Source organism: Medicago sativa, chromosome 4, assembly GCF_051527215.1.
Source record: "Medicago sativa cultivar Bolivia chromosome 4, Bolivia_mono, whole genome shotgun sequence".
Lineage (NCBI taxonomy): Eukaryota > Viridiplantae > Streptophyta > Magnoliopsida > Fabales > Fabaceae > Medicago > Medicago sativa.
In genome coordinates, this window is record NC_140752.1 from 15,375,824 (window position 1) to 15,632,483 (window position 256,660).

Here is a 256,660-nt window from a genome sequence, read left to right on the forward strand (position 1 = left end):
TTCAATATACAAAGAGTCCCTTTCCAACTATGAGAGACATTTTTAAGAGTGGACCCCAACACTATATGAATAATATATAAAATTTAATTTGAACTTACCCCTGTTCTCATTTGATTCAATCCACCATTTGCATGAACTAGAAGATAGCCGTTGGTTTTTGACGGTTCTGAAAGAAACAAATAAACACAAGTGAGACAAAAATTGATCACAAGCATAACATGAGTGAAACCAAGTACAATTGTACTTACTCATTCGATTCCTAGGTCGTGACACACATTGATAATACTTGTCACTGTTTGGCTTCATCCATATTTCTGGAGTCTATTCAAAATCAAAAACTAAAATTAATTATTATACAATTCAATACTTATCCATGTAATAGGGTTGCTATATTAGTATATTACAGCATGGAAAACATGAAGCAAGTTGAAAAAAACAACAAAGAAATAGAAAACGCGTGAGAAAATCACAAAAAGGAAATGCAAAGTTGTGTTAGGGTCAGAGCCACCTAGCAAGAACCTAAAAATATTCAAAACTATGTGCTACCGACTTGTTACATGTAAGGAATCAAAATCAAAGTTTTGAAAAAGAGTTGAAAATTCCACTTATTCGATGGAGACATCACTGCCTTACAACAAAGTTCTATAGTCATGGCAACAACCGATATCACTATCGATTTAGGGTCCTCCAGGTCATTACAACTGAGACAATGATATCATTGATGCTGATTCGACGTATTTAGTCTTGTTATCCTTGTTTTGTGTCGAACCAACACCAATTGAGTCATGTTTCAGTTGTCAAGATGAGTACAAAACTTAGTTTTGATAAATTGGTCCAACCTTAAACCATGTCAAATACTTCTACATCACGCACTTTGGCTTAATTTTCATACTTTGGTACTCAATTTCAATCAAAGTTGACTTGACTGCTTCTTTCCTCTATATCCATATTTTTTAACGAATCAATATGGAAAATAAAAGTAAAAAGAAATTTATTTATTGGTCAAAAGAAAAGTTAATTGTACACCTCTTAACCAATAATAAATCTTCCATTTTAAAAAAATGACGTAATCCAAATTCTGTGCACCAAACACCTCAGTTTCAAAAACGTGACCTCCTTATCCCAGAAAACAAAGTAAGTATATTAATAATAAATAATAAAAAATAAATATTTATTAAAAACTATTAAATCCAGCAATCTTCCATGAAAAAAGAGTTGAAAAATCATTTAACCAAAATTTAATATAATTCAAAATCCAATCACACGTAAAAGCTAATTTAATTCCTCAAAGACAAAAACAACAGAGTTAAAATTTAATTTCTCAAAGACAATTTTCATCATATACACTATTCACAAAAGCAATTTTTAACTTTTAACCTTTTCTACTTTATAACGGTAAAAGCTAAAAAGCAATAAAAACAAAAAAACAGATTCCCTAAAGAGAATTTTTAGGAGACAAGTAAAAAAAAGAAAAAGCACTTTTGGCAAAACGTGAATAATGAATGAAAAATTAATGACTTACAGCCAATCTCTCAAGGACCCTTTTAGGCATAGAAGTTTCATGAGTTTCAGAAGATTCTTCAGTAACAACCCTTTGAGCAGAAGCCCAATCTTCTTTAAACCGTTGCAAAATCAATTGTCCATTTTCAATACTTTTTTTCCCATTCATTTCAACACCACCACCAATAAACAACGAAACCTTAAAAAAAACCGACATAACAACCAACATAATTAAAACCGCAAAGATCTTTCGGCCCACGTTTTTTCCAGACCGGAACCACTGAACCGAACCGGACAACGTAAGAAGAAAATGTTCTATGAAAATGCGGGCGCGTAAGAGAAAGTAGCGCGTGATTGGATGTAAGTGATGATGAACATGCGCGTGGTGGTTTAAATTTAATAATGATGAAACAGGATCATTGTCTTGATGTTCTAGTTCGGAGAAATCTGGGAAAGCTTGTTGCTGTTGTTTTTCTGTATCATTGTTAACGTTGTTGTCTGCTACACGTCTACGTGTTGTTGTGGGACCCGCGACCCTTGGGCTTGTGTTTGTTGAAGCTGTTGCTGGGCCGCCCGACGACATCGCGAACGACGGTATTATGCTAAATTTACGAACTATGAATAATCGCATAAAATTTTGTAATGTTCTATTGTAAAGTTTGTATATGGTTGTAGTTTCTGGGAAAAAATAATAGAGAGAATTTTGTTGTGAAAAGAATAATAGAGAGAATTTTGTTGTTTTTGTGTTTTTGTTTTTGGTTGAAGGTTTGGGAGAGAGAAAGAGAGGAGAGAGAGGGGGAGAGAAATCTAAGGAGAAATTGTAAGAGAGTGGCAATGTGAAATTGTATTTGTTATGTGAATGTGCCAATGTGTGATCTATGATTCTGTTTTTTGTCGCTTTTTATATCATTGGGTTATACTCGTTTCATGTGACATTTGGACTTTGATTTCTACTTGAAATGACTACATTATCCTTTATTTGAATAAAATATTTTAGATACAAATCATCACTTTGATTTTATTTCTAGTTTGAGTGATTTCCTTTTATTTTAATTTTACTAATAGTCGTTTCTTTTTTGACTAGATTCTTGGATTCATATATTAGGAATTATTTTGAATCAAATTATTATAATAAATATATTAATTATTACAATTATAATATATTATAATATTTTTACATAAGTCCAACTTTATGTGATATTTTAAATATATTTACAGACATATTTTTTTTTGAGAGATCAGACATATTTATTATTTAAAAAAGGAAATATTTTAAAATAAAAATAATAAATTGTTAAGATATCATTCATTTATTGAAAGATTGTTGATATTGTCATTTATTGAAAGATTGTTGATACTGTCATGTGAGCATAATTGAGTTGACAAAATTTGCAATGTGTAGGGTTTAAACTTTGAATTTCCTTAAGAGTTGAATTTCTAATCATTTAACATATTCACATTTACACATATAATAAACTTTGTGTATAGGATATATTTTACAAGTTCTACTGTTGATTCTCTAAAAACAAAATTCCATCATTGATTTTTAAAAGTTTATTAGTGTAAACCTTTCGGTTTTTAGAGAAAAAGAGTCTTCTAATGCATAATTCGATTATGAGATAACTGAATTATATTCAAAATTCATTCGACAGAAGAATCTATTCTTTTTAAGAAGAATTTATTAATCACTTAAGATCAATTATAAGTTGCAAAAATACTCGTATCCGCGATATATGTGGATAATATCAGTCACAAACACGAGATGGGTAGTTTAACGGATATTCACACATGTAATACTAGATTACTAATCCATGACTTGTTTTTTCTTTTGTCAAGAGTTGTTACACATTTAAAGAAAAATCAAATCTCAGATTCTTCTCAACGATCATAATTTTTATTTTGCAAAACTCATTAACCATTGAACCCAAATATTTTGTTCTACGACTCTTGTTTTGTTTTATTCTCCTGAAGAATGTATTATCTTCTCCTCGAAATGTATATAAAATACTAGTATGAGTAAGTACTTAAATTGTTTTTACAGTAATTAACTACTACTGCATGTTTTTAAATTAAAGTCAACGACTTTGAAAACTAAAATGTCACGTTTTAAAGAAAGATCAATTTGTGTGTGTGGTAAATTAAAATGGTTTAAAATCGAAATTAAATTATGCATTTTCCGATTTTCCATTCACAGTCAGTCGTAGTGAAAAATGAAGCAAGTATTTGACTCAAGAAATTCAAAGTTTAATGGTATTGAGATAACAGTCAACAGAGTCATTTTATTTTTTGTATGGGAACAGAACGAATCAACTAGTGTGGAATATATGTCTTCTTAAAAAAAGAAATAGTGTAGTAATTATGTTATGTTAGGCCGTGATTGAATTCAATTATTTTTTAAAGAAGGCAAAATGCAATATATTAAAACCGACAAATAAATCATAACCAACATATAAGCTATGTAAGGAAGCTCAAAAAAAACATAAGCTGTGTAAGGAGATGATTCAAAAGTAACTACAAACATAGTACATGAATGGAGATAAGGGCAAAAAAGACAACACAAACCATGTGACAAAACTCAAACAAAAAATAAGGTTAAGCCAACAATAATGTAAATTAAAACCTAAATGCATATGTTTTGCTTGCAACCAACTAAAAACTAAAATTTCACTTTGTCTAATAGTTGTTGAATCAAAGACTCGTTACGTTAAGAGTCTCACATTAGATGAGAGATAACCTAAATAGGTGTTTATAAATGGAGGTAATCATCACCTTACAAGTTAGTTTTGTGCGCTTGTGATAGACTCAACCACATATTCTAATATCGTATCGAAGTCTCGTCCAAGATTTGATTTGTTGGACCCAACTGCTATCACGTTCTTGTTTCGGACCAACCACAATTATATCCACTCACCAAGTCCAAAAATGTTGAGCGTGAGAAAGTGTGTTAAAAGTTCCACATTGGATAAGAAACGACATGAACAAGTGATTATAAGTCGAGGGAATCCTCATCTCACAAGTTGTTTTGTGATGTTGTGTTACATCAAACCACAAACTCTAATATTTCCTTCCAAATAACCCAAATGCAAGCCATCTAGTTCAATTGAATGTAAAAATGGATCCTTTTTAGGGAACACTCTTAAGTTGCCAAACATATTAAGTTGATCAAAAAGATTCATCGGATGCTCTGAGTGAATGCCTAGCCATTGCAAAATAAGAGACCAAATACTCCCAAAAAAATACACAATAAAAAAAAAGACGGTTGAAGCTTTCCTTGAAGTCAGAACCACTCAAACAAAGAATATTATTTGATGGGATCTAAGTAAATTGTCATTTGTAGGGATCTATTACATAACAAACGTCAAACAAACAAAGAGACCTTCAAAGGAGATACTGTATCCCCAATAATGTATGAGGTATCTAGTCGATCAACATGCTCTAAATTAGACAAAATATGGCAAACACCACTTAATGTGTAGCTTTTACCAAGATCAAACTTCCAATACCATTTATCCTGCACATCAACCAACAAAAAATGTTATAGACCAAAGCTAATCTCTGCCCCCACTTTCAAATATATATAGTTACTAATTTTTTTTATTTTGTTTCGTTTGATATTTAATAAGGTCTAAATGTCCGGACTATATGGGTGAAAAAAGATGTTTATATCTATTTTCTCTTATCTCATAAATGGTATCGGAATCCTAAAAAAAAGAGTTTGTTACAATCCATTTTTTTGCTTCTAGCAAACATAACTAATTAATAGTTAGTTACACTTCCCTCTAGTCTTTGTTGTGTGTTCTTAAAGATTGTTCATCTTGGTCATCGTGATTTATCATTTGTTCATTAGTTTTAACTAATTTTCACTATGGGGGGATATTTGCCAACGTCCAACTTGTGTGGGGATATTGCATCAACGAGAAAACGACTCTATTAGTTAGTTCTCAACAGTTACTTGTGCAACAAGTAATCCGGCTTTTTAATACATAGTCTATGCTTGTACACGGTTAGTTAGCATATAGACCAGTTTGTGTATACATATCACTTGTAGTATCCTCTCACATTCATGAATTCATTGCTTTTCATTCAGTTTCTCCTCTCTCATAATAGAGTAGCACTTTAGTGACATTAATGTCACCGTGACATTAAATCTGGGCCACACAACACACATTGTCATTGTATCTGGGCCACACAACACATCTATCTTAGCCTTTGTGTGGCCCAGATTTAATGTCACGGTGACATTAATGTCACCCAAGTATTTCCCCTCATAATATGTAGCGTGAACATATATATTAGCGTGAACATGTCTAATATATCCATCCAAATGCAATGTTTCATATACTAACAATTGATCACACGATCTAAGGTGCAGAAGAAACATAAATTAGCTAGAGAAAAACGACTCGCAGTTTAGGAAGAGACGTAGCGTGAACATAAATTTTAGCTTAAGAAAAGAGATTAACGGAATGCATGAGCAACACTCTCGAAGGTTTTGGATATAATTTATTTAATTTTTTTTTGCATAAATTAGATATAATCTGCACGTACAACTGTATTCGATCCTTGTGAGACCTAAATAAACGGTAAATTATAACTTTTAACGCAGTTGTATGTCCAAAGTTAGATTCGAACACATGACATTACTTAAACAAGAAAAGACATGTGTCATCTGTGGATGTGTATTTAAGGGCTCTCGGGTTAATTTGTTCATATTTACTTAAGTGACATCTCTCACTATGTGCAATTTATGTAACCAATGAGTATTTATAAAAAAAAAAAAATTAATCAATGAGTAATTAGGAAATTATTGACATTGTCCTCACGGTTTAAACTTTTTTAATGCCTCATTTAGGATCCGTTATGGCTGTCTTTTTCTTTAATTTCAGTACGTTATAACTTATCATTTCTTTTACACAATTTTTATTTTTGAAGGGCATTTCTTTTACACAATATTAACATCACTTTTTTAGCAAAAGATCAGTTTAGTCAATTTGACATTGAATACGTGTGGTTAGCTGTTAACTAAATCTTTGTTTATGATTATCTGAGTGAATACCTTCCTATGTTTTTAACTAAAATCAGCATACCAACAAACAATAAATTATAAGGTTATCACTTTTTATACTACATGGATTCATGGTTTCTTTTACTCCCAAAGTTCCAAATGTAATTGGAAGGCTGATGAAGAAAGAATGTAAATGGAAGAAATCATGTAACCAATTATATTACATGCAACCATTTTTTTTAAAAATTGATTAAGGTCTTCTTGATGTGGTTTTTGGTTTTGAAAATTTTAAAAACAAAATTTATTTAAATTTTGAGTTTCAGTTCTAAGTTGAGTTTCAATTTTTCTTTGAGTCAAATCACTCTATTTATCTCATCTTACTACAAATTCACTCGATATGAAATAATTAAAATTGACAAAAAAGATAATTAAGTCTGAAAAAAGAATTAAAAATATCAATTTTGACGGCGGAGACGTGTAACTGTCGTGAATCATTGTTGTCGAATAAAGTTGTCAATGTACCAAACCAACTCCAATAGTTCGAGACTTAGTTTGCTAATTAATTCATTGAACTTTGTTCATGAACCAAATAAGTTGGATTTAAGTTAAAATTTAAGCTGGTTAAATAAAGGAGTTGAACTTGAATTTTGAATAGTTCGATTTGTTTGATTAATGAGCTAGATCGATATATTTTAAGTTTTAAATATCTTTTTGAGAAATAAATCGTGTCATAATTCTTATGAATATTGTGCGAAAAGGTAAATAAAGTCGTTTTCAGTGTCATATTATTGTTAATAAAATTGACTATTTAGTTATACTTTTTTTGTTGACTAAACTATTTAGTTATACTTACACTTAGAAGTTAGAAGTCTCGCAATTCTCTCTCCAATTTTACTATTGAGTCGCAGAATGATAAATATACTACCCTCCACCTATCCTACATAAAGAGAACATCACCAAACATAAAATGCACTCAAAGGCAGTGAAAAAAATTCTCATCTAAGAAAATGCAGTCCTTATTATTCTAATTTGCTTCGTTTAATTTGAACCAAACTTATCAAGTTGAAATGAATTGTTGGTTAGCTTGAATTAGATCGAGTTCGAGTTGAGGAAAAGCTTGTGACAAATATTAGTCAAGTTTCGAACTGATCTAACTGAACTGTACCAATATCGTCTCAACTAGACTCATTTATAGGTCTACTATCAATCAAGCAAATATATCAAGAAAGATATATCGACAATAACATAATGATATTTATACACCTTTAATTTTCAAAACATTCATCCTAATATTTTGATCTTCACATATATAAAAATATATCTCTCTTCTTATCCCTCGCTGGACTATTATATCTACAACATAATTTTCTCTCAAGATGGAGAAGAGGTGCATGTCTATGACATACTTCTGTTTTTCCAATAAAATTTGTCTAACATCGATATGAGAATTGTGTAGGTGTCCTTTTGACGTGTGTTTTGGAACGTTCTTCGATGGTTGTGGTCGAGCTCTCTCTTTAATTAAGACAGTATAAGTCTTGTAAGATTGAGAGATTGCATCTACCTTGTCACTACATCATTGACCATAAAATTGGTACTTTCGAAATGTGGATGTTCTCACGTACCTTTCTCTCTGACATTCTTTCATTCAACCAACCAATATGAATGAAATCTAATGTGACGCGTGGCATCCTCCGTTGAACTCTTTGCCAACTCACATAGATACGCTTTTCCCCCACACGTCATAGAAAACACCTTTTTGAGATGCTCCATCCCTACCACCCTTTTATTGTTTTTTATTGATTAAGTTTAGATGTTGTATTTCCCTTTTATTTTCATATAGATAATTAGCCAAGTTATACATATTTCTATCAAGTGATTTAATCAAAGATTTAATCAAAAATAGTTGCACTCAATTGATCATTGATTTAAGAAGATTAAACTTCAGTCATTTAGTTTTAAAGGCAAATGTTAGTAATTGTTAAAAACTAAATACACATTGACTTTATGGTTAGACTCTTTCGAAGTCTCTCTAGTTTGATCAATGTTTGATTACATGGTTTTTTAATATTTTTAAAGCGGGTTTTAATCCTTAATTTGAAAAGTTAAGCACTTCCTGAGATCATCTATATTGTAGGTTCTTCTTCTACTTAATTAGCATTCTGCTAATCAGTCACCTTCATCGTGGCGTTAGAGAAATTGATGCCCATAGAGATATGTAGTTTTGTAGACACTCTGCCCTATTGGTTTTACAATCATTAATTTTGTTAAAATATAATTTTCTATCTTTAATTGTTATATTATTTTAATATTAAAGATAAAAAAGTGAGTGCAAGTGTTTGATATTGACAAGTATTTTTTATTTTTTTTATCAATGTTGCTATTTCATTTCTTTTTATCAAGTATGGTTATTTATAATTTTAAATAGAAATATGGTTTTTTAACTGCAGTATAAAGTCCATCATGTATAATTATAACTTATAGCCATCCGTAATTTACAAAAAATTGAATTAATTTTTTCTGACAAAAAAATATTGAATTAATAAAAGGTTAGAAATATACATTTTTATAATTTATAAATTAAATAATTTAATATTTTAAAAATAGATATTTATTATTTAAGGAATAAATATTGTTGAAATTCAATAATATAGAGTTACTTTTTTTTTTGAAACAATATATAGAGTTACTTTTAAAACTCATTTAATAATTTTTTTTAGTTGTTGAGTTTAAGTGATTAAATGTTTATTGAATATTAATTAAAAAAAACATGAGACCTTTATAAATAATCAAATGAAATATTTCGTTGCAGATGTTCTTAGGATCTTACAAAGTGAACAATTAAACTCCATATACCAAAGAATTCTTTCTTTATTTTACTTCTATGATAATACTAAAGTGCATATCTATTATGATCTATGTAATTATTGAAACATAGGGTATAATGTAGATTAATTAGGTGTGCTGCGCCGGCGTTGTAATGAGAAATAGTTAGGAGTATGCGGTGGCGTGACGGTGCGGACACGAATTTGGAGGGAGGTACCAAACAAAAATCAAAATCCAACGCGGAGAATCATCAAAGGAAAATTATTAGTATAATAATAATAACTTAGCATATGCCATGCCACTGCCACCACGCACGATCTCCTCATTCCTAGCTGTTATGTCCCATTCATGCACTCCAGCATACCAATTTTAATGTCATAAATTATTGTGACTTTTATGGTATTCATAAACATTATTTTTGAAATTGAATATGACATCAAATTATCAAGATCATAGTTCAATCAACAGAGATAAAATTGTAACACAAATAATGCAGAGATACGCATCTTGTCTTGAGGACATGGTCGCGGTTGCGGCAACAATGTCAAAATATTGTTGTGAGTTGTGACGGTGATAGTTCTTTGGTATGAAAGAAAATGGAAGAAAAACTCTTTTGTATAGACATTTTTGATTGAAGGTGTGTCTCGGTGTTTGACATGTATCATGTTCGACATTGACACAACATCAATACTTGTAATTGCATTAAATTATGTCATTTTTTTTTTAATTTTATTTGTGACAACATGTCCTTGTTAGTGTGTATGATGTTCGCATCTGTGTCTATGCTTCATAGAAAAAAAGAGAGAAACATAAGTTAAATATCTTTAATTAAGAATAAGATATGATAAAGATAATAAAAGTAAATATAAAATAAAGTATGGACTGTCTTGTAATTTTGTATCAATTAATGATTTCTAGGAATTTTGATTATAAAAAAAAATGATTTCTAAGGTATTTTCATTCCAATCCGAGGAGAAAGGAATTTGAGTTGGCCCCACCAAATATCTTTCTTTCCTTCCACTTTCTTTGTCATGTGTAATTTCTATTTAGGGTTAAATATGTTTTTGGTCCCTATAAATATACCAACTTTTCGTTTTAGTCCCTCTAAAAAATTTCTTCAACTTTTAGTCCCTATAAAATTTTCAGTCACTACTTTTGGTCCCTATTTTTAAATTTATTTTAGTATTTTTTTAATGAAATTGTGCAGATATGTGTAGAATAACGTAAAAATATTTTCCAAAAAAAATTAGAATTTTTTAACAAAACATATATGTAATATGAATTTTTAACCATAAAATATATAAAAATTCATATTAAATTCATGTTTTGTTAAAAAATTCTAAATTTTTTTGGGAGAGATTCTTATAATATTATGAATTTTTCTGCAAAATTTTATTCAAAAATATGAATTCTACATATGAGTTTACTTTAAAGGAGGGACCAAAAATGAAGATGGAAAATTTTGGAGGGACTAAAAGTTGAAGGAAAATTTTAGAGGGACTAAAACGAAAAGTTGGTATATTTATAGGGACCAAAAACATATTTAACCCTTCTATTTATATTAACACATCTTTGATTAGTTTTTGAGTTTAACTGTGGTAGATGTACAGTCCAAAACAATTTTGCACACACGACCAATCAAAATATTTTGAATTGCCACGTCAATTAAAAACAAAGCAATAATTTAATTGACGTGACAATTTAAAATATTTTGATTGGTCGTGTGTGCAAAATTGTTTTGGACTGTCAACCCACCACCATTAAACTCTTAATTTTTTATTTTACAAGTAAAAGTTGATAATTCCATTAAATTTCTCAAAAATAGTATATTTCATTTGACTCGCAAATTCTACTACATACCAAATATGTTGGGGCGCAGATTTGAACATACAATTTTCAATTTTCAATTTTCAACACTCATTGTCCGTTTGGGAGGGTTTTGGAAGGGATGGGTTTAAAAGTCTATATTCTAAAATATATTTACCATTTAAAAATAAAATTAAAGAACAAAGTGATTAATAATCATATGTTAGTATGTTACTTCACTCATACTTAATTGATTTTAAAAGAAAAATTGTACCGGTGTTAAGCTATATGATGTACGACAAGCAGTAATGGATATAATGTAATTATAGAGGTAAAAATAGTTTATGACGTTAAAATAATGGATATAATACAATGTTTACTAAATGTGTAACAAGTAGCCACAATATTGACTCAATGTATCAAAATTCTAAAATAGTCCTTGATGATGCATTTTATTAGTCAAAATAGTTTATGACGTTATGTTTACACTGATTTTGGGTAAACAACCGTTGGTTTAAAATTAATTACATGCAAGATCAACCAGTAAATCTTAAGGACATATTGTGTTTTTGTTATTTTCCAGAATTTGTAATTGTTCTTCAAGAATGTTGAAAACTTTTGAAGATAACTTATTGAATCTAACCCAGTTAAATCCGTCGAAGTTACTTTCAAATGAAATGAAAAGAAATGTTTGAATGAAACAAGTAAATTGCAAAGATACTTAAGAAAATAAACTTAAATTGCATTGATTGAATGTAAATTGGTACACATATTCATACATTGCAACTTGTGACTCGTTTCTCTCTTCCATGCGGATAGTTTGAGTGTAAGTTTTGTGTATGATTGGATTGTGACCACTTTTTCTTACGAAAAACTACTATTTATACTAGATAAGAATAAAAACCTATATTTGAATTTAAAACTACAACTGCTACAACCGAACAGTATCCATCTATTCGATTTGAATTTCGAACACATATATCTGTTGCTTGACCTTATCCGAAACCTAACTGCCATTCGATTCTTTTCGCCTTGTCGAACTGAAACACGTGCCTTTAGCATTTCCAACAAATTCCATCTTCGATTGAAATACGATAGGAACAGAAAAAGCATTCTTTAATTCTTCGATCACAAGGTCAAACTTGCTTTGACTGCATTTAATATAGCCTTTTAAAAATATAGGCTAACACGTTAAAATAATTCTTCATTAACTCTTTTCATATAAGGATTGATATGATAATAAGTACTTATAAGGACTGATATGACAATAAGTATATTGAAAGATTAATATGACAATTTTAATGAAACATCACTTTAACATAAATGACTATTTCGACTAACATAGTGCACAATCAAGGACCGTTTTGAAATTTTGACACAACAAACGACTATTGTAGCTACTCGTTACACATTCGGAGAGACCAAAATGACTATTATCCCTATAATTATACGAAAGATATTAGGTGGTGCTAGTTTGGTCATCCGAGTCCTTTTCTTTACAAAATCAAATTAAGTGGGCCTGATAAGGTAGGCTAGGCCCTGTTTGAAACATTCTATCATGAAGATTCCACTTGGTGCCCCACAACTAGTCCTTACACCCCAACAAATCCAATAAAATTACAAAAAAATTACTTCAAATATTTTAATGAAGACTAAATTTCATTAACAAAATTTTTGCTAAAAATTCAGAAGATTACTTTTGAAGATTTTTTAAATATTTTTAAAACGTGTGATTATACAATTTAAATCGTGATATTGATAACGCCGACTATAAACATTACATATGCTCTCACTTCTAAAACACTTCCACATTTTTTGAAATACACTTTCAAACGGCATAAGTTGTTTAGAAGTGTATTTCTAGTTTCTAGACAATACAAAATTTGGATTTTTTCTTCTTCTTTCTAGATAGGTACATTCAAACTCATCAAATTTATAACCACTCCAGTCTGCAGCGACTCGCTGCCAGCGAGGGCAAGGGTAACGATACAAGTTGAATTGAATTGTAATTGATTTTTCCTATACTCAAGAAGCTTAAACAAACAATGGTAAATAAACTGAAAATGATATCTAAATAGTAATAGATAACATGAGTTGAGGAATGATAGCAATAACAGCCAACAAAAGTGCTACTCATATTCAGTATTATATAGTTGTACTTATGAAGTATTTAACCACTGAGTCCATAAAACTGAACAGACAAACTTCTATCTTATGCAGTATTATATAATGCAAAATCTTCTATCTATTGTCCAAAAGAAAGGTTGAAATGAAACTGCAACTGAATAATAATAACTCAGTGTACAAGTTTAGGCTTTTTTGCAACTTTATCTACCCTACTAGTTTGAACACACTTTGAGGTCAAATTTGAATCTTGTTTTTGCATATTAAAAAATTCTTCTAGTCCACTAGTGAGTGTAGATTTTGATGTCAAAGAAGCTGCTAGGAGGCTCAGAGCCTGCAAAGTGCAAACCATAAAGGAAGAGTATCAACAACAAAGAAAAAAAAACAAAAGAGTGCTTAATCATTTTGGTCCTTAAAAGTGCGAGTACTGTCATTATAATTCACGAATCTTTCAAAACTAGAAAAACATACAAGAATTTGTGTTTTGTTATTCAGTTTAATCCTTGTATATGTCTTTCGTTGATTCGTTTGGTCTTCTGATGGATCTTCCGTTAATCAGTTTGGTTGATAAAATTACTAACATAAGACACATTTATGGATGTTTTTATGATATTGATATATTCAGACTATAGTGACACCATCTCACATATTTAAGGACCAACATGATTGTTTACTAAAAAGAAAAAAAAAAAGATAAATTCAGTAAGAATAGCCACTTTACCTCAACTTCACCAATGCTTATCACCTTCACTTCAAGATCATCAAGGGGAAGGCTTAATTCTTTCAAATATGAAAGCCAAGAATTAGCAGAAAGTGATTTTACTTTTAGATCATCTCCAACAACATATAATGCTGGTCTCTTAACAAATCCCACCACATCTTTAATCGACTTGCTAGGAGATCTTGGATCCATTGCAGTCAAGGCTTTTGCATCATAAATTGATCCCATTGTCTTAGAAATCACTCCTCCTGGTATTTCTATTGTACTATAACGATTAGTATAGCTATAATCCTTCTCTTGCTTTCTTGTACCATAATAATACGTAGCGGTGGGTGTTTTCACCTGAGGAATGTTGAGGGGCTGCTTTGGACAACCAAACTGTGGTGCGACACCAGGATTGAGTAACACGGAGCGTGAGTTTGTACACAACGAAGAGTCCAAGTTCTCTACACTCTTGTACAAATTATCAACACATCCAACAAAAGAGTTACCATCCAAAACCTTTACAATGGACCCTAATGGTATTGTAAGGAAGCTAAACATGAAGTCAACAAAGTTTTCACCGGCTTCTGCAAAGATTATCTTTTTCTGAGATTTACTTCGGACTAGCTTAACATCAATTTTAACCTTGCGGGTGGAAGTTTTTACTCTGACTGCTGATGCAAACTGGTTTGGCGGGCTGTCTTTGTTCTTGGAGCAGCTTTTCAAAATTGTATTTGTCAGCGGCTCATGAGAGGTTAAGGTATACTTCAGAAGGTTCAACATCTGCACATCAAAATTGTGTTTGTCAGAATATTCTTAACAGATATCAGTTATTATTCCAAATACAAACTATCTTAAGTTTTAGGATAAAGATTCATAATTCAAGTATGGTCTAAAGATCCCAGAGTAAGTTCCCCGAAACCTTCCGGTTCACACTTACTTCTGCATCCCTTATTCACTCCTACTTATTACATTATTTTTTCTGCTAGGTTGCAGCTTATTGGTTACAACCGCATTATTTTCCGTCCTTACTTTCCTTACTATTCTTTCTCACATAGACCTTAATCTTAACGAATGCTCTCCTATCAGGTTCTTAATAGATACTATGTCAAATTATTAATACTACCCTAAAAACATCAAGCTATACGGTGAAGGTTCATAATACAAGAACAGTCTAAAGATCCAAAGCAAGCTCAAAAAATTAAAAGAGTGAATCACCACCAATTCAGTACCTGGAATTATGGATTTGACTGCTCTTAAAGTGAGTAGTTACTAAAGTGAGAAAATCAATGGTTGATATTTTAACCACTCATGATTTATCATACATTTGCATATAATGTCATCTATTGATTTGTTTATTAACAATTGATATTCCTCACATTAGAAGAGCCTGATCCTAATTCCTAAAATGACAGGACATTGTAAAAATACTCTCTGAAACAAGAAAAATTTAGAAAAGGTCTAGAAAGTAGAAACCATAATTCATAAGTTGGTTTGTCTTAGACATTACCGTTCAAGTAATAATTTGATACTACAGTGAACGCTTGTGTTCTAACTAACCCTAGACTAAAATGTTAACACCTGAATTTTAACCAACCCTAGACTAAAATGATCAACGATTGGCAATATAGCTCTACATTTCGGTCTACAACTACAATTGCGGTCACAATATAAAGGTTTCAGAGGTCTCTGCAAGGAGATTGCAACGACAGTTGTGGCTGCATCGAGCACATTTACCCTCATTTTACTACAATATTAAGGTTCACATCGTAATAACAACTACGACTACAATTTAAAACAACGATTCAGAGTTTCAAATATTTTTTTCGAATTTTGCTTACACTGCAATTTTTTTTTTAAACTCGGTATCGGGTCCAAGGACCAACTAACCCACAAAAACCAGCATTGGGAGAATTCGAACTTGAGAGGAGCACACTCCAAGGTCTTACTCTACAATCTAACATGCCATCTTAGGGTTTACTCAAAACTAAAATTAGACTCACACGCGCGCGCGCGCGCACACATTGTGAATTAAAAATTACATTGCAAAATAGAATCTCAAACATACCTCTTGCTTTCCAATGTTCTGTGTGACTTCCTCTAATTGACTCAAATCAGAATAGCCTGATTCCACCAATATCTGCATGGAAGTCACCAAAGAACTTGGCACAATCTTTAAATCATCAGACACCAGAAACAATGACCCATTATCCTTAACAAAGACCCCATTTTGAACCTCATTCCCCTGACCCTCAGAATCCAAATCCTTAGGCTGTTTATTAGTGGGTTTTCCACAAGTACAATCAAGATTCTGAAAAGTTGTAAACTTGTAACAAGAATCACACACAAAAAACTTACTTGATGATACTTCAGTGTCATCAATATTCAATAAAAGCTTCTTGCATAATGATTCACATGGATTCTTTGGATTCAATAGCATTTGTTTGCATACAGGAGTGTTCCAAACATCGTTTGGAGAGAGGGTTTTTACGCTTTCGTAGAGGTTTTTGATGCTTCCAGGGAATGGTGATGATTCTGAGGAATCTTGTTGTTGATCATTGTTGGATAAAAGGCGAATGATGGTGGCGAGTGGAAGAGAAAGGAAGCTGAAGAGAGTGTCAATGAAGTCCTTCGTTGATTCTACTGCAACAACTTTGTTGTTTTCTTTGTCTATGAAGATTCTGAGAGGAATGGTTTTGGGTTCTTCTTGTTGTGGTTGTTGTGAAGCCATGACAAGTTGTGTTTTGGCTCTTCTTTCAAATTGAAATATTTGTAAAAAGATGCAAGGCAAAGTAAGTGAATTAGGCTATTTATAAAGGAGAATTGCTTTCTCCAACCCCTCATAAAGGCTCTTTGAATTTATGGGATGTAGCTTGGGGTTGTACAAACTTGGAAGTACGATTATGGACATTTTGTTGATTGGATAATAACTCTTAATTGGCTTACTTATTGAGCAATCTAAGGGGAGCATAGAACAATTCTCTTTATAAAGTTTGTGAACATTTTCATCATAACACGTTTTTAAAGCTTAACAAGGTTCAAAACGATGTTTAAAAGTCCACTTAACTAATCTTTTGAGAATTCCTTTTCCCATCCTCTAAGCTTCTCACGCAACCTTAGAATTTACATTTTTACACCCAATCAGATTATATAGACCGAACAAAAAAAAACGGTTCAAATGATATGATCTAAAACCTCCAAACAGTTACGAATTTCTAACATAAAAACCGCCCAAAATTGTGTCATTCTTGAAATTTTTTTGGTGGAATTCATCACATTTCAGCCTTTTTCAGCCACCAAACAAAAGGTTAGGTTGCATTTTTTTTCAATCATTTGTTGTTTAATCTGTTTTTTATTTATGGGTACTGTATATGTTCGAATATATAATTTGAAACATAATCTAAAACAATACAGTGTGTGTTGATTTGTGTATTTTTGTTGAATTTTGTTGATTTGTATGTGATTTTGATTGTTTTCATATATTAACCAACACACTGATCGAATTAGTGGCAACCAACCTACACTGACAACATCGGCTATGCGGGAGAGGGGGAGAGCAGACAGTTGCAGTGGGCTAGGTGAGAAGGTTGAGTGAGAGGTGGTTCAGAGAGACCATCAGAAATAATGGTTTTTACTAGCTTACGCGTGTCAGTTATGACATAGTTGACAGCAACATGTTGTCAAAGTTTATTGAGAGATTGCACAAGAAGACATCGATGTTCCATCTTCCGATTAGGGAGATGAAATTGACTCTGAACGATGTCTCCTGTCAGCTACATCTGTCCATTGAAGTAATGATTTTCATTATGGTCAGGCACTACTATACTTGTCGGGAGCTTCTTTGACTTCTTCTGAATGCATTAACAGAAGCCTTGTTCCACCTTCTGAAGAAGCCAAAGGAAGAAGCTAATTAAAGCTTGAATGTTTTAATTTCTAGTTGTTTATAAGAGGCAGACTAATATACATGGTGTCCCAGATTTTTTTTAGTTTGATTTATGAAATGTGTGCTAACTAATTAACATGTCACATTTCATTATTTGAGTGTTAATGCATATGTGATTACAAATCTCTCTTGTTTTAAGCTTCGATGCCTATGTGATTATCATAGTGAACTGTTTTTAATCACTATGTAAGGTCATATCAGAAAAGCTTGCTATAGTTGCTCAAAAGAAAATTCACCGATCATCAAAGAGGATTTATCAAGTTACTGATTTCAAATGCTCTGGTGGTAATTTAGCAGCGCTCCAATTCGATATTGGAAGTTATTTGATACTATATTCTGAGCATTATCTTCTACATGATTTTACAACTTTTGGATTTTGTTCTACTTTTTGCAATTTGATTAAAGCCATTCTTCATTCAGCTAAGTTATCATTCTCAGTGCTGGTTTTGTTTCTTGACAAATAAGCGTTAGTAATAAAGCAGTTTTCTTTAAAAAAAACTCAACTTGGACGAAGGGGATTTGAATATGTTGTGTTTCATAATATACACTCGTTAGTTTAGAACGCAGACATCATATTATTTTGAATATTGACAAATATTGTGGTATAAGTCTGACACATAGCAAAATTTATCATACCCAAATTTTTCATATGGATCATAGAATGTGATTATACAGAGAACAACAAAGTAGCTAGTGCAAACGGAACAAACGAAATGGTAGTGTTAGTGCAAACGGAATGTGATATACCTAAATGCGATGTATGCATTATATAACATTGATCTCCCAATTTCTTTTCAATTCTAAGCAATGTGAGACTTATTAAATATATGCCAGACAATAGCACATTCTAACTGATTGAACAATTATGCTCCAAAGTGTTGCTTCAAGATCAATTTCTTCAATTCCAGGAGCCCTCTCATGTACTTCTCTAGCCACAGTGGCAAATGACCGTACAATAAGTAATATCTGCAAAAATGCATGTGATATGTAAGATTCATATACACATAAAATAAAAATTCATTATGTCATCATTTAATTTTGATCAATATCAACATTGAGCAAGTATAAACAATGAATGTAGACCTTCGTAATATACTTAAACAATGAATGTAGACCTTCGTAATATTTACCTTTAAATCGTTGGCTCAAGTTTAAATACTAATCACTAGTCTCTATGCTTATAATACAAGCCCCTGTAATGTATGACCAAAAGATAAAACAATAAGGGTTGAGAATGGAAATGGAACATACGAATAAAGTGATAAAACACAAACACAAGCAATCAAATTATAATCATATTCCTCCCTCAAAAGAAAAAAAATTATAATCATATTCCGAAGATAGGAAAATTCATTGTATATTTGTTTGAGTATGCTTACTTTCAATTTCATAATACTATGAATTATATCAATAATGCAAAGGTTATTTGCTAAATAATAAGATCTGAAGCATTTGATAGTGTTAAAATCTATACTAGTAACATACTAGTAAGAGTCCAGTTATATTATAAGGGGTTTCATGGTAATTTTTACTAACATAGATTATGAAATTCTATACAAGCTACCGTTAGAGCCATCAAACAGGTCACAAATTAAGCAGTGAAAGCAAGTTAAAATTAATTGGGAGTTATAAAGGAAGAACCCAGCTAACCATAAAACATTGATTGCATTGAAGGAAGAACCCAACTCTTCAAACTAATTGCACATAATAAGTTTTTTATTTAGCTAAAAGAGTACAAAACTGTACACACTACGACGTGCAGCAGCAAAAATAGTACTAAATAACTTAGATTCAAAATGTCAATCTCATCACTTTGCACAATGATGTTAAGATAAGATTGGCAAATAAATCCATATAAGTTAACTTAGATACTTAATCAAACAACTTCAGAAAATTACCATTGAAAATCTCAGCACTAGTAAAATGATTTCTCTCTGACTATCAATTGATATTGCAATAGAAAGCAAAGAACTCACTTCAACACAGAGAAGGAAAAATACACATAAGACGAAGTCTACAATGAACACGACACTGCTGTATAGTATTTATTATTCATGAAAAAAGGGTACATCATTAAAACAATTGAAGCTCGTCGCTACTTAAGTTGTCAACAGAACTGACCAGCCCCATGTTTTGGATAAACAATGTCCCCAAATCCTGTCAAGGCTTTTGGTTGACCAAGCAGAAAGCTGATAAATAATGATAAATGATAAACAATTGTGCGCTAATACATTTATTAAACTCTTAGGAATCCAGATGAAAATGAGTAGTGGAAGCAGCAGATTAGAAACTATTTAACGAGTACAGACATTACAGACATAACAGAGGGAAGATAAATAATATGCAAGTAAATGAAGACCAATTCATCCAATTCATTAGAGCCAAACATCCAACAGTGGTTAATATATACTTATTCAGCAAATATAAACAATCTAAGAATCTAAGCCAACTACCGCCATTCTCAGTCAATCGATGGAAATAATCATAAAGAATGTTGGTCGTCGATGAATTCTCGAGTAACCAAGAAATTGGGAAATCAAACACTAGTTCATCCTCGAATTTTGGTAACAAAGTTAGTATGAGGTGCGGGTTTCGTGTTGATTTATTGAGATGCATTTGAACAAAGTGAGGATTGGAAATGAGAGTTTTGAAAGAATTGTTAAGGCACCTGAATTTCATAAGTGTTTTAACGGAGAGCCATGAGAATATTTCTATGATGAATTCATCAGGGAAGACTGACGACAATGGTGGCCGCTTCTTCAAATCTTCCTCGCCCATTGAGCCGTGCATGTCTTCAAGTAAAACCCTAACCAGTGAAACCATAACATAGCAAAGAAATTCAATTTGTGAATTTATATAAAGTATGATTTTGTTAAATAACTTTGATGACCAAGAATCCATTCTGTAAATCTATGGCATCAGGATTTGAAGAACGATGATGGAGCTGTTTAATGGGGTTGTCAGAATTTTGTAGCATACTTATCCAACGCCTAGTGTTAAAAGGCTTATTACGACATCAAAGGGTATATTGGATTATGATTTTAAAGCACAATTTTTGCTTAAAAAAGTATTAAGAATTTTAAAAGACTTTGTAGGATTTTAAATGATTTCGTGGATTTACAAGATTTCAAAAGATTTTATTTTATGAATTCATTGAAATGAAATAATTACAACACACTCTATTACTATAATATTCTCAATACATACTCTTATTTTATTTTTTTTACGAGAGATAGAGAGGGAAAGAGAAGAGAGAGACGAAGAGAGGAGAAGAGAGAGAGCAAAATTTTAAAAGAAAAACGATCTTAAGAAATCTCATGTTTTCATAAAAGACTTTTTCATGCTAAAATTTCACTAGAAAATCCCACAAAAACCAATTTATTAAACAATCCTTCGAAATTTGAATGATTTTGAATACCACGAGACTTTTTTTTGAGTGATGAAAAGTCTTGATTGAATACCTCAAGACTTTTTTAAAATGACAAATAGTCTTGATTGAATACCACATGACTTTTTTTTAAGTTGCAAAGAGTTTGATTGAATACCACAACACTTTTTCATCATTAAAAAGTCTTTTGAAATCCCTTAAAATCCTAATCAAATACATCCATGTTTTAAAAAAAGGAAAAGGGGACAGTTGAAATACATTTTAACAATAATGTAGAACTTGGTAAGATTCATCTTTGAATTTTTGGCTCAAGTTTAAATACTAATCAAACAACTTCAGAAAATTACCATTGAAAATCTCAGCACTAGTATAATGATTTCTCTCTGACTATCAAATGATATTGCAAAAGAAAGCAAAGAACTCACTTCAACACAGAGGAGGAAAAATACACACAAGATGAAGTCAACAATGAACACGACACTGCTGTATAGTATTTATTATTCATGAAAAAAGGGTAGATCATTAAAACAATTGAATCTCGTAGCTACTTAAGTTGTTAACAGAACTGACCAGCCCCATGTTTTGGATAAACAATGTCCCCAAATCCTATCAAGGCTTTTGGTCCACCAAGCAGAAAGTTGATAAATGATAAACTATTGTCTGTAAATACATTTATTAAACTCTTCTAAATGAGATATATTAGGAATCTATATGAAAATGACTAGTGGAAGCAGCAAATTAGAAACTATTTAATGAGTACAGACATTATAGACATAACAGAGGGAAGACAAATAATATGCAAATAAATGAAGACAAATTCATCCAATTCATTGGAGCCAAACTGGTTAATAGATACTTATTCAGCAATATAAACAAGCTAAGAAGCTAAGCCATCACTGAAAATATTCACACAATCTATCATTAATAACAAGTACTACGTGGAAGAGAAACTCACATTCAAGAATCAACGAGTTGAAACCAAACTTTCAACATAACCCTTGGCCCAAGACCACATTATCCTATTAGTAATTCCAATTTTCTCTACTCTATTGTCTCTGCAATTATAGATTAATGCCGTTTCATCTCGATCATTTGTCAATATTAGTGTATCACCATTCTCAGAAAGATACAATGGCAACAAATTCACACATTCATACTTCATTGCTGAAAATAAATTCTTATAACTGATTTTATATAATTGAATCCAAGACTCTTGAACTCCAAAATCCTTCATTTGCCATATAACAAAATGGGTTGCCTCGTAATCATGACAAAAACAAAGACTGTCCATCAAAACCACAAGCTTTGGTCGATAAAGTGGCACCTTATCAAAACCCCGAGGCAGCAACAGTTGAGTGTATGTCTCAGTGGAGAGATCAAGTGAAAGAATCACATATTGCTCAATAGTAATAATACTCCTATGTTTCAAAGACAAACAATCTTCCTCAAAGTAATTGCGAACAGCCAACCAGTTAACGGTGCCACGACTCAAATACACACCACCATCCTTATTAACACAAGGAAACCAATAAAGTGGAATCACAGGCAAATATTGAATATTCCTCCAAGAACTATCCCCCAAAGTGAAAAATTTCACCATGCTTCTTGCTGCATCACCATGTTCCTTCGTTATACAGAGCGCTACCACCTTATAAGTTTTGGTCAAAGGATCATAACCAAAAGAGTAATGAAAAGAATCATCCGAAAAAGGTAAAAAAAAAATTAAATTTAGTCCTAGTGGATGGGTTCCAGAAACAGAGCCATGAAGTATACACATTAATCAAACAGATCAATCCATTGCATGAACCAGCAATCGACCAAAAACCGTCACCCCCGGGCAATCGATAGAAATGATCATCCTGAATCGATGAATTATCGAGTAAACGAGAAATTGGGAAGGTTGTGACATCAAAGTCTGGTAACAAAGTTAGTGCTAGATGTGGGTTTCGTGATGATTTGTTGAGATGCATTTGAACGAAGTGAGGATCGGAAACGATGGTTTTGAAAAAGTTGTTAACGCATCTGAATCGAATGAGAGGTTTGACTGGGAGCCATGAGATGATTTCGAGGATGAGTTCGTCTGGGAGAACCGCTGATGAAGAGGATTGAGGCCGCTTCTTCCTCCATTGAAACCTAGCTGCAAGTGAAACCAAAACAAAGCAAAGAAATTGAATCTGGGTATTTATGTAAAATATGAATTTATTCAAGGTTTTTGACAAGGAATCCATTTTTTCAAAATCACGATTTCAAGAACAGCTTGAGCTCGGTCGGTGATTGATGGATGGGGGTTTTGAGCTGAGAGGGTTTAGCGTTGGGGATTTTTATTTATTTATTTTTGGTAGGGGTGGCAAAACGGGTCTGACCCGCCGGGTCGGCCCGTTTGGCCCGCTATTTTTGGCGGGTTGAGTCGAAGTTTTGAACTCGCTTTCTATAGTTGGCTCGGCTCGTCTCGTCTCGTTAAAATACGGGGCGGGGCAGCCCGCTTAACTAGTTGGAAACGGGACGAGCACGGGGCGTGGCGGGGCGGCCCGCTTAACTCGTGTTTCAATTTGTTATTTTGAGTCTTATTTTATGCTTTTGGATTTATTTTGGTTGTTAGATATATTTTGAGACTTATTTTATGCTTTTGAGTTTATCTTGGTTGTTGAGTTTATTTATTTTGAGATTTATTTTATAATTTGGTTGTTGGATTTATTTTATGATTTGTTTTATGTTGCGCATTTGTCTTATTTTGCTATTAGTTTTTTTTTTTGAAGAAAGAAAGCTATTAGTTATGATGTTGAATTCGACAATGATAATTATCTGGTTTTTCACAAATTTACTTGCTACCTATTCTTTTATATTTTTTTACGATAAAAGCAACATAGTATTTTTGTAACAATTAAGTTGTAAAAAAATAAAAATCAAAAAGTTTTTGTTTGGCGGGTCGGCCCGCCAACTCGCAAGCCCGCCACAAAACGGGGCGGGGGTGAGATTTTGGACTCGGTCACAAAATTTGACTCGGCTCGTCTCGTCTCGTTTTTAGCGGGCTTAGACGGGGCGGGCCTAAATAGGGCGGGCCGGCCCGCTTTGCCATCCCTAATTTTTGGCTAACGGGTTTTTTATTGATACATTTTTTTTAAAAAAACAACGGAGAAAATTGAAGTATGATTAATAGTATATTATAATTTTTTTGTTTGTTTTAGTATTGATGATATTAAACAAAATGAAAATACATTTCAAAAATTAACATATACTAACATATAGTGAGATATATTTTTATTAATATATAGTTCATACACTCATATATATATTTATCAATATATATTTCCCATTAGATTTCAGAAATAAGAATATATTAATATATTCCCATAAAACAAACATATACTCATATATATTTTTATTAATATATAGTCCATACACCCACGTATATTTTATTTATATATTAATAAAACTTAGGCAATCGCGATGTTTAATTAGAGATATTAAAAAAATACTAATTAAAACTGATCACTCGTTTTTTTTTGGAGAAGCTAAAATTGAATATATTACTCAAAACAATGAATCTTTCCTAGCACAAGGTGTACTAGAAAGAAACAGCCAAGTCCAAAAGTATTTACAAGAAATTTGTACAAAGAATAAAACTATAACCGAAATAACAATTAGCCTATGCCCAACATTGTGAATGGACTAAGCCACCAGCCATGAGAGTTAAAGGGAAGATTAGTAAATTTCGCCTTCAACCACATAAATGTGAGGGACTTAATCTTATCCACCACATGTATCACCGAGCAAGTATTGTCTGTAAACAACCTGTTAGTTCGTTCTTTCCAGATTTCCCACATAGTAGCATACCAAATAACCTGTAAAATTGATTGGTGAACCTTTAATGAGCCACCAAAGTAACTAAATTGCTTAAAATGATCTGACAAAGACTGAGGGGCAGCCACATAAATACCCAGCCACCCATAAATTAAATACCAGACAGACCCGAACCAATTACAATGTAAAAACAAATGATCGAATGATTCAACTGAACCGCAACCTGTGACACACTCCAAGGAGTTCTGATCAATCACACCGCGGCGAAACAAATTATCCTTTGTAGGTAATCTATTCCTAAACAAACGCCAAGCAAACAACACCACTTTTAAAGGTACATCCTTATGCCATAGAGATGAGGTGGGCACCGAAGTAGCAATAGGAACCTGATCTATTAAGAATTTATAGGCACTACAGACGGAAAAGGTTTTGGATGAATCGAAAGTCCAAAGCCATCTATCCTCCATATTAACCTGCAAGGTAACATTATGAAGTAGTAAAATGAGTTCCCCCACCAACTCCTCCTCCCACGCAAACAACCTACGCCTCCATCTCCACGCCCCACCCTCCTCACCCCAACCTAACTGACTCATATCAAAGACAGACTCCCCCTTAAACACCATCAGATCATATAACCTGCTGAACCTGTCCCTAAAAGACACCCCACCAACCTAAACATCCGTCCAGAAGAGCCTGTGATTCCCTTTCCCTACCGAACGACTGACATGATCTCTAAACCACCCCTCGTTCCCCAAAGCATGAATATCACTCCACCATAATGATGACCTACGGCCACCACCCACCAACCGCCCCCCCATCAACCCCATACCGCGCCGTCAACACTCGATACCATAAAGTATCCTTCTCCTCCAACATCCGCCAACACCACTTTCCTAACAATGCAATATTAAACTAGGTGCTAGATGTGAGTACCAAAGTCTGGTACCAAAGTTAGTGCTAGATGTGGGTTTCGTGATGATTTGTTGAGATGCATTTGAACGAAGTGAGGATCGGAAATGATTTTTTTACAAGGACCAAAAAAATAAAAAATAAAATTAATTATACAGTCAGCGCGTCACGTCATCAGAAAAAAGGTGACTCAGCGTGCCACATCAACGAAAATGCAAAGTCAGCTGGCCTAGGGGGTATTTTGAAACAAAAATTTTTTACAAGGACCAAATCCAAAAAAAAAAAATTTACAGGGGGAAAACCAAAAGTGTCATTATGTCATATATTGTAGGGGGGTAAAGGCCTATTAACCCCGATTTTTATTGTTTTTGGCAATCCAACGGTTGAGGAACAAAATACTAATGTAATTAAGAAAAAGCAAAATAAACCCTTGCAACGTGATTTCTTTCTCAATTAATTTTCGTGTCATAAAAAACATTTTTTTTAAAGATTTAAAGCTCTTACACATTAATTTTTATTTTATTTTAGGAAAATATATTTTGAAAAAGCTATTAAGAATAGCTTACGATTGAGGTTAAAAACGTCTTTTCAACAAAACGATTTTTTAGAAAACTAAAACAAACTATTAAAATAATAAAAGTGGTTTTTTCATTAAAAAAAATTCAAAACAAATGGACCTTAAACTTCATTAACAACATTGTTTAAAAAAAATTCAAAACATAACCATTTTAGCATGAATATTTTTTTTTTTGAAGGATTTTTAGCATGAATATTAACAACATGAATTATGCTCTTTACCCAAACAGTATTGCTCAGTTCCAAAGTAAATTACCTTTATACCCTTACGCATGTTAACTCACGTCACGCAAGTTAACATGCGTTAGTTATAACGGTAACGCAACTTAAGTTGCGCAGCGTAACTTAAGTTGCGCAGCGTTACTTAAGTTGGTTTTCACCAACACAGCAACACAGAACCTCCATTTTCAACTTTTAAAAAAACGAAAATTTCACCCTGAATAGGCTTCTCCCACATGCGTAAATATCTTTGATCAGTATACCAGTGAATACAATAATAAACATTTTTTGCTTCCCTTCTAAAGAATTGTCTAGTCTTCATCATGAACACAAAAGGAAAGCTCACTATTATGTCATGCTAAATAATTGTCTAGTCTTCATTTGTTTGTAAATTCTCAATTGTGCTAAGGATATAAAAGTTCCATTACTAAAATGATGGAAAAAAGGTTGATGCAAAAATAAATTACTTGTGTGGCATAAGCAATTGTCTTCAAAGTCTGAGGTACAAAAAATGTCTCTGCAGAACCATGGACATTGGAAAGTAGTATCACCTCAACTTTCCCCATTTATTCCTCTTCCACAACAAAGTAGTGTAATGGGAATAACATTCCATCAAATTGCTATGAGTTGTAATGTGATTACTAAGATTATCAAAGATTGAGGAAACAATGAAATAAAATGAGTTGTTATATGAGTGGTAATTGCTATAAGTTGATAAAAACTATACTTAGTTCTTATCACCAACAACAATAAAAGAAAAGAAAAATAAAATGAATTGTACATTACCATGTGCAAAATGAACATGCAAGTTTTAGATTCTACATTCATGACCAAAGGCATAGAGATGTTTACCTCATATGTCCTCCCAAAACGAACCAAAACTGTTGTGCGCCTAGAGCTACTCCTCAAGACCAGCCTAATACCCCAAAGCTGATACCAAAAAACATTGTTAGAAATGTTATATACTCCCTCTGTCCCTATATGTAAGCACCCTTTTATTAGAGGCAAAAGGTGCTTACATATAGGGACGGAGGGAGTAAATGGAAAAAATATAAGCAGAGAGAATCCATGATGTCCTAGAGCACAAGTTTTTTGGTATCAATGAATGCATGTACTGTAAACAGGGAATGAAGGAACAAAACAGTAGCTAGTGCCATTGTCATTCTGTTCTGCTGCCAGTATTGCACCAGCAGCAGCGTGATTTAAGTCACGCTAGTGTTAATACTAGCGTGAGTTAAGTTGCGCTAGTGTTAATACTAGCGTGAGTTAAGTCACGCAACAGATCCTAGGCATGGGCTTGCACTAGCGTGACTAAAGTCACGTAACGTAACTTAAGTCACGTCAAACTTTGTACTAGCGTAACTTAAGTCACGCTACGTGACTTAAGTTACGTAAGGTTTGTACTTGCGCATGTTAAGCTGCATAGGGTCATATATGTAATTTACTTTGGGACTGAGCAATACTGTTTGGGTAAAGAGCAAAATTCTAACAACATTGTTTAAAAATTTTCAAAACATAACCTTTTTAGCATGAATATATTTGAAGGACATCCAATAAGCATTCATATGCTACACTATTAGGATGCATCTTTCCGGCCCTCCTCGCTTCTAAAAATGATCATCCTGAATCGATGAATTATCGAGTAAACGAGAAATTGGGAAGGTTGTGACATCAAATTCTGGTACCAAAGTTAGTGCTAGATGTGGGTTTCGTGATGATTTGTAGGTTTTTATGTAAAATATGAATTTATTGAAGGTTTTTGATAAGGAATCCATTTTTTCAAAAGTAGGGGCATCACGATTTCATGAACAGGTTGAGCTTGGTAGGTTATTGATGAATGGGGGTTTTGAGCTGAGAGGGTTTTGAGATGGAGGCGTTAGCGTTGTTGGGGGGATTTTTATTGTTAATAGGCCTTCACCCCCTGTAACATAGAGCACTTTTGATTTTCCCCTGTAAAATATTTTATTTGGGTTTGATCCTTGTAAAAAAAATTTGTTTTAGAATACTCCCTAAAGCTAGTTGACTGTGCATTTTCATTGATGTGGCACGCTGAGTCACCTTTTTCTGATGAAGTGGCGCGTTGACTGTATAATTAATTTTATTTTTTATTTTTTTATGAGGTACATGTGGCATTTGTGTTTTTTTGAATAAAAAAAATATTTTTTTTTTAAAAATCTAGAAAATCAAAATAAGATTCCAAATTTTTTATATTTTTTAAAAAAAATATATTTTTTTATTCAAAAAATCACAAATGTCACGTGTACCCTATAAAAAAATAAAAAATAAAATTAATTATACAGTCAGCGCGTCACGTCATCAGAAAAAAGGTGACTCAGCGTGCCACATCAACGAAAATGCAAAGTCAGCTGGCCTAGGGGGTATTTTTTTTTTGGTTTACAAGGCTAAGACAAAGGAAAAGCAACAGAAGCAGAAAAGAAACCAACAGAAACTAACGCCTCACATAGAGCGTTCCTAGCTCATCCGCCCGCAGCAAAGGAAGAAGCCCCTCAGGAGGGTGGGAGTGGATTAACAGATTAACATCATTCGAAGCTCCAAACTTGGCCATGAAATCTGCACACTGATTACCTTCTCTTAGAGCATGATGAAGAGAGTAATTTCTGGAGCTGATGAGGTCCTTAATGTTCTGAATGAGCACAGCCTAGGGGGTATTTTGAAACAAAAAAAATTTACAAGGACCAAATCCAAAAAAAAAAAAAAATTTACAGGGGGGAAAACCAAAAGTGTCATATATTGTAGGGGGGTAAAGGCCTATTAACCCCGATTTTTATTGTTTTTGGCAATCCGACGGTTGAGTAACAAAATACTAATGTAATTAAGAAAAAGCAAAATAAACCCTTGCAACGTGATTTCTTTCTCAATTAATTTTCGTGTCATAAAAATCATTTTTTTAAAGATTTAAAGCTCTTACACATTAATTTTTATTTTATTTTAGGAAAATATATTTTGAAAAAGCTATTAAGAATAGCTTACGATTGAGGTTAAAAACGTATTTTCAACAAAACGATTTTTTTAGAAAACTAAAACAAACTATTAAAATAATAAAAGTCGTTTTTTCATTAAAAAAAATTCAAAACAAATGGACCTTAAACTTCATTAACAACATTGTTTAAAAAAATTCAAAACATAACCTTTTTAGCATGAATATTTTTTTTTAAGGATTTTTAGCATGAATATTAACAACATTGTTTAAAATTTTTCAAAACATAACCTTTTTAGCATGAATATATTTGAAGGACATCCAATAAGCATTCATATGCTACACTATTAGGATGCATCTTTTCGGCCCTCCTCGCTTCTAAAAATTTCCACATTTCCATAAATAAACTTTTTTTTTTTTGGTTTATAGCCTAGTGACTATAAACTTTTTTGGGGTGTCGGGGTTCGAACCCCTACATAAATAATGCATTGTCCTACCAACCGAGTTATGCTCACGGGACTCCATAAATAAACTTTTAAACGGCATAAATTGTTTAGAAGTTTATTTCTGGACCATACAATATTAGAGATTTATTTTAGACAAGATACATTCAAACTCATAGGAGGCGGGGGAATATTCTCAACATATCTAGTGTTCTATATCAAATTTATAACCACTCCAACATGCATGAGGGCGACGGTAACCATACAAGTTGAATTGAATTGTAATTGATTTTTATAACCATACAAGAAGCTTAAACAAACAATGGTAAAGAAACTGAACGATATCTAAATCAATAGATAACATGATTTGAAGAATGATAACAATAACAACCAACAAAAGTGCTACTCATATTCACTATTATATAGTTGTACTGAAATATTTAACCACCGAGTACATAAAACTGAACAGACAAACCAAAAAACTAGTAAGTTGTAGTAACCATAAACTGCTGATATCATTACTAACCAAGGTGCAAATATATTGTTCAAAACAAAGGTTGAAATGAAACTGCAACTAAATAATAACTCAGTCTTCTAGTTTAGGCTCCTTAGCGAGTTCATCAAGCCTACTAGTTTGAACATACTTTGAGGTCAAATTTGAATCTTGTTTTGGCACATTAAAAAATTCTTCTAGTCCACTAGTCAGTGTAAATTTTGATGTCAAAGAGGCTGCTAGGAGGCTCAGAGCCTGCAAAGTGCAAACCATAAAGGAAGGGTATCAACAACAAAGAAAACAAAACAAGAGAGTAAATAACCATTTTGGTCCTTAAATGTGTGAGTCATTGTTAGTATATATCCTGAATGTATAAAAATTTAAAAAAGAAAACATACATGAATGTGTCTTTTGTTATTCAGTTTAACCCTTGTATGTGGTCTTTCATCGGTTAGTTTGGTCTTCTGATGTATCTTCCATTGGTCACTTTCGTGAATAAAATTACTACAAGAAAACACATTCAGGGATGTTTTTTATAATTTTGATACAATAAGACTATAGTGACATCGTCTCACATGTTTAAGGACTAAAGTGACTGTTTACTCAAGAAAAAAATTATAAATTCAGTAATAATAGCCAATTTACCTCAGCTTCACCAATGCTTATCACTTTCACTTCAAGATCGCCAAGGGGAAAGCTCAATTCTTTCAAATATGAAAGGCAATAATTAGCAGAAAGTGATTTTACTTTTAGATCATCTCCTATACCATATAATGCGGGTCTCTTCACAAATCCCACCACATCTTTAATCGATTTATTAGGAGATCTTGGATCCATTGCAGTCAAGGCTTTTGCATTATAAATTGATCCCATTGTCTTGGAAATCACTCCTCCCACTACCGGTACTTCTACTGTGTTATAACGGGCACTACTATAGCGTAAATCCCTTTCTTGCTTTGGTGTTCCTGTACCATAATAATATGTAGTGGTGAGTGTTTGTACATGAGGAATGTTGAGGGGCTGGTTTGGACAACCAAACTGTGGTGCGACACCAAGATTGAGTAACGCGGAGCGCGAGTCCGTACACCAGGAAGAGTCCAAGTTCTCTACACTCTTGTACAAATTATCAACACATCCAACAAAAGAGTTACCATCCAAAACCTTTATAATGGACCCTAATGGTATTGTAAGGAAGCTAAACATGAAGTCAACAAAGTTTTCACCGGTTTCTGCAAAGATTATCTTTTTCTGAGATTTACTTCGCACTAGCTTAACATCCATTTTAATGTCACGGGTGCATGTTTTTACTCTGACTGCTGATGCAAACTGGTTTGGTAGGTTATCTTTCTTCTTGGAGCTGCTTTTCAAAATTGTATTTGTCAATGGCTCATTAGAGGCTAAGCTGTACTTGAGGAGGTTCAACATCTGTACATCAAAATTGTATTTGTTAAAATATTTCACAAACAAGTTTACATTACTTGGCATATATACAAGATGTTAAAACGAAACGGTAAGAATAACAGCGCGTGTGTTTGTGTAGGTGTTCGTACACATCTCAATGCACGGTTGATACCAAAGTTACTCTAAGGAGTGTTTGAGGAAACATTCGTCTGAAGCCAATGACAAAAACACTAATTAAACAATGAGCCATTAAGGTAAGGACCCGTTTAATTTTGTGAAACCATTTTCTATTTTCATTTTATAGAATTTGTGTTAGTTTTACTTGCTCTTTATTTCAAGAGGTCTTAGGTTTACTTGTTAATAAGGAGAAAAAAAGACTTTTAAAGTGAGTCTTTGTGATGGAGATAAGATAAAATGCTAGCCAGGGATGATGCATTTCAGGAAATAATGAAAATAGTTTTTTCGATATTTTCATTTTTCTTGAAATGCAAGACAATTGTTTAATTCAAGATTCTTTTTTTTCCTTGTTAACAAATACAACGGACACATTTTCCTTGTTAATAAATACAACCAACACATTTCCTTGATTAATAAATACAACTGACACATTTTAGGAAATGAAAATAGTAAATGTTTTCACAAAGTACACGGACCCCAAGTTTATTTTAATGGCAAATGTTAGTATTGATCAAAAAGAGAGAGCCACTACTCATATACAAGGGGGGAGCCCTTGAAGGAGAAATCTTTCTCTTTGGTTTTGTTTAATTCAATCAGTAAAAACCTCTTTTACCCAATTAATTCCCTTTGAGGTTCGATAGGGTTCAACAACACTTGAGGGGAATTGCAATAGGAATTCAATGGAAAAAGATGAACTTTATCAGGATCAACCCTCTGGATCAATAGGATCAGAGGAAAAAAATTATAAACTGCAGGCTAATTTAAGAGTGGCCCAAAACTCTCCCACTTCTCACTTACTTCTGTAAGAGTCCCTTACTTATTACATTCTGTTACCCTCAGCTATATCAGTTACAACCACTCGATTTCCCTACTTATTTTCCTTTCCATTCTTTCTCGCATAGACCACCTTAATGCACTCTTATGAGGTTCTTAACAGATGTCCCTTACTATGTCAAATCCAAACTATCTTAAGTTTTAGGACAAAGATTCATAATTCAAGTACGATCTAAAGATTCAGAGTATGCACCAAAAACTCTCCCAGTTCACACCTAATTCTCCACCCCTATTCCCTCCTACTTATTACATCATTTTTTCTGTTAGTTTGCAGCTTATTGGTTATTACCAATTTATTTCCCTCCTTACTTTCCTTTATATTCTTTCTCACATAGGCTTTCTTAATAAATGCTCTTCTATCAGCTTCTTAACAGATACTACGCCAAATACATCCTACCCTAAAAGCATCAAGTTATATAGGTTGAAAGTTCATAATTCAAGAATGGTCTAAAGATCCAATGCAAGTTCAAAGTTCAAACAATAAATTATAGGACATTGTTAAAATTGTTTGTGAAACAAGAAAAAAAATTAGAAAAGATCTCGAACTCATTAATCGTCAGGTATTTTGATCCAGACATTACCGTTCGAGTAGCATTTTGAAACTCATAGTCAACACCAGAATTCTAACTAAGCCTAGACTAAAATGATAACGCTTAAGATCTGAGTCCCAAATAATCTTAGACTGAAACAACCAACGATTAACAACATAGTTCTAAGTTGCAGTCCCAAACAGCAATTGCGGTCGCAATATAAAGGTTTTAGAGGTCTCTGCAACGACATCGCAACTGCAATTGTGGTTGCATTTACTGTCATTTTACTACAATATCAAGGTTCGCATCGCAGCCACAATTGCGACCACAATTTGGAACAATGATTCATAGTTTCAAATATTTTTTTGAATTTTCTTAACCTACAGTTTTTTTTCAAAACTCAGTATGCAGTTCAAGGACCAACTAATTTGGGAGACAAATCCCACTGTCCACCTGTGGGGCTCCAATTAAAGCCAGAGCTGTACAGACTAGCTAGCCCACAAAAATTGGCACTGGGAGGATTCGAATGCGAGACTTTGAGAGTATACTCCAAGGTCCCAAGCCTGCACACTCCATGGTCTTACTCTACAAACTCACATATTATGAAGTCAATAGAATTATGAGAAAATGACATAATCCAGTGTAATCATAAGTGTCGGGGTCGGACACGACATGGGTTAGACACCTAAACACACCTTCAATCAGAAGTGTCGGTGCAACAGAGTAACGTGACATCCCAATTCTCGGGTTTACTCAAAACTTGAAATGAAAAAGAAAAAGAAAAAAAGTGAGATAAATACATATTGCAAAAGACAACACCATTACCTCCTGTTTTCCAATGTTGTGTGTGACTTCCTCTAATTGACTCAAATCAGAATACCCCAATTCCATCAACATCTGCATGGAAGTCACCAAAGAACTTGGCACAATCTTCAAATCATCATACACCAAAAACAAAAACCCATTGTCCTTAACAAAAACCCCATTTAAAGCATCAGCAATACCACCACTATTCCCCTGACCCTCAGAATCCAAATTCTTAGGCTGTTTATTAGTGGGTTTTCCACAAGTACAATCAAGATTCTGAAAAGTTGTAAACTTGTTACAAGCATCACACACAAAAAACTTACTTGACCATTCAGTGTCATCAATATTCAAGAAAAGTTTCTTGCATAATGATTCACATGGATTCTTCGGATTCAACAACATTTGTTTGCAGACAGGGTTCCAAACATCATTTGGAGTGAGGGTTTGTACGCTTTCATAGAGGTTTTTGATGCTTCCAAGGAATGATGATGATTCTGATGATTGTTGTTCTTGTAGTTGTTGATCATTGCTCTGGTTAGTTAAAAGGCGAATGATAGTAGCAAGTGGAAGAGAAAGGAAGCTGAAGAGAGTGTCAACGAAGTCTTTAGTTGATTCAACAGCGACAACTTTGTTGTTTTCTCTGTCTATTAAGATTTTCAATGGAATCGTTTTTGACTCTTCTTCAGAAGCCATTAGGGTTGTAGTGTAGTAGTAGAAGAACTTTGAAATTGAGAAATGTAGCAGATGAATTTGCTTTATTTTTTATTTTTAAATTTGTAAATAAGGAAGGTAAAACGGGTTGACCCGATGAATTAAGACAATTACTTTACTTCACCCTATTCGTTTCTTGTGTGTTTTACTTTTTTTTTCTTTTGAAAATACAATTTGTTTAGATTATATAATCTGAACGGCATATTGGTGTGATTTAGATTATATAATTCAAATCTTTTTTTGAAGGATAATTCAAACCTTTGTTATATATAATTTGAAATTAGAAATATCGAACATATTTGAATTATATAATTAGCACCAGATTAAACCTAGTTTAGATTATATAATCTTAATTGGTCAAGTGTATGTTGTTATTGGGTATTTTGTCGATTTTCGTTAACTATTTTTATAGGTGATTTTGCATGTTTTAGATATGGACCACATTAGGAATGACAAAGTCTCCATGACTGCTTTTGCTAGATGAGAGCGATACGAGAAGAATGTTACAGATTGGAGGGTACACAGGGGCTGGGGAAGCCTAGTAGATGGCTCTGAACCATCTCAGGTGTATGGGCCTGAGTCTGAGTCTTAGCATAAGCAGTACCATATAGAGGAGGAAGATGAGGTTCATTCAGATAGTTCATAGGGGCGGAGAATGTGAATGATGATGAACAACCACGACATGAGTGGAGGTGGAGCCACAACCAATGGATGACTATCTTGGTGACCCACATGAAGTGTTTGTGGTCACCAGTACCATCTTCGCGTGGCCATGAGTATGTCTGATGGAGTAGTAAGATCATACAACTTTAACTTTTGTGTCTTGTGTTAACATGTCAGTTATCCTATTCTTGACTACGACCTTTTGTTTGCGTTTGTTGAGAGATGGCACAAGGAGATGCCTGACTTCCATCTTCCGATTAGAGAGATGACAGTGACACTTGATGATGTGTCAAGTTGATTGAATCTCCCCATTGAGGGCCGCCTTATGGACCATGATCTTTTTCTTACCAAGTCTAAGGTGATTGATTTTGTGGTGGAGTTGTTAGGGTCTGATTATGGGGAGGCTGAGTACCAGGTGAGAAAAATGAAGGGTGCTCATGCATGTTTCGGCTAGATGAGGCATGATTTTAAGAAACGTCCCGAGGAATCATCTGAAGCTCAGGAGAATGGTGATGTTGAAGAAATGCAGCTAAAGCAGGACTAGGTTGTCCACATTTATATGCTTTTAAAGTGGGTGTCGCGGTCTTCACTAACAAGAGCGCCAACTACGTGGACATGACATACTTGAAGTACTTTCGTGACCTGGAGCTGGTCTTTGATTATGCATGTGGAGCCTATATAAAGAAGTGGGATGAAATACTCAACTCTATATCTTTAGTTGGTCCACCCCAATTTAGACAGGTTAATAATGGGATACGACAACGTGGACAAATTGACTTTTTCAAAAAACATGGATGAATTGATCTATTTTGAAATCCCTAATTCTAAATAAGGATTGACTTTTGTGTACTAAATAAGGAATTAACTTATATCCCATATTATCTTATTACATTTGTGGAGTTTTAGAAACCTAAATGAGATGTATTGTGATTTACCTAAATGAGATGTATGCATTATTTGCCAAAGAAAAATATGAAATTAATGTACTTAATGAGTTAAAATTTCACCAATGGATGGAGCAATATTTTGGCGTCAATTATTTTTGGAGCCTTCGTGGCAAACATCAATCATCAAAGATTTAAGAATCATTATTTCCTAAACAAAAAAGGACATGATTCCATTAGAAAACTAGTCCAAGAGAGAAACAACACTACTAGATAGTAAATACTACTCCCTCCGTCTCGGAATATCTGACCCATTTTTTTAAAAAAAGTGTCCCAAAATAACTGAGCTATTTCAATTTTCAATACAACTTTCATCATTCCCAATACAATATAACTCTAATTAATACTACTTTCATCATTCCCAATACAATATATTCCACTTTCCCCTTTATTTATACATTTTTCTTAATCTGTGTGAAAAACCAAACTGGCTCAGATAAAACGGGACGGAGGGAGTATACTCATAGCTTAGGAAGAAGAGATACACTTGTTATGAAAGCGGGTTTGATTCCTTAAATGTCATATCAAGGTCTGTGTGTTTTGTTCCCACTAGTACACTTTCTTTTAGAAGGTCATTCGTCTCGTAAGCGTTTCAAGTCAAACACACCTAACTATATATAGTTCTTAACTATATTATGGGTTATCGAAAAGATACATACACATATAGATAGTAGTAATAAACTCTAATAAACTGTCCTTCAACCTTAGTGTCATACTTGTACAACCGCAAGATTCATGTCATTCCAATGTGAGCTCATTTCACAAACGTATCGTTGAACATAGACACATGTCTTCCCTCATTTAAAATCCTATGATCAATGCCCTTCCTCATCAGTCTCACACCTCACACATAGATCCATTACATGTAAGAGTCAGCATATCAGTTTCTAGAAACAATGAGGATGGCTATTTTTGTGAATCGCGGTGAAATCTAAAAACTGATTTTATAACGCACATGGAACGTAACAAGAAGAGGCAATACTAAAATTACAAAAATGTGGGACTGCAAAGAAGATGCAAGAGAAGTAAAAAAAACTAACGTAGATAAAAAGTGGACCTTGCCCGTTTGGTTCAGCTTTGAATATAATTGATTCTGAGAGAATTGATTCTGATAGAATTGATTCTGACAGAATTGATTCTGAGAGAATTGATTTATGTTTGGATACAATTATGTAGAATTGATTAAACAAAATGATTTATGTTTGGATGCAATTATGTAGAATTGCTTTTGAATGTATAATTACTAAAATAGACATAGCTAAAGGAGAATTGATAAAGAATGAGAATTGATAAAAGACAATAAAGTAAAATAACATGTTGTAATAATAAAATATACAAACCTATACACGTTGTTCAAGGAGAATTGATTCTAGAAAAGCTAGAAGCTAGGATTTGTAGCTTCATGGAGAATTGCTTTTGGAGGATAAAAGCAATTCTGAAAAGCTGAACCAAACACGTTGTTTTTGGCTAGAATTGCTTTTGGCACTGTAGAGAATTGATTTTGGGCTAGAATTGCTTCTCAGAAGCCAAACCAAACAGGCATATATGATATACATTTGTCAAGCCAAAAATGGATACACTCCGAGTTTCCTTTACCTAAAATTTAGTAGCTTTTCGTCAATAACCATATAAAGATAGGGAATGTTAAATTGTACTACCTTGTCTTATATTTTTTTTTTTGGTAGATATACGAAATAGCAAAACCATCATAAACTCATACAACACAAAGTGGAGGTACCGGGGTTCGAACTTCAGTCATCACGTCCGACCTAACAATTTCAACATTTTTATCAGTTGAGCTAGGACTTATGGGACCTACCTTGTCTTATTTTAATTATCACTTTATCATTTTTTATGTCTCAAAATGACTGTCACTTTAAAATATCAATGCAACATTTATTATTTTTTCCACTAATATATCCTTATTTATTGAAGGGAAATGTTAACTTGTGCCCTTAAGGCACAAGTTTAAAAGCCAAATGTAGAAATAATGTATTGGAATGCGTACATTAAATTTAATCTTTAATGTCTTAATGAGTTGAATGCACAAAATTTAAAGAAATATTTCTTTTTTGAGATTTCTTAACATGTGCCCTAAGGGCACAAGTTAACACTACCCTTTATTGAATTACACTCCACTTTTTTTTTTGACAAACGAATTACATTCCACTAACTATAATTAACATGTGTGTTTTAATAAATGACATTGATTTTACCATTAAAATCAACCAAATTAATCATTTCATTAAGAACCGTACATAATCCTTAAAAGACAACTATAATCAGACAGAGGGAGTGTTATACACTTATGATGGGATCTACATTTAGACCCTCCAAAGATATAAAATAAAGGAATGAGGTGTCCACCAAACATTATCCATAAAAATAAAATACTAGATGGAAGACTTGATCTATTGACCGATTAGGGCATTATGCCTAAGGAAACTAGCTCGCATTAGGAAAATCCAATGATTATAGATAGAAAATATTTTTCCACTAAAAAAAGTAAATAGAAAATATTTTTCAGTACAATTTAAGCATAGTCGCTTCACTAATGGATCTTGAAGATATAATGCCAACACCTCCTTAGACTCCGTTTGGTTCAACGAAAAGGAGGGGAGGGGAGGGGTTTTAATGGAGGGGAGGGAAATGGAGGGAAGAGAAGGGGAGATATTTCAATTAAATATATGAAGAGGTTCAAAGAGGGATGCTAGGGTCGGTCACTCCAACACTCTCCCAAGGGCGCTCTCTCTCTTATTGGTCCACATTTCCACTTTTGTCTAACTATTACTCCCTCCGTTTCAAAATGAGTGTCACTTTAGCCAAAAAAAATTGTTTTAAAATGAATGTCGCTTTACATTTCCAATACAACTTTAATTTTTTTCTTCCAACTTAACCCTCTCAAACTTTTCTCTCACACAATTTTCAATGCAACTTTAAGTTTGTCTTTTTCTAATAAAGTAAGGACAGTTTAGTAAAAGCGTTATATCCAATGATTATTTCATTCAATTTCTTAATCTGTGTGCCAAAGCCTAAAGCAACACTCATTTTGAAACGGAGAGAGTGTTATACCCTAATTTTGGACCTAAAAATACTAACTCAATTCTTCTTATCTTGCATTTCAAGTCATTTGATTTGTCTCTGATCAATTACATCTTTCTCTGCATTTCATTTCAATATTACTTGCAAAATTCACATAAAAGGGTATTTTAGTCATTTCCTATGTTAAAGTTTCTTTTAGTCTTTGAAAATTTGTTTGAGTCCTTTCAAATAGTTTGAATAAGTCTTCATTTCAATTCTATGTCAAAGTCTATTTTAAAATTGCATTTGAAGTCATTTTGAGTGCCCGTTTGGTTCAGCTTTGAATATAATTGATTCTGAGAGAATTGATTCTGATAGAATTGATTCTGACAGAATTGATTCTGAGAGAATTGATTTATGTTTGGATACAATTATGTAGAATTGATTAAACAAAATGATTTATGTTTGGATGCAATTATGTAGAATTGCTTTTGAATGTATAATTACTAAAATAGACATAGCTAAAGGAGAATTGATAAAGAATGAGAATTGATAAAGGACAATAAAGTAAAATAACATGTTGTAATAATAAAATATACAAACCTATACACGTTGTTCAAGGAGAATTGATTCTAGAAAAGCTAGAAGCTAGGATTTGTAGCTTCATGGAGAATTGCTTTTGGAGGATAAAAGCAATTCTGAAAAGCTGAACCAAACACGTTGTGAGTCAGTTTAGCCCCTAGGGGCATTTTAGTCTTTTCATGTGTTAAAACCCTGTTTAGTTTCTAAAAATTGTCTCTGAGTCTTTTAACTTGCTTGTATAAGTTCTTGCTTTAGTTCTCTGTTAAAAAATCATTTTAAAATTGCATCTGAGTCATTTTTAGTCGTTTTAGTCCCTAGGGGCATTTTGGTCATTTCACATAAAATCTCTGATTCATTTTAATCTGCTTTGTTGCTTTTAATCGCCTCGCTTTACGTTAATTTTCAATTTACTTTTTCAATTCAATTTTAGTTTTAATTTTCATTTTGGTCCTTGTATTTTTGTTATTTGCATTTTAATCCCTTTTTAAGTTTGTTAAAGTCAAAGTCAAGGTTTGTTACAAGTCAAGTGCCACATGGCATCACATCATTGGTCCAAGCATTCCCACATCACCTATAAATAGGTCAAAGTTGGTCAAGGTTCATACACACTAATCATTTTTTACACCAATTATTTTTTCAATCATTTTTTCCACAAAAAAATACACAAAAAAAGTCACAATTTTTTTCTCTTTTTTCCTCTTTCTCTCTCCTCTAACCAACTTCATCTTCAACCTCTAACAAAGCACCATAACAACTTTCCTCCACCACCTTCAACCACCCTAACAACCTCTAACCGCCACCTCCACCACCCTAACTAACTCAATTCTTCACAATAACAGCCCAAAAATCAACGATCCTCCATCAATCCCTTCAAATAATTTCATTCCTTTATGCAATCTTCAAATAATTCAGCAATCGGACCGGTCTTGCACTGAATCAAACACAGCGGTAATGGAATTGGTTGAAACGGAATCGAAGCAAACGAATTACGAAGGAGAAGCTTGAACACGGGAACAACCACAACGAGAGCAGCAACGCTTCTGGATTTCAAAGGAAGGAAGCGAATCCGAACCGGAATCGAAGCTGAAGCAAAGAATCCAAAATCGAAATTGAAGCAAGGAATCCAGAACAAAAATAGAGGTAAGTGTTTTACGAACTGTAAATTGATATTCCTGTTTGTAAATTGCTATTGCTGTTTTTGTGGTTGTTATCATGCCAAAAACGCTCTTGCTGGTGTAGATCTAAAGGTTTGACAGTTTTTTCTCCTCCCTTAATCTCGTTCATGAAAAACCCTTTAGATCTACGTTCCTGGTGTTTGTTTCTTTTGACATCGAAACTCAAAGATGAACGTAAAAGAAGTAGGAAAGAAAAGAGGTGCTGAATCCAAAAATTTTCCAAGAGGAGACATTGATTCTTTCTATAATTCTTCTTTGCTAAATCTATATTGTTTCCTTTGTACTTGTGTGAATCTGAGTCCATACTTGAGAGAAGGATAGTCTTTGGCTTAATTATTTTAGAGGGAAGCACGTGAACAATTGAAGAAGAAAGAGCAGCGCTGCTGCTGAAGCTGGTATAATTCTTGTTGGACCGGTTCGGTTGAACCGACCCGTTCCTGAACCGGTCCAGCCTAGTTAACCCGCTCCAGGCCCATATATTTTTCTTTTCTGTTGTTTCTTTGCAGTTTTGCTGAATACACCCCTGCAGTGCTTGCTGCATCCCCTGCTTGATTGAATCTTGCACTAGTTTTTTTTTCTTAAAGATTGCGATGTTTGTATCTCGTTAATTCTAATTGTTTTTAGCATTGATACATGATTAATTTGGATCTAAAAATATATGAAGATATATTGATTTCTTTGTCAATCCATTGGTTTTCATTTTTGATTAAAGTGTTGAGAAAAAACTCCAAATTAATCATGTTTTTTTGCATAGTTTTTTTTCTTATGTGTGTTTCTTGAATTTGTGCATATTAAATTTTACCTCCAAAGCATGAAAAATGTATGTGAGTTTCATTCTTGTTTGCTTGTTAAATTTGCACTTGAGTCTTGATAAAAAATGTGGGAATAAATGTGATAACTACGCTTATAAGAATCATTGTGAACTTTGTGAAATACTGGTCCTTTTGATTTTTGTATCATGACTGAAAATTTGGCTATGATCATTGGATTCACATTTCACAAGGTCCATAAATGGTTTATTTTAGGCATGTTATTATGTCGATCCCTTGCACTTTAATCTTTTCAATTGTTCTTGGTAAATTCTTGACTTCAAAGTGTGTCAAAACATATGCTCATAACCTCTTGGTTATTTTTATGTCATTACCCTATCTTTTCTATGATCTTTACCCTCTCCAAAATGTCTAAAAAATGTCAAGTCTCTTTTATCACTTTTAGTTAATTTTGCTTGTTACTTCATTTTCAAGTTACATTTACTTTACTATGCCTTTAGTGTGTTGTTTCTATTTCATTTGTGCTACTAACTCCTTTTGTTTCATGTCTCCTATCCCATAGCATCTTGCATATTCACTTTGCATATTTCCCGTTTTTTTTCTTTCTATATTTCATGGGCAAGCAAATTAGAATGTAACACTTAGGATTTTTTTTTGTACTTTACTTTTATGCAATTTTAAATTTCTTGCAAGACCATAGAATGTATCTAGGCCAATGATGTAAAGGACTATGGACTCTAATGATGTACACCGACACAAGCACCTACACATGCACACACCTCACTTTAGATGTATGCTTAGGCTATGCATGTTTAGATGTATGTTTAGGATTGTATGTTTAGATGAATTCCTAGGATTTACACTTAGAAAAATCAATTTTCCAAAAAACTTGAACAACATCACTCAAACATTTTTCTAAATAAACCTTGAGATCAAAATCCCATTGTATTTTCCTTTTCTCTTCTTAAACAAAAACCCTTAAAGAATTTTAATAATACTTAGACCATATTTTGCAAAATAACTAATTCCACCTCACCTTTTCTAAATCTCATGCCCTTGAGGCCTCTCTCTTTCATTCTTCAAAATCCAATTTTCAAACTTAAAATCAACCAACAAAAACGAAAAACATTTTTTGGAAGAGAACTACGGTGGATTTGATCCCTTAAACGGGTACGTAGGCAAGGAACAAAATTCCTTCAATTCAAATAAAATAAAAATTCAAACACATTCTTCTCCCTCCAATTCTTCACTTAGCAAACTTTAGGTGTAAATATCATTTCAAAATAGCATTTAAAAATAAAGCGCGCGCGTAGAAAGTAAAGACGGTTCCTATAGGATACTATAGTCGTTATGGGTGCCTAACACCTTCCCGTAGCGAAAACAACTCTCGGACCTCGATTCTCAAAGGGTTTTGCTTACTTTTTCCCTTCCCAAGAAAAAATAAGATATCACCAGTTAAAAAGGTTCAAACGTAATCAATGTTTGACACCCGAAAAACCAAGATAAAACAGCTGGCGACTTCACTGGGGACATTCGAGAGTTACGCCTAGTCTTTATTTCCACGCTTGCGCTCTTTTTTACTTGCTTCTTTTACATGCTTTCCTATGTGAATAAATGTTTAAATTCTTGCAAACGTGTGGGGTGAGAATATCAAGAGTCCTGCACCCGGGCTGAGTGAACTTAGGATTTAGGGGGGATATAATCGACAATTCATTCCGGGGGTTGCCTCGTGTTTTGGATTATGCGATCAATCCCACATAGTTGAGGCATTTTGGGGGTGATGTTGTCGGCGCGTGTTGTCGCGTTTAGGCACTTTACTTCTAATTGTTCTATGACGCTATGAACCGTAGATAACCAAACCCATCCATGGCCATTTTTCTAGGACGTAGTGCGGAGGCTAAACCGAGTGTTGTCTCGAGTTTTAGTCGTCACGCGATACTACACTTAAGTTAGACCTTCCACGGATAATCATGGAGCGAGTGTTGTCTCGTGACACCATGATATACGTCGGAGAGGTTGCAACTTGGGAACCTTTTTAGAACCCGGTTACTATTTCCTAAAGCCCTAGTTTCACCGGACGCCGTGTCCACCCATGACTCCTCGACTTTGAACTTCAACCCACCGTATTTTCTCCGAACTTGAACATAATCATGCATTCATGCATACATGCATAAACTTTTTTCCATGCATTGTTATCGAAGGGCTTAGACAAATTGAATTTGTAAACATTGTAGGAATGAAGAAGACTAAGTCCTACAAGTTCAAGGAAGTGGATTTGGCTAGTTTGAGAGATTTGGCACTCAAGATTGAGGATCCGACTGGTTTCCGACATCGTTACGGGGCTTTGCTTTCTATTCTCCAGACTAATGTGGATGAGAAGCTTGTGCACACTCTAGTGCAATTCTATGATCGGGAGTATCGGTGCTTTACTTTTCCAGACTTTCAGTTGGTGCCTACTCTAGAGGCTTATTCTCACTTGATGGGTCTATCTATTGCTAAGGAGGTACCCTTCGCGGGACTTGAGCATCCTCCTACTTCTTTGGTTATTGCTAAGGATCTCCGTCTTACAACCTCCGATGTTTCCAAGAATCTTGTCACTAAGGCTCGCATCCGAGGGTTCACTTTGAAGTATCTACTTGAGAAAGCCAATCTCAAAACCACTTGTCAAGACACTCTCGAGGCTATTCTTGCACTCCTCATCTATGGGCTTATTCTCTTTCCGAATCTTGATGACTTCGTGGACATGAATGCCATTATGATCTTCCATTCCAAGAATCCGGTTCCTACTTTGCTAGCTGACACATACCATGCTATTCACGATCGTTCCGGCAAAGGTCGTGGGTACATTCTTTGTTGTGTTCCTCTCCTCTATAGGTGGTTTATTTCGCACCTTCCGAAGTCTTTCCACGACAATCCGGAGAATTGGTCTATTTCACAGAGGATTATGGCTCTCACTCCTAATGAAGTGGTTTGGCTCACTCCAGCTTCTAGAGTCAAGGAAATCATCTTTGGTGGTGGGAAGTTTCTTAATGTACCTCTTCTTGGTACCCGGGGTGGGATCAACTATAACCCAGAGCTCGCCTTGCGACAATTTGGTTTCCCGATGAAAGATAAGCCCATCAATCTTGCTACAGCTCCTTACTTCTTTCACTACTCCAATGCTCCCACCGGAATAAGAGAGGATTTCATGGAAGCTTGGTCTAAACTTCGAAAGAAAGAGGTGAAGCATATGGGTGTAAGGTCCGGTGTTGCTCATGAGGCCTATACACAGTGGGTAATAAACCAAGCTGAGGAGATTGGTATGCCTTACCCCTCTATGAGATATGTGTCTGCATCTATTCCTACCATGCCTTTGCCTCTACTCCCACCTACCCAGGAGATGTATCAGGAGCATCTAGCTATGGAGAGTCGGGAGAAGCATCAATGGAGGGCTAGATACTATGAGGCTGAGAACTTGATCATGACTTTGGATGGAAAGGATGAGCAGAAGACTCATGAGGTGATGACACTGAAGAAAGAGTTAGCTAAGGCTAAGAGAGAGATTGAAGAGAAAGATTGGTTGCTTATGAGAGACTCTAAGAGGGCTAGGGGTGCCCGTGACTTCTATGCACGATACTGCAGCTATGAGTCTGAGTCTGAGGATGATGCTTCTACTTCCTATGCTTGAGGGTTTCCATTTCCTGTTGTTATTTCCAGTTGTTATTTCTACTTTACATTTCAAAGTCTATCCCTTGGCTTAGCATTTCAAAGGGAATCGTCTTGTAAAACTATATGTTGGTTATTTGTTTCCCGTTTATGTTAATTGTTGTTTAGTAATGTTTACAAGTTCCTAATTTGTCTAAAACCCTTCGATAACATAAAAAGAATCTTTTTGCATATGCATTTACACATTTCATGCATCATATGCATTCATTAGTCACAAAAAGATTTCTCTCGTGCTCATTGCCTCCTGGTTTTGTCCGCCGCAGTCTGAAAAGTGGCTCGTGCTCGCAAAGTTTACCAACCAGATAGAATTCATCAAACAAGATTTCACAAGAGAAGAATTATGGCTAACTTTGAAGAAGAAAATGCTCAGCTCCGTGCCGAATTGGCTGCTATGAAAGAAGACTTGGCTAAGGCTCATGACGCTATGTCCACTATGATGGCTGCACAAGAACAACCAGCCACATCTGTTCCAGTCTCTACCGAAGGGATTCCCTCTATCCCACTGTCTACTGTAGCTACTGATGCTCGGTTTGTTATGCCCAATGGGCGTCCTTATGGGCTCTCAGCCTACTACTCTCCTAATACTGCTGCTGGTGTCTTTGGTTTTGCTGGTCAAGGACAGAACCCTGTGTCCACCTCTATGCCTCAAGTGACTACTGTTGTTACCGACCCTATTGTACACACTGTGCAACAGGTGATTGATGTCGATACTCCGCGTGGACAAGACCCTGTAATGGAAGCTATGAGGAGACAGTTAAGAGAGTTGGCTGGAGAACTCCGTGAGGTCAAGGCTAGCCGGGGAAACAATGGTGCTCCTGCTAAAGCTCGTGATCTATGCTTGGTATCCCGATTTGAGGTTCCTAAGAAATTCAAAGAGCCAGAATTTGATAAATACAATGGAACCTCTTGTCCACACAACCATGTCATCCGGTACGTCCGAAAGATGGCAAACTACGCAGATAATGATGCACTGATGATCCACTGCTTCCAGGATAGTTTGGCAGATAATGCAGCAGATTGGTATACTAGTCTGAGCAAAGACAACATCCATACTTTTGAGGAACTCGCTGCTGCCTTTGAAAGTCATTACGAGTTCAACACTCGCTTGAAGCCGAATAGGGACTCTCTTAAGTCTTTGTCTCAGAAGTCAGATGAAACCTTCCGTGAATATGCTCAGAGGTGGAGAGGGGCAGCTGCCCGTGTTTCTCCCCGGCTTGATGAGGAAGAATTAACACAGACGTTCCTGAAGACTTTGAAGAAGGAATATGTTGAAAGGATGATAGTCTCTGCTCCAAATAATTTCTCCGACATGGTTACTATGGGAACTCGTCTAGAGGAGGCTGTCAGAGAGGGTATCATTGTTCTTGAAAAGGGTGAGTCTTCATCCAGTGCACCAAAGAAGTATGGTAATGGCCACCATAAGAAGAAAGAATCTGAAGTAGGGGTGGTATCTGGTAATCAGTCTACACCTGCTAATGCTGCTCAGTTACCTTTGCCCTACCAATACATGCAATACTCTCAACATCCTTTCTTCCCACCATTCTACCAGCAATATCCTCTGCCACCGGGTCAACCATGAGTGCCCGTTAATGCCATTGCTCAACAAGTACATCAACAGCCTCCCGCTCAACAGCAGCAGCAGCAACAGGGTCCTCGGCCCAGAACTTATTTTCCACCAATACCTATGCGGTATGCTGATCTGCTCCCAACTCTACTTGCTAAGGGACATTGTGTCACCAGACCAGGCAGGCCTCCGCCTAATCCTTTGCCTCCTAGGTTCCGACAGGATCTTACATGTGAATTCCATCAGGGTGCTCAAGGCCATGATGTTGAAGGTTGTTATGCTTTGAAATATGTTGTGAAGGATCTGATAGACAAAGGAAGGCTGACCTTCGAGAACAGCGTTCCTCATGTTCTTGACAATCCACTTCCAAACCATGCTGCTGTTAACATGATCGAGGCCTTCGAAAGAATTCCTGTTCATCGAGAGGATCCCATGCTGGATGTCCGCAATGTTGCTACTCCCTTGGTACCGCTACATGTCAAACTTTGTCAGGCTTCTTTGTTCAATCACGATCACGCTTCTTGTTCAGAATGTCTTCAGAATCCTATGGGTTGTGGTGTGGTGCAAGATGATATCCAGAGTCTGATGGATGACGAACACTTGATTGCCAGTGATGTTTGTGTGATTGTGCCAGTGTTTCATGATTCTCCTGTTGAAACTGCGTCTCAGACAAGAAATGTTGAACCCTTGGTGATCAGGTTACCTGGGCCTGTATCCTATGCCTCTACAAAAGCAATCCCTTACAAGTACAATGCAACCATGATTGAGAATGGAGTGGAAGTGCCTCTGGTATCCCCAGCTACGGTTGATAATGTTGCGGGAGAAATTACAGCTTTGAGAAGCGGAAAAGTCCGTCCACCCTTGTTCCAAAAGAACGTAGTTACACCTATTGCCACAATAACTCCGCCAGTTGCTCCTCCTATTGACAAGAGCCCCGGCCCAACAGGCCAATCTATTGACGAGTCTAATCTGGATGAAATTCTGAGGCTTATTAAGAAGAGTGATTATAAGATTGTTGACCAGCTGCTGCAAACTCCGTCAAAGATATCCATCTTGTCTTTGCTTATGAGCTCAGAGGCTCACAGGAAAGTGTTGATGAAAGTACTGGAACAAGCCTATGTTGATCATGAAGTCTCTGTGGATCAGTTTGACGGAATAGTGGGTAACATTACCGCTTGCAATAACTTGGGGTTTGGTGATGGCGAACTCCCCGAAGCAGGGAAACACCATAACTTGGCTCTGCATATCTCAGTACACTGCAAGTCTGACATGATATCTAATGTGTTGGTGGACACTGGATCATCCTTAAACGTAATGTATGAGTCTACACTAAGGCAGTTGAGTCATCATGGAATTTCTCTGAGAGGAAGTAGCCATCTGGTTAAGGCTTTCGACAGATCTCACAAGGATGTTCTTGGGGAAGTAGACCTGCCAATTACCATTGGTCCTGAGACATTTCAAATTACTTTCCAGGTCATGGACATCAATGCTTCTTACAGTTGTCTCCTCGGAAGACCGTGGATTCACGACGCTAGGGCAGTAACTTCTACTCTGCATCAGAAACTTAAGTTCATGAAGAACGGTAAGATTGTCACTGTACATGGTGAAGAAGCATATCTGGTTAGCCAAGTGTCATCTTTCTCTTGTGTTGAAGCAGGGTCCGCTGAAGGGACGTCATTTCAAGGCTTGACTGTTGAGGGTGCAGAACCCCGGAGGGCTAGTGCTAGCATGGCTTCATTGAAAGACGCCCAGAAGGCTGTTCAAGAAGGGCAAGCTGCTGGCTGGGGAAAAGTGATTCAGATTTTGGAAAACAAGCGTAAAGAGGGCCTTGGATTCTCCCCAACCTCTGGTGTTTCAACAGGAACTTTCTACAGTGCTGGGTTCATCAATGCTATTACTGAAGATGCTGCTGAAAGTAGTTATGTGCCTACATTTGTTATACCAGGAGGCACTGTGAGAAATTGGGAGGCCATTGATGTTCCTTTAGTCATGCATGCTTCCATGTAATATGTCTTGTTGCTCATGTTTTCTTTGTTTTCAAAATAACAATCCTTTCGCTCTGCCCAAGGCGAAAGTGATATCATTGTAAGGGCGTGTTTGTTTCGGCATTGCCGTTATCAATAAAAGTTGTCGTCTTTCTCACGACTCTTTGTTTTTTACTTTTTAGTGCCTTTTTCTTGGAAATAATGGTAATGCCAGAAAAAACCAAAACATCTGTATTTTCTTATTAATTTTAAAAATCTGCATAAAAAACATTTTTTCTAAAAATCATCCCAATCATATTATGCAGATTGAACCACAATGAACCCGTTGAACACAGTGACCCTATGATTCCTCCAAATTTGGAATTCCCTGTATATGAAGCTGAAGATGAGGAGGATGATGAAGAGATACCGTATGAGATCACTCGACTACTTGAGCAGGAAAGAAGAGCCATTCAGCCTCACCAGGAAGAAATTGAGCCCATCAACCTGGGTACTGAAGAGAACAAGCGAGAGATCAAGATTGGTGCTGCACTTGAGCCAGAAGTGAAAAAGAAGATCACTCAGCTTCTCCATGATTATCCAGATGTCTTTGCATGGTCCTATGAAGATATGCCGGGTCTAGATCCCAAGATTGTGGAACACCGAATACCGACAAGACCTGAATGTCCTCCTGTCAAACAGAAATTGAGAAGGTCTCGTCCAGACATGGCTCTTAAGATCAAGGCTGAAGTGCAAAAGCAAATTGATGCGGGTTTCCTCATGACAGCTGAATATCCCGAGTGGATTTCCAACATTGTACCAGTACCAAAGAAAGATGGGAAAGTCCGAATGTGTGTTGATTACAGAGACTTGAATAAAGCCAGTCTGAAAGATAACTTCCCATTGCCTCATATTGATGTGCTGGTTGACAGTACTGCTCAATCCAAAGTGTTCTCCTTCATGGATGGTTTCTCTGGCTATAACCAAATACGAATGTCACCTGAAGATAGAGAAAAGACGTCTTTCATTATCCATGGGGAACATTCTGTTATAAAGTAATGCCGTTTAGCTTGATAAATGCTGGTGCTACCTATCAAAGAGGTATGACAACTCTATTTCATGATATGATTCACAAAGAGATTGAAGTATATGTTGATGATATGATTGTGAAGTCAAGTGATGAAGAGCAGCATGTGGTGTATTTGAAAAAGATGTTTGAAAGATTAAGAAAGTACAAGCTGCGGTTGAATCCTAACAAGTGTACATTTGGTGTGAGATCTGGAAAGTTGCTAGGCTTCATTGTCAGTCAGAGAGGCATTGAAGTTGACCCTGACAAAGTCCGAGCCATCAGAGAGATGCCGGCCCCTCAAACTGAAAAGCAAGTCAGAGGTTTCCTCGGACGTCTGAATTATATTTCAAGATTCATATCTCACATGACTACTACTTGTGGTCCAATTTTCAAATTGCTCAGAAAGAATCAGCCTGTTGTATGGAATGATGAATGTCAGGAAGCTTTTGATAGCATTAAAGAATACCTGTTAGAGCCACCTATCCTTGTCCCGCCAGTGGAAGGAAGGCCTTTGATTATGTATTTGTCAGTGTTAGATGATTCCGTGGGTTGTGTCCTCGGTCAACAAGACGAGACTGGTAAGAAAGAGCATGCTATCTACTATCTGAGCAAGAAGTTCACCGACTGTGAGACTCGGTATACGATGCTTGAAAAGACCTGTTGTGCTTTAGCTTGGGCTGCCAAACGCCTGCGTCATTATATGGTGAATCATACAACTTGGTTGATATCCCGAATGGATCCAATCAAGTACATCTTTGAAAAGCCTGCTGTTACTGGAAAGATTGCGCGTTGGCAAATATTGTTGTCTGAATATGATATTGTGTACAAGGCTCAGAAAGCAATCAAAGGAAGTGTCCTTGCTGAGCATCTTGTTTGTCAACCTCTTGATGATTACCAGCCAATTAAGTTTGATTTCCCTGATGAAGAGATTATGTATCTGAAAGCAAAAGACTGTGAAGAGCCACTAATCAATGAAGGGCCGGATCCCAATAGCAAGTGGGGATTGGTGTTTGATGGTGTTGTTAATGCTTATGGTAAAGGGATTGGAGCCATCATTGTAACTCCGCAGGGGCACCACATTCCTTTCACCGCTCGAATAACTTTCGAATGCACAAACAATATAGCTGAATATGAAGCATGCATCTTGGGCATTGAAGAAGCCCTTGATCTAAGAATTAAGCACCTTGACATCTATGGAGATTCTGCACTTGTTATTAATCAGATAAAGGGTGAATGGGAGACTCATCATGAGAAGTTGATCCCATACCGTGACTATGCAAGACGTCTATTGACATATTTTACCAAGGTTGAGCTGCACCATATCCCTCGGGATGAAAACCAGATGGCCGATGCTCTTGCTACTTTGTCCTCCATGTTTCGTGTGAACCAGTGGAATGACGTGCCTGTGATCAAAGTACAGCGTCTTGATAGACCCGCTCATGTGTTTACTATTGAAAATATGCCAGATCAAGCCGATAAAGACGTGAATAATGGAAAACCTTGGTATCACAACATCAAACAATTCTTGCAGAATCATGAATATCCACCTGGTGCTTCCAACAGGGATAAAAAGACCTTGAGACGATGGGCTAGCAGATTCCTTCTCGACGGAGAAATCCTATACAAGAGGAATTATGACATGGTCTTGTTAAGGTGTGTTGACAAACAAGAAGCTGAGAAATTGATGCATGATGTACATGACGGTACCTTTGGGACCCATGCTTCGGGTCACACCATGTCAAGAAAACTGTTAAGAGCCGGCTATTACTGGATAACTATGGAGCGTGACTGCCACAAACATGCTAAGAGATGCCACAAGTGTCAAATTTATGCTGACAAGATTCATGTGCCTCCACACGCTCTCAATGTTATATCTTCCCCATGGCCTTTCTCTATGTGGGGCATTGACATGATCGGAAGAATTGAACCGAAGGCTTCCAATGGACATCGTTTCATTCTAGTGGCAATTGATTATTTCACCAAGTGGGTTGAAGCTGCCTCCTATGCCAATGTGACCAAGCAAGTGGTTGTCAAGTTTATCAAGAATAACATCATCTGTCGATATGGTGTTCCCAACAAGATCATCACTGACAATGGTTCCAATCTGAACAATAGTATGATGCAAGCTTTATGTGAAGAATTCAAAATTGAACATCACAACTCTTCTCCTTATAGACCTCAGATGAATGGTGCAGTTGAGGCCGCTAACAGGAACATCAAGAAGATTGTTCAGAAGATGGTCACCACTTACAAAGACTGGCATGAGATGCTACCTTTTGCTTTGCATGGTTATCGTACTACAGTGCGCAGTTCAACCGGAGCAACTCCCTTCTCTCTGGTATATGGTATGGAAGCAGTTCTCCCTCTGGAAGTGGAGATTCCATCTCTTCGAGTAATCATGGAAGCAAAATTAACTGAGGCTGAATGGTGTCAAAGTCGGTATGATCAATTGAATCTGATTGAAGAGAAACGTGTGGATGCCATGACTCATGGACAATTGTATCAAGTGCGGATGAAGAATGCTTTTGACAAGAAAGTCCGACCTCGAGAATTCAAGGAAGGCGAACTTGTATTGAAAAGAAGGATAAACCAGCAACCCGACCCAAGGGGCAAGTGGACACCTAACTATGAAGGTCCTTATGTTGTCAAGAAGGCTTTCTCTGGTGGTGCTTTGATTCTTACACACATGGATGGTGTTGAACTCCCAAATCCTGTTAATGCCGATATAGTCAAGAAATACTTTGTCTAAAAAGAAAAGAACAGTGTGGTAGGTCGAAAACCCGAAAGGGCGGCCTAGGCAAAAATACGCTTCCCGGTGGATCGAAAACCCGAAAGGGCGATCCAGGCAAAAGTTAGGGACAAAAAAAAATGAATATGAAAGAGCTCGCTGAGATTGTACGCAACTCAGGCAAGAATGAGCACCTCGATGAGCCGAAAACCCGAAAGGGCGGTTCATGCAAAAATGAGGTTGACAATAAAAGACAAGTAACTATATCTGGCAAATCACCATCACCCTTGGGGCATCTGCAACTGTCAATGATTTTCTTCATCAGAGGCTTCTGTACTTGTGAATTCAAAATTTCTATGAAATGTAGCGGTCATCGTGTTCAATGTATCACCAACCAATAAAATTACCATTTTCCAAGCTTTGTAAATCCGTGAAGTCATGCCTTTGGCTGACTCTCACTCTTCTACATCAATTTGAGCCTGTGCTATTGTTTGAAACTCTATTTTCTTTTTCTTTCCATTTTCAATGCCATATACAAAACATTTTCTTTCTATTTGATAATGTCAATGTCTGAAACAAACATCTTTTGAAAACTAAAAAATCTTTTTCTGTCTATTCTGAAAGCAAACCTGAGCAATAGGGTACATTTCAATGAAACATGCATGAATAAATGAGTGTCAATGTCTATTTCAATACATGTTACAAGCAAGTTACTCCCCAGGATGATCTGTGGTCAATGGCAAGAATGAAAAAACAGAATGAAAATAAAAAAGTTGAAAAATGCAAATGAAAAGCTTGCTAAGTTGAAAACCCGAAAGGGCGGCTTAGGCAAAAATGAGCACCCCGCTGATTGACAACCTATGAAGGCAATTCAGGCAAAAATGGGGCAATGAAGAATTTATTCCCCGGTGAATCGAAAACCTGAAAGGGCGGTTCAGGCAAAAATGGGGTTTGAAAATGAAAAATAAAATATTGAAAAGCATTGACCACAGATGCGAACATCCAATGTCTACCCGGCACTGACGCGCCTAGCAACGGCGACCTGTATCCAAGAACTTTCCAAGGGTCCCTCCTTTACAAGTGTTGTTGCCCTCAGCCATGGTTTCGATGCGTCTCTCAACGACGGTCTCTCCAAAGAGGTTTTCCCCTGTGAATATATTGCAGCACGAGCCACTACGTGCCCAATCTTCCAATGTTTTGTCTATCTCTGCGAAGCTTCTCTGCCAAATTACAAACCAATCATGCATTTCAAGCATTCATACATGCATAATCATGCATTTTATGTGCTCATACATTCAAAAATCTTGTTATACCATACATACATGTTGCATTTCCAATTTCAACTTTCAATCTAAATCAGTTTCCACTTCCAATTTCAATCCAATCTCCCCTTTCAATTCAACCCAATTTCCATTTCCAACTTAATTCAATTTCAAATTCAATTCAATTTCAACCGTCAAATTCAATTCAATTTCAACTGTCAAATTCGATGCAATCTCAACTCTCCAATCTCAATTTCAAATCATTTAAAATCTCAAATTCGATGCAATCTCAACTCTCAAACCTCAATTTCAAATCAATCCAATCTCAATTCCAGTTTCAACTCAATCTCAATTTCAATTTCAAATCAATTTCCAATTTCAATCCAATCTCAATTTCAATTCAATTCCAATTTCCAATTCAACTCAAATCAATTTCAACTCTCAATTCAATGTCTATGTCTATGTCTCTGATTATTCTCATCTTTCAATGCCTCTTTCAATGTCAACTTTCAATTCAATTCAAATCAATGTCAATTCACTCTCAACTTGCTTTTGGGCCAACAAAAATGGTCATGTCTATTTTCAAATCAAATCAATGTCAACTTACTCTCAATTTGAATCCTTCTAAATCCAACTTCCAATTTGTATCTTGGTATCGGTCAAGTGGCAAGTTCGATCCAAAGAACAGCTTGTACCTGCTTATATGTCTATGTTTCCGGTCAAACGGCAAGTTCGATCCAAAGAATAGTTTGTACCCTTTGCTTATGTTTTGTTATCGGTCAAACGGCAAGTTCGATCCAAAGAACAGTTTGCACCTACTTACATGTTGTGGTATTGATCAAGTGGCAGGTTCGATCCAAAGAACAGCTTGTGTCTACCCTTTGTCTATATCTCCGATCAAGTGGCAAGTTCGATCCAAAGAACAGCTTGTATCCATGTCTTGTTTGTATTTCTTGGTCAAGTGGCAAGTTTGATCCAAAGAACAGCTTGTACCCATCTCTTGTTTGTATTTCCTGGTCAAGTGGCAGGTTCGATCCAAAGAACAGCTTGTACCCATCTCTCGTTTGTATCTCTCGGTCAAGTGGCAGGTTCGATCCAAAGAACAGCTTGTACCTATCTTTTGCCCCCTGGTTAGTCTACCCTGTCAATGTCTACCTAAATCCCCAGTGATATGACATGCTCTGTTAGACCCCAGTTGCTTGTCTTGCATTCATAATCAGAATGTTGCATGGCATTCATGTTTTGAAAATCTAAGAGCGTATTTTTATGCCCAAAAACAGTGCAAATGTTAATATTTAAGTATCTTCGTCCCGTCAGATCAAAGACTTCGTCTCTTGACTCTCCGGACAAAGAAACTTAAATAGGGGCAGCTGTTATACCCTAATTTTGGACCTAAAAATACTAACTCAATTCTTCTTATCTTGCATTTCAAGTCATTTGATTTGTCTCTGATCAATTACATCTTTCTCTGCATTTCATTTCAATATTACTTGCAAAATTCACATAAAAGGGTATTTTAGTCATTTCCTATGTTAAAGTTTCTTTTAGTCTTTGAAAATTTGTTTGAGTCCTTTCAAATAGTTTGAATAAGTCTTCATTTCAATTCTATGTCAAAGTCTATTTTAAAATTGCATTTGAAGTCATTTTGAGTCAGTTTAGCCCCTAGGGGCATTTTAGTCTTTTCATGTGTTAAAACCCTGTTTAGTTTCTAAAAATTGTCTCTGAGTCTTTTAACTTGCTTGTATAAGTTCTTGCTTTAGTTCTCTGTTAAAAAATCATTTTAAAATTGCATCTGAGTCATTTTTAGTCGTTTTAGTCCCTAGGGGCATTTTGGTCATTTCACATAAAATCTCTGATTCATTTTAATCTGCTTTGTTGCTTTTAATCGCCTCGCTTTACGTTAATTTTCAATTTACTTTTTCAATTCAATTTTAGTTTTAATTTTCATTTTGGTCCTTGTATTTTTGTTATTTGCATTTTAATCCCTTTTTAAGTTTGTTAAAGTCAAAGTCAAGGTTTGTTACAAGTCAAGTGCCACATGGCATCACATCATTGGTCCAAGCATTCCCACATCACCTATAAATAGGTCAAAGTTGGTCAAGGTTCATACACACTAATCATTTTTTACACCAATTATTTTTTCAATCATTTTTTCCACAAAAAAATACACAAAAAAAGTCACAATTTTTTTCTCTTTTTTCCTCTTTCTCTCTCCTCTAACCAACTTCATCTTCAACCTCTAACAAAGCACCATAACAACTTTCCTCCACCACCTTCAACCACCCTAACAACCTCTAACCGCCACCTCCACCACCCTAACTAACTCAATTCTTCACAATAACAGCCCAAAAATCAACGATCCTCCATCAATCCCTTCAAATAATTTCATTCCTTTATGCAATCTTCAAATAATTCAGCAATCGGACCGGTCTTGCACTGAATCAAACACAGCGGTAATGGAATTGGTTGAAACGGAATCGAAGCAAACGAATTACGAAGGAGAAGCTTGAACACGGGAACAACCACAACGAGAGCAGCAACGCTTCTGGATTTCAAAGGAAGGAAGCGAATCCGAACCGGAATCGAAGCTGAAGCAAAGAATCCAAAATCGAAATTGAAGCAAGGAATCCAGAACAAAAATAGAGGTAAGTGTTTTACGAACTGTAAATTGATATTCCTGTTTGTAAATTGCTATTGCTGTTTTTGTGGTTGTTATCATGCCAAAAACGCTCTTGCTGGTGTAGATCTAAAGGTTTGACAGTTTTTTCTCCTCCCTTAATCTCGTTCATGAAAAACCCTTTAGATCTACGTTCCTGGTGTTTGTTTCTTTTGACATCGAAACTCAAAGATGAACGTAAAAGAAGTAGGAAAGAAAAGAGGTGCTGAATCCGAAAATTTTCCAAGAGGAGACATTGATTCTTTCTATAATTCTTCTTTGCTAAATCTATATTGTTTCCTTTGTACTTGTGTGAATCTGAGTCCATACTTGAGAGAAGGATAGTCTTTGGCTTAATTATTTTAGAGGGAAGCACGTGAACAATTGAAGAAGAAAGAGCAGCGCTGCTGCTGAAGCTGGTATAATTCTTGTTGGACCGGTTCGGTTGAACCGACCCGTTCCTGAACCGGTCCAGCCTAGTTAACCCGCTCCAGGCCCATATATTTTTCTTTTCTGTTGTTTCTTTGCAGTTTTGCTGAATACACCCCTGCAGTGCTTGCTGCATCCCCTGCTTGATTGAATCTTGCACTAGTTTTTTTTTTCCTAAAGATTGCGATGTTTGTATCTCGTTAATTCTAATTGTTTTTAGCATTGATACATGATTAATTTGGATCTAAAAATATATGAAGATATATTGATTTCTTTGTCAATCCATTGGTTTTCATTTTTGATTAAAGTGTTGAGAAAAAACTCCAAATTAATCATGTTTTTTTGCATAGTTTTTTTTCTTGTGTGTGTTTCTTGAATTTGTGCATATTAAATTTTACCTCCAAAGCATGAAAAATGTATGTGAGTTTCATTCTTGTTTGCTTGTTAAATTTGCACTTGAGTCTTGATAAAAAATGTGGGAATAAATGTGATAACTACGCTTATAAGAATCATTGTGAACTTTGTGAAATATTGGTCCTTTTGATTTTTGTATCATGACTGAAAATTTGGCTATGATCATTGGATTCACATTTCACAAGGTCCATAAATGGTTTATTTTAGGCATGTTATTATGTCGATCCCTTGCACTTTAATCTTTTCAATTGTTCTTGGTAAATTCTTGACTTCAAAGTGTGTCAAAACATATGCTCATAATCTCTTGGTTATTTTTATGTCATTACCCTATCTTTTCTATGATCTTTACCCTCTCCAAAATGTCTAAAAAATGTCAAGTCTCTTTTATCACTTTTAGTTAATTTTGCTTGTTACTTCATTTTCAAGTTACATTTACTTTACTATGCCTTTAGTGTGTTGTTTCTATTTCATTTGTTCTACTAACTCCTTTTGTTTCATGTCTCCTATCCCATAGCATCTTGCATATTCACTTTGCATATTTCCCTTTTTTTTTCTTTCTATATTTCATGGGCAAGCAAATTAGAATGTAACACTTAGGATTTTTTTTGTACTTTACTTTTATGCAATTTTAAATTTCTTGCAAGACCATAGAATGTATCTAGGCCAATGATGTAAAGGACTATGGACTCTAATGATGTACACCGACACAAGCACCTACACATGCACACACCTCACTTTAGATGTATGCTTAGGCTATGCATGTTTAGATGTATGTTTAGGATTGTATGTTTAGATGAATTCCTAGGATTTACACTTAGAAAAATCAATTTTCCAAAAAACTTGAACAACATCACTCAAACATTTTTCTAAATAAACCTTGGGATCAAAATCCCATTGTATTTTCCTTTTCTCTTCTTAAACAAAAACCCTTAAAGAATTTTAATAATACTTAGACCATATTTTTCAAAATAACTAATTCCACCTCACCTTTTCTAAATCTCATGCCCTTGAGGCCTCTCTCTCTCATTCTTCAAAATCCAATTTTCAAACTTAAAATCAACCAACAAAAACAAAAAACATTTTTTGGAAGAGAACTACGGTGGATTTGATCCCTTAAACGGGTACGTAGGCAAGGAACAAAATTCCTTCAATTCAAATAAAATAAAAATTCAAACACATTCTTCTCCCTCCAATTCTTCACTTAGCAAACTTTAGGTGTAAATATCATTTCAAAATAGCATTTAAAAATAAAGCGCGCGAGTAGAAAGTAAAGACGGTTCCTATAGGATACTATAGTCGTTATGGGTGCCTAACACCTTCCCGTAGCGAAAACAACTCCCGGACCTCGATTCTCAAAGGGTTTTGCTTACTTTTTCCCTTCCCAAGAAAAAATAAGATATCACCGGTTAAAAAGGTTCAAACGTAATCAATGTTTGACACCCGAAAAACCAAGATAAAACAGGGAGTACTTGTTTACTGGCTTTTAAAGTTGCAATATTTTTTTAATGCTTTTTATTAATTTTATGATTGACAACTAAAAGGTTATCTTAGGGATGGCAAAGCGGGCCGGCCCGCCCCATTTAGGTCCGCCCCGTCTAAGCCCGCTAAAAACGAGACGAGACGAGTCGAGTCAAATTTTATGACCGAGTCCAAAATCCCACCCCGCCCCGTTTAGTGGCGGACTTGCGAGTTGGCGGGACGGCCCGCCAAACAAAAAACTTTTATTTTTATTTTTTTTACAACTTAATTATTAAAAAAAATTATGTTGCTTTTATCGTAAAAAAATATAAAAGAATAGGTAGCAAGTAAATTCGTGAAAAACAAGATAATTATCAAATTGTTGAATTCAACATCATAACTAATGAAAAAATAAGGCAAATGTGCAACATAAAACAAATCATAAAATAAATTGAACAACCAAAATATAAATTAAGTTTCAAAATAAATAAACTCAACAACCAAGATAAATCCAAAAACATAAAATAAGACTCAAAATAACAAATTGAAACACGAGTTAAGCGGGCCGCCCCGCCCCGCCTCGTGCCCGCCCCGTATTTCAACGAGACGAGACGAGCCGATCCAACTATAGAAAGAGAGTTCAAAACTTCAACTCAGCCCACCAAAAATAGAGGGCCAAACGGACCGGCCCGGCGGGTCAGACCTGTTTTGCCACCCCTAGGTTATCTCTCTAAATGGTTGGAGGCCACCGTAACTATGTAATCTCACCGTCACCGTACGAATTCTCTCAAGCCTCTAATTAATCTCTCTCACTTCACCAATTTTCTTCATCTCTCCAAACTCCATCGTCATATGAAGAATCACAACCCCTGTCATCAGACAACGTTGATTGCACCACCTCTGTCTCATATCACTTCTCTCCAGCCACCGTTCCCGCAAAAGAATTCTCAAAATCTCTCAGTCAGTGCCGCCGTAACAAAACCGGCTTCAGACTGTAAACGTTCACTCTTAAAAAAATTGGCGAAGAGAGAGAACAATTTTTCTTCGTTTTTGCTTCCCTTTGAATTGTATGTTGACAGCGGAGATGGGTTTTGGCCGCAGAGGTGGACTTCCTGTGTTTTATTTTCATTGCAGTGATGGCCAGTAGCAATAATAAAAATAAAAATTAAAATGCTAAGAATGATAAATAAAAAAAATCAAAAAACTTGTTGAAAGAAATGAAACTTGATTAACCGGTTAAAAGGTAAAAACTTGAAAAAGAGAGCCAAGTGGCACCATTAATTGAGAGAGTGTTTAAGAGAGAGTGGATGAGCAACTGTTGCTAGCATTCCTCTTGGTTCAAATGATGGGAGGGAATGGGAGGGGAGGAATTTTAATCAAGTATATGTTTGGTTCACAAGGGCTTTTCGTCCTTCCGAAGGAAATAGTGGAGGTATTCTTTCCCTTTGGAGTAAAACTAATAATGTTACTAACTCAATTTTTGTAGGAGAAGGGTATGTAGGGGTGTGTTTGGATTTGTTAATGTATATTCCAAGTGTGATTTAGCGGCAAAGAGAAGGTTATGGGATAGTCTTGTTGAGTTGAGAAGGTCGTTGGGGGAAGGTGCTTGGTGCATCTTAGGGGATTTCAATACGGTGAGTAGTAGCGATGAACGTCGAGGTGTGAATGAGGAAGGAACGGCTACTCAAAGGGAGGAGATTATTCTTTTTAACACTTTTTTGAGGGAAATAGATTTGGAGGATTTAAATGTGTTAGGGAGGCGCTTTACATGGTACCATCCAAATGGGAGAGCCATGAGTCGGATTGATAGGGTTCTTATTTTCGAAGAGTGGGGGAGATTGTGGGGGGATTCTTCTCTTTGGGTGCTCCCTAGAGATGTGTCCGATCATTGTCCGCTTATTCTTAAAGAAGTTGGTTGGGATTGGGGGCCAAGACCCTTTCGTTTTAATAACTATTGGTTGGAGAATATAGATTTCAAAAGGGTGGTGGAGGAGGCTTGGCGCGGTTCTCGAAGACAAGGATGGATGAGTATTGTCTTGAAAGACAAACTTAAAGAGTTGAAGATTATCATCAAGGAATGGCATTTAAGTGTTTATGGTGATTTGGAGACTAGAGTTAGTAAAGCGGTGGAAGATATTCTTATGTTAGATGTGAGAGGGGAGAATATAGGCCTTGGTGATGAAGAGGTGGAGTTGAGGAAAAAGTTGTTCCGGGAATTATGGAGACTTCTAAAAGCTAAAGATTCAACAATGGCACAAAGAGCTAGATCTAAATGGCTTAGGGAAGGTGACACTAATTCTAAGTACTTTCATAAGTGTGTGAATTTGAGAAAGTGTAGGAATTCCATAAAGGCGCTAAGGGAAGGAGATGAGTGGGTACAATCTCCAATGGAGGTTAGGAGGGTGGTGGTGGAGTATTTTGTGAATCAAGTAGCGACTATGGAATGGGAGAGACCTAAATTGGATGGGGTGCCCTTTGAGAGGGTTAGCGATAGGGAGAATGAGATGTTGGTGGCTCCTTTTTTGAGGGAGGAAATTGAAGAAGTGGTGAAGGAGAGTGATGGTGATAAAAGTCCGGGACCGGATGGCTTTAATTTTGCGTTTTTGAAGAAATTTTGGGGTTTGTTGAAAGGAGAGGTGGGTATAATGTTTGATCAATTTCATGGAAATGAAGTTATTCCTAAGGCGATGTTGGCTTATTTTGTGGCTTTGATTCCGAAAATCAACACTTCTTTGGAAGTCAAGGATTTTAGGCCGATATTTCTCTTAGGATGTCTTTATAAGCTCTTGGCAAAAGTCTTGGCTAGGCGATTGGCGAAGATCATGAATCCTATTATTTCTACAAATCAATCGGCATTTCTTAAAGGTAGGCATTTGGCGGATGGTGTGGTGGTCATCAATGAAATTGTGGATTATGCTAGGAAATTTAAAAAGGAGTGCTTGATTCTTAAAGTTGATTTTGAAAAGGCATGTGACTCGGTGGATTGGGGGTTTTTGGTTTATATGATGAAGAGAGTGGGATTGTGTCAAAAATGGATAGCTTGGATGAAGGCATGTGTGTGTGGCGGTAGTATGTCGATTCTAGTAAATGGAAGTCCAACGGAACAAATTAACATTCATAGAGGTCTAAAACAAGGGGATCCTTTAGCGGTGTTTCTTTTCCTTTTAGTGGCGGAAGGGTTTAATGGCGTGATGAGGAATGTCGTCCGTCTTAACTTGTACCAAGGGTTTAAGATGAAGGAAAATGGGAAAGAGTACTCGCATCTTCAATATGCCGATAACACAATTTGTATGGGGAAGGAAACGGTGGAAAACTTATGGACTCTAAAGGCGGTGCTAAGAGGGTTTGAAATGGTCTCCAGGTTGAAGGTAAATTTTTATAAAAGTTGTTTGATGGGAATCAATGTCAATGAGGATTTTATGGAGATGGCGTGCAATTTCTTGAATTGTAGTCGAGGGTATTTGCCTTTTCGTTATTTGGGGTTGTTGGTGGGTGGAAATCCGGGTAGAGTGTCGACTTGGGATCCTCTTTTGGAGTACCTTTCGAAGAAGTTGAACTCTTGGGGTAATAAATATATTAGCCTTGGTGGGAGAATTGTTCTTCTTAACTCCGTGTTGAATGCTATACCCATTTTTCATCTTTCATTCTATAAAATTCCGGTTAAAGTGTGGAAGAAGATAGTTAGGATTCAAAGGGAGTTTCTTTGGGGTGGTGTTGAGGGTGGGAGGAAAATTAATTGGGTTAAATGGAGTGTGGTGTGTCAACCGAAGGAAATTGGAGGCCTTGGCGTTAAGGATGTGCGATTGATGAATTTGAGCTTGTTAGCTAAGTGGAGGTGGAGATTGTTAAATGGGGAGAGTGCTCTTTGGAAGGAGGTTCTAGAGGAGAGATACGGGAGGATGGTTGTCGCCAAGTTGGAAGGTGGGGAGGAGATTTGTCCGAATAATGCTTCTAAGTGGTGGAAGGATTTGGTGAATTTAGACAAAAAAGGAGAAGAATAGTGGTTTAATGAAGAGATAGAAAGAAGAGTGGGGGATGGGGTAACTACGAAATTTTGGAAGGTTTCTTGGAGAGGGGATATCCCGTTTATGGTCAAATTCAATAGACTTTTCTCTATTTCAATTCAACAAGAGGCCAACGTGGCGGAGATGTGGGTGGAGAATGAAGAGGGAGGGAGTTGGGACTTTAGGTGGAGACGTCGTTTGTTTGTGTGGGAAAAAAATCTTCTTACAAATTTGTTGGAGGAGTTGGAAGGCTTTGTGAGGGTTGACGAGGAGGATAAGTGGAGGTGGAACTTGGGGGAGGAGGAGGTTTTCACGGTGAAATCGTTGTATGAGAAGTTGGAGGAGGGTGGGAGGGTGGAGGGAGGTAGATCGGAGGAGGAGAAGCGTGTTTTTACCAATATTTGGAAGACCGGTGTGCCTTCTAAGGTTCCCGCTTTGGTGTGGAAGGCACTTCTTGATAGAATACCAACTAGAGTGAATTTGGAGATTAGACGTTGTTTACCTCCGGATATTGTTTCTAATTGTGGTTGGTGTGGTGTGGTGGCCGAAAGCACATCCCATATTTTCCAACATTGTGATATGGCTAGGAGTATATGGTTGAAGCTAATGGATTGGCTAGATTTGAATTTCATTATGCCTCCAAATATGTTTATACATTGGGAGTGTTGGAGTGGAGGAATTTTCAATACGAAGATTCGGAAGGGATTGAGAATGATTTGGCAAGCGGCGATTTGGGCTATTTGGAAAGCTAGGAATGATAACATCTTTAATGCGGTTGTGACAAGGTGGGAAGAGGTGGTTGAAGAGATCAAAGTCTTGTCTTGGAGGTGGTTGTTGGGGAGAAATAATGTGCCGACGTGTTTATTTTATGAGTGGGATTGGAACCCACGTGCTTGCTTGTTGAGATAACTGGTGTCTTTTTTAGTGGGTGGCTTTTTGGTTGCGGATGGTGTTGGTTGTTGGAGGTTTTACTGGCAGCAGTGCGGCAGAGAGTTTAGGCTACGCAGGTCTAAGTTTTGTAGGTTTTTGTTGTTTTCCTGTGTTGGCTTTGTATTAGGGTGGAGGGCTCGGTGAGCTTTTGTGGTGTTGTCCTAGGGCGCAGTTTGCTGTTCCTATCAGGCTATGTTTTTATGATGTCTTTCTGCTGGTTTTGTTTCAATTGCCTTTGGGGAAACTGCACCTGTTGTGTTTTTGGGGTTTAGGCAGCAACTTCTGTTTTTGGGACCTGAATTTATGTTGTTTTAGGCCTAGGTGGTGAGGCTGAGGTATGCATGCCGTCTTGTAGCATGTATATCTACGCATCATTATTTGGTGTGTTGTTATTGTTCCTTTTAGGGTGGTTTTTAGGGGTTTTTGTTCGAGCCGGTAAATTGTAATGGCAACCGATTTCCCCTTGTATTTTTTTCTCCACCCGAGCTTGTTAGTGCATCTCGCACGGGCTTGAGGGTTAATAAATCTTTTGCTGTTTCAAAAAAAAACTAGACCATTGACCCGTGCTCCGCACGGGTCTTACCGACCAAAGAGACATCAATTTGTCTGTCCATAGTACTTGTCAAGTAAAACATATTATTCTAAAATAAAATATAGTTTTCATATAAGTCGTATTATAAACATAAATCCACATATAAGTCTTATCATAAACATAAATATAGTTCTCAGATTAGCACACTGTGGATTAGTGTGAATTCACTAACAAACTGAGAACACTAAATTTGCACACACACACTAATCCAATTTTTAAGCAATGCAAATCTGATTCACTAACAAATTGAAGTGTTCAATCCCACTTGTGGTAAGAATCATTCAACTTAAATTAAAGATATCAATGGATACAATCGGTGCATGCCACTCAATATATAAGTTGTTAATTGTTATGGAATGTGATATGTTCTACAAAAGACACCCCCTAGTAGTTTTGACTTACAAATTTCATTACATACATCTGTCACCATTGAGATATCAAAATACATTAACCATAGCACAATGAAAGCTTAAGTTGACCTTCATGAATATATGATATGCCCCTTGCAGTTACATGATCCTTCACACTCATAATTTGCATATACAAACAGTTTTCCATTTGATCCAAGCCATGCACCAAAAAAGAACAATCATGCTTGCACTTGATTCTTTCCTCTGCTCAAATACATTTCAAAAATAGTAACGAATAAAATCACCTTAAAAGTTGCTTAAAGTGAAAAGAAGAGGAACGATCATGGATAGAAGGATAAATATTGAAATTTGAGATTACAATGAGAAATGCATTTTGAAAATCAATAGCAGAAAAGATTCACAATTGAAGAAAAAATGAGATGTAAGATTGGAGGACATAGAAAGAAAGGCAAGCAACAAAGTAACCTTTACATCATGCACAAACAATGTACATTGAAAAGTCATATAAAAGTAAAAAGATCCACATATTTATCTTGTCTGCAACCATGTAAGCATGCCTTGAGTAAAATGGATGGAAAGGTAAAAATAATAAAGACAAACATACAACGAATAGAAAATGGAAAAATAAGCCGTAAGGTTTTAGTTTGATGAGACAATAATGTTTTCAATTGAGGCCTAACCTTCTTTTCTTTAGTTTTCTTTGTACTCTCTCTCAAGTCGACTAACTCTTTGTTCAAGATCAGCTATGCTTACTTCAGATAAATAGCTGTAGCTTTCTGTTTGAGTCTCAGACTGACCGATTATGTCTCTTGACAGCCTTCAATCATTGCTCTCATTCCCATCTTCCAAGACATGCTCACCATCCTCAACAGATAACAAAGGAGTCAGAGTATTATCTTTTGGAGGTAAACTTGGAGCATCAGAATCAACATCTTTATCACCTATCAAACCATCTTCAACAGAATTTTCATAGGACATAGATTTCAAATGTTCAGGAATTGAACCAAAAGGAATAGTTAAACTCAAAGCGTTTATATTGAAATAAGTCTCCTTATTACCTAAATTGTGGACAAATTACTAATTTGTAAGGGGAAAGTCACATGTGAATGAATTTCTAAACAGGGTGAATTACATGAAAGTAGTCTTCGAATTGACTCAACAATTTCAATAGAGAGAAAATTACCACCGAAATCAAGTGATTTAAAAACTTTGCAACCTCAAGCATCTTAGTAAAGTTAGCTGGTCTGAATCTTGACAAATTGCATATTTGAAAATTACTTCACATACAAAACATTAATTCTTTAAAAGATAATCTTCTGTTTTTGAAACCTATCTAACATTGAATCAAACATTGCATTTTTTTTTGTTTCTTTTAATAAAGCTCTAACCTGAGATTGGAATTATTTTAAAAAGAAATCATCAAACAGGTTTGACAACTTAGCTACTAACCTCAAACCTCATCCTGCTCAAACTAAACAAAAGTTCCTCTTGCATTCCATTTAATTGAAGCTTGAATGTCACACTATATGATTTTGCAGCAGAAAAAAATTTATGAACAACTTTTTATATGGACTAACCAGATTATATAATTACATTGATGTCCCTAGGGGGAACAAAATTAAAAGGGATACTATATGCATCTAAGTTTTGCATAAAAGACAAAGAAGTAACATAAGGAAGATTATACAACTAAAGTCTTGAAGAAATATGAAAAATTCACGTTGTACAGCTGAAAAATAATAACCTCAATTAGATCAAAGCACTTCATAGTCTATGTCAGAAACGTCGTTGAGTTTCTGCAAAACAATAACCTCAATTAGATCAAAATACTTCATCTGCAATAATATCAAAGTTGTATTGAAACCAATGACTGCATCTGCAATCCCTAATAAGAAATCAGATTTAAACTATACCTTTTTTTAGCCAAGACAAGACATTAGTTTCTTATTATATACCCAGATTTTGGGTGTGCTACATCAAGGCCATAGGATAAAAGCATCTGAAGGCAGAACAAAACAAAAAATGAGGTAGAACCTTGTTACCTTGGCCATACAGAAAATTGAAAGCACTAAAACAATTAGAAGTATAAAAATATTTATCACTCCTATCAGATAGCCTAAAGGATCGTTACAACTTACCTACCAACAAAAGACAATGCCTAAAGGATTCATATTTGAGTGAGGAAAAGTAAAATTCAAAATGTTTTCCAACATATATTTATAAAAATTGATTTTACAATGAAAAAATTCTTCTCATAAAAGGACCCTCATCAATAAATTCAACATCAATTTATGCTCTTCCAATTGCTTATTCAAACAATTAACAAAATATAAAACATCTTTTATTAAATAGTAATGGAAGGATTTTAAAAGAAATACCTTTCCTTTATCACCATCTATTCACAGATTCAATAGGAGAGAATGTTCGCCGATAAATAGTTGGCACCACAGATGGTCTCAAGTTCACCGTCAAGTTAATCCGTGTTAGGGGGAAGGTCATTTTGTGAAGCGGTGGAGATTTGAGAGATATAAAAATGAGAGCTGGCTGCATTTACCATTGGAAACGCACAATAGATGGATGAGTGGATATTAAAAGGTTAGGAAGGTTGAAATTCAAAAAGTATGAAAATTATCAGTTTTTGTTTTCATTTTCACTGCTCAGTGTGTTTCTTTATTTTTTTTTCCAAAAATAATGCACTGAATGTGGCTTAAGAATAGGAATCGACGCAACAAATCAGGAGGGGAGCAGAATTTAGAAAATAGGGGACGATTTTGTTTTGTTTTTAATAAAAAATAGGAAGAAGTTGTTAAATTATTGAGAGTGTTCAAAAAAAAAAATTAAATGCAAATAAAACCATTGATTTCTAATCAAGGAGAAATCATTTTGAGCAGAATTAACAACTTCTTTTGAGCAGTGATAAGCACAATAATCCCTTCAACGTATTCTCTTTCTCAAAAGATATTAACAACTAATTTTTTTTTAAATGCAAATAAAACCATTGATTTCGAATCTGCAAATAAAATTATTGAGAGTATTCTCTGTGATATGTTGATGAAGTTGTTTAAGATCAAGGAGAAAGAGTAGGAAGCAGATAAGGTTAAACCAGAAAATAAGCATTAGGGTTAAAACAGTAAATCTATGCAATATGTTTAGGTTAAAATTAGGGCTAAAATATTCACCCGGGTTAACTTTTATTTATAAGAAGATTACTTTTTTATACCTCTAATATTAAAATAGTATCACGATTTTTAAATTATTCACTTCATAAAAATTAAACATGAAAACTGAGTAACCGAAAACGCCATAAATAATCATACACAAAACTTCTCACAGGATATTGGATATTCATAAATATTAGAGCACTGATTTATAAAATATATTTATAAAATAATATAGGAAAATATAAAAATATTTGTACCAAAAAAAAAAGGAAAATATAAAAATATTTATAAAAAAATTATTGTTAGAACTGATTTATAAAATATATTTATAAAAAATCCCGCACAAAATTTGTTGATAATGTTTTAATATATAATACAATTAAAAAATATTAAATTAATAAAAAAATGAGAACAACGTTAGTACAAAAAAAAAAGAATTCTTGTAAAAAAATATTAGAAGAGAAGAATATGTGGTTCTATTTAAAAAAAAACAAGAAGAAGAAAAGGATGATATAGGCGCGTTACGAAAAAAGGGTAATAAGATATCATAAAAATTGAACCAAATAAAACAAATTTAAAATATTCCCTCCCCTTCCCTCCCCTCCCCATCAAAGCCTCCGAACCAAACAGACCCTTAATATAGAGGAGAACACAATTTGTGTCGATGTCGAGCCACATTAACAACATTTCAAGTATTAATCTATAGATTTGTACTACTGAACAAAAGCCGGCCCTAGTTTTCTATTGAGAGAAACTCCAACTTCTCTCTAAACTTTCTTTCCCCTTCGTTCATCGAGGAGGGGTGGTTTTACGTCATTTTTTGACCTAGAATCACCCCTCTACATCTTTTTTCTCTTTTCTTTCAATCTAAATAAGTGGTTTTCACATAGATCAAGTTTCTTCTTTTGTGTTTTTTTTTTGTGATTTCGCGTCTTGTCGCGGTGTTCGTTTAGTTCCTATTGAAAGATCGGCATCAGTCAATTACAATTTCAACAAATGATTTGGGCGTCAACGTTGCAGATCCGGAAGCATGTGAATTTCGGTGACTTAGGTTTTATCATATTTTTTGTAGGCATTTTGCCGTTTTATGCTATTAACTTGGGTGCTTTGAGTTTGTTCACATATTCACCCTTTACGTTTTTTAGCTATGTTTGTATCTGATGTACTCTATCAATTTGAATGAATGAATATCGTTTTGTTTTTGTCAAAAAAAAAAAGTATTAATCTCTTGACGAAATGAAGTTTTTTATTATCAAACTATATTTTTACGAAGATTAAATAATAGGTCAAACATAAATATGAAAACTGTACAATAAGATATCATAAACTATATATTTCACACGTTAGAACTTTATGTGATAGAGAGTTGATATTTGATAACCTTTCCAACATGTTCGTTTAATTTTACAAAAATGCTAAATGTCCCGAAAAGCATCATCCCGAAGCTATCCCGAAGCTGATTTCCACTAAATCCGGGATTAAGTAAATTAATGGCCATTGGATTTCTGTTTTAATTGACTGCTTAATAAAAAAAATAAAAAATAAGAACCCCACCGACCTATGAAGCCTGGATACTCCAAAATGGTGTCGTACCCGTGTCGGATACGTATCGGATACCGATACTCCTCGGATACTCCGGATACTGTATCCCAGAAGTTTCGGAATTAATTATTTTAATTTAAAATATATATTTTATCGGATACTTAAAAGATACTCGACGGATACACACAGATACTTATAAGATACTTCACACAGACGTATTCAAAAAAAAATGAAGTGTATAAAAATGAGATTGTGTTGTGAAAATTTAAGATACGAATCACTATAATTACTTTTCAATTAACAAATTAAATATTATGATTTTGGTGGATGAAAGTAACGAGAGAGGGGAGATTTAATCAATCAACATTAAACAAACTTTGTTTTGAGTTCTTTTATTGATACATTTGTTGATATACTAACATATGAATGAAAATAGAATATGATTTATACAAAAACTTTACATTTTTTATCTTGATCATATGTATTTTTTTTTTTTTTTTGTAAATTGTAACTTTTATGATTATATAGTATGAGTAATCAATGTTTTTTTAAGTATTTTACAAGCATATAAATTTTAATATAAATATTTTGTTAACGTATCTTAGCCGTATCGTATCCTAAATTTTAAAAATTTCGCGTATTCACGTACCCGTATCGTATCGTACCCGTATCGCACTACGTATCCGGGCTTCATAGCCACCGACCCATGTTTTGTGGCCAGCAGCGCTTTTAATTGGATGAAATTGTTTTATTTGACTGCTTAATAAAAAAATAAAAAATAAGAACCCCACCGACCCATGTTTTTTGGCCAGCAACACTTTTAATTGGATGAAATAAATTTCGGGAATCTCTCGCTATAATATCCTTCGGGATATATAGCAGTTCTCTTGACGAAATGAAGTTTTTTATTATCAAACTATATTTTTACGAAGATTAAATAATAGGTCAAACATAAATATGAAAACTGTACAATAAGATATCATAAACTATATATTTCACACGTTAGAACTTTATGTGATAGAGAGTTGATATTTGATAACCTTTCCAACATGTTCGTTTAATTTTAATCTTATCTTTTTTTCTCAAAAATTTGGATCTTATCTGCATTAGAAAGGTGAGCCACCTAATATACTTTTCTCCTCTTCCTTTGAAAATAGGAATTTCATGATAATTGAAAGCATAAAACCGACACTTTCATGATTCAATGACTAATTTGAGCTTATGTTCGAATCAGGGATTAAAGCAACATAAAAATGAAGGTTTATTCTAAACTAAAACTTTATCAACATCCATAATTTATTCAACGTTAACATAAAAATCTAGTGCTTAACGATAATGTTATCATGACATCTTATAAATCCGTCTACTTTTAAATCGTTATACAGTTTATACTTGAGTCGTATAAAATCAAGTATGAGAACCAGAAATTATACATAATTGAATGTGATCTATTGTGTTTAAGGCATCAACATTGTGAACCTTATTTAACTAGTATCACCTTCACATACACACATGGTTCCATATTTTTAGGAGGACTGATATTTGTACAACCATTTTCTCGGATAATTTTGGGACAAAAAGAGATAGAGAAAGATGAAAAGAGAGAGAGAGTAATAATACAATGTGAGATGAGAGAGAGTTATCCCAAAAGTTGTCACAAAATGATCGTAGAAATATCAATTTTTTTTCTTCGAAGAAGTCAAACTAGCCCACCAAAATTGGCACCAGAGAGAATTATATTGAACTTGAGACATTAAGATGAGCACACTCAAAGGTCCTAAATCAACACCACCAGTCCATGATTGGCACACATGATTGTCTTTCACAAGGCAAGTTCTTTAGTCCTTACTACTCCAACCTTAACTCGATTAAAATACAACGTAGAAAACAACAATATCAAGTACATATCTACTTGTCTATTGGTGAAAAACTATACCACTAGACAGTTAATTGAGTATTACATTATTATAAGTAGATAAAACAATATAGAAGGGAAAATACTAAGAAAGGAAAATAATTATAAATGTGTGTTTCTCTCTAACAACTTCATCCAGAAAAGAAACAAACATTTAGGAAAGATGAACATGATTGCAAATACCTAGAGAAAGAAAGCAAGTTTCATAGCACAAATGTACCTTAATTTGAGATAAGAAAAGATCTATTGTAGCATATAAGTTTCTTAGTATTATTGGCCTCTAAAAGGTGTACCAAAACTTAGAAATTATTGTTGTGTAATTGAATAGGTATATTTTATCTAAACCATTTTACAAAAGTACATCTAGTAATGTTACAAAATGTTGCTCCATCCTTCCATGTACCACGAATAACCTTGATGTCCTCGAAGAAGGAATTTGGATCTATAATTCAAAAAAGGATTGTAGTTAGGTAAGAGAGTGAAACAACAAAACAACAAAAAAGATCAAGTACTCCAAGGAAACTAATCAAACAAAGTATGATATCTAATACTCCCTCCGTTCCTTTTTAAGTGTCTCTTTTAGAGAAATTTTTTGTTCATATTTAACTGTCACTTTCAAATTTCAATGCATCATTAAATGTTGTTTTACCAATATTATCCTTTGTTATTTATTGCGGAGAGAGAAATATATGAAATGAGATGTTAAATTAATAAGGTCATTATAGTAAAAGTATAACTTATTGCATCAAAAGTAGAAACAATTATTGATTGTTTTGGTTTGTGTAAAATGTCAACAAGTGACAATTAAAAAGGAACGGAGGTAGTATACATTAATATACTCCAAAAAAAAAAAAAGCTACTTTGTATCAGAAAAAAATAGTACAAGTGTTCCCGTGAACATAACTCAGTTGATAGGGACATGCATTATTATATGCAGGGGTTGGGGTTCGAACCCCGGACACCCCACTTATTCATCTTGAAAAAGGTGAATTTTAGCCACTAGGCTACTTGACAAAAAAAAATAATATAAGTTTTAGTTGGCTTTATTTTTTTAGTGAGAGAAACGACTCTCTAAGTTCTCTTTCTCTTTCACTCATCGCGCGTGGATGGATGATTTTATGTCATTTTTAACCTAAAATCACACTCTCTGTTTTTGTTTTATTCATTTCTTTCAATCTTAATAAATGATTTTCACAGATATCAACTTTTTTTTTTCTGGTGATTTCGTCTAATGAGTGCGGCGTTGTGTTGTTCGTCGTCTTGTGCGACGTTGTTTGATTTCACGTATTGTTGCAGTGTTTGTTTGGTTTCTATCGCAAAGTCATCTTCAATTTGGACGTTGCAGATCAGGAAGCATGAGTATTCTGGTGATTTAAATTTTATCATACTCTCTCCGTCCCTATATCTAAGCCCCTTTTGCATTTTTCACATTTTTTAAGAAAAGTTGTTAGTGCAATTAATGTGTCTATTTTATGTGTTAATATTATCAAATTGTTCTTTGTTTGTATGTGTATTAACTTTGACTTTTCATATTTCAAGACAAGTTAGTAATATTAATTAGGGGTGTGTTTAGGAAAAAAAATGCATCTAGTAATTTGAAAAGAGGTTTACATTTAGAGACAAAAATAAAGTAAAATAAGTGCTTAAATATAGAGACGGATTGAGTATTATTCGTAAGCATTTTGTCGTTGTCTGCTAGGGTGTTGTGAGTTTGTTCGTAGATTCGCCTTTTACGTTTGTAGTGATGTTGATTATGTTATTATATTTGATGTATTTTATCAATTTAAATTAATAAATAAATATCTTTTTGTTTTTATCAAAAAAAAAAAGTTAAATGCACGACCTTTTGCATACTTAGAGCACCTCTAATGGTGATCCCATTTATTGGTTATTTTGTGGACCCTATCACACATCATCTTTAAACAACACACTTATTTTTTTCAAATATTTTTGTGATTGGCCAAATTAATTTGGGTCCCACTGTTTAGTACTCCCTCCGGTCTTAAATATAAGTAAATTTAACTTTTTAAGTTCATTCAATTAATGATGTATGTGGTTCATATTATGGACCACATACATCATTAATTGAATGAATCTAAAAAGTCAAATTTGCGGAGGGAGTATTATTTTATCCAAAGTAACGTTGCTTCATAAAGCAACTCTGATTACTCCAGCCTGGCCAACTCTAACACTGAACAGATGAGAATATTCAGCTTTTGGACTTACACGCTGGCGCACCAAGCATAAAAATGTGCCGTTGGAGTTGCTCTTAATTACATACCCGTCTGACAAGATGCACGAAACAAAGACCAACCAAGCACTAAATTAGAAAGATAAATAACAGTAATGCAAGACTCATTATTAGCATCGACATTGATAGCTCACCAAACCTAGCAAGAATCATTACATTAACCATCGAAAAGGAGACATACTAAAATCAAAGAGTAGCAGTGTTCTTCAAAAAAAAAAAAAAGAGTAGCAGTGTTTTTACTTCTCATATACCCTCATAATTTTGTTGTCATTTCTGAAGCTACTATTGTTATTCTTGTTGTTAATTTGTTATGGCAACTACTGATAGAGAAAAGCTCTCAGCTTCTCTGAAGGCGTTGTTAGAAACGATTGTATCTTGTGAGTTCATGGACAACTTCAGGACCATGAAGCTTGATGTTTCACTCTTAAAAAAGCTGAATACAAAATTGTCTAGTCTTCAAGCTATATTTAATGAATCCGAGGAGCAACAGTTCACCAACCAACATGTTAAGGAATGTCTGGATAACCTGAGCAATGCTATCTTTGAAGCTGGCAATTCATTCGACGAAATCAAAGTGCAAGCAAAAACTGTAACTCCTACTTCTCAGGTGCTGAAAAATCTTTCTTCTAAATTGCAAAAATTAATTGAAAGATTAGAATGGTTCAGTTCACTAGCACAGAGTAAATTAGATGTTTTCAATGATGAATCTTCTATTTATGGAAGAGACAATGATATAAAGAAACTTCAAAATCTTTTGCTGTTGGAAGATGCTAGTGATGTTGATTGTAAACTAAGAATGATTTCCATTGTGGGTATGGGAGGGATTGGTAAAACAACCCTTGCCAAACACCTTTACAACAATCCAGAAGTTAAGGAAAGGTTTGGGGTGAGAGTGTGGGTAGTTGTCTCAAAAGATTTTGATATTTTCAGGGTTTTGGAAACCATTCTTGAATCTATTACTTCAAAAGGAATCAGTAGTGGTAATCTGAATTCTCAACCTCTTGAATTTTCCAATACAAAAAGAAATGACACCAGTGACATGATTACCATTTACCACAATCTTCTATTTAAACTGCAACAAATTTTAAGCACTACAAATTTTTTGCTAGTACTGGATGATGTGTGGGATACAAATTCTGTTGATTGGATTTATCTGATGGACATCTTTAATGCTGGTAAAATGGAAAGTAGGATCATCATCACAACAAGGGATGAAAGAGTTGCAAGATCGATGCAGATCGTTCTTTCTGTCCATTATTTGAGACCTCTGGAATGCGAAGATTGTTGGTCTTTAGTTGCCAGACATGCATTTGGAGCATGTAATGACCTAAAACAATCTAATCTAGAAGAAATTGGCAGGAAAATTGCAAAAAAATGTGATGGATCACCATTAGCAGCAATAAAAGTTGGGGCTCTTCTCTGTACTAAATTTTCCGCAGATCAATGGAAATCTATGCTAAAAGGTAATTTTTTGGAGTTGATAGATTATGGGGTGCGTGCCAATCTACAATTGAGCTACTCTCATCTTTCGATTCCTTTAAGAGGCTGCTTTGGATATTGTTCAATTTTTCCGAAGGGGTCCATCTTAGAAAAAAAGAGGGTAGTTCAGTTGTGGATTGCCGAAGGTTTAGTAGAATCGTTCACAGGTCAAGCAAGTTTGGAAGAAGTTGGAGAAGAATACTTTGATATACTAGTGTCAAGGTCATTGATACAACGACGATCTATTGATGATGAAGAAGAAAGCTTTGAAATGAATAGCCTCATCCATGATTTCGCTACAACAGTTTCATATCCATATTGTATCTGGTTAGACGAAAAAATATCACATGAAAGGGTACATAATTTTTCATACAATAGAGGGCTATATGACTCATTTAATAAATTTGATAAATTGTTTGGATCAAAAGGTTTGCGTACCTTTCTAGCATTGCCATTACAAAAACAACTGCCTCTTTGTTTGCTATCGAACAAGGTAGTACATGAATTGCTTCCAAAAATGAAAGGGTTGTGTGTGTTATCTTTGTCAAACTACAAGAGTATCACTAAGGTTCCCAACTCTATTGGAAATTTGTTACACTTGCAGTACTTAAATCTTTCTCACACAAAGATTGAAAGGTTGCCTTCTGAAACATGCAAGCTTTACAATCTTCAATTCTTGTTGTTGTCGGGCTGCAAAAGTCTCACTGAATTGCCAGAAAACATGGGAAAATTGGTTAATTTGCGCCATCTTGACATTAGTGACACTGCATTGAGGGAGATGCCCGTACAAATTGCCAAACTAGAAAATCTCCACACTTTGTCAGACTTTGTTGTCAGCAAACGTAATGGTGGATTGAAGATTGTAGAACTAGGAAAATTTCCCCACCTACATGGAAAACTTTCCATCTCACAGCTACAAAATGTTAATGACCCCTTTGAAGCTTTTCAAGCAAATATGAATCTGAAAGAACAAATAGACGAGTTAGCTTTAGAATGGGATTGTTGTAGTACTTCTTCAAATTCACAAATTCAAAGTGTTGTACTTGAACATTTGCGACCCTCAACAAATTTGAAAAATCTCACCATCAAAGGATACGGAGGAATTAGCTTTTCAAATTGGTTAGGTGATTCTTTATTTAGAAATATGGCGTATTTAAGGATCTCAAGTTGTGATCATTGTTTATGGCTTCCACCCCTTGGACAATTGGGTAATCTGAAAAAACTCATTATTGAAGGGATGCAATCCGTAGAGACAATTGGTATTGAGTTCTATGCAAGTGATGGCTCTTCATTTCAACCGTTTCCCTCCTTGGAGACTCTACACTTTGAGGATATGCAAGAGTGGGAGGAATGGAACTTGATTGAAGGTACGACCACAGAGTTTCCTTGTTTAAAAACTTTGTCACTAAGTAAGTGCCCGAAACTGAGAGTAGGAAATATTGCTGACAAATTTCCTTCCTTAACTGAACTTGAGTTAAGAGAATGTCCTCTATTGGTGCAATCAGTTCGATCATCAGGTCGTGTACTCAGGCAATTGATGTTCCCTCTAAATTCTCTTCAACAATTGACCATAGACAGGTTTCCATTTCCGGTTTGTTTCCCAACAGACGGTCTACCAAAAACCTTGAAATTTCTCAAAATCAGTAACTGTGAGAATCTAGAGTTCCTTCCTCATGAATACCTGGACAGTTACACATCACTTGAGGAATCAAAAATATCTTATAGTTGTAACTCAATGATATCATTCACTTTGGGCACTCTCCCTGTCCTCAAGAGTCTCTTTATTGAAGGTTGTAAAAATCGGAAATCGATATTAATTGCAGAAGACATGTCAGAAAAGAGTATCTCATTTCTTAGAAGCATCAAAATATGGGACTGTAATGAACTGGAGTCATTTTCCCCAGGTAGATTAGCCGCTCCAAACCTTTTTTATATTGCAGTGTGGAAGTGTGAGAAGCTTCATTCACTACCAGAAGCAATGAACAGTCTAACTGGCCTTCAAGAACTTGAAATTGATAATCTACCAAATCTTCAATCTTTTGTCATAGATGATTTACCAAGCAGTTTACATGAACTGACTGTCGGCTCTGTTAGAGGGATTATGTGGAATACTGACACAACTTGGGAGCATCTCACTTGTCTTTCAGTATTGCGAATCAACGGTGATGATACGGTGAAAACCCTGATGGGCCCATTGCTACCTAAATCACTTGTAACACTATGCATCCGTGGTCTTAATGATGAAAGCATTGATGGCAAGTGGTTTCAACATCTCACCTCTCTCCAAAACCTTGAGATTGTTAACGCTCTAACAGAGCAAAACCTCAACATTCAGAGCAAAACCTTCCAAATCCCCTAATAAATCGTTAAGAAGGTTTTCTTCCCAAACAAACAAACGACGTCTCCAATTAAAGGACCACCATCCCCCATCATTATTATACTCCCACATCTCATTCACCATAGCCTCTTGTTGGGTAGAGATGGAGAAAAGTCTATTATATTTAATCTTAAACGAAACATCTCCTCTCCAAGCCATCTTCCAAAATCTAGTAGTAACACCATTCCCCACACACCTATCTATCTCCTCATTAAACCAAAACTCATCCCTGCCCTTATCAAGGTTCACCAGATCCTTCCACCATTTTGACGCACCCCTCATACATACTTCCTCCAACCCCTCCATCTTGACGCACACCTTATGCCCATACCTTTCCACAAGAACCTCCTTCCAAAGAGCCTTTTCCCCTGATAGCAGCCTCCACCTCCACTTGGCAAGCAAACTCAAGTTCATCTCCCGGATATCCTTCACACCAAGGCCTCCATACTCCTTCGGTTGACACATCGCCTCCCACTTCACCCAATTGATTTTCCTACCTTCCCCCACACCTCCCCAAAGGAACTCCCTCTGCAGTCTAACTATCTTCTTCCACACCAACACATGCAATTTAAAAAAGGATAACTGAAAGATAGGGATAGAATTCAGAACTGAATTAAGTAGGACAATACAACCGCCGAGGCTAATATACTTATTCCCCCAAGAAAACAATCTCTTGGTAAGATGGTCCAAAAGAGGATCCCAAGTTGCCACTCTACCCGGATTACCTCCCACCGGCAACCCCAAATATCGAAACGGGAAGCTCCCTTGACTACAATTCAAAAAATTACAGGCCATATCCATAAAATCCGGATTCACATTAATTCCCAGCAAACAACTTTTATAAAAATTCACCTTCAACCCGGAGACCATATCAAAGCCTCTAAGCACAGCCTTCAACGTCCAAAGATTCTCCACCGTAGCCTTCCCCAAACAAATTGTGTCATCGGCATATTGGAGGTGCGAATACACCTTCCCATCTTCCTTCATCTTAAAGCCTTCAAATAAATTAAGATTAACCGCGTTCCTCATCAAACCACTAAACCCTTCCGCAACCAGAAGAAAGAGAAAAGGTGCTAAAGGATCTCCTTGCTTAAGACCTCTGTGAATATTAATTTCTTCCGTCGGACTCCCATTAACAAGAATGGACATGCTCCCTCCCCACACACACGCCTTCATCCAAGCTATCCACTTCTCACATAAGCCCACTCTCTTCATCATATACACCAAGAAACTCCAATCAACCGAGTCATATGCCTTCTCGAAATCCACTTTCAGAATCAAACACTCCTTGTTAGATTTTCTAGCATAATCGACAATTTCATTAATAACCAGCACCCCATCCACCAAATTTCTACCCTTAAGGAAGGCCGATTGATTCAACGAAATGATACGGTTCATAACCTTCGCGAGCCTCCTTGCCAAAACCTTAGCTAAAAGCTTATAGAGGCACCCCAACAAAGAAATAGGTCTATAATCTTTTAAATCCAAAGGTGAATTTATTTTAGGGATCAACGCCACAAAATATGCCAGCATCGCCTTAGGCAGCACCTCGTTACCATGAAATTGGTCAAACATAATTCTCACCTCCCCTTTGATCATGTGCCAAAAAGTTTTCACAAAAGTGAATTTAAAACCATCCGGACCCGGACTTTTATCCACGTCACTATCCTTCACCACACTTTCAATCTCTTCCATAGAGAATGGGGCCACCAAACTCAAGTTATCGTCCACCTCAAACTATCAAAAGGTACCCCATCAAGTTTCGGCCTCTCCCACGTGTGATTCGCGACATGATTGGTAAAGTACTCAACCACCACTCTTCTGACCTCCATCGGAGATTGGACCCACTCCTCTCCTACCCTTAACGCTTTAATCGAATCTCTACTATTCCTCACTTTAACGCACTTATGAAAATACTTTGAATTTGTATCACCTTTTTTCATCCATTTGGACCTAGCTCGTTGAACCATACTGGAGTCTCTAGCTCTAAGCAGTCTCCATAATTCTCGAAACAACGTTTTACGCAACTCAACCTCATCCTCTCTTAAACCCACTTCCTCACCTCTAACGTCTAGAGCAAGAATGTCTTCCACCCCTTTACTCACCCTAGCCTCCAAATCATCGTAAACACCCTTATGCCACTCCTTTAATATAACCTTCAACCCTTTAAGTTTCTCTTTCAAAACAAAACTCATCCACCCTTGTATATCCATCCCTCTCCAAGCCTCCTCCACCACTCTTTTGAAATCATGATTTTCCAACCAGTAATTATTAAAGCAGAAAGGTCTAGGACCCCAATTCCACCCGACCTCCTTTAAAATTAACGGGCAATGATCCGAGACGTCACGCGGCAACACCCAAAGAGAAGCCTCCCCCCATAAATTCCCCCAATCTTCAGAGATAAGGACCCTATCAATCCTGCTCATAGCCCTCCCATTAGGATGATACCACGTAAACCTCCTACCCAAAACATGCAAATCCTTTAAATCCGCATCCCTCACAAAATTATTGTACAGAAAAATTTCCTCCCGTTGACTAGGCCCCGGCACTTCATTCACACCTCTTCTTTCATCATTACTACTTACCAAATTAAAGTCCCCCAAAAAACACCACGCCCCTTCACCCATCGTTCTTCTCAACTCTACAAGTCTCTCCCGCAACCTCTTCTTAGCCGGTAAATCACACTTGGAATAAATGTTCACAATATAGCATCTATGCTTCAACACACCCCAATCCAAACAAACCCCCACATACCCTTCTCCAACAAAAATAGAATTAGTAACATTATTAGTATTACTCAAAATAGAGAGAATACCTCCACTACTTCCCTCGGAAGGTAAAAAAGCCCAATCACAATCCACACCTCCCCATAAATAATGAACAAGGTTAGGAGTGATCGTCTCCATTTTGGTCTCTTGGATAGCCAAAAACTCCACCTTATTGTGACACACCAACTCTTTAATCTTATTCCTCTTCGTGACACCCCCCAAACCTCTAATGTTAAAGGTTGTAATTATCATTGATTAACCAAAGCAATCTCCCTAAGACTTTTCTTTGACACATCAACAACTTCCATAACCTCCAACCTATCCTTATTCGCTATATCCGGTGTAGTAAAAGATACTCCTATAACATTTTGAATACCATACAAAGACGAAGCCTCTAATTTCTTCAAGGGGTCACTTCTTTCGACCACCACAGTAGTAACTAAAGGTTGAGCACTTTCTACTTCTAACACCATTTTAAGGCCCGAAGGAGGCGTAAAAACCGCCCCCGAGACCCTACTGCTCTGAGGCGAACCACCAGCCTCCAAACTCTCTCTCGCTACTGCTCCCGCTTTTAGAGAGGTGGATCGCACATCTACACTATGATTCCTTCTATTCGTACTCTCCTCCAAATAAGGAAAATTTAAAACATTTAAAGAGAGACTATTACCTTTCGCGTGTTTCTTTTTCTGTTTCATGTTCACTTTATGCCATGCCTCACTATCGTGTTCCTCTCCAATTTCGTCAACTGATTCGCAGAATTCTGATAAATCAGAGTCTTCAAGATTGAACCGAATGTGACTGTTCACTCTTCCCACCTCCTGAACTGGTGCCACATCCTTAGTAAAATTACCCATAATATTTGCAGACTCAATTAATTGTATCGGCCCAGTTGGTTCAGGCCCAATACACTTCATCAAGCTGCCTTGGTCCCACATCATGAAAATGGCCCAACACACGCAAATTATTATCCTCACATAGCTTCACTTGGTCGGCCCATCCTCATCTACCAACCGTTCCACATCTGTCCCCTTCTTAGAAGGTTGCTGGTCCGCGTGACATTCACTAGAATGTGGGTTGTCTTTAAATGCCACATGTCGCTGCTGGATAGGCTCCCCTTGAGAATGATTAGTGACATGTACAGCTGATGCCTGACCCACTTCAGGAGTATGCTTTACGCCCTCCACTCTTTGCAAACATCCTCTGACACTTCATTGTCCCCTGACCGCACTGAAAGAGCATGCGTAGAGCTTGCTATGCTGTCCACTTCCTCGAACTCAGGCTTATCACCCATACCGCCACCTCTCTGACCACCGTAAGACGAAATTGATTCATCCTCCCACCGCGCCACCGCCTCTTTCTTCAACCCCAAAGTCGTAGCCATCTCTTCCATCACCCAAACATTAAACACTGCCCCCATCACCTCCACCGATATTTGTTCATTGACAAGAGCCATTGAAGTAGTTCCCACCAACAATCTAGCCATATCGAATATGCTGGAATTGATAGTATCCTCGTCGAAGTCCAAGAACTCACCAAACATAGTTCCCAATTTTTTGAAGCTCTGCTCATCCCAAACGTGCATAGGTAGGCCATGAAACCTGAGCCAAATTCTCCTTTGCCTCACCACCATGTTTGGTAACCATCTTTTAACCGATTTGAACAAACCTCTCCACCATTGGTCCTTCCGGCGTTCCGCTTCTATGATCAACAATGGTTCATTGGATTCCAACATAACCATGTTATCTCCCATTGATGTCACCGAAATATTCTTCAATCCTCCCAACATCAAACTATTATGGACATGTTTAGCTTCTCGATGGAAAGATAAGATGGCTACAAAGCAATTCGCCAGAACCTTCAGCCTAGATTCGGAAGGAGTAACAACAAGTCTTCTTTTCACCACTGGCATAGGACCAGTCTGACCTTGCTGGACCACCGTTGTGAACGTACGTCCTGCCATAACTTCGACCCCTCTAGCAGGAGCAGCATCCCTCTTAGCCACCACCGGTTGAACATACTTATCCTGCCTTCCAAACTTAGCCTTCTGAACCTTCAATTTTGTTTCCCTCAACCAGACTTCCTCCAACCTTGAACCCAACTCTGCCTCATCCTCCAAACTCCATCGTCATATGAAGAATCACAACCCCTGTCACCAGACAACGTTGATTGCACCACCTCTGTCTCATATCACTTCTCTCCCGCCACCGTTCCCGCAAAAGAATTCTCGAAATCTCTCAGTCAGCGCCGCCGTAACAAAATCGGCTTCAGACTGTAAACGTTCACTCTTAAAAAAATTGGCGAAGAGAGAAAACAATTTTTCTTCGTTTTTGCTTCCCTTTGAATTGTATGTTGACAGCGGAGATGGGTTTTGACCGCAGAGGTGGACTTCCTGTGTTTTATTTTCATTGCAGTGATGGCCAGTAGCAATAATAAAAATAAAAATTAAAATGCCAAGAATGATAAATGAAAAAAAATCAAAAAACTTGTTGAAAGAAATGAAACCTGATTAACCAGTTAAAAGGTAAAAACTTGGCTCATCCACTCTCTCTTAAACACTCTCTCAATTAATGGTGTCACTTGGCTCTCTTTTCAAGTTTTTACCTGCACAAAATTTGTTGATAATGTTTTAATATATAATACAATTAAAAAATATTAAATTAATAAAAAAAATGAGAACAACGTTAGTGCAAAAAAAAGAATTCTCGTAAAAAAAAAATTAGAACAGAAGAATATGTGGTTCTACTTTAAAAAAAAAAAAGAAGAAGAAGAAGAAAAGGATGATATAGGCACGTTACCAAAAAGGGTAATAAGATATCATAAAAATGGAATCAAATAAAACAAATTTAAAATATTCCCTTCTCTTCCCTTCCCTCCCCATCAAAACCTCCGAACCAAACGGACCCTTAATATAGAGGAGAACACAATTTGTGTCGAGCCACATTAACAACATTTCAAGTACTAATCTCTTGACGAAATGAAGTTTTTTATTATCAAACTATATTTTTACGAAGATTAAATAATAGGTCAAACATAAATATGAAAACTGTACAATAAGATATCATAAACTATACATTTCACACGTTAGAACTTTATGTGATAGAGAGTTGATATTTGATAACCTTTCCAACATGTTCGTTTAATTTTAATCTTATCTTTTTTTATCAAAAATTTGGATCTTATCTGCATTAGAAAGGTGAGCCACCTAATATACTTTTCTCCTCTTCCTTTGAAAAAAGAAATTTCATGATAATAATTGAAAGCATAAAACCAACACTTTCATGATTCAATGACTAATTTGAGCTTATGTTCGAATCAGGGATTAAAGCAACATAAAAATGAAGGTTTATTCTAAACTAAAACTTTATCAACATCCATAATTTATTCAACGTTAACATAAAAATCTAGTGCTTAACGATAATGTTATCATGACATCTTATAAATCCGTCTACTTTTAAATCGTTATACAGTTTATACTTGTGTCGTATCCAATCAAGTATGAGAACCAGAAATTATACATAATTGAATGTGATCTATTGTGTTTAAGGCATCAACATTGTGAACCTTATTTAACTAGTATCACCTTCACATACACACATGGTTACATATTTTTAGCCTATTATTATTGAGGACTGATATTTATACAACTCGGATAATTTTGGGACAAAAAGAGAGAGAAAGATGAAAAGAGAGAGAGTAATAATACAATGTGAGATGAGAGAGAGTTGTCCCAAAAGTTGTCACAAAATAATCGTAGAAATATCAATTTTTTTCTTCAAAGAAGTCAAACTAGACCATCAAAATTGGCACCAGAGAGAATTATATTGAACTTGAGACATTAAGATGAGCACATTCAAAGGTCCTAAATCAACACCACCAGACCATGATTGGCACACATGATTGGCTTTCACAAGGCAAGTTCTTTAGTCCTTACTACTCCAACCTTAACTCAATTAAAATACAACGTAGAAAACAACAATATCAAGTACATATCTACTTGTCTATTGGTGAAAAACTATACCACTAGACAGTTAATTGAGTATTACATTATTATATGTAGATAAAACAATATAGAAGGGAAAATACTAAGAAAGGAAAATAATTATAAATTTGTGTTTCTATCTAACAACTTCATCCAGAAAAGAAACAAACACTTGGGAAAGATGAACATGATTGCAAGTACCTAGACAAAGAAAGCAAGTTTCATAGCACTAATATACCTTAATTTGAGATAAGAAAAGATCTATTGTAGCATATAAGTTTCTTAGTATTATTGGCCTCTAAAAATTGTACCAAAACTTATAAAAAACAACATCCAAACATATCCAAAAATATTCGGTTTTTTGCGGTTTTCAGCTTTTTTGGATCGGTTTGCGGTTTTATTTTGGATCGGTTTGGATTTGAACACCCCTAATAACACCATATGTCAAATGCACCTGATCAATGATCATCTATATATATTAATAAAAGAAAATTAAAACAAATCAAAAACAAAAAAAGTTGAGTGACTAAACCAAAACCCAACAAAACTAACAAAAATAATAGGTTGACATACCAAACACCTCTAAAGAAAAAAGCCATGATAAAACTAGGACAAGTAGACTTAAAATCTATATTATAAAGCGAACCACCATTGATAATTGTGAATGGTTTGACCAAAACTAGCATGTTTGATTGCACAAACATTTCCCTCACCAATCTCCGAATTTGACACTATATTGCACTTCAGTTTACACTTATGGAACGACTTTGGTAATGGTAGGTGTAGAATTATGGAAACGATTGTTGGTTCTAACTTCTAAGAGACCAAATGGCCCAAATGATCATGTGCTGAGAAGGAGATAGAATTAAGTCACGAAGTTGATGCTAAAACAATAGGTTAGCATACTATGTATAATTTTATTTTGCTGCCAATTTAACTTTTTATTTTGTTCCATATTATCGCTGAAATGTCTAATTTTAGGCTTTCCCTAAAATATTTGAAAAGATTTTGTTCCAAAGCACTAGGAAGTAGGAACCTTGATAAGAAGGTGGTTATCCTCAGCTTATAATAGTATTAGTTCTGCAATCGTACGTTAGGAATTGCAAAGATAGGCTTATAATAGTTGATAGCTTGTTCTTCAAAAGTTTCAAAAGCTTCAGGAGAAGTAATGGTTTCATTATTATTTCTACGGATATGTATCATCTTACTACTACTAGCTTTATATCTTAGCCATTCTGTGAAAATAAGATGTATTCATATCACTATCTTAACATATATATGAGTTCTAGACTCTTATGTAATTTTAAAAATATCTTGTGGTATTCTGACAAGACTCTTTGTAACTTGAAAAAAGTCTTGGGGTATTCAAAAACATTTTAATTTTAATGGATTGTTCAATAAATTGGATTTTGTGGGATTTTTAGTATGAAAAAGTCTTTCATTAAAACATGATATTTCTATGAATAAATTTTACCCTTTTCCTCCCGCCTTCTCCCCGCTCTAAAAAATTATTTCCTTGGAGTGGTGGTTGGGTTGCTCCCGCTGAGCAACCTCGATTTGATTTGTGATTACCACAGGAATTTTACCTTGATTTTCTTCTACTCGAGTGAGACATATGTTCTGTTCCTGGAGTAGTTTGATGATGTTCGTGAGAACCTTCTTCGAATTTGGTATGTCGAACGGTACTACTGAATGTTGAAAGATCCATGTTTAGTGGTTCCGCCAAATAAAGGACAAGATTGACGTGATCTTGCAAAACCTGGATTGCATAACGAAGTCTCGCAATGGAGCAGGTTGCAACTGTGACGGCGCTGCTCAAATGAAAACGAGTTCCGACCAACGGAAAAACAACAGAAAAATGGTTACAATGGTTAATTTTATGGAGATTTGAATAAATCGATGAAGTGATTCCCTTTCTTCTAGCGCCAATGATCTAGTGTATACTGGATCGTGGTATATTCAATCAATGCATAGTATTCAAGAGGTTTTCTGATGCGATAGAGCTATTCTAGTTAACCGACATAGGTGGTTCTTCGGTTAAATTATAGTGACGTTAGATAGATATTATAGAGATCTTGATAGAAGAGTTGGTGAAAGTGGTGAAAATGTGTAACATGTCCTCCTTTGTGGCACATAGCCACCTTTATACAGGAGAACTTGTATGTAACTGTTTTCGTGAAACTCAGCAATGACTGTGGGAGTTTGTTGGAGATCACATCAACGATCTTAATTAATCGATGGAGACTTTCTTACGTGCGGCATGATATGTCTTATGTACATCCTCCAATCACTATTATAAGCAAAAGTCTGCCGGTAATATATAAAACGCTCAACTACAGAATGATATAACAAGTCGTCAACAATTTTAAAATGTGCCTTGAGTTAAGTGCGATCAAATGTAATAGTACGAACGAAATTTAGATTTCAAGTTGTGGCAATAAACCATTTTGAGTTACAATTACAATAACAAAACGATTAACAATTAAGCAAAAACAAAAGATGCATGAAATGTAAAAATAGCCACTTATTAAAACTGTTTTTTTTTTCTTCTCCTACTCACATTTCTCGATGGTTATAGTGTTTTTTTTTTCTTCTCCTACTCACATTTCTCGATGGTTATAGGATCTAGAATCAGTGTAACAATGCAGTCTTCAACAGTTCTCCATTTGTGTATTTATCCTCAAAGTTTTCGCATGTGAACTCAGATACTCGCGCCACATTAATAATAGAATTCTGCTCTTTACCCAAATGGTTTTGCTTGCTCCCAAAGTAAAAGTCCAAAATACCCCTACGCAACTTAACATGCGTTGCGTGAGTTAACATGCACTAGTTATAACAGAAACGCAACTTAAGTCACGCTGCGTGACTTAAGTCACGTTGCGAGCTGTTATCAACCAGGCAGAACTTCATTCTGCCTCATTTTCTCTCAAACAACAGGGTGCGCGAGAATTCCATAAGGTGGGAAAAGTAAAACCCTTAAAAAAGTATTCTAGTCCACTAATCAATGTAAACTGCAAGGAGGCTCAAAGCCTGCAAATTGAAAATCACAAGGGAGGGGTATCAATAACAAAGAAAACAAAATAGAAGACACACTCAAGAATGATTTTTTCAATTATGATATATCTTGTACACATTTACTAATAGTAGTCACTTCACCAATGCTTATCACCTTCACTTCAACATCATTAAGGGGAAAGTCCAACTCTTTCAAATATGAAAGGCAAGATTAGCAGAAAGTGATTTTACTCTCAGATCATCTCCTGCACCATATAATGCTGTTCTCTTCACACACCCCACCACATCTTTTTAATTTTTTTTGGGGGAGATTGGGTCCATTTCAGTCAAGGCTTTTGCATTATAAATTGATGCTTTTCTCTTCGAAATCACTCCTCCCTCAATCGTTACTTCTATTGTATTATAATGATTATGATATCGATAATCATTGGTTGGTGGTTGTCGAACATCAAGAATGTTGAGGAGGTGGTTTGGGCAACCAAACAGCGGTGTGACACCAAGATTGAGTAACCTGGAGCGCGAGTCCATTCACCATGAAGAATCCAAGTTCTCCATATTTTTTTACAAATTATCAACACATCCAACTGGTATTGTAAAGAAACTAAAAATGAAGTCAACAAAGTTTTCACCGGTTTCTGCAAAGATGATCTTTTTATGAGAATTACTTTGCACTAGTTTAGCTTCCATTTTAATGTCACTCTAAATTAGAAGTGTGTGATCTTATTTTCCATAACAAAGCACCCTAAATTAGAAGATTGAAGTTTCAACCAAAAGCAGAATTGTGTAGCACAACCTTTTGGAGGAGTTCAATCAACTAATGGGCTAATTGCGGAAATCAGCAATCATAAGAACTTCCACTGCTGAGCACTACACACATTTATATATCGGCTTCACTCACACAAATTATGTTCCGGTAACTGTAATAAGCAAGTGATTCCGGCAAATAGAAACTAAATAAAATGAGAAAATAACATGGTCATAAGGGCATGCACATGCAGGGATTTTTTTGGTTAATTTTTTTCTTCAAAAAATCCAAAACAAACGAGCCCTAAATCACATCAACAATATTGTTTTAGATAACAAGTAGTGCTAGCAACACTCTCTTTTCAACACTCTCTTTCTAATTGGCTTAAATCATGGTGGGTCTCACACATTGAAAATGGGTTCCACTTAAAGTGGTGGGTCATACATTGGTTTTATCCAACAAGAGAATGAGTGTTAAAAGAGTGTTGAAAAAGTGTCCCTAGCATTCCTCTTTAGATAACATACTCAAGAAGCTTAAACAAACAATGGTAAAGAAACTGAAAATGATATCTAAACAGTACTAATAGATAACATGACTTGAGGAATGATAGGAATAACACCCAACAAAAGTGCATATTGACTATTATATAGTTGTACTTATGAACTATTTAACCACTGAGTCCATAAAACTGAACAGACAAACCAAAAAACTAGTAAGGTACAAAATCTTCTATCTATTGTTCAAAAGAAAGGTTGAAATGAAACTGCAACTGAATAATAACTCAATCTTCTAGTTTAGGCTTCTTTGCAACTTTATCAAGCCTACTAGTTTGAACACACTTTGAGGTCAAATTTGAATCTTGTTTTTGCTCATTAAAAAATTCTTCCAGTCCACTAGTCAGTGTAAATTTTGATGTCAAGGAAGCTGCAAGGAGGCTCAAAGCCTGTAAATTGCAAATCAAGAGGTAAGAATCCTGGATACACAGTATGATATGAATTCAACATGACACAGATATGAGGATACGACAAAACCAAGATATGTATAGCATTCGAAAACGTTTATAAAGATATTATTGTAATCGCAATTTACAAAAAAGTACTTGTAATCATAACATGTAAGCATAGTTACATATATAATTCCCCCACCCAACCTATATCTAAACATATTATTTCTATAAAGAATGTGACCCAAAAATCACAAAACTACGTCTCTTTAGTTAGTAAAGCATATAAAAAATGTAGTGTACCTGGAAGACAACTGTGTCTTTAGTTGGTAAGAAGTATTGAAGATGTATTTGAGAAGTATCAATGAAAATATTTTCATAAAGAATTAATAAAATTATTGGACTTATGGAAAGGTATTGGGGGGTATCAGATGCGTATCAGTATCGGATACGTGTCATACATCAATACTTATCTAATTTTGAAGTATCTATGCTTCATAGACCACGTGGGAGGGGGATCAAAGAGGCTAAAAACTTAGACAACAAATAAACAAAAGGAAAAAAAATTATAAATTTAGTAATAGTAGTCACTTTACCTCAGCTTCACCAATGCATATCACCTTCACTTCAAGATCAACAAGGGGAAGGTTTAATTCTTTCAAATATGAAAGGCAAGAATTAGCAGAAAGTGGTTTTACTTTTAGATCATCTCCTACACTATATAATGCCGGTCTCTTCACAAATCCCATCACATCTTTTTTTAATTTGTTGGGGGATCTTGGGTCCATTTCAGTCAAGGCTTTTGCTTTATAAATCAATCCATGCGACTTAGAAATCACTCCTCCCTCTATCTTTAATTCTACCGTTTGATAACCATAATAACTATAATTATACTCTTGCTTTGGTGTTCCTGTACCATAATAATATGTAGTGAGTGGTGGATGTACATGAGGAATGTTGAGGGGCTGGTTTGGACAATCAAAGTGTGGTGCGACACCAGGATTGAGTAACATGGAGCGCGAGTTTGTACACCACGAAGAGTCCAAGCTCTCTACACTCTTGTACAAATTATCAACACATCCAACAAAAGAGTTACCATCCAAAACCTTTACAATGGACCCTAATGGTATTGTAAGGAAGCCAAACATGAAGTCAACAAAGTTTCCACTGGCTTCTGCACAGATTATCTTTTTCTGAGATTTACTTCGCACTAGCTTAACGTCCATTTTAATGTCGCGGGTGCAAGTTTTTACTTTGACTGCTGATGCAAACTGGTTTGGCGGGTTGTCTTTGTTCTTGGAGCTGCTTTTCAAAATTGTATTTGTCAGAGGCTCATGAGAGGTTAAGGTGTACTTGAGGAGGTTCAGCATCTGTACATCAAAAGGACAGGGAAAACATTTTTATCCAAGATAACATACATACAAATGACCCCAATATAACATTCTTTTAAAATATTTCACTAACAAATTCACATTACATAACAGAAATACAAGATATTAAACCAAACGGTAACAATAACAGTGTGTGTGTGTGTGTGTGTGTGTGTGTTTTGGATAGGGAAATATTAGTATATTGATTAATTGTTATGTTAGTATTTTTCTCTTAACTATTTCAACACCTTTAACTCTTCACTCAAATTAGTTGAGATACGCAATGCTACTCTGATGAGTGGTAAAGGTGACATGAGTCAGAAGCTCTTAGGTGCAACGACAAACAAATTTCAGCATGTTCTACTTGATCACACAGCAGCAAAAACAAAAAAACTTGTTAGTTGTTACATTAAAAAAAAATACTTGCCAACTTGTTACGAAGAGCAATATTGGAACGAATATTTGGAGTACTAATTTCTAACTCAAGATTTATAGTGTGTCCGTAATTTAAGTACAACAACTAGCCACTAAGTAAACCATCATAACATTGTGAATGTTTATTAAGTAATGTTTTCCCTTTTCATTTATGGTACACTAATAACTTTATGTGGAAGCATAAATAAAGATGAGGTGAATGAAGATAAGGTGCAACCTGCTTGTGTTGAACACTTGAAATTCAATATTTATCAGAATAATTAGTGTAAAAATGGTTGAACTGTTAACCAATAGATCGCCCAGCTTATGATATCAATTAGGAACAATTTGAGGAATTAGTTTGTCAGTTAGAGGGGATTAGTTCGATAACTAAATAAGGGATGTAAGGGCAGAGACACCGTTCAGATTTGTTGGCATCGATCAGACAGAGAGAGTCATATACAAGCGGGAGCCCTTGAAGGTTAAATCTTTTTCTTTGGTTTTGTTCAATTTTATTCAATCAGTAAAAACCATCTTCTCTTTTACCCAACTTATTCCCTTTAAGGTTCTGATAGAGTACAATAGATTTAAGGGCAATTGCAACAAGGAGTAGATGGGGAAAAGTATTAGGATCAACCCTCTGGATCAATAGGATCAGAGGAATAGAAAGTGATAAACTCTAGGCTAATTCAAAAGTGCCCCAAAACTCTCCCAATTCTTACTTATCTGTGCAACACCCTAATTCCCTACTACTACATTCTGTTTCTGTCAGTTTACAACTATATCAGTTACGACCGCTCTATTTACCTCCTTACTTTCCTTTCTATTCTTAACAGATGATATTCCATATACAAACTACCCTAAAAAACGAAAGTTATAAAGTTAAGTTTCATAATTCAAGAACAGTCTAAACATCCAATGCAAGTTCAAAAAGCAAAAAGAGTGAATCACCAATTCAATACCTCAAATTATAGGACATTGTTAACTTGTCTGTGAAACAAGAAAAACTCAGAAAAGATCTCAAAACCATTATTCATTAGTTATTTTGATCCAGACATTACTGTTCGAGTAGCATTTTGATACTCATAGTTAACATGTGTATTCTACTAACACTAGACTAAAATGCAAACACTTAAGACTTGAGTTCTAAGTAACCCTAGACTGAAAAGACCAACGATTCACAACATAGTTCTAAATTGTAGTCCGCAGCAGCAATTGCAGCCGCAAGATAAAGGTTTTAGAGGTCTCTGCAACGACATCGCAACTGCAATTGCCTGCGTTACCCTCATTTTACTACAATAACAAGGTTTGCATCGTATCCACAATCGTGACCACAATTTAGAACAATGATTCACAGTTTCAAATATTTTTTCGGATTTTTCTTACGCTACAATTTATTTTTTTAAAACTCGGTATCTGGTTCAAGGACCTACTAATTTGGGAGACCAACCGCGCTGTCTACTCGTGGGGCTCCAACTAAAGCCAGAGCTGTATAGACTAGCCCACAAAAAATGGCACATGGACGATTTGAATGTGAGACCTTGAGAGGAGCACACTCCAAGATCCCAAGCCCCTCCAAGGTCTTACTCTACAAACATGTTATGAAACACGGACACCAGATACGACACTGACATGGACACGTAAAATTTTAAGAAAATAACATAATTCAATGCAATCATAAGTGTCGGTGTCAGACACTGTCACGTGTAGGTGCAATAGAGTAACATGACATAAAAATACACATTGCAAAACACAACACCATTACCTCCTGTTTTCCAATGTTGCGTGTGACTTCCTCTAATTGACTCAAATCAGAATACCCCAATTCCATCAACATCTGCATGGAAGTCACCAAAGAACTTGGCACAATCTTCAAATCATCATACACCAAAAACAAAAACCCATTGTCCTTAACAAAAACCCCATTTAAAGCATCAGCAATACCACCACTATTCCCCTGACCCTCAGAATCCAAATTCTTAGGCTGTTTATTAGTGGGTTTTCCACAAGTACAATCAAGATTCTGAAAAGTTGTAAACTTGTTACAAGCATCACACACGAAAAACTTACTTGACCATTCAGTGTCATCAATGTTCAAGAAAAGCTTCTTGCATAACGATTCACATGGATTCTTTGGATTCAACAACATTTGTTTGCAGACAGGGTTCCAAACATCATTTGGAGTGAGGGTTTGTACGCTTTCATAGAGGTTTTTGATGCTTCCGAGGAATGATAATGATTCTGAGGCTTCTTGTTTTTGATCATCGTTGTTGTGTGTGGTTAAGAGGCGAATGATAGTAGCAAGTGGAAGAGAAAGGAAGCTGAAGAGAGTGTCAACGAAGTCTTTTGTTGCTTCTACAGCGACTACTTTGTTGTTTTCTTTGTCTATGAAGATTCTGAGAGGAATCGTTTTTGACTCTTCTTGCGGTTCTTCAGAAGCCATTATAGGTTGTAGAAGTAGAAACTTTGAAATTGAGAAAATGTGCAAGAAGAATTTGCTTTATTTTTTATTTTTTAAATTGTAAACAAGGATGGTAAAATGGGTTGGTCCGATAAATCAATTTCATTAAGATAATTACTTTTCTTCACCCTATTCTTTGCTTATGCGTTTTGTTTTCTTTTTCTTTTCTAAATACCATTTGTTTGAATTATATAATCCGAACGCTTATTGATGTGTTTTAGATTACATAATTCAAACCCTTGTTATATATACTTCATTCGTTCCTTTTTAAGTGTCACTTTTGGAGAAATTGTTTGATCTTATTTAACTGTCACTTTCAAAGTTCAATGCAACAATAAATGTTGTTTTACCAACATTACCCTTAGTTATTTATTGCGGAGAAAGAAATATATGAAATAAGAAATTAAATGACTAAGGTTATTATAGTAAAAGTATAAATTATTGTATAAGAAAAAGTAACATTTATTGAGTGTCTTGGTTAGTGTAAAATGTCAAAAAGTGACAGATAAAAAGGAACGGAGGTAGTAACTTGAAATTAGAAATATTGAACATGTTTGTATTATATCATTCGAAGCAAGTTGTTCCTAATTCTAACTTTATAATCTGAATTGATTAAGTGTATGTTATCATTGGGTATTTTGTCGACTTTTCTTAACTATATTTATATGTGATTTTGCATGTTTTAGATATGGACTGCATTAGGAATGACAGAGTCTCCATGACTGCTTTTACTAGATGAGTGCAATACATGAAGAATGTTGCGGAATGGAGGGTACGCAAGGGCTGGGCAGCCTAACAGATGGCACCGAACCATCTCAGATGTACCGGCCTGAGTCTTAGCCTAAGCAGTACCATATAGAGGAGGAAGATGAGGTTCATTCAGACAATAATTCATGGGGGGCAGAGAAAGTGGATGATGATGAGCAGCCACAACAAGAGGTGGAGCCACAACCGATGGATGACCCACATGACGTGTCTGTGGTCACCCAATACCATCTTCGCGTGGACATGAGCATGTATGATGGAGTAGTAAGATTCTACAACTTTAACTTTTGTGTATTGTGTTTTTTTTATGTAAATTCAAGGCTATTTTTTTATTTTTTTTTATTTATGTTAACTGAATTGAATCGTATCCTGATATTATTTTGTTTATTTTTAAATTTTTGCAATGGCGTGGCAATTTAAAGTTAGTCAACAACGGGAAAATTTTACAGGCTATATATGATGTAAATGCGGATAAGATGCATGAGCGATGATTCAAAGATGTCATACGCGTCAATGAACTTCATTCGTTACAACATGTCAGTTATCCTATTCTTGACTACGACCTTTTGTTTGCGTTTGTTGAGACATGGCACAAGGAGATGCCTAACTTCCATCTTCAGATTATGGGAAGGTTGAGTACCAGGTGAGAAAAACTAAGGGTGCTCATGCACATTTCGGCTGGATGAGACGGGATTTTAAGAAACGTTTTGAGGAAGCATCTGAAAGCTCAAGCGGATGGTGATGTTGAAGAAATGAAGCTAAAGCAGGACCAGGTTATCCGCATATATATGCTTTTTTAGTGGGTGACGTGCTCTTCACTAACAAGAGTGCCAATATGTTGATATGATATTGTCATACCCCAATTTTTGACCTAAGGATCCTACATTCATACACCGACACGTGTCACCTGACCCTGATCAGTCTCTGACTTTTCAATAAAAAATTCGGCAGAGAGGTATTTTAAAATACCTCATGTTTGGTTCCAGGTCGGACCCTCATCTCTCAATTTTATTTTAACTTCTAATTTCCATCTTTTATTTAAATTCTTTTAATTAATTTCACTTTTTAAACTTTTTTTTTTCTTTATCTCATCTTTGTTTTCCATTATTTTGAGTCTTTCTTTTTTTATATATTCTTTTTATTATTTTAAATGTCCCATAAAAATCCAAAAATACACGTTTGTCCTTTTTTGTTTTTCATGTTTTATTTTATTATCCGATAAGTCCAAGCTGGTCCAAATCCAAACACAGGCTGTCACACAACTCAAGCCATACCAATCCAGTTCACAAGCCAAGGAACAAGGAACGCGTTCATCCATCCCAATCCGGTTCAGTTTCATCTGCAACAAATCCTGGAACAGAAATGTGTTCCCCCTTCCCCAATTCAAGCACATTTTCAGCACAACCCTGATGCTATAAATAACACCTGCAAACACACACAAAGGGGGGCCAAATTTCAACACCAAAAAACCTGCAACCAATTCATCACACGCATAACACAAACCAGAAAACCTGCAACCAATTCGTCACACGCATGATACAAGAATCACGAACTCATCAAATACATTCTCCAAATCAACAACCAATCTGCAGCACTAGTCACAGCAATTACAACATCAGCCGTCAATCCTTCCCAACATCAAATCAAATCGTCACAAATTCCAAATCATAAACCACTATCCTCAAAACAAATCGTACAAGTCTCAACGCACAATCACGACATAGCCATAAAATCAAACAAACCGAACTCTCCATAAACCCAATCGAACCCCATTCACGAAGAGTTCAGCCAATTCAAACGATGACGGAGCCGAAGTCAACAAACTGACCCAGCAATACCGTCGACAAGTCAAACCATTCGCACAGACCCGTACGCGAAGCCGTCTTCTCACCGCCGAATCCAGTCACGCAAAGTCCAAACCGATCCGTACAATCACCCATCGAACCGGAAGCCGCACAGTTCAGAAGCAACAACTCAAACATCAGCAAGGCGCAATTAAACTGGTTCCAAATCGAATCGGATTCACGAACAGAAGTCCAAAGGTATACTTTTTTTTGTGTTCGCTGTAGATTTAGGCTTATAGTCTTGTTTTCTTTGGGATTTTAGGTTTAAATTGAATAAAGGAAAAGAAAGAATATAGCGTAGAGAGAAGTCAAGAGCAATTTCTTGCAGAGAAGAAGAAACCAGACAGAGAGAGAGAGAGAGAACCGAGTGAATTGGGGAAAGAAGAGAGAGAGAGAAACAATTGTTGAAATGAAGAGGAAAAAACCGGCCTTGGCTTATATATGCATTCAAACCGGTTCGGTTCTCCCTGAACCGAACCGGTCTAAGCCAATCCTTCAAGCCCAACGCCCAACCTTCCCTCTAAGCCCAGTTTGCTTCCTTTTCAATTCCTACACCCCCTTTGTGACTGTTAACACCCCCCTGCATGCATATTTCATTTTTTTTTTTATTATATCTTGCTTAACTCTCATGCATTTTTTCGCTATTTTAATTTTGCTGCGTCTTAGGTCATTCTATTTTCATTCGTTACATTCCATTTTTATTATTAGCATTTTAATTATCATTATTCATTTTCTGATATTTAGATTGTGGGTTAGGCTCGAATGTAAATAATTCATGCATTTTAATCATTTCGTTTCAGTATTTCATATGTTAATTTAGTTTGTATTTTATAGCAAGGATATTAGAATGTAAATTAGGTTTTAATGTAAATAATTTATTTTTTTTTTCCGTCATTTATTTTTCCCGCAGACTGTAGAATGTATTAATAGGTTTTTTTGTAATAGTTTAGGTGCATGTGTGCGTGCGTGTGTGTATGCCTTTCTTTTTATGTTGCTAGACTAGGTTAAAGGTCCTCGTGGTGGTCCAACGCCACCATAAGGTACCTACGCTTTACTTTTCTGCTCCGTTAGTTTACTTTTAGTCCAATCATTCAAAAAACAACAAAAACATGCAAATAACAAAATCACAAAAATATTTTCTTAAATAAACCTTGATCTTAAATCAAGTGACGTCCTTTTTTATTTTCTTTCCTTAATCAAACTTCAATCAATTTAATTATATTTTAAGTCATTTTTCTTTAATATAAAAAATACAAACAAATTCATTTTGCCATTTGGCTTTTTTCATTTTAAAACCTTTTTCAAAACTAATAAAAAAACACTCAACCAATCAAACGTCAATTTCTACCCCGAACTACGAGGTTTTGATCCCTCACGGGTACGTAGGCAGAGGACACTCGTCCTTCCAAATCAATAAAATGTAGATAAACTAGGTCTCCTTTCTTTTATCTTTTCAAACTCCATTTTTTTTTCAAAGCAAGTAAGTTATAGCACATTAATTAAATAAAACCAAGAGGTTCCCGTAGAGTACTACGGACATAAAGGGTGCTAACACCTTCCCTTTATGTAACTAACCCCCGAACCCAAAATCTTTTCAAAATATGGGGTAGTTTGAACTTTTTTCCCCTTTTCTTAAAAAATTAAATGTTCAGTCGTGAAATAATCACTTGAGTCAAAAGCTAATCAAATAGCCTTGATCTCCGAAAAATGACGCGACAGAAATGGCGACTTCACTGGGGACCCCCCCTAAGAGGGTTGAGCCTAACTTGGTCTTATTTAATTTTTGTGCTATAACTTGCTTAAAAAAAATCAAAAAAATAAAAGATGGAAATACATGTATGTATATTCTCCCCTTCTTCTTTCTTCTTTCTTTTAACGTGAGTGGTGAGATAAGTCCTACACCCGGACTTGAGGGAAATTAAGATAGGACCGGGTATAATCATAGTTTCCATGCCAAGAGTACTCTTCGGTATTGGTACATGTGATAACCCACTCAATGGAGGGATCTTGGAGGTATACTTTTGTCGTCGTGAGTACTTGCGTATGGCATGTTACTTTCAAGTGACCGTCGAAGTTGAGAACTTTTAGTCACCTTTAACCCATCTTGGCCTTTTAGGACGTAGTGCGGTGGCTAGTCGAGAGTACTCTCGTATTGGTTGACACGCGATACTACACCCAAACGAGACTTACCGATGAATATTGTTGGAACGAGAGTACTCTCGTCGCCTAACAAATATTCGGACGTGGTTGAAAACTTTGGGAACCTTGGTAGAACCCGTGATACAGGTACATTTGAAAATCATAGTCCTTACCAAATGGCGTTGTTACCTTTAACTCCAACATTATGGAACTAAAAACCTCACCATGTTTTCACAGTTCTTTAGCATAATCATGCATACATGCATACATTCATAAAAACTTTTCCTCATCAAAACATCGAAGGACTTAGATAAGTCGTCTTGTAAACATCAGAGGTATAAACCTTGTAAAGAGGAACACTGAGAAATACAACTTCAAGAGTCTTAATTAGACTTTAGCTTTGTTAAGGACTTTTCCCTTAACTTTGCTTTTGCTTTTAAAAAGGAAACTGTTTGTAATATTTTCAATTATCAAATGAAACAATGTTCCTTATGATGTTTACAATTACTTTGACAAATCCTTCGATAAATAAAAATGTGTCTATTTTTGCATAACATCATGCATCATTTTGCATTTCATAGTTTCAAATCCGAGTCTCACACAATTTGTCTTTCCATAAAAGGGTCAACCCGTTCCAAAGTAGCCCGACGTTTTCTCTACAAGTCTACTCGCATCTACAACACTCGAGCAAATCAGAATGGATCATCTTAAACAAGAGAACCACAAGCTTCGTGAAGAGGTGACAACCCTCCGGGCCGAAAATGAGATTTTGAAGAAAATTGTATCTTTGATGACGGTTGCACAGAGTCGGCCAGTATCTCTTCCTATTGTCAGTACTCAAGCTCAGACAGTTGCTTCCACTACCCCGATTTCAACAGTGTTTGCTAGTACTCCTCAACATGCTATGCTGGAAGGATATCTCTGGAGTACACCTTTAAGTGCTAGTGAAATACTTTGTCCTGTTGTTTCTAAGGTTCAAACTCCTTTTGTGCAACAATCAGGCCCTTTGCTCCCTCAAGCTGCTATGACCTACTCAGCTCCTTTGGTTCATAAACCCATCTATCAACCAGGAAGTGTGGTTGCATATAACCAGGTAGAAGAACTGAGAGAGAAGTTTGATGCATTACGGTTGGAATTGAAAGCTCTCCGTGGGGAAGAAATGTTTGGGGAGAGTGCTTATGATCTCTGCTTGGTACCAAATGTCATGATACCACCCAAATTCAAGGTTCCTGATTTTGAGAAGTACAAAGGGAATACTTGCCCTAAAGACCATTTGACAATGTATGCCAGAAAGATGTCCCCTCAAGCCGGCAATGATGAGCTTCTTATCTACTGCTTTCAAGATAGTTTGACTGGTGCTGCTTTGAAATGGTACACGGGCCTAAGTCGTGCTGATGTCAAAACTTTCATTGATTTGGGTGATGCCTTCGTCCGACGATACAATTACAACTTGTACTTGGCCCCAGACAGAGATGATCTACAAGCCATGACCCAGAACGATAATGAATCTTTCAAAGCATATGCCCAGTGATGGAGAGATTTTGCCGATCAAGTCCGTCCACCTCTGGAAGAGGAAGAATTCACCAAGATTTTCTTGAGGACTCTAGATCAGTTTTATTATGAGAAAATGGTTGGAAGTGCTCCCAACAACTTCGCAAAGATGATGATTATAGGAATGCGCCTTGAAGAAGGGGTCCAAGAGGGACGTCTGGTCAAAGAAGGTGTTCCCGCTGACCGTTCAGAGGAGGAAGACCAAGAAATGAATGTGGTGGAAAGTCAGCCTCAACAACAGTATCTGGCTTATCACCCTGCTGTCGTTGATATGCCTTTCATAAATGCTGTTCAAAATCCGGGTTATCAACCCCAATTTCAACAATGTCAACAACAGCCTCGACAACAGGCTTCAAGGAAACAGATTGATCCGATTCCCATGAAGTATGCAGAGTTGTTTCCAAAATTACTCGAAAAGAATTTGGTCTACACTAAGGCACCTCCTCCAGTGCCAGCAAAATTGACATCCCGGTACAGGCCGGATCTCTTTTGTGCTTTCCATCAAGGGGCACCAGGTCATGATATCGAGCACTGTTTTGCATTGCAGAAGATAGTTCAGAAGTTGATCCGAAAAAACCTTATACCTTTCGAAGAGTTTGAATTTGAATGTGAAAGTTAATCCGCTATCGGATCTTGGTATCTAAGGTTGACACATGAAATGTTTAATCTGCAATCGGGTAGTTGCTGATGTTTATTTCTATTACTCATCTGTTCAATTAATATGTTTGTTTGTTGCTTTATGTTTTTCAAAAAAAAAAAAAATCCTTTCGTCCCACCCGAGACGGAAGTGAACTTGTTTAGGGCTTTTCGCTTCATGTATTTTCCATCATTAATAAAAATGTCGTTTTGATCCCGACTTTGATTTTATTTTGTGCTTATTCTGGAAAAATGGTAATACAAAAAAACCAATTTTTTTTTTTAATCATTTCCACATATCTGCATAATTATAATGTTTATATCAATAATCAAATCATGCATTAATAAACCCGTTGAACGCATTAACCATGTAGTCTCTCCCAACTTTGAGTTCCTTGTATCTGAAGCTGAAAAAGGAGAATGAAGAGATTCCCGACGAGATCACTCACATATTGGGGCATCTTAGCCATTGAAGCTGCAAACATAATATCAAGGAGATTGTCCAGAAGATGACATTCGGTTACAAAGACTGGCCCGGGGTACTACCATTCGCTTTGCTCAGATATCGTACTTCAGTACACATTTCAACAGGGGCAACCCCCCTCCTTCCCTAATATGCAACATGGAGGTCATGCTTCCTGTGGAGGTCGAAGTCCCGTCAATAGGAGTTCTGCTAAAGTCCAAGCTTGATCGAATTTAAATGCATGACGACCTTGTACAAATATATCAAAAGAAGTTTGAAACAAGCTTCTAACAAAAAGGTTCGTCCCCATGAATTTCAAGAAGGGAACTTTGTACTACTTTTCAACCAGACTCCGGTGGCAAAGGTGGATGCCTAACTATGAAGGCTCGTGTGCAATGACTTTCGCATTTATGGATGGTGACAAACTGACACGTCCTATGAACGCTGGTGCAGTCAAGAAATACTCTGTCAAAAAATAAAAGCTCGATGAGTCGCAAATCACAAAATGCGGCTTAGGCAAAAATGAGCGTCTCGGTGGACTGAAAACCCGAAAGGGCGGTCCAGGCAAAAATTAGAGACAAAAAAAAAGATATAATTATCCTGATAGGTTGAAACCCGAAAAGGGCGATCTATGCAAAAGTTAAGGATCATGACAAGTAACTGCATCAGCCAGCACATTCCTCTTGGGGCATCTAGTCGTCAAAAAACCTCCAATTCGAAGCATCTGCTGATCAAAGATTCGGAACTGGGGCATTCAAAGTTGTCAGGGAGTATAACGGTTATTGTGTTCAATGTACCCTTCCCATATATTTACCATTTTCCAAAAATTTTCAAAGATCCGTGGAGCCACGCCATTGGTAGGCCACCACTCAATTCATCAAATTTGAGCCCGTGCCATTTACTTGGAACTCTCATTTATTCTGTTTGCAAAATTTCTTCTATTTTTGATGGCAATACTTGAAGCAAAATTTTCAAAACACAAAACTTTTTTTACATCTTTTGAAAAGTGTGAACAACAAACATTCTCCATTTGAACTTGTGAGTAGTTGAAGCGTACATCAACATCCGCCTCGAGAACGGTTACATTCCGAAAGAGAAACGTGTCTAAGCAATGTGGAGAGGACCTCTGATTCGAGCAAGATGCTTTTACAGTCCAAAAAAAAAAAATACAAAAAAAAAATACAAAAAAAAAATAAAGCTCGCTAAGTTGAAAACCCGAAAGGGCGGCTTAGGCAATAGAGAGCGTCTTGATGGACTGAAAACCCGAAAGGGCGGTCCAGGCAAAAGTTAGGGATTTTCAAAAGAAAAAAAACAAAAAACATGACCGCTGAAGCATGCCGATAGAAGTACACTCTACACCGGTTCACAAAAGGCGACTTCTTCCAAACTTTTGGTACGACAATGGGCTTTCTCCTCAAGATTCATCAGTTGCTATTCATCGGTTGCTACCTTGTGCCGAGTGTTTGTACTGCGATGTCAGTCCAATTCCCATCCTACCTGTCTTGTCTCGTTTCACCGAGTTACCCGTCATATACAGTTTATACAGTCATACAAGTCACATTCATACATTCATACATTCACTCATACATTCATACAATCATACATTCATACACTAATACTTTCACACATTTATACAGTCATGCACTTTCATTTACACGCAACATATCCACCACATCATTCATACATGGTTGCATCAGTCACCCATAGTCTTGGTTGGTCGTATCCCTTCAATTCGGTCTTCACTTACCATTTGGTCCAGGTTAATCACCTGCCAATATCTTTTATGCTTGTTGGTCTGGGTTAATCACCTGCCAATATCTTTTATGCTTGTTGGTCCGGGTTAATCACCTGCCAATATCTATTATGCCTGTTGGACCGGGTTAATCACCTGCCAATATCTTTTATGCTTGTTGGTCCGGGTTAATCACCTGCCAATATCTTTTGTGCCTTTTGGACCGGGTTAATCACCTGCCAATATCTTTTATGCTTGTTGGTCCGGGTTAATCACATGCCAATATCTTTTATGCTTGTTGGTCCGGGTTAATCGTCTGCCAATATCTTTTATGCTTGTTGGTTCGGGTTAATCACCTGCCAATATCTTTTGTTATCTGTGTGTCAAGCGAATAGCTTGCAAACACCTTTTCCTTCATTGTGTCAAGCGAATAGCTTGCAGAATACCTTTAGAGTCGGGTTAATATCCTGCCAAATGTCTTTAAGTCAGGTTGATACCCTGCAAATACTTTTGAATCAAGTCAATTTCAAAAGTGTCATCCCCAGCGTTAGTTGTTCCAGTGATGTCACTAATCAATTTCAATTTCAATGGTGTCATCCCCAGCGTTAGCTGCTCCAGTGATGCCACTAATTTCAATTTCAATGGTGTCATCCCCAGTTTATCTGTTCTAGTGATGTCACTAATCAATTTCAATTTCAAAAAAGCGTCATCCCCAGCGTTAGCAGCTCCAGTGATGCCACTAATTTCAATTTCAATGGTGCCATCCCCAGTTTATCTGTTCTAGTGATGTCACTAATCAATTTCAATTTCAAAAAGTGTCATCCCCAGCGTAACTGTTCAAGTGATGTCATTAATCAAGTCAATTTCAAAAGTTTCGTCCCCAGTCTATCGTTCAAGAAATGTCGCTAAAAAGTTTTGTCTTCATACAACTGTCAATACGGTAGTAGACAATCATTTTCCCCAGTGAAACTACATTCCCTCTAGCAGAGTCGGATCCCTTTTCTTCAACGAATTTGGGTACCTCGTTGTTGTTTCTCGTCTCAGTCAAGTCATATTTGTCGTCCTACATTCATACTCGCATCATGAGCATTTCACGATATCTTAGGTCAAAAATTGGTGTACTTTTATATTTAAGTCTCTTCGGTCCGTCAAATCAAAGATTCCATCTTCAAATCTCCGGACGAAGAAACTTAAATAGGGGCATCTGTCATACCCCAATTTTTGACCTAAGGATCCTACATTCATACACCGACACGTGTCACCTGACCCTGATCAGTCTCTGACTTTTCAATAAAAAATTCGGCAGAGAGGTATTTTAAAATACCTCATGTTTGGTTCCAGGTCGGACCCTCATCTCTCAATTTTATTTTAACTTCTAATTTCCATCTTTTATTTAAATTCTTTTAATTAATTTCACTTTTTAAACTTTTTTTTTTCTTTATCTCATCTTTGTTTTCCATTATTTTGAGTCTTTCTTTTTTTATATATTCTTTTTATTATTTTAAATGTCCCATAAAAATCCAAAAATACACGTTTGTCCTTTTTTGTTTTTCATGTTTTATTTTATTATCCGATAAGTCCAAGCTGGTCCAAATCCAAACACAGGCTGTCACACAACTCAAGCCATACCAATCCAGTTCACAAGCCAAGGAACAAGGAACGCGTTCATCCATCCCAATCCGGTTCAGTTTCATCTGCAACAAATCCTGGAACAGAAATGTGTTCCCCCTTCCCCAATTCAAGCACATTTTCAGCACAACCCTGATGCTATAAATAACACCTGCAAACACACACAAAGGGGGGCCAAATTTCAACACCAAAAAACCTGCAACCAATTCATCACACGCATAACACAAACCAGAAAACCTGCAACCAATTCGTCACACGCATGATACAAGAATCACGAACTCATCAAATACATTCTCCAAATCAACAACCAATCTGCAGCACTAGTCACAGCAATTACAACATCAGCCGTCAATCCTTCCCAACATCAAATCAAATCGTCACAAATTCCAAATCATAAACCACTATCCTCAAAACAAATCGTACAAGTCTCAACGCACAATCACGACATAGCCATAAAATCAAACAAACCGAACTCTCCATAAACCCAATCGAACCCCATTCACGAAGAGTTCAGCCAATTCAAACGATGACGGAGCCGAAGTCAACAAATTGACCCAGCAATACCGTCGACAAGTCAAACCATTCGCACAGACCCGTACGCGAAGCCGTCTTCTCACCGCCGAATCCAGTCACGCAAAGTCCAAACCGATCCGTACAATCACCCATCGAACCAGAATCCGCACAGTTCAGAAGCAACAACTCAAACATCAGCAAGGCGCAATTAAACTGGTTCCAAATCGAATCGGATTCACGAACAGAAGTCCAAAGGTATACTTTTTTTTGTGTTCGCTGTAGATTTAGGCTTATAGTTTTGTTTTCTTTGGGATTTTAGGTTTAAATTGAATAAAGGAAAAGAAAGAATATAGCGTAGAGAGAAGTCAAGAGCAATTTCTTGCAGAGAAGAAGAAACCAGACAGAGAGAGAGAGAACCGAGTGAATTGGGGAAAGAAGAGAGAGAGAGAGAAACAATTGTTGAAATGAAGAGGAAAAAACCGGCCTTTGGCTTATATATGCATTCAAACCGGTTCGGTTCTCCCTGAACCGAACCGGTCTAAGCCAATCCTTCAAGCCCAACGCCCAACCTTCCCTCTAAGCCCAGTTTGCTTCCTTTTCAATTCCTACACCCCCTTTGTGACTGTTAACACCCCATGCATGCATATTTCATTTTTTTTATTATATCTTGCTTAACTCTCATGCATTTTTTCGCTATTTTAATTTTGCTGCGTCTTAGGTCATTCTATTTTCATTCGTTACATTCCATTTTTATTATTAGCATTTTAATTATCATTATTCATTTTCTGATATTTAGATTGTGGGTTAGGCTCGAATGTAAATAATTCATGCATTTTAATCATTTCGTTTCAGTATTTCATATGTTAATTTAGTTTGTATTTTATAGCAAGGATATTAGAATGTAAATTAGGTTTTAATGTAAATAATTTTTTTTTTTTCCGTCATTTATTTTTCCCGCAGACTGTAGAATGTATTAATAGGTTTTTTTGTAATAGTTTAGGTGCATGTGTGCGTGCGTGTGTGTATGCCTTTCTTTTTATGTTGCTAGACTAGGTTAAAGGTCCTCGTGGTGGTCCAACGCCACCATAAGGTACCTACGCTTTACTTTTCTGCTCCGTTAGTTTACTTTTAGTCCAATCATTCAAAAAACAACAAAAACATGCAAATAACAAAATCACAAAAATATTTTCTTAAATAAACCTTGATCTTAAATCAAGTGACGTCCTTTTTTATTTTCTTTCCTTAATCAAACTTCAATCAATTTAATTATATTTTAAGTCATTTTTCTTTAATATAAAAAATACAAACAAATTCATTTTGCCATTTGGCTTTTTTCATTTTAAAACCTTTTTCAAAACTAATAAAAAAACACTCAACCAATCAAACGTCAATTTCTACCCCGAACTACGAGGTTTTGATCCCTCACGGGTACGTAGGCAGAGGACACTCGTCCTTCCAAATCAATAAAATGTAGATAAACTAGGTCTCCTTTCTTTTATCTTTTCAAACTCCATTTTTTTTTCAAAGCAAGTAAGTTATAGCACATTAATTAAATAAAACCAAGAGGTTCCCGTAGAGTACTACGGACATAAAGGGTGCTAACACCTTCCCTTTATGTAACTAACCCCCGAACCCAAAATCTTTTCAAAATATGGGGTAGTTTGAACTTTTTTCCCCTTTTCTTAAAAAATTAAATGTTCAGTCGTGAAATAATCACTTGAGTCAAAAGCTAATCAAATAGCCTTGATCTCCGAAAAATGACGCGACAGATATACTTAAAGTACTTTCGTGAGCTAGAGCTGGTCTTTGATTATGCATGTGTTGCAATGTTTATTATCCAATGCAATTAAGTCCCTACCAGCGTGGAAGGCCAACAATGCTGTTGAAGTGGCAAGTGTAACAGACACATCAACACCGCCAACACCAAGTTGACGTTATGGATGCATTTGACTAACATAACTTACATTGGTGGAGTTTTTGATTCATTAAATTTATCCCGGTACTGGTCTGATAGAGAGTGACACTTTTAGGGACTCAAATGCGGGTTTACTCCCATTTTTTGGAATAACTTTTGGAACAAAAAGAGAGAGAATGATGAAAAGAGAGAGTAATAATACAATGTGAGCATGAAAGAGTTGTCCCAAAATAGTCGTACAAATATCAATTTTTTTTTTAAAGAAGCCAAACTAGCCCACCAAAATTGACACCAAAGAGAATTGAACTTGAGATATGGAGATGAACGCACTCAAAGATTCTAAATCAACACGACCAGACTAACCCTAATGAGTTATTAGAAAGCACGCATGATTCGCTTTCACAAGGTAAGTGGCTTTAGTCCTTACTCCGACCTTAACTCAATTAAGATACAACGTAGAAAACAACAACATCAAGGACATATACCACTAGACAGTTAATTGAGTATTACATTATTATATGTAGATAAAGCAATATAGAAGGGAAAAATACTAAAAAAGGAAAATAATTATAAATTTGTGTTTCTCTCTAACAACTTCATCCAGAAAAGAAACAAACACTTAGGAAAGATGAACATGATTGCAAGTACCTACAAAGAAAGTAAGGTTCATAGCACTAATACTACCTTTGTTCCTTTTTAACTGTCACTTTTTGACATTTTACACAAATCAAGACAATCGATAAATGTTGCTTTTTTTGATACAATTGTTTTTACTTTTGCTATAATGACCTTATTAATTTAATATTTCATTTCATATGTTACTCTCTCCGTAATAAATATCTAAGGGTAGTATTGGTAAAACAACATTCAATGTTGCATTGAACTTTGAAAGTGACAGTTAAATAGGAACAAATTTTTTCTCTAAAAGTGACAATTAAAAAGGAATGGAGGGAGTATAACTTAATTTGAGATAAGAAAAGATCTACTGTAGCATATACTCCCTCCGTTTCAAAATATAAGCAAAATTCACTTTTTAGATTCATTCATTTAACGATGTATGTGGTTCATAATATGGATCACATACATCGTTAAATGAATGAACCTAAAAAGTGAATTTTGCTTATATTTTGAAACGGAGGGAGTAAGTTTATTAGTATTATCGTCCTTAAAAGTTGTACCAAAACATATAAATTATTGTTGTGTAATTGAATAGATAAATTTTAGGCTTAAATGTGTGTTTAGTCCCTGCACTTTTGCCCAGTTTTGCCATTGGTCCCTACGTTTTTTTTTGTTTGGCATTGGTCCTTGCACTTTGTAAAACTTTTGACTTTAGTCCATCAGTTAACTTTCCGTTAAAAAAAAAAACCAAAACTAACGGTGTGCCACATGGCCCAATCATGACACGCCACGTGGCACACTAAAACTTTCAATTTTTAATTATCAGGATCATTAAAAATGTCAACTCCTCCATCCTAAAAATGTCATCTTTAGGTCCCTTCTCGTTGTCAGAGTCATCAGGATTCAGGATTACTACTTCCAAGTTCTTCACTGAGATACTCATGTTCAATTTCAACAAACATTCTTAGGGGTGGGCAAAAAGAACCATGATCCGAACTGAACCGCGCGAACTGAACCGAACCGAACCATTATAATGGTTCACGAACCGAACCGTTAATTTATTAACAGTTCTTGAACCATAACCGAACCATCTTGAACCGAACCGAACCGTTTGAACCGAACCAAACCACTTGAACTTTTTTATTTTATTTTAAGGAAACCACTTGAACTCTTTGTTGGATCTTTCCAAAAAAACTACTTACTTGAAATAGCTTATTTTAAAAACAACTTATTTTATGAAAACAACTTATTTTTAAAAAACAGCTTATTCAAAACAGCTTATTTTAAAAAAAAATAACTTATTCAAAACAACTTATTTTATGCAAAACACCTTATTGGAACAAAAAATGCTTGTGATCACTAAACTTGTTTTTAGATTGAATGTATCATGCAAAAACTAAACTTTGGTAATCAACTTTGGATCTCTCAACCATTGGTTCATTTGATGTATCATGCAACCTTTTACTTTGGACATTGCAGTTCAAGGAGAATCATTTTGTCCTTAACATTAATCATTATCAAGTACTAGTAGAAATGAAATTGTCACGGGATACGAAAGGCTCATAACAAATAAATGATCACGCAACAATGGTCCTTTGAATTTTTGTGCATTTTTACGAAATGTATAGTTGACAGGACAAGCTTCCATTGCCTCATCAATTTTTGTTTCAGAATCAGTAGACAGTAAATAAAAAAATTATATTCTTAAAAAATATTTTGCATTTTGGATAAAAAAAAGGATAAAAAACACAATTAAATTCACAAAAGGATAAGAAAAAAATACATTTCGGTTCAAAATATTGGTTTTAGTTCGGTTCGGTTCGGTTCGGTTCATAGGCAAGAAAACGGTTAACCGAACCATAACTTTGGTTCAGTTCGGTTAGCTCCATACCTGAAACGGTTCGGTTCGGTTTTCCCGAACCATTTCAAAATTTCGGTTCGGTTCGGTTCGGTTTTTTAGGTTAACCGAACCATGCCCACCCCTAATTCTCCACAGATGGAATTTTTGGCAAAAATATGGATTGGCCAACTCGTGTTACAATCGCATTAGGAGCTGCAAGGGGCTTGGAGTATCTTCATGAAGCAGCTGCGCCAAGAATTTCTCCACAGAGATGTCAAATCAACAAACATTCTTCTTGATAAAAATTGGCAAGCAAAAGTATGAGTCCTGTTTTTCCATACGGTTCTAACAAATTCTTATGTTTAGTGGGTTTTAATGTGTTATGTAATTTTTACTGTTAAATTCCTAATGAATATATGCTGAAGTATGCTTTCACAAACTTTATCTGATTAATTTGCAGATAAATATCTCATTATATTTTTTGTGCATTTTGAGAATTTGAGGCTTATGTTGCCAACTTACTATCTATTTGGTGCATTTTGGTTTATTTTGAGATAGAAAGGCCTATGTTGCCAAATTACTATCTTTTTGGTGCATTTTGAGAATTAAAGGCCTACGTTGCCTGCTTGACTTTTAAAGTACAATTACATGTATTGCCAACGTGCAATTTAATTTCCATCTAATTTGTTAATTTTTATCTATTGTCACGATGTTAATACGATACAATTTTCATCTGCAATGTGATACAATTAAAGCTTAATTTTTTTTAAAAATATTTTTTTGATTTTATTTTTTTATGATTATTCTCAATAAAAATAATGAACAAAACAATAATTAAAACATAATTTCATTGAAAGTTTTTTTAAGAGAAAAAAAAAAGTTCAGAAACCAATACCAAAGTGCAGGGACTAATATCAAAAAATGCTGAAAGTGCAGGGACAAATGATATTTTTAAGTAAAATAATAATTAAAAATTGATTTTTTTTTCTTCGAGTAAATAGGCAATTACCCCACTGAAATTGTAAGTTTCGTCAATTACCCCCCTAAAATTAACAAAACTTCAATTACCCCCCTGAAATTGCACAACGTTAATCAATTTACCCCCTCCGTCAAATTCTTCAGTTAGTCAACATGACGTTTTGCAAATACCCCCCTGAAGTTTTGCACTTATGTGCAAAATGCCCCCTGAATTTGATTTTTTTTTCTTATTCTTAAACGTGACTGCATTATCACTTAATTGTGGAGCATATTAGTTAAGTTTTGACGGTATACAACATGTGAGTACTCGGTGTGTTTGAGCAGAGATTAACTCCTGAGGCTTGGGACATGCTCAAGCTGTAGGAGCCCATTCCTTCTTGAAGCTTGGCATATTTGGACTCAGCATTCATAATTGTTACTTGCTGCAATTCTATCATTATAGCAAACTCTACACCTTGTCCCACCATGCATTTCCACCATTTGTTCATAAAGAGTACAACCCCTCTATGAGCTTGCAACACTAGCATAGTGTTGGCTATCACAAACATTGACCAAAAGGGACTGCTTGATACCGAATCAAAGAATAGAGTGGAATACAAAGTGGGTTCATTCAACAAATCAGCATGTATACCCACATAAGCAAGAAAAAATTATAGAAATATTATGTAAGTGAAAGCAATAGGTATTTCTCTTACAAAGAATTGAATCCAAACAGAAAGCATTGGTTTTGAACCCATAACAAACATAACATAACCACTTTTGATTCCTGTAAAGTGTTGGAAGCTCCCAATGTGATCTAAATCAAAGCATCTTCCATTGTTAAATGCCACATAATCAAGCTCTTCCCTGACATATTGAAGGCATGTTAAACACCTAAAGCATGATGGGATATTTGGAGGTATGTAATTGAAACATGAGCTGAGCAGTGTATAACACTCATAACAGTTTTCAAAGAGGCAATTATAGGAAGGACCATGAGGCTCGTGTGGCCATTCACCATTCCCATCAAATTCTGTGTTGTCCTCCAAAAGAATGACTCTTGTAATACCGTTAAAACTTGCTCCACAATCAAGTGATAATGCAGTCACTTTTAAGGATAAAAAAAAATATAAAATTTCAAGTTCAGGGGGCATTTTGCACATAAATGCAAAACTTCAGGGGGGGTATTTGCAAAACGTTATGTTGACTAACAGAAAAATTTGACGGAGGGGGTAAATTGATTAACGTTGTGCAATTTCAGGGGGGTAATTGAAGTTTTGTTAATTTCAGGGGGGTAATTGACGAAACTTACAATTTCAGGGGAGAAATTGCCTATTTACTCTTTTTTTTCTCTTTTAGTGTGCCACATGGCGTGTCATGATTGGGCCACGTGGCACACCGTTAGTTTTGGTTTTTTTTTTAACGGAATTAACGGAAGGACTAAAGGCAAAAGTTTTACAAAGTGCAGGGACCAATGCCAAATAAAAAAAAGCGCAGGGACCAATGCCAAAACTGGACGAAAGTGCAGGGACTAAACACACATTTAAACCTAAATTTTATCTAAACCATTTTACAAAAGTACATCTAGTAATGTTACAAAATGTTGCTCCATCCTTCCATGTACCACGAATAACCTTGTTGTCCTCGAAGAAGGAATTTGGATCTATAATTCAAAAAGGATTGTAGTTAGGTAAGAGAGTGAAACAACAAAACAACAAAAAAGATCAAGTACTCCAAGCAAACTAATCAAACAAAGTATGATATCTAATATAAATTAATTAACAAAACTTTCTATGCTTAAAACATACATAGATACCCGATTTCTTAACATGGTAATAGGTTCAATCAATTTATTCAGCATATCTGACGCAAAGTATTGAAGTAAAGGAAATAATCACACATGCATATTACATTGTACATGAGTTAATGAAAGAAGAACTTACTTTCAACAAATCGAAACCAAGCTTTCAACATACTCATTAACAGAGGACCAACATATGTCATTGAGAATTGTAGTTAACTCTACACTATTATCTCTTCTATTATAGACAATTGCATGGTCATCTATGCCGCTTGCCAATATCAGTCCATGGTTGTCAAAATCGAGATCTTACCTAAGATCGTTTGGATATCGAAAAATCGTAAATCGTAGGATCGTAATATAGATCGTAAGATCCCACCAAAAACAAAATTATATTAAAACTAAGAAAAATAATTAATAACAAATAATATTAACTATTTTTAACTATCTTTTTTAAGGAAAATAATAATAATAATAATAATAATATTAACAAATAATATTAACTATTAAAATAATTTGTCAGAAAAGTAACTATCAAAATATATATTAAGGAATGAAGTAATATATTAAATATATTAAATATACGAATATTTTTTTTAAAGAATATTAAATATAAGAGTTATTGAGGCTAAAAACAATCAAATCATTTAAAAAAGAGAGTACATTAAGCAAATTACCGTTAAAAAACAATCTTGTAAAGAAAAGCATTAAAAATATTAAAATAATTAAGAATAACAAGCAATTAGCTGGCACACTCATGACTTTTAGCAAGCAATATGGTCAACGAAAACATAAATGAGCTTTTATTTTATTTTATTAACCAATAAATGAGCTTTTACTATTCCCAGCGTGAAAGGCAAGAACCGGGTCAAGACGGGTCAAAACGGGTCACATGGGTCGAAGGGTGTGAAACTGGTGCGAGAGAGATCGCCGCTCCCACGATCTTGCGATCTACCTCTGCGCGCCGGCCGCTCCGCCCTCTCCCACGATTTGCGCACCGCTCCGGCACGGTTGAAGGAGAAGAAAACGCGAGATCGTACGATTTTACGATCTAGAGCTCGCGTTTGACAACCTTGTATCAGTCTATCACCATCATCCGAAAGATACAATGGCACCAACGGCGCCATATAAAATCTTCGGTCGTATCCATAGTCAAAATCACTTTGTAGATGCTGATAACTAATTTGAAAGAACTGAGTCCAAGACCCTTTAACTCCAAATTCCATCATTCGCCATATTACAAAATGAGTTTGATTAAAATCATAATAAAAACATAGATAACTCGTTAAAACACCTATAGTTGGGTACTCATATTGAGGCTTTTTATCAAAACCAGGAGGCAATCGCATCTGGGTGTATGTATTGGTTCCGAGATGAAGTGAAATAATCACATATTGCTCAACATCATGAACATTGAAGTCAAAAACAGTCAACCAATTAAAAGTGCCACTCAAACACACACCAACATTCGCTTGGTGGTCATCGTTGATCAACTGAAATGGAACAGCAGGGAAACATCAATATTTCTCCACACATGATTATCCAAACTGAAAATTTTGGCCTCTATTATCCTTTCATTGTCACCATTAAATTTTAATGCCACTACCTTATAAGTGTCATTTGAATTATCATAACCGAATGTGAACCTGATAGATCCAGCTTCATATGACCTATCACTAAAAAGACGAAGTCTATGCCCCAGTTTTTTAGATATATTATCCCTGTGGATGGGTTCCATAAACGGAGCCAAAGGTCTTGATACATAGTTGAGTAACTGAGAATACAAATCAAACCGTTACTTGAACCAACAACCTCGCGGATGATCTTGTCCTTGAATGGGTGGAGTTTCTCGTGAGTAATGTAGCAAGGATCATCGTCAAGAGTGATCGGAGGGTTGTCAAGTAAATTGCATACTGGGAAGGGTACAACACTCTCAGTATTGTTAGTGACTAGTGCGAGGTGATTTCGCGCATATCGAACAAGGTGCAATTTAACGAACTTAGGATCAGTATAGAGGGAGTTAGAGAACTTACTCATGCATCTCATTCGCATAAAAGATTTCACGGGGTAAACGAGAAAACACTTCGGTGATGAGCTTGTTGGGGATAAATGTGGACAACGGTGATGTATTGGATGGACACCGACGTGACTGAGATGGATAGAAGTTCATTTTCACTTCTACACACGGCTGTCGGAGACGCACATATAGATTGAAAGTTGAATACTAATTGCAACAAAGTGCCGCCTTTGTTTTTTATTTAACTATAGGAATGCGAGAGACTGAAAACAACCAAAATGAAGTTGTCTATTAAACCAAATATATCTATATTCATTTCTCAAATGAAATAACTTTCATTTTTAAAAGAATTGCATTGTTTCTTTGGTCAATCGTTGACTTTATAATAAAATATAATTTTAATCGATATTCACAAAATAAAAAAATATATAATTTTAGTAAAAATAAATAATAACATACCGAGTAATTTTTTTAATATAATTTTGTAATATATTATATATAGTTTAATCAAAATGGATTTATAAAGGTCAGTTATATGAAATATTCAATGTATGAGTTAGAAAGAAAAAATGTCAATGCAATACAATGGCCCTATTACTTTGAACAGTATTGACATCTAAATCATTGTCAGCTTTTATTTTAAAATTTGTGTGACAAAATATCATTTCTTGTTTTAAAATTAATATTAAAACTTGGTTCATTTATTTTTTATTTGTGTCAATTTCTCTTATAAAACATTCCATTTTTAAAAAATAATAGTCTTGACAAAATATCTATAAAAAATCTAATTAATATCTTGAATCTATGATAAAATATAAATTTTAGTAAAATTAAATAAAAAATATTAGATAAAAATGATATTTAATTTCTTAATGTATAGTTTTGACAATATTCAATGCATTTATAAGTGTCATTTTTTATGCAATATTTATGTACCTTTTTAACAAACAAAAAAAAAATTCAATGTATGTTTTAGTCAAAATGCAATGAATGTCGCTTTTTAAGATACACAAAATGACAATCATCCTCACTTGATAAGAAGACATGCCGTAATTATGTTGTTTAACATATTCAATCGTACCCCTTTTGTTGGTCCCCCGTTTTGGACGGGTTAATGATGAAACCTCGCAATGAAGTTTCGCTAACACCCAGCCATCCTGACCAAAATACCTCTGCGCTAGTTAACTAACGCATGTGTAAATCAAACATGACTTAATTTTATTAAGTCACGCCGCATGAGTTAACTCACACAGGTGTTATACCCAGCGTGAGTTAACTCACGCAGGTGTATTATTCTTGCTTTTTCTCTTTTAATGACATCCCAAGTTTCACACTCTGTCTCATCCCTTTTTCAACTTGCTATTCTCTTTCACTAGTTCAAATTATTCTTGTCCACCTACTAATAATTCTGACTTTGAATTGTTTCAATATTATTAAGAAAATTAACTCAACAAATTAAGCAGCCATCAAATGCTTTTTACTTTTTATTCAAAATGGCATTCAAGGACTTTCTGTCAACTTCAAAAGAGTAACCAAGTGCTCAATAACTAATTTGATGTAGTAGTTAATTCTTGCATGCAAGAAAGATTCGTTGTGAGTTAAGAAAAGCAAGTTAAAAGAGAAAAACAAGAATAATAGTTAACTCACGCAACGTTAGTTAAGTAGCGCAAAGGCATTTTGGGCAAGGCTGCAGGGTGCGAGCGAAAAATGCAGGAGGAGAGCAGAATTCCAAGTCCTATTCTTTACGAAAAAAATTAAGTGGGCCTGATAAGGTAGACCAGGCCCTATTTGAAACATTCTATCATGAAGATTCCACTTGGTGCCCCACAACTAGTCCTTATACCCCCAACAAATCCAAGAATATTACAAAAAAGTACTTCAACTATTTTAATAAAAACTAAATTTCATTAACAAAATTTTTGCTAAAAATTCAGAAGATAACCTTTTGAAGATTTTTTTCAATATTTTTCATTTATTTCTCAAGGCACAAAGAAGATCCTAAAAACGTGTGATTAGATTACACGATTTAAATCGCAATTTTGACAACACCGACTATAAGCATCACATATGGTCTCACTTCTAAAACACTTCCACATTTTTTGAAATACACTTTCAAACAGAATAAGTTGTTTAGAAGTGTATTTCTAGACAATACACAAGTAGGATTTTTCTTTCTTTCTTTCTTTCTTTCTTTCTTTCTTTCTTTCTTTCTAGAAAGGTGCGTTCAAACTCATCAAACTTATAACCACTCCAATCTGCAGCAAGGGTAACCATACAAGTTGAATTGAATTGTAATTGATTTTTCCTATACTCAAGAAGCTTAAACAAACAATGGTAAAGAAATTGAAAATGATATCTAAATAGTAATAGATAACATGAGTTGAGGAATGATAGCAATAACACCAAACAAAAGTGCTACTCATATTGACTATTATATAGTTGTACTTGTGAAGTATTTAACCACCGAGTCCATAAAACTGAACAGACAAACTTCTATCTTATGCAGTATTATATAGTGCAAAATCTTCTATCTATTGTCCAAAAGAAAGGTTGAAATGAAATTGCAACTGAATAATAACTCAGTGTACAAGTTTAGGCTTCTTTGCAACTTTATCAACCCTACTAGTTTCAACACACTTTGAGATCAAATTTGAATCTTGTTTTTGCAAATTAAAAAATTCTTCTAGTCCACTAGTCAGTGTAGATTTTGATATCAAAGAAGCTGCTAGGAGGCTCAGAGCCTGCAAAGTGCAAACCATAAAGGAAGAGTATCAACAACAAAGAAAACAAAACAAAAGAGTACTTAATCAGGTCCTTAAAAGTGTGAGTACTGTCATTATAATTCATGAATCTTTCAAAACTAAAAAAACATACAAGAATTTGTGTTTTCTTATTCAGTTTAATCCTTGTATGTGTCCTTCGTTGGTTCGTTTGGTCTTCTGTTAATCAGTTTGGTTGATAAAATTACTAACACAAGACACATTCAGGGATGTTTTTATGATATATTAATACATTCAGACTATAGTGACACCATCTCACATTTAAGGACCAACATGATTGTTTACTAAAAAGAAAAAAAAAATGATAAATTCAGTAGTAATAGCCACTTTACCTCGGCTTCACCAATGCTAATCACCTTCACTTCAAGATCATCAAGGGGAAAGCTCAATTCTTTCAAATATGAAAGCCAAGAGTTAGCAGAAAGTGATTTTACTTTTAGATCATCTCCTACAACATATAATGCTGGTCTCTTTACAAATCCCACCACATCTTTAATCGATCTGTTCGGAGATCTTGGATCCATTGCAGTCAAGGCTTTTGCATTATAAATTGATCCCATTGTCTTAGAAATCACTCCTCCCACTACAGGTACTTCTACTGTATTATAACGGGCACTACTATAGCGTAAATCCCTTTCTTGCTTTGGTGTTCCTGTACCATAATAATATGTAGTGGTGAGTGTTTGTATATGAGGAATGTTGAGGGGCTGGTTTGGACAACCAAACTGTGGTGCGACACCAGGATTGAGTAACACGGAGCGCAAGTCCGTACACCACAAAGAGTCCAAGTTCTCTACACTCTTGTACAAATTATCAACACATCCAACAAAAGAGTTACCATCCAAAACCTTTACAATGGACCCTAATGGTATTGTAAGGAAGCTAAACATGAAGTCAACAAAGTTTTCACTGGTTTCTGCAAAGATTATCTTTTTCTGAGATTTACTTCGCACTAGCTTAACATCCATTTTAATGTCACGGGTGCATGTTTTTACTCTGACTGCTGATGCAAACTGGTTTGGCAGGTTACCTTTCTTCTTGGAGCTGCTTTTCAAAATTGTATTTGTCAATGGCTCATGAGAGGCTAAGCTGTACTTGAGGAGGTTCAACATCTGTACATCAAAATTGTATTTGTTAAAATATTTCACAAACAAGTTTACATTAATTGGCATATATACAAGATGTTAAAACGAAACGGTCAGAATAACAGCGCGTGTGTTTGTCTAGGTGTTCGTACACATCTCAATGCAAGGTTGATACCAAAGTTACTCTAAGGAGTGTTTGAGGAAACATTTGTCTGAAGCCAATGACAAAAACACCAATTATAACACTGAGCCACTAAGGACCCGTTTAATTTTGTGAAACCATTTTCTATTTTCATTTTATAAAATTTGTGTTAGTTTTACTTGTTCTTTATTTCAAGAGGTCTTAGGTTTACTTGTTAATAAGGAGAAAAAAGACTTTTAAAGTGAGTCTTTGTGATGGAGATATGATAAAATGCTATGATGCATTTCAGGAAATAATGAAAATAGTTCTTTCGATATTATCATTGTGTCTTGAAATGCAAGACAATTGTTTAATTCAAGATTCTTTTTTCTCCTTGTTAACAAATACAACCAACACATTTTCCTTGTTAATAAATACAAGTTACAACTAACACATTTTCTTGGTTAATAAATACAACCAACACATTTTAGGAAATGAAAACAGTAAATGTTTTCACAAAGTACACAGACCCCAAATTTTTTTTTTAATGACAAATGTTAGTATTGATCGAAAAGAGAGAGCCACTACTCATATATAAGGGGGGAGCCCTTAAAGGAGAATTCTTTCTCTTTGGTTTTGTTTAATTTCATTCAATAGAAAAAGAAGAACTTTATCAGGATCAACCCTTTGGATCAATAGGATAAGAGGGAAAAAATTATAAACTGCAGGCTAATTTAAGAGTGGCCCAAAACTCTCCCAGTTCTCACTTACTTCTGTAACAGTTCCTTACTTATTACATTCTGTTACCCTCAGCTATATCAGTTACAACAACTCTATTTCCCTACTTATTTTCCTTTCCATTCTTTCTCGCATAGACCACCTTAATGCACTCCTATGCGGTTCTTAACAGATGTCCGTTACTATGTCAAATACACATTATCTTAAGTTTTAGGATAAAGATTCATAATTCAAGTACGGTAAGATCCAGGGTATGCCCCAAAAACACTCCCAGTTCACACCTGATTCTGCACCCCTATTATCTTTTTCTGTTAGTTTGCAGGTTATCGGTTACAACCACTTTATTTCCCTCCCTACTTTCCTTTATATTCTTTCTCACATAGGCCTTCTTAATGAATACTCTTGTATTAACTTCTTAACAGATACTAATACAAACTACCCTAGAAGCATCAAGTTATATAGGTTGAAGGTTCATAATTCAAGAACGGTCTAAAGATCCAATGCAAGTTCAAACAATAAATTATAGGACATTGTTAAAATTGTCTGTAAAACAAGGAAAAAAAATCAGAAAAGGTCTTGAAACCATTATTCATCAGGTATTCTGATCCAGACATTACCATTCGAGCAGCACTTTGATACTCATAGTCAACACCCGAGTTCTAACTAAGCCTAGACTAAAATGTTAATTCTTAAGATCTGAGTCCTAAATAACCCTAGACTGAAACAACCGACGATTAACAACATAGTTCTAAGTTGCAGTCCCAAACAGCAATTGCAGTCGCAATGAAACACCCCTACTAGAAAATTACCTAGGATATCTAGCATGGGTGTTAAACTCGGCATCGGGTACATTAAAATTACAATAATTAAATATTCTCTGAACAAATCATAGAATTTCTAACCTGTAAAATCAGAAATAGTACCACTGACGTGTACTTTATATAATCCAGCTACTTCTGCTTCTTCATAACGAGCCATCCTATCGTATAACAACTTGTATCTGAAATAAAAAGAAAGGGATTGGGGTGAGACGAGATGTCTCAGTGAGTTCCACCTATCCTAGGTTGTAGGCAACCTCGGGGAACCTAGGATTGCCATCTGTTTCTAAACTTAACCCATTTTGGGTTATTACAATTTCATTATGCATAACTGAGCGATCAGGGAATAACTAAAATCGTTGTCAGAAATTCTATTTTGATCATATAATAAACATAATCATACTCGTAACTTTAATCATAAGCATAATCACCATACTCATATCAATAATCACAATCATATATCTAATATATCGTATTCTGGTATATCTTATATTTTGACATATTTATCCGAGTATGGCTCTGATCCTTTTCCGATAACACTAGTTTTGGCTAACTAAGCCGGAGTTCCATAATTAAAATTGCCCATATCCAACTATTAGTAAAAATGACAATGAACTATTACTTCGTATCCAATTTATTCTAAACATAACTTTCGTGTTAATATGCATATGCTATGTTAGTATTCATGTTGGAGGGTCCTTAGAATTTTTCCTTGGTTCCATAATTTTATTTTTGTTCTTTTTCAAATATTATTCGAATAATTCTTGACTTAAAATTTTATATCATTAATTATACATTTCATTCGTTATTATGAGCCGTACCTCATAGGCTACATTATCTCTTGTTGTAGCAAACGGTTTACTATGACCCGTACGTCATAGGCTACATTATCTCTCGTTGTAGCAAACGGATTACTATGACCCGTACGTCATAGGCTACATTATATCTCGTTGTAGCAAACGGTTTACTATGACCCGTACGTCATAGGCTACATTATCTCTCGTTGTAGCAAACGGATTACTATGACCCGTACGTCATAGGCTACATTATATCTCATTGTAGCAAACGGTTTACTATGACCCGTACGTCATAGGCTACATTATCTCTCGTTGTAGCAAACGGTTTACTATGACCCGTACGTCATAGGCTACATTATATCTCGTTGTAGCAAACGGTTTACTATGACCCGTACGTCATAGGCTACATTATCTCTCGTTGTAGCAAACGATTTACTATGACCCGTACGTCATAGGCTACATTATCTCTCGTTGTAGCAAACGGAGTTTTCATATATTCTCATTTTTTTTTTCTTTTTCTATGAGCATGTTACTCATTTCAATTTTTCTCCTCATTTCCATTTTTCTGCGATTTTCTATAATTCACTGTGAGCATATTACTCATAGGATGCATTTCAAATTTTTCTTTCAATTCTTTACTATAAGCATATATGCATCAATTTCGTTGTTAATTTCCCTCCAACATTTATACTAACATCACATACTAACATCAATTAATTATGCACAATTAACATTACTATCCAATCACTTATTCTTAAAATCATCATTTATAAATAATATAAGCAATCCTCTTACAATTATCACTTATAAGCAATCCTCTAGGTTATCAAACGTGGGAAAACCTCGATCACCTAAACTAACCGACTTGTGAACAAAAGTAATCGTTACATCAATTGTCTTGCTTAGCATTTTCCTCCAATATTCATACTAACATAAACACACATATTAACATACAAGAGATTTTAGAATAAACACACATATAATTCTGAAATAATCATACTATCTCATAATTTCTATTCAAATGAATCATTCATGTGGCACAATTCTACTACTCAAAATGGAAGGTTTACTAGCTAAGGAACTCACCTCAACATTTTTATGAACTCTCCATGATGCTTAAGTCGCAATTAAGCTCATACGGTGCTCCATAAGCACTTTTCTCCAAAACAGCTTAACTGCAGCTTATGGCTTCTGCAAGCACCAATTCCAGTCCAGCCATCAATTTAAACTCTTACCAAGCCTACCAAGTACATAGGTTCAGTTCTGGAACCATTCCGTGAACCAAAACTCGCAGTTTAGCTTATTCCGCAAAATCTACGTCTAAACCCGTAAGAAATTTTTCTGTAGCAATTACCAACTTCAAACGCGTTTTCCGAATCCGTTTTTGATCCGAATCATACAAAATTTGTATCCAAACTGTAGGGAATTGAATGAGGAATCCAAAACTTTAGTAATCATTCAATTCCAAGCTACATAGAAACAGATACGAATCAAAAACCAGAACTTGAGCTTACTAACTTTCATGAAATTCAGCCACATGATTCCAACAATTCCAAACATGCATTTCTAGTACCAAATTACACATGTAGAAGCTTCTCATTCCATCATTCCTTCTTTATAACAGCACTAAACATATATGCAGCCCATATAACCAAACACCTTAATTAATCTTTAGGTCATTCCTATAGCAATTTAAACATAGAATTCAAGATAATCACTTATTCAAACATATATAATTGGTTCTTAATTAACTCATACAACAACTTCAGCATATTATCATGATGCAATCGTCACAAGTCCAACATCACAACTTACTCACTTACAGGGACTGTGGCTTCAGCTTCAAGCACTTGCAAAGACCCTCAATTCAAGCTTGATAAAAAGAACTCCACAAATTGTGATGGTGATGGAGAATCAGCTGAAGGAGGGAAAAAGAAAGGATAAACTTATCAATTGAATTCTTATGTTACAAGGATAGAGGATTCAAGCTTACATGTTGATTTCAAAAGGTTAGAAGTGAAAATTGTGATTTGAGTGTAGGAGGGAGAGAGGTCGGTGATTTGGGTGTAGGAGGGAGAGAGGAAGCTATTTTTTTTTTTTTTTTTTCTAAAGAGAGGAAGTGAGTAGAAAAATGAAGAAGTCTCTAGACTTCACGTGAGAAAGAAAGAAAAAGAAGATATTTTTGTGTTAAGGATGTGAATGGAAGAATATATAAAAAAAATGTGCACTTTGCTACTTAAAAAAAAATCTTGAGTGGCAAGATTACCATTTTGCCCTCACTAAAATAATCTCAGAGACAATTTGAAAAATAACTGACACTGTATGTTAAATATTCTCCATTAAATAATTAACTCTTCTCTTAAAAATCCCAAGATAAAATAACCGATACTGAAATTTTACATGCGGGGTATCACATTCTACCCCCCTTAAAGAAATTTCGTCCTCGAAATTTAGGGATTTACTTGCTAATAAACACAAATAATTTCTCCATCATTTCAACTTTAGATTTCAACATACGTCCGTTACGAACTAATTCTTTCTGACTGACTAATTTAAACTGCACAGGTACCAGCCACCATTGGCGTTGAATACTTCCTTAAGAGAATTCATTATAAACTTCACATCCTGCCTATCCTTCTTCGTACGCTTCATTCCTCCAAGGTCCTATTCAGCTCTCAGACATTTGTTCTAACTGTCATATACTAGTCTGAGTTGATCAGGCTCAGCCAGACATGACATTTGGAATAAATATCTGGAACCCAATAGTCACACTACATATTATTGAATTCTAATGACCCAAGGCACGATCTGAATCGACCTGCTCTGATACCAAATTGAAACACCCCTACTAGAAAATTACCTAGGATATCTAGCATGGGTGTTAAACTCGGCATCGGGTACATTAAAATTACAATAATTAAATATTCTCTGAACAAATCATAGAATTTCTAACCTGTAAAATCAGAAATAGTACCACTGACGTGTACTTTATATAATCCAGCTACTTCTGCTTCTTCATAACGAGCCATCCTATCGTATAACAACTTGTATCTGAAATAAAAAGAAAGGGATTGGGGTGAGACGAGATGTCTCAGTGAGTTCCACCTATCCTAGGTTGTAGGCAACCTCGGGGAACCTAGGATTGCCATCTGTTTCTAAACTTAACCCATTTTGGGTTATTACAATTTCATTATGCATAACTGAGCGATCAGGGAATAACTAAAATCGTTGTCAGAAATTCTATTTTGATCATATAATAAACATAATCATACTCGTAACTTTAATCATAAGCATAATCACCATACTCATATCAATAATCACAATCATATATCTAATATATCGTATTCTGGTATATCTTATATTTTGACATATTTATCCGAGTATGGCTCTGATCCTTTTCCGATAACACTAGTTTTGGCTAACTAAGCCGGAGTTCCATAATTAAAATTGCCCATATCCAACTATTAGTAAAAATGACAATGAACTATTACTTCGTATCCAATTTATTCTAAACATAACTTTCGTGTTAATATGCATATGCTATGTTAGTATTCATGTTGGAGGGTCCTTAGAATTTTTCCTTGGTTCCATAATTTTATTTTTGTTCTTTTTCAAATATTATTCGAATAATTCTTGACTTAAAATTTTATATCATTAATTATACATTTCATTCGTTATTATGAGCCGTACCTCATAGGCTACATTATCTCTTGTTGTAGCAAACGGTTTACTATGACCCGTACGTCATAGGCTACATTATCTCTCGTTGTAGCAAACGGATTACTATGACCCGTACGTCATAGGCTACATTATATCTCGTTGTAGCAAACGGTTTACTATGACCCGTACGTCATAGGCTACATTATCTCTCGTTGTAGCAAACGGATTACTATGACCCGTACGTCATAGGCTACATTATATCTCATTGTAGCAAACGGTTTACTATGACCCGTACGTCATAGGCTACATTATCTCTCGTTGTAGCAAACGGTTTACTATGACCCGTACGTCATAGGCTACATTATATCTCGTTGTAGCAAACGGTTTACTATGACCCGTACGTCATAGGCTACATTATCTCTCGTTGTAGCAAACGATTTACTATGACCCGTACGTCATAGGCTACATTATCTCTCGTTGTAGCAAACGGAGTTTTCATATATTCTCATTTTTTTTTTCTTTTTCTATGAGCATGTTACTCATTTCAATTTTTCTCCTCATTTCCATTTTTCTGCGATTTTCTATAATTCACTGTGAGCATATTACTCATAGGATGCATTTCAAATTTTTCTTTCAATTCTTTACTATAAGCATATATGCATCAATTTCGTTGTTAATTTCCCTCCAACATTTATACTAACATCACATACTAACATCAATTAATTATGCACAATTAACATTACTATCCAATCACTTATTCTTAAAATCATCATTTATAAATAATATAAGCAATCCTCTTACAATTATCACTTATAAGCAATCCTCTAGGTTATCAAACGTGGGAAAACCTCGATCACCTAAACTAACCGACTTGTGAACAAAAGTAATCGTTACATCAATTGTCTTGCTTAGCATTTTCCTCCAATATTCATACTAACATAAACACACATATTAACATACAAGAGATTTTAGAATAAACACACATATAATTCTGAAATAATCATACTATCTCATAATTTCTATTCAAATGAATCATTCATGTGGCACAATTCTACTACTCAAAATGGAAGGTTTACTAGCTAAGGAACTCACCTCAACATTTTTATGAACTCTCCATGATGCTTAAGTCGCAATTAAGCTCATACGGTGCTCCATAAGCACTTTTCTCCAAAACAGCTTAACTGCAGCTTATGGCTTCTGCAAGCACCAATTCCAGTCCAGCCATCAATTTAAACTCTTACCAAGCCTACCAAGTACATAGGTTCAGTTCTGGAACCATTCCGTGAACCAAAACTCGCAGTTTAGCTTATTCCGCAAAATCTACGTCTAAACCCGTAAGAAATTTTTCTGTAGCAATTACCAACTTCAAACGCGTTTTCCGAATCCGTTTTTGATCCGAATCATACAAAATTTGTATCCAAACTGTAGGGAATTGAATGAGGAATCCAAAACTTTAGTAATCATTCAATTCCAAGCTACATAGAAACAGATACGAATCAAAAACCAGAACTTGAGCTTACTAACTTTCATGAAATTCAGCCACATGATTCCAACAATTCCAAACATGCATTTCTAGTACCAAATTACACATGTAGAAGCTTCTCATTCCATCATTCCTTCTTTATAACAGCACTAAACATATATGCAGCCCATATAACCAAACACCTTAATTAATCTTTAGGTCATTCCTATAGCAATTTAAACATAGAATTCAAGATAATCACTTATTCAAACATATATAATTGGTTCTTAATTAACTCATACAACAACTTCAGCATATTATCATGATGCAATCGTCACAAGTCCAACATCACAACTTACTCACTTACAGGGACTGTGGCTTCAGCTTCAAGCACTTGCAAAGACCCTCAATTCAAGCTTGATAAAAAGAACTCCACAAATTGTGATGGTGATGGAGAATCAGCTGAAGGAGGGAAAAAGAAAGGATAAACTTATCAATTGAATTCTTATGTTACAAGGATAGAGGATTCATGCTTACATGTTGATTTCAAAAGGTTAGAAGTGAAAGTTGTGATTTGGGTGTAGGAGGGAGAGAGGTCGGTGATTTGGGTGTAGGAGGGAGAGAGGAAGCTATTTTTTTTTTTTTTTTCTAAAGAGAGGAAGTGAGTAGAAAAATGAAGAAGTCTCTAGACTTCACGTGAGAAAGAAAGAAAAAGAAGATATTTTTGTGTTAAGGATGTGAATGGAAGAATATATAAAAAAAATGTGCACTTTGCTACTTAAAAAAAAATCTTGAGTGGCAAGATTACCATTTTGCCCTCACTAAAATAATCTCAGAGACAATTTGAAAAATAACTGACACTGTATGTTAAATATTCTCCATTAAATAATTAACTCTTCTCTTAAAAATCCCAAGATAAAATAACCGATACTGAAATTTTACATGCGGGGTATCACATTCTACCCCCCTTAAAGAAATTTCGTCCTCGAAATTTAGGGATTTACTTGCTAATAAACACAAATAATTTCTCCATAATTTCAACTTTAGATTTCAACATACGTCCGTTACGAACTAATTCTTTCTGACTGACTAATTTAAATTGCACAGGTACCAGCCACCATTGGCGTTGAATACTTCCTTAAGAGAATTCATTATAAACTTCACATCCTGCCTATCCTTCTTCGTACGCTTCATTCCTCCAAGGTCCTATTCAGCTCTCAGACATTTGTTCTAACTGTCATATACTAGTCTGAGTTGATCAGGCTCAGCCAGACATGACATTTGGAATAAATATCTGGAACCCAATAGTCACACTACATATTATTGAATTCTAATGACCCAAGGCACGATATGAATCGACCTGCTCTGATACCAAATTGAAACACCCCTACTAGAAAATTACCTAGGATATCTAGCATGGGTGTTAAACTCGGCATTGGGTACATTAAAATTACAATAATTAAATATTCTCTGAACAAATCATAGAATTTCTAACCTGTAAAATCAGAAATAGTACCACTGACGTGTACTTTATATAATCCAGCTACTTCTGCTTCTTCATAACGAGCCATCCTATCGTATAACAACTTGTATCTGAAATAAAAAGAAAGGGATTGGGGTGAGACGAGATGTCTCAGTGAGTTCCACCTATCCTAGGTTGTAGGCAACCTCGGGGAACCTAGGATTGCCATCTGTTTCTAAACTTAACCCATTTTGGGTTATTACAATTTCATTATGCATAACTGAGCGATCAGGGAATAACTAAAATCGCTGTCAGAAATTCTATTTTGATCATATAATAAACATAATCATACTCGTAACTTTAATCATAAGCATAATCACCATACTCATATCAATAATCACAATCATATATCTAATATATCGTATTCTGGTATATCTTATATTTTGACATATTTATCCGAGTATGGCTCTGATCCTTTTCCGATAACACTAGTTTTGGCTAACTAAGCCGGAGTTCCATAATTAAAATTGCCCATATCCAACTATTAGTAAAAATGACAATGAACTATTACTTCGTATCCAATTTATTCTAAACATAACTTTCGTGTTAATATGCATATGCTATGTTAGTATTCATGTTGGAGGGTCCTTAGAATTTTTCCTTGGTTCCATAATTTTATTTTTGTTCTTTTTCAAATATTATTCGAATAATTCTTGACTTAAAATTTTATATCATTAATTATACATTTCATTCGTTATTATGAGCCGTACCTCATAGGCTACATTATCTCTTGTTGTAGCAAACGGTTTACTATGACCCGTACGTCATAGGCTACATTATCTCTCGTTGTAGCAAACGGATTACTATGACCCGTACGTCATAGGCTACATTATATCTCGTTGTAGCAAACGGTTTACTATGACCCGTACGTCATAGGCTACATTATCTCTCGTTGTAGCAAACGGATTACTATGACCCGTACGTCATAGGCTACATTATATCTCGTTGTAGCAAACGGTTTACTATGACCCGTACGTCATAGGCTACATTATCTCTCGTTGTAGCAAACGGTTTACTATGACCCGTACGTCATAGGCTACATTATCTCTCGTTGTAGCAAACGGTTTACTATGACCCGTACGTCATAGGCTACATTATCTCTCGTTGTAGCAAACGGAGTTTTCATATATTCTCATTTTTTTTTTCTTTTTCTATGAGCATGTTACTCATTTCAATTTTTCTCCTCATTTCCATTTTTCTGCGATTTTCTATAATTCACTGTGAGCATATTACTCATAGGATGCATTTCAAATTTTTCTTTCAATTCTTTACTATAAGCATATATGCATCAATTTCGTTGTTAATTTCCCTCCAACATTTATACTAACATCACATACTAACATCAATTAATTATGCACAATTAACATTACTATCCAATCACTTATTCTTAAAATCATCATTTATAAATAATATAAGCAATCCTCTTACAATTATCACTTATAAGCAATCCTCTAGGTTATCAAACGTGGGAAAACCTCGATCACCTAAACTAACCGACTTGTGAACAAAAGTAATCGTTACATCAATTGTCTTGCTTAGCATTTTCCTCCAATATTCATACTAACATAAACACACATATTAACATACAAGAGATTTTAGAATAAACACACATATAATTCTGAAATAATCATACTATCTCATAATTTCTATTCAAATGAATCATTCATGTGGCACAATTCTACTACTCAAAATGGAAGGTTTACTAGCTAAGGAACTCACCTCAACATTTTTATGAACTCTCCATGATGCTTAAGTCGCAATTAAGCTCATACGGTGCTCCATAAGCACTTTTCTCCAAAACAGCTTAACTGCAGCTTATGGCTTCTGCAAGCACCAATTCCAGTCCAGCCATCAATTTAAACTCTTACCAAGCCTACCAAGTACATAGGTTCAGTTCTGGAACCATTCCGTGAACCAAAACTCGCAGTTTAGCTTATTCCGCAAAATCTACGTCTAAACCCGTAAGAAATTTTTCTGTAGCAATTACCAACTTCAAACGCGTTTTCCGAATCCGTTTTTGATCCGAATCATACAAAATTTGTATCCAAACTGTAGGGAATTGAATGAGGAATCCAAAACTTCAGTAATCATTCAATTCCAAGCTACATAGAAACAGATACGAATCAAAAACCAGAACTTGAGCTTACTAACTTTCATGAAATTCAGCCACATGATTCCAACAATTCCAAACATGCATTTCTAGTACCAAATTACACATGTAGAAGCTTCTCATTCCATCATTCCTTCTTTATAACAGCACTAAACATATATGCAGCCCATATAACCAAACACCTTAATTAATCTTTAGGTCATTCCTATAGCAATTTAAACATAGAATTCAAGATAATCACTTATTCAAACATATATAATTGGTTCTTAATTAACTCATACAACAACTTCAGCATATTATCATGATGCAATCGTCACAAGTCCAACATCACAACTTACTCACTTACAGGGACTGTGGCTTCAGCTTCAAGCACTTGCAAAGACCCTCAATTCAAGCTTGATAAAAAGAACTCCACAAATTGTGATGGTGATGGAGAATCAGCTGAAGGAGGGAAAAAGAAAGGATAAACTTATCAATTGAATTCTTATGTTACAAGGATAGAGGATTCATGCTTACATGTTGATTTCAAAAGGTTAGAAGTGAAAGTTGTGATTTGGGTGTAGGAGGGAGAGAGGTCGGTGATTTGGGTGTAGGAGGGAGAGAGGAAGCTATTTTTTTTTTTTTTTTCTAAAGAGAGGAAGTGAGTAGAAAAATGAAGAAGTCTCTAGACTTCACGTGAGAAAGAAAGAAAAAGAAGATATTTTTGTGTTAAGGATGTGAATGGAAGAATATATAAAAAAAATGTGCACTTTGCTACTTAAAAAAAAATCTTGAGTGGCAAGATTACCATTTTGCCCTCACTAAAATAATCTCAGAGACAATTTGAAAAATAACTGACACTGTATGTTAAATATTCTCCATTAAATAATTAACTCTTCTCTTAAAAATCCCAAGATAAAATAACCGATACTGAAATTTTACATGCGGGGTATCACATTCTACCCCCCTTAAAGAAATTTCGTCCTCGAAATTTAGGGATTTACTTGCTAATAAACACAAATAATTTCTCCATAATTTCAACTTTAGATTTCAACATACGTCCGTTACGAACTAATTCTTTCTGACTGACTAATTTAAATTGCACAGGTACCAGCCACCATTGGCGTTGAATACTTCCTTAAGAGAATTCATTATAAACTTCACATCCTGCCTATCCTTCTTCGTACGCTTCATTCCTCCAAGGTCCTATTCAGCTCTCAGACATTTGTTCTAACTGTCATATACTAGTCTGAGTTGATCAGGCTCAGCCAGACATGACATTTGGAATAAATATCTGGAACCCAATAGTCACACTACATATTATTGAATTCTAATGACCCAAGGCACGATATGAATCGACCTGCTCTGATACCAAATTGAAACACCCCTACTAGAAAATTACCTAGGATATCTAGCATGGGTGTTAAACTCGGCATTGGGTACATTAAAATTACAATAATTAAATATTCTCTGAACAAATCATAGAATTTCTAACCTGTAAAATCAGAAATAGTACCACTGACGTGTACTTTATATAATCCAGCTACTTCTGCTTCTTCATAACGAGCCATCCTATCGTATAACAACTTGTATCTGAAATAAAAAGAAAGGGATTGGGGTGAGACGAGATGTCTCAGTGAGTTCCACCTATCCTAGGTTGTAGGCAACCTCGGGGAACCTAGGATTGCCATCTGTTTCTAAACTTAACCCATTTTGGGTTATTACAATTTCATTATGCATAACTGAGCGATCAGGGAATAACTAAAATCGCTGTCAGAAATTCTATTTTGATCATATAATAAACATAATCATACTCGTAACTTTAATCATAAGCATAATCACCATACTCATATCAATAATCACAATCATATATCTAATATATCGTATTCTGGTATATCTTATATTTTGACATATTTATCCGAGTATGGCTCTGATCCTTTTCCGATAACACTAGTTTTGGCTAACTAAGCCGGAGTTCCATAATTAAAATTGCCCATATCCAACTATTAGTAAAAATGACAATGAACTATTACTTCGTATCCAATTTATTCTAAACATAACTTTCGTGTTAATATGCATATGCTATGTTAGTATTCATGTTGGAGGGTCCTTAGAATTTTTCCTTGGTTCCATAATTTTATTTTTGTTCTTTTTCAAATATTATTCGAATAATTCTTGACTTAAAATTTTATATCATTAATTATACATTTCATTCGTTATTATGAGCCGTACCTCATAGGCTACATTATCTCTTGTTGTAGCAAACGGTTTACTATGACCCGTACGTCATAGGCTACATTATCTCTCGTTGTAGCAAACGGATTACTATGACCCGTACGTCATAGGCTACATTATATCTCGTTGTAGCAAACGGTTTACTATGACCCGTACGTCATAGGCTACATTATCTCTCGTTGTAGCAAACGGATTACTATGACCCGTACGTCATAGGCTACATTATATCTCGTTGTAGAAAACGGTTTACTATGACCCGTACGTCATAGGCTACATTATCTCTCGTTGTAGCAAACGGTTTACTATGACCCGTACGTCATAGGCTACATTATCTCTCGTTGTAGCAAACGGTTTACTATGACCCGTACGTCATAGGCTACATTATCTCTCGTTGTAGCAAACGGAGTTTTCATATATTCTCATTTTTTTTTTCTTTTTCTATGAGCATGTTACTCATTTCAATTTTTCTCCTCATTTCCATTTTTCTGCGATTTTCTATAATTCACTGTGAGCATATTACTCATAGGATGCATTTCAAATTTTTCTTTCAATTCTTTACTATAAGCATATATGCATCAATTTCGTTGTTAATTTCCCTCCAACATTTATACTAACATCACATACTAACATCAATTAATTATGCACAATTAACATTACTATCCAATCACTTATTCTTAAAATCATCATTTATAAATAATATAAGCAATCCTCTTACAATTATCACTTATAAGCAATCCTCTAGGTTATCAAACGTGGGAAAACCTCGATCACCTAAACTAACCGACTTGTGAACAAAAGTAATCGTTACATCAATTGTCTTGCTTAGCATTTTCCTCCAATATTCATACTAACATAAACACACATATTAACATACAAGAGATTTTAGAATAAACACACATATAATTCTGAAATAATCATACTATCTCATAATTTCTATTCAAATGAATCATTCATGTGGCACAATTCTACTACTCAAAATGGAAGGTTTACTAGCTAAGGAACTCACCTCAACATTTTTATGAACTCTCCATGATGCTTAAGTCGCAATTAAGCTCATACGGTGCTCCATAAGCACTTTTCTCCAAAACAGCTTAACTGCAGCTTATGGCTTCTGCAAGCACCAATTCCAGTCCAGCCATCAATTTAAACTCTTACCAAGCCTACCAAGTACATAGGTTCAGTTCTGGAACCATTCCGTGAACCAAAACTCGCAGTTTAGCTTATTCCGCAAAATCTACGTCTAAACCCGTAAGAAATTTTTCTGTAGCAATTACCAACTTCAAACGCGTTTTCCGAATCCGTTTTTGATCCGAATCATACAAAATTTGTATCCAAACTGTAGGGAATTGAATGAGGAATCCAAAACTTCAGTAATCATTCAATTCCAAGCTACATAGAAACAGATACGAATCAAAAACCAGAACTTGAGCTTACTAACTTTCATGAAATTCAGCCACATGATTCCAACAATTCCAAACATGCATTTCTAGTACCAAATTACACATGTAGAAGCTTCTCATTCCATCATTCCTTCTTTATAACAGCACTAAACATATATGCAGCCCATATAACCAAACACCTTAATTAATCTTTAGGTCATTCCTATAGCAATTTAAACATAGAATTCAAGATAATCACTTATTCAAACATATATAATTGGTTCTTAATTAACTCATACAACAACTTCAGCATATTATCATGATGCAATCGTCACAAGTCCAACATCACAACTTACTCACTTACAGGGACTGTGGCTTCAGCTTCAAGCACTTGCAAAGACCCTCAATTCAAGCTTGATAAAAAGAACTCCACAAATTGTGATGGTGATGGAGAATCAGCTGAAGGAGGGAAAAAGAAAGGATAAACTTATCAATTGAATTCTTATGTTACAAGGATAGAGGATTCATGCTTACATGTTGATTTCAAAAGGTTAGAAGTGAAAATTGTGATTTGAGTGTAGGAGGGAGAGAGGTCGGTGATTTGGGTGTAGGAGGGAGAGAGGAAGCTATTTTTTTTTTTTTTTTTTCTAAAGAGAGGAAGTGAGTAGAAAAATGAAGAAGTCTCTAGACTTCACGTGAGAAAGAAAGAAAAAGAAGATATTTTTGTGTTAAGGATGTGAATGGAAGAATATATAAAAAAAATGTGCACTTTGCTACTTAAAAAAAAATCTTGAGTGGCAAGATTACCATTTTGCCCTCACTAAAATAATCTCAGAGACAATTTGAAAAATAACTGACACTGTATGTTAAATATTCTCCATTAAATAATTAACTCTTCTCTTAAAAATCCCAAGATAAAATAACCGATACTGAAATTTTACATGCGGGGTATCACACGCAATATAAAGGTTTTAGAGGTCTCTGCAATGACATCGCAACTGCAATTGTGGTTGCATTTACCGTCATTTTACTACAATATCAAGGTTCGCATCACAGCAACAATTGCGACCACAATTTGGAACAATGATTCACAGTTTCAAATATTTTTTTGAATTTTTCTTAACCTGCAGTTTTTTTCAAAACTCGGTATTTGGCTCAAGGACCAACTAATTTGGGAGACCAACCCCACCGTCCACCTGTGGGGCTCCAATTAAAGCCAGAGCTGTACAGACTAGCCCACAAAAATTGGCACTGGGAGGATTTGAATGCGAGACTTTGAGAGGAGTATACTCCAAGGTCCCAAGAGCCTGCACACTCCATGGTCTTACTCTACAAACTCACATATTATGAAGTCAATAAAATTATGAGAAAATGACATAATCCAATGTAATCATAAGTGTCGGGGTCGGACACGACATGTGTTAGACACCTAAACACACCTTCAATCAGAAGTGTCGGTGCAACAGAGTAACGTGACATCTCAATTCTCGGGTTTACTCAAAACTCAAAATGAAAAAGAAAAAGGAAAAAAGTGAGATAAATACATATTGCAAAACACAACACCATTACCTCCTGTTTTCCAATGTTGTGTGTGACTTCCTCTAATTGACTCAAATCAGAATACCCTAACTCCACCAACATCTGCATGGAAGCCACCAAAGAACTAGGCACAACCTTCAAATCATCAAACACCAAAAACAATGACCCATTTTCCTTAACAAAAACCTCATTTTGAACCTCATTCCCCTGACCCTCAGAATCCAAATTCCTAGGTTCTTTATTAGTGGGTTTTCCACAAGTACAATCAAGATCCTGAAAAGTTGTAAACTTGTTACAAGCATCACACACAAAAAACTTACTTGACCATTCAGTGTCATCAATGTTCAAGAAAAGTTTCTTGCATAATGATTCACATGGATTCTTCTGGTTCAACAACATTTGTTTGCAGACAGGGTTCCAAACATCATTTGGAGTGAGGGTTTGTACGCTTTCATAGAGATTTTTTATGCTTCCAAGGAATGATGTTGATTCTGAGGATCCTTGTTCTAGTTGTTGTTGATCATTGTTGTGAGTGGTTAAGAGGCGAATGATTGTGGCAAGTGGAAGAGAAAGGAAGCTGAAGAGCGTGTCAACGAAGTCTTTGGTTGATTCTACAACGACAACTTTGTTGTTTTCTCTGTCTATTAAGATTTTCAGTGGAATCGTTTTTGACTCTTCTTGTGGTTCTTCAGAAGCCATTAGAGGTATAGGAGTAGAACTTGCCATTAGAGGTATAGGAGTAGAACTTTGAAATTGAGAAATGTGGCAGATCAATTTGCTTTACTTTTTACTTTATTTATGAGAAAGTTTTCCATGATGGTGCAGTTTGTTTTAAATCGCAAATATTATGTCCTCGTGAGCTTAACTCAGTTGGTTGGACAATGCATAAAAATATGCAAGGTCCGGGGTTCAAACCCCGACCACTACCAAAAAAATCACAAATATTATTAAATTTATTCAACGGACCAGATGATTGATTGGTTACTTAATCTTAACTTTTTATTGATACACTTAAAAAACAGGCCCCACAATAGTTGTTTATCGTGGTTTTTTAAGTACAGTAATAACGAGCTACTCTCAATGTGTTAATATCAGTACATATTTGAAACAAACTAATTAATTATACTGCCAACTCAAACATAACATTTTAATTCCAGATATTTTTTTTACAAATTTTTTAATCTAGATTTTGTAAAAAGGAAAATAAAATATCGAAATATGACAATTAAATGCAACAAAAGGTTGATTTTCTTAATTTTTGTATTTATCGAAATATCGAAATATGTTTTGTTTTAATCTAGAATTTGAGGAACTTGAAAATCAAAATAAGATCATTGAAGAAGAAGAAGAAGAAGAAATTCAAAATAATCAAAATTATGAAAATAGTATTCAAAGATCTTCAAACGAGGAACCACCTCAAAGTCCTCCAAGATCATAGAGAACAGTTGATTATCACCCTCAAGAACAAATTATTGGGGATACTACTGATGGTGTAAGAACAAGAAGATCTTTTGAGAACAATGACATGGCAATGATCTCACAGATAGAACCAAAAAACATAAAAATGCAATTATTGATGAATCATGGGTTGAAGCCATGAAAGAAGAGTTACTACATTTTGAAAAGAAATCAAGTTTGGACCTTGGTACCTGAACCTCAAAATCAATCTGTTATTGGTACCAGATGGGTATTCATAAACAAATTAGATGAAGAGGGAAAAGTAACTCGAAACAAGGCAAGATTAGTGGCACAAGGGTACAATCAACAAGAAGGAATTTGAAGGTGAGAAAAACACAAGAAGGGGGGGTTGAATTGTGTTTTGGAAAATTTTTCGTTTCTCCTAAAAACTGAACACACTGGTCAGAAGCTAAGTGAGACAGCTTCTGAAGTGATAATCAGAATCTAAATGCAGCGGAATAAAACAGAGAGAGAGAAGAAGAACGACACAAAGCAATTATACTGGTTCCTTCCACAATCCGGAAGTAGTCCAGTCCCCCTTGCACTTCCAAGGAGATTTCACTAAGAGTAATATCTGATTACAATTGCTCAAGCACACAAGCCTGAGACTTCCTTTGCTCAAGCACACTTCGCAAGAGTCTTCCTATGCTCAAGAACACAATCAAGAGACTTCCTTTGCTCAAGCACAACTGCAAGAGACTTCCTTTGCTCAAGCACACTTGCAAGAGACTTCTAAACAAAATTACACAGAAAATTGTTTACGATTGAACACTTGATATACAATCAGAGGTGCTCACAATACAAATCAGATACAGACTCAATGACTTAAGAATTTCTAAGATATGACTTTGAGACACAGAAATTCTAAGTGAATGCAGAACAATTTCAGCAGAGGTTTGGCACTTGTAAGAATGTTGAGAGTCTGTTGTTCAGTATTGGCGTTCTTGCATTACCAAATCTCTAAGTCTTCACTCCTTTATATAGAGGTGTGAAAGAGACGTTGTGAAATTGCTAGCACATCAAAGAGTCGTTGTTGAAGCTTGATCTTTCACCTTTGATCTTTTGCCTGATTTGGTTGTTGTCCTATGAAGAACCAATTTGAAATCCATTCCTTATCCAAAGGAACATCTATGCAGGCGAAACCGTATTCTGGAGCTGTTTTCTTGTCTTGTAGCGTGGACACAAAACAGAGTAGTGGAGAAGGTGGTTGTACAGTTCGTACAAAGTACAATGTCAACGCTTTCGTCCAAAATTGCAAGCACATGTCTTCAAACACCTTTGAAATGACCGTTGCAAAATTCCACTAATCTTTTGATGTGTTTTCGAATCCAATAGACATATTTTGCAGTGATGATTCGTCAATCCTTGAATCTTTGCAAATCCAGTTGATCTTCAGCTTCTGGTGAAATGGCTTCTGATGAGGCAGCTTCTGCAGCTTCTGATGGTGCAGCTTCTGCAGCTTCTGATGGTGCAGCTTCTGTTGATGCAGCTTCTGATAATGTGGCTTCTGGACCTCTTGTCTTCAGGAGCAGTATTCTTCAGGAGCACTATTCTTCCTTCAGAAGCGACTTAACTTCAGGAGCGCTTTTTCTCTTCAGTAGCAAGTTGCCTTCAGGAGCGTCCAAGCTTCAAATTTTGCTGTTTCCTTTGCTCTTTATTTGCTCTTTCAGAACCAATGATGATGTAACTTTTTAATTATGGTCCTGTACACTTGAACAAATATTAGCTAGTCCAATTTACAATTTTTAATACCTTGTTATCATCAAAACTCTTTAAGGTTCATTGTTAAACACATTTTGTTCCAACAATCTCCCCCTTTTTGATGATGACAAACAAAAGTATTTAAAAATTGATCAATTGTTGTTAATCTAATTAACAAGTTGACTTTGGGGTCCTGAGGTTTGTAAGCTCAGAATCTGAGGTTTGTAAGCTCAAACTCCCCCTGAGTCTGATAGTCTTTAAGGTGAGGTTTGTAAGCTCCCCCTAAGTTCTATCCAGGTTAATTAAATTCCTTTTACGCACAATAGTTATCAGAGCTTAAAAAAAATTGAATCATTGAAAGAATTAACTTATAGATAAGAAGAATGGTTCAATTAATTTTACTTGATTTTTGATACTCCTTCTTTCGTTCATAGCTTATACCATTAAGGTAAAAATGATAGAAGTTTTTCAAAAAATTTCAAATATCATTAATGGGGCTCAGAGCCTTTAAATACTTGTCACATATACTCCCCCTTTTGTCATTATCAAAAGAAACGAAATAAAAGAAAATAAGCATAAAAGACAAAAAGATGTGAGAAAAACTCAAACATAAAGAGAGTATAATAAGTAAATAACTAGACTATCCAGGAAATCAGAATCAGATAAACAATCAGAACCATTAAGCATTCAAAAGCAATAAACATTAAAACAAGACAGTTTCAGAAGCAGAGACTGAGAATTTAAAACAAACAACAAACAAAATAAAACACTAAGGTGTGTACTAAGGGTTAGGTTGTTGTTGTTGTTTCTTCATCTTCTCCATTTCTTCAATTTTCTTTTGCAACTGTTCCTCAAGAAATTGTTGCCTCTGGAGAAGAGCCTGTTCCCTTTCATTAGCCTCTTGCTGCTGTTTTGCCATCTTTTGCCTCAGAAGCTTAAACATCCTTGAATCTCTGGTCAAGTAATCCATTTCTGAGAAGAATGGATTGTTTGCCAGGAGCAGTGTAGGACTTCTGACTCTGAGACTTTGCTTCAGGTGCTCTATTAACTTTCTGACAGAAGCTTCCTTGCTTCTGATGCACTTAGCCTTTATTTCTTCAATAAATTCAGCAGCCCGGTTCTGAAGTGATGCCCAGGAGTCTTCATATGCATTGGTGAGATCAATTGTCCTTCTTTGATCCACCAGATCATGCATTTGACACAGAATAGTGAGTAGCTCAGTATTGATATATCCAGATTCCATAATGTTTGGGGTTGGTTGTTCAAGAGTTTCAAGGTCAGAATCACTAATTTCAGGATCTTGAACAGGGCTAGAGACTGGAATGGTTATGTGTTGGGATGGGTTTGAGGTGGATGGCTGGTTAGAAGCTATGTGTGCGGTAGAGGTTGAGTCTTGAACATTGACTTGAGAAATGTCAATATCCATGGGAGTTGGTTCAGGTGTGTGTTCTGGTTGTTGGTCAGTTTCAGTTTCAGTTTGTTGTGTTGAGGTTGTTGTTTGATTGTTGAGTTGGGGGTCAATGGTTGCTATAGGTGATTGTGGGGGTGATGTGGGTTTATGTGGTTCAGGAGTTTGTTGTTAGGGGCTTTCTGAAACAACTTTATCAGAAGCAGCTGCTTCTGGAGTTGTCTCAGAGGCTTTTTCTGAGTTTGGTTTGTCTTTAGGTAACTCACCAGAGTAGTGGAGAGCAAGATGGTCTAAGACAGAAGTGTCTTCTGAAGGTTCAGGTGCAGGTGGTTGTGATGAAGAGGGTGAAATGAGGGGTGAGGTAACTGGAATTTGAAATATCTTGTCTGAAGAGCCAGCTTCTGAGGTTCCAACTTTCTTCAAAGCTTGAACGGCCACTTCCTTGACTTCTTCAGATTTATCCTTGAAGAACTCATCACAGTGTTCAAGGCCTGAGGCTATAAGTTTTTCATCCCTATCCCTTCTCTTCTGAGCTCCCCTTTCCTGCAGTTCAGCTAGCATCTGAGCAGCTTCTGCATCAGCCTTCTTCTTCATGTCAGAAGTAACTTTAACCATTGGAGTGAAGATTGGTCCAGATGCTTTCTTAGTTATGATGGGTTCTGATCTGCCTTTACTTCTCTTTAAGGGAATAGAAGCAGCACCAACTTTTTTGCCTCTTTCCTTTATACTTTGCAGCATCAGATTCTGGAGCATCAGCTTCTGAAGTTCTAGGATTTTCGTTCTGATTCATCTGTCCTTGCTCTACATTATCAGCACTAGCAAATTCCTTCAAAGCTCTTTCTTCTCGCCAATTTGCTAGATAATTATCAGAATGTTCCTTAGCCATTCTCTTCATGGCTGGAGTCACTTGAACCATGGAGCTTTTCTTGTCAAGTGGAGCCTTCTTTCTTTTCAGCTTGGGCTCTGCCTCTTCTTCCTCTATCTCATCCAAAGCTTCATCCAGTTTGTCCTTGTAGTAAACTGTTTCAGCTTTCCCTCTCTTTCTCTTAACATCCTTCTTTTGCTTGCCCTTATCTGTAGCAGTTGCTGATTCAGTAGCACCCTTAACTTTCTTTCCTTTTCCAGGAGCGGCTTCCTCCTGAGGGCTAGCATCTTCCTCCAGGACGTACTTAGCAACTGATTGGACTAGGGAATCAGAGTCACTTTCCTTAAAGATGAAAGGAAAGTCCCTGAATGCCTTAGATTCTTCTGTGGTCAACTCCAACCACTTTTCATCTTGAGGGGCGTTCTTGAACTGACCCATGGAATGCAAGCTTTTGCTACAGATAGTCTTCTTAGCAGTAGAAGCTTCGAAGCATTTATCAGAAGCACTCCTTGTCTGTTTCAAGAAGTTCAACACCCTTCCCTGATAGAAGATCTCAGAAAGCAATCTTCCATAGGGTACTTGTTTTCTTCCTCTAGTAGTGCTTTCATTTATAGCCCAACAGAGATGATCCATTACATATCTTGGGAAGTTTATCTTTTCCAGAATAGCCATGAAGTAAATTGCTAGCTTCTGTTGATTGTTGGGTTGATCAGACCCTCCTGCTCTTTGAAAAAAGCAATCATTACTGAATTTCACCAACATCCTGTTGTGAATTTCCATTTCAGAAGGTTTGGCATCTTTCTTCCCACCCAGAAGAGTGTTGTAGTAACCTTGTAGCAGGACTTCTTCCTTCTTGACTATTTCTTGGAATCTTCCCTCTGCTTTCATTCTGCAAGCTTTAGCTATAACATCCTCAGTGATGGTTATAGGAATGCCCATCACTTCAGACCTTATTTCTAAGCTATCAAATGAGGTATGATTCATATCCATGGTCATTTTTCCTTTCTTTGACCCAGCTTGTTTGCTTACGACCTTTGCAGGCTTTTCATTATACACCTCAGCCCTTAACCAAAAATCCTTGACCAAGTTCACATACGTTGGCCCATTTAGCATCTTGAAGAACTCAGACAGCTTCTGAGTCTCTATCAACTCTTCCATCTTCACTTCGTACTTCTTAAGCGAAGCAAAATCCACCGGTGATTCTATTTGGACGATTAAGGATTTCCAAGGAATATCCATAGTCTTTTCTTTGTAGACGGACCCAGATTCTGGTGCGCTTTGCATGTTTGAAGTAGATTCTGAAACTTTTGAGCTTGATGATGCCATTGATGATTGAAGAAGATTTGAAGAAGATGAAGATTTTAGGGTTCTAGGGTTGAGAGAATGCGCTTACTTCGCACTAACAGGTGAGAGAGAAAATATGTTTGTTGTGAGTGAGTAGTGTGTGAATTGACAAAGTGTTAAGAGTAAAACGATTGCAATTCAAAAGGGACAAACAAACATAACATTAATGACTAATTGGGGGCGCGTGAAAGTACTTTCAAAGCTAGTGAATCATCATTGCCCTTTTTGTTATACACCAACACATACAGACCACGTCAGAAGTTCTCAGAGTAACTACCAAGTTAGTGGGCCAGAAGTTACCTTAAAAAGTAACTCCCAACGTTTCCACTAATTCAACTATTCAGAAGCAGAAAATTCAGCTTCTGGACTTCAGATGCTGACGTCATCATCAGAAGCGAGTTTTCCTCAGAATCTCAATAAAGAGGTTCTGATGGACTACTGCTTCTGAACTAACTTCAGAACCTAAAATCCTATTCAGGAGCAAGCAAACTTTAATCAGACACGTAGTGCATGTTCAAATTTTTCTTTATAAAATCAAATCTTTCAACAGTTAAAGGCTTAGTAAATATATGAGCCCATTGATTTTCAGTGTCAATGAATTGTATATCTAAAATTCCTTTTTGAACATAGTCTCTGATAAAATGGTGTTTGATTTCAATATGCTTAGCTCTTGAATGCAAAATTGGATTTTTAGACAAACAAATAGCAGCAGTATTATCACAATAAATGGGAATACTATTCGCAGTTATCTGATAGTCTTCCAACTGATGTTTCATCCAAAGTAGTTGTGTACAACAACTTGCAGCTGAAATGTATTCTGCTTTTGCTGTAGACATAGCAATAGTTGTTTGTCTTTTGCTAGCCCAGGATATAAGATTATCACCCAAAAATTGACAATTGCCACTGGTTGACTTTCTTTCAATCCTATCACCAGCATAATCAGCATCACAGAATCCAATTAGCTTATAATCTAAGGATTTCCTATAAAGGGGTCCAAGATTAGTTGTTCCTTTCAAATACCTGAAGATTCTCTTGACAACAGTCATATGAGATTCTCTAGGATCTGATTGGAATCTTGCACACAGGCATACACTGAATAAAATATCTGGCCTAGATGCAGTGAGGTATAACAAAGAACCAATCATACCTCTGTACAGCTTCTGATCTACTTTAGCTCCTTCATCTTCTTTGCTTAAGGTGCACGTAGGGTGCATTGGAGTGTTCATCACTTTACAATCTTCAAGCTTGAACTTCTTCAGAAGCTCCTTTGTGTACTTTGATTGATGAACATAGACTCCATCTTTGCATTGATTGATTTGAATGCCAAGGAAGAACTTCAGCTCTCCCATCATGCTCATTTCAAATTCATCCTGCATCAACTTAGAGAATTCCTTGCAAAGAGATGCATTAGTAGAACCAAATATTATATCATCAACATATATTTGCACAACAAGAATATCTTTCCCAAGAGTCCTTCTGAAGAGTGTTGTATCAACCTGTCCTCTTTTAAAATCATTCTTGATTAAGAAATTACTTAGTCTATCATACCAAGCTCTGGGAGCTTGTTTCAAGCCATATAGTGATTTCTTCAGTTTAAAAACATGGTCAGGATATTGAATATCCTCAAATCCAGGAGGTTGCTTGACATACACTTCTTCTTCTATGACACCATTGAGGAATGCACTCTTGACATCCATTTGATATAATATTATGCCATGATTAACTGCATAGGAAAGAAGTAACCTGATTGCTTCCAATCTTGCAACTGGAGCAAATGTTTTAGTGTAATCAATGCCTTCTTGTTGACTATACCCTTGTGCAACAAGTTTGGCTTTGTTTCTTGTTACTTCTCCTTGCTCATTCAACTTGTTTTTGAATACCCATTTTGTTCCAATAATGTTCTTGTGCTGAGGTTTGGGTACCAGATGCCACACATCGTTTCTTTGAAATTGATTCAACTCTTCTTTCATAGCTAAGATCCATCCATCATCTGAAATTGCTTCATCAACTGTTGTAGGTTCAATCATTGAGATTAGTCCAATCATTGACTCTTCTTGTCTAAAGTGTGATCTTGTTCTTCTTGGACTATCTTTGTTTCCAATGATTAGCTCCTCAGGATGTGAAGACTTGTGTTTGAATGTGTTTCTGGGAGGATCTGCTTGATGTGAGCCATCTTGTGGTTCATCAGAAGCAGCTTCATCTTGCGCTTCTGATGTGGGTTCAGCTTCTGGACTTTCTTCAGATTCAGCTATCTGATCAGGTTCTGGAGTAACTTCAGGAACCTGTATCTCTGCAAAACTTTCATCTTGCTTTGAAGTTTTATCTTCAAGCTCTTTTTCATCAAATCTAACGTACATAGATTCTTCAACACAGAGTGTCTCTGAATTATACACTCTGTATGCCTTTGTCCTTTCAGAGTAACCTAAGAAGATTCCTCTTTGGGCCTTGGCATCAAATTTCTTTAGGTAGAGCTTGTTGTTCAGAATGTAACATGTACATCCAAATTGATGAAAGTAAGAGATATTGGGTTTTCTTCCTTTAAAGAGTTCATATGTTGTTTTCTCCAAAATCGGTCTAATATAGATCCTGTTTTGAACATAACATGCTGTATTCACTGCTTCTGCCCAAAAATGTTTTGGTAAATTGTTTTCATGAATCATGGTTCTGGCCATTTCTTGTAAAGTTCTATTCTTTCTCTCTACAACCCCATTTTGTTGTGGAGTTCTAGGAGAAGAGAAATCATGAACAAGTCCATGTTTTTCGCAAAAAGCTTCAAATGGCTCATTTTCAAATTCTCCACCATGATCACTTCTGACTTTCAAAATCTTTGATTCTTTTTCAGATTGAATTTGAGTGCAGAAACTACTGAATACATCACAGGCAACATCTTTACTCTTTATGAATTTCACCCAAGTCCATCTGCTGTAATCATCAACAATGACTAATCCATATTTACTTCCATATAAGGATGCAGTACTCACTGGTCCAAATAAATCAATATGGAGTAGTTCTAAGGGTCTGGAGGTTGAAACAATGTCTTTGGTTTTAAAAGATGATTTCACAATTTTCCCTCTCTGACATGCACCACAGAGTGCATCTGAATGATAGTCAATGTCTGGTAGGCCTTTGACCAGTTGTAACTTACTAAGCTTAGAGATTAATCTCCAGTTAGCATGCCCCAACCTTCTGTGCCACATCCATTTCTTATCATTCACTGATAGAAGGCAAATCACCTTCTGATCAGCCAGTTCTGAAAAATTGATTTTGTAGACATTGTCAACTCTCTTTCCCTTGAACACAATGGATTTGTCTTCCTTGTTGATTACTGTACAGTTGGGTTTCTCAAAAAGCACATCATAACCATTATCACAAAATTGACTAATGCTTAAAAGGTTGTGTTCAAGACCATCTACCAACCATACATTATTAATTGAGGTAGAGGAATTACCAATAGTTCATGTACCTATGATCTTGCCTGACTGGTTGCCTCCAAACTTCACATTTCCTCCCTCTTTCATTGTTAGGCTGAGGAACACGGACTTCTCTCCTGTCATGTGTCTTGAGCAACCGCTGTCTAGGTACCAAGATCTTTGCTTTGGCACTGCTCTTAGACATACCTGCATTAATGACATTTTTAGATTTAGGTACCCATTGTCCTATGGGTCCTGGAAGGTTAGTACTTAAGGCTTTACTCTTCACTTCTTGTACTTTGTGTTGTGAGTTAGGTTGCTTCTGATTAACCATCACCTTAGGTTTTGGTACTTCAGAAGCAGTAACTGTCTTCTTCTGAAACTTAGACTTCAGAACCTCAGATTTTGGTTTCACCAGACTCTGAGGAATAGGTTCTGATCGTTTCAGGATCCTAACTTTTGAAGTCTTGGAATCAGATTTGATCATAGCCTTTGACTTAGAGTTCCTTGGCTTTGAAGTAATCTTAGCCTTAGAACCAGAAGATTCAGGTTCTGATTGAACAACAGTTTCCAACTCAGCACCTTCTGGTACGAAGAAGGTTTTCAGACCTTCCTTGATGCATTCACAACAAGATTTTAGATTGGTTTTCTCAAGTTTCACTTCTGGAAAACCAATTCCTCTGCCATTGTTCTTGTAAATGCTATAAATCATAGAAGCCACTCTGCTTCTGTCAATGCCAGATATAATGAAATCTTCAAGAGCAATTTCATGGTTACTTAAAGGTTTTTCATTACACTTTTCTTGTAGCTTCTGACATAAGAACCTGAGCTGATCTTCATACGTTTTACACATGAAGTCAAAGCCCCTAAGTCCTTGTTCAGAAGCTTTCAGATCCAATAGAGTTGATTTTTGCTGTTGTACTAAATCAGCATATTTTTCTTTTAAATCCTTCAACTCATTGGTTCTTACTTCAAAATGTGTAAGAAGTTCTTTAAGTGACTCAAGAAGTTCATTTCTGGGAATTTTGGAATATACCTCGTTTTCATCTTCTGAGTCTGAATCTGATCCAGCTTCTGAAGTTGCTGTTGCTACCAACCCAACAGCTACCTTTGCATCTTCATCAGCTTCCTCTTTATCAGATCCAGATTCACTTTCCAAATCATCCCATGTTGCCATTAAACTCTGCTTAATCTGCTTCTTGTATTTGCTTGGTTTGAACGTTGATTTCTTTGACTTGTCCTTTGATTTCTCTTTCTGAAGATCAGGGCATTCAGCAATGAAATGTCCAGGCTTCTTACAGTTGAAGCATCCCTTCTGATCTTCTTTTCTTGAGCTTCTGAAGTTACCCCTTCTGGCCTGAAACTTTCTGTTCTTTTTGGCCAGATACTGAAGTCTGCTTGAGAGCATAGCCATCTCAGCAGGATCTGGTTCAGAATCTGAACTTGATTGTTCTTCTTCTTCAGATTCAACCACTTTGAGAGCTTTTGATGACTTGCCTTTGGATGGAAGAGCTATTGATTTACTCTTCTTAGTAGACTCATGTTCATTAAGACTTAACTCATGAACTTTGAGAGAACTAACAAGATCTTCGACACTTAAAGTGTTTAAATCTTTAGCTTCCTCAATGGCAGACACCTTTGATCTCCATCTTGCAGGCAAGCTTCTGAGTATCTTGCTCACATGGTCAGAAGCAACATAGCTCTTCTTCAGAATTTGTAGCCCAGAGACTAAGGTTTGAAACCTTGAGTACATCTCCTCAATAGTTTCATCATCCTTCATCTTGAATAACTTGTACTGATGTACAAGCATGAGAGCTTTAGCTTCTTTGACCTTCTTGCTGCCTTCGTAGTTTGAACAGAGAGAAGCAAACATAACTTTAGCAGTGGATTTGTCACTCATCTTCATGTACTCTACTTTGGGAATGGCAGTGACAAGAGCTCCTCTGATAATATGATGCTTCTTTTAGAGTTTCTTCAGCTCAGGAGTATGCTTCTTTCTATCCACAGCAGCTCCTTCTTCATCAAGGACTAAGTCACCAACACCATCTTCTAGTATATCCCATAGCTCTTCATCTAAGCTCATGATATAACTATAGAAGTTGGTTTTCCACCAAGAAAATTCCTCGGCATCTCCATTGAACTTTGGAACTTTTCCAACACTGGATCTTTTACCATCACTATAATCATGTGATGCATTATTATAGCTAGTTTGACCAGGACCAGTAGGAGGAGGAGTGGACATGTTTTTCTCAGATCTTTGACTGTTGCACGCTTAAGTGTTACGCAACAGACCAAGGCTCTAGATACCAATTGAAGGTGAGAAAAACACAAGAAGGGGGGGTTGAATTGTGTTTTGGAAAATTCTTCGTTTCTCCTAAAAACTGAACACACTGGTCAGAAGCTAAGTGAGACAGCTTCTGAAGTGATAATCAGAATCTAAATGCAGCGGAATAAAACAGAGAGAGAGAAGAAGAACGACACAAAGCAATTATACTGGTTCCTTCCACAATCCGGAAGTAGTCCAGTCCCCCTTGCACTTCCAAGGAGATTTCACTAAGAGTAATATCTGATTACAATTGCTCAAGCACACAAGCCTGAGACTTCCTTTGCTCAAGCACACTTTGCAAGAGTCTTCCTATGCTCAAGAACACAATCAAGAGACTTCCTTTGCTCAAGCACAACTGCAAGAGACTTCCTTTGCTCAAGCACACTTGCAAGAGACTTCTAAACAAAATTACACAGAAAATTGTTTACGATTGAACACTTGATATACAATCAGAGGTGCTCACAATACAAATCAGATACAGACTCAATGACTTAAGAATTTCTAAGATATGACTTTGAGACACAGAAATTCTAAGTGAATTCAGAACAATTTCAGCAGAGGTTTGGCACTTGTAAGAATGTTGAGAGTCTGTTGTTCAGTATTGGCGTTCTTGCATTACCAAATCTCTAAGTCTTCACTCCTTTATATAGAGGTGTGAAAGAGACGTTGTGAAATTGCCAGCACATCAAAGAGTCGTTGTTGAAGCTTGATCTTTCACCTTTGATCTTTTGCCTGATTTGGTTGTTGTCCTATGAAGAACCAATTTGAAATCCATTCCTTATCCAAAGGAACATCTATGCAGGCGAAACCGTATTCTGGAGTTGTTTTCTTGTCTTGTAGCGTGGACACAAAACAGAGTAGTGGAGAAGGTGGTTGTACAGTTCGTACAAAGTACAATGTCAACGCTTTCGTCCAAAATTGCAAGCACATGTCTTCAAACACCTTTGAAATGACCGTTGCAAAATTCCACTAATCTTTTGATGTGTTTTCGAATCCAATAGACAACTTTTGCAGTGATGATTCGTCAATCCTTGAATCTTTGCAAATCCAGTTGATCTTCAGCTTCTGGTGAAATGGCTTCTGATGAGGCAGCTTCTGCAGCTTCTGATAGTGCAGCTTCTGCAGCTTCTGATAATGTGGCTTCTGGACCTCTTGTCTTCAGGAGCACTATTCTTCATGAGCACTATTCTTCCTTCAGAAGCGACTTAACTTCAGGAGCGCTTTTTCTCTTCAGTAGCAAGTTGCCTTCAGGAGCGTCCAAGCTTCAAATTTTGCTGTTTCCTTTGCTCTTTATTTGCTCTTTTAGAACCAATAATGATGTAACTTTTTAATTATGGTCCTGTACACTTGAACAAATATTAGCTAGTCCAATTTACAATTTTTAATACCTTGTTATCATCAAAACTCTTTAAGGTTCATTGTTAAACACATTTTGTTCCAACAGAATTGACTATGATGAAACTCATGCTCCAGTAGCAAGACTAGAAGCTATAAGAATTCTTCTTGCATATGCATCTCATAAATGCATAAAATTTTTTCAAATGGACGTAAAAAGTGCTTTTTTAAATGATGAGATTTATGTTCATCAACCTCCTGGCTTTGAAGATTTACAAAAACCAAAACATGTATTTAAACTAACCAAAGCTCTATATGGACTGAAACAAGCTCCAAGAGCTTGGTATGAAAGATTAAGCACATTTTTGTTGAAAAATGGCTTTTCAAGAGGAAAAATTGATACCACACTTTTTTGAAAAATTAATAAAGATGATTTATTAATTGTTCAAGTGTATGTTGATGGTATCATTTTTGGAGCTACAAATGAAAAATGTGTGATGAATTTTCTAAACTCATGGAGAGTGAATTCGAAATGAGCATGATAGGAGAACTTAAATTCTTTATGGGTCTACAAATTAAACAACACAAAAATGGTATTTTTATTTGTCAAGAGAAATATATCAAAGATCTTCTCAAAAAATACCACATGAATGAAGCCAAAATCATGTCCACTCCCATGCATCCATCATCTAGTTTGGATAAAGATGAAAATGGAAAAGTATTTCCTGAAAAAGAATACATGGGAATGATAGGATCTTTATTATACCTAACTGCAAGCAGACCTGACATTGTCTTTGCAGTAGGAATGTGTGCCAGATTTCAAACAGCTCCTAAAGAATCACATCATATAGCTGTCAAAAGAATTTTTAGATATCTTGTCGGAACAACAGACATAGGTATCTGGTACAAAAAAGGATCTCATTTTAAACACATGGCCTATTGCGATGTTGACTATGCCGGAGACAAAATAGAAAGAAAAAGTACAAGTGGTACATGTCAATTTCTTGGTGAAGCTCTAATCAGCTGGTGTTGTAGAAAACAAAACACCATTGCTCTATCTACTATAGAAGCTGAATACATATCCGCTGCAAATTGCTGCTCTCAGGTATTATGGACTAGAAATCAATTAGAAGATTTCTCTCTCGGTACGCAAATATTCAAGTTCTATGTGATAATACCAGTGCTATTAATTTATCAAAGAATCCCATCCAGCATTCAAGATCAAAACACATAGAAATTAAGCATCATTTTATTCGTGATCATGTAAACAAAAAGGAAATTGAACTCATGTTTATTGACACTGAAAATCAGTTAGCTGATATTTTTACTAAACCTCTTGTGGAGGAAAGATTTAATTTTATCAAAGAAAAATTAAGAATTATTAGAAAACCTTTTTAATTTTGTTTTATCTAATTTTCATTATTTTTATAAAACAGAAATCTTTTCATCTTCTCCTTAGTCTCACATGAGTGGCATTGTCACTCTTCTCTTGAAACTCCAACTGAAAAAGTTCAGTTTTAACTCCTAGTCAATAATTATCATCATTACTTTGTTTCTATCAAGTACAATCTAGCCATCTCTCTCTCCTCCTTTCCAAGAAAATTTCGGCTCAATAAGCAATGAAGGGACATATATCTCACTTCTCCCTAGCCTACTCTACACCACTCATCACTACCTTCACTCTCTCCAACCACTCTTTACTCTCTCTTCTGCCTCAGTCGTTTCCTCTTCTCCATAAACCTTTATCTATCTTATCTCTCTATAAAATCAAACCTAGATTTCCTTCATCCATCAAAACCTTCAAGAAAATCTTCATCCAAATCCATTCGATAATGGCCAGACAAAGGGAAACCACATTGATTTCTCTCTTTCTCCATCACCCTCTCCTGAACACTCTCCATCTCCGCCACCTCCGCCGTCACCACTCAACCTTAACCCTAATTCCGAACCCTTATCTTACTCACCACCAAAGAGTCAAACAAACTCTGCTCCTCTCAAAACCTACACTCGAATCATTAGACCTAGAATGGCAAAATCATCTGAAACCTTGACTAAACCTATTCGAAAATCCTCAAGACTTTCTGCAAAGAATAAAAACGATGAAGCCTTGTTCATTGATTTAGACTCAGATGAAGATCGTCCCCTCAAAAATCTCAAGAAAACTCCTACTGATTCAGAGAAAAACACTGAAAAGGTTGAAAGGATTAAGAAGGATTTCAAAGTTGCTATTCAGAAAAGGAAATCACTAAAGGAATGCTCTGCTTCTCAAAACAAAAACACATGCATCCCTTTGCATGACCCCTCTCTCAATAGTAAATTCAAAAAATGGGTCTCAAGACCTGTTGGTGTGGGAAGGGCATACAACTTTGAAAAACTGCTAAGAGAAGGCATTGATCTTCTCAAATATGTTGAACCACTAGGTTGGATGAACTTTTTCCAGATCAAAGAAACTTACTATCCAGAAGTGGTAAGAAACTTTTACTTCATGGTTGAAACCTTTCCAAAAAAGGATCTGATTGTCTCAAAAATTCAAGACAAAGTCATCGAATTGTCTGCTGAAAAACTGGCTGTGATTCTGGACATTCCTCAAAGAGGACCAAAGTGCTATGGAGAACCAGGATATGCTGATGTAGTGTTGTCCCGATTTGATCTCATACGAGAAATGTCCGTCAAGTATGAATATGATGATGACCTAGTCTCTGCAAACCTCAAAAAGGAATACAAGCTTCTCCACAACATGTGCCAATTCTGCATTACCCCTCAAAATGGAAGCAAACATAAAGTATCTGAAACTGACATTCTGGTCATGTACCACCTCTTTCATGGTCTCGACATCAATTTCCTTGTCATCATTATTCATCACATGATTCACGCTGCTAAACTCAAGAAACCCAAATTTTGCGTTCCATATGGTATGTTTCTCACTCTTGTTTTCAAAAATGATGGAATTTATCTTGAAAATGAGAAGTTCGACACTATGTGTTCTGAATTCCTTCCCAAAAAACATTGCTCATATGACCACCTAAGCCGGAGTACAAAGTGACATCTTTGAATCTATGTTCCAACACGGTAACGCTCTGACCAAAGGTTGTTTGTATCGCAGTGAACTGAAGCAACAACATGTCATGTATTTTCTCCCAACATGTACCCAAATCACCCACACTATTGTCCAAATTTTTCTTCACTAAAGCATGAGCCGATTCTACCCTATTGGTGGTTATGCAACCAAGATGCAACACACGGTCTGTCCATGCGCTCACTATTTTCTCCTTCACTTCATTCAAGGTGGTCATGGCATACTTTAGGAAAGGAGGGAAATCACTACAAGCATCTTGGAACTCCACTAATGCATTTGCATATAACTCTTGAGTGGGCGATTCAACCATAGCTTTCCATGCCCTCATGATCTTCTTGACAACATCGCGGTTACTCACCTCTTTCCCATCCTTTTTTCCCAAAGGATATTTACAATCTAAGACGCACCTTTGTTTAACATTTGCTTGCACATGAAAGTAACAATTCATTGCATAACTTTCCGGAAAAACAATTCCAACTGCTTTCATCAAAGATCCATCCCTATCGGTAACAATCACCTTAGGCATATTCATCTTTGACGTAAGAAGTTTACGCAACATTTTTAAAACCCAAACAAATTTTCCTCTTTCTCATGTGTCAAAAATCCAAACCCAACCGAATATGTCAAATCGGTCGAAGCGACCCCAACTACCTCAAACATTGGCATCTTGTACATGTTGGTTTTGTAGGTGGAGTCCATAACCAAAACCGTTGGAAAATTGTTAAACAACTTAACGGATGTTGGATGAGCCCAAAAGATATCTTCGATTGTAGTACTTTCACTTTGTGTTCTTGAGTAATAAGTATAGTTGTGCTCCTCCAACTTCGAGATTAGATATTGCAACGACTTCTTGTCACCTCTATTTGCCTTCCATATTTGTTGACGTTCATTGTACACTTGCTTCACATTTGTCATGCAATGTGGTCTTTTGTTCTTCAAGTGTATCAAAATATTTCTTGGAAGCATCTTGCTCTTGGTCAAGTCACGTACAATCTTCTTGTCGTCCTCCTTTAATCTACCGGCAAGAATGTTTCTTTCTAAAGCCGGCTCCATCGCATGGTTGTGAACTCCATTAAGAATGTTCAATCCCCATTCCTTTGTTTGCGTACTTTGATATCCACTAATCATGAACAAGCACCCACATTTTCTTGAGCCCGTTGTCGCATGCTTCGGTTTTTTTTGGGCACTTTGTGAGCTCCACTCCTTTCACACACTAGGCGCAACATTGGATGGACCAAACTTGATCTTTGTGTAACAATTGTAAATCCTGCCTTATTTGCTTGACGACGTGCCCACTCAAGCAATTCTTCTCTATCTTTCCACTTAACGTCGTCCGAAAAAAACCTAGTCGTGTCAACTTCGTGGGCTTTAAGTGGGAGGACACCGGGGCCAACATATTTAGAAGCTTCAACATGGACGGAAGCTCCATCAATGTTTGGTTTGGTGATAACATGTAAAATGCACTATTATTTTGACTCGACTCACACATGTTTTGATCTTGATTTCTTTAGATTTTTGCATTGTTATGTTGGTATTGTGTGTCTATTTCAGGTATATGTTGATTAAAGGTCATGCGCGTCGTTATTAGGAAAAATGGTGGTGGAAAAAGAAGAAAAAAAAAAGGTTAAAAGGCCAACAAGTCAGATGGAAAGGAAAGTCCAACACATGAGTCAAGTTGAATATGTCTTCACGTTTCAGAAGCACTTTGCCCACTTCCTCCATATTCTCCACTACCTTAGACATGATCTGAAGCACTCTCTGTTGAATTTTTTCCTATATATAGACCTTGGAGAATCAGTTGTAGACACCAAGCTTTTTAGAGAGAAATTAGTGAATTAGAAATAGCTTATATTCTGAGTTTTAAGTGCTGATTTGCGATTTACAGATTACAATTTTCAGTCGCTTTTGTTTTCATTCCCAAACATTTATGCTACCTTGGAATATTAATACTTTTAGTACCTTTGTTTTATTCCATTCAGCCAAGTTCTACTCTCGTTACTATTTGTTATTGCTACTTTAATTCCAATTGGTTACTTTATTACGGCTGATATACACTTGTGCTGCTGCGGTTTATATTACGTTTTTATTTCCTGCTGTTGTTATTCATTTATTCTCACTTGCTGCGTTGCTGTTCCTGTTGTCGTGATTAACAAAGGCTGCACTCATTTGTTTCAATTCCAATTGATAATTGTTACTGTTTCGCCGCTGCCGTTTTCGAATTCATTCCCTGCTGCTGTACGTGAATGCTATTCCATTCCATTCAATCACCTATTTGCATCAGCTGCTATTTCTTTTGATTTCAAGTGTCTATCGAATTGCAGGTTCTATCTATTTGTTTCTAATTACTCAATTTATTCTTTTGTTTATCTGTTTCAATTATGATGCAAAATATGAACAATTATTTATTTATTAGTTATACCATGTCTGAGTAGATTTCTATAGAGTCCGGAATGTGATGAATGTCGTACCAATGATGCTCTGTTAAGTTGTATGATTACTAATTGTAACAGGAATTATTTTTAAGTCTGAAAATTCTGATTTTTAACGATTAATATTTACAGCGAAAGTTGAAATAAAGTGATACCGGTTTCATATCGAAAGAGTGAAACCTGTATCTGACCGTAGAATTTTTAGGAATTGATTTTGAAATACAGCGAAAGCGTTTTCTTTAATTAATTTAGAAATTTCTAATTTTCAAAAAGGCTATTTTAAACTTATGGTCGTACACGCGAAAGCTGGCGTCTATGAGTTTAAAATACGGTTCCGGATGTGCGAAAGCCAACGGAGCCTTTAAATTACAACATTTCTACTAAAAATAACTTTTCGCGCGTAAATTGATTATTTTTCAAACGGAGTTTTGACGTTGTAAGGCGTACACGCGAAAGCGGTCGAATAGATTACAAAGTCAAAATTCGGTGTCGTAAACGCGAAAGCTGACGACCCCTTTAATTTAATTCTTTTTACGCGCGAAAATATTGTCCTGTTACAATAATAAAATACAATTTAGCAAGCATCAACGGTCGACACGAATTATATTCCGGTCTCTTGTCTTTAAAAGTAATTAAAAACAAAGTTTTTCCCCAATTTCGCAACCAAATTAAATAGTATCGCCTTAGATAAACAACGTGACAATAGATAACGGTACTTGACATTGGTCTCTGTGGGATTCGACATCTTTTATACTAAAACCGATATTTCCGTGCACTTGCGGACTTATCAAGTTTTTGGCGCCGTTGCCGGGGATCAATTTAGGCAATATCGTAACTCCGTTGTCACACCGTATAGACTAAGGCATTTTATTTTATTTTATTTTATTTAAAAAAAAAAATCAAAAAAATATTGCATGCGAAGAACCAAAAGTGCCGATAATCTTATAAGACCCATAGACGAAATCGAGCGCTACTTCCGAGTAAGACGCAGACTACAACTTGAAACACCTTTAGAGTCTGAAACTCAGACAGAAATGGGCGACGCTAACGATAATCGGCCACTTAAGGAATTCGCTGTGCCCTCAGACGAGGAGCCTCATACGAGCATTGTTCGTCCCGCGATTGCGGCGAACAATTTCGAACTCAAACCGTCTCTGCTGCAAATAGTGCAGCAGAACCAATTCTCCGGAAACCCGACGGAGGATCCGAACTTGCACCTTTCTGTCTTCGTGCAGTTCGCAGATACGTTAAAGGCAAATGGCGTCGACCCTGAAGCCATTCGTTTGCGCCTATTCCCATTCTCCCTAAGGGACCGAGCCAGAGCGTGGCTACAATCCCTACCGTCCAATTCCATTACAACATGGAATGAGCTCAAGAAGGCGTTCCTTGCTAGATACTTTCCGCCGAGCAAAACGGCACAACTCAGGAACCAAATCACCTGTTTTAGGCAGACAGACGGTGAGTCGCTTTTCGAAGCATGGGAGAGATACAAGGAATTAATGAGAGCTTGCCCACACCATGGACTAGAGAAGTGGCTCATAATTCATACCTTCTACAATGGTCTGTTGTATAACACAAGAATGACCCTTGATGCTGCTGCGGGAGGTGCTCTCATGAACAAACCGTTTAATGACGCTTATGCTCTTATCGAAGACATGGCGCAAAACCATTACCAGTGGGGGAGCGAACGCGCTCAAGTGGAGAAAACACAACCCAAAGCAGGAATGTACGAAGTTAGCAACCTTGACCACATGAATGCTAGAGTGGATGCGTTGTACCATAAGCTTGACAACTTGTCCCTCGCTCCACCAGCTACTGTTGCTGCTGTGACTCCAAATTGCGAAATTTGTGGAGTCCTTGGGCACATCGCCGCCGAATGTCAATTGCTAGCTGGAACCGATCAGGCAAACTATGCGCAAGGTAACCCGTACTCTAACACGAACAACCCTGGATTGAGAAACCACCTTAATTTTTCCTACAAGAATAACAATCCTACCTTTGCGCCCAGTCCTGCACCTGCAAATCCCCCTGGTTTTCAAGGCCAAAGAGGAGCCCCTGTTGCTCCTGCTGCTCCAAAAAAGTCAAACCTGGAACTTATGATGGAAAACTTCATTTTGGCTCAAACTCAGCAAAACAAAGAGTTCATGAATCAAAACATTCATACCAATGAATTGATTAAGCAGTTGGCTAACAAAGTTGATGCTATGGCCACCCATAACAAAATGCTTGAAACGCAAATATCCCAAGTGGCCCAACAGCAGGCAGCTACTGCTGCCCCAGCCGGAACATTCCCAGGCCAACCACAACCGAACCCCAAGGGACACGCTAACGCTATAACGCTTCGAAGCGGAACAGAGTTAGAAGATCCCGTTGCTGTGAGAGTTAGAGACCGAGACGTAGGAAAAGGTATTGACTCTGCCAAAAACAATGAGAATGAACTCGTTGACCATGGGCAAACATCCAAGCCTAAGGAGGTAGTGGAGAGTGAAAAAGAAAAACCTTATGTACCCCCTCCTCCATACAAACCTCAAATCCCTTACCCTCAAAGACTCGCCAAGTCTAAAACGGAAGGTCAGTTTAAGAAGTTCGTAGAGCTTCTAAAGACGCTTCATCTCAGTATTCCTTTCTCGGAGGCGATAACTCAAATGCCTTCGTATGCTAAATTCCTAAAGGAGATACTGACCAACAAGAGGAAGATCGATGACGATGGTACCGTAGCACTTACTGAGGAGTGCAGCGCCATCATTCAAAATAAGATGCCGCCAAAGCTAAAAGATCCAGGGAGTTTTTCAATTCCTTGTGTCATCGGTAACCATATCATCGATAAAGCTCTGTGTGATTTAGGTGCTAGCGTGAGTCTGATACCTTTGTCTATCTGTAAGAGGCTAAATCTAGGAGAGTTGAAACCAACCAAAATGTCCTTACAATTAGCTGACCGTTCCATAAAATACCCAGTCGGAATACTGGAAGATGTTCCTTTAAGAATCGGTCAGTTATACATTCCCACTGATTTTGTTGTCATGGACATAAGTGAAGACTCTCACACCCCAATCCTCCTAGGAAGACCCTTTCTAGCCACTGCCGGTGCTATTATTGATGTAAAGAGAGGAAAGCTTACCTTTGAGGTTGGTGAAGAAAAGATTGAGTTCATACTGTCTAAATTCATGAAAGGCCCTGCCATAAATGACACATGTTGCTTTGTTGACATAATTGATGAATGCATTAAGGAACTGTCGTCAGAAGCTCCACCAACTGAGATGATGGTTGCGACTTCGACAGAGGAACTAAAGGAAGACGAGGATGATATTTCTCAACTTCTAGAATGCCTCGACCTTACTCCTGATCTGATGCCTGAACCAGAGCAACCAAAGATAGAGCTCAAAGAACTTCCCCAAAGCCTTAGATATGAGTTTTTAGACAGTGAATTGAATCACCCAGTCATAGTTAATGCCGACCTAGGGAAAGAGGAAACAAAGAAACTCCTTGATGTGTTAAAAAGATATCCCAAAGCATTAGGCTACACAATTAATGATCTCACGGGAATCAGTCCCTCTGTTTGTATGCACAGGATTATGCTAGAAGAGGATTCTAAAACCTCTAGAGAGCATCAGAGGAGACTGAACCCTAACATGAGCGAAGTGGTAAAGAAAGAAGTAATGAAGCTTCTTGATGCTGGGATTATCTATCCTATATCTGATAGTAAGTGGGTTAGTCCGGTGCACGTGGTACCAAAGAAAGGTGGCATGACGGTGGTGCAGAACGAGAAAGGAGACTCAGTCGCCAAGCGCACAGTAACGGGATGGAGGATGTGCATTGATTATAGAAAGCTAAACAAAGCAACCAGGAAGGATCATTTTCCTCTCCCGTTCATAGACCAGATGCTTGAGCGTTTAGCTAGGCACTCGTATTTTTGCTACCTGGACGGTTATTCGGGATTCTTTCAAATCCCAATTCACCCGGACGACCAAGAGAAAACTACTTTCACATGCCCCTATGGCACATTTGCCTACCGGCGGATGCCATTCGGACTGTGCAACGCACCTGCAACTTTCCAGAGATGCATGATGGCAATCTTTGCCGACTTCCTAGAAGACATTATGGAAGTTTTCATGGATGATTTTTCTGTGTGCGGTTCGAGTTTTGAAAACTGTCTAGCCAACTTGGAGAAAGTATTGGAGAGGTGTGTGAAAGTTAACCTCGTGCTAAACTGGGAAAAGTGCCACTTTATGGTAAATGAAGGCATAGTCCTTGGCCATGTGGTGTCCAATAGAGGAATCGAGGTTGACAAAGCAAAAATCGAAGTTATTGAGAATTTGCAACCTCCCACAACTGTAAGAGAGGTCCGAAGTTTTCTGGGACACGCTGGTTTCTACCGGCGGTTTATCAAAGACTTCTCAAAAATCACCAAGCCATTGACTGGCCTTTTGATGAAAGACGCTGAGTTCATCTTTGATGAACAATGCCTTGAGTCTTTCCAACTGCTGAAACGTGCATTGATCTCTGCCCCTATAATGCAACCTCCAGATTGGAACCAACCATTTGAGATCATGTGCGACGCTAGTGATTATGCAGTAGGTGCTGTTTTGGGACAGCGCAAAGATAAGAAATTACATGCAATCTATTACGCTAGTAGGACACTTGACGAAGCTCAGATTAATTATGCCACGACTGAAAAGGAGCTTCTAGCCATTGTTTTTGCAATTGATAAGTTTCGTTCCTATCTAGTGGGATCGAAGATTATCATTTACACAGACCATGCAGCTATCAGGTACCTATTAAGCAAGAAAGATGCAAAACCGAGACTTATTCGGTGGATACTACTGCTTCAAGAGTTTGACATGGAGATCCGAGATAAAAAGGGAACAGAGAATGTAGTAGCGGATCACTTGTCAAGAATCAATGATGGTAAAGTGGAAGAATTGCCCATAAATGACCATTTCCCTTATGATAGGTTGGTGGCATTTGTTAGAGCTGAGGCACCTAGATATGGTCATCTTGTAGACTTCCTAGAGGAAGGAAGCTCAAGCATAAAAAAGGATCCAGAGGAGGCATTAGCTTTGGGTAAAACTACAGTTCCATGGTACGCTGATATCATCAACTACCTATCTGCTGGAGTTCTGCCTCCCGATCTGACCTATCAGCAAAAGAAAAAGTTTTTCCATGACCTTAAGCAATACTACTGGGATGACCCCCTTTTATTTAAGAGAGGTGTTGATGGAATCTTCCGTCGATGTATCCCAGAAGATGAGATAGAAAGTGTCATTACCCACTGCCACTCCTCGCCATGTGGAGGACATATGGGTAAGTCTAAAACTGCTGCAAAGATCCTTCAAGCTGGCCTTTTCTGGCCCACCATGTTCCGAGATGTTCATATTTTCACTATGGAATGTGATCGATGCCAGCGCACCGGAAACATCTCCGGGAGACATGAAATGCCCCAAAAATACATCTTGGAAGTGGAAGTCTTTGACGTCTGGGGAATTGATTTTATGGGTCCTTTTCCGTCATCGATGGGAAATAAATACATACTTGTTGCCGTGGACTACGTGTCAAAATGGATCGAGGCCATTGCCTCTCCCACTAATGATGCAAAAGTAGTGGTTAAGATGTTCAAAAACGTCATATTCCCAAGATTTGGTGTCCCTAGGCTTGTCATCAGTGATGGTGGATCTCACTTTATATCAAAAATATTTGAAAACCTTATGACAAAGTACGGAGTGCGGCACAGAGCGGTTACCCCTTATCATCCACAGACAAACGGAATGGCAGAAATCTCTAACAGAGAAATTAAGCAAATCCTAGAGAAAACTGTCTCTGTTTCAAGGAAAGACTGGTCTTCAAAGTTAAATGATGCGCTCTGGGCCTATAGGACGGCATACAAAACACCCATTGGAACCACCCCTTTTAAGCTGGTCTACGGCAAATCCTGCCATCTCCCGGTAGAGCTAGAACATAAAGCATATTGGGCCATCAAAGCCCTGAACATGAACCATAGTGATGCCGGAGGAAAAAGGATGTTAGACCTGCATGAATTAGAGGAGTTGAGGTTAGATGCGTATGAGAATGCCTTGATCTATAAAGAAAGGACTAAAAAGTGGCATGATAGGCGCATTACTAGAAGGGAGTTCAATGAGGGCGAGTTAGTACTGCTATTTAACTCTAGGCTGAAACTTTTCCCTGGAAAACTTCGCTCTAGATGGAGTGGACCATTTGAAGTGACTAAAGTTAACCAATCCGGTGCAATTGAAGTTTGGAGTGGATCCACCGGAAAGTTCATAGTAAACGGCCAGAGACTGAAGCACTACCATCCAGCAGAGAAAATAGGACATGTCGCTACTCTAGTGATGTGTCCCCCTTAAGGGCCAAGCACTGAAAAGTCGAGCTACAGACATTAAACGAAGCGCTGCGTGGGAGGCAACCCACGAGTTTAAGTTTAGTTTTTTTTAGCTAATTAAGTGAATAAAAAGATGCAATCGAAGATGATCAACACCATAATCCACCCCCTCCCCCATATTTTCATGCTAACATTTCCGCAGGTACAAACCACTTCATGATCATGCGTATGTACACGCCCCAGTTGATTCTATCGACGATTGATCTTGCTCGGTAATATCTTTCTTTTTCTCATATTTTTGTTTATTTTCATTGAGGTCAATGTAGGTTTTAAGTGTGGGGGAGGAATTTCCCACCTTAATGGTTTAGGATCTTCATTTTCATTAATAAAGTAGTGTTATCGAGTCAATGCATGTGCTGTCGAGTCATTTATGCTTGTGTTTTTGCTTTGTTATTTAATTTTCCTATTTCTTGAACCAATAAAATAAATTCCCAAATTTTCAAAAAAAAAAAAAATAATAATAATAATAAATTTGTTTTTCTTATTTGAAGGTTGAGTTTGATGATGATTTTGTGCATGTAAACACCTTTTCCTTTTTAAATCTCACTAAACTCATATCAGTTTCATTGTGAAAATTCTCTTTTTGAGAAAAGCACAAAGTTGCAGTCTTTGAGTAAGTGTATGAGTAGGTATTTTAAGGAGCACGTTCTAACTTTAATGGTAACTTAGACCCTTAAAAGTCTTCAGAGTAAAAGTAGTATAAGTTTGTGTGGGAAATAATGTGCCTTATTGTTATAAATTGTTAAACTAAAATGGGGCGGGAGAATGGCACCAACATGTGGAGGAAAGGACATTCTCTCTCTGACTTCCTAAATGTGGTGGTGACTCCCTAAATTGAGCTTAAGTTCCAAATCCCTCAAAAGAGGAAATAAATTCATCAAAGCTAGGGGGAAAGGACACCCTCTCCATAAAGACTTCCTACGCGGAGATGATAAAAATTTTGCAGCACTACTTAGGGTGATTTTGAATCTAGGAGGAAAGGACACCCTCTCCATAAAGACTTCCTATGAGGATAGATAGCCCCTAAGCAATCTGCAGTCCCTTGTGCTTAAATTGTTAATTTAATTCTAACTAAATTCCCATCTCTCTTATATGAAATGAAGAAATGACTTTTCTCGGTTGATTTACTGTTGAAGTTAGAACATGTTTTCCTCATAATACCTCTTACACAGGCGCAATAAAAAGCTGGACTCCACACACACACTCACTTGAAACTGTTGTAGGGTTGATGTGATCTTTGAAAAGTGTTTAGGTTGTGATAAGTGCACCCTGAGAACAAAGCCTTGAAAAATAATAATGTAATTGATTTTTAGTTGATTATGTTTTTCTGAATTATGTTGATGTTGTCCCTTGTCTCTTGCTTGAGGACAAGCAATGGTTCAAGTGTAGGGGAGTTTGATAACATGTAAAATGCACTATTATTTTGACTCGACTCACACATGTTTTGATCTTGATTTCTTTAGATTTTTGCATTGTTATGTTGGTATTGTGTGTCTATTTCAGGTATATGTTGATTAAAGGTCATGCGCGTCGTTATTAGGAAAAATGGTGGTGGAAAAAGAAGAAAAAAAAAAGGTTAAAAGGCCAACAAGTCAGATGGAAAGGAAAGTCCAACACATGAGTCAAGTTGAATATGTCTTCACGTTTCAGAAGCACTTTGCCCACTTCCTCCATATTCTCCACTACCTTAGACATGATCTGAAGCACTCTCTGTTGAATTTTTTCCTATATATAGACCTTGGAGAATCAGTTGTAGACACCAAGCTTTTTAGAGAGAAATTAGTGAATTAGAAATAGCTTATATTCTGAGTTTTAAGTGCTGATTTGCGATTTACAGATTACAATTTTCAGTCGCTTTTGTTTTCATTCCCAAACATTTATGCTACCTTAGAATATTAATACTTTTAGTACCTTTGTTTTATTCCATTCAGCCAAGTTCTACTCTCGTTACTATTTGTTATTGCTACTTTAATTCCAATTGGTTACTTTATTACGGCTGATATACACTTGTGCTGCTGCGGTTTATATTACGTTTTTATTTCCTGCTGTTGTTATTCATTTATTCTCACTTGCTGCGTTGCTGTTCCTGTTGTCGTGATTAACAAAGGCTGCACTCATTTGTTTCAATTCCAATTGATAATTGTTACTGTTTCGCCGCTGCCGTTTTCGAATTCATTCCCTGCTGCTGTACGTGAATGCTATTCCATTCCATTCAATCACCTATTTGCATCAGCTGCTATTTCTTTTGATTTCAAGTGTCTATCGAATTGCAGGTTCTATCTATTTGTTTCTAATTACTCAATTTATTCTTTTGTTTATCTGTTTCAATTATGATGCAAAATATGAACAATTATTTATTTATTAGTTATACCATGTCTGAGTAGATTTCTATAGAGTCCGGAATGTGATGAATGTCGTACCAATGATGCTCTGTTAAGTTGTATGATTACTAATTGTAACAGGAATTATTTTTAAGTCTGAAAATTCTGATTTTTAACGATTAATATTTACAGCGAAAGTTGAAATAAAGTGATACCGGTTTCATATCGAAAGAGTGAAACCTGTATCTGACCGTAGAATTTTTAGGAATTGATTTTGAAATACAGCGAAAGCGTTTTCTTTAATTAATTTAGAAATTTCTAATTTTCAAAAAGGCTATTTTAAACTTATGGTCGTACACGCGAAAGCTGGCGTCTATGAGTTTAAAATACGGTTCCGGATGTGCGAAAGCCAACGGAGCCTTTAAATTACAACATTTCTACTAAAAATAACTTTTCGCGCGTAAATTGATTATTTTTCAAACGGAGTTTTGACGTTGTAAGGCGTACACGCGAAAGCGGTCGAATAGATTACAAAGTCAAAATTCGGTGTCGTAAACGCGAAAGCTGACGACCCCTTTAATTTAATTCTTTTTACGCGCGAAAATATTGTCCTGTTACAATAATAAAATACAATTTAGCAAGCATCAACGGTCGACACGAATTATATTCCGGTCTCTTGTCTTTAAAAGTAATTAAAAACAAAGTTTTTCCCCAATTTCGCAACCAAATTAAATAGTATCGCCTTAGATAAACAACGTGACAATAGATAACGGTACTTGACATTGGTCTCTGTGGGATTCGACATCTTTTATACTAAAACCGATATTTCCGTGCACTTGCGGACTTATCATTTGGCTTCAACCTTAGACGGTTTGACATCTCCGGAAATTTCGACAAAATTTGGTTTTGTCTCTCCTGGAACATCTTCCGCGTTCTCTACCATTACTATAATTAAACAGCACAAAAATATGAATTAACAACTAACTAATGCATAAACATCAATGCCATAATGAATTAAAAACAAAGAAAAACAAAAAAAAAAACAAGGAAAATTTTTTTGGAAAAAATGGCAGTAGCTGCCATTTTTTCGGTGTGAAAATTTTTCACAAGTATTTCTCGGTAGTTAACTACCGAGGTTTTCCTCGGCAGCAAACTACCGAGGATTTCCTCGGCAGTAAACTACCGAGATTTCCCATGACAGGGTTCTACGTAACTGACGTAGAAACCCATAACATACCCTAAAAATCAACCGAATAAAATGCACAATACTTGTTTTTTTACGTCAAAAGTGTGTTGATATCTCCTATGCTTGATGCTTGAATCATTTTGGAGCAAGATTTGATGAAAAAAATTATTGGATTTAGGGGGATTGGATGAAGTTTAGGGAAGTTGATGAGAAAATAGTGTGTAGGGGGAGCAGGTGACTGTTTCATCTGATGAAACATATTACTCGGCAGTTAACTACCGAGGAATTCCTCGGCAGCTAACTGCAGCCGATTTTGAATTACTCGGCAGTTAACTGTCGAGGGGCAAAATCGTATTTTACATGTGTGACACAACCTTATGCAATGTGTCAACAACAATTTTCAATATGATAGGGATGCGTAGGGAATCTGTGGTCCAACTTGGAGGACTGTGTTAATTAATTAATTATTATTAAAGAAAACCATACTTGGCTAAAGAGAAAACAGATTAACGACTCGTTTTTGAAGATCTTTTCTTTTTTACCAAGGACCAAAAAATTTATTAATAATAAGTTAATGGAAATTGTCAAATAAGCCCTTAAAATTAGGGCACTAACTAGGGTTAATTATGGAAAAATGGTGGTGATATTATATTTATATATATATATATAGGGTTATGATAGAAGACACCTTTTGTGAAGGTGTCTTTTATCAAGTTACTCTATGAGCATTTGCGAAAAGACACCAACTTACTTTTATGAAGGTGTCTTTTAGCAAAGTTATAACTAAAAAGTGAAAATCACACCTTAAGGTGTGACTTGATAAAAGACACCACCAAAGGGTGGCTTGTAACAAAACCCATATATATATATATATATATATATATAATACTCCCTCCGTCTTAAATTATACTCCTTCCGGTCCTATTTATAAAAAAAAAATTGATTTTTTAGATTCATTGAGTAATTGTTGTATCTTGTCTAGAATATAGATCAAATAGAATATAGATCAAAAACATCATTTATGCAATGAATCAAAAAAGTCAAATGTTTCATATAAATAGGACCGAAATGAGTATAACGCTTTGTACACTTCATATGTTTTAAAAATTGTAATCGACTTTATGTGAGAAAGAAATGTTATGAATTGTTTTATAAAATTGTTTTTAATAAATAATATGAAAAAGATAAATGAAAGAATTAAAATAAAAGAATAATAAACAGTAAATAATATAATACAAAAAATAAAATTAATGATTGGGACACGTTTTTCTCTTAAAGCCACGTATAATTTGGAAGAGGGAGTTGTAGATAGATATACACTTTCATGTTGTTGTGACCTTTCCTTAAAAAAAAAAGGGTTAATACCCCTTTTAGTCCCTGTAATATGAGCGAATTCCGGTTTTAGTCCCTCTAAAAAAAAAGTTTAGATTTTGTCCCTAACATTTGAGATTCTTTCACTTTTAGTCCCTCACCTGAACCAGACAGCAGAATCTGCTGACGTGTCATGCTGACTGTGTAATTATTTTTATTTTTTATTTTTTTATTGGGGTACACGTGGCATTTTTGATTTTTTTTTAAAAAAATATTAAAAAAATCTGAAAATTAATAAAAAAATTCTGCAAAAATGAAAAATAATAAAAAAAATTGAAAAAAAATTCTGGAAAAATGAAAAATAATAAAAAAAATCTGAAAATTAATAAAAAATTATGGAAAAATGAAAAATTGAAATAAATATTAAAAAAGTTCTGGAAAATTGAAAAATTAATAAAAATGAAAAAATATGGAAATTTTTTTAAAATTCTGGAAAAATTAATAAAAATAAAAAAAAATCTGAAAAAATACGGAATTTTTTTTAAAATTCTGGAAAAATTAATAAAAATAAAAAATGATTAAAAAAATAAAATAATCTAATAAAATGAAAAATAATGAAAAATTCTGGAAAAAATTCCGAAAAAATAAAATTTTAAAATTTTCTGAAAAAATTAAAATTCTGGAAAAATGAAATTTTCGAAATTTTAATGAAAATTCTGGAAATTAAAATTTTCAAAATTTTAATAAAAATTCTGGAAAAATTCTAATTAAAATTTTAAGATTAATGATTTTTAAAAAAATGAAATTTTTGAAATTTTCATTAGTATATATGTCGACCTTAGGTTTTTTCAGTGTATTTATTTCCAAATATTTTTCCGGGAATTTTTGTGTATTTATAAACCAAGAATAAGGGAATTTTTTATAAACTGAAAAACCGGGAATTTTTAAACCAGGAATTTTTAAACCGGAAATTTAAAAACTGAAAAACCGGGAATTTTTTAAGTTTTGAAATTATTCCATATGTGTATTATACTTAAAAAATATGCAAAAAATACACAAATAAAATTCCCGGAAAAAATACTAATGAAAATTTCGAAATTTCAAAAAATACACCAAAAAACTAAGCTCGGTTTATAAATACACATATTTTTTCAGACACCTCTCGGTTTATAAATACACAAAAATTCCCGGAATTTTTTTTGGAAGTAAATACACTGAAAATTTAGAAATTTCGAGAAATACTAATGAAAATTTCAAAAATTTCATTTTTTTTAAAAAATTATTCATCTTGAAATTTTAATTAGAATTTTTTCAGAATTTTTATTAAAATTTTGAAAATTTTAATTTCCAGAATATTCATTAAAATTTCAAAAATTTCATTTTTCCAGAATTTTCAAAAAATTTTGAAATTTTATTTTTTCAGAATTTTTTCCAGAATTTTTCAATATTTTTCATTTTATTAGATTATTTTATTTTTTTAATCATTTTTTATTTTTATTAATTTTTCCAGAATTTTAAAAAAATTTCCGTATTTTTGCAGATTTTTTTTATTTTTATTAATTTTTCCAGAATTTTAAAAAAATTTCCATATTTTTTCAATTTTTTTCATTTTTATTAATTTTTCAATTTTCCAGAACTGTTTTAATATTTTTTTCAATTTTTCCAGAATTTTTTTATTAATTTTCAGTTTTTTTTTCGATTTTTTTTTATTTTTCATTTTTCGCAATTTTTTTTATTAATTTTCATATTTTTTTTTCAATTTTTTTTTATTATTTTTCATTTTTTGAGAATTTTTTTATTAATTTTCAGATTTTTTTATTATTTTTTAAAAAAATAAAATAAAAATGCCACGTGTACCCCAATAAAAAATAAAAATAATTACACAATCAGCATGACACGTCAGCAGATTCTGCTGACTGGTTCAGGTGAGGGACTAAAAGTGGAAGAATCTCAAATGATAGGGACAGAATCTAAACTTTTTTTTACAGGGGCTTAAACCGGAATTTGTTCAATATTGCAGGGACTAAAAGGGGTATTAACCCAAAAAAAAATTGTTGTGATTTCTGAAGCTATTATTGTTATGGCAACTACTGATAGAGAAAAGCTCTCAGCTTCTGTGAAGGTATTGTTAGAAGAGATTGCTTCTCGTGAGTTCATGAACAACTTCAGGACCATGAAGCTTGATGTTGCCATCTTGCAAAGGTTGAATACAATATTGTCCTGTCTTCAAGCTATACTTAATGAATCAGAGGAACAACAGTTTACCAACCAACATGTTAAAGACTGTCTGGATAACCTGAGGAATGCTATCTTTGAAGTTGGCAATTCATTTGACGAAATCAAAGTCGAAGCAAAAACTATAACTCCTACTTCTCAGGTGCTGAAATTTTTTTCTTCTAAGGAGCTGAAAAATCTTTCTTCTCATTTCAAACGGTTTAACAGAGTTACTAATTCTAATTTGCAAAAATTAATTGAAAGTTTAGAATGGTTCAGTTCACTAGCACAGAGTAAATTAGGTGTTTCCAATGAAACTCCTACAAGTTCTTGCTTACATGATGAATCTTCTATTTATGGAAGAGACAATGATATAAAGAAACTTAAAAATCTTTTGCTGTCAGAAGATGCTAGTGAGGGTGATTGTAAACTAAGAATTATTTCCATTGTGGGTATGGGAGGGGTTGGCAAAACAACCCTAGCCAAAGTCCTTTACAACAATCCAGAAGTTAAGGAAAGATTTGGGGTGAGAGAGTGGGTGATTGTTTCACAATATTTTGATATTTTCAGGGTTTTGGAAACCATTCTTGAATCTATTACTTCACAAGGAATCAGTAGTGGTAACCTGAATTCTCAACCTCTTGAATTTTCCAATACGCAAAGAAATGACACCAGTGACATGATTACCATTCACCGCAATCTTCTATTAAGCACTACAAATTTTTTGCTAGTACTGGATGATGTGTGGGATACAAATTCTGTTGATTGGATTTATCTGATGGACGTCTTTAATGCTGGTAAAATGGGAAGTAGGATCATCATCACAACAAGGGATGAAAGAGTTGCAAGATTGATGCAAAACTTTATCTCTGTCCACTATTTGAGACCTCTGGAAAGTGACGATTGTTGGTCTTTAGTTGCTAGACATGCATTTGGAGCATGTAGCGACCTAAAACAATCTAATCTAGAAGAAATTCGCAGGAAAATTGGAAAAAAATGTGATGGATTACCATCAGCTGCAATAAAAGTTGGGGATCTTCTCCGTACCAAATTGTCCCGAAATGACTGGAATAATGTGCTAGAAGATAACATTTTGAAGTTGATAGATTATGGGGTGCAAGCCAATCTACATTTAAGTTACTCTCATCTTTTGACTCCTTTAAAAGGCTGCTTTGCATATTGTTCAATTTTTCCGAAGGGATCCATCTTAGACAAAAAGAGGGTAGTTCAGTTGTGGATTGCAGAAGGTTTAGTAGAATCATCCATAGGTCAAGCAAGTTTGGAAAAAGTTGGAGAAGAATACTTTGATATACTAGTGTCAAGGTCATTGATACAAAGGCAATCTATTCATGATCGAGAAATCTTTGAAATGAATAACCTCATTCATGATTTAGCTACAATGGTTGCATCTCAATATTGTATCAGGTTAGACGAACAATTCTTAGATGTAGGTGTACGTAATTTGTCATACAATAGAGGGCAATATGACTCATTTGAGAAATTTCATAAATTGTTTGGATTCAAAGGTTTGCGTACCTTTCTAGCATTGCCATTACAAAAACAATTGCCTCTTTGTTCGCTATCAAACAAGGTAGTAAATGTCTTGCTTCCAAAAATGAAATGGTTATGCATGTTATCTTTGTCAAACTACAAGAGTATCACTGAGGTTCCCAACTCTATTGGAAATTTGTTATGCTTGCAGTACTTAAATCTTTCTCACACTAATATTGAAAGGTTGCCTTCTGAAACATGCAAGCTTTTCAATCTTCAATTCTTGTTGTTGTCGGGCTGTAAAAGGCTCATTGAATTACCGGATGACATAGGAAAATTGGTCAATTTGCGCCACCTTGACGTTAGTGACACTGCATTGACGGAGATGCCCATACAAATTGCCAAACTAGAAAATCTCCACACTTTGTCTGACTTTGTCGTCAGCAAACAAAATGGTGGATTAAAGATTGCAGAACTAGGAAAGTTTCCCCATCTACATGGAAAACTTTCCATCTCACAGCTGCAAAATGTTAATGACCCCTTTGAAGCTATTCAAGCCAATATGAAGATGAAAGAACAACTAGACGAGTTAGCTTTAGAATGGAATTGTTGTAGTACTTCTTCAAATTCACAAATTCAAAGTGTTATACTTGAACATTTGCGACCCTCAACAAATTTGAAAAATATCACCATCAAAGGGTATGGTGGAATCAGCTTTTCAAATTGGTTAGGTGATTCTTCATTTAGAAATATGGTGTATTTAAGGATCTCAAGTTGTGATCATTGTTTATGGCTTCCACCCCTTGGACAATTGGGTAATCCGAAAAAACTCATTATTGAAGGGATGCAATCCGTAGAGACAATTGGTATTGAGTTCTATGCAGGTGACGTTTCTTCATTTCAACCATTTCCATCCTTGGAGACTCTACACTTTGAGGATATGCAAGAGTGGGAAGAATGGAGCTTGATTGAAGATACGACCACAGAGTTTCCTAGTTTAAAAATTTTGTCACTAAGTAAGTGCCCAAAAATGAGAGTAGGAAACATTGCTGACAAATTTCCTTCCTTATCTGAACTTGAGTTAAGAGAATGTCCTCTATTGGTGCAATCAGTTCGATCATCAGGTCGTGTACTCAGGCAATTGATGTTCCCTCTAAATTCTCTACAACAATTGACCATAGACGGGTTTCCATTTTCAGTTTGTTTCCCAACAGACGGTCTACCAAAAACCTTGAAATTTCTCATAATCAGTAACTGTGAGAATCTAGAGTTCCTTCCTCATGAATACCTGGACAGTTACATATCACTTGAGGAATTGAAAATATCATATAGTTGTAATTCAATGACATCATTCACCTTTGGCACTCTCCCTGTCCTCAAGAGTCTGTTTATTGAGGGTTGTAAAAATCTGAAATCGATATTAATTGCAGAAGACATGTCAGAGAAGAGTCTCTCATTTCTTAGAAGCATCAAAATATGGGACTGTAATGAACTGGAGTCATTTTCCCCAGGTAGATTAGCCACTCCAAACCTCATTTATATTGCAGTGTGGAAGTGTGAGAAGCTTCATTCACTACCAGAAGCAATGAACAGTCTAATTGGCCTTCAAGAACTTGAAATTGATAATCCACCAAATCTTCAATCTTTTGTCATTGATGATTTACCAAGCAGTTTACATGAACTTACTGTCGGCTCTGTTGGAGGGATTATGTGGAATACTGACACAACTTGGGAGCATCTCACTTGACTTTCAGTGTTGCGAATCAATGGCGATGATGCGGTGAACACCCTGATGGAGCCATTGCTACCTGAATCACTTGTAACACTATGCATCCGTGGTCTTAATGATAAAAGCATTGATGGCAAGTGGTTTCTGAAGGTGAGAAAAACACAAGAAGGGGGGGTTGAATTGTGTTTTGAAAAATTCTTCGTTTCTCCTAAAAACTGAACACACTGGTCAGAAGCTAAGTGAGACAGCTTCTGAAGTGATAATCAGAATCTAAATGCAACGGAATAAAACAGAGAGAGAGAAGAAGAATGACACAAAGCAATTATACTGGTTCCTTCCACAATCCGGAAGTAGTCCAGTCCCCCTTGCACTTCCAAGGAGATTTCACTAAGAGTAATATCTGATTACAATTGCTCAAGCACACAAGCCTGAGACTTCCTTTGCTCAAGCACACTTTGTAAGAGTCTTCCTATGCTCAAGAACACAATCAAGAGACTTCTATGCTCAAGCACAACTGCAAGAGACTTCCTTTGCTCAAGCACAACTGCAAGAGACTTCTAAACAAAATTACACAGAAAATTGTTTACGATTGAACAATTGATATACAATCAGAAGTGCTCACAATACAAATCAGATACAGACTTAATGACTTAAGAATTTCTAAGATATGACTTTGAGACACAGAAATTCTAAGTGAATGCAGAACAATTTCAGCAGAGGTTTGGCACTTGTAAAAGTTTGAGAGTCTGTTGTTCAACATTACCAAATCTCTAAGTCTTCACTCCTTTATATAGAGGTGTGAAAGAGACGTTGTGGAATTGCCAGCACATCAAAGAGTCGTTGTTGAAGCTTGATCTTTCACCTTTGATCTTTTGCCTGATATGGTTATTGTCATATGAAGAACCAATTTGAAATCCATTCCTTATCCAAAGGAACATCTATGCAGGCGAAACCGTATTCTGGAGCTGTTTTCTTGTCTTGTAGCGAGGACACAAAATAGAGTAGTGGAGAAGGTGGTTGTATAGTTCGTACAAAGTACATTGTCAACGCTTTCCTCCAAAATTGCAAGCACATGTCTTCAAACACCTTTGAAATGACCGTTGCAAAATTCCACTAATCTTCTGCAGCTTCTGATGGTGCAGCTTCTGCAGCTTCTGATGGTGCAGCTTCTGTTGATGCAGCTTCTGATAATGTGGCTTCTGGACCTCTTGTCTTCAGGAGCAGTATTCTTCAGGAGCACTATTCTTCCTTCAGAAGCGACTTAACTTCAGGAGCGCTTTTTCTCTTCAGTAGCAAGTTGCCTTCAGGAGCGTCCAAGCTTCAAATTTTGTTGTTTCCTTTGCTCTTTATTTGCTCATTCAGAACCAATAAATGATGTAACTTTTTAATTATGGTCCTGTACACTTGAACAAATATTAGCTAGTCCAATTTACAATTTTTAATACCTTGTTATCATCAAAACTCTTTAAGGTTCATTGTTAAACACATTTTGTTCCAACAATCTCCCTCTTTTTTATGATGACAAACAAAAGTATTTAAAAATTTATCAATTGTTGTTAATCTAATTAACAAGTTGACTTTGGGGTCCTGAGGTTTGTAAGCTCAGAATCTGAGGTTTGTAAGCTCAAACTCCCCCTGAGTCTGACAATCTTTAAGGTGAGGTTTGTAAGCTCCCCCTAAGTTCTATCCAGGTTAATTAAATTCATTTTACGCACAATAAAATTATCAGAGCTTAAAAAAAAAATTGAATCATTGAAAGAATTAACTTATAGATAAGAAGAATGGTTCAATTAATTTTACTTGAATTTTGATACTCCTTCTTTCGTTCATAGCTTATACCATTATGGTAAAAATGATAGAAGTTTTTCAAAAAAATTCAAATATCATTAATGGGGCTCAGAGCCTTTAAATACTTGTCACATATACTCCCCCTTTTGTCATTATCAAAAAAATATTGAAATAAAAGTAAATAAGCATAAAAGACAAAAAGATGTGAGAAAAACTCAAACATGAAGAGAGTATAATAAGTAAATAACTAAATAAATTAGAGCAATGTATATGAACAAGACTATCCAGGCATATGTGAATCAGAATCAGCTAAGCAGTCAGAACCATTAAGCATTCAGAAACAAAAAAAATAAAACAAGACAGTTTCAGAAGCAAAGACTAAGAACTTAAAACAAACAACAAACAAAAGAAAACACTAAGGTGTGCAACTAAGGATTGATTTGTTGTTGTTTCTTCATCTTCTCCATTTCTTCAATTTTCTTCTGCAACTGTTCTTCAAGAAATTGTTGCCTCTGGAGAAGAGCTTGTTCCCTTTCTCTAGCCTCTTGCTGCTGCTGTGCCATCTGTTGCCTCAGAAGCTTAAACATCCTTGCGTCTCTGGTCAAGTAGTCCATTTCTGAGAAGAATGGCTTGTTTGCCAGGAGCAGTGTAGGACTTCTAACTCTGAGACTTTGCTTCAGATGCTCCATTAACTTTCTGACAGAAGCTTCCTTGCTTCTGATGCACTTAGCCTTTATATCTTCAATAAACTCAGCAGCTCGGTTCTGAAGTGATGCCCAGGAGTCTTCATATGCATTGGTGAGATCAATTGTCCTTCTTTGATCCACCAGATCATGCATTTGAGAGAGAATAGTGAGAAGCTCAACATTAATATATCCAAATTCCAGGATGTTTGGGGGTGGTTGTTCAAGAGTTTCAAGGTCAGAATCACTAATTTCAAGATCTTGAACAGGGCTAGAAACTAGAATGGTTATGTGTTGAGATGGGGTCGAGGTTGATGGCTGGTCAGAAGCAATGTGTGCGGTAGTGGTTGAGTCTTGGACATTGACTTGAGAGTTGTCAATATCCATGGGAGTTGGTTCTGGTGAGTGTTCTGGTTGTTGGTCAGTTTCAGTTTCAATTTGTGGTTGTTGTGGTGAAGTTGATGTTTGATTGTTGAGTTGGGGGTCACTGGTTGCTACTGATGATTGTGGGGGTGATGTGAGTTTGTGTGGTTCAGGTGTTTGTTGATGGGGGCTTTCTGAAACAACTTTATCAGAAGCAGCTGCTTCTGGAGTTGTCTCAGAGGCTTTTTCTGAGTTTGACACAACTTTGGGTAGCTCACCTGAGTAGTGAAGAGCAAGATTGTCTAAAACAGAAGTGTCATCTGTAGGTTCAGGTGCAGGCGGTGAAGAGGATGAGATGGGGGTAGAGGTAACTGGAATCTGAATTACCTTGACTGAAGAGCCAGCTACTGACATGGTAGCATCTGATGCTTTTAGAACAGCTTCTGAGGTTCCAACTTTCTTCAAAGCTTGAACGGCCACTTCCTCGACTTCTACATATTTATCCTTGAAGAACTCATCACAATGTTCAAGGCCTGAGGCTTTAAGCTTTTCATCCCTATCCCTTCTCTTCTGAGCTTCCCTTTCCTGCAGTTCAGCTAGCATCTGAGCAGCTTCTTCATCAGCCTTCTTCTTCATGTCAGAAGTAACTTCCACCATTGGAGTGAAGATTGGCCTAGATGCTTTCTTATCGTGCTCTTTTGCCTTGATCCCATCAATAACTTCATTCAGATGCTCCTTAGTTATGATAGGTTCTGATCTGCCTTTACTTCTTTTTATGGGAATAGAAGCAGCACCAACTTTTTGCCTCTTTCCTTTATACTTTGCAGCATCAGATTCTGAACCATCAGCTTCTGAAGTTCTAAGATTTTCGTTCTGATCCATCTGTCCTTGCTCTACATTATCAGCACTAGCAAATTCCTTCAAAGCTTTTTCTTCTCGCCAATTTGCTAGATAATCATCAGAACGTTCCTTAGCCATCCTCTTCATGGCTGGATTCACTTCAACCATAGAGCTTTTCATATCAGGAGGAGCCTTCTTCCTTTTCAGCTTTGGCTCAGCCTCTTCTCTCTCTAGCTCATCCAGAGCTTCCTCTAACCTTTCTTTATGGAAAACAGTTTCAATTTTCCCTCTCTTCCTTTTAGCAACCTTTTGTTGCTTGCCCTTATCAGTAGCAGTTACTGATGCAGTAGTTCCCTTGACTTTCTTTCCTTTTCCAGGAGCAGCTTCCTCCTGAGGGCTAGCATCTTCCTCCAGGACGTACTCAGCTACTGATTTGGCTAAGATTTCAGGATTGCTTTCCTTAAAGATGGAAGGAAAGTCCCTGATAATCTCAGTTTCTTCTGTGGTCAACTCCAGCCACTTTTCATCTTGAGGGGCGTTCTTGAACTGACCCATGGAATGCAAGGTTTTGCTACAGATAGTCTTCTTAGCAGTGGAAACCTTAAATCATTCATCAGAAGCATCCCTTGTCTTTCTCAAGAAATCCAGCACTCTTCCTTGATGAAAGATCTCAGACAATAATCTTCCATAAGGCATTTGCTTCCTTCCTCTGACAGTGCTTTCATTTATAGCCTAGCAGAGATGATCCATTACATATCTTGGGAAGTTTATCTTTTCCAGAATAGCCATGAAGTAAATTGCTAGCTTCTGTTGGTTGTTGGGTTGATCAGACCCTCCTGCTCTTTGAAAGAAGCAATCATTACTGAATTTCACCAACATCCTGTTGTGAATCTCCATTTCAGAAGGCTTGGCATCTTTCTTCCCACCCAGAAGAGTGTTGTAGTAACCTTGTAGCAGGACATCTTCCTTCTTGACTATTTCTTGGAATCTTCCCTCTGCATTCATTCTACAAGCTTTAGCTATAACATCCTCAGTGATGGTTATAGGAATGCCCATCACTTCAGACCTTATTTCTAAGCTACCAAATGAGGTAGGATTCATATCCATGGTCATTTTCCCTTTCTTTGACCCAGCTTGTTTGCTTACGACTTTTGCAGGCTTTTCATTGTACACCTCAGCTCTTAACCAAAAATCCTTGACCAAGTTCACATACATTGGCCCATTTAGCATCTTGAAATACTCAGACAGCTTCTGAGTTTCTATCAATCCTTCCATTTTCACTTTGTACTTCTTAAGTGAAGCAAAGTCCACCGGTGATTCTATTTGGATGATTAAGGATTTCCATGGAATATCCATAGTCTTCTCTTTGTAGACGGACCCAGATTCTGGTGCGCTTTGCATGTTTGAGGTAGATTCTGAAACTTTTGAGCTTGATGATGCCATTGATGATGATTGAAGAAGATTTGAAGAAGATGAAGATTTTAGGGTTCTAGGTGTGAGAGCAAATGTGTTTGTTGTGAGTGAGTAGTGTGTGAATTGACAAAGTGTTAAGAGTAAAACGATTGCAATTCAAAAGAGACAAACAAACATAACATTAATGACTAATTGGGGGCGCGTGAAAGTACTTTCAAAGCTAGTGAATCATCATTGCCCTTTTAGTTATACACCAACACATACAGGCCACGTCAGAAGTTCTCAGAGTAACTACCAAGTTAGTGGGCCAGAAGTTACCTTAAAAAGTAACTCCCAACGTTTCCACTAATTCAACTATTCAGAAGCAAAAAATCCAGCTTCTGGACTTCAGATGCTGACGTCATCATCAGAAGCGAGTTTTCCTCAGAATCTCAATAAAGAGCTTTTGATGGACTACTTCTTCTGAACTAACTTCAGAACCTAAAATCATATTCAGGAGCAAGCAAACTTTAATCAGACACGTAGTGCATGTTCAAATTTTTCTTTATAAAATCAAATCTTTCAACAGTTAAAGGCTTAGTAAATATATCAGCTCATTGATTTTCAGTGTCAATGAATTGTATATCTAAAATTCCTTTTTGAACATAGTCTCTGATAAAATGGTGTTTGATTTCAATATGCTTAGCTCTTGAATGCAAAATTGGATTTTTAGACAAACAAATAGCAGCAGTATTATCACAATAAATGGGAATACTGTTAGCAGTTATCTGATAGTCTTCCAACTGATGTTTCATCCAAAGTAGTTGTGTACAACAACTTGCAGCTGAAATGTATTGTGCTTCTGCTGTAGACATAGCAATAGTTGTTTGTCTTTTGCTAGCCCAGGATATAAGATTATCACCCAGAAATTGACAATTGCCACTGGTTGACTTTCTTTCAATCCTATCACCAGCATAAACAGCATCACAGAATCCAATTAGCTTATAATCTAAGGATTTCCTATAAAGGAGTCCAAGATTAGTTGTTCCTTTCAAATACCTGAAGATTCTCTTGACAGCAGTCATATGAGATTCTCTAGGATCTGATTGGAATACCTGAAGATTCCTATAACAAAGAACCAATCATACCTCTGTAAAGCTTCTGATCTACTTTAGCTCCTTCATCTTCTTTGCTTAAGGTGCACGTAGGGTGCATTGGAGTGTTCATCACTTTACAATCTTCAAGCTTGAACTTCTTCAGAAGCTCCTTTGTGTACTTTGATTGATGAACATAGACTCCATCTTTGCATTGATTGATTTGAATGCCAAGGAAGAACTTCAGCTCTCCCATCATGCTCATTTCAAATTCATCCTGCATCAACTTAGAAAATTCCTTGCAAAGAGATGCATTAGTAGAACCAAATATTATATCATCAACATATATTTGCACAACAAGAATATCTTTCCCAAGGGTCCTTCTGAAGAGTGTTGTATCAACCTGTCCTCTTTTAAAATCATTCTTGATTAAGAAATTACTTAGTCTATCATACCAAGCTCTGGGAGCTTGTTTCAAGCCATATAGTGATTTCTTCAGTTTAAACACATGGTCAGGATATTTAATATCCTCAAATCCAGGAGGTTGCTTGACATACACTTCTTCTTCTATGACACCATTGAGAAATGCACTCTTGACATCCACTTGATATAATATTATGCCATGATTAACTGCATAGGAAAGAAGTAACCTGATTGCTTCCAATCTTGCAACTGGAGCAAACGTTTCAGTGTAATCAATGCCTTCTTGTTGACTATACCCTTGTGCAACAAGTATGGCTTTGTTTCTTGTTACTTCTCCTTGCTCACTCAACTTGTTTCTGAATACCCATTTTGTTCCAATAATGTTATTGTGCTGAGGTTTGGGTACCAGATCCCACACATCATTTCTTTGAAATTGATTCAACTCTTCTTACATAGCTAGGATCCATCCATCATCTGAAAGTGCTTCATCAACTGTTGTAGGTTCAATCATTGAGATTAGTCCAATCATTGACTCTTCTTGTCTGAAGTGTGATCTTGTTCTTCTTGGACTATCTTTGTTTCCAATGATTAGCTCCTCAGGATGTGAAGACTTGTGTTTGAATGTGTTTCTGGGAGGATTTGCTTGATGTGAGCCATCTTGTGCTTCATCAGAAGCAGCTTCATCTTGCGCTTCTGATGTGGGTTCATCCTCTGGACTTTCTTCAGAATCAGATATCTGATCAGGTTCTGGAGTAGCTTCAGGAACCTGTATCTCTGCAAAACTTTCATCTTGCTTTGAAGTTTTATCTTCAAGCTCTTTGTCATCAAATCTAACGTGCATAGATTCTTCAACATAGAGTGTCTATGAATTATACACTATGTATGCCTTTGACCTTTCAGAGTAACCTAAGAAGATTCCTCTTTGGGCCTTGGCATCAAATTTCTTTAGGTAGAGCTTGTTGTTCATAATGTAACATGTACATCCAAATTGATGAAAGTAAGAGATATTGGGTTTTCTTCCTTTAAAGAGTTCATATGCTGTTTTCTCCAAAATAGGTCTAATATAGATCCTGTTTTGAACATAACATGCTGTATTCACTGCTTCTGCCCAAAAATGTTTAGCCAAATTGTTTTCATGGATCATGGTTCTGGCCATTTCTTGTAAAGTTCTATTCTTTCTTTCTACAACCCCATTTTGTTGTGGAGTTCTAGGAGAAGAGAATTCATGGATAATTCCATGTTTTTCACAAAAAGCTTCAAATGGCTCATTTTCAAATTCTCCACCATGATCACTTCTGATTTTCAAAATTTTTGACTCTTTTTCAGTTTGAATCAGTGTGCAGAAGTTACTAAATACATCATATGCATGATCCCTACTTTTCAGAAATTTTACCCAAGTCCATCTGTTGTAATCATCAACAATGACTAATCCATATTTACTTCCATATAAGGATGCAGTACTCACTGGTCCAAATAAGTCAATATGAAGTAGTTCTAAAGGTCTGGAGGTTGAAACAATGTCTTTGGTTTTAAAAGATAATTTCACAATTTTCCCTCTCTGACATGCACCACAGAGTGCATCTGAATGATAGTCAATGTCTGGTAGGCCTTTGACAAGTTGTAACTTACTAAGCTTAGAGATTAATCTCCAGTTAGCATGCCCCAACCTTCTGTGCCACATCCATTTCTTATCATTCACTGACAGAAGGCAAATTACCTTCTGATAAGCCATTTCAGAAAAATTGATTTTGTAGACATTGTCAACTCTCTTTCCCTTGAACACAATGGATTTGTCTTCCTTGTTGATTACTGTACAGTTGGGTTTCTCAAAAAGCACATCATAACCATTATCACAAAATTGACTAATGCTTAAAAGGTTATGTTCAAGACCATCTACCAACCATACATTATTAATTGAGGTAGAGGAATTACCAATAGTTCCTGTACCTATGATCTTGCCTGACTGGTTGCCTCCAAACCTCACATTTCCTCCCTCTTTCATTGTTAGGCTGAGGAACATGGACTTCTCTCCTGTCATGTGTCTTGAGCAACCGCTGTCTAGGTACCATGATCTTTGCTTTGGCACTGCTCTTAGACATACCTGCATTAATGACATTTTTAGATTTAAGTACCCATTGTCCTATGGGTCCTGGAAGGTTAGTACTTAAGGCTTTACTCTTCACTTCTTGTACCTTGTGCTGTGAGTTGGGTTGCTTCTGATTAACCGTCACCTTAGGTTTTCGTACTTCAGAAGCAGTAATTGTCTTCTTCTGAAACTTAGACTTCAGAACCTCAGATTTTGGTTTCACTAGACTCTGAGGAATAGGTTCTGATCTTTTCAGGATCCTAACCTTTGAAGTCTTGGAATCAGATTTGATCATAGCCTTTGACTTAGAGTTCTTTGGCTTTGAAGTAATCTTAGCCTTAGAACTAGAAGCTTCAGGTTCTGATCGAACAACAGTTTCCAACTCAGCACCTTCTGGTACAAAGAAGGTTTTCAGACCTTCCTTGATGCATTCACAACAAGATTTTAGATTGGTTTTCTCAAGTTTCACTTCTGGAAAACAAATTCCTCTGCCATTGTTCTTGTAAATGCTATAAATCATAGAAGCCACTCTGCTTCTGTCAATGCCAGATATAATAAAATCTTCAAGAGCAATTTCATGGTTACTTAAAGGTTTTTCATTACACTTTTCTTGTAGCTTCTGACATAAGAACCTGAGCTGATCTTCATACGTTTTACACATGAAGTCAAAGCCCTTAAGTCCTTGTTCAGAAGCTTTCAGATCCAATAGAGTTGATTTTTGCTGTTGTACTAAATCATCATATTTTTCTTTTAAATCCTTCAGACCATCTACCAACCATACATTATTAATTGAGGTAGAGGAATTACCAATAGTTCCTATACCTATGATCTTGCCTGACTGGTTGCCTCCAAACTTCACATTTCCTCCCTCTTTCATTGTTAGGCTGAGGAACATGGACTTGTCTCCTGTCATGTGTCTTGAGCAACCGCTGTCTAGGTACCATGATCTTTGCTTTGGCACTGCTCTTAGACATACCTCGTTTTCATCTTCTGAGTCTGAATCTGATCCAGCTTCTGAAGTTGCTGTTGCTACCAACCCAACAGCTACCTTTGCATCTTCATCAGCTTCCTCTTTATCAGATCCAGATTCATTTTCCAAGTCATCCCATGTTGCCATTAAACTTTGCTTAATCTGCTTCTTGTATTTGCTTGGTTTGAACGTTGATTTCTTTGACTTGTCCTTTGATTTCTCTTTCTGAAGATCAGGGCATTCAGCAATGAAGTGTCCAGGCTTCTTACAGTTGAAGCATCCCTTCTGATCTTCTTTCCTTGAGCTTCTGAAGTTACCCTTTCTGGCTTGAAACTTTCTGTTCTTCTTGGCCAGATACTGAAGTCTGCTTGAGAGCATAGCCATCTCAGCAGGATCTGGTTCAGAATCTGAACTTGATTGTTCTTCTTCTTTGGATTCAACAACTTTGAGAGCTTTTGATGACTTACCTTTGGATGGAAGAGCTATTGATTTACTCTTCTTAGTAGACTCATGTTCATTAAGACTTAACTCATGAACTTTGAGAGAACTAACAAGATCTTCGACACTTAAAGTGTTTAAATCTTTAGCTTCCTCAATGGCAGTCACCTTTGGTCTCCATCTTGCAGGCAAGCTTCTGAGTATCTTGCTCACATGGTCAGAAGCAACATAGCTCTTTTTCAGGATTTGTATCCCAGAGACTAAGGTTTGGAACCTTGAGTATATCTCCTCAATAGTTTCATCATCCTTCATCTTGAATAACTCGTACTGATGTACAAGCATGAGAGCTTTAGCTTCTTTGACCTTCTTGCTGCCTTCGTAGTTTGAACAGAGAGAAGCAAACATAGCTTTAGCAGTGGATTTGTCACTCATCTTCATGTATTCTACTTTAGGAATAGCAGTGACAAGAGCTCCTCTGATAATATGATGCTTCTTGTAGAGTTTCTTCAGCTCAGGAGTATGTTTCTTTCTATCCACAGCAGCTCCTTCTTCATCAAGGACTAAGTCACCAACTCCTTCTTCTAGTATATCCCAGAGTTTTTCGTCTAAGCTCATGATATAACTATAGAAGTTGGTTTTCCACCAAGAAAATTCTTCAGCATCTCCATTGAACTTTGGAACTTTTCCAACACTGGATCTTTTACTATCACTATAATCATGTGAGGCATTGTTATAGCTAGTTTGACCAGGACCAGTAGGAGGAGGAGTAGACATGTTTTTCTCAGATCTTTGACTGTTGCACAGTTAAGTGTTACACAACAGACCAAGGCTCTAGATACCAATTGAAGGTGAGAAAAACACAAGAAGGGGGGGTTGAATTGTGTTTGAAAAATTCTTCGTTTCTCCTAAAAACTGAACACACTGGTCAGAAGCTAAGTGAGACAGCTTCTGAAGTGATAATCAGAATCTAAATGCAGCGGAATAAAACAGAGAGAGAAGAAGAACGACACAAAGCAATTATACTGGTTCCTTCCACAATCCGGAAGTAGTCCAGTCCCCCTTGCACTTACAAGGAGATTTCACTAAGAGTAATATCTGATTACAATTGCTCAAGCACACAAGCCTGAGACTTCCTTTGCTCAAGCACACTTTGCAAGAGTCTTCCTATGCTCAAGAACACAATCAAGAGACTTCTATGCTCAAGCACAACTGCAAGAGACTTCCTTTGCTCAAGCACAACTGCAAGAGACTTCTAAACAAAATTACACAGAAAATTGTTTACGGTTGAACACTTGATATACAATCAGAGGTGCTCACAATACAAATCAGATACAGACTCAATGACTTAAGAATTTCTAAGATATGACTTTGAGACACAAAAATTCTAAGTGAATGCAGAACAATTTCAGCAGAGGTTTGACACTTGTAAAAGTTTGAGAGTCTGTTGTTCAGCATTACCAAATCTCTAAGTCTTCACTCCTTTATATAGAGGTGTGAAAGAGACGTTGTGAAATTGCCAGCACATCAAAGAGTCGTTGTTAAAGCTTGATCTTTCACCTTTGATCTTTTGCCTGATATGGTTGTTGTCCTATGAAGAACCAATTTGAAATCCATTCCTTATCCAAAGGAACATCTATGCAGGCGAAACCGTATTCTGGAGCTGTTTTCTTGTCTTGTAGCGTGGACACAAAACAAAGTAGTGGAGAAGGTGGTTGTACAGTTCGTACAAAGTACAATGTCAACGCTTTCGTCCAAAATTGCAAGCACATGTCTTCAAACACCTTTGAAATGACCGTTGCAAAATTCCACTAATCTTTTGATGTGTTTTCGAATCCAATAGACAGCTTTTGCAGTGATGATTCTTCAATCCTTTAATCTTTGCAAATCCAGTTGATCTTCAGCTTCTGGTGAAATGGCTTCTGATGAGGCAGCTTCTGCAGCTTCTGATGATGCAGTTTCTGATGATGTGGCTTCTGGACCTCTTGTCTTCAGGAGCACTATTCTTCAGGAGCACTATTCTTACTTCAGAAGCGACTTAACTTCAGGAGCGCTTTTTCTCTTCAGTAGCAAGTTGCCTTCAGGAGCGTCCAAGCTTCAAATTTTTTTGTTTCCTTTGCTCTTTATTTGCTCATTCAGAACCAATAAATGATGTAACTTTTTAATTATGGTCCTGTACACTTGAACAAATATTAGCTAGTCCAATTTACAATTTTTAATACCTTGTTATCATCAAAACTCTTTAAGGTTCATTGTTAAACACATTTTGTTCCAACAGTTTCAACATCTCACCTCTCTCCAAAACCTTGAGATTGTTAACGCTCCCAAACTCAAGTCATTGCCAAAAGAAGGATTGCCTTCCTCTCTTTCAGTACTAAGTATTACTCGTTGTCCATTATTGGTAGCAAAGTTGCAGAGGAAGCGAGGGAAAGAGTGGCGTAAGATTGCTCATATTCCTGCCATAGTTATCGATGATGAATTGATCACATAAGTTTCCTGTCTAGGTGAGTCTCTGAAGTACTTTGTTTATATTTCTTATTTTATCATCAATTATTATTATCAATTTCAATAATATCAAATACAATATTATAATGCTAGCTCATTTTTTAATTCTGGAATTCAATTATGTTTCTCCCCAGATTCTGCTCAATCATGCTGTTTTGAGAAGTCAAATTCGCATGCAGGAACTGCAACCAAAACCAAGAAATGTTTTACTGATCAGGAGCAGATGAAAAGGAGAAACAACAACTGACCGCAAATATGTTAGGTATTCATTTTTTCCATATATATTTGAATGAGGTGGCTTTAATGCATCAATTATATCAAACTTTTGTAACACTAGTTAAATCCTGCTCGAATAAATTAGTCTAATGGATATCATTTATGCATTCTCACATTTTTGTGTTTTTTGTAACTATCTTGACTTAATATTTCTTCCTCATATTGGTCAATTAGAACTCTTTCCTTGAGAAAGGTTTCTTAAGGTGATTAGCCCTCTAACTTTCCTTGCCATGTATGACAGATAAAGATGCTTAAGAAAGTTTTTTGATTCTAAAATATGTTTTGACTTTTGAGACTTTATGTTTTGTTGTTTACCAGTTCATTAACCAGATTTGGTGGCTTATTCTTTGTTTTCGAGATAATTTATCTCTACCATGTTTGCAGATCTACAAGGGCTTCAAGTGTGATTGATGGCTTGCACCAAGATGGGAGCAGTAGCATCTCAGGCATGAATTTCCTCTGGTAGGTTTTAACATTACTTTATTTACTACAATCATGTTCTAATTCTCATCTTTCTACCCATAAAATAGTACTCCTTTCTTGAGCTTCTCTCTTACTTTTTAATGTGCCATCGTTAAAAATTGTTAATTAACTTTCACATCAGCATATAATATAAAGTTACTCCCTCTGACCCTAATCTATTGTCCTTATGGACATGCATACTAAAAGAATCATTTAACGCATGTTTTTGGTTTTTGCAAGGGTACAAAAGGAAAAACATCGGTAGGATCTTGGTTTCCTAAAAGAACCAAAGTTTTGGAAAAAATAAAATACTTAAAGGAACAAAGATTAGGAATGGAGGGAGTACAAAATACCTTTCACATCAGTAGTGTTTTTCTCCCTCACTAAGTTTAAATTTTATAATCTCTTGTTCATGAATCTCTGCAGAAGATTTATATGTTGTTATTATTTATTCTAGTCTCTCTTCAATAATTATGCAGTATTTAGAAGATTGAGGCAAAAATCTTTTGTTTTGTGAAAATGAGTGATTTCGACATCAATCGTGTGGGAAGGAGCTTGTTAAAGATGCTGTTCAAAAGGTTGTTAAAGATTAGGACTATCAAATAATTTTGTCCCTCTTTAGCCAATTGAATTCCAAATAATTTTTTGGCCATCTTGAGTATTTCCATACTTTCTTATCTTTGGCCATAGAGTCCAACAGCTGGTTATTATTTTACAGTTCTAAAGCAGACAAAGCATTGGTTCAATAGCTTGTAATTGGACCTTAACCAAACATTTTCTTGTGATGAACTATTTAAATTCAGAATGATTCCTAGACATTACAAAATGCATTATGTTCATTGAGTTTCTCTCTATGTGGCCCTCATCATGGCATCACCAAAAGGAAGGGTGAAACTTATTTAACCCTTTTTTATATGTATGGTCTAAACTAAACTATACATGCTAGATAGTATAGCATGAAGTCTAATAGCGGATTTCACTGCAACTACTACATTTAGAGTGTATTCCTACAAATATTATGTTTCAATAGAACACACCGTAGAGTGTATTCCTTGAGTTAGTAGGCGAAGGGAATCCTCCTAAGAAAATTAGACAAGAGAGAAAATTGGATAAACTTCTTCCTGCTTATTTCATCCATGGCTATTGGAAGGGAAAGATTTGAGTTGTAGATAAATTGCTTAATAAATGTATAGTGTTTAGGTCCTTCTCCCTCTTGATTCAATTATATGAAGGAAAAAAAACTAGTAAGTAGTAGTAATAGGTAAATGGAAACCATAAACTACTGATATTATTACTAAGCAAGGTGCAAAATCTTCTATCTATTGTTCAAAACAAAGGTTGAAATGAAACTGCAATTGAGTAATAATAACTCAGTCTTCTAGTTTAGGATTCTTTGCAACTTCATCAAGCCTACTGGTTTGAAGATACTTTGAGGTCAAATTTGAATCTTGTTATCAGGAAAGAGAAAAATGAATAGGAAATGAATTCTCATTGAATGAAACAGTTAGTACAAGTTGTTTATATAGTACAAATCAAGTGCATACTAAGCTAAGGTACACTGCAATGTAGCTAATAAGAAGCAACTAGACAACTTGATCTGCAAGCAAGCTTTTGTTTTTGGATGATTTATGCTCTTCTTCTTCCTGATGTAATACTTGTTTTGGCACATTAAAAAATTCTTCCAGTCCACTAGTCAGTGTAATTTTTGATGTCAAGGAAGCTGCAAGGAGGCTCAAAGCCTGCAAATTGCAAATCAAGAGGTAAGAATCCTGGATACATAGTATGATATGAATTCAACATGACACAGATACGAGGATACGACAAAACCAAGATATGTATAGCATTCGAAAACGTTTATTTGTAATCGCAATTTACAAAAAAGTACTTGCAATCATAACATGTAAGCATAGTTACATAATTACCCCACCCAACCTATATCAATAATATTTCTACGAAGAATGTGCCCCCAAAAACACAATTGTGTCTCTTTTAGTTCGTAAAGCATATCGAAAATGTAGTGTATCTGGAAGACGGCTGTGTCTTGAGTTGGTAAGAAGTATTGAAGATGTATTTGAGAAGTATCGATGAAAATATTTTTAAAAAGAATCAATAAAAGTATTGGATACTTATGGGTAGGTATTAGGAGGGTATGTGATGCGTATCAGTATCACATACCTGTCAAACAGCAACACTTGTCTAATTTTGAAGTATCTATGCTTCATAGACCACACGGGAGGGGGATCAAAGAGGCTAAAAACTTAGAACAACAAATAAACAAAAGGAAAAAAAATTATAAGTTTAGTAATAGTAGTCACTTTACCTCAGCCTCACCAATGCTTATCACCTTCACTTCAAGATCAACAAGGGGAAGGCTTAATTCTTTCAAATATGAAAGGCAAGAATTAGCAGAAAATGGTTTTACTTTTAAATCATCTCCTATACCATATAATGCGGGTCTTTTCACAAATCCCACCACATCTTTAATCGATTTGTTAGGAGATCTTGGATCCATTGCAGTCAAGGCTTTTGCATTATAAATTGATCCCATTGTCTTGGAAATCACTCCTCCCACTACCGGTACTTCTACTGTATTATAATGGCCACGATAGCGGAAATCCCTTTCTTGCTTTGGAGTTCCTGTACCATAATAATATGCAGTGGTGAGTGTTTGTACATCAGGAATGTTGAGGGGCTGGTTTGGACAACCAAACTGTGGTGCGACACCAGGATTGAGTAACACGGAGCGCGAGTCCGTACACCACAAAGAGTCCAAGTTCTCTACACTCTTGTACAAATTATCGACACATCCAACAAAAGAGTTACCATCCAAAACCTTTACAATGGACCCTAATGGTATTGTAAGGAAGCTAAGCATGAAGTCAACAAAGTTTTCACTGGCTTCTGCACAGATTATCTTTTTCTGAGATTTACTCCGCACTAGCTTAACATCCATTTTAATATCGCGGGTACAAGTTTTTACTCTGACTGCTGATGCAAACTGATTTGGCGGGTTGTCTTTGTTCTTGGAGCTGCTATTCAAAATTGTATTTGTTAGAGGCTCATGAGAGGTTAAGGTGTACTTGAGGAGGTTCAGCATCTGTACATCAAAAGGACATGGAAACCAATTTTAGCCAAGATAACATACACACAATTGACCCCAATATAACATTTTTTTTTTACTATTTCACTAACAAATTCACATTACATAACAGAAATACAAGATATTAAACCAAACGGTAACAATAACAGTGTGTGTGTGTGTTTTGGATAGGCAAATGTTAGCATATTGATTACTAGTGATGTTAGTATTTTTCTCCTTCACCAGGGTTCGAACCCCGGTCCTTCAACACCTTTAATTCTTAACTCAAATTAGTTGAGATACACAATGCTACTCTGATGAGTGGTAGAGGAGACATGCGTCAGAAGCTATTGGGTGCAATGACAAACACATTTCAGCATGTTCTACTGATCACACATCAGCAATAACAATAAAACTTGTTAGTTGTTTGTTATATTCAAAAGACCTCAAATTAGTTGTTTGTTATATTCAAAAGATCACACAGCATGTTCTACTGATCACACAGCATATTCACGACCAACGATTCATAACATAGTTCTAAATTGCAGTCCACAACAGCAAATGCAGCTGCAATATAAAAGTTTTATAGGTCTCTGCAACGACATCGCAACTGCAATTGCGGTTGCATCGACCACAATTACCCTCACTTTACTACAATATTAAGGTTCACATCGTAACCACAGCCGTGACCACATTTTGGAACAATGATTCACAGTTTCAAATATTCTTTCAAATTTTTCTTACTCCAATATTTTTTTAAAAAACCCGATATCCGGTTCAAGGACCTACTAATTTGGGAGACCAACCCCACCGTCCACTCGTGGAGCCCCAATTAAAGCCAGAGCGGTACAGACTAGTTAGTCCACAAAAATTGGCACAAGGAGGATTCAAATGTGAGACCTTGAGAGGAGCACACTCCAAGGTCCCAAGCCTGCACACCCCAAGGGCTTACTCTACAAACTAACACACGGACACCGGACATGACACTGACACATCGATGCTGATAAAATTTGAAGAAAATGATATAATTCAATGCAATCATAAGTGTCGCATAAGTGACGGTGTCGGACACCTAGACACACCTTCAATCATAAGGGTCGGTGCAACAGAGTAACATAACTTAAAAATACACATTGCAAAACACAACACCATTACCTCCTGTTTTCCAATGTTGTGTGTGACTTCCTCTAATTGACTCAAATCAGAATACCCCAATTCCATCAACATCTGCATGGAAGTCACCAAAGAACTTGGCACAATCTTCAAATCATCATACACCAAAAACAAAGACCCATTGTCCTTAACAAAAGCCCCATTTAAAGCATCAGCAATACCACCACTATTCCCCTGACCCTCAGAATCCAAATTCTTAGGTTGTCTATTAGTGGGTTTTCCACAAGTACAATCAAGATTCTGAAAAGTTGTAAACTTGTTGCAAGCATCACACACAAAAAACTTACTTGACCATTCAGTATCATCAATGTTCAAAAAAAGTTTCTTGCATAATGATTCACATGGATTCTTCGGATTCAACAACATTTGTTTACAAACAGGGTTCCAAACATCATTTGGAGTGAGGGTTTGTACGCTTTCATAGAGGTTTTTGATGCTTCCAAGGAATGATGTTGATTCTGAGGATCCTTGTTCCAGTTGTTGTTGATCATTGTTCTGGGTGGTTAAGAGGCGAATGATAGTAGCAAGTGGAAGAGAAAGGAAGCTGAAGAGAGTGTCAACGAAGTCTTTTGTTGATTCTACAGCGACAACTTTGTTGTTTTCTCCGTCTATTAAGATTTTTAGTGGAATCGTTTTTGAATCTTCTTGTGGTTCTTCAGAAGCCATTAGAGGGTTGTATAGGAGTAGAACTTTGAAATTGAGAAATGTGCAAGATGAATTTGCTTTATTTTTTATTTTTTAAATTGTAAACAAGGATGGCAAAATGGGTTGGTCCGATAAATCTATTTATTTTCTTCACCCTATTCTTTGCTTATGCGTTTTGTTTTCTTTTTCTTTTGTAAATACCTTACTTTTCTTCACCCTATTCTTTGCTTTTGCGTTTTGTTTTCTTTTTCTTTTGTAAATACCTTACTTTTCTTCACCCTATTCTTTGCTTTTGCGTTTTGTTTTCTTCACCCACATTCTTTTGTGGTTATTTCCTTATTTTGAGTAATTGTTTTGTAGATTTGCTCTAGTGCTTCATCAATTTCTCTTTCAAAATGATAAGATATTCCCAAACGTTGCATTGAGTCAATGAAATTGAGTTGTTCTGCGATATCATTATTAGAAGATAGAAAAATCTTCTTCACTTCCTCTTTTAGAATTTGTACTTGTTGCTTCATACTGTCAATGATGTTTTCCTGTAATTAATAATAGTTTAAATGAATGGACTATTTATAGAGCATTTAAATATCTAAATTATAAGAAAAGAGCATTTAACCATAATTATTAATTTTCTAAGAAAAAAAAACACAAATAATAATAATAATAATAATAATAATAATAATAATAATAATAATAATAATAATAATAATAATAATAATAATAATAATAATAATAATAATAATAATAATAATAATAATAATAATAATATAGTTGTACGTACCATTGATTCACAGTCATATTGAAGGAAAATATCCCCCCAAACGCTTGGACTAAAATTTACATTTGGTCGCTTGATGTCATCGACTGCATGTTGAGTTGAATGAACTGGTGATTTGGGAGCTGCAGTAGACTGGTATTCCATTCTTTGATCAGCTGATGATGGTAAGAAGTGTTTTGTGGGGAGAAAGCAAAAGCTGGTTAGCAATAATATATAGAGCAAATTGCACTTACCTCCCCTGAGGTTTTATTAAAAGACATTCACCTCCCTTCTAGTTTAGAAAAAACATTAACCTCCCTTAATTATATCATGATTGTGGCACTTTCCCCCTTGGACACTAACAGTGTTACTTTTAACGGTGCACACCAAAAATCTCTCCCTTCATCTTCATTCACAGTCCTGCACACACACACTGGTTCAAAAGACGTTGTGTTTATAAGTTTCCTCCAATTTTCACTATTTCTTCATCGCTACAACCCTCTTCAGCATTTACACGTTTTCTCCAAATCATTATTTCTTCCTCTCTTCAACTATCTTCCTCGTTTTTATTTTCTGCATTTTATTATTTAAGTTTTTTTTTCATTCTATGAAATTCAACTCTGTGCATATGAATTTGGAGCATAAGGTGTTTGTTGATTTGTCTGAGTGAAATCTATTTGTTTTTTATCCCGTATCATCAAGCAATGGAACTGAAGCTTTTTTTTTTGAATCCATGGAACTTTAAATTGGTAATTGTGGGGGAAATAAAAAGATATTATGAAGACATGGTAGCTGTTTCTACAATGTATAAAAGGAGCTTGAATTAGGATACATACTATTGATAATTGTTTGTTGTCCTCACTAAAATATTGGCAACTAATAGGAACATCCATTTTGTCTGTTATCCATTTTGCTTGTTACTCTTGGCATTACTTGTTATTGGCTGAAAAATTGGCAAATTGATAGATATTCATGGAATAATTTTGTGTGTTACCTTGACTAAATAATTGGCTATATTTGAAAGAAATTTCCATTTGGTTTGTTATCGTGACTCATGGCATAAGATTCTTATGGTTTCAACATTCAAGTGTCATCATTTGTGTAAACCTTTTCTTTTGACCAAGAAAAATATATTTTCTCAAGTATTTCTCCTTACTATTTTTTGCAAGGGTCGTTAAATTTTAATTAAAACTGAACAAGCCAAAATAAGATTCTGCCTAATATATAGCATGCCTTTTCAATTTGTTTTGCACATGGAAGCAAATTTGGTCTAAAGTTTGAAACAAATTTGGTTTGCACTCATAAAATTGAAGAAGCTAACTCTACATTTGAGTAGGTAAAATCCACATCTTCCAAAAAAATATTAAGTTTGAAAAGATTCACATTAGAAGCAGAAGCTGCTGTAGCCTGCCAAATTCATTCACCGTAGCTAGCTCATTATATGAATGCCTGTTTGACATGTCACAAACACGTCATACAGTTGTACGTCATACAGAAATAACCAAAATCAATAAATAATCATGAGTTCCTTACAAAGCAATAATATAACAGTTATATCATAGCAAAGACAATGTTCTATCTGCAGAACAAAAAAATTGTAGTCCATATTTGGAACTAAAACCATTGATAAAATTCAAAATATCCAAAATCTTTATGATGGCAATTGATTCCCAAATCCAAAACCAGCAACAATATCAAATTTACCATTGGTTCTCCCAACAATTAATGTGAAAAAACAATAACAATATCCAAAATACTAATAATCTTCAAATAGACAGTTCTAAAAATTAGGTTCCTTTTTATTGTTGCAGAAAGCAAATGTTTATCTCCTTTCATTGAGTAACTTGGCTACTAAGTTGCACTTGACTTGGAGTTTCTTGTATTTCATTAGTAACTTGGCTGGTAGTACCACGTCTGACCTGCAACTTTTTCTACAAATACAACATACATGTCAATATTAGTCCAATATAAAGCTAATCAATAATTAAGGTTAATTACAAATAGAAATAATACCTGTTTTTTAGTTTTATCTCTTTGACATCCCAACTTATTATGCCGAAATTCACGGCAGTTCCCGCATCTAACTGTGCTTGATCTTCTTGCATCATGTGAAGCTGCTAGAACATATCAAGAATATGAGAATCTGTATTAATTGGGATTCTTATATGGCTACCTGGATGGCAGAAAGAAATGGAGAAAGGCAAACCTCTGTCATCGTTGCATCCAGTGGGAATATCCAACAATCTACAAATATCGTCGATCAAATCAAGATACGAGCAACGGTCAGGATCAACATTTCGTAGTGGCAAAGTTACATCCTCTGCACAATGTAGAAGCAAATGCACACATCCTGGTTGTGGTTCATCATGCTTGTTATTCTCCATCTACTAACCCACCTTAAACATAACCAAACAACAAATATGTGAGAATTTTGGGCCAAAAGTGATTAAAAGTTGATAAGAATGAAATATTGAACAGACCAGATGACAAACGATGGAAAAATATGGTGCGAGATGATGTCTATGATGGCCGGTTTTGTATGTTAATGAGAAAAGATAAAACCCTAATTCTTGTTTATGAGTTAAAGTAGAAACAAGAAGCAAGAGACAAAGGCGAGAGGCAAGGTGTGTTTTGGTGGAAAGATGGTGATGATACGTCAGAGTGAAATGAATTTTGATGGCATCGTTTCATATTCTTGACTTTTGGGAGAAAATTCAAATTAGGGTTTAAATTTGGATATTTGAGCGTAGCAAGGAAACATCAGTCAGGTTAACGGTGTTAAAAAAAGGGAGGTGAATGTTTTTTCAAAACTAGAGGGGATGTGAGTGTCTTTTATCAAAACCTCAGGGGAGATGAGTGCAATTTGCTCTAATATATAATACCGTGGTCTTTCTATTTTTAGGCATTGCAACCGCGTGCCTCTAAAGTAATTTAATGCTGCGTGGATAACTTATATAAACTAATAAAAGAGCAACCCGGTGCACTGGAACTCCCACATATGCTGGGTCCGATATTATAAAATTATTAAATATACAAAAAATACTTTTTGATAAATATAAATATTATAGTATTACATATAAATCCTCTCAAAAAGAATAAGATTTAAATTTATCTATACTATATATAAAGAAAACTACCCCTTTCAGCTTTTGTGGGTTGAATTTTTCTTTCGAAAAGTGCCCTTGATTTTTAATACAAATAACACATGTAACAAATAGATAAAAATAAATTTAAATATATTAAAATAAAAGTGTAACAAACACAATGTCCAGTTTTTTCCTTTATCATTTAAAAAGTGTAACAAACTAGATGATTGTATTTGTATTTATACTTACTTTTTCATTATCCCAAATATACTCTTAAACAACTTTTTTTTTTCATAATAAAGATTGTTGTTGGTGTCATTAAAAAAAATAAGAATTTATATTATTTTTTTTGAAGGAATAAGAATTTAGATTATATTTTTTTGTTATATTGTTGGTTTCATTCAAATAGATAATCATGATTATAAAGAAAACTACCCCTTTCAGCTTTTGTGGGTTGAATTTTTCTTTCGAAAAGTGCCCTTGATTTTTAATACAAATAACACATGTAACAAATAGATAAAAATAAATTTAAATATATTAAAATAAAAGTGTAACAAACACAATGTCCAGTTTTTTCCTTTATCATTTAAAAAGTGTAACAAACTAGATGATTGTATTTGTATTTATACTTACTTTTTCATTATCCCAAATATACTCTTAAACAACTTTTTTTTTCATAATAAAGATTGTTGTTGGTGTCATTAAAAAAAATAAGAATTTAGATTATTTTTTTGAAGGAATAAGAATTTAGATTATATTTTTTTGTTATATTGTTGGTTTCATTCAAATAGATAATCATGATTATAAAGAAAACTACCCCTTTCAGCTTTTGTGGGTTGAATTTTTCTTTCGAAAAGTGCCCTTGATTTTTAATACAAATAACACATGTAACAAATAGATAAAAATAAATTTAAATATATTAAAATAAAAGTGTAACAAACACAATGTCCAGTTTTTTCCTTTATCATTTAAAAAGTGTAACAAACTAGATGATTGTATTTGTATTTATACTTACTTTTTCATTATCCCAAATATACTCTTAAACAACTTTTTTTTTTCATAATAAAGATTGTTGTTGGTGTCATTAAAAAAAATAAGAATTTAGATTATTTTTTTGAAGGAATAAGAATTTAGATTATATTTTTTTGTTATATTGTTGGTTTCATTCAAATAGATAATCATGATTATAAAGAAAACTACCCCTTTCAGCTTTTGTGGGTTGAATTTTTCTTTCGAAAAGTGCCCTTGATTTTTAATACAAATAACACATGTAACAAATAGATAAAAATAAATTTAAATATATTAAAATAAAAGTGTAACAAACACAATGTCCAGTTTTTTCCTTTATCATTTAAAAAGTGTAACAAACTAGATGATTGTATTTGTATTTATACTTACTTTTTCATTATCCCAAATATACTCTTAAACAACTTTTTTTTTCATAATAAAGATTGTTGTTGGTGTCATTAAAAAAAATAAGAATTTAGATTATTTTTTTGAAGGAATAAGAATTTAGATTATATTTTTTTGTTATATTGTTGGTTTCATTCAAATAGATAATCATGATTATAAAGAAAACTACCCCTTTCAGCTTTTGTGGGTTGAATTTTTCTTTCGAAAAGTGCCCTTGATTTTTAATACAAATAACACATGTAACAAATAGATAAAAATAAATTTAAATATATTAAAATAAAAGTGTAACAAACACAATGTCCAGTTTTTTCCTTTATCATTTAAAAAGTGTAACAAACTAGATGATTGTATTTGTATTTATACTTACTTTTTCATTATCCCAAATATACTCTTAAACAACTTTTTTTTTTCATAATAAAGATTGTTGTTGGTGTCATTAAAAAAAATAAGAATTTAGATTATTTTTTTGAAGGAATAAGAATTTAGATTATATTTTTTTGTTATATTGTTGGTTTCATTCAAATAGATAATCATGATTAGATTGATTTGTTATAGTTTGAAAACAAAAAACATTTATATTTTTACTTTTAATCAAAATTAAAATTTCATAAAAAAAACACCGTTCATAATTTTTTGTTATAGTGCCATCAGGTCTTGCAGCAACGCCCAATCCACCATACCTCAGGCGTGGCCTACAAGGCAAGAAGAGGATAATTGGAAGAAACCGGCACCGGGCAGGTATAAATGCAACATATATAGATGCATCTTTTTCCACTTCTCTTAATAGGGTTGGATTGGGCATGTGTCTTAAAGATGATGCTGGTGTTTCTGTTCTTGCAAAGACATAATGGTTTGCTCCTTTGTGTGATATAGATGTAAGGGAGGCTGTCGGTTTGCATACAGCTTTGGATTGGGTCTCTAATCAACAGTTCGACAATTTGGACTTTGCACTTGACTGTAAAAGAGTTGTTGATTGTGTCAATTCTAATATAGATGATAGTAGTGAATTTGGTTGTATTATTTCCGCTTGTAAACAGATGTTAGTGAATAGATTTCAGAACTCTAATGACGAGTTCAACAGGAGGCAAGCGAATAGGGTTGCTCACAAGTTAACTCAGGCAGCCCTTGATAAGTGCTAGGAAGTGATATTTTCATGTTATATTTTAAGCACTTTTGTTACTTGTTTTGCAAGTAATTTAGGGAAAAGCCGAGATAAAAGTGATAATTGCCTTATTACGCTTTAATTGCCTTACTTTACCCAATTGTGCAGGATTTGACCTCAAGACACTAAGCAAGTATGAAAAAGCCAAGAAAAGTGCAAAAGGGCCGCAGGTACCCCATTGCTCGCGAGGCGAGCACAGCAGCTCGCAGTGGCGAGCATCAAAAACAAAGCAAAATGCCGTGAGCACCCTCTTGCTCGCGAGGCGAGCAGAGCTACTCGCCGTTGCGAGTAAGGGCGGTTTGACCCTCCCAGGGTGACGTTGTTTTATCTTGGTTTTCGGGTGTCAAACATTGATTACGTTTGAACCTTTTAAACCGGTGATATCTTATTTTTTCTTGGGAAGGGAAAAAGTAAGCAAAACCCTTGAGAATCGAGGTCCGGGAGTTGTTTTCGCTACGGGAAGGTGTTAGGCACCCATAACGACTATAGTATCCTATAGGAACCGTCTTTAATTTCTACGCGCGCGCTTTATTTTTAAATGCTATTTTGAAAAGTATTTATTAAACCTGAGAGTTTCTAAGTGAAGAATTGGAGGGAGAAGAATGTGTTTGAATTTTTATTTTAGTTGAATTGAAGGAACTTTGTTCCTTGCCTACGTACCCGTTTAAGGGATCAAATCCATCGTAGTTCTCTTCCAAAAATGTTTTTGTTTTTGTTGGTTGATTTTAAGTTTGAAAAGGAAATTTTGAAGAACAAGAGAGAGGCCTCAAGGGCATGATATTAGGAAATTGTGAGGTTGGATTAGTGAATTGCAAAAAGAAGTCAAAGTTTGATTATTTTCATTGAATTTTTGATTAAGAAAATAAAAGGAAAATTCAATGGGGTTTTGACCCCAAGGTTTATTGTGAAAAACGTTTGAGTGAAGTTTGTTCAAGTTTTTTGGGAAAATGATTTTTCTAAGTATAAGGCCTAAACATTCATCTAAACATACAATCCTAAACATACATCTAAACATGGATATTCTAGCTATATAGTGATGTGTGTGCATGTGTCGGTGCTTGTGTCGGTGTACATTATTAGAGTCCCTTGTCCTTTACATCATACCCTAGATACATTCTATGGCCTCTTTGCCAAGAAATTAAAATGACATGAAGTAAAATATTACAAAATTCCTAAGTCTTTACATTCTAATTTTTGCATGAAATTGAAACTTAAAGTGCAAGAAATAAGATGGAGAGGAAGATGAAGTGTGAATGCTTATGAAATGGTGAACAAATTGGTTAGTAATATAAGGCACAAAATGATAGAAGAGATAGGCAAGGAAATTCTACACAAATCAATGAGGATTAGCACTAAAAAGTGTCAAAGACATGCCTAAAATTTACTATGATATGAAAGCAAGATCATGACCTATAATTTTCATATCCTTTGCAAATTTCCAAAGGGTGTTATTTCAGCCTATGACATGAAAATCACAAGGCCACATCAAGCTTCCAAAGTTTTGGCATACTTTAGACCTATTTTTGCACTAATTTTGCACATAGTAATATTCAAACAAATCACAACACAAGAAAGTAACATCATACACTACAAACAGCACCAAATATTTCAGATTAATAACAAATAATGCCCCAAAATTACTCTTCAAGCACCAATTACCATGAGCCAAAATATTGGAATTAAAATGTGCAAAAAGACTTCACAAAATATGATAAAAAACAACACAAATCACTCACAACTTCACATGTATGCTTTCTAACAATTTTCAACATGCAAAAGGTCACAAGAAACAAGTCTTAATCACTCGAAACAAATGTAAAAGAAATCGCAAGGTTTTTACAAGTTTTTCATCAAGACTTTCAACAAAAATTAAAGAAAAAACAATAAACCAAAGTAAAAATAATTCTCCAGTATTTCTTGATCAATCTTGACATGCAACATGTCAAAATTGATCAAAAAGTACAAAGAAAATTATAGGAATTTTTCCAGAATTTTTAAAGGACTTTTTGAACATGCAGGGGTGCAGTTAGCAAAAAATTAACTAAAACGTACAGAAAAGGGGGGTGTAAACAGCATACTGGAAAAAAATGAAGCATTTTGGGCTGCAAGATGGGACCAAGGGAGGTTGGACCGGTTCAGGAACGGGTCGGTTCAACCGAACCGGTCCAACAAGAATAGCATACAAGCAGCAGCGCTGCACTTCTCTTCTCCTTTCATTCATTCTCTTTTTTTTTCACCAAAAACATGTTCATGCTCAAAGTTCCCACAACACATAGATCCAAACATTCAAATTCAGCACTCTTGAAACAAATTCTTGAATGAAAATCACAACAAGGAAAGGGTTGGCATGAAGAACACTTCTTACTTGTTTTTGCTGGTTCTTCTTTCTCCCTTGTTCACGTGACCTTGAACTCAAAAATGGCGGATCCTTTTCTTTCAATCTGAACGGTCTTGGCTTGATGTTGCCGAATTTGATTCACCTGAAGTTACAGTTCTTGAATTTGATCGCTCTTGCTGCTGTTAGGAATCACAATTTCTCTCCTCCATGACCTTGCCGTGATTTGTGCATTGAAACTAGCTTGTTCAGATTTTTGATTGTGTGATTCATTGTTGAAGGTTTGAAGGTTGATTGAAGGTTGTTGATGGATTTGTGAGAAAGTTTTTGAAGCTTTTTGGTTATGGAGGAATGTTATGGATGAAGGAGAGTGATGGTTAGAGATTGAAGGTGGTGGTTTTGTGATGAAATTGTGGTGGTTTGAGGTGGTTAGGGAGGAGGAAAGGTGGTTTGTTAGGGAGGAGGAGTGGTGGAGAAAGGTTGTTGGAGGTTGTTATGGTGGAGAGAGAAAGTGGTTATGGTGGTGAAGGAAAATAGACACGTGAGAAAAGAAAAGAGGGAAAGAAAAATGGACTTTGTTATTTTTGTGACTTTTTTGTGAATTTTGGAAAATGATTGAATGTGAGACTTTGACTTGGACCTTTGACTTATATAGGGGATAAAAAGAATGCTTGGACCAATTGGAGTGGGACATGTGGCACTTGGATCTAACAAACTTTTAAAGACCAATAACATTTGGACACATGGCACTTGGACTCTAACAAACTAAAAAGGATTAAAATGTAAATAACAAAAGTGCGCGGACTAAAACGAAAATTAAAACTAAAATTGAATTGAAAAAGTAAATTGAAAATTAACGTAAAACGAGACGATTAAAAACAACAAAGCAGATTAAAACGAAACAAAAATATTATGTGAAATGACCAAAACGCCCCTAGGGCTTAAATCGACTAAAAACGACTCAAATGCAATTTTAAAAGGATTTTTTAACAAGGGATTAAAGCAAGAGTTTATACAGGCGAATTAAAAGACTCAGAGACAATTTTTAGAATTTTAAACAGGGTTTTAACACATGAAAAGACTAAAATGCCCCTAGGGGCAAAACTGACTCAAAATGACTTCAAATGCAATTTTAAAATGGATTTTGACATAGAATTGAAATGAAAACTTATTCACACTATTTGACAAGACTCAAACAAATTTTTAAAAGACTGAAAGAAATTTTATCACATGAAATGACTAAAATGCCCCTAGGGGCTAAACTGACTAAAAAAAATGACTCAACTGATGTTTTCTGAAATGAATTTTGACATGAGGTTGAAACAAGGACTTATACAAACCAATTTAAAAGACCTAAACAATTTTCAAAGATTAAAATGAGTTGAATGCAGGAAATGACTAAAATACCCTTTTTCATGAATTTTGAAATAAAATGCAGAGAAAGATGCAATTGATCAGAGACATATCAGATGACTTATAATGCAAGAAAAGAAGAATTGGACAAGTATTTTTAGGTCCAAAATTAGGGTATAACAGCTGCCCCTATTTAAGTTTCTTTGCCCGGGGAGTCAAGAGACGAAGTCTTAGAATTGACGGGACGAAGATACTTAAATATTAGCATTTGCACTGCTTTTGGACATAAAAATACATTTTCAGAGTTGAAAACATGAATGCCATGCAACATTTCATTTATGAATGCAAGACAATCGAACCGGAATCTACGGGCTGTGTCACACCACCAAAGGATTTATAGACATCAAGGTAGAAAGAACGGGCAAAAAATAGACAGGTACAAGCTGTTCTTTGGATCGAACTTGCCACTTGACCAAGAAATACAAACAAGAGACGGGTACAAGCTGTTCTTTGGATCGAACTTGCCACTTGACCGAGAGATATAAACAAGAGACGGGTACAAGCTGTTCTTTGGATCGAACTTGCCACTTGACCGAGAGATACAAACAAGAGACGGGTACAAGCTGTTCTTTGGATCGAACTTGCCACTTGATCAATATCACAACATGTAAGTAGGTGCAAACTGTTCTTTGGATCGAACTTGCCGTTTGACCGATAACAAAACATAAGCAAAGGGTACAAACTGTTCTTTGGATCGAACTTGCCGTTTGACCAGAAACATAGACATATAAACAGGTACAAGTGGTTCTTTTGAAATGAACCTGGCACTTGACCAGTAACAAGATACAAATTGAGAGTCTGGTTTAACAAGATACCAATTGAGGGTAAATTGTCATTGACCCGATTTGCAAATAGACATGACCATTTTTGTTGGCCCAAGAGTAAATTGACATTGATTTGAGTTGAAAATTGACATCGACATTGACATTGACATTGACTTGGCAATTGAAATTGACATTGACATTGACATTGACATTGGCTTGGCAATTGAAATTTGACATTGACATTTGACATTGACATTGGCATTGGATATTGACATTTGACATTGACATTTGACATTGACATTTAACATTGACATTTGACATTGACATTTGACATTTGACATTGACATTTAACATTGACATTTGGCATTGACGTTTAACATTGACATTTGACATTGACATTTGACATTTGACATTGACATTTAACATTGACATTTGGCATTGACATTTAACATTGACATTCGACATTTGACATTGACATTTAACATTGACATTTGACATTGACATTTGACATTTGACATTGACATTTAACATTGACATTTGGCATTGACATTTAACATTGACATTTGACATTGACATTTGACATTTGACATTGACATTTAACATTGACATTTGGCATTGACATTTAACATTGACATTTGACATTTGACATTGACATTGACATTTGACATTAACATTTAACATTGACATTTAACCTCGACATTTGACATTGATATTGAAATTGACATTGACAGTTGGATATGCAACATGTATGTATGGTATAGCAAGATTATTGGATGTATGAGCACATAAAATGCATGATTATGCATGTATGAATGCTTGAAATGCATGATTGGTTGGCCATTTGGCAGAGAAGTTTCACAAAGGCAGACAAGACATTGGAAGATTGGGCACGTAGTGGCTCGTGCCGCAACATATTCACAGGGGGGAAAACCTCTTTGGAGAGACCGTCGTTGAGACGTATCGAAACCATGGCTGAGGGCAATAAAACTTGTAAAGGAGGACCCTTGGAAGGTTCTTGGATACAGGTCGCCGTTGCTAGGCGTGTCAGTACTGGGTAAACATTGGATGTTCGCATCTGTGGTCAATGCTTTTATATTCTTTTCATTTTTCATTTTTCAAGCCCCATTTTTGCCTGAACCGCCCTTTCGGGTTTTCGATTCACCGGGGAATAAATTATTTTCATTGCCCCATTTTTGCCTGAATTGCCTTCATAGGTTGTCAATCAGCGGGGTGCTCATTTTTGCCTAAGCCGCCCTTTCGGGTTTTCAACTTAGCGAGCTTTTTATTTGTATTTTTCATTTTTCATTTTCATTCTGTTTTTTCATTCTTGCCATTGACCACAGATCATCCTGGGGAGTAACCTGCTTGCAACGTGTATTGTAATAGACATTGATGCTCATTCATTCATGCATGTTTCATTGAAATGTACCCTGTTGCTCAGGTTTGCTTTTCAAAATAGACAGAAAAAGATTTTTCAATTTTCAAAGATGTTTGTTTCAGACATTGACATTATCAAATAGAAAGAAGTATTTTGTATTTATAGCATTGAAAGTAGAAAGAAAAATAGAGTTTCAAACAATAGAAAGGCTCAAATTGATGTAGAAGAGTGAAAGTCAGCCAAAGGCATGACTTCACGGATTTGCAAAGCTTGGAAAATGGTAATTTTATTGGTTGGTGATACATTGAACACGATGACCACTACATTTCATAGAAATTTTGAATTCACAAGTACGGAAGCCTCTGATGAAGACGATCATTGACAGTTGCAGATGCCCCAAGGGGTGATGGTGATTTGCCAGATATAGTTACTTGTCTTTTATTGACCTCATTTTTGCATGAACCGCCCTTTCGGGTTTTCGGCTCATCGAGGCGCTCATTCTTGCCTGAGTTGCGTACAATCTCAGCGAGCTTTTTCATATTCATTTTTTTTTGTCCCTAACTTTTGCCTGGATCGCCCTTTCGGGTTTTCGATCCATCGGGAAGCGCATTTTTACCTAGGCCGCCCTTTCGGGTTTTCGACCTACCACGCTGTTCTTTTCTTTCTAGACAAAGTATTTCTTGACTATATCGGCATTAACAGGATTTGGGAGTTCAACACCATCCATGTGTGTAAGAATCAAAGCACCACCAGAGAAAGCCTTCTTGACAACGTAAGGACCTTCATAGTTAGGTGTCCACTTGCCCCTTGGGTCAGGTTGCTGACTTATCCTTCTTTTCAATACAAGTTCGCCTTCCTTGAATTCTCGAGGTCGGACTTTCTTGTCAAAAGCATTCTTCATTCGCACTTGGTACAACTGTCCATGAGCCAAAGCATCCATTCGTTTCTCTTCAATCAGATTCAATTGGTCGTACCGACTTTGACACCATTCAGCCTCAGTTAATTTTGCTTCCATGATCACTCGAAGAGATGGAATCTCCACTTCCAGAGGGAGAACTGCTTCCATACCATATACCAGAGAGAAAGGAGTTGCCCCGGTTGAACTGCGCACTGTAGTACGGTAACCATGCAAGGCAAAAGGTAGCATTTCATGCCAGTCCTTGTAGGTAGTGACCATCTTCTGAACAATCTTCTTGATGTTCTTGTTAGCGGCCTCAACTGCACCATTCATCTGAGGTCTATAAGGAGAAGAGTTGTGATGTTCAATCTTGAATTCTTCACATAGAGCTTGCATCATGCTATTGTTCAGATTGGAGCCATTATCAGTGATAATTTTGTTGGGAACACCATATCGACAGATGATGTTATTCTTGATAAACTTGACAACCACTTGCTTGGTTACATTTGCATAGGAGGCAGCTTCAACCCACTTGGTGAAATAGTCAATTGCCACTAGAATGAAACGATGTCCATTGGAAGCTTTTGGTTCAATTCTTCCGATCATGTCAATGCCCCACATAGAGAAAGGCCATGGGGAAGATATAACATTGAGAGCATGTGGAGGCACGTGAATCTTGTCAGCATAAATTTGACATTTGTGGCATCTTTTAGCATGTTTGTGGCAGTCATGCTCCATAGTTATCCAGTAATAGCCGGCTCTCAACAGTTTCCTTGACATGGTGTGACCCGAAGCATGGGTCCCAAAGGTACCGTCATGTACATCATGCATCAATTTCTCAGCTTCTTGTTTATCCACGCACCTTAACAAGACCATGTCATAGTTCCTCTTGTATAGGATTTCTCCGTCCAGAAAGAATTTGCTAGCCCATCGTCTCAAGGTCTTTTTATCTCTGTTGGAAGCACCAGGTGGATATTCGCGATTCTGCAAGAATTGCTTGATGTTGTAATACCAAGGCTTTTTATCATTCACAACCTCATCAGCTTGATCTGGCATATTTTCAATAGTAAACACATGAGCGGGTCTATCAAGACGCTGCACTTTGATTACGGGCACATCATTCCAGTGATTGACACGAAACATGGAAGACAAAGTAGCAAGAGCGTCAGCCATCTGATTTTCATCCCGAGGGATATGGTGCAGCTCAACCTTGGTAAAGTATGTCAACAGACGTCTTGCATAGTCACGGTAAGGGATCAGCTTCTCATGATGAGTTTCCCATTCACCTTTTATCTGATTAATAACAAGTGCAGAATCCCCATAGATGTCAAGGTGCTTAATTCTCAGATCAAGGGCTTCTTCAATGCCCAAGATGCATGCTTCATATTCAGCTATGTTGTTTGTGCATTCAAAAGTTATTCGAGCGGTGAAAGGAATGTGGTGCCCCTGTGGAGTTACAATGATGGCCCCAATTCCTTTACCATAAACATTAACAGCACCATCAAACACTAAGCCCCATTTACTATTGGGATCTGGCCCTTCATTGATCAGTGGTTCTTCACAGTCTTTTGCTTTCAGATACATGACCTCTTCATCAGGGAAATCAAACTTAATCGGCTGATAATCATCAAGAGGCTGACAAGCAAGATGCTCAGCAAGGATACTTCCTTTGATTGCTTTCTGAGCTTTGTACACAATATCATATTCAGACAACAACATTTGCCAACGTGCGATCTTTCCAGTAACAGCAGGCTTTTCAAAGATGTACTTGATTGGATCCATTCGAGATATCAACCAAGTTGTATGGTTCACCATATAATGACGCAGGCGTTTGGCAGCCCAAGCTAAAGCACAACATGTCTTTTCAAGCATTGTATACCGAGTCTCACAGTCGGCGAATTTCTTGCTCAGATAGTAGATAGCATGCTCTTTCTTACCAGTCTCATCTTGTTGACCGAGAACACAACCCACTGAGTCATCTAACACTGACAGATACATAATCAAAGGCCTTCCTTCCACTGGTGGGACAAGGATAGGTGGTTCCAACAGGTATTCTTTAATGCTATCAAAAGCTTCCTGACATTCATCATTCCATACAACAGGCTGGTTCCTTCTGAGTAATTTAAAAATTGGACCGCAAGTAGTAGTCATGTGAGATATGAATCTTGAAATATAATTCAGACGTCCGAGGAAACCTCTGACTTGCTTTTCAGTTTGAGGGGCCGGCATCTCTCTGATGGCTCGGACTTTGTCAGGATCAACTTCAATGCCTCTCTGGCTGACAATGAAGCCTAGCAACTTTCCAGATCTTACACCGAATGTACACTTGTTAGGATTCAACCGCAGCTTGTACTTTCTCAGTCTTTCAAACATCTTTTTCAAATACACAACATGCTGCTCCTCATCACTTGACTTCACAATCATATCATCAACGTATACTTCAATCTCTTTGTGAATCATATCATGAAACAGAGTGGTCATACCCCTTTGATAGGTAGCACCAGCGTTTATCAAGCCGAACGGCATCACTTTGTAATAGAACGTTCCCCACGGAGTGATGAAGGACGTCTTTTCTCTATCTTCAGGAGACATTCGTATCTGATTATAACCAGAGAAACCATCCATGAAAGAGAACACTTTGGATTGAGCAGTACTGTCAACAAGCACATCAATATGAGGCAATGGGAAGTTATCTTTTGGACTGGCTTTGTTCAAATCTCTGTAATCAACACACATTCGAACTTTCCCATCTTTCTTTGGTACTGGTACAATGTTGGCAATCCACTCTGGATATTCGGCTGTCATGAGGAAACCCGCATCAATCTGCTTTTGCACCTCAGCCTTGATCTTAAGAGCCATGTCTGGACGAGACCTTCTCAATTTCTGTTTGACAGGAGGACATTCAGGTCTAGTCGGTATCCGATGTTCCACAATCTTGGGATCTAGACCCGGCATATCTTCATAGGACCATGCAAAGACATCTGGATAATCATGAAGAAGTTGAATGATCTTCTTTTTCACTTCTGGCTCAAGTGCAGCACCAATCTTGATCTCTCGCTTGTTCTCTTCAGTACCCAGGTTGATGAGTTCAATCTCTTCCTGGTGAGGCTGAATGGCTCTTCTTTCTTGCTCAAGCAGTCGAGTGATCTCATACGGTATCTCTTCATCATCATCCTCATCTTCAGCTTCATATACAGGGAATTCAAAGTTTGGAGGAACCATAGGGTCACTGTGTTCAACGGGTTTATTATGGTTCAATCTGCATAATATGATTGGGATGATTTTAGAAAAAGTTTTTCATGCAGATTTTTTTGAAATTAATAAGAAAGTACAGATGTTTTGGTTTTTTCTGGCATTACCATTATTTCCAAGAAAAAGGCACTAAAAAGTAAAAGAAACAAAGAGTCGTGAGAAAGACGACAACTTTTATTGATAACGGCAATGCCGAAACAAACATGCCCTTACAATGATATCACTTTCGCCTTAGGCAGAGCGAAAGGATTGTTATTTTGAAAACAAAAAACACGAGCAACACGACACATTACATGGAAGCATGCATGACTAAGGGAACATCAATGGCCTCCCAATTTCTCACAGTGCCTCCTGGTATAACAAATGTAGGCGCGTGACTACTTCCAGCAGCATCTTCAGCAATAGCATTGATAAACCCAGCACTGTAGAAAGTTCCTGTTGAAACACCAGAGGTTGGGGAGAATCCAAGGCCTTCTTTACGCTTGTTTTCCAGGATCTGAATCACTTTGCCCCAGCCAGCAGCTTGCCCTGCTTGAACAGCCTTCTGGGCGTCTTTCAGTGAGGCCATGCTAGCACCAGCCCTTCGGGGATCTGCACCCTCAACAGTCAATCCTTGAAACGACGTCCCTTCAGCGGACCCTGCTTCAACACAAGAGAAAGATGACACTTGGCTGACTAGATATGCTTCCTCACCATGCACAGTGGCAATCTTACCATTCCTCATGAACTTAAGCTTCTGATGCAAAGTAGAAGTGACTGCTCCAGCGTCGTGAATCCACGGCCTTTCGAGGAGACAACTGTAAGAAGCATTGATGTCCATGACTTGGGAAGTAATCTGAAATGTCTCAGGACCAATGGTAATTGGCAAGTCTACTTCCCCAAGAACATCCTTGCGAGATCCGTCGAAAGCTTTAACCAAATAGCTACTTCCCCTCAGAGAAATTCCATGATGACTCAACTGCCTTAGTGTAGATTCAGGCATTATATTCAAGGATGATCCAGTGTCCACCAACACATTGGATATCATGTCAGATCCACAATGTACTGAGATATGTAGAGCCAAGTTGTGGCGTTTCCCTGCTTCGGGGAGCTCATCATCACCAAACCCCAAGTTGTTGCAGGCAGTAATATTGCTCACTATCCCATCAAATTGATCCACAGAGACTTCGTGGTCAACATAAGCTTGCTTAAGTACTTTCATCAACACTTTCCTGTGAGCTTCTGAGCTCATGAGCAGAGACAAGATGGATATCTTTGACGGAGTTTGCAGCAGCTGGTCAACAATTTTATAGTCACTCTTTTTGATAAGCCTCAGAACCTCATCCAGATTAGACTCTTTAATGGGCTGGCCCGAGGGGCTGGCATTCTCTTCCTCAAGGTTAGCCATGTTCCTTCTCTTGTACAATCTTGTTTGATGAACTCTATCTGGTTGATAAACTTTACGAGCACGAGCCACTTTTCAGACTGCGGCGGACAAAACCAGGAGGCAATGAGCACGAGAAGCCATTTGTGACCGATGAATGATGCGTATGATGCATGATATGCAAATGCGAAAAGACTCTTTTTTTGTCGGAAGACTTGTCAAAGTGGTTGTGAACATCACGGAGAAACACGGTTTTATTTGAAAATCTTGAGCAACACTAGAAGTTTAGTTGAAATGGTATCACTTGGTGTTCACATCCGTGATGTTCAAAAGATGACTTGTCCAAGTCCTCCGATAAATGCATGGGAAAAAGTTTATGCATGTATGCATGTATGCATGAATGCATGATTATGTTCAAGTTCGGAGAAAACATGGTGGGTTTGAAGTTCAAAGTCGAGGAGTCATGGGTGGACGCGGTGTCCGGTGAAACTAGGGTTTTAGGATAATAGTAACCGGGTTCTAAGAAGGTTCCCAAGTTGCAACCTCTCCGACGTATCTCATGGTGTCACGAGACAACTCTCGCTCCATGATTATACGTGGAAGGTCTAACTTGAGTGTAGTATCGCGTGACGACTAAAACTCGAGACGACACTCGGTTTAGCCTCCGCACTACGCCCTAGGAAATGGCCATGGATGGGTTTGGTTATCTACGGTCCATAGCGTCATAGAACAATTAGAAGTAAAGTGCCTAAACGCGACAACCCGCGCCGACAACATCACCTCCAAAATGCCTCAGCTATGTGGGATTGATCGCATAATCCAAAACACGGGGCAACCCCCGGAATGAATTGTCGATTATATCCCTCCTAAATCCTAAGTTCACTCAGCCCGGGTGCAGGACTTTTGATATTCTCACCCCACACGTTTGCAAGAAATTAAACATTTATTCACATAGGAAAGCAAGTAAAAAGAAACAAGTAAAAATACAAGCGCAAGCGTGGAAATAAAGACTAGGCGTAACTCTCGAATCTCCCCAGTGAAGTCGCCAGCTGTTTTATCTTGGTTTTCGGGTGTCAAACATTGATTACGTTTGAACCTTTTAAACCGGTGATATCTTATTTTTTCTTGGGAAGGGAAAAAGTAAGCAAAACCCTTGAGAATCGAGGTCCGGGAGTTGTTTTCGCTACGGGAAGGTGTTAGGCACCCATAACGACTATAGTATCCTATAGGAACCGTCTTTAATTTCTACGCGCGCGCTTTATTTTTAAATGCTATTTTGAAAAGTATTTATTAAACCTGAGAGTTTCTAAGTGAAGAATTGGAGGGAGAAGAATGTGTTTGAATTTTTATTTTAGTTGAATTGAAGGAACTTTGTTCCTTGCCTACGTACCCGTTTAAGGGATCAAATCCATCGTAGTTCTCTTCCAAAAATGTTTTTGTTTTTGTTGGTTGATTTTAAGTTTGAAAAGGAAATTTTGAAGAACAAGAGAGAGGCCTCAAGGGCATGATATTAGGAAATTGTGAGGTTGGATTAGTGAATTGCAAAAAGAAGTCAAAGTTTGATTATTTTCATTGAATTTTTGATTAAGAAAATAAAAGGAAAATTCAATGGGGTTTTGACCCCAAGGTTTATTGTGAAAAACGTTTGAGTGAAGTTTGTTCAAGTTTTTTGGGAAAATGATTTTTCTAAGTATAAGGCCTAAACATTCATCTAAACATACAATCCTAAACATACATCTAAACATGGATATTCTAGCTATATAGTGATGTGTGTGCATGTGTCGGTGCTTGTGTCGGTGTACATTATTAGAGTCCCTTGTCCTTTACATCATACCCTAGATACATTCTATGGCCTCTTTGCCAAGAAATTAAAATGACATGAAGTAAAATATTACAAAATTCCTAAGTCTTTACATTCTAATTTTTGCATGAAATTGAAACTTAAAGTGCAAGAAATAAGATGGAGAGGAAGATGAAGTGTGAATGCTTATGAAATGGTGAACAAATTGGTTAGTAATATAAGGCACAAAATGATAGAAGAGATAGGCAAGGAAATTCTACACAAATCAATGAGGATTAGCACTAAAAAGTGTCAAAGACATGCCTAAAATTTACTATGATATGAAAGCAAGATCATGACCTATAATTTTCATATCCTTTGCAAATTTCCAAAGGGTGTTATTTCAGCCTATGACATGAAAATCACAAGGCCACATCAAGCTTCCAAAGTTTTGGCATACTTTAGACCTATTTTTGCACTAATTTTGCACATAGTAATATTCAAACAAATCACAACACAAGAAAGTAACATCATACACTACAAACAGCACCAAATATTTCAGATTAATAACAAATAATGCCCCAAAATTACTCTTCAAGCACCAATTACCATGAGCCAAAATATTGGAATTAAAATGTGCAAAAAGACTTCACAAAATATGATAAAAAACAACACAAATCACTCACAACTTCACATGTATGCTTTCTAACAATTTTCAACATGCAAAAGGTCACAAGAAACAAGTCTTAATCACTCGAAACAAATGTAAAAGAAATCGCAAGGTTTTTACAAGTTTTTCATCAAGACTTTCAACAAAAATTAAAGAAAAAACAATAAACCAAAGTAAAAATAATTCTCCAGTATTTCTTGATCAATCTTGACATGCAACATGTCAAAATTGATCAAAAAGTACAAAGAAAATTATAGGAATTTTTCCAGAATTTTTAAAGGACTTTTTGAACATGCAGGGGTGCAGTTAGCAAAAAATTAACTAAAACGTACAGAAAAGGGGGGTGTAAACAGCATACTGGAAAAAAATGAAGCATTTTGGGCTGCAAGATGGGACCAAGGGAGGTTGGACCGGTTCAGGAACGGGTCGGTTCAACCGAACCGGTCCAACAAGAATAGCATACAAGCAGCAGCGCTGCACTTCTCTTCTCCTTTCATTCATTCTCTTTTTTTTTCACCAAAAACATGTTCATGCTCAAAGTTCCCACAACACATAGATCCAAACATTCAAATTCAGCACTCTTGAAACAAATTCTTGAATGAAAATCACAACAAGGAAAGGGTTGGCATGAAGAACACTTCTTACTTGTTTTTGCTGGTTCTTCTTTCTCCCTTGTTCACGTGACCTTGAACTCAAAAATGGCGGATCCTTTTCTTTCAATCTGAACGGTCTTGGCTTGATGTTGCCGAATTTGATTCACCTGAAGTTACAGTTCTTGAATTTGATCGCTCTTGCTGCTGTTAGGAATCACAATTTCTCTCCTCCATGACCTTGCCGTGATTTGTGCATTGAAACTAGCTTGTTCAGATTTTTGATTGTGTGATTCATTGTTGAAGGTTTGAAGGTTGATTGAAGGTTGTTGATGGATTTGTGAGAAAGTTTTTGAAGCTTTTTGGTTATGGAGGAATGTTATGGATGAAGGAGAGTGATGGTTAGAGATTGAAGGTGGTGGTTTTGTGATGAAATTGTGGTGGTTTGAGGTGGTTAGGGAGGAGGAAAGGTGGTTTGTTAGGGAGGAGGAGTGGTGGAGAAAGGTTGTTGGAGGTTGTTATGGTGGAGAGAGAAAGTGGTTATGGTGGTGAAGGAAAATAGACACGTGAGAAAAGAAAAGAGGGAAAGAAAAATGGACTTTGTTATTTTTGTGACTTTTTTGTGAATTTTGGAAAATGATTGAATGTGAGACTTTGACTTGGACCTTTGACTTATATAGGGGATAAAAAGAATGCTTGGACCAATTGGAGTGGGACATGTGGCACTTGGATCTAACAAACTTTTAAAGACCAATAACATTTGGACACATGGCACTTGGACTCTAACAAACTAAAAAGGATTAAAATGTAAATAACAAAAGTGCGCGGACTAAAACGAAAATTAAAACTAAAATTGAATTGAAAAAGTAAATTGAAAATTAACGTAAAACGAGACGATTAAAAACAACAAAGCAGATTAAAACGAAACAAAAATATTATGTGAAATGACCAAAACGCCCCTAGGGCTTAAATCGACTAAAAACGACTCAAATGCAATTTTAAAAGGATTTTTTAACAAGGGATTAAAGCAAGAGTTTATACAGGCGAATTAAAAGACTCAGAGACAATTTTTAGAATTTTAAACAGGGTTTTAACACATGAAAAGACTAAAATGCCCCTAGGGGCAAAACTGACTCAAAATGACTTCAAATGCAATTTTAAAATGGATTTTGACATAGAATTGAAATGAAAACTTATTCACACTATTTGACAAGACTCAAACAAATTTTTAAAAGACTGAAAGAAATTTTATCACATGAAATGACTAAAATGCCCCTAGGGGCTAAACTGACTAAAAAAAATGACTCAACTGATGTTTTCTGAAATGAATTTTGACATGAGGTTGAAACAAGGACTTATACAAACCAATTTAAAAGACCTAAACAATTTTCAAAGATTAAAATGAGTTGAATGCAGGAAATGACTAAAATACCCTTTTTCATGAATTTTGAAATAAAATGCAGAGAAAGATGCAATTGATCAGAGACATATCAGATGACTTATAATGCAAGAAAAGAAGAATTGGACAAGTATTTTTAGGTCCAAAATTAGGGTATAACAGACGTGGCAGAATCTTAATGGTGAAGGAAACAGAACTCGCCATGGCGAGTAAGGCTGCTCGCGAGGCGAGCTCAAGCATAGTGGGAATTCTATAAATAACCCACTTGCTATTCTTTGTAAATATCTTAGGAAATATCTAGGTTTTTAGCTTTTCTTAGTTCTTCATTTGTAAGATATTTTATAGAGAGAAATAGGGTAGTTCTATATAGAGTGAGAGTGGTTTTGGAAGTTGGATTTTTATTCCTTTGTTGAGACATCACAAGTGTAATGGTTCCTTCCTTTTCAATCCATCCTTGCAAGGCTTCCATGATGATGTGTAGCTAAATACCCTTTGTTGGGATGAGAGGTACTTGATCCTTGCTAAACATGTAATCTTTTGATCTTGCAATATATGGTTCTAGCAATTTATATTCAATATTGTTGTTATTCTTGTGTTAATGCTTTCAATAAGATTCAAGATGCTTTGGACACAAACTCTTGAATCTAGAGCTAGAGTAGCAATATATCTTAGGTTAACTTACTTGACATCTTTGTTAATCTTGTGATAATCACCATAATCAAGAGTTAAATGCTTTCGGATACTTAATCAGACTGGACACGGTCGATGAGGTTATTTGATCGACTTTGTTATCGTTTAAGGGATTTGGACACGAATGTTTAAACGATACCTTAGAGTTAATTATATCGCTTTGGACACGAAGGATAGTTTAGAATTGATTGTGATAATGTTGTTTATAAAGCTAGAATGCGTATGGATCATTAGGTTATGTGCGACGCTTGGTTAAGGAACTTTACTCCTAACAAGTTTCAATCCTTATTTATCTCAACTTTTACTTTTCGCAATTAGTTTAGCTAGTTACAATTCAAACAAACAAGTACTCTTAATACTTGGAATGATAATTGATGTTAAACTGTCATTGATAACGCACTATTCCCTGTGGAGACGATACACGAATACTTATCTTGTTTGATACAAAACTAACTTCATCAAAATGGCGCCGTTGCCGGGGAATGGTGGTTAGTTATCATAGATAGAACGATTGATTTATCATTTTAAGCATTCGTACATAATCCGTAAATAGTTTTCATTTCTTGATAGTTGTTTGTACTAACCCCTTGTTGATAAACAAAGAAAAGTTTCTTGTTAGTTGTTTCCGTTTTAGGATCATCACCTAGCCAAAATCATGGCTGATCATGGTTATAGCAACTTCTATACTCCACCCGAGTATGAATCCTATCAACAATATCAGCAACATTCTTATGAAGATGAAAGATATTCGGTGATAGAAAATACTTTGAATGTCTTCATGCAACAATCCATGATAAACATGCAAGATACCAACCAAAGATTGAAGACTTTATCACTTCAAATTGGGTTGATTCAAGCACAAATCATGGATAACCAAGCCAACAATCAATCCACTCTTGGAGAACAAGAAAATAATCCAAATATGTTTGAGAGAGTCGGAGAGATTGTTGAAGAAGTTGTGGTTCAAAATGAGGAAGTTACAACATTAGAATGTGGTGCATCACATGAAATAGAACTTCCTCAAGAAAGGTCACTAAATGAAGATGCCAAAATTGTTGATATAGGAGAAGTAATGGTGGTTGAGAAAAAGGAACGGTTACTAATCAAGGAGGATTTAATGGAAACAAGAGGGAAGAAGATGAACAAGGTAGAAATCGATCGGGTAATTGATGAAATTCGTACCTTGTTCAATAAACCAAAGCTAGGGAGGTCATGGACTCCAAGTTTGTTGTTCCTAAAGTTCATGGAATTCCTACCAAAACGTAGGGTTTCGAAAGATGATGTGCTTTCCGTTTCATTTTGGCCGCCCTAACCAAAAAGGCGTCGAGCTAACGACGTTAAACAAGCGCTAGTTGGGAGGCAACCCAACTTTGTAAGTCTATTTATTGTTTTAAGGCATATTAGGTATTAGGGTCATGTGCATGCATCAAAGCAACCAAAGCAGGAGCCAAAAAGAAATCAAAAAACAAAAATTTTCATTACTCGCGAGGCGAGTCAATCTGCTCGCCACTGCGAGCAAGCTGGTAGTCAACATGGTCAAAGACCAATTAACTCGCCACTGCGAGTAATGTTTCTCGCGAGGCGAGTAGACTCAGTTGGGAAGTTACGTATCCCAAGACCACTAACTCACATTAACTCCCCCATTATTTTCCTTAACCACCCATTATCACCTTTCCCTTATCATTTTCGTTTTTACACTCTCTCTCTTCAAAAACTTCTCTATTCTCTTCTCCCAAAAACAACAACTCTAACCCTAAAACAAATCACTCTCAATAACAAAAATCAATTGCCATCCAATTCAAGCTTCAAGTTAGGAATTCATCTCTGTACATTTCTGCATTTCTAATTAACAGGTTTGTGTTGTGATCCCAGGGCTTTGTCTTCATTTTTTTAAAAAACAAATTCATGAAACCCTAGGATAGTGGATTAGGTAATTTCTGATTATTGTTCTAATCTGATGCCCAAATGATTGAGATGAGACCAAATCATGCAGAGATTCATTTTCTTTTCCATTTGCATCCACAATTTTGGGATTACCCTTTTGTTTAAAAATTTTTTTTCATAAAATTAGGGTTTGTGGATCAAATTCGAATTTCAAGCTTAGCACATGATTTAACTCATCTCTTTGGCACTACAAGGGGCGCAATTGCTTTATTTAGGGTTAGGATACCTTTTAAACTGAACCACTGTTGTAAAATTTCGATTTTGGCCAAATTCTGGGTTACTCGCCGTGGCGAGCTTCATCACTCGCGAGGCGAGTGTTCATCCTGAACCCAGATTTTTATCTGTTTGCTCGCCACTGCGAGTAGAGCTGCTCGCGAGGCGAGTAGCTTCAGAACCTGAAATTTTTTTATTCTGGTTTCCATATTTAGTGATGCCAGTTATGCTGATTTGTTTCCATACTGATATTTAACTGTTATATTGTATTGTGTATGGATTTCCTGGCTGTTTTGCAGGTATGGCTCCTAAGAATCCTCAAAAGAGAAAGAAGGGTGAAACCTCTGCACCCCAACCCTCTAGAAACCAAAGCTTTGACTCAACCAGATTTAAAACCCGTTACCATCAGGATAGGTACGTCGAGTTACTCGACCAAAACATGTGGGCTGAGAGAGTGTTTAACATAAGTCCTAACGGACCTTACGGGGAAATTGCTAAACTTTTAAAAGACCAAGAGTGGGATAGACTGTGCAACCCCATCACCAACTTAAATGTTGAACTTGTGCGTGAGTTTTACGCCAATGCTCTTCCAGAAAACCCCCTCACTGATATCTTCCCATATGAGACTGTTGTTCGGGGTCGCACCATTAAATTTGATAGGGCAGCCATCAACAAATACCTTGGCAATCCCTTCCAACTACCCCGTGACCATGAGTATGATGAATTCCACACTAAGAGAAACTTGGGGCACTTTAAGGTTGATGAAACTCATGAAGAAATCAAACGATTTCTTTTGCTTGAGGGTTTCAACTATGACAAGAGTGAAGCCGGGAGAGAGCATCGCTGCCAATAAAAAATTCATGACTAACCCAGCCAAAATCATCCAGAAATTTATCCTCTATAATGTCATGCCTAGTAGCCACATGTCTGATTGTGTTGTGGAAGTGTGCCCCCTCATTTACTATATCCTTAATGGCAAACCAGTGGACATAGCTCGAACCATTGCTTGGGAGTTGAGGAAAGTCACTTTACAAGGGAAGGGTGAGCCACCAGCCCGCCTATTCTTCCCCGGTCTCATCATGGGACTCATTAAGGATACCGGTATGAAGCTTCCTTCGGCCGTTCATGAGAAAATTCGCAACCCTATCAATGATATTTTCATCACCCGTTTCATCATGGGTGAATCTAAGAAAGATAAAGGTAAGGGTAAGCAAGCTTCATCTTCTCAGGCACCTCCTCCACAGGAAGAACCCATGCCATTCCAACCCACTGCTGCCTTTGATTTTGCTAGCTACGTTCAGTGGCAGCATCAAAGCAATATGCACACTTGGAATATGCTGACAGCTCAAAACCGTGCAAACACCTACTTCCAACAATCTCAGTATGTCATGCAGCAGCAAGTAGGCTACCCACAGGAGGTGATGGATCAGTTCATGACACCACAGGCTTTTCAGACCTATGTTAATTGGCCTGAGGGCATGCCAGGTCCATATGGAGGGGTTGGAGACTTTGCAATCATGAGGATACAAACTTGGGAGAAGATGTAGGTGATGATGATGATGATCGAGATGATCCGGCAAATGTACCGAGTGCTACATCAACTCACGATGGCTCGGATGATGACATGCAATCTTGAGGAGGAGGAAAAGACTTGAAAGCTGGTTCTTCAAAGAGTTATTTTATCAAGCTTTCAGTCATTTCTTGTTGTCTTCCTTATATTTCATTTGCTTTCTCATATGATACTTTTTGAACAATGTTACTCCTTTTTGTGTTTTGACTTGGCACTATTGACTCAGTATATTTTTGTATTGGTACAATTAATTTAATTAGTATTGTCATGTTCGTATTTATATTAGTATTATTTATTTTCGTATTATGTTAGTTAAATTCATGTTTAGCACCTTTTGTAAGATCAAGTACCCTTTGTGGTTTTAATAGCCAAAGTTTAAATTTTAAATTCTCAGATGATTGATTTTGATTCATAGTTGTGATTAAAGCGCAAAGCCAAGGTACAAGTTTCCAGTTTTTCTAGGTTTTTACTCGAATATGGAACGAGTACTTAGTACAAATTTCATTTCATTTAGTTCTTTACAATAATATATTTGTTTGTGAACCACTTAGTTCTAGCTAAAAGTGAGGAAACCTCAAATGTTTGTACATATGCAAGGAGACCGGAATTTATTGTTTAACTCGATTGTGTTATTTTAAATCCAATAATTGTTTTAAATTGTGTAAAGGCATGGAAGTGATCAAGGCACATTTTTGTTAATGAGTGAAACTTACTTGACCACAAATAGCCTACCTTGTGAGAAGAGCGAGTACTTGCTAACCCACTTGAGCCAAATGAATCGGAGTCATCAATTATGAACTGTCAATTCATAAGCACAATGTTTGATGAAGTTGCCTTTAAATTTTTCAAAATTCAGTTCATTCTTGACGCACTTTAGGACTCTGATATGTTTTTAATTGTTGAACCCTAAAATTTCATTGTTTATTTGTCTCTTTTGCCTTAGAGTAGAGGAACATTCAAATAGGGTATTTGTTGATTCAAGTTGGGGAGAGAAGGTAGATGTAAATCTTATGTCAAGTACTATGGTGTAATTTTATATTTGATCAAGACAACATGTTGTTGTAAATACAAAAGAAAAGAAAAACAATGTGTACATGAAAAGAAAAAGAAAAAGAGAAAAAGAAAGAAAAATCCAAAAAGAAAATAAGTTGTCAAGATCAAAGTTTGTCATGATTAAGCACCAAGGGTTTGTAATGATTGGTAGGAAAGATTGTGAATTTTAATGGTTGATACAAGGAATGTTCCTCTTTGATAGGCTTTTTGATTTCAATTGCCCCACATATGACATTTCTTTTGTAGCCAAGCCAAGTTATAACCCTCAAAGACCTTTTGATCCATGTTTTTATGCCTTTTGAAACGATATTTGGATGGACACATAACTTGATTGGAATGTTAACTTGATTTCCGGATGTGTGTTCATAACCCTCATTTATATGTTTTTCAATTGTTTATCTACTTGCAAAGAAGTGTGTTAGGTGTGGTTCGTAAATAATTGTATTATTGTCTTGAAATATTTGACATGAACTTTTTACTTAGGACTCATCCCATGTTGGTAGTAGAATTTTAGATTAGTTGGAAACTTAGACTTGCCAGCGCATTCACTTTTAAATCATTCATCTGAAGATGTTTTCAAAACCTTTTGTACTTGTGTCTTGTTCTATTAACTTGTTTGATTTTCAATCTTTTGTTTGAGGACAAACAAAGAGTTAAGTTGGGGAGAGTTTGATAAGTGTTAGGAAGTGATATTTTCATGTTATATTTTAAGCACTTTTGTTACTTGTTTTGCAAGTAATTTAGGGAAAAGCCGAGATAAAAGTGATAATTGCCTTATTACGCTTTAATTGCCTTACTTTACCCAATTGTGCAGGATTTGACCTCAAGACACTAAGCAAGTATGAAAAAGCCAAGAAAAGTGCAAAAGGGCCGCAGGTACCCCATTGCTCGCGAGGCGAGCACAACAGCTCGCAGTGGCGAGCATCAAAAACAAAGCAAAAAGCCGTGAGCACCCTCTTGCTCGCGAGGCGAGCAGAGCTACTCGCCGTTGCGAGTAAGGGCGGTTTGACCCTCCCAGGGTGACGTGGCAGAATCTTAATGGTGAAGGAAACAGAACTCGCCATGGCGAGTAAGGCTGCTCGCGAGGCGAGCTCAAGCATAGTGGGAATTCTATAAATAACCCACTTGCTATTCTTTGTAAATATCTTAGGAAATATCTAGGTTTTTAGCTTTTCTTAGTTCTTCATTTGTAAGATATTTTATAGAGAGAAATAGGGTAGTTCTATATAGAGTGAGAGTGGTTTTGGAAGTTGGATTTTTATTCCTTTGTTGAGACATCACAAGTGTAATGGTTCCTTCCTTTTCAATCCATCCTTGCAATTCTTCCATGATGATGTGTAGCTAAATACCCTTTGTTGGGATGAGAGGTACTTGATCCTTGCTAAACATGTAATCTTTTGATCTTGCAATATATGGTTCTAGCAATTTATATTCAATATTGTTGTTATTCTTGTGTTAATGCTTTCAATAAGATTCAAGATGCTTTGGACACAAACTCTTGAATCTAGAGCTAGAGTAGCAATATATCTTAGGTTAACTTACTTGACATCTTTGTTAATCTTGTGATAATCACCATAATCAAGAGTTAAATGCTTTCGGATACTTAATCAGACTGGACACGGTCGATTAGGTTATTTGATCGACTTTGTTATCGTTTAAGGGATTTGGACACGAATGTTTAAACGAAACCTTAGAGTTAATTATATCGCTTTGGACGCGAAGGATAGTTTAGAATTGATTGTGATAATGTTGTTTATAAAGCTAGAATGCGTATGGATCATTAGGTTATGTGCGACGCTTGGTTAAGGAACTCTACTCCTAACAAGTTTCAATCCTTATTTATCTCAACTTTTACTTTTCGCAATTAGTTTAGCTAGTTACAATTCAAACAAACAAGTACTCTTAATACTTGGAATGATAATTGATGTTAAACTGTCATTGATAACGCACTATTCCCTGTGGAGACGATACACGAATACTTATCTTGTTTGATGCAAAACTACTTCATCAGCCCTATCTAATCCTAGCCCTCATATTATAGATGATGTATCCTCATGTATTTAACACATTTTAGCTAATGAAATGCAATGAATTTCCTCCTTAAAAAAATATTATTTATATTTATTAATATATGCCGATTTGTTTGTTCAAAAGTCAATTTTGATAATTCAAAAACTTTTTTTTTTTCTTTTTACAATTTATGACGGAATGAGTATATTAATAATTTTTTTTTGTTAGTTTAGGCGAAGCGACATACAAACATAACACTATTAAATAACAATATTCGAATTCAAACTTAAAGAATCGGCGTTCCCATGTCGTAGAAATTGCCAAAGCAACCAAACATCGATGGAAAAAATCATCTTAATATTATCTATTCTAAAAAAGAACAGATTAGCCCAAAAACTCTCATGGAACAACATGTTATTGTTTACTCTACTAGAAAAGGCGTTTATGGGGCGGTGCCGGTTTTCCCCAAAATAGCATACAACCCAAAATAGTATGCCTCTTGTCCCCTCCAATAAACAAATTCGTTTCAAAATATCCAATAAAATTTATTTTGGCTCATGAAAATAGTTAGGTTCTTGACAAAATAAATAAATAAATAAATAAATAGTTAGGTTCTTTTTTTTTCCATGTCCTTAAACTATTTAGAAATTTCTAAATAAGTCTTTAAAATAAAATAAAAAATTATAATCATATATATCTCTAAACTAATGTATTTTTTATATCCTTCATTTCTATTAGTCAACCATTAGTCAAACTATAGTGAAAAGATCTAATTAAAAAATACATATTATAGTTTGCGAATCTCTTTACAACATTTTTGGTCTAGGAATAAATAATAAAATTATCCAAATAGTTTAAGGACTAAAATATACTCTCTCTCACACACATACCCACACACACGCGCGCGCGAGCGCACACAAGAGAGAGATATATTGACTCCAAGAATAACTCTAAAGAGTTACTCCATATCATCACCCTCTATTTTATCTAAATTTAATGGACTAGATTTAAGTCTTATAATAATCATGTGATCTCATCTACTTAATTATTCACACAATATTAATTACGATTGTTTTTTAATGAAAACTCCCTCCGTTTCAAAATACATGTCCAATTTTTGCAATGTGTATTATTCACTTGACTTACTTTGACCATACTTTTTAACTAATGTATAAATACAAATATTAACATTTAAGATGTTGTTTGATTTGTCTCGACAAATATTTTCAAAATATTAAATTTTTATAATTTTTTACTTTAGATAATTAAAGATATTAACAGTCAAAATTGTGCATTGACATATGTGAAGTGGTTGACTTGGACATGTATTTTGAAACAGAGGAAGTATTAATTACCATTATGATTTCCTTATTTTGACTCAATAAATATTAATAATCATCCCCTAAGGAAACATATTAATAGGTGAGGAGATTTTTGGTTCAACTTCCCCCTTTTTCAATGCCGAACTTACGATACTCTACTGTTACCGGCAATTCACAAATTACATCATGTCTAAAAACATCTTTCAACAAACAAAAAAAAAAACATTTCTAACAAAATTAAATATATGGCTATTCAACTTCATAATTGAAATATACAATCGTCTAACTCAAATTTTAAAATCCAGCATTTCTAAAAAGGATGTATGTATAATCCAAAAAAAAAGATGTATGGATAATCGAAAAAAAAAAACTATGGAAGCATCAGCTCCTTCTAAATAATAAGGGGTATTAGGGAAAATATATGTAATTTAAATTGTGAATCGTGAAATAGTTGCAGGGTTTTTTTTTTTCTTAAAAAAAAGAAAAATTCTATGAACAAGTCAAAGAGGAGAGGAGTTTGTAAAAAATAATTAGAGATTATACTTTCTTTACCAATAATTAATTGTGTTTATAAAAAGGAAGATTAAGTCTCCCTAAAAAAAAAAAAGGAAGATTAAGTCAAAAGAAGAAAACCATAATTAATATTGTGATAATTGCTAAGGTAAATGAGGTCACATGATTGGTAATAAGAATTAAATCTAATCCATTAAATTTTGATAAAATGGATGGTGAGGATGTGGAGTAACTCTTTAAAGTTACTCTTGGTCAATATATCCCTCCCCATATATATATATATATATATATATATATATATATATATATATATATATATATATGGGTTTTGCTAGAAGACACCTTTTGTGAAGGTGTCTTTTAGCAAGTTACTCTATGAGCATTTGCGAAAAGACACCAACTTACTTTTATGAAGGTGTCTTTTAGCAAAGTTATAACTAAAAAGTGAAAATCACACCTTGAGGTGTGACTTGCTAAAAGACACCACCAAAGGGTGGCTTGTAGCAAGACCCTATATATATATATATATATATATATATATATATATATATATATATATATATATATATATATATATATATATATATATATATGTTATGTAATGAAATTCATATATAAATTATACCTTGTAGGGGTAAGAAATTCTGCATTAGTAAATAAATACAAAACATCTAATAAATTTCATTCGAGGCCAAAGGTGATGAGTAGAAAAATAACCTTGGAAATTAAAATAGGGTTATGCTAACCGGTGCCCTTAGAGCAATGGTTAAGGAAACCCAAAAAAGAAAGTTTTAAGTTGAAAATACCACTTTTTAAACTTTTGAGGAGTTGAATGCACAAGTTCCAATGCAAAATTACTATATTTGTTTCCTTAACCATTGCCCTGAGGGCACTGGTTAGCATTATCCATTAAAATAACATGGTCATAAATAACAGATAATTAAACAGGAGTTATATTATATTACAGACCCAATAAATCTTAAATTGTCAGCTGATAGTGAAATCAGATAAGTATAGAAATATAAATCCAACATCTAGCCGGCCCTAGTTTTTTAGTGAGAGAAACTCCAACTTCTCTCTAAACTTTCTTTCTACATCGTTCATCGAGGAGGGGTGGTTTTAGGTCATTTTTTGACCTAAAATCACCCCTCTACATCTTTTTTCCGCTTTTCTTTCAATTTAAATAAGTGATTTTCACATATATCGAGTTTTTGATTTTGTGTTTTTTGTGATTTCGTCGTCTAAGTGCGGCGTTGTGTTGTTCGCCGCCTTGTGCGGCGTTTGATTTCGTGTCTTGTCGCGGTGTTCATTTAGTTCATATTGAAGATCGACATCAGTCAATTATGATTTGGGCGTCAATGTTGCAGATTCGAAAACATGGGTATTTCGATGACTTAGGTTTTATCATATTATTTGTAGGCATTTTGCCGTTGTATGCTATTAACTTGGGTGTTGTGAGTTTGTTCGCAGATTCATCCTTTACGTTTTTAGTGATGTTTGTATTTGATGTACTCTATCGATTTGAATGAATGAATATCGTTTTGTTTTTGTAAAAAAAAAAAAATATAAATCCAAACCATTACAGACCAAATAATTAAAATAAGTTTAACCGAGCTGGTTAACATAAACATAAACATGCATAACATTCGCATTCCCAATGTCAGCCATAGTAATTCAAAAAATGTTTTCTTCATCCAACATTCTTAAGGCTTTTCAATTTTAACACTCTTCTTAAGCAGCTTGAGGGGAACATCAATGTCTTCATCATCGTTTAATTATCTACGACCAGCAGCTTGAGGGGAGTATGTATTAATCATAACAAATCATCAATCATTTATAGATAGTGTACAACGTAAGTTGCAAAAGTTAATATATATATATATATATATATATATATATATATATATATATATATATATATATATATATATATAGGGTTTTGTTACAAGCCACCCTTTGGTGGTGTCTTTTAACAAGTCACACCTTAAGGTGTGATTTTCACTTTTTAGTTATAATTTTGCTAAAAGACACCTTCATAAAAGGTGTCTTCTATCATAACCCATATATATATATATATATATATATATATATATATATATATATATATATATCTTAGAGTAAGCAAGCGCGTGCGCACTCGCACACACGCGCACGCACATACACACACAATATATATATATATATATATATATATATATATATATATATATATATATATATATATATATATATCAAAGTTGCAAAAAATAACATAGTAAGCGTTATAGCTTAGTGGAAGATAATCAGGTCAATGTGTTTGGAGTTCACAAGTTCGATTCTCACTGAGATTATCAAAAAAACGCCACTAGACACAACTAGCAGGCACAATCACAAATGTCGCGCCACTAGAACAAAAAAATATGTCATGACATGTTTTGAAATAAAACATATAACAAGTAAATGTATTTATGTTATTTGTTTATATTATCATGAAAAAATTATCAAAAAAACGCCACTAGACACAACCAGCAGGCACAATCACAAATGTCGTGCCACTAGAACAAAAAAATATGTCATGACATGTTTTGAAATAAAACATATATATTATATAATTATGCTCTGGATAAAAAACAAAGTATGATCCCCGTGAGCTTAGTCCACTTTTCCACAATTTACTTGTATGAGCTCTAGCCACTAGCCTACTTAACAAAAAAAAAAAAACAAAACCACACCCAGCCTCAGAGAGATTCGCCCCTGCTCTCATTGTTGTCAAAGGTGGTGTAAAATTCTGGATTTTTGGTTTCTTAGTAGCTGCTAAAGCTGGACTACAAGGTTCTCTTTGCTCCTCCATTGTTCCTATTGAAGACAGCAACATGTCGTTTTCTACAATGACAGTGCCACTCTCGTTACCAAGAATCTCTGTACAGAATTCAAGGCTCTTTGGACTCATAGCCAAAGAGGAACATTTCTGTTGAGGATGCACATAGGTGGTTGTTGTGGTTTCTTTTTTCGATGCGTTTTGATATATATTATTTGAAAGAGCATCAAAGGACATGAGGTTTTAGTTTTTCAAGTGGTTTTAGTTTTAGGTATGAAGAGAGGAATGGAATCGAAAGAAGGAATGAGAATGGTGTGCGGAAGAAGTGAAGGGGTTGGGGGTGAATTTGTAGTCCTAATTAAAAGTGTTTTGGGACATGAGGTAGGAAAAAGGGGTCATTTTTGCGCCACTTGAATTGTACAATATCCACACCACACAACACAAGAGAATAAATAATAAAATTTTCAGGATAAAATTTTCAAAATAAGGAAATCGATTTTAGTTGACAACATACTTTTCATTGGTAATTTTTTTCGATGACGTCAGAGACGCGTCATGTTACCGTAATAAAGCAAGCAACTGTTGACTTAGGTAACAAAGCAAGCAACTATGACATCATAGAAAAATCGTCCTTTTAAAAGAGCAATCCTCCATGCATACAAATGCAAATGTTCAAAATGCATAATCCACATGGCATTCCAAAATGCTCTAACAACTGCAATGACACGTGTCCTAATTTTAGAAAACAAATTACACAAAAAAAATTGGTGCTAGAAATCACACGAATATTTTTTGTTGTAACTACCATTCAATTTGATTTTTTATTTATAGAAAGGCATTCAAATGTTGACATTTGCCTAATAAAATCACATTAACATTAACATGTGATTAATTTTTTTATTTAAATGTAACGGTACATTTTGGAGGTAGAGAGCCATACATATAGTTGACTATGCCTATTAAATTAACATTAAAATGTAATATATTTTTTTTTATATTGAAACCTAATGGAGTAATTTTGATTTTTTTTTATGGAATACTTTTTCGTTATGGAATAATTTTTTGTATTTTGAAACCGTCTCTTTTGTTTTTTTTTTTTATCTTCAAACCGTTATGGAATAATTTCAACGCAAATATGTATGCCACCTGTGCTATAAATAGTTTTCATACGCAATAATGTTATACCACTCACATAATCATTTTGTGTCACTCAATCATTCTTATCGAGTTCCTTTCTTTTCTAAATTTCTAAATTGCTGCCAGCTATGATTGTCTCATTAACATTAACGATAATAAAAGCAAATGATGGTTTTTTGCAAGAATTGTTAGACTATATACATCTACTGATTCGAATAACTCTGAAAAACCAACGACAATCCGTTGGATTTTAATGGATAACTATGTGAGTTTTTTTAGATTTTATATTATGATACTATTAAGCTTTCGTCATTTATAAAAGATTAATACGTTATATGAGTATTTTTTTTTAATTATTTTCGCATGCAGGGTCACAAATACATGCAATGGTCGGTAGCGAGCTTTTTAACAAGTTCAAAAAAAATTGAAAGAAGAGGTTGTTTTTATCAAGTATAATTTTCGATTCAGTATCAATGAAATACAAAAAGACATGACAACATCGCATAGATATTGTCTCAGCTTTACAGATCAGACCTGTTGATCATGAAATCCTTATTTATTAATTTTGTTAAGTCTGCAGCAATTTAACCTAATTTTTTCCTGCTCATTTGCTGTATTAGGTTAGCTCTAATTTAACCTAACAAATTCCATCTAAAAAAATGCATCGCACCAATTTCATTCCTATCCGCTTGCCTTTTTTTTGCTATCCTCTTGCCTTTTTTTTTTGACAATATTTTGTACATAATACTAGAAAAATTCATCGCACTAATTTCATGCCTTTTTTTTTTTTTTACAATATTTTGTACACTTTTTTTTTAACCAATTTTATGCCTATCCTGTTGCCTTTTTTTTGACAATATTTTCTACACTTATTCTTATTTATTAATTTTGTTAAGTCTGCAGCAACTTAACCTATTTTTTTCCCAAAACATATTTGTCAAAAATATTCTCAAAACTCATGAATTAAGCTCATGAACCATATTGCGTAAAAAAAAACTTATGAACCATATTTGTTTTAAACTATTAATCAATTTGTGATTGCGTAGTTTATATTTCCCTCAATTTGAAATTATTCAGTTTTTTATAAGTGTGATTGTTGCTGCCTATTTATAATATTTGAAATTGCCTCTTTAGATTTATTGTGTGAAATATTATTGATTTTATGATTGTATTTGCTTTTGGTGTATATGAAAAGATATACATGAATTAAAACCTCGAGCTTATGGTTGTTGCGAGATTAAAGCCTATAAAGTTAGGACAGAATCGTATATGCATGAGATCAAAGCCTGCGAGTTAGCAGCATAGAAAAACAAGTTATTTTAGGCATTTTTGTATTGTCTTATTTTCGAACTTATGAAAATAGGTAATGCAGGTAAAAAGATTTTTTGTTAATTCATAAGTACTCACTAACAAAAATTGAATCTTCATAAGTTTCATAAACTACATCTACACAAAAAAAGTGTGTCATCACTTTGAATTGAAGACTCTATTTCTAGACTTTTAGCTCATGGGTCTTATCGTTTGTGATTGACACCAATATAACTAATATTACATATTTCTTTTTTATTTTGGTCAAATAGTCTCATGACTTTCTAGCCACTAGACTATTTGGCTAATATATATCACTTATTGATGTTTTTTAAAGTCGATAGGACCCGTGCGTCGCAAGGGTAAAAAGTCTAGTTGTGCCTTATTATTCCTATTTTTTTTTTACCCATCCTTCTGTTTTTCTTTCAAATAGTTACAAATCTGAAGTTATGGTTGTGAATTTTGTCAATTCTTCCAATTCGATGAAATTGAAAACTCGAATTAAAATTTCATTTTAGTCAAGCTATCAGTTAATTAGGTTTATAATCCTCATTTTTTTTTTTTTGATATTACAGTAATCAAATGAACTGTAGCAAGACTTTGCTTGCTATACAAGTTAACTATGGTCTTGGTCAATTAGGTTAAAACACCGATTATTTACGCACTAGGAAAATAATAAGCATCCTTGGAGCTCATCGCCATGTAGCAATTACATCAAAGAATACAAACCATGTAGCAATTACATCAAAGAATCAAAGAATAATAACTATGTGGTAAGTGGTTACATCTGAAAACTGTTCAGATAATGCAAATGGAATGAACCAAAATGGATATATACACTCCCAATTACCTAAAAGCAAACTTTCCTCAATAACCATATAAAGGATACGCATGTTGGATGGAAGTATTAACATAATAACCAATGGGGATTACACCTTAGAAATGTAGCTCAGATTACGACAGGTTAGTGAAAAACTGAAAATCTACATAACATTTTCTAACACAATTTGAGCATGACGGTTTATTGAGAAAATTGTTGATCAAACAAAAAAAACTAAACAAATAGAGGATCTATATGAAGCACGGACAGTGAACACGATACAAACACTGATACGTCGATACTAATAAAATTTGAAAAGAATACACTGAATGTAATCGTATGTCAGTTGTGTCGACCACTGACACATGTATGATATTGCCACACGCCTTCGATTAGAAGTGTCACTGCTATAATCACGCTATCTAATCCCTATTTTGCATGAAATAAAACCAGTAGAATAATCATTGAGAAGGATAACTTAATAATTGAGAATGAAGAATGACTTTAAATCTTTAATCCAATTGCAAAAAGTAGAACAAAATCTAAAATTTGTAAAAACATTTAGAAGAAACACCATTCTATAGTGTCAAGTGTCTTCCTCATACCAAATTGAAGAGAAAAATTGCCACCAACTAGAAATTGAAAAATTCAAGCTAATATTAGCTTCTTCCTATTGCTTGATCTTCAGCAGGTGGAACAAGGCTTCTGTTAATGCAGTTTCAGAAGAAGTCAAAGAAGCTCCCAGCAAATATAGTGCCTGACCATAATGAAAATCATTACTTCATATATAAGATTGTCCTAGTGACATGAGTTTTTGTCCACCAAGGACCAACTTCTTGATATATTATAAAAGAGTTGGGAGCATACTTTTTGAAAATTAAGGATCCTCTTCATTTCTAAAAATATAAAAAAAATGATGTTCATTGCTTTAGTTTTTTGTGTATAACAATATAAAGCACACATTTCTAAAAGAGTTTTTTGATTTTTTTTTAAACACATTTCTAAAAGAGTTGAATCATCTACATATGGAGATTCCAATAACTAAAACTTTGATATATAAATGCACATACATTTAAAAGTGGTGAAATATGTCATGCACTTATGTCCTAAATTTTTAGTCATTGATATCTCAATTTGTTTTGAGGAATGGAGAGGGTACTTTACCCTTTCTGAAAACAGTGACATTAGTTAGATGTTTATAACTCAAAAAATCAAAATCATAGTAATGGAGGTGTACATTTATTTTAAAAAATGGAGACGATCTTTGCTCATTTTTAAGTATCAAAATTCGCAGCACAAGATAAATTTAGCGGAGAGGTATGGTTACCTGTGTCTCTCTAATGCTCACCACATGCTGCTCCAAATCATCCAATGGTATATTGAGCTTTTGCAAAAATGCAATGCTAGAAATATTATCATCCAATGGTGTCACTTGAAGATTATCCCACACAACAAATTGTGATGGCCTCTTCACAATGCCTAGAGTAGATTCTATTTTTCCATATGGAGATTTTGCCTCAAAAAGATTCATGTCTTTTAAAGGCCTTATGAAACATGAAGGATTGAGTTCTTTCACACTTTTGTGCAAGTTATTCATACATCCAAAAGAAAAAATGCCATTCAATTGCTCTAGAACTGATCCAACAGGAGTTGTGAGGAAACTGAATAGAAAATTAACAAAATCTCTCTCAGCTTCAGCATATAGTATCTTCTTCTTTGATTTACTTATAGTTACCTTAAGGTTCATAATAGTAGTAGCAGTAGCAGCATCATAATAATGTGGAGTTCTTAAGGAGAAAGGGTGCAATAGGTCAAATTCTCCATTTGCCAAGAATACATCACTCAGAGGAGACTTGGAGGTTAATGCTTTTTTTAGCAAGTCCAAAATCTAAAAATAAAAAAGAAAAATAAATAAGAATTGTTATAAAATTTCAGAAGTTAATTAAGGTGCAAAAGAAAGGTTATCATATAATCATATTTGTCGAAATAGATGCATATTGTTAGATTCTGCTAATAATGTCGAGATAAAGTTGTATTCTAGAAACTTTTATAATACTTTATTCGGTCACTATTATAAGAACACTCTTTTTTAACACTCCGACATTCACTTTCTTATTGAATGAAATCAATATATGTCTTACCACTTTTGTGGGATCTATTTCCTAAGTGTGAGAACTACATTAATTTCATCAAATACGAGAATGAATGTTAGAGAGTGGTCCGTTTCATTCACTCTTGTACTGTACTTCTAAATACATCTTCAAACACTTATAAATCGATAAATATGGATGTAGCTGTAGACTTGGAGACATAATGTCAATAATATTGAGCTTCACCAAGTTACATTTCTCTTGCACAATAAGTTAATTACTCTTGTTTTGCCTATGGTCTCATGTTACTAAATGTTGCGATTAAAATACAATCACGATTGTGGTTAATATGAAGGAAAATACACTTGATGCACTCGCAATTGTGATTGTAATGTCATTGCAGATATTTCAAAAATCTTTTAGGTTTTGGGACACAATTGCGGTTGCGATCAAAATATAGGCAAATACAATTGATGCAGCCGCAATTGTTGCAATGCCATTGCATGCATAGATTTCAAAAACCATTTATGTTCCACCGGCAATTGCAGTTGCCGTCAAAATGCAAGCGAATACAATTAACGCAGCTTTTATAATACCATTGCGGGGATTGCAAAAACCCTTTAGGTTGCGGTCCACAATTGCAATTAAGAAATGTTGCAATTTCCTAAAAGTTTCAAATACTTTTACATTTCAAAACTTGTTTTCTTTCACAAAATACCAATTTGAATAAATCCACCATGCATATCTATTTCAAAGATAAACTTTGCCAAGTAAAATTAATTAAAATTATAAGACATAGTACCTCTTTCAAACCAACAGTGACATGCATTTCTATCAGCTGGTTGATGTTTTTGTAACCAAGTTGTTGGAGTTGCTGAAGAGTGTTCCCAGGAAAGCTTTGAAGCACTTTTAAATCATCAAAAATTAAATACAAAGTTCCCTTCTTAACAAAACCAGCTTCATTTCCACCAAAACCTCTATGATGCACATTCTCTACGTGAACCATAAATTTCTCACAACAAATCACCCCAGAAGAATAAATACTAAACACACCCTCCCCGCAGATCTTACAAGTGAAGTACTTTGTGGGTTTTGAATCATCCACATTCAACTTCAGGTTCTGGCAAAGGGACTCACAATTGTTGTGTGGATAAAGCAACATTGCCTTGCATTCACTATGACGAAAAAACCTATCACTGAAATTTTCCACACTCTTGTAAAGATTTTTTATGCAACCAATTGTTTCTTGTTGTGATGGTTCATCATCATGTTGATTCTTAGACACAATCCTAATGATGGTTCCTAATGGAAGTGTGAGAAAACCAAACAAAATATCAACGATGTCGCCACTTGTTTCAGCTAAAACTACACGGTTTTTTTCTTTGTCTACCAAAAGTGTCAATGGTAGTTTTCTTTCATATTTGTGCACGGAAGCCATGACAAAAGAACAACGACAAAAACAATGTAAATAATATTTGGGTGGTAGTTGAAAAAAAGTGATTAGGGATGAAAAAGATGATGAGCCAACTGACCTATATTGGAGCCAATTCTCTCTACCTTCAATTGAATTGACCAATATGATTTGATACCATAAGTTTCCTTTCTTATAGCATTATTTAGTTTTGTTGCTATTTAATTGTATTTTATTTATTTTATTCCGTTCATGTAACAGTTTATGCTCTATATATCTATAATGAGTGGCAGCTGATCCATGATTGTAGGAAACTAACTAGGGATATATAGTTAAGATATCATCAATGAAAAACAGAAAAAGTTGAATCTCAAATTTCATTCTCTAAATTCTCTCTAGTCCCTCTTTACTTCAGTTGTTCCTACTCTAATGCTTTGTTTACTGAATTGGATTTTGGAGAGGACCAATTTTGAAGGCTAAGTCTATATTTTGAAATATATTTGACAATTAAAAAAATTTAAAGAACAGGATATTTACATTAATATTTTTAATTGAAGTGTTGCCTTTCGTGAATAATTTTTATTAGAGTGTGTTTGGATTGAGGGTTTCGGAAGGGAAGGAAGGGGAGGGTTCACTTTTATTTTTTAAATTATGAACAATGTAAAATATTTTTTTTTAAAATAAATAAATATTTTTGAACTATAATATGATCATTTATCATGTTGTTAATTCAATTTTCTAAAAATCATTTTATAATGTCCGTAATTTAAAAAAGAAAAGTAAGCCCTCTCTTCCCCTCCTGCTCATCGTGTACTCATGTAATACGGCAATCACATTTAATTCATTCTTAAAATCGCATTTAAATAAAACGACATAATAAACAAAACTTCCTCATATTTTATCAATGAAAGCAAAATACAAATTATGCAAATATAAAAAAAAATATACATTGACCTCTCTAGTGCTTAATACAACAGAATTAACAAACAGATCAATGATCATGTTTAAAGCATGGAAATTGGAACATATTTCTGAAATCAACCTACTTAGCTTCTATATATTAGTCTTCTTCCTTTGCCTTCTGTCAAAGCTTCTTTGGAAGAAGTCAAAGAAGCTCCCAACAGATTCAGTGCCTGACAGTATATAGAGATGATTAATATTACACTGTCACCTATCATAAACAAACTTCGCCGTAAAAAAATTGAATAAAAACTTATAGAAGAAATATTACCTCTTTCAAGCTAACATTCAAGGACACTTGTGTCAACTTGTTAAAGTTTTTGTGTCCGAGTCGTATGAGTTGCTAAACAGAATAACCTGGAGAGTTTTGCAACATTTTCAAATCATAAAAAATCAAATGCAAAGTCCCCGTCTTAACAGAAACACCATCTAAATCACAAGTCTTTTCACTAAAATCTCCATGTAGCTTCATTTCTCAGTCCATCAATTTCCCACAAGAACAACTAATACCGACGACAAAAGTACTCAAACACCAATCACTCCCTCTACTGCAGCTTTCACACATGAAGTGCCTCATGAGCTCTGAATCGTCCAGCTTCAACTTCAATTTCTTGCAAAGTGACTCACAAGGGTTGCAGGAAGAGAGCAAAACTGTCTTGCAAATATTGTTCCACAAAACACCATCACTTAAGTTATAAGATTAAATACCTATAGCTCCCAATTTTCAGTTCAAACAGTTCAAAATTTCACTTAAGTACTGTCAAATAGGCTTGCTATAATTGCTCCAAAATTAATCTATGATCATCAAACACAAAAGTTGCATTTACATCTTTAACTCCCTTTAGGTCCTTCAAATTACTTCCAATGGATTTTGAATCCCTGCTTTCATGTCAAATGAGTCATAAATTTCCATTCAGTTTATAGAACAGATTATGAAAAAACCTCCAAAGTGACTCTAACAGACTATAATAATACAAACAAGATTGCACTGACTTAAGATCAACAGCATACTTAAACATCACCACTGGCTTACGAAAATAGCATAACTGAGAGGCCCCGATAATCATGAATAATGTCGCCAAAAGCATAATAACCCAACAACAACAAAGATTAATCAGAATATAAATAGAAATAACACTAAGGAGACAAAATTCATCCAGAGTCATGCACATAAAAGTAATGCTTTTTTCTCGCCACAAAAACATATAATGCATTTTTATATCGAGTCCATCAATTTATGTCGCCACAAAAACATATAATGCATTTTTATATCGAGTCCATCAATTTATGTTTTATGGGATACAGAGATAACAAAAGAGAACTACAAGAACCATCTGTCATAGATCATGACCAATAATATAAGCTCAGCTGGGCAACACAGACGAATAAAACAAAACAAAATAAGTTCTAAAACAAAACACATTGTCATCTTGAAAGAGAACTCGGAAAGGATGATCTCATATGCATTCGTATGACCACAAAGACAAGACTGTCCAATACCAGCTATGGATATGGACAAGGAGGGTAGTTTGCAACCTTTGTTCCGAACAGCACCAATGCAAGTTTCTCTAACTAGACCCCAACCATTGATCCATAAAAAGCCTTCTTCATGTATTCTCCTTCTCTAACACAATCATAAAAAATCCCAACAACACCACTGCAAGTTTCTCTCACTAGATCCCAGCCATCAACAGTTAACATTTTGCGATTCCATACTTAATTACAGCCCGGGAATACAGGAATTATTCCTTAATCTATTACAGCAGCGAATTCAGTCTTTGCATATAGAATCAGTTCAAAAGTTTAACATGTAAATTCAAAACAAGATGATTTTCTAATACCTTTTAACTAATGTCCATTCAACACTACTAAAGGCTGCTACTACATTTTATCATTTGTGTATTCAATACTACTCAAATCAAAGCAAAAAAGACACAATAGTTACTCAATAACTTTCTAGAATGAATATCAAACAAAACATAATTTCACAACAAGCACAAATAAGAAATAGAAGATTTCTCAAAGATGGCTTGCCTTATTTTCATCAAACATGTAGGCATCAGAAGAAAAGATGATTTTCCATGAAACACTCTGCGCAATGAATAATAAATGGCAAACAATCAGGCATATACATTGGTAAACCATCAATTTTATTTTGCACCCTGCTTTTGCCTGTATGATTAACCAGGGACTTCCACTAATGAAGCATGCAACCTAACTTCTAATCAAGGTATAGGTAACCGAAACCCGACAGACCGCCGGTTAGACCAGGAGCCATACCTGTCTCCTGTCCGGAAGACCCTAAACACTAGCCTACCATATAACCGGTAAGAAAACCGTAAAACCGAGTAAAGCGGTGGAAACTGGCGGTTGGACCGGTTCTAGCAGTTAGACTGCATTTTTTAATAAATTTAAAAATATGAAACGCGACTGTTTTGGACACCTTTTTTTTTTTTATTGAAAAAACAACGCAAAAACGAGGTTTTGGCTTGACCCCAATCCGACTTTTGAACCTTCAACCGGTGAGCATCACAATACAATGGCCAATCCTATTTCGATTACCTTGCTTCTAATCCTGCATACATAATAAGATCTATGCACCAAGGTGATATTCTGACAGGGGAAAAGTAGGAACAATATCTGGCTAATGTTAATAAGCTATGTTCAAAAAGAAATACCATCAAAAGTAAATATATGACCTATGGTAAACTCAAAAAAGCAACAACAGAGAATAGTGTGCTATGGCAAGTTACACAAGAATCAAGTCCAGGTGATATAATTCATGGGAAAGTCACAACTTAAAACGATGTATAACACCTAATTGGTTATATTACATTGTGCATTATATAAAAATCTTACCATGCACAATTACTTTGCAATTATGATGCACAGGGTGATAAACAAATACAACAAATCTAAGTTGACATTTTCAAAGAATAAATTTACAAGAAGTAACTCATACAACATAAACATCTTACAATTCTAAGCTTAAACTTCAGCAGAGCACCTCCAACATACTAGCAAACAAGGCATCCATGACGCAAGAAGAGTTTTCGCTTGCTGTCACTACAACAAAAACCAGGTGGAGAAGTTATCTTTCTCAACGATGGCCTTGTAAATACCATCAAGTCAACAACATCAGGAACCACGTTATGACAATCCTGCAAATTAATCTCTCTCAATTGCTTGCAGTTTTCTACGACTTGCATCACCCCCTTCTTTGTGACATCATAACAACGTCCCAAATCAAGCTGCAGTAGCCCAAAGCAACTCATTGAGATCATGTAAAGTGATCTATCATCAATTCCAGAATGTGACAAGTTCAACACCTCCAGCATGGAAACTTCAAAGTTTATTTTAAGTAGCTTCAATCTTAAACAGTTGGATAAGTTCAAATGTCTAATCTTACTACATTTCCTTAAAACTTGACCAATACCTTCATCAGATATGTATTCGCAAGAGTTCAAATCCAAGAGCTGTAAATTAGGGCAAACTGAAGCAAACATATTGATGTCATCATCCCTCAACGATGTATTGTGACCTAAACGAAGAGACTTTAATTGAGGGTACTCAACAGAATTCGTAGGGGTATAAGAATTCTCTACACTCCTTTTCCCAATACATGTGTATTCCATTATGACCTCACTAAGTTTATCACAGTTCCTAAGGAGTGCAAACAAGGCTAAATTTGTGAGGCTATCACATTTACTAATATTTATAGACACCAAATCTGCAAGAAACCGCGACAACTCAAGGACATTTGAATCATTCAGAAAATCAGCACTTTGAAGATCCAAATATTGAAAATACTGACAATTAGACAATAAGTTAAAGAGTCCAACATAGGCATAGCCAATGCAGCCTTGAAGCACAAGCTTCCTTAAAGGAAAACCTTTCTCTGCAATAGATGAAAGCAATCGATCCGAGACATATGAATACGACAAATCAAGACAAGTTAAGCCCTTCAATCTCACCAACGAGTCACAAAAAATATTGTGATTGCCAATACCAAATAACCTCAATTTACTAAAAGAAAGAGACTTCAAACCCGGCCTCTCGCGAATAGCAGAAGCAACCCCATAATGAGTTATGAATGAGCATTTCAACATAACAATCTCTTCTAGAAACTCACAACTTTTACACATTTTCAAAAGAATTGAGTCGTTTATATAATAATGACCAGAGAGATTAACCTTGCGAAGCTTCCGTTCAGGAAGTTCAAAAAACAGAGCATTTACTATAAGATCAACATTTTCAGGGTAACTAAGATCAAGTTCTTCGAGTAAAGGAAAACAATCAGAGATAAGAACTATGTCAGGGATACTGATATAATCAATGTTGGAACACGTGAGAGAGGTCAAAGATGAACACTTTTCAGACAAAGCTCGCAACCCATTTGAAGGAATAGTAGATTGGTTTGACAGATTGATTGATTTGATGTGATTTAATGGGAAAGTGGAGATTTGACAGAGAAGTGCGTCCAGGTCACTTTTTTGGGATAAGCAGCGCGTGAAGCGCGTGAAGTCAAGAGAAGTGAGGTTGGGGAACCTGTTGAAGAGGTGAGGGAGGGAAGGGAGAGTTGGAGGACAGATAGTGAGAGAGAATCGAAGACGATTGGTGATGGAAAGAAACTGTTTCGAGACAAGGGAGAGAGATTCTAAGTAGCGGTGGTTGTCTTCGTCGTCGGTGGTGGTGATGATGACTAATTTGAAGATAAATTCCCAACATTCGTCGGGTAATTGTAGATCTGTAGCTGCCATTGTGTGTGGGGTGTTGAAGAAGGTTGATTGCTGGGTTGTTTTGTTTGTTTGAGATTTGCGGGAAATTATTGAACTCTGTGAGTATCCAATTTTTCCAACTTTATAAAGTGAGTGGGGGACATAATAATAGAGCATCTTCGTGCATTTGAGACTTGAGGATAACGTTTTAATATTACTTTTTTTTTTTTACAATTCATAAAAAAAAAAAAAAATTACTCTTTCTTTCAGGGAATCTTTTAAGAGTAGGGTTAGCAACAATTTCTTTTTAACATTATCTAACACTCATTCTTTTATTAGTTTAAATCATTGTAAATATAGTATTTTGGGAATAGACATACATTGATTATATCTAATTAGGCTAAAATAAGGTTTTAGTCCCTGCAAATATGTTTCGTTTTGGTTTTAATCCCTGTAAAAAAAAATTGTTTTTGGTCCCTGCAAAATTTTTTGTTTTTAAAAATAGTCCCCGGAGAGACTATTTTCAAAAACAAAATATTTTGCAAGGACCTTTTTAAAAAACAAAAAAAAAATGTAATGAGGATAAACTAGAATGATATATAATGTGGGAGAGAAGGATTACTACCAAGTACTCCTTCTCAAATGTAAGAAAAAAAAATGCACACATATTAAGAAAGTGGATTGACCACATTTAAGTCATTATAAAAAAATAGTACTATTTTCCTAATTTTACCCTTGTCTTGAAGTAGTAAAGACATTAATGAAGTAGTTTTAATGAGGATAAACTTGGAATAGTGACATTTAATAGGTTCATTTTACTATACTTTTTCTAATATTTGAGACCATCAATTTTATTTTTTTATTTCTTACATTTGAGGCCGGATGGAGTATAGTCTATAGTATTTAACAACTTTTTAAAATTCAATCAAAATTGTAAAATTAATCCCTACTGCTAACCAAACTTTTCCAAATTGAGCTTCTTAATTAATTGTGGAAATATAACTCTTCTTGATTAATTTTCTTCACTAGCAAAGCTAAAAGGGTATCTAAGTTCCTTTTATTGATAAGAGAATCTTCATGCATCACTTACATCAACATTGCTTTTGAGGAGGAGGTTATATAATGACCTCTACAAATTCATGTTGTTGAATAACATCATTGTCCATCTCACCACTTTCATTCATCTCATATAACATAGTATATAATAGAGACACACAAACATGGACCATGTGGGGTATAGATACCATATCAATAGGGCAAAAACCAATAAAAGCATAGGAACTACACTAGCATAGAAATCGCAGTACAATACCATATCAATGGACCACACTTGGACCACAATATTTATATGAATATGTCAATTGGAGTGAAGGACCACTAGATGCAACCTTATCATGTTCAAATAAAATGACACAATAAACTGAAATGCCTCATTATGAATCAAATTCAAGATACAAATATAAGTCTAGAAGAAATACATTATTTTCTAGCACTAAAAACATTCAGAGTTCACAAACTGATGAATTCAAGCTGTAACTTCTTCCTTTGGATTCTTAAGGAGGTAGAATAAGCCTTCTGTCAAAGCCTCTTTGGAAGAAATCAAAGAAGCTCCCAACAAGTTCAGTGCCTGACAATATAGAGATAATTAAAATCATTACTTGATCCTAGTTTTAAAGGATGTGTATAGAAAATTCCACCTAGTTTTATAATATATCAATGATTATTATGAGTAAACCATATATATATAATAAACTTTTAACTATTTTATACATGTCTACCTTAATATCTATTTTCTTGTCAATTATTTTTGGGTTAAGCTAACCAATGTCTCAGGGACACCGGTTAAGGAAGTAAAAAAATGCATGTTTTGAGTTGAAAACAAGATAACCATTAAATATCCAAGTATCAAGATTTGCAAGGACAAGATAAATTAATTAATTAATAATGATTGTTACCTCTGTTTCTCCAATGCTCACTATATGCTCCTCCAAATCATCCAATGGTACATTCATCTTGTGCAAAAATGATATGCTTGAAGTATTTGCAAATGGTGTCACATGCAAATCATCCCACACAATAAATAGTGATGGCCTCTTCACAAATCCCAAAGCAGATTCAATTGTGCCATAAGGTGATCTTGGATCAAAAAGTTTCATTGCTTCTGGATTTTTTACAAGACTTTTTTGCTTTGATATCACTCCATTCACATTGGAATAACAAATATGATTTTTAATCACACCATTACCATACCAATAAGTAGGAGCTTTTTCTTCACAAAGATTTATTAGTGGTTGCTTCATGCAACCAAATTGAGGAGCCACCTTTGGATTTGGTAAGGGGTTACCTAAAGGCCTTATGAACCATGAAGGATTGAATTCTTTCACACTTTTGTGCAAATTTTCCACACATCCTAGAGAAAAATTGTCATTCAATTGTCCTAGAATAGATCCAATTGGTGTTGTGAGGAAACTTAATAGAAAATCAACAAATTCTCCCTCAGCTTCAGCATATAGTATCTTCTTCTTTGATTTTCTCACCATTACCTTAAGTTTTATATTAGTCCATTTTTCAAATTTTGGTCCATGTCTTGGCGAGAATGTTGACATCATTTTAAATTCTTCATTGGCCAAAAATATATCAGTGAGAGGAGACTTGGAGATTAATGATTGCTTTAGCAAGTCCAAAATCTGGAATGTTAAAATAGGCACAAACATATTGTTAAATTAAGAAATTTTTATATTACATTCTAACACTTGTTTCACATATCTCCCATACACATGTTTAAAAATTAATTAAAGAACTTAAGGAAGTATATATATTATAAAGCTCGTCTTACAAACATTAATCAGAAATCCATGTCTAAATTATTATTTTTGGGTAAATACAGACTTTGGTCCCTTAACTTATTTTTGCGTTTCATTTTGGTCCCTTAACTTTAAACTGTCTCAATTTAGTCCCATAAGTAACTCTCCGTTTACCAAAATGGTCCCTTCCGTCAGTTTTTTTAAAAAAAACGTTAACTTTGGTCCCACTTGTACTTTTCTATTATTGAAAAATAATTTTAAATTATTAAAAACATGAAGAAAAAAAAAAGTTTCATCATGTTCATCAATCTTTGCTTATTTTCCCTCTTCATCATCTCTTCTTATTTTCCCTCTTCATCATCTCTGCTTCCTCTCTTCTGAGGTTCAACAACAACAATCAACACAGGTTCAACAACAAACAACAAGAAATCCAAACAAATTCAGATTCATCTCTTCTCAAATCAAACCAAAATCCATCCATTCTCATCATCATCTCCATCTGTTCTCAAACTAAAAAAACGTAATCCAAAAACCGCATGAAAAGCATGTCATTCATGAAGCAGGAAGGGGAAAAGTGTCAACGCAGCTAAAAAAACCCATCGTCGCCGTTCATGTCGCCGTCGTTCATGTCGCCGCCGTTCAACCTATTGCCGCTGTTAAACCCACTGTTGCCACCGCGCGCGACCTTGAACCACGACAGATCCATCACTGTCAGCTGCCAGTTCCTTCTGCACAGATCTGTGTTTATGAAGAGAAGAGAAGAGAAGAGAAGAGAGAAAAGAAGAGAAGAGAGGGACCTTGAACCACGACCTTGAACCTTTTTTGGATTTTTGGATCAATTTTTGAGATGTGTAGTGTATTGGGTGCTGTTTGGTTGCAATGGATTTTCGATACTGGTTGTGATGGTCTGATGGGTTACGACGGTTTGGCCAGTGTAACAGCGGCTGTGGTTTTGATATCACGGCGGTTTGGATGTTGTTGTGGTTGCACGCCTCTATGATGTTTGATTTGTAACAGTGTTGAGGTTTTGAATCTGGTTAGAGGTTTGAGAATGCGATGAACGTGAAAATTCAGTTGTTGGTTCTGTCCCTTTTTAATCAAATTGAGATTCTAATCTTGGACAGAATTCACTTTTATTTAATTGGGATTGAATTGTGATAATTGGCTTTGATGATGATGAAGAGGGAAAATATGCAGAGATTGATGAACATGATGATTTTTTTTTTCTTCATGTTTTTAATAATTTCAAATTATTTTTCAATAATAGAAAATACAAGTGGGACCAAAGTTAACGTTTTTTTTTAAATCTAACGGAAGGGACCATTTTGGTAAACGGAGAATTACTTATGGGACCAAATTGAGACAGTTTAAAGTTAAGGGACCAAAATGAAACGCAAAAATAAGTTAAGGGACCAAAGTCTGTATTTACCCATTATTTTTTGTTTAAATGCAGTTTTAGTCTCTCTTGGTTGGTCAAGTAGTCTAATGACTAAATTCACACACATTATGTGTAGAAAAGTGGAGAATTCGGGGTTCGAACTCCAACTTCTACACATAATATCCTTGGTAGCTATCAATTGAGCTACACTTATGGGACTGAACTCCGTCCCTCTCTATTTTGTCTAATACGTGACTTTGGTCCATCTGCTTTTTCCAAATCCACGATTTTTTAAGTCAGTTTTTAAAATGACTATAATTTCCTCACATTTAAATTAGAATTTTGATGATGTGACAAGTGGGATGTTTACGTGCCAACTTAATTAATGATGACGTGATATTTCTACATGGATTTTTTTTTAAAAAAAAACTTTCATTTCATAAAAATATGCATTAATCTATATAAAGAAAAAAAAATTGATGTAAAACATTGTATTCTTATTTTATAACTCATATTCATGTTACCAATTTAATTACCATATAAATACCATGAAAAATTGACACTAAATACATAGGTGGAGAAAACATCTGATATTTTGTAAACTAACTGGTCAAATTCATGAATTTAAAAATAAAGATCACAATCATAAATGTAACAAAATAGAAAGACCAAAACTATATATAAGCCAAACATTTTCGCTCTCTCTATCTTTTAATCACATCACTCTCTCTATTTTTTTCCCTCTCAAGGCGGCTAGTGGTGTTCGGGTGTTCACCAAACATTTTCCTAAAAATATATTAAAAATTTATAGAAGTGATATTACCTCTTTCAATCCAACATTCAAGGACACTTGTGTCAACTTGTGAAAGTTTTTGTATCCAAGTTGAATGAGTTGCTGAACTGAATTACCAGGAGAGTTTTGCAACACTTTCAAATCATCAAAAATCAAATACAAACTTCCTTTCTTAACAAAAACACCATCATCAAAATTATAACTCTCTTCACCAAAATCTCCATGCAACTTCATTTCTTTGTCCATCAATTTCCCACAAGAACAACAACTTGCCCCAACAAAAGTACTCAAAAACAAATCACTCCCTCTACAACATTTTCCACACATAAAGTACTTTATGGACTCTGATTCATCTAAATTCAACCTCAACTTCTTACATAGAATCTCACAAGGGTTGCGCGGATAAAGCAACATTGTCTTGCAAATATTGTTCCAAAAAACACCATCATTTAAATTTTCTACACTCTTGTAAAGATTGTTGATGCAACCAAGTATCTCTTCAGGTTGATCATTAATTTCATGAATATGATCATGTTGATTCTTGGCAACTAGCCTAATGATAGTTCCTAATGGAAGTGTGAGAAAACTAAACAAAATGTCTATTAAATCACTCTTTGATTCAGCTACAACTACACGGTTTTTTTCTTTGTCAACCAAAAGTCTCAAAGGAAATTTTGGTTCTTGGTTGGAAGCCATAACTAAACCAAAGAAGATTTAGTGAGAAATTTGATATCTCTCTTGTGTTGTTTTTTGTTTTTGGCATGTCATTTTAATTGATTCGTTGCATGTTGTTATTAATGATGTTGTGTTTAGAGTAGGAATAGTGAAAAGGAGAAGTTTCCTTCATGATTAGGACAGTGTCACTGCTTTTTTGTTTTTTTATTTTGTGAAAAAAGACAAATTGGGCTGGTTGTTTGTTTTTTGCGTAAGTGTCGGAATAGTGAATTGCGTGTAACTTTCCTATTTGTTTCCATGCATACCAAATTTATTGAGAAGCTTGCATTTAAGGCATTCTTAAATTGTTTGGAACTTGGAAGCCAATCTCCAAGAACACATGTTAAAGAACATACAAGTAGTATGTCTTTTCTTGACAAAACACAAGTAGCATGTCTTGTAAACAGCTCCTTCGGTCATTATTATAAGCAAAAGTTCAATTTTTAGATTCATTCAATAAATTATGTATGTAATCTATATATAGGTCACATACATTATTTATTGAATGAACCTAAAAAATCAACTTTTACTTATAATAGTGACCGGAGGGTTTAACTCTTTGAAAAATGAAATGCACAATTTTTAATACTAATTTATATTTTTAGTACACTAACTACCAAGTACTCTAATGATGTGTTAGCATTTCCATTATCTTAATACATCTCTTTCATAATAACTACTTATGTATTTCGAAATACATGTAGTAGTCAACTACTTCTCGCACAAGTTAATACACAACATCGACCGTAACATCTTTAAATGTTTGTGGTAAAAAATTATAAAAATTTAATATTTTGAAAATATTTATCGAGACAAATCGAACAGAACAAATTTTTGCATGCTAATATTTGTATTTATATGTTAGTTAAAAAAATATGGTCAAAGTAAATTATGTGAAAAGTACATATCGTAGAAATGCGACATGTATTTTGAAACGGAGTGAGGACACTCATAATTGTTAAAAAAATTGACAATTTTTTTTTCAAATTTTAATTTAGTTTATTTTTTATTACGCATTTATGATAATGTAAATAGGTCAATGATTAATAAGAATTACTACTTAAGTTTATTTCATTTATCACTCTCTCCATCTAAAATTACAAGTCACTTTGAGAAACAAAATTGTTCTAAATTATAAGTCATTTTACAATATCAATGAAACATTCATGTTATTTTTCATATTATACCTTTAGTTATTTATTACTCTAACTTCTTTAAATTTTTTAATTTATTTTTCTCATACCATTAATGAGAGGTAATTTTGTACAATAACTCATCATTTTTTTTCTTCATATAACATTAATTAAAATTTCTTAATATGTGTTAAATAGTCAAACTAACATACTTATAATTTAGAACTGATGTAATATAATATCTTTCTTTGCAAACATGTAAGATAAAATAGGGACATAGGGTAGCTCCATTACACTACCAAAATAAAAAATAAAATAGGGTAGCTCCATTGAAGTTTCACGAAAACAAAGACACACACATAAAGACACATTCTTGTTTAGATAATGCTTAACTTCCCGAATTTTTCATCCCGAGCATTCCACGAGGGGACTTGGCATTTATTTTCGCCACAAATATATCCACCACAACTCCTTTATTCCACAAAATCCGGATTTCACACCCTTCCACTATTCACCACGTATGCTTCGTGAGGTGCTCGGGACAAATTCCTTCGGGCTATATAGCAGTGCCCTTCTTGTTTTTGTTCAAAAGAACTTGCAAACAAGCTTCTATGACATTTCCTATTTGAGCAATGATATATCTCTAGAAAAATAACATCAAGAATTCTTCAAGAATAAAGAGTAGCCAATCACAATGCACTATTTGCCACAATTCAAGGAGGTGTGGCTGAAAAATAGGAAGTGGACAAATAAATCATCCAATTAAAATTTGCCAACTGTGTCTTGAAAAGTTCTTGAAGTTATTTTTCTTGAGAAGTAGCATTTTCCTTCCTATTTTAACACTCGATTTAGTGTGTTTGGTTATGCTCCGAAAAGATTCAATTTGAAAATTTTGATTCTATATAATTAATGTTAGGTAAAAGTGGAGTTAAATACAAAATGATTTATATTTTGTAAAAATGGGTTGCACGGTAAATTGAAGTTAATAATCAATTTCAATATGTAAAAACTTTTTAATTTTAGTTTTAAGTTAGAACCAATTTTCGAGGAAAAATCATTCTTATTTTGAAAATTTCAATCTTAAATGTGAATTGCCGAGAATAGGAACTCATATGTACATTCGTAACATTTAGGAAAACACTATAATAAATATAAATCATTGTATATCATCGAGCCAAAAATTGGGACGTATAATGTGAGAGCTTATTGCGTTTGGGACTATGCGTGAATTGCCTTGCCATTCTTTATTTGATTTTGAGCTTATTGCGTGTGATTAGATCAAAAGATGATAAGAACAAATTGAGTGTTCAAGGTTATGTTCGTATGCCCGTTGTTATTAATATTTGGTATATGCCCCTTCGCTCACAGGGAAGAGGTTTCTCGTTCGACTCAAACCCCTTGTGCATTTTGCTGTTTTATGTTATTAATTTAAATATTATCAGTTTGTTCGTAGATTCATATTTTGTATGTTTAATGATTCTGAATTTGTATGGTATCAATGTACTCTATTAATAAAGTTTATTTATTATTTGAAAAACATGTTTTTTTTATTAATTTAATTAATTTTTTACAAATAATTATTCAATCTAGTCTCAAATTTAAACAAAAGAGTGCATATATTTTGGTCTAAATTGGATTAAATTGTCCTCGATCATGATTGATTTAGTTGATAAGGAGATTAACTTCTACCTCGCAAAGGTATGAGTTCAACTCTCGTTGTCAACGTGCGTATCTTTTTAGTAGATGATACGTAATTACCCATGTTAGTGCATTTGAACCTCATTCAATTGCATCTTATGATCAACTCACATAAACTTTCATGTTAAAAAAATTGGACTAGATTGTTTATATATATATATATATATGAGTTATGTTACAAGCCACCCTTTGGTGGTGTCTTTTATCAAGTCACACCTTAAGGTGTGATTTTCACTTTTTAGTTATAACTTTGATAAAAGACACCTTCCTAAAAGTAAGTTGGTGTCTTTTCGCAAATACTCATAGAGTAACTTGATAAAAGACACCTTCATAAAAGGTGTCTTCTATCATAACCCTATATATATATATATATATATATATATATATATATATATATATATATATATAGACACACACACACGAAAGAAGTATGTTGTTTCCTTAGATTTCTTTGTTTCTTTCTTTTTTTATTTATTTTCAATCTCATTGATTAGACCTTCATTAAAATGGATTTTAAAAGTTATCCTTGTTTTCTTTCAAAAAAAAAAAAAAAAAGTTATCCTTGTTTATGTTTGACTCATATATATCTTATCTTATCTTAGTACTGCTAAAGCAAGTTATATCGATTGGAAAAATAGAAGAAAATATCGTATCGTTTCATCAATTGTCTTAAAAGTTGAAAAAATGTGGCCAAAATATAGTTGACAAAAGAAAAGATTGTCACGTCCTAAACTATGGTCTATACTTTATACTGCTATCACACCATAATAAAATACATCTAAAAATAAATTTGCCAAACATGTTTTGTACACGGTGCAAATACTAATGACCCATTCTCATCATGCATGATAAAAAAAAGATGAATAAATTGTCAACATTAGCCTAACGAGAGTTTGAATTTGACAATTCTTAACCGATTGCTTCCGGAAGAAGAAAAAGCATTCAATTGGGTAAATTTTTCTTTGCTCATGAATTATGATCATTACACATCTAACTAACATTTTCGTTTATATTTCTTTTGTCAAACTAATCAAGTTTGATGAAGAATGAAAAATCAATTGTTTTACTTTAATGTTAGTAGTCTCATAGTGAATTTAAATGGTTTAAATCGTGAGAAAACACTGAGGCACCTATACTAATAGTTAAGATTTTTGTCTATGCTCATTTTAACTTACTATAAGAAGATGTGAAAGTCTGGAAAATGAAATACTACATCCGTCCCAAATTACAAGACCCTTCTGTGTTTTTTCTTTGTCTTTTTCTTATAAGATCTCTTTCAATTTTCATTGTACATTAACTATCAGCACTATTTTCATTGAACTTTTCTTGCGCGCCACTTCATCTTCAATATGTGCAACCAGTTGCCTACATCACATATCTTGTTTCTTCTTACTTATTTCGTTCTTCATGCATGGTTTTACAAATATCTTTGATTTAACGGTGAAGCAGTCATCAGGGATAAATTATTTTCTTCATGTTGAGCTACAATGGTAAATTAGTTTCTTCATTGTCACTAATTTCCTATTCTGTAGCTTAGATCCAAAACGAAGCAATTGTCAATATAAGGCAAAGTGTCACTTGAAAGTTTGCATCTATGTTGAATAGGTATGGGTATGCTATCTGATACGATACATGTACACGAGAATACTGCAATATTAGAAAAAGTAAGGTACATGTACGTAAATAAAATCATAAGTTTTGTTATAGAATAAAACATGAAAGAATTAAATTCTTCAAATAACAAAAAAAAAAAATCACATCAAAAGTTTAAAAAGTCGAAATTTAGAGTTGGGTGCAACAACAAAGAAACTCAAATGCACAAATAATAGTATATTGTTATATTAATGTATAAGAGAAAACCACAAATTTCATTCACAATACAATAATGGCAAAAATGGACTACCACGAGTACCGTACGCGTATCTGGTATGGGTGCGTACCCGGTACCGACAAGGGTGATTGCTAGTATAGCCAAGGGGTAGCAATGGCTACCCCAAAAAAAAATATTGAATGCGTAATAGGTATGTTATTATATATTTGGCTACCCCAAGTTTGATTTTAGTTGAAATAATTTTGTCCGACTTTGATTACTTTTCAGAACTTTGAATTATTACTTGATCTTGTCTCACAGAAATTGAAGAATCTATCTCTAATAATATTATTTTTATTAAACAGAGAAAATATTACAATAGCAGCAAATTTTAATCTGTTACTATTAGTCCAAAACATATATCACATAGTCCCAACATCCATCCCATTAGTATTGTTATATTAAAATTATAAAATTATTAACTTATTAGTAAATATATTTGGACAAATGAAAGGGAACAACGTTTTATTTACATTGAAAAGGACATTGCAAGTCACTTAAACTCATCGGCAGTTATGAATGAATTTGAGTCTTTGAAGGATCGTAGCGTTCGACTTTCATAAATAGCTACTATTAGTTTTAATTTCTTTCATTGTTGATTTTTACTTACAATCATTTGTTCTGTTGTTCCTTTTTTTGGTAAAATTTGTTGCTTTTGCATTTTTGGTATAATCCTTTTTTATTGCTTTAAGTGTATTTTATGAAATACATTTTATATAAGTAATATTTATTGTGAATTTTTTTTTTGTTTTTTGGTTAAATTCACCGTTAATGTTTTTTAAAAAAATTATATGTGGCCACCTTATAAAAATATTGCTAACTTCACTGGTAGATACGATACTTCGTTGTTTTACAAGTATGGATACTTCAAAGGTTTTGCAGATACTGCTTATAGGAAGGTGAAATTCTACAACATGTTCTCAGTCAAATCCGAAGAAGGACCTCACTCTCGTTGAGTTTCTACAGTGTTTTCAACTAAATCATGGGAGGGGAATTCATCACAGATGTGACGACGGACTTGTTTCTCGTGAGTGTGCAATCAATAATATAACAATTAACAAGTCAATGATGTTAGTAGATATGTATTTGTGCATTCAATTGTATTTTAGCTAGAGCCGTATCTAAAGCAGGCGAAGAGGGCGACTGTCCTAAGCCGTAAAAAATAAGTACGAAATTTGGGTCCTAAATTGTTTTTTAAGGGGTCTATCCCTAAAAAAATTGCTTACTCCCTCTGTCCCATTTCAAATGACCTAATTTAAGAACGTGAACTATTCACATAACATGCTTTGACCTTATTATACTATTAATATATAAATACAAAATATAGCATATGATATGTTGTTGTATTTGTCTCGATGAATATTTTCAAAATATCAAATTTTCATAATTTTTTCTAATAAATTATTAAAGATATTTAAATTCAAAATTATGCATTGACATACGTGATAGAGTCAACTAGGTCACATATTATGGGACTTATGCCCTTAGTGCACAAGTTAAGGAATCCAAAATTAAAAAATTTTCATAGAAAAGAACAAATTTTGACTTTAAAAAATTGAATAGAGTTGAATGCACATCTTTTAAGATATTTATTTCTATTTTAAATTCCTTATCAGCCCTTGAGGCACATATTAACATTTGCCTTTTTAAAAGGAGATGTGCTTGTTAGTAATGGGTTTTGTTTCCATTTATTGTTTAACTTCATAATCTAATTATATATACCGATTAAAAATGATTTTATTTAGGGTAAAAATATTTGGTATGGTTATGGATTAAATTCAAAGATAAATATTTTTCGTATAAATTTCATTAACTAAGCATTCAACCACTCAGATGTCTAATAATTATATATATATATATATATATATATATGGGTTATGATAGAAGACACCTTTTATGAAGGTGTCTTTTATCAAGTTACTCTATGAGCATTTGCGAAAAGACACCAACTTACTTTTAGGAAGGTGTCTTTTATCAAAGTTATAACTAAAAAGTGAAAATCACACCTTAAGGTGTGACATGATAAAAGACACCACCAAAGGGTGGCTTGTAACATAACCCTATATATATATATATATATATATATATATATATATATATATATATAAAACTTGATTTTCAATTTTTCTTCTTCTTAGCTTGAAGGCATCGTTGTTTTGTTGTTATTTAAGCAAGTGAAATGCTAATTTGTGTCATTAAGACACATGTTAAGGAACTTAAAGTGGAAATTTTATCTAGAAAATTATGTCAATTTATTCTTCTAGAGGTTGAAATTTAATATTTTGTAATAAATATTTACCATTTATGAAATCTTTTATGTCATAAAAACACAAGTTAGCATGACCTTAATTTTACTTTGTAACTCTTGAATGCGTTTATTTCAAGTTTACCAAATTTATTCTTAGGAATAACATTCCTTGGAATATAAAGATGAGAATTTTATTCCAAGGTATTTATGTTTGGTTAACTTTATAATATTCCTATGAACCATAAAAATAGGGATTATAATAGGTAACTATATATGAATTTGTTCCCATCTCCATGGGAACTTTATTCCCACACCCTTTTTCTTGGGAAAATTTTTCTATTCCCAGGAACATTTTATACCCGAGAATAAAATTTAGTAAACTTGTAACAAACATAGGTATTTATATTTCTATCATTTTATTCCTGGGAATCAACAAATATAACTTGAAACAAACACACACTAATATTTTTGCTTCTTCAAAAAAAAATCCTAATATTTTGTAATAAATATTTACCATTTATGAAATCTTTAACTTATGTCCTAAAAACACAAGTTAGCATGACCCTAATTTTACATTGTAACTCTTGAATTCTAATATTTTTTCTTCTTCAAAAAAAATCCTAATATTTTGTAATAAATATTTATCATTTATGAAATCTATAACTTATGTCCTAAAAACACAAGTTAGCATGACCCTAATTTTACATTCTAACTCTTGAATTCTAATATTTTTGCTTCTTCAAAAAAAAAAAATCCTAATATTTTTTTAATAAATATTTACCATTTATGAAATCTTCAACTTATGTCCTAAAAATACAAGTTAGCATGACCCTAGTTTTACTTTGTAACTCTTGAATCCTAGCCCTAGCCCTGCTTACACTTTGATGGTTAGTTTTATTATATCACATTTTTGGCCTCTTCCTACACATGATGCAGTGGATAAGACAAATATATATGGAGGGAAGATTTTGACATGGCCCCGCAAAAAACACAACAGGTAGCCAAGATTTGCCATTCATTTTTTCTATAAAACATGGGAAAATAATCCTAATGGGGAGGCTATCCAAGGCAGGTGCCAAGACTAATGAATAATTTACATATTCATGATTTACAAGACAAGGACATACTAATTAATAACATGTTATATTTATGTGTAAAAAAATAATTAGAAGATATCTTTTATGAAGGTGTCTTTTAGCAAGTTATTCTATGAGCATTTGTTAAAAGACACCAACTAATTTTTATGAAGGTGTCTTTTAGCAAGGTATAACTAAAAAGTGGAAATCACATCTTGAGGTGCGGATTGCTAAAAGACACCTTCATGGGTGGCTTCTAGCAAAACCCTTAATTATATTGTTATTATTTTGACAATTGTTATATTATATTATTATTATTATTATCATCGAAATGACTTTTTCGTTGAATATGAATGATCACGGAACAAAAACAAGAGGCTGGATTTCGTTAAAATAGAAAAGAAAAGGAGGCTTAATCATATAGTATTAATATATGTAAAACTTTGAAAAGTTCATACCTCATGGTAAATTTAGCCAACACAAGAAGGTGCTGATGAATTACATTTGCATTTATAATCTCGTATTCTGACTTTCATAACAAAGACATTTTAAAACAAGACTTTTATAATAAAGACATACTACTATCTGTTTGACAAAAAAGACATTAGTTAGTATTAACCCCACTCAAACACGTAATCCTGTATATGCAATGCATATAACGAAATACTAACGTGTTTCTAATAACTAACTAATCAATCTTTTTAGTCAATAAAAATGACCAATCAAACTTTAACTACTACCGAAATATAGTAAATATTGAGAAAACTTTATAACAACGAATTAAGATGCACTAGCATAGTAACATAATAGTAGTAATAAATTGTAACCAAAAAATAATAGTAGTAATAAATATGACTAGGGTTAGGTAAAAAAAAATAAATGATCGACTAGGGTCATTTTTTAGGCCATATAGTTAGGTCAAAAAAAATAAATGATCGACTAGGGTCATTTTTTAGGCAATATAGTCAAAACTAAGAACCACCTCTCGTATTCAAAATATCCAAATTAGGTGATTATTCTTCCTTGTGGACATTCATGTGATAACGAATTTTGCATCCTCCTTCTAATCCAACGAAAATTCAAAGGTGTAATTTTTTTCATATCACACAAACGCGCAATGATGAAAATGTCAAATATGTTACACATTCTTTCTATATATAATTGGGTCTCATTTAGAGAACAAAGACAAATATTGCTTCATTTCATTAAACTTTCCAAATATGACACATTTTATGTTTTCTCTAGCATGGCCTTTTGCTCTTCTATTAGCTTCTTCATTTGCTTCTGCTGCTATCGTGGAACATACTTTCAATGTATTGTTGATGGGTTCCTTTTCTACATCTCTCATTTCTTCCTTTAGAATATATGGAAATTTACCTATATAGCTTTCTTCCTTTATTTTACTTAAAACTTTTAAGATAGTTGATATGATGATGTATAGTCCTTATGTAAGAAGGTGTAGTGTAGTTATACATTTAGAAATTTTGTATGATCCACATGAAAAAATAGGGAAAACATTTTATTATTTTTCATCTATTTTCTGTTTTCTAATATTTGTAAAGATTATATAAAATTATTTTTAGCATTTCTTCCATAGTAAATCTTTATAACTAGATTGAAATAAAAGGAAGTTTTATGATCAAGTAAAAGTGAAAAACAATAAATAAAAACAGAAATATTTTATCAAAGTAAATAGACAGTCAAATTTTTATTTATTTATTTATTTAAAAAAAATCACTTTTCAATATTAGATTGTCTTCTACCTTTGCAAAAGAAAATAGATTGTTTTCTTGCTTACATTTTTTTTTCTTTCAAATTTTGTATAAAGAAATATTGAACCAACTTGTTTTAATCTTTTCTTTATAAAATCTTAGAAAACATGAAGAAAAAACGACAATAACTTTTGTTTACATGACCATTACCTTAAGTTTGAGCTTTTTTAGATATTTATTTCATTTCATCACATGTTACTAAACTTTATAATATGGAATTGCATCATGATATTCATTGTAATTAATTTTATTTTGATATCCAGGTTGAAGACTTCACTATTCAGCGATTGTGCCGTCCACAGGTTATCACTGCCGTCAATGGAACCTTACCAGGACCAACAATTAATGCTCGAGAGGGTGACACTGTTATCATTCATGCATTCAACAAATCACCCTACAATCTTACTCTTCATTGGTAACATATTTCTCTCCTTACCCTCAATAAAAATATTAGAGAAATAAATTAAACAAACCATGGTTTGAATTCAAGAATTAATATTATTGATTGACTAGTCCTCCTGTTAAACGTTTCTTGTATTTTTATATTTTTATTAAACATCCATGCATGTAGTATAATGTTGACTTTTCTTACTCTGCTTTACATGATCATTATTTTAACGGAATTTTCATTTTACAAGTCACATATATATATTTGCTCAAAAAAAAAAAAAGTCACATATATATATAAAATATATACAAGTTATATAATTTGAAATTTACCTAGAAACAAGAAGATATTGCTTTTGATTGAAAAAAATAATAATGCTTTTATCGAATGTTTTTTCTTTTCCATTTTTTTAGAGGATCTTGCTAACGAGTGTTCTAAGGACACTCTTTAAGAATTTCCAATTCATAAATTATTAAATAAAAAGTCAAAAACTTCAATTTCTAATGTATTGAATATGCCAAAAACAACTATGTAAAAAATTATTTTAAATAAACTCTAATGAGTTTTTGACACAAAGTTATCTGATAGTTGATCGACCATCGGTCTTAATTCTTTCTCCTATTTTAAGAATATTCTAAAGAAATAATATGTGAAAATCAAAATAAAAATATATCAAAAAACAAAATTATAAATAATATGGAAGAATTTTTTTTCTTTAATATAAACATAGAAAACAAATCAATTTTATCATAAAAGAGGGTGAAGTTTGGAAAGAAATTAAGAAACTTTGACCTAAAAAGTGATTGAAAGTATTTAAAAACATATGAGACTCCGGGAAAGAAAGAAAATTTAGCATTTTTTTTTACGAGTAAGAAAATTTAGCTCAAACTGATAATTTTAAAAAAAAAAAAAAAGAAGCCATAATTCGTCAAAAAATTGATAATTTTTTTTATATATAATAAGATAAACAAAGGTTAATTTACTTACTTTTATCAAAAATAAATATAACATATATATATATATATATATATATATATATATATATATATATATATATATATATATATATATATGAAACCATCTCATTTTAACAATAGTATTGTTTTGCTCCCTTTCAATAAAAAAAAATAGTGTTATTTTTCTCATATGTATAGGGTGTAATTTTTTTAAATGTAATTCTAATTTGGTTACATTATAAAATATGCAGGCATGGAATCATTCAATTTTTAACTCCTTGGTCAGATGGTCCAGAATATGTAACCCAATGCCCAATACCATCTGGTGGCAGCTATACCTACCAATTTAACCTAACTGGACAAGAGGGTACACTTTGGTGGCATGCACACTCTTCTTTCCTACGTGCTACTGTCCATGGTGCCCTTATCATTAAGCCACGACTAGGTCGCTCATACCCCTTCCCAAAGGTTTATCAAGAAGTCCCCATATTGCTTGGTATTGTTTTTTCACATTACATATTTGGTTTTCTATTAATCATTGTCTAATTATAAGAATTCATATTTTCCTGTGGTTACTTGTTGCATGCATTCACGCAATTAGGATATTGATGATTGTTAGATTGAGCTTAGATAAATTAAATTTCATGTTTAGTATTTTAATTCTTTTATATAAAGAAAATCAAAATTTATATTGAAATCTAAATCGTCTTATCTCTATCAAACGTCAATAAATATGGTGATTGTGTGCGATCCATGACATTTGAATTCATTTCTATATGAGTTTCAATTTGCATGCATTGATATTCCAAAAAATTATTCTAAACAATTTGTACTTATATATCATAATTAAATTGCAGGGGAGTGGTGGAATGCTAATGTTGAAGAAGTTGAGAGAAATGCAACAGATACGGGTAACCCACCAGCGGAGTCAAATGCATCAACAATTAATGGCTTATCTGGTGACTTGTATAACTGCTCCCAAGATCGTAAGTCTTCAATTAATTAACAAATTTGGGTGCATGCTATAGAGAATCTATTTTAGTAGATGAAATTGGATGACTAGTATCTCAAAATATATTTTAAAGTTAAAACACAAGTTATCCAATCTTTATCCAAATTTCTTAACTTTTACATGCATGACTATGTGCTTTCTTTTACAATAAACTTAGGTAATATAATTTGAAAACAATGTTCTTTTTTTTTTTCCTTCTTTTTTTTCTTTTTTTATCAAAGTAGTTTCTAGAGATTAGAATTTTCCCCTTTAAGTGAATAAGTGGAGAATAAGTGTTCGAATCCAACCTCTTCATACTGCAATGTAAAAAAAATAAAAAAATAATTTGTGATAATTAAAAATAATTAATCCAACCTCCTCACCAAAGATAATTGAATTTGAGAACTTGAACGGAGCACATTCCAAGGTTTCAAGTTAACATCGCCAAACTATATTTTAAGATATGAGAAATAGAAATAGCATATCTAACATTTTTTTTTCTTTAAGATGAAACTTTTATGTGATTGAAATTCAATCAAGTGATAACCCATATGACTCATGATTGTTTTTACATTTTGGTGTATATTTTATTTCAGAGAATTACAAGCTCAAAGTGAAGCAAGGAAAAACCTACTTACTACGCATTATCAATGCTGCACTCAATGAACAACATTTCTTCAAGATAGCAAACCATAGTTTCACAGTTGTAGCTATGGATGCTATCTACACAGAACACTATAACACTGACGTTGTGGTGCTTGCGCCTGGCCAAACCGTTGACGTTCTCTTGAAAACTAACCAAGTTATTGATTCTTATTACATGGTTATGACACCATACCGTTCTTCAAGTGTTGGAACCGCTAACATAACCACTAGAGGAGTTGTTGTTTATGATGGTGCCTCCCAAACAAAAGCACCTATAATGCCAATTATGCCTGATAACCATGATACACCAACAGCTCACAAGTTTTACACCAATGTTACAGGTATGATATAAATAGGGTTTCACTGGTTTATTACTATTAGTAGTAGTAGTGTGTGTATATATAATCAACTTTGGTTAAATAATTTAATTTATATGCACTTTCGGTGTAAATTAACTTTGGTCTTTCTATCGATTATCACCTAATTATTATCAAATTCGGATTTTCTTCATTTACTAATTGCAAGATTCGGCGTATTAGATTTTAAGTTTATTATTTTAAATTTTAATAAAAAATAAAACATATATTAAAATATTGATTGTCTGATCTAAATTCAATGATCATAAATATATTGGATGCATGTAATCCATGAATCTGACACACACGCACGCACGCATGTGTGTGCACACAAACATTCAATTCATTATCTTCAATTAATTTAGTCTATGAATTATCTTCAATATTTAAATTAAATAAATATACTCTATAGTGAAAATATTTGGCATTAAAAATATCTAAATGGGTATATCTTTTTTTTAGGTCAAATTTAAATGTTGATATCTAATTGAAATTTTGTATATATATACAGGTTTAACAACTGGTCCACATTGGGTTCCAGTTCCACGTAAAGTAGATGAACACATGTTCATAACTTTTGGTATTGGTCTAGAGCAATGCATCAATCCAGGACCAGGTCGTTGTGTTGTACTAAACTCTCGACTTTCTGCCAACATGAACAATGAATCTTTTGCTCTTCCTAGGGGTAGAGGTTTCTCAATGTTGGAAGCATTTTACAACAATATTAGTGGTGTGTACACAAAAGATTTTCCAAATCAACCACCATTTGAATTTAATTATACTGACCCTTCATTGGCTAATGTTGATCCTTCTAAGCCACTTGCATTTGCACCTAAATCAACTAAGGTGAAGACTTTGAAGTTTAATTCAACGATTGAGATTGTGCTACAAAATACAGCTATTCTTGGGGCAGAGAATCATCCTATTCATATTCATGGGTTTAACTTTCATGTTTTGGCACAAGGTTTTGGAAATTATAATGCCACTAGAGATGAACCAAAGTTTAACTTTGTTAATCCTCAAATGCGTAACACCATTTCTGTGCCAGTGGGAGGATGGGCTGTTATTAGATTTCAAGCAAATAATCCAGGTTGGTTTTATTTACATGTTTAAATTAACTACATTATGTATTTCTACTTGCATACACATATATTCTAATATGTATTTCTACTTGAAACATTATGCAGGTATTTGGCTTGTACATTGTCATTTGGAAACACACTTGCCATGGGGGTTAGCAATGGCTTTTGAGGTTGAGAATGGGCCTACTCTTGGAACAACAGTGCCTCCTCCACCAGCTAATCTTCCCAAGTGTTGAGTACATTATTTAATGTCAAACCTTATAAATTCTTGAGTTAATTAAAAAATAAAGATTTAGTAGTCTTATTATTTTGTAATAATTTTAATATTATTTTTCTAATTGACAAAAAGTGTAATAAAGGCCAAAATGTTTGCCTATTCTTTCAACATCATAGTGCAGTTCATATACCCTGTAAACATTTATCAAATTGACATCATATTGTTTGATATTGTTTTCTCACATGATATCTTGCTCTTCTATTGATTATTACCTAATTATCATAGAATTTGGATATCTTGCTCTTCTATTGATTATTACCTAATTATCATAGAATTTGGATTAGACGTATTCGATTTTAAGTTCGTTATTTTAGATTTAAAAAATAAAATAAAACATACATTGAAATATAGATTGTCTGATCTCAATTCAATGATCATAAATATGTTGACAGCCTGTAATCGTTGAAAAAAGACACACAAGCATGCACGCACGCATGTGCTCTTGTGACACCTTAAATCCTAAAATAATTTATTTAATATTTAGAGGTATTTATATCTCTTAAGACTATTAAAATTGTGGATTTAAAAAAAAAAAGTTGAGAAAAGAATACAACTCATAACTACAACTCATACTTGATTATTCCAAAAACTTAGCATAATAAAATTTGGCTTATCACCTAACATTGAAAAACTAAATGATTTACAAGTTTGATTGTAATTACAAAGAAAAATTATAATACATTGTCCAACCCAATGTCACCTATCTGAGCAAACCATTTCTTTTCCAACACTACTAGAAAAAGTATAATTAGGGAGGGAAATTAGTGAGGGAAAAAAAATAAAATCTCACAAATTCTTTGGTCGCAAAATTTAGTGACGGAATTAGAGAGGGATTTCAAGTTTTCCCTCTCTAATTTTTGCTTTTTTAGTTGTGCTAGACCACAAACAAACAAAAAAAATGAAGCCTTCAGATGCGACATATGCTTCACTATAAAACACTAAATACACCCCGTA

General features: G+C 35.1%; 15 protein-coding genes, 3 long non-coding RNA genes, 1 other non-coding gene and 2 pseudogenes across 23 annotated transcripts in view; 6 read left to right on the forward strand and 15 right to left on the reverse strand.

Moving 5' to 3' along the window:
- LOC146926665 (O-fucosyltransferase 19-like) overlaps positions 1-2,373 on the reverse strand; it is a 5,232-nt gene extending 2,859 nt beyond the window's left edge. The window contains exons 1-3 of the mRNA XM_085700169.1: positions 1,523-2,373; positions 249-321; positions 99-166 (exon numbers count right to left, since the gene is read on the reverse strand). Coding sequence (XP_085556295.1) covers positions 99-166; positions 249-321; positions 1,523-2,131 — 750 coding nt within the window. The 5' untranslated portion in view covers positions 2,132-2,373. The remainder of the gene's footprint in view (positions 1-98; positions 167-248; positions 322-1,522) is intronic.
- A 10,855-nt stretch (positions 2,374-13,228) lies between these two features.
- LOC146926666 (uncharacterized) lies at positions 13,229-16,956 on the reverse strand. The gene is made up of 3 exons (XM_085700173.1): positions 16,030-16,956; positions 13,980-14,744; positions 13,229-13,592 (listed from the first exon to the last, which is right to left on the reverse strand). Exons 1-3 carry the CDS (start codon positions 16,690-16,692, stop codon positions 13,431-13,433), a joined length of 1,590 nt encoding a protein of 529 aa, XP_085556299.1. The 5' UTR covers positions 16,693-16,956; the 3' UTR covers positions 13,229-13,430.
- A 1,568-nt stretch (positions 16,957-18,524) lies between these two features.
- On the reverse strand, positions 18,525-23,599 carry LOC146926667 (F-box/kelch-repeat protein At3g23880-like; annotated as a pseudogene). Its single transcript, XR_015005468.1, has 2 exons — positions 22,248-23,599; positions 18,525-18,870 (listed from the first exon to the last, which is right to left on the reverse strand). The product of XR_015005468.1 is annotated as an F-box/kelch-repeat protein At3g23880-like (transcript).
- A 6,945-nt stretch (positions 23,600-30,544) lies between these two features.
- LOC146926668 (uncharacterized) lies at positions 30,545-35,169 on the reverse strand. 2 transcript variants are annotated; one of them, XR_015005469.1, is made up of 4 exons: positions 34,439-35,169; positions 31,317-32,096; positions 31,070-31,175; positions 30,787-30,926 (listed from the first exon to the last, which is right to left on the reverse strand). XR_015005469.1 is itself a non-coding variant. In XM_085700174.1 (3 exons), exons 1-3 carry the CDS (start codon positions 35,111-35,113, stop codon positions 30,765-30,767), a joined length of 1,617 nt encoding a protein of 538 aa, XP_085556300.1. In that variant the 5' UTR covers positions 35,114-35,167; the 3' UTR covers positions 30,545-30,764. The 2 variants fall into 2 exon arrangements, 1 of the variants encoding a protein (XP_085556300.1); XM_085700174.1 differs by lacking the exon at positions 31,070-31,175 and having other exon boundaries at positions 30,545-30,926; positions 34,439-35,167.
- A 30,126-nt stretch (positions 35,170-65,295) lies between these two features.
- LOC146926669 (uncharacterized) lies at positions 65,296-68,030 on the reverse strand. The gene is made up of 4 exons (XR_015005467.1): positions 67,811-68,030; positions 67,346-67,431; positions 66,113-67,228; positions 65,296-65,675 (listed from the first exon to the last, which is right to left on the reverse strand). It is a non-coding gene; the product is annotated as an uncharacterized LOC146926669 (long non-coding RNA).
- Positions 68,031-74,429: 6,399 nt separating this feature from the next.
- Positions 74,430-78,143, forward strand: LOC146926670 (putative disease resistance RPP13-like protein 1). Its single transcript, XM_085700175.1, has one exon. It carries the CDS (start codon positions 74,612-74,614, stop codon positions 78,137-78,139), a length of 3,528 nt encoding a protein of 1,175 aa, XP_085556301.1. The 5' UTR covers positions 74,430-74,611; the 3' UTR covers positions 78,140-78,143.
- Positions 78,144-79,872: 1,729 nt separating this feature from the next.
- Positions 79,873-81,063, reverse strand: LOC146926671 (uncharacterized). The gene has a single exon (XM_085706948.1). It carries the CDS (start codon positions 81,061-81,063, stop codon positions 79,873-79,875), a length of 1,191 nt encoding a protein of 396 aa, XP_085563074.1.
- Positions 81,064-89,268: 8,205 nt separating this feature from the next.
- On the reverse strand, positions 89,269-94,023 carry LOC146926672 (uncharacterized). Its single transcript, XM_085700176.1, has 3 exons — positions 93,157-94,023; positions 90,204-90,977; positions 89,269-89,607 (listed from the first exon to the last, which is right to left on the reverse strand). The coding sequence occupies exons 1-3, from the start codon at positions 93,832-93,834 to the stop codon at positions 89,446-89,448; spliced, it is 1,614 nt and encodes a 537-aa protein (XP_085556302.1). The 5' UTR covers positions 93,835-94,023; the 3' UTR covers positions 89,269-89,445.
- A 5,274-nt stretch (positions 94,024-99,297) lies between these two features.
- LOC146926673 (uncharacterized) lies at positions 99,298-100,131 on the forward strand. The gene has a single exon (XM_085706949.1). The coding sequence runs from the start codon at positions 99,298-99,300 to the stop codon at positions 100,129-100,131; it is 834 nt and encodes a 277-aa protein (XP_085563075.1).
- Positions 100,132-111,125: 10,994 nt separating this feature from the next.
- Positions 111,126-114,425, reverse strand: LOC146926674 (F-box protein CPR1-like; annotated as a pseudogene).
- A 2,244-nt stretch (positions 114,426-116,669) lies between these two features.
- Positions 116,670-135,212, reverse strand: LOC146926675 (uncharacterized). Its single transcript, XM_085700177.1, has 3 exons — positions 134,528-135,212; positions 117,385-118,164; positions 116,670-117,013 (listed from the first exon to the last, which is right to left on the reverse strand). Exons 1-3 carry the CDS (start codon positions 135,194-135,196, stop codon positions 116,852-116,854), a joined length of 1,611 nt encoding a protein of 536 aa, XP_085556303.1. The 5' UTR covers positions 135,197-135,212; the 3' UTR covers positions 116,670-116,851.
- On the reverse strand, positions 119,786-133,588 carry LOC146926676 (uncharacterized). The gene is made up of 8 exons (XR_015005470.1): positions 132,586-133,588; positions 130,840-130,937; positions 128,975-129,806; positions 127,229-127,326; positions 125,364-126,195; positions 122,605-123,662; positions 121,698-122,529; positions 119,786-119,996 (listed from the first exon to the last, which is right to left on the reverse strand). It is a non-coding gene; the product is annotated as an uncharacterized LOC146926676 (long non-coding RNA).
- A 17,656-nt stretch (positions 135,213-152,868) lies between the features above and the next one.
- On the forward strand, positions 152,869-162,273 carry LOC146926677 (uncharacterized). Its single transcript, XM_085700170.1, has one exon. The coding sequence runs from the start codon at positions 154,764-154,766 to the stop codon at positions 160,206-160,208; it is 5,445 nt and encodes a 1,814-aa protein (XP_085556296.1). The 5' UTR covers positions 152,869-154,763; the 3' UTR covers positions 160,209-162,273.
- Positions 155,268-155,374, reverse strand: LOC146926678 (small nucleolar RNA R71). The gene has a single exon (XR_015009139.1). It is a non-coding gene; the product is annotated as a small nucleolar RNA R71 (small nucleolar RNA).
- Positions 162,274-167,136: 4,863 nt separating the features above from the next.
- Positions 167,137-170,634, forward strand: LOC146926679 (putative disease resistance RPP13-like protein 1). Its single transcript, XM_085700178.1, has one exon. It carries the CDS (start codon positions 167,142-167,144, stop codon positions 170,511-170,513), a length of 3,372 nt encoding a protein of 1,123 aa, XP_085556304.1. The 5' UTR covers positions 167,137-167,141; the 3' UTR covers positions 170,514-170,634.
- Positions 170,635-182,847: 12,213 nt separating this feature from the next.
- LOC146926680 (uncharacterized) lies at positions 182,848-184,638 on the forward strand. The gene is made up of 4 exons (XR_015005471.1): positions 182,848-183,073; positions 183,209-183,336; positions 183,735-183,812; positions 184,292-184,638. It is a non-coding gene; the product is annotated as an uncharacterized LOC146926680 (long non-coding RNA).
- Positions 184,639-185,156: 518 nt separating this feature from the next.
- Positions 185,157-188,824, reverse strand: LOC146926681 (uncharacterized). Its single transcript, XM_085700172.1, has 4 exons — positions 188,047-188,824; positions 186,133-186,909; positions 185,473-185,551; positions 185,157-185,265 (listed from the first exon to the last, which is right to left on the reverse strand). Exons 1-4 carry the CDS (start codon positions 188,728-188,730, stop codon positions 185,183-185,185), a joined length of 1,623 nt encoding a protein of 540 aa, XP_085556298.1. The 5' UTR covers positions 188,731-188,824; the 3' UTR covers positions 185,157-185,182.
- A 37,986-nt stretch (positions 188,825-226,810) lies between these two features.
- Positions 226,811-230,518, reverse strand: LOC146926682 (uncharacterized). The gene is made up of 3 exons (XM_085700180.1): positions 229,239-230,518; positions 227,674-228,234; positions 226,811-227,103 (listed from the first exon to the last, which is right to left on the reverse strand). The coding sequence occupies exons 1-3, from the start codon at positions 229,872-229,874 to the stop codon at positions 227,017-227,019; spliced, it is 1,284 nt and encodes a 427-aa protein (XP_085556306.1). The 5' UTR covers positions 229,875-230,518; the 3' UTR covers positions 226,811-227,016.
- Positions 230,519-231,081: 563 nt separating this feature from the next.
- On the reverse strand, positions 231,082-235,705 carry LOC146926683 (F-box/LRR-repeat protein 14-like). Of its 3 annotated transcripts, none has more exons than XM_085700181.1 (2): positions 233,786-235,705; positions 231,082-231,686 (listed from the first exon to the last, which is right to left on the reverse strand). In XM_085700181.1, the coding sequence occupies exon 1, from the start codon at positions 235,700-235,702 to the stop codon at positions 233,825-233,827; it is 1,878 nt and encodes a 625-aa protein (XP_085556307.1). In that variant the 5' UTR covers positions 235,703-235,705; the 3' UTR covers positions 231,082-231,686; positions 233,786-233,824. The 3 variants fall into 3 exon arrangements, with proteins under 3 accessions (XP_085556307.1, XP_085556309.1, XP_085556308.1); XM_085700183.1 differs by lacking the exon at positions 231,082-231,686 and adding an exon at positions 232,057-232,561 and having other exon boundaries at positions 233,786-235,681; XM_085700182.1 differs by lacking the exon at positions 231,082-231,686 and adding an exon at positions 232,774-232,898 and having other exon boundaries at positions 233,786-235,681.
- A 1,044-nt stretch (positions 235,706-236,749) lies between these two features.
- Positions 236,750-241,311, reverse strand: LOC146926684 (uncharacterized). The gene is made up of 3 exons (XM_085700184.1): positions 240,531-241,311; positions 237,481-238,212; positions 236,750-237,152 (listed from the first exon to the last, which is right to left on the reverse strand). The coding sequence occupies exons 1-3, from the start codon at positions 241,194-241,196 to the stop codon at positions 237,051-237,053; spliced, it is 1,500 nt and encodes a 499-aa protein (XP_085556310.1). The 5' UTR covers positions 241,197-241,311; the 3' UTR covers positions 236,750-237,050.
- Positions 241,312-250,426: 9,115 nt separating this feature from the next.
- On the forward strand, positions 250,427-255,887 carry LOC146926685 (laccase-7-like). The gene is made up of 7 exons (XM_085700187.1): positions 250,427-250,552; positions 251,275-251,426; positions 252,607-252,851; positions 253,213-253,341; positions 253,943-254,332; positions 254,859-255,437; positions 255,535-255,887. Exons 1-7 carry the CDS (start codon positions 250,460-250,462, stop codon positions 255,663-255,665), a joined length of 1,719 nt encoding a protein of 572 aa, XP_085556313.1. The 5' UTR covers positions 250,427-250,459; the 3' UTR covers positions 255,666-255,887.
- The last annotated feature ends 773 nt before the right edge of the window (positions 255,888-256,660 follow it).

Excerpts from the sequence above, each read along its gene's own strand:
- LOC146926684 (XM_085700184.1), bottom strand. The coding sequence starts at position 241,196 with ATGGCTTCCAACCAAGAACCAAAATTTCCTTTGAGACTTTTGGTTGAC. Across the intron at positions 238,213-240,530 it reads TGAATGTTGGATTGAAAGAG|ATTTTGGACTTGCTAAAGCA; the intron begins GTAATATCACTT and ends TTAACATTCCAG. Across the intron at positions 237,153-237,480 it reads TGAGCATTGGAGAAACAGAG|GCACTGAACTTGTTGGGAGC; the intron begins GTAACAATCATT and ends CTATATTGTCAG.
- LOC146926681 (XM_085700172.1), bottom strand. The coding sequence starts at position 188,730 with ATGGCTTCTGAAGAACCACAAGAAGATTCAAAAACGATTCCACTAAAA. Across the intron at positions 185,552-186,132 it reads TAAGCATTGGTGAGGCTGAG|GCTTTGAGCCTCCTTGCAGC; the intron begins GTAAAGTGACTA and ends TGCAATTTGCAG. Across the intron at positions 185,266-185,472 it reads AGAATTTTTTAATGTGCCAA|AACAAGATTCAAATTTGACC; the intron begins AACAAGTATTAC and ends CTCTTTCCTGAT.
- LOC146926673 (XM_085706949.1), top strand. The coding sequence starts at position 99,298 with ATGGATCATCTTAAACAAGAGAACCACAAGCTTCGTGAAGAGGTGACA.
- LOC146926677 (XM_085700170.1), top strand. The coding sequence starts at position 154,764 with ATGCGAAGAACCAAAAGTGCCGATAATCTTATAAGACCCATAGACGAA.
- LOC146926666 (XM_085700173.1), bottom strand. The coding sequence starts at position 16,692 with ATGGCTTCACAACAACCACAACAAGAAGAACCCAAAACCATTCCTCTC. Across the intron at positions 14,745-16,029 it reads AGAACATTGGAAAGCAAGAG|ATGTTGAACCTTCTGAAGTA; the intron begins GTATGTTTGAGA and ends TTTGATGTGCAG. Across the intron at positions 13,593-13,979 it reads TAAGCATTGGTGAAGTTGAG|GCTCTGAGCCTCCTAGCAGC; the intron begins GTAAAGTGGCTA and ends TGCACTTTGCAG.
- LOC146926670 (XM_085700175.1), top strand. The coding sequence starts at position 74,612 with ATGGCAACTACTGATAGAGAAAAGCTCTCAGCTTCTCTGAAGGCGTTG.
- LOC146926675 (XM_085700177.1), bottom strand. The coding sequence starts at position 135,196 with ATGGCTTCTGAAGAACCACAAGAAGAGTCAAAAACGATTCCACTGAAA. Across the intron at positions 118,165-134,527 it reads ACAACATTGGAAAACAGGAG|ATGTTGAACCTCCTCAAGTA; the intron begins GTAATGGTGTTG and ends TTTGATGTACAG. Across the intron at positions 117,014-117,384 it reads TTAGCATTGGTGAAGCCGAG|GCTCTGAGCCTCCTAGCAGC; the intron begins GTAAAGTGGCTA and ends TGCACTTTGCAG.
- LOC146926683 (XM_085700181.1), bottom strand. The coding sequence starts at position 235,702 with ATGCTCTATTATTATGTCCCCCACTCACTTTATAAAGTTGGAAAAATT.
- LOC146926685 (XM_085700187.1), top strand. The coding sequence starts at position 250,460 with ATGACACATTTTATGTTTTCTCTAGCATGGCCTTTTGCTCTTCTATTA. Across the intron at positions 252,852-253,212 it reads AGAAGTCCCCATATTGCTTG|GGGAGTGGTGGAATGCTAAT; the intron begins GTATTGTTTTTT and ends ATTAAATTGCAG. Across the intron at positions 254,333-254,858 it reads GTTTTACACCAATGTTACAG|GTTTAACAACTGGTCCACAT; the intron begins GTATGATATAAA and ends ATATATATACAG.
- LOC146926672 (XM_085700176.1), bottom strand. The coding sequence starts at position 93,834 with ATGGCTTCTGAAGAACCGCAAGAAGAGTCAAAAACGATTCCTCTCAGA. Across the intron at positions 90,978-93,156 it reads GCAACATTGGAAAACAGGAG|ATGCTGAACCTCCTCAAGTA; the intron begins GTAATGGTGTTG and ends TTTGATGTACAG. Across the intron at positions 89,608-90,203 it reads TATGCATTGGTGAAGCTGAG|GCTTTGAGCCTCCTTGCAGC; the intron begins GTAAAGTGACTA and ends TGCAATTTACAG.
- LOC146926682 (XM_085700180.1), bottom strand. The coding sequence starts at position 229,874 with ATGGCTTCCGTGCACAAATATGAAAGAAAACTACCATTGACACTTTTG. Across the intron at positions 228,235-229,238 it reads TCACTGTTGGTTTGAAAGAG|ATTTTGGACTTGCTAAAAAA; the intron begins GTACTATGTCTT and ends TTTTATTTTTAG. Across the intron at positions 227,104-227,673 it reads TGAGCATTAGAGAGACACAG|GCACTATATTTGCTGGGAGC; the intron begins GTAACCATACCT and ends CATTATGGTCAG.
- LOC146926671 (XM_085706948.1), bottom strand. The coding sequence starts at position 81,063 with ATGGAGACGATCACTCCTAACCTTGTTCATTATTTATGGGGAGGTGTG.
- LOC146926668 (XM_085700174.1), bottom strand. The coding sequence starts at position 35,113 with ATGGCTTCTGAAGAAGAGTCAAAAACGATTCCATTGAAAATCTTAATA. Across the intron at positions 32,097-34,438 it reads ACAACATTGGAAAACAGGAG|ATGTTGAACCTCCTCAAGTA; the intron begins GTAATGGTGTTG and ends TTTGATGTACAG. Across the intron at positions 30,927-31,316 it reads TAAGCATTGGTGAAGCTGAG|GCTCTGAGCCTCCTAGCAGC; the intron begins GTAAATTGGCTA and ends TGCACTTTGCAG.
- LOC146926679 (XM_085700178.1), top strand. The coding sequence starts at position 167,142 with ATGGCAACTACTGATAGAGAAAAGCTCTCAGCTTCTGTGAAGGTATTG.